Genomic DNA, 288,358 nt, shown 5'->3' with positions numbered 1-288,358 from the left:
AAAAAGAAATAATGCACAATTTGTAGAGTTGTTAGCAATCCTAACAAGCACATAATAACTTTCCAAACTGATGTCAGCAAAACCGGGGTAGTCAGTGTTTTGCTGTAGCCCAGTGCACCAATATTTTAAGCATCTTTCCTGACCGTTTGAACTACAATGGCTTATTATTCTGAGCTAAATTAAAAAACTGCTTGCAATGTGTAGACCAACACAAGAGGACAAACAGGAAACATTACAAACAGAACAACCAGCAAGCACAACATGGAAATTATCAAATAAGAAAAGGTGCTGTGATGGGAAAACCAGGTATTTTCAAGTTGAAAAATTCAGACAAGTTTTCTTTTCAGTTCGATTAATGCTTTCATAAATAAGGAGATTACACTACATTCCTTATTGTATTTTTTTGCTTTTTTTTTTTACACTCATTATTTATTTTTCAGTTCAGTTTTTCCTTTAATTATCTTTTTGCTTTACAGTTCATTTTAGTGTAGTGGCATGCTTGATTGGCCAACCTGGCAAGCATGTAACATTCCAGTGCTGCATTTAGGAAAGCAATGGATGAACTGGTTTCACTGTTCTTTTTTTTTTGTTTTTTTTTAATTTTATTGTTGAGGATACACTAAAAGACATAACCAGCTTTGGCTTTTTGATTTTTGTAAATTTGTCTTTTGTAAACTTTTTTGCCTTTTCTCATGCCTGATATTTTTGGTTTGATCTGTAGTCAACATCATGTTTTTTTGTAAGTCTGCAGTAAACATCACATGATTTTTCTTGGTTTTTGCTCAGATTTTGTTCTCTTCTTCATCCTGCATTTGAGTATCATCCTTGTACTTACAGGACTGACAGAAGTCTTGGACCTCAAGGGGCCCTGAACACATTGTCACTGCTTGAAAGATACACCATGACAAGTGCTTGGAAGATCTGATCCCTAGCATACATGTAGTGATTTCTGTACATAGGTAAGTCCTTGTTTTGCTTCTGATTACTGTACTCATTTTTCCTAAAATAGTTTTGAATCTCAGTTGATGTAACCTGCTTTCCACATCCATGACTGTCTTGTTTCCTCAATTATTGCCATTTTCTCCTTTTTTGAGGTCAGTTGCTCTTTCACTTTAGTGTGGGCACAGTAAGAGGTTTTGTGCTGACAATACTGATTAATCAGTATGGCTACACGTTGGGATATTTATAGAGGGAAAAAAAAAAAGTTGTGAAACCTTTTTTATGTGGAAAATGAGCAAATGAAAGAATTGCAAACAGAATTAATACTTAGGTAACCATTCTTTAAACCAAATAATTATCCACTGTAAAGAACAGATGAAATTAAAATAATCTTTAAATTTTCCTCAGTACTTACAAAACTCCTTCAGTTCTGACGGTTTTAAAATGGTTCTGGTAATGCAGACTGGAAAGTGAAGGAATGTATACAGACCATGTAATCCTCTGCGAAAAGAGACAACAATGAGGCTGATATTTCCATAGCCTGATTTCTTAAGAAAACTTGTTTAGAATAAATTGGAAATGAATTTTCAGGACTCAGCCAGTTTACAAATTACAAGCAAACACAACGAAGATTCCAGAATGCAAAACCTATTCAGGCACATAACATCCCTATGAATGCTAAACAGAAAGGCCAAGTGAGACTTAAAATTAAAATTACTTTTTAAATTAAAAATCTGAATTCTTCTGAACTGAGAGGTCTGATTACAGTCTGTAAAGTGACCACTAGCTAAAAGCATTAAATTTGCCGAGAAGCTTGGGTTTATGTAGCCCTGAAGGTCCCAGAACTTTAACAAAGTCGTCTAATGTGGGCAAGGGTGAGGGTGTACCAGCCAAAGCTTACGCTTTGCATTCCACCACCTGCATGTTTTCCAAATGTTCTGCTGGCGCCTGCCAACTGTCATCCCAGTCCTCCTCACCTGCTGGCCATTCACCACAGTGCTGTGCCGCTGGGCTGCTCTACCAGACCAGTGGTCCAAAGGTGGCCAAATGTTTTGGCGCGTGGGCTTCTGCCAGCCACTCCTCCCTACAGGGGAGCAGTGTTTCAGATTTGGCTATTGCTGGCAGGTGAATAAAACTGTGAATATCTTCTCTTTGCCTGTGCTCCTGGGACTTCTGGCACTGTTATGTTGGACTGCTACATCAAGAGAAATTGCTTTGGGGGCAGCCAGAGTATTACAGCTCCTCCAGGTAGACTTTGCAAAATAAGGGTGTATGGTCCTTTTCTTATAATACTTCTCACCTTGTTAACCAGAAATCCACAATTAGGGGTGGTGTTTCAGCATGAAATGCAGGATGTCTGGAGAACAGCAGCATCCTTTCAGTCTTGCACTCAACATCCAAGAAGAGATCTGAAGACTTCCAGCAGTGCAGGTGTGCTGGCATCCTTTCCCTACTTTTTCTATTTCATTGATCAAGACTCAAAGAAACCTCTTTCTCCTTACAATTAGGAAACTCACACAGATCCTAATAAAATAGGAAGTAAGGAAGCTTTTGTATGTGCATTTTTGAATCATTGCTTCACTAATCTGCAACCTTAGAGCTTTTCATAAACCCTTTTATCTGTACCACTGAAGTTTCATTGATCTCTACCACTGAAGCTAACAGAGTTTTGTCTGAATGACTCTCTTTCACAGTTCACATTGCTTCACAGATGTAGGGGTGGTGCTGACAGACTGATCAGCAGTAACTACTGGGACACTCTGAAAATGCCCAAGAGAGTGTTTTCCAACACATCCTGAAAGAACAGGTCTACCTACCTTAGAACAGACTATATAATCCTCTTGTAAACATGATGTTTATTTCCAATTCATTCAAGAAAGACTGCAATGGTGCAATGACCTGGCTACATGACCTGCTCAACTGAACTTAATATGCAAGAGTCACATGCAGAGCAAATGTTACCTCAAGCAACAAAATTTGCCTCTATTCAACAAAGCAAATGAGAGAAGAAGGATAGGAGACTGGGTCCTGGAAAAGCCCCAGGATGATCCTGGTATTTCCCAGTGGGATGAAGGAGGAACAATACTAAACTTTGGAAGGGTAAGCTTTAGAGTTATGGAAGAAATTGGGCTCATGCAGGCTGAGGGGAAATAAAAGCTTTCGCTGGCATTTTCAAAAGTTCCTCAGCCTTAGCAGCTTATGTTCCATTTTCAAGAGTACTTTTAGACTGGCTTTCTGAGGTTTTAAGATGCCTGTGAGTACAGAAAGACATTTCTTGAGAAAGTCAACAACAGTCTGTCACATTAAGCACATAAATTCCCCTGAACACAAAAGGCACAGGGTACCTAACCTTTTAAAATGCTGGTAGATAGCTTTTTGCATCTGAAAATCTGATCAATCTAAGTCTCACTGAAAGTCAGCAAGATTCCCAGATCTCTGATATGTTCAGTCAGCTAGATGCTTGACCCCAACTGATGTAGACATTGGCAGATTTACTTTTGTAAGTGGGACCTAATCCATTATGGAACATGTACAGCATGCTTCTCTAGGTGCTAGTGAGAGTATAAGGCCTAGGAGAAGTACAACTGAGTAGGGGAAAGCATGAACTAACCTGTACAAGAAAAAATGCTTCTGTCATGAAGGATCACAAACTTATTTTATAAAAATCTTCCTTAACATAGCACAAATCATACTGTAGAGTTGGAAATAAAGTGGAAATAAAAAGGGGGAAAACTAATAGGAAGAACAGATATCCAGAGATAATATGCCAAACTAAAAAATACACTGCATGAATTAGAAACAAGAAGGCTCTAGGTAACTGAGGAAGATGATTGTGTAAGAGCAATTTCCGGGAAGCAGAGGAGCAGCAAAGAACTTTAAACAGAGTTCTCTGCACATTTTTATCATTGAAAACAATTGCAAATTTCCTTTTATGGGAAACAAGTGTAAACATAAGAAATGTAATCTGCAAAATGAAAGTTTCAAAGCAATCTGAGAACCCCAAGTGACTTAAATCACTGTGAGATGATGGCTCTGTCAAAGGGTTTAGAAGGAAAGAAAATATAAAATCACACAGATATTGATAAGGATGTGGAGTTTATGCAGAAGTATAGCAACTGCTTCTGAAGACTAGAAAGCCTCTTGCTTGTTACCTTGTTCAGCTTTTGAAAGGGGCCAAGAAAGGGCTGGGCAATTGGAGATGACTGACCTACCTCTGTGCTAAAGAAAGACAGGCTTTCACCTAAGAGCAGATAGACTAGTCTGTATCACAATACATATGGAGCAGTCCTCCTTCATTTATTTTGCTTAGGGAAAATGAGTTCCAACAAGCAGGACATTTCTTTCGCGGCATTCCTCTGAGTTGAGAGCATATCTGCATGACCTTTTCACCACTCTGTTCTTTACTGCAGTGCTTCAGTGAAAACGATCCTTATGTATATCAGGATAAACCACAAATTTTTGCATCATGGATAAGAACAAACCAGAATTTGATTTTAACAACAAAAGTTTCTGCAAAAAAATTGGCTACTGGAAAGCACATCTTTACAATGTTGTAGGCATTCGAAACATAGGTTACAGAAGACAATTCCCAACTGTCTTTTCATCTATTTTTCTTCTTCATATAGAAGTTCAACAGATACTGATACTACCACCAAGCTAGCATTTTACCAGCCTGGCCAGCATTTTTCACAGGTTATGGTTTGCAGCAAGGTAACTTAGTTCACCAGGTCTGTTCCTAACTTCAGAGGACCACAGTGGTTGCACATCAGAAATGCAAAGTGCAGCAGATGTGGTGGATCCAAGACATTGCAGAACCACATCAAACAATTATGTTTAATTAATGACATTTAATCACACGACCTAAATTGTCTCTTCAGAGAGTGTTGTTGACACAATTACCAATGATCCATTGACCAGGTTGTTGTTGGTTTTAATTTCTTTTATTCCAAAGCTGACAGATTATCACAAAAGTATATAAAGGAAATAAATATGTACCACAGCCTTTTCAATGTTATACAATACATTCACTTGTTAATATCAAAGTACTGTAAAGCAAGTGTGGTGCATAATGGGTGTAATCCAGAGGGAAGAGGATGTCTGGGTACAGTGTGCAAGAATGCTGTTGCAGAAGGTGTTGCAAGTCAAAAATACAACCATCTTGCTGAAAAGCAAATTTACAAAAAAATGTTTTGGTAAAACTCACAGGATTTTACTTCACGCCTGTACAAATACACATGCTCATATCAAAACTTTTGTTTGTGAAGTTCTTGAGAATAACTACTGCTTTCTGTCATTGTCCTGTTCTTTTTACTCCATCATTTTTTTCAATCCTAGATCTCTTTTGGTTCCTAAACCTGAAGAAGCACAGACACTTCCCTGCAAGTCTTGTATTTCTCATACACACCCTTCAGCACACCTTTCTTCCCATTTGCACTGTGGCATGTGGTATCTGTAGGTAGAGAGGAGAAATATGGGGTATGGTTGTCTTCTCTTTCCAGTCACATACCAGTCAGCAGTTTGACATAGCTGCCTCATGCAGACCTTTGTCTTCTGAGCTCAAAGAAAGTGCCTGCAAGAGATGTTTCCTAGTCCTGGAGATAGGTGACTTGACAGTTTTTTCTGCTCTGTTGCATAGTGGAAGCACAGAAAAAGCCTTAGCCTCAAAATTTGTGATAACAGTAAGATGCTCAAGTGAAAAAAATGAAGAATTTCCACAAAATAGAGTGCAAGCGGTTTTATTCCAGCTCTGGGGGTATATCTGAACACCCTGCACAGTAGAGCTGACCTCTATTTTCTAGTGTCGGCACAGAGAAAAAAATGAATGAGAAAAAAAAAATGCACTCTTTAAAAAATCAACTCCTTTGCAACTTAATAGGACTCTGATCACCCATGTAAAATGAGTCGTGTTTTATTATACTCTTCTCTAACCCTGACCTCCTCCACTCAGACACACCTCATGGAAAGAGAGGTGGAAGCACAATTTCAAGGGCAAGAAGCAGGTAATAATATTAAATGGCCACGGTGGGACTGCAGCAATGGATTGAGCAGATTGGATTTGCCCGGTGCACCAAAATGCCCATTCAGCCCTTACCTCTTTACAGGCTGCCTTCCCGGTCCCTCTGTGCTATATTTCATGGTCAAATTCAGGTGATGACATGGACAATTTAGTGTCTGAGTTCTTTCTAACTCAGGACATGGTGTTGTAATTACACGCTCCAGTGCAGGCCTGCATTCCGAGATAACAAACAACCTTGTAAAAGAGGGGAAAAAAATCCTTTAATAGAGTGCAGTTCCCTTCTCCTTGGACTGAGAAAACTGAACTGCAAAGGAAATTTCACATCATCGCTGTATACCTGGAAGGGCAAATCAGAGTGAAGCCAAGTAACACCAGAAATTATTCTCCAAGAGCTAATGACCACTGATAGCATAGTTTCTTCCTTCGTCCGAAGTGTTTTGCTGTAGGCTTAACGCAAATTCAATTTTCATAAGCGTCTCTTTCCCAGATACATTACCTCTGACAATACTACTTCAGTCTCTGGTCTTACTCAAAACACTCCTCATTGAGCATCAGAGGCCCATTCCGTAAAGCAGGTTTCATGCAAGCAAATTATCTCCCAGCATGCACTCAATAAATCTGCACCGAAATAATCTGAATTTCCATGCTTTGGCCTCAAGACAAGTGTTAAATACTGCAGGTTAGAACTGCAAAGTATGGTGGGATGCAAGTCATAGGAAAAAAATACACAGGTATCAGAAGGCAGAATAAAGAGGAGAGTAGAAGATCGTACAAAGTTTCTCTTAAAGATGTAAGTAAGGGAGACATGGCAGGGACAAGATAGGGTTTGTAGGTAGCAACATCATGACACAAGTACTTGAAAAATATGCCAGTTTATTGCCAGGATCAGCTTTATCTTTCATTAGAAAGCTGAGAGTCATTGCCTAATCCATTCATTGAAAAACATACGGTTACCACCACTGCAGCCACAGGGTCAGCCTCTTTTTGGGTCCTTCAGCTCTCAGTCCTTTATCCACGTGTGAAATAACAAAATACTTCAATTTCTAGACTGACTACTCAAAGTTTATCGTTCTGTCACTGCTTTTTAACAGCATTTGAATATTTGTGTTCTTTAATTTGAGCCCCTTTCTGCTTGACTTTTTGTTGTTGGTTGTTTGGGTTTTGTTTGGTTGGTTTTTTGTTCCTACAGCCTGTTTAAACATATGTATGCATTCACAGCAATCATCTCAAAAATCAAGTCAAGAAACAGTATTCATGTATTATCATAGAGATGACCCTCGCTCTTCACTTACGTTTTTTAAGCTCTGTCATTAACAGACGTCATTTTATCTTCAGGCCAACTAGAACAAAAGCTCTAAGAGTTATGAATTGTACCATTCATCTCAGCATGGTTTTAGTTCAGGGTTGATCTATTCATAGGCTGGAACTAAAAAAAGACCAGAACTATAATTTATATCTACAGTTCAAGTGTGTACATGAATGTTTTGGAGGCTCATCCATGTACCGACCTGTTTTGGTTAAATCACTGCCAGAATGGGGGATAGACAAACCCCTATATTAGCTCCAGTGTCTTCTGTGCATATCTGGTGGAAATAGTCCCTGTGCTTAACAGGAAAAGGCCACACTGAATGTAAAAGCACAGTTTTGTCACACCAAGATTCACTGGTAAATTCAGATTCAAACCTGAGTTCCTATTTTGGTTTCAGTTTGGGTGCACATAAGCCCTCCAGTGCCTGGATGTAACAGCTTAAATGTCACTACAATTAACCTTTTTCATTCCTCATCACAGATCTCCATAACTTGTTTATGGTGTATCACTACATTGCACATATGGACAGACATAGGAGACATGATGCCTGATCTTCCTCCTTATGTTTCTCAGTAATGAACCAAATTTAACAAAGCCTTGGGCCCCTCCGGGATATATTAAATTCAATGGACCCAGGAAAGCCCAGAAACACTTTGCATCATATATGAACCTCTGCACAACAGGGAAGAAGCGGGGGGAAATAGTTTTCCAGACACTCTCCTTTCCTGCCTCCTCACCTTCATGTCTTTTCCATATGGTTTTGGCTCTGTTGCTACCCTGCAAAAGGATTCACAAATAATGAGGGCTGCCAAGGAGCAGTTTGAGTCTCTTGGTTTCAAGCAGAAGCACTTCAAATCTTTTTTCCCTTCTTGTCCCCTTAACAAGGTATCTGCATTTTGCCATGCGTTGAGGACACATCCAAGCTAGCTTCAGGCTGCTTAACACAGATAAAGTCAATCAAGCTGTGGCAACATATGCTTAATATCCGGTGCAAAATCCAGGATAGGGGTTTTACGGCTTACTCATTGCCTCTACAACTGCCTTGTCTAAAAGCAGACAAGCACATTAGCTGAAAGGTGGACAGTCTGGATATGCTGTGCTTAGACTAGTTACAAGAGAGTAGATCGATGGACCCAGAGATGAACAGCTCAGCTACTGTCTTATGCTGGAGGGGCTGCTCTGGTGCTCAAAAGGATGCACCTTCCTGGAGACACTTCTTCTCCCCAGAGAAGATGGACCAAGAACTTGGATGGCCCCATGCTCCCTCCATAAACCTCTCTCCCCTTCTCCTCTACAGCAGATTATGGAAGAGGAAAAATGCAACGCGTTCGTGCTACATGGAGGACTAAAGTAGTTGAGGGCAGAGGCTGGAGGATGGAAAGGAACAGACTGAATGTTCACTGCTGGACCTGAAACAAGCCAACAGAGCAGCTGGAGGCCAGGACAAAGAGGCAGAGACCAGGCAAGAAGGAAAGGATCACTAGGAGTTTGGGCATGCACAGCCCACAGGGAGGTGAGAAGACTAATGTGGAGAAGAAAAGATACTCAGTTTCTAGGTGCAGACCAGAGAGGGAATGAAGATGAAGCAGGGAAAGAATTAAACTGATGATGGCAAAATGCTGGCACCAGCAGAGACTTGTCCTCACACTAACGGTGATTAATTACAGTGGTGTTTTTTAATCACAGGCTTATTCCTTTTGTAAAACAACAATGCATAGTTTCATCATATGTAGGCTCTGAGAATAAATGTAAAAAATGCTCCTCATCCCCATTACTGCAATCATGGCCTTAGCACTCTATGTAACACCTACTCTGTTTTTTATGGAAGCTGAACCTCAAAAGCAGGCTCGATACATAGTGGGACATTATTTAAGGGCTGAGAGAGTAAAACTGCTAGTGATGTATACAAAAATGTTTACAATATTTATTATGTGCTCTAGCGTGTTGCAAAAACACACCCAAGCTCTGTGCATTAGCAATCACTGACATATTTACACTTGGGCTCTGGAGCTTAAGCACAAAAATGCATAACAAAGCAGTAGGCTGAGGCTTTCAGGCATGAGGGAACAATCAAGTATCATGTGATGAAACAAAATTGGAAGCCATTACATCTTCCAGATTCTGCAAGTAGACTTTTTAGAATATTTTACTGTTAAATGCTATTTTGAAAAGCATTGTAAGAACTTGCTTTCGAATGAAAGTGGGTAAAAAAAGGATCCTTCCCTTTTGAAATGACGAACATTCCTAGGTGCTGCACTTCACTACAGAAGTTTCCAGTGACAGCAAATAAGAGTGTATTGGCAAGCTCTCAAGTGGACAGCTGCATTGCACATCAAAAACTGCTATCTGATGGCGATTTCACGTGAGGAACAAGCAGCTCCTATGCCAAGCCATTATCTTAAGCCTACGATAACAAAACTGAAATGACTGAATATAAAATGCGTACTAACAGGGATAAAGTTAAAGAATTAAGTTGGATGATGAACTTACGATTCAACTAGCAGATGATTTAGATAAATGTGACTTTTTTCCATTCATTTAGATGAGCTCATTGATGTAAGGTCTGTAATATAGCTACACACATGCAAAGAGTAAAGGAGAGTACTATAGCTATATCTATATATCTACCAGATGCTGAAACAAAAAATACAGTGATGAAGTTGTCTAACTTCAAGGGCCAGCTGAAGGTTAAGATGTGTGTGCAGAGCAGGAGTGTAGTTAATATCTGAATTGATACTGATTTATCAAAAGTTTTAAGCATCACTACAGATGTTTATCAGATATGATTGCTGCAAAAGTCAAATCTGAAAAATCAGTTCAATACCAACTTGTGGAATCACGTTACCATGTATAAAGCAGCATTCTGAATGAAGAAGAATTGAAAAAAAAAAAAAGAAAAAATGAGACATGATTGTGAGAACTTCAGCAATGTTGAGTTGCTTAACATGGATTGTGTCCTCATCTAGCATGAATGGGATGGATAGCATCTTCACTTAGAAGCATCAAGGCAAAGATTCTCCCAGAAAAGGATAGCATGCAACAAGTAAGATCATTGAGTTGTAACAATAAGCAATGCTTTTGTTAAGTGTGGTGGAAATGAAACCATTTCTGATCTCCACAATTGTTCAGTGACCATTTTTTCACTGTAAGCAACAAAATGGCTGAGGAGGGAGATTAGGGATGCTATTCCAAGAAGGAGAAAAAACAAGCATCATCAAGCTCTGTCCTCGTATTTTTTTGTCCATAGCCTCTTTTTGCTTCTTCTCAGGCTTTCTGTCCTTTGCTAGTGCAGCTGTCTAAATAGTCTGGGGAAAGGAAAAAGTTCCTGTCATTCTTCTTTTTCTATACCACAAAACTATCTCATCTTGAATTGCAACCACAGCAGTCTTCTATTTTTTCTGACTTAGTCTCCCACAAACTTCTTCCTACTAAAAACAATGTCACTAAAGATAAGTTTCAGGTCCATGGTTTTGGCCCCTAACCAGTGACATGCTACCCAAGTTTTATGAAGAGGCCCTCCCACTCCTGACAAATGTTCTCCATTTCAGCCAGGGATACGTGACGTATCGTCTAATCCCAGATCATGAGCCTCACCCCACCAAGCAACTCATTTTTAGTCCCTCATGACTCTCACAAACACTGCAAATCTGCCATCCCCAGCATCTATTTCTCATCTGTAACAGAAGTCAGCACCAGCGCTCCTCTAACATGCCTGTACTGAGAAATTAATGTAGCCAGTGGAACTGCTAAGAGGTCTGTTTGCTCAATTTACAAAATAAAATACAAAAAACAAGCCAAAACCCCAAAAAACCCAAAACAAAGCAACCACCCCCCCAAAAAAAAAAAAAAAACAAAAAACAATCACACACAAAAGCAAACACCGCAAAACCCACAAACAAACAAACAAACACACACCTCAAATGCAAGAAGCCTGTTACAAGGAGTAACAGCCTCATTTTGCTATAAAGCTGTGGCCACCAGAGACAGGAGGTCCCACTCCTCTTCTTCTTCAGTAGGTTCTCACATTTCCCCAATGTCTTCTAGTCCCTAAAACACAAGATGTCTTCTTCAGTGCACTTAGACTTTCCTTCCCTGACTTTGTCATTTTTTCAGCTAATCTTAAAATAACTGGCCTTAGCATGTCTTCCTAGATTCATCAGAGTTTATTACCCCATAGGAAGGTCTGTCAGATCAAGGCTCAAAGAATTATAACCTGCCTTCTCCCCAGGGCAAAAGCTTTCCTTGAAACACAAAGCCAAAAAAATTCAGTGAAATTTACATCTCAAATAAACTTTCTTCAGCTGATGGCCTGTGGTCTCAGCAAGTAGGTAGAGAAAACCCAAGAGCAATATCAATAGGCCCTTCAGCAACTTTACAAGGACATCGTCTCAAACAGCGCGTCTCCATCCGCTGTAAACCTTTCCTTTCTCTCCCTTATCTTTTCCTGTATTCACTGTGTATTTACAAGAGAGGGGGCAAATCAGGGTCATGCAAAGTAGCAAGGTGGTCAGAAAACACTAAGAGTGGGACTGCCACACAAGGGAGGACAAGTGGGGAGCCAAAGGCGATCCCAGACCAGGTAAGGACCTGGAGAGGATCTGCAGAGGGAGGGAAGCACTGAGAGGCTGATAACCATTTCTGTTGACAGCCTCAACCAAGGCAAAGTGATGAATCATGTCCAGGGTCCATTTGGGGAACCCACTGGGGAACAGCTGGAGAGGGGGCCCGGAGACAGGACTGGATATGTGACTACAACATAGGTATGTAGGTTCCTGAGCTGAAGTAGAGCTGAGGCCCCATGGGCAGTGTGGGTGGGTGGAGTGACCTTGCTGTTCAGGGCCATTAAGGCCTGTTAGCACATTAATGGCCCATACAGATATATCTTGATAACTTAGGGTAAAGTGAATAACTTTTAAAATTAAGTCTCTGGAGGAACTCCCCAGTGGTGAGCTCTAGCCCACAGGTTACAGTTTTTGTACCTCCCACACAGAGCATCAATGAATTATTGGAGGCCCAGCACACCACCACAGTAATAATAATGATGATGATGTATAGTCTCTCGTGTGGTGGCCTGAAAGAGGCAGTCACAGCTTGGGACTCCTCAGCAGAGAGCGATGGAAACCAAGGATACTGCCAGTAGAGGAGAGTGATGATCATGTGCAATGCTGGAACACCACAAAGATGGACAAAGAAAACTTTTCAGTAGAATTTTTGTGGGTTTTTGTTGTTGTTGGTTTTTTGTATGGTTTTTGTTTGTTTGCTTTGTTTTCTTGGTTTTTAAGATTCTTACTGTGTCTCCAAGCTGAATTATTCCTTTCACTGCAAGCAGATCTGTCAATTTACTTCGGTTTTCTAAGGCTTTAATGCACCTGATGCTTTGCAGGTCTTCTGCATCTCAAGTTCAGTGTTCTACACAGCTCTAGCACAGCATCTTAACTTTGATATATAACCACTGTAAAACACATGGACTTCAAAGAACCAGCCCCTTCTCCCACCAAATAAGGAATTGTCTACATTAAGAGGAATGTTATTCCTTTCATTTTCTCTCTCACTGACTTCTCTAAGAAATTTCCCTGACCCTTTTACTGGCTTTCTTCTTCTCTGCAATGTTGAAAAGCAAGAGATTCTTATGCCCCTGCTCTTCTAACCCTGACTTAACCCCACTCCTGTCATGGATGAACCTTTCTGTGGACTCACACATCCCTTAGTCTGTATTACCAATCCTGTGGGAACCCTTTTCACCCATAGTCTGAAAGAAGACACAAGTCTTTCATCTGAACATCACATCAAAGAAGCTGCAGGTAAACCCCTGCCCCACACAGGGCAGGCAGGTAACACTGCATGTTTACATCACCTTTTTGAACAGAAATACTAAAAAACATTTATTTCCTTAGTATCTCTCCCTGTTTGTTTGCTCTGACACATACCTTTGGTATATCTTTTTTGTTTGTTTCATAAAGTCTTCATCAGTCCAACTTTTTCTCTTTTTAACACCTGATGAAATTTTCCCCAAGGAAGCCAGTGTTCTTAAGAGGCACTTCCTGTACATTTTATCCTCTCTTTAAGGAACTCATTGACATGGGTTGCATTTTTACCTTTTTTTTTTCTTTCTGTTTCTCTTTCTCGGTCTAAATGCAACTTGCATATTTGTCTTGTAACATTGCTTTGATTCTCCAAGGCTAAATCTATATTTTAACCTAAATTACTATTTCCCTTTCTTTAGTAGCCTTGATTATGGCACATGTGTTCCTCATGGAAAAACAAATTGTTGATGCTTTGTTAAAGTTGGTTCTGGTTGGTTCACGTTGGTCAGGAAGGGGAAAAATAAAGGCAAAGAACCAGATCTGTAGTGGAAGAAGAAATGATGTTTGGAGAAGCATTTCTCCCTGTCCTCACTGTTGAATACGCAACCACTTTCCTGTGACATCCTGCCAATACTCATCCTGTCCAAAGTTGTCACTTTGAAAATGTAGTAAGACTGACAGAGGAAGATAGAGAGTTGGAGGTGTTTTGGAGGGAGCCAGCCTCTTCCATCAGTTTCTGCCACCAGCCATGCAAGATAGAAGACCCTGTGGAGTAGGACATGGGGGGGGTGCATCTGCAGGAAATGAAATTTAAGCAGGGGAAGACGCTTTCAGAGGCAACAAGGTGCAGGCCTGCAAGCTGAAAACAGAAAAGGGGTGTCAGATTATTTTGATTCCTAAATGTCCTTCTCTCACCCATGTATTCTTCCCATCTGAACTCCACTCACATTAGGATGGGCCAGTGTAATCTGTCTTCCATATGTTGTAAAGGGAAACTGTCTCTTCAATGGCAAAACCATATCAATTGTTCCCTGCCAGACTCCTCCCCGTGGCTCGTGATGAATGGCCCCAGCATGCAGCCTGCTCCAGGAGATATGCACTTTGCTCACTGGAGATTGCAGCCTTTCTCCAAACCTTTCAGCAAGGTTTAACAAGTTCATATTTCTTAATCAGACACTGTTCACGGAACTCTGTCGGAAGAGGATAAATCAGACTGGAGAGTTACAAAGAGGCATTATCTTGTCACTTGGGCTAAGTTTCTGGGGAACCTGACTCTCACTCCCACTGCAATCAATAGCAGAGAGGTAGTAAGCTCTTTGGGTCTCTGGGCCTTAGTGGCCAAAGTAGATTTTTCTGCATATTAGAATTTTGCTGTTGAATTTTTATACTGTCTGTTATACTGCCTTAGGGTCAGCATACTATTTTTAATCACCAATATTTCTTGTGAAATCGCTACATGTCTTTATCACCATATTTTTGTTTGAGTACATTATTCAGTTTCCTGCTTTAAAATATAATTTTAAAGAGAAGTGATTTGAGTTACCACAGTTTGGCTCCTACAAAAAGTCTGACAAAATCTGAAATCCTATACTGAAATGTGAACTCTTGCAAAAAGAGATTTTTCATATGAAAATGCATATCTTTTTACTGTTGCCTTGTGGATCTGTAAGCACCAGTTACCACAATAGCAGAAAAACTGTAAGTATCTCAGTTCAAAGCTCCTGAGCAGCTGCAGCATCCTTGGCAGAGTGGAATCAGACTGCACCATGCTCATTGTCTAGGTGTCTATAGCACAATCTCACCCTAATCCACAGACAATGTTTGTGTGAGTAATAGTGAACACAAGGGGCACAGTATGGCATGGAGGGGGACTGAAGTGTCAAGTGCTCCTCTTCATAGGAACATCATTACCTTGCCTCTCATTTCTCACCATCCTTCCACTCCTCTCCCTGACTTACTTTCTCTTGTTTTTCCCCCTACCTCACCAAAACCTTTGTTTCTTTTATTAGTCCTTTTTTTTTTTTTTTTTAGCGCTCTGTCATACTCACTTACCACATCTGAAAGTTTTGCATTTTCTGCTGTCTGCTTGTGTCCTAAGAAAAGTGCTGCCCCCTCCCACCAGAGCCCTTCTGGGACCAGAACGTTCAATCAAACCAGGTGAAGCCGTTGCATCAGCAAGGACTCCCAGAAAATCATCATCCCTGGCTTCCTCCTCCCACAAAAGTACATTCAGTACAGCAGGTGCTAGTGCATCCCTCGCCAGCAGGTCTGAGCAGTAAACCCCTGTGTGTCACTCACAAAAGAACAGAAATAAGACAGGAACTGCAACCTGACAGCAACACAAGCAGGAACAGAAGCAAGGCTTGCTCACCTGTCTCAGGTTCTGTGGTTAATGGTGGTGGGAACAAGGATGTGCTACTGTCATCTGTGTGAGACTAACAGAAAGCAAAGGTTTATAGGATGTCTTCTCTTCTGACAGCTTCAAGCCACATGAGTAGCAGGGTCTGTCGGGTTGCAGTAGCTCTAGTACAAAGCCAACCTCCACCCCCTTTGAAACATATACAGTGTTGTTATAGTTATATATACAGCACAAGCTTTTTTGATCTATTGTTTGCTACCCCTGTGCCACACTACTTGTTAGGGTAGATATAAAGATTGATAGAGGAAATACTGCACTGGTGTGCATGGAGCATGAATGACAGTGTGCCTGTCATGGGTATCAAAAGACAGGGTAGATTAGGAGTGAAACACTGCTGATCATAGACTAAGTGAAGGGACTGGGATGCTCTGTGAGACCAAGAAAGACTACAGGTAACACAAAGGAGTGGAAGGCACTGGACAGAGAGCTGGCTGCATCAAGGCCATCACAGATGTAGAGCAACAGTGATGTGATACAGCTCTACCTTGCCCTGAGCCTTCTTTATCCACAGGAATACAACCCAAAATGGCAAAAATCTCTTAACGATGTTTGAATCTCTTTTTTTTTTTTTTTCTTCACTAAGTAAAATACAACAGATAAGACAATGTACCAGAGTGCAAGCTTGCAACATCCCCTAATTCATAGGGCCCTTCCAATGCTGGAATTACCAAACAGAAGCATTGAATTTGGTAATAAATCTAATGCGAAGCACTGAATAGTTAAGCCACTAGCTGCAAGCACATCAAGAAGCCATGATAATGGCTTAACAGTCCAATTACCTCCTTTCCCTCTTGAAGCAGGGTAGGCATAAAGCAGAAAAATCTGGGGGTGGATGGTGCTGTGTGCACAGATCCCATCACTGTGACACAAAGATGTAGCTGCCAGCAGGAGCATCTGAAGGTCTCTGTTCTCAGCATTTATGTGGCCAGATGAAAATTTTCTAAAGGAAGGCAACAGGGGGAAAAAGGATCAGGGCTGTTGTTGCTGCAGGCCATTAACACCTCCTGGATCTGTGCACATACCCCAGTTCTCATAACACTGCTTTGGCCAGTTCTCCCTCTCCTCCCAGCTCTGGTCTCTCCCATGGTCCATGCACATGGTATGTTATGTGTACAATAAATTTGACTCGCTCATCTACCCTCTCCTTAGGGAGCAAGGGGCACTAACCACACCCATAAGATTATTAGTTTAAAACTGAGTGAGTGGAGGGGGAAAGGTCAGGGTCAGTTGGTTTTCTTATTTTTAAGCATGAATGTTGAACTTGTGGGATCACTGTATGACTGAGGTCAACAGTTTGTTGCTGTTCAGAAAGGAATGAAGGATTTATATGGATAATGAGAGCGTATACGGTTTTATTAGACAGACACGGAAAAAATGTTTTGAGACAAGATCTAAGCCCTTCTCATGTTTCAGGGCATAAGCCAAACATTAAGTGACAGAGGCTGGAAAGAAAAATGCTGTATTCAGTAATCATCTACTTCATCATTCCTTTCTGCCTCCTCTGATAGAGCATGTGCCGAAAAGAGACGGTGGACTTCAGATTGCTGGTCCTTCCAAGGTCATGTCAGGGATGTTCCTAAAGCAGGACAAAAGCAAGGGACTAGTGCTTTCCAACACAGCAGTCCCTGTGCATCTACCCACCCAAACAGGGGCAAACAAGTATTCATCCCTACCCAGGCACAAACACAGGTCTCTTGAAAATAGGCACAGCATTTCCCCATTTTTTACAGCAGGAAGTTTTTCAGTTTGTGGCACGTTAATTACTATTTACGGGGTTGCTATAAAAATTAGTTACTTTTTTATAACAAAAGGCCCACAGCCAATATTTTATAGACAACACACAAAGAGGTTTGGAATTGATGATTTACAGATCAGGAAATAACACTTAATCAGTTTCCTTACCTTCCCAAGCAGGGCTGTGCAGTTTTACGCCACCTTGCCGTTTTCAACTCATTATTTATTGATGTTCATTGCTTGACATTTCACGACAGGATATGCTCATTCTGAGAGGTGTACTCTGGGATTTATCCCAATGTGGCAGAGAGGTGTGGATTATATTATTTTGCCCACAAGTCAGCTGTATCATATGTCCAAGCACATAGAGTGGTCTCCAGCGTTTATGTCACACAACATAAACCCTGCTTTCATGGAGGGCGACCGCTTTCTCTGCACCACACATGGAGGGAGCCCAAGAATGCGGAGCGAATACCTCATTTACACCATCCCCACGGCATGAAACACACATGGCCGTCCTGCCAAAACACCACTTGTGCTTACCACCACTTACTTCTGTAACATCTTTCATCAGACTATCTTAAAGCTCTTTACCTCTGTGAATCAATTAACTGCACACTGTCACCATGATGTGGAAAGACAGGGGATAGCTGTAAGTAATTTATAGATAAGTAAATGGAGGCGTTTCTTACTATCATATTCCATCTCAAATACTACAAATCACAGTCAGTTGATTAATGTCTGCAAATTGCTTGGAGTGGTTTGCACTTAGTGCATCACCGCTGAAACACTGCTCATGTGGTTTGGGCCATTATGGAGTAGAGAATAGTCTAATGTGCTGCCACCAGCAGCAAGAGCAGGTGAGGACCTGCTCAGCATCACACCCAGTGGCTCTGCAGAGCTGACAATAACGACATGCAGGAGCGCACACTGTTCCGCCCTAACTACTCCGCATCTATCCCTTGCTGAAAAGGTATGTAAGAAGAATTAAAAAACTACAGTCTCAAACCTTGCAGACTGCCATCTACACCAAGCAGAGTTACAGCATGACCAACCACACCTATTGCTCAGGACTCTCGACGCAGGCAGTTTTACTTTGGGAGCTTCCAAGCCACAGCTGTCAGCAACTTTTTGGAAATAATAATTATAAAAGGAAGTCTATAGCCAAAGTTAATCCAATATAAAAATTAAAAAAAAAAACTTCTACTAGTTCTACACTCTTATGCAGACTCATATTATGTTTTGCAGTCACATGCTGTCCTCTGAGAAGGGTGTGGTTATTCTTGAACTAGGCACGGCTTTACATTCATCTCTGTCATACATGCTGACAAACCAAAGTATGGGATAACTGCTCATTTCTTTACCTGGAATTAATTTTTAAACTAATGCTGCTTTATGGCCAGCCAAAAGATAAAGAGTTCAGGGATAGCTTATTGATGTATTTTATTAACTGTGTTTTTGAAGAGAGAGTTGTTTTTCAAATTTGACTTGAGTAGAATTTTCTTTTTACTGACTGGGTAAGACGATTATTTTGTATTTGTGCTTTTATTTCCATTTTTATTTAAAAGTATTTATAAAACTACTTCTTATTTGTCCACAAGTATTGTTCTAAGATAAATGAATCAAAGCACACTTTTATGAAACAATATGAAATACATTTCAGCAGTTTATATGTCACAGCTCTTTGAACTGGAAAAAAAGGATCTGCAAACATGCCAGCAAACCCCCCTCCTATGACCCAGTCCCATAGCCTGTCCAACATTTCTGGTCAGTTTCCAGCATCTAGTAGCAAGCCAGCTTTTCCTTTCTTTAAATGCTTAACCATCCAGATACTCAGGCATTTGTTAAAGCTTTTGTTTCAAAGCACTTAGCACCTATTTAAACTTCACATGCCTGCACAAATTACTTGCAGTTCATGCCATCATGAAAAGGAGACAATGCAGACATGGAAAATAAAATTTACAGTAATCTACTATTGGTGACTTTCTGGGAAAAATGTATCCATGAATGTGCCTGAGCATGAAACAGATAAGAGAAAACCTTTAGGAACTCTGTCATGACGAGAAAACTTATGACCCACTCAGTTCAGATTTTTGACAGCTTCACAGTGAAAGTCTGATTTTCAATAAATGTTATCTGTTTCATTAGGAAAGATTTTCAGTGACATGCAAGTGGGAGCACAAGTCCAAAAACCTGGTGAGCCTGCATAACTGGACAGAAAATGAAAGCTAATGAGCATGTTAAATCAGCAACTAATATATATACAGGAAGCATTTAGTGCACAAAAGGAGGTGGTCTGCAAGACTTTATGAAGAATGATAAATCATTGTGTTACACAGGGGACCATGCAGTTTCTGGTGCTTCCACTTCAAATGATTGCTGGAAAATCTAAAAGAATCTACATGGTGTCTGTACTAATATAACGAGTATGTCTGAACTCACTAATGTTACAAAACTTGAGAAAGGAATAGCAACAGAAATTCCCAGGTAAGATATTCCAATAACTCAGAATATGTCTATACCAATATGTTTTACTCTGAAAGCCATAACCAATGTGTTTTATCTAAAATAGAGTTAAGAGCTGACTTGATTCACCAGCTTGGAGAGCTAAGGAGTGTCTGAACATCTAATGGCACCTCGTGCTTATCACAAGACCTTGAAGTTCAATTCTGTGTGTTGCTCATTAATAGACATGTCTGAAAACAGGAAGACACAGACTCCCAACATTGTTCCTGGTAATTTGTAATTACTATCTTTACTATCATAGAATCATAGAATCGTTTGGGTTGGAAGGGACCTTCAAAGTTCATCTAGTCCAACTCCCTGCAATGAGCAGGGACATCTTCAACTAGATCAGGTTGCTCAGAGCCCTGTCCAGCCTGGCCTGGAATGTCTCCAGGGATGGGGTATCTACCACCTCTCTGGGTGAACTGTTCCCAGTGTTTCACCACCATTATCATAAAGATTTTCTTCCTTACATCTAATTTAAATCTCCCCTTTTTCAGTTCAAAAACATTCTCTCTTGTCCTGTTGCAACAGGCCCTACAAAACTGCCTGTCCTCATCTTTCTTGCAAGCCACTTTTAAGTATTAAAAAGTCACAATAAAGTATCCCTGGAGCCTTCTCACCTTCAGGCTGAACAACCCCAACTCTCTCAGCCTTTCTTGATGGGAGATGTGTTCCATCCTTCTGATTGGTTTTGTGGTTCTCCTCTAGACCATTTCTAACAGGTCCATGTCTTGTGCTGAAGACTTCAGAGCTGGACACAATACTCCAGGTGGTGTCATTCTAGAGTGGAGTAGAGGGGAAGAATCATGTCCTCTGACCTGCTGGCCAGGCTTCTTGTGATGTAACCTGGTATACAACTGGTCTTCTGGTCTGTGAGCACACATTGCTGGCTCACATCTAATCTTTCATCCACCAGTACACCCAAGTACTTCTCCTCAGGGCTGCTCTGAAATCCCTTCATCCTACAGCCTGCATCGATACCAGGGTTGCCCTGACCCAAGTGCAGGCATCTGGCTTTAGCTTACTGTCACTAGTACTAATTATACCTTCCTATGGTGAACCAAAACCCCTAGATTGTTTAGTATTTCTTTTCCATGGAACTATTTTCATAGTACAATACTCACCTCTGAATACTCTACTCAAGCCAAAAAAAGCATGCGAGTCCCAAAGTTTATCCACATTTTCTATAACTGAAATTTCTATAGCTCCCAAACAATTGCTATGGCTCTGCTCTCTTGCAAATTTTGAAAATATTTAAAAATAGAGGACCTGGAACTGAATTAATCATCCCCATCCTGTTTTCCCCAGTGCTCCATACAGAGGTCAAGTCTCCTCTCTTCCATGCACTTTCACACTTACCTAACGACTGCATTAGTTCTTTCTGCCATCTGCACTAGGTGCAGAAATGGAGAGATCATGTGGAGTGCTTGTTTGCTAAAACTTTTAAAGCTATTCAGTGTGCCAGGATACAATCCCACTTCCAAATGTATGGCTTGTTCTTCTACGTATGACACAGAATTTGGCTGTATGTTAATTTTAAAAGAAGGGTCCCGGTTTGCCATGTAACCTAGACTTCCCAGTGATTAATTTTTATTCTCATTGTTTCCAGTCCATACCATTTCTTTCATGATCACTAGTCCTCAGCAAACTTCTGTCACAGACCTAGAATAATTTCTATGTCTTGAACATGGAATTTCATACTTGAACTGTGTCTGGCTGGGATGGAGTTAACTTTCTTCATGGCAGCTTGTATGGTGCTTCATTTTGTATTGTGCCCAAAGTAGTGTTGATAAGACGTTAATATTGTGGCTGTTGCTGAGCAGTGACTGCACAGTCAAGGCTTTCTCTACATGTCACTCTGCAGACACACATACACACAGCTCCCAGCGAGTAGGCATGGGATGGGCAAGAAGTTGTGAGGGGACACAGACAGGACAGATGACCTGAGCAGAAGGGATACTCCGTATGCTTAGCAATAAAAACTGGAGTATTTGAAGAAATAGGGGCGTGGCTGTTGTCTTCTGAGGAGGATGTTGCTTGAAACCTGTCTGGGCATCGGTCCGCTTGTGGGGAGCAGTGAGTGACTGCCTGTGCTTCCCTTGGTTGGTTTTCTCTTTGTTTCTCCTATTAAACTGTTTTGCTGGAGAAGAAAATGAAGAAGAAAACTCATGAGAATACCTGTTTTGCTAGAGAAAAAAGAGAAAACTCATGAGTTCTCTCATTTTTGATCTTTCTGTTCCCACCTCCATCCCACTGGGGTGGAAGGAATCAACAAGAGGCTGTTGGGGTACTCATGTGGGGTCAATCCACAACAATATTAGAAGAAATACCTTTTGTGATAAAAAAAAATTACACATTTTTACTTGAATGCTATTGATACGCAACTGTTGTCTGTGTGAAACCATAAGCATATGTACCAAATCAAGGTCACTATAACGATGTACTTACAAATTCTTTCGTGCCACCCTTGTTAATTGACTTGACCATGTAAGAGTTTATTCTGTACACTTGAGAGCCCCCCTGCTAAACCCTACCCCTCTCCCTGACAGGGACAAATTAATCACTCAAGGCCTTCAAACAGTGTATATCTGGGAGAAGATTAATCCAGCAAAGGAAATGAAATCCAGTGATTGCAACTTGAATTTAAGCTGGGAGGAACATCCATTTTTTTTCTTGGTAGGGTGGAACCATGGCAGCTGACAAGAACAAGTGCCTCATGAAGGGTGGCAAGAAAGGTGCCAAGAAAAAAAAGCAGTTGATCTTTTCTCCAAAAAGGACAGGTATGATGTCAAAGCACCAGAAATGTTTAATATCTGAAACACTGGGAAGACGTGTCACCAGGAGTCAAAGAACTAAGGTTGCCTCTGATAGACTGAAGGGTTGTGTATTTGAAGGGAGTCTGACTGATCTTCAGAATGATGAATGAATTTAAACTGATAACTGAGGAAGTTCGGGGCAAATATTTTCTGACCAACTTCCATGGAATGCACCTCACCTGGGATAAAATGTGCTCCATGGTCAAAAAATGGCAGATAATGATCGAAGCCCATGTAGATGTTTAAACTACCAATGGTTACCTACTGCACCTCTTCTTCATGGGTTTTACGAAGAAGTGTAGTAACCAAATCCACAAGACCTCATGTTCCCAGCATCAGCAGGTTCTACAGATTCACAAGAGGATGATGGAAATCACGACCCAAGAGGTCTAAACTAGTGACCTGACGAAAGTTGTCAATAAGCTGATCTCAGACAGCATTGTTAAAGGCATAGAGAAGGCATCTCAGTCCATTTACCCTCTCTACAATGTTTATGTCCACAAGGTTAAGATGCTGAAGAAGCCTCAGTTTGAACTGCGCAATGTGATGGAACTCCATGGTGAAGGTTGTGGTGCTGGGAAACCTTCTGCAGATGAGGCAGGCATTAAAGTGGAGTGGGCTGATGGATATGAGCCATCAGATGAGCCAGCAGCGTGCCCAGGTGACCAAAAAGGCCAACAGCATCCTGGGTTGTATCAGAAATAGTGTGGTCAGCAGGACCAGGGAAGTGATCATCCCCCTGTATTCAGCGCTTGTGAGTCTGCACCTCTAATCCCATGTTTAGTTTCACTACAAGAAAGACATTGAGGTGCTGGAGAGAGTTCAGAGAAGAGCAACAAAGCTGGTGAAGGGTCTAGAGAACAAGTCCTTGAGGAGAAGCAGAGGGAACTGGGGCTGTTTAGCCTGGAGAAAAAGAGGCTGAGGGGAGACCCTATCGCTCTCTACAACTACCTGAAAGGAGGTTGTAGTATGGAGGGTATTGATCTCTTCTCCCAAGTAGGAAATGATAGCACAAGAGGAAATGGCCTCAAGTTGCACGAAGGGAAGTTTATATTGTATATTAGGAAAAATTTCTTCATGGAAAGGGTTGTCAGGTATTGGAACAGGCTGCCCAGGGGAGTGGTCGAGTCACCAACCCTGGAGGTGTTTAAAAGACATGTAGATGAGGTTCTTAGGGACGTGGTTTAGACATGGACTTGACAATGTTAACAGTTAGACTCAATGTTCTTCAAGATCTTTTCCAACCAAATGGTTCTATGGTTCTATGAAAGATGTTTTCCACCTTACCATGAAAGTGTGTCAGGAAGTGATCTGATCTTCTATGGGGAGAGTATGAACTCTACGCTGTGGGCTTGTTAACTGGCAAAAGACTGGAAACTACCTAAGAACCTGCCCCTCAGAGTGCTGCAATGAAGACTATTGCCCCATCCAAAGTCTTGCCTGCTTCTCATTAAGGATCTCAGAAGAAGCATGCCTCAGTTCCTCCCCACCACTTGCCATGGTGGCAGGAGAACTGCTTCTCTGAGAGCTAGGCCTATTTGCTCCCAGCCAGTGAGTGGGGTCCCTCTTCAGTCACCTTTGCACATGTGCACTTCATTGTACTAAAGCTATGTAACAGTGCTGGCTTGATTTATGAGGGCTGCATTTCTTCCAGAGATCCCTGCTGGTACAGGACTCACTACTTCCCTTTTATGTGTCTGTGTCAGAGGGCAACTGGCAACCAGCTGTTGGAAACTGATTTGAAAAAGAAAAAAAAAAAAAAAAGACTCACAACACACTGCAAAAACCTTTATTATTGTCATAATAACATCTCAAGTCCCAGTAACTGCCTATAGTCTCTGTAAGGAGGGCAATGGAGGCAGTGGCTGTAGGCTTTGTCACTGGTGTGAAGAAACTAAAATGAAATCATCAAATTTTCCACTTGGTCAAGGCACTGGAAGTAGTGAACCAAAACACATCCTCACCACAAAGCAACAGTAATTCAGACCGAGGATCTGTTTTTCCAATAGGGTTTATACTGAGGAATGATACAATATACATATTTCCCTCTCCTAGGTGGTTGTTAATAACAGGATATCAAAAACTCAAGACCAATAGTTACAGAAATAGCATCTTTTTGTTGAAAGCCAATCTCGCCTCGTACATCTGATCCAGTTGATCTGTTGTGCTGTTGTACATTGTGCAGATGCAGCAGTGGTGGAAAGAGGTGGGTGGTGCTTGGCGTCAGGGATGGCTCCAGAAACACTCTACCTTCTTCTCTTGCCAGGCAAGCTTGAGGCATTCGATACTCCTCAAGTGGATCTGTAACCTGTTCCATCTTTATGTGCAACCACCCTGGTGCCTCTCCAGGACTGTCACCTGGGGGTGGCTCCCCTGTTCAAAGTCTCAGTTTCCACCTGTGCCAGGATTACCAGGGTGGCTGGCAGCAGGACCTCAGGATGCACAGACAGTGACACCAGCTAATGGTGCATGCATTACAAAAATACATCATATAGAAGCACCTAAACCATCAGTCTGAATGTTCTGGCCTCATATGAACTTTGCAGAAACATGTATCTGAAAATCCACACATAGTGTTTAAGGAACACCTTTCAGTCAGTAGAGAAGGTAAAAAGGTTTTGTAATTGCAGTATTTGTCCTCTTGAGCGTGTTAGTCCCTTCCCAAGACCTGTTGAATTTACAGGACAACTGCAATCAAATTCGAGGGAAAGCTGAATGGCTTTGATATGTTTCAGTAATGGAAAGGCAAAAGAAGGAGATCGGGATATTAAGGTCAGATGGAGGGAACAGGGGAAGGTCTAGGAGAAGCCAGGCTCTTGCAACTGCCATTAGACCACAACCAAGGGAAATAATGCAGGAGCTGAACAAACTGCTCGTATCTTCCTTCCTCATCGAAGGAAGGCACCCAAAGCCAAACAGCAAATCCCGCTCCTCCATGCTGCCCAGTGCCTCGTGCCTCTCAAGCCATCCCAATCCCCTTCCTCATCTCCTTCTGTCTTCACTCATGCCAGGTGACAGCCTGTCTCAGGAAGGTATTTATTTTTGCATTATTCGTTAGCATTGTTTTACCTCCTAAGTAAACCTTCCAGTATTTATAGCATTGCCTCTGCACTTGTAGTATATATTAGCCTTTTATGCTTTCTTTGTCACCTGTTGAAATGAGAACTCAGGGTCTTCGGGCCTCTGTGGCCCTTCCCTTACATTAACTTAAATCACACCAGATGTGGGCCCTTACTGCAGAGGAAGACTAATTGATTTCGCCAGTCACAATATGCCTATTGTTTTTTAACACAAATAAACACTGTGGTGTGTGGCGTTTACATTTTTTTTTTTCGGTTTTGTCTTTTTTTGGGTGTTCTTTTTTTTTTTTTTTTTTTTTTTTTCCCTTTGCCCCAAAAGCCAAAGGTTATTCAATTAAAAGACTCCAGAAAGTGTGACTAATAATCCACGGGCAGGGTATTTCTACAGTAAAAAGGCACAGGGAGAAAAAAAAAAAAAGTTCTCCATGCTACCCTGAGAACACCGGCCTCACCGGGGCCAGCCATAACTGTGATGGATAGCTGGTGTGTGTAAGACGTTATTATTTGTTATGTGAGTGGGGGGAGATGGCAGGCGCATTGGGTAGTACACCTGCTGGGCTGCGAGAAGCAAGAACAGCTGTGTGCATTGATTTAGACGCTTGCTACTTGGGGCTCCAGGAACGAATCAAGCGACAGCTCATAAAAAAAGAGGGTTTTATGATTTTTTCCCCCTTCTTTCTGCAAACAAACGGCCACATCATATGTTTTCCTAACGCTACCATAACTCAAAATTAAATCCCAGCCCAAGGTGTCAGGCTGGTACCATGTCAGAATTGTAACGGCTTATTTTAAAGGTCGTTATGGATGTACCAGGGAAACACTGGGGGTTTCTGCACAAAGGTACCATTTCGTTTTGCTGGAGCTCAGGCACTTAAGGGCAATTAGCCCCACTGTTAAAAAATGAGCTGAGAGTGTTTTAACTGGTGATTTTATGCTAATAACAACTACTAATTCATATTGTTAAAAGAGAAAGTACAGGCTGCCAAAGCTTCTCCAAGCAGCATAATGTATGGTCCCAAAGCTTCCCCTTGTTTCTGGGTCTTTCACCCACCCAGAGGTGTGCTACATGCTCAGCCATGTGACACATGGTCTCCAAACCTCTTCCAGAGCGACAGAGACCAAAATCTGAGCACAAATGCTCAGGGACAACTTGGAATCCTTTCTCCATCCTGTATCCATGCACACCTCTGTGTTGACTCCAGGCATTTCAGTGCTGTGGATGCTGTGGGAGACCATGACTCAGGACCAGGGAAAAGCCACCATCCTTCCAGAGCACCGTGCAAGGCTGCACTCTAGGCTTTACTAGCCCATGCTCACCAGCTCTCATGCACCAGGGTGATTGGGAGACCACAGCAGTCACACTCCCAGGGACACACCTGCAGTCCCAGGAGCAGCTGGAGGTCAGATGAGGTGCCACCAACCAGGTCACTTGGCTGCTGCCTCTGGAGGAATCACCTCCAAATGGTGATCTTTTGGCTATGCTGGTGCTGCTTGGAAGGAAGGATAAAACTTAGCTGTAAATTTGGCATCTGTTCTGAGCAGGTATAGCTCTGGCATGCCAAGGAAAAAGATCTGCATGAGCTTTCTTTACATGGATGCTTGAGGACAAAAACTTGCTTTAAACAGCATCCTAACATCCTTTTCTCCAGGTGGGTGCAGAAGACTACATGAGAGAGGAGCAGGCCCTGTTCTTTGCTATTCTTTCCCTCCTTAACTCTCTTACTGATGCAAAAGATGACAGACGTAAAATAATAAACTTTACTGAGTACATTATGCTTGTGATGAAGATCTAGCATTTGGTCACTTGTGCAAAAGCCAGGAGTGCCTTACAGGAAGACTAAACCACATGGCTGGGTTATCCAAGAAAATGCAATTGGTTTTGCTTATCTTAAAGAGGGAAGGAGATAATCAGCTTTCAGAATTGAGAGAAAGTTGATATGTTCCCAGTAACTGCCAAACAATAAGGTGCAAAGCCATAAAAATTATAAAAATGAAATTAATCTGGAAATTGTAATATTATCCAGTCTGTTAGACTTTTGGCTTTGCCTTTCAATTATGAGAATGACAACAGTGAAAAAGAACAGATGTCTTCACAAACATAAAATTGCACCGTGTGGGCTATTTATGAAGTTCCTTCTCTGACCTGCCTCACAGCTTTGACATGGCAGTCAGCAAATAGACAATTTGAAACAAAATAGGAATAGAATAGAATAGAATAGAATAGAATAGAATAGAATAGAATAGAATAGAATAGAATAGAATAGAATAGAACAGAATAGAAAAGAAAATACTTTAACAAATAGAAAATTTTGTCACTTTCAAAATGAAACTCTGAAGACAAAACCAATAGCTCCCTCCCTTACATAGACACAGATGTGTATGCCAAAGCTGCCACAGAGAAGGAAAGGCCTCGGAGACCTTTGCAAGCAGCATGAGAGCCTTTGCTGCTCCTTCTTGGTCCAGCCTGACATATCCTTAGCTCCTTTGGCTGTACTGGCTGCACTACTTGGAGGTACACACACTCCACAGGCAGAAGGCAATGCTGTTTTATTATTACTACTATTATTACTATTAACAATAATAATATTATTATCTCTGAGCATCATAATCTCTGATGGTTTTGGTGTAATGCTCAGTACTCAGTGCCTGAGCTCTTTGTCACTTCTATGCCAGCTAGAAACATGCCAGCTATTCCCTGGACACAAATAGGCCGACTCATACACCTGAACCTGGGTCTGCAGAGGCTGTGGCTGGTTTCTGGTGCAACTGCGTCTCCTTGCTGCCAGAGGCCGCTCAGGTAACATCTGTGTTGGAGCAGGAATGGAAGATGCTCTCTGCTTTCTCTTTCTGCGCTCCTGTTCCTGAAGCCCAGTAGGGTTATACGAAGAACCAAAAGGGTTTCTTCACTCAAATGCTGAGTGGAAGAAAGTGTCTAGCTGTGATTTGGACAAAGACAGTGAACTGAAACGTACCCTGGCGCAATACATCATTTGTTCTGTTGTTAAATAATAAAAACTACTGTGGAGCAAAACCTCAACTGTTTTAAATTGGCATAACTTCACCGTGATAGTAAAATTACACTTTTCAGTACATTTTTGCTTTTGAAAAAAGATTAAAGATTTAAGGCACAAAGCCCACCAGAGATCTGTGAATCTCAGTGTTTTCTCACAGACTCAGGAGTTTTCTTTCTAACTTCCCTAAAAACAGGTACCAGAATGAAATGAGAACTTTACCTCAGCCTCTTCAACAGTAGACAGTTTCCTTCTTTTGTGTGTAGTTGTATAAAAAAATGCCAAGAAATCTATATTTTTCCTGAAAAGTTCCCCCAGATAGAGAGTATCTGTGAAGTGTGGTAAGCTGAAAATATCCTTATTTCTTCTGTTCTCATGCTTTTCCCATTTCCTACCCAACTTACCAACAGGTACATGTACCTCTCCCTAATTATTTTCTGTACTGTGCAGGACTGATGGAAGCCAAGAGCTGGGGTAAAAAGACAACGTCACACCTAGGGGCATTGTTGACATTATTTTTAAATTGTGCCAAGTGAATATCCTTATAGAGTTCTGGTAATCTGCTAGGACAGAATCCTACTTCTCAATATTAATACATTAAATCTGTGTATATGTATTGCAACTTAACCATCTCTTTGCTCTTTTAGATATCTCTCACTTTTCAGGTTATAATAGAGCCTGACAAGGGAAGGGAATTGCAGCAGCAATGGGAAACAATTGATGCAATTCGAGCAACTAAAAAATCTAAAAGTATGTTAAGCATTTTTTCCACTCTCAAGATGAAGTGAAGCACAAAAGGTAACAAATTGCTCTCTTGGAGAAACTGTCTCTAAGTCCTGAGCTTACCTGCTACAAAGCCAATGAAACTGTCATTTCCTATATGAATTTTGACCTGAGGTATGTTATTCCATATAATTTCCATTGGTAATTAGTATGTTTTTTATTCTATTGATTTTAGATTCCAAGAACCAACCCATGCAGCTAGATGCCTGACATCATCTTATTGTATGAATAGGAAAAAAGTCCCTTAATATTTTAAGTCATCGTAAAGTTGGTCCTACATTTATTTACAGAAGCTGAAAATGTTCCTCACAATGATTGCAATAAGGAAGAAACTGATCCCTAGTATACTGTCCATTTAGGTTCAGAAAAGTGTAGCAAGTACTTAATCTGCTAAGATCAACAACAACATGCCAAAGCATCTCGAAACTGTGAAACACATTTGTAAACACATTTGTAAACACATCAGTACTTTTCTAGAAAGCAATCCAATCCATTTTAATATTTGTTTATATTAAAATTGGTCAGTATTTTTTTGTCCAAACTACTCTGTCTTATTTTTTTCAGCAAAGACATTTTAGAAACATAAATAAAATATTAGCATTTAAAATCGCTAAAATATGATAACTTTCAAGCATCTGCAAAACAAACAACTTAAAGGAAAGCAGAATTACAGAAGATATGCACTATAATGCACATACAACAGCCAAAATCTAAATGTTATTCCATGCACAAATAAAATTGAAATATACATGGTAGACAAAACAGCTGCAACCTGCATCTTCTGAAGGACATACTTCGCTATGGTTACAGACTCTAGGAGGTATGTTATGAAACACCATACCCCTTTAACACAGTGTATGGCAGAGTGTGAAAAATATCCAGTCAAACTGGAGCAAAATTAAAAGATGAGATTATTTCAGAGGTAAAATTTTACTGAGAATGTGAGTTAATATTTTAATTTTAGAAAATAGCTCCGTAAAATCTTCAATGGTCCCACTTTTTTAGGACTAGATATTTCAAGTAATAGGAACAACATTTTTCATAATTTCTTGAATAATCTACTGTGAAAAAACTGACATTGTTCATTAATATTATTTGTCTGAAAGTAGAGAGAAGGCGTGGTTCAGATCTGAACTGAGAGAAGACGTCTCCAGCAACCCTATTGCATTGGTTCTTCACTTCAAGAGGAGCATGTTATCTTCTAAACTTCTAATATCTTCTTCTGACACTTTCGTCTGACACTCTCGTTCTAATATTTCAAGGTTTCTTGGAAGTTCCCTATCTATGCAGTGATCCTAGCCTGTATCTTTTCAGGATGCAAAATCTGATAGGATCATAGCATAGAGGAAAATTTTATTTGTTTGAAAATTAGGTACTTGTTATCTCCTTCCCCTTTCAGGGTTTTGCACAGGGGCAGGCTGCCAACGTTTGACATGTTCCAGATGAATATACAGAGTGGCAATGTGGGTCAGTGGTGCCTTGTTCTGTGGTTAGACCTCAACACAGGAGGATAGGAAACAATGGGGGAAAAGTAGAATATTTCAGATAAAGTGTCCTAGTTTCAGAAAGGGCCATGGGCTTTTTGTACATTTACAAGCACTTTCTCACATTACAAGCTGACGGGTTTCTACTGAAGCCCTTGTCAATCAACCTCTCTCTGTATTTCTCCCCGGTGTTCTCTTAAAGCCAAATAAAACCTATTTGCCTCTGTTTTTCTCCCCTTGATGACGTATGTAAAGTTATCAGCTTCTTGCAGGTGTCTGCTTCTTGCATTTGTAATGACAGCTTAACAAAAAAATCAACCAAACCTGAGGCCACAGAAAAGCTTTCACAAGAGGGGTCAAAAGGGTTTCCTCTTCTGCTAAAGGTCTGCAACATTATTAACAGTGCCGTGCTATGGATATTTACCTGTTCGTTGCTTTTCAATTGATTCAACATGTGGCTACAGGGAGGCTGAAGTCTTAAGATTAAACCCACTTCAAGTTAAAATATATGGATAATTCTTGGGGAAAAAAATGACTGCTAGTCCTGCTTTGGCTCCATCGTTCTTTTGCTCTCTGTTTTTAAGTTCAGCCTCAACTAAAAGAAAACAAGCAAACAAGAAATAGAGAAAAGCAATCCCAAACAATTAGGTTTTTGACGTTTAAGAAAGTCAATGTTGGATGAGGTAATCTCATCACAGCCCATAAAGCTATCTCTTCCTCCCTTTGTAATACACATGTTCTAGTCCAAGTTCCTCCTTAGTCTTTTTGTGGCTAAAGTGGACTAAACATCCCAGGCAAAATATGGGTCTGATTTATCAGTTGTCTGGGAGAATTAATGCTACAAAGGCAATAATATCTAATTCCAATTCAAAAGGAAAAACAACCCCCAAAAGCATAAATCTCCCTATGAAAGAATTAAGGACCTGATTCACAGTTTATAAAGCCAGAGGGAAGCAGCCTGCACACTGACGCTGACTTCCAGGATAGCACAGGACAGACCATTTCTTCCCTGAATTACTTCCTTTTGGAAGTAAGGCATGTCTTTAAGAGAAACAGTCAATCTTAATTTTCAAATTGCCAATGACAGAGAACCTTGCATAACCACCAGATCTGCTCTTTTGATGATTATCTGTCCTTCTCTGGTAAAAACATGTGTGCCTTATTTTTGGTCTGAAGTTACCATATTTTTATTTCTAGTCATTGGATCTATGATGGTATTCTTTACTAGATTAAAACCAAATCAAACCAAAACAAAACAAAAAACAAAACAAAACAAAAAAACCTACAAACAAAACCCAAACCAACCAACCAACCAACCAACCAAAACTTCAAAAATCCCACACCAAATCAAAACAGTGCAGGTCATCTTTATAACATCTTTAATACACTGAGTTTTTTTGGATTCTTTTACTCTAGTGCAAGTTTCCCCTTGTTTTTCCTATGAGACTTTTCCTGCTATTTACTATCCAGCTTGGATTGTGGACACCAGTGAATACAGATGTTATGGCCACATGGTCACCAAACACCATGTCTTTATTCATTTTCTCCTTTCTAATTCACCTCTGTAACACTTTCTGAAGGTCCTTGGGGAGCTTCTATGTGACTGCATGCTCACTGTGGTCCCCAGCACCCTCCAGAGTACATGTACAGTGTATTCTGTATGACCTGGTTTCTTTTTTCCAAACAAATCTCTCTACTTCCTAATGTGTTGCTTGCATCTGTTTCACCAGGCAATCTGGTCTACATCACTGTTTTATCTTCTTGCCTTTTTTTTTTTTCCACTCCACAGTCTTTATGTCACATCCAGTCTTTGTCAATGGTAAACACATAGTTTTCCTGGTCATTGGTGATAATACTAAATAGTTCAATTCTGAAATCTGACCCATGCAGGGATCCTCATAAAACACACCTATTTAACAAAGATTCCAGATTTATAGTATTGCTTTGCAATTTATCAATTAATTTTTAAGCATTTAACATATGCTGAATTCATTTTTATGATGCCAGTTTCTGAACTAAAAGACATAGTGTCACCAAATGAAATTCCATACTGAAGGCTGTTTTATTGGTATACTAATCTTTGTGCACTATATTTAGAACTTGATCTGCCCTGTATCTCAAGCTACTTGGACAAGACAGATTTTACATAAAGCCATGTTGAACATACTAATTTTTGACTACAAAGCTCTGTCTCCGCCTCCACTATTTTGCGTGCTAGCTTTAGACAGGCATCTGATTATTTCAATCATCCTGCTTTTCCTTTATAACCAGTGTTTTCAGAAAGCTTTTACACAGATCCATACATATTTTGCATTTTAAAGACTGTCAGAGTTTACAGGCCTCTTCTTGAAGTTCAAAGTTCTCCCATAAATCTCTAAGGCTCTTTCCTGTGGTCCTTAGGCCAAGGAGGGCTTTTTGCACAGTTTCCACCTTCCATGCAGAGCACAAAGCTTCAACAGTCTGGAACATCCATATTGGCATTTAAGTACCAGCATGTTCAGAGAGTACAGTGACCGGAGAGATATCCATTTCTGTTTGCATCTATAAAGTGTATTTCATGCACGTGAATGAATGGGGAGCTAAAATGTGGACCTGAAATATAAGTGAGTGAGTAGTAATATGGACATAGAGCAACATACTGAGTGTTCAACTGCATCTTTAGCCATCTTCTGTTTCTCAGATGTGCAAGGACAAGGTAGACTGTACTGACAGCTTCGTGAATGGAATGAAGGTCTCAGTTTTGATTAAAATGTGTGACATACAGGACATGTATGTATTTTATGTATGCTATATACAGGACAAACAGTCCTTGTTTGAGTGGCAGGCACTGCTTTTGTGCTGTGTCTCTCACTTCCAACATATGAGCTTTGCCCTTAAGATAGAGAAGAACAAACATTCATCGTGGCCAAGAGTTTTAAAAGAACAGGCTAAGGAGTTCTCTGAGCCACTGACACAGCTTTTAAATAAATCTTAAATTCTTGAGGATTTTCCACAGAAATGGAGAAAAAAAAAAGCCAGTCTCATGCCAGTAATCATAAATGATCAACAGGAAGATTTGGGGAACTATAATCCCCTAGAAACTTGGCTTAGCAGCCCAGCATCTGGGGCAGGTGGAGAGGAAAGTTTGGAAGAGATACTTGTAGAGAGAGATAAGATGTACATTTCCCAGTGGTACATCTAACATCTCCCTGTAGTATGTTCTCTTTTCATTGACTGAAAAGTGGGAAATATCCTTAGCTAATCATTTCTGGAAGAAATGGGAGACTCAGAGTTCAACATATGGAGAAACCCTTTGGTTTCAACAGTCTACTTTTCATGTGCATGTCTGAAGCTGCCAGACACATGCTTCCTTTACATCTAAAGTATCTCTTTTGACTGCTGGTCTTCCTTTTCTTTTTCTTCCCTTGAGACTGGGCTGTGGAGGGAATACTTTTTTACAGAGAGTGGATGTTTTGTTTGCCTCACACTTTTTATTTACTCAAATCTGTTGCCTATAATAAGGTCTCTTATTCCACTTGCCCTGGGGAGTATTTACCAGATATCGAATATCATAATTAATTTGATGTGGGACTTCAATCCTAAACCACCTGCTTTGAACCTGTTTTGCCTAAACTTGTAACAGGCATTAGTCTTGGTGCAGAAGAGGACATTTTTGGAAATCGCAACAAAAATGTCAGTTTTCAAGTTACACAATGTATGGCTTTTCTGAATTGTTTTTTTATGCACTTGTTCTAAAGTTGCAATTTTTGTGCTTTCATCGTGGATGAACATCTGAATTTCACCAGTTGAAACTTCCCAGATGTTTATTTCATGCTGCTCTCATGTTGCAAATAAACAAGTTAAAATAATGGAAGCACAATCCACTTAACACACTTCTGTGCACATTCATCTTCCAAAACATCTTTAATATGAAAAAAAAAGAGACTCTGGAGTCCTAGGGCTACTAAGCACCTCCATGTTATCAACGATAATTTATTCCAACATTCAGACCTTGTGTAGGGGGGAGGAAAATATGAGGAGAAATGTTACAAAATCAGCATAGTTCAGGAATTTTTAGCTGCCGCCATTTGGTTGAGGTGGGCCCCACTGCTGTTCTAAGCAGACTGTGACACTTCTTGGCATGGAGTTTCAGATTGGTGAGTAGAAAGCTGATAGGTAATAGGACTCATGGATTTAATCATGAATCATATGCTTGGTTTTGTTTAGTAATTTCTGTCTAGCATGACTGAATAGTGGGGAAATTTAAGCAGTAATAGTTGAAATTGAAAAGGATTTTGATTCCCATTGTGTTGCCATGACAGTTTTCAATAAGTATTTCAACTGTATCAGCACAAACAGTGCATTAAGCTTCACTGTGATGATCCATCTGTTTCCTCCTTCATCTGTGGCAGCAGTCAATATATAGGCTTGTTAAGCAAAACTTGCTAAATAGATAAGCAACAACACAAGGGAAATGTTTTCTTATCTTTTATTAGGAAATTAGCTTGCATTTTAAAACAGCAAAGCGCACACCCATTGTTAGTTTTGCTTTATTTTTGGCACATTGTTTTACCTATGTAGCCTGCCACCATGGTGTTACGCACAAAGCAATGCCCATGACAGAACCACCTTCACTGATACCCACATTTTTTGTTCTGTGGATAAAATGGATTTGCAGCTATAAGTATGTCAGACAATTTCTTTGGTTGTGCACAGCTTTCTTCCAGTCGTGAAAGCCTCTTATTCACTGAGAATTCAATGGTCATGGAAGTAAAGAGCATTTGACACCTGTTCTTCAGAAGCTTCATTTCCCAACTCTTTCTTAACAGAACTCCTGCTCAGCTCAGGGAAGACCTGGGTTTCCATCCAGGGTGTCCTTGAGGTGGTTGTTCCCCTGGGAGGAGCAACTGGATGTGTTGCAGCAGATGCATGGAAGCTTCCTAAGTGGTGGGAGGTGCATTTTAACATGATGCGCTAGGGAGGCTGAGGCTGCAGCTTCTGTCGGGGATGGACGTCACCCAAGGAAGGCTGGAAAAAGCACCCCTTCACAGGCAAAGTCTTTCATCCCAGCAGAAGCTGAAAGTGCTGAAAACCTGCCAGGAATTACCCATATGAAGATTATAAATAGTTAAAAAAAGAGATGTGGAAATGGCAGGAGTGTAAAAATCTGGCGTCTCCCTTCATGATTTGCAAAGCAACACCCGGAGTCCAGCTGATAACACAAAGAAGATCCTTAGCTTTGGTTTGCCAGAAACAGAGGCAGGAACAGCAACCTGAACTATGTGAAGTCCAGCAGGTGCTGGCACTGGTAAAAGAAGGGAAATTTCAAATAAATAAGGTGAAGTGGGCAGGCTTCCTTAGAGCACATGTACAAAATTTCATTATTGTTAAACGAGGGAGCCAAGCACAGCTTTTCATTTTCAGTTTCCTGCAAGATTGATTTGACCTGTATTTAGTGAGGGACTTCAGTCTTTTGTAGCCACCTGGAGCAGGGGACAGGCAAAGGCCAAGGTATTTCCCTGTCCAGGTGGCCCTCATAAATATCTCAGTGGAATTTATTTTCTTTCATTTACTTTGGCATTGCTTGGGCACTGCTTGATTAAGGGGTGGTGTGTAGGAACTGACATGCCCAAAGATAGACAGCCACATCTGCTAACCATTTGGATTAATTATTACACCTGTACCGTAAAACACATGTTAATAAAGGGCTGGTGAACAGGTTCAGGTTGCAGTTTTAAAAAGGCCCAAAGAAAGCAGAATTCTAGCCACCTACAAGAGTGAGCCAAACCTTATGCCGATAAGATGCTGCAGGTTCCAACTATATACAAGGAGGAGGTAATGTCAGATACACACAAAAAATAAATCATACACAGGAGGAAAGTGCGTATCCTGGCAAACTCTGCCTTTGTAGTCTATTGGCTAGAAGGTGAACGACAGTACACATTCTTTCTTTCCTTCTTTCTTTGCTGCTAGATGTAAAAGGAAAAAAATCATTAATCACTCTGCAGGATACAGCACTTAAATGGGTAAAGTTGCTGAAGGGGTCTGGTTAGCATCAGCCGATTTTTCATTTCCTTTCAGTGGGGACAGTGTGGTGCTTTGGAATCCCTGGAGTCCAGGAGCATGAATGCAGGTATTGAATTTTCAGGAGGAGACAATTAAGACCAAGCATGTAAGATACAATCATATTTAAATTAATTCAGGTACCTCAGCTAAAGACCTAAACCCTATGTGTTGCTCCTTCTTTAGGAGGTATATTTGAGAGGGCTTTACTGGACTGGCATTAATCATTAATCATACAAGGCTTGTGTCAGTTGTGATGGAACACAACGGAGCCCTGTATTTATCCACTGAAAAGGTTTACCATATTCTTTCTGCCCATGGAAAAAAAATTTTGCTGAACAAGCTCTTCAAACAGCCTTTGCCAGGTTTTCACAGCCCTGTATTGTGAAATTCCCTGTAGCTGAAATGAAGTGGCTATGGGTCCTGACCCTGATGCCAGTTCTTCATTACTTGTTAGGTATCTCCTGATCAAAACCAGCTGCAGATTTGCAGATGGGTCAAAAAGGAAAAGAGAGCACAGGACCATTGTGAGGACACCTGCAGTCATCCTCACTTTCAGCTGTATCTGCAATTGATGCTGATCTTTATCCATTATCTTTGGGGGTTCCTTTGGCATATTAATACTCATCACTGCAAATGTCACCAAGGAAGGGGCACATCATGCTGCTCTGATGTCCAGCAGCCCTGGGAAATAACACATGGTTAAAAAAATCTTTCCAAAAGGATGAAGTCAGAGCACGCACTTGTCCTTCAAACCTGCTCAAATAGTACTTCACCAACAAATCCAACAATCCTGACCTTTCCAACTGTTCTCAGAAATTATGCAATCCAGATGAAAGTTGAGGTCTGTGCTGTGCCACCAGACCCTGCAGAAGCCAGGGGATCAGCTAAAGAGCTACTGCATGCTTGGTGGATTGACCATGGGTTGTGAACGCTGCTGTCAGTTTTGAGGGTCTCCAGTCTGTTTCAAGCCCAGGTCTTCCCTGAGAGAACGGATTCACAAACAACGTCACTACTGAGTTACTTGTAATCCTTTGCTTTCAGACCTTGTTTTACCATGGAGATAGCAAAAGTGTTAGTGGCGAATGCTCCAGTCAAACCTTTCCAAAGCTGAGTTTGATACCAAGAGACTAGCAAAAAACTGGCAGGTCAGCCAGGCAGAAGAAATCTTCCACCAGAGAAATTCAGCTTCACAAGGAAGTTGGGCTTTTCACAACCGCGGTTCCAGGCTCTGCTAAAAATGCCTGTGGCCAGGAGTGATTTGTAAGTCTTAATAAGCCTGGCTATGGGATGGACCAACAAAGGCGATCTGGCCTGCTACAAAGTGAAGGATGACATTTCAAGGAGATTTTTCATTGGTCAGGACAAAAAGATGAAGTTAAATGTCTTCCTCACCTGTACAAATAAATATTTGAATGGAAATACGACAATTTGCAGGGGATGGGTATACAGAAGTATGGTATACACTGTGATATAATTTTAAGAGGTAGCCCATGAGTCTAATGAGGCTATTTGTCTTCATATATGTGTTTTATTGTCTGAAGGTTACTTTCCCCTGCAGCCTCAGTTTAAGACTTTGTGTTCTTCACCTGTATTTGTTGGTCAGTCTGTTCTGTTTGCAGTACAAAAATGCAAAGAATTCCCAGAAATGAGTAATATAATATATACTATAATCCTTTCACAGGATAACATAGGTTTTGCTATATTACCTTTTACCACTGCTATGGTCTTTTCCAACTGATATCAGTACATGCAGAGGTTTAGCACATGGAAAAAAATAATGTTTCAATATGTTTTTATGGTAGTCTAGAAAAAAAAAATGGTTTGTAGCAGAGTGACACTGACGTAAAGGTACCCATCTAACAGATGAAAAGCTTCTGGGTCTGATTTTGGTTACTTCAATTGCCAGTTTGTTTGCAGTTTTGTTTTGATGTTTGGTTCTTCTGGTGTTGTGTTTTGGGCTATTTTTGTTTGTTGGTTTGGATTTTTGTTTTTGTTTGTTTTATTTTGTTTTAATATCTCTTGCATATTTCTGAAGAAGACTTCAACTCATGGTAATATGCATATGCCAGATTAATTCTTTACAAACTCAAAGACATGCATATACCTAGATGCTTTGGAGGACTGCAGTTAAAATTAGTGTTTCAGTTTCCTTATTTTCAAACCATACTTTTGCAGTCTTCTTTGTATTACCACTATATTATTCAAGAACATTCTTGTGGCTACTCTGATCATTAGGGTTCTGACCAGGTAACAGATGCCAGCTTTTAGCAGTTGTAGTACCTGAATTGCAGGGCAGAGAAACTACTGGTACATCAACCACATACATTTTTCTGTATAGGAATAATCCTTGGAATGTATTAATTGCAAGCTATTGTTTAGATTTACTATCCAGCTCCACCTTCTGGTAAACTTGTATTAAATCTACCTTGTTACGTTTCTTTCTACTTGCAAACACTAAAAGCAAATTCTTTGTTTTGTAACTGTGCTACTGAACAGCATTTAAGGGTGGATTTACTGACCTATGTTGACTCTGCCAACCACTGAATTTGTACCCATCATCTGTTTCAGGAATACATGGAATAAAAACAACACTTTCGGAGTAAGCAATATGCGAGGTCACATGCTTTATCAAGTCAGAAATTTCTGATTCGTGACATCTTTTAATAAATAGCTCCAAAATTACAGAATCTCTTCCTCGTACCCATACTGCCACATTCCTTTTAAACATAGCTGCTATGAAAAAGAGTGCACAAATGTATCTAATGAGGTATCTATTCATTTTTGCATGGTTTCTCAAAAAAGATAAGCATTAATGCATTTATACTCAAAACTGAGCACAATGGTGTTTACTTAAAAATTGCTTGTTTATGTCTTTTCTGCTTATCTCCCTTTTAAAGCATTTAATGTAGCAGACTGTTAGCTGTCACATACAGGGAACATTCAATGCTACTGATTTACAAAACACCTAGGAGAGCTACATTCCTGTCTCGAACAAGGCACGGGGACGCTAAGAATTTCAAAATTAGTCATTTAATAATTCCATTTATCCAGACTCTTATCTATAGTTTTTTATGCACACTTCTTGGCTCTGCACTTGCAGTTTGCTTTTGTACCCTCACCTTTTATATTAATGGGGTTCTGACATATATGGTTATATCTCTACTAATAAACTAGAGTTGCAACACATGTTCAAGAACTAGTCAACAATAATTTGCAATGTTGACTTCAAGCACACTCCTTGACTCAGCTTTCCCAAGCCAAATGAACCTTCATGGACAAAGCCAAGGTACAAGTCTAAAGGATGGTGCAGAAAATGGTAGGTATGCCACTCTCCTTCATAGCTCATATAATTTTTCAGGATTGACATAGTCTATAGCTCCCATTTTCTATTCCTGTGAACACAGAAGAATGACAAACTGGTCCACCATGTGGCTGTGCAGGACATGCATCAGGACATGCAATCCTGGTGTACATCTTGTGCAAACGACTGAAAATTTGCAGTTTCTTTTCCACTCACTCCTCACAGCAGACCAACTTTGTGTCTGGCTGCTGCTTGCAATATGCTGAGAATAGGCTCTTTGCTATGCCAGTGTGCAGATAGCGCACTTTTCAATATGCAGAAGGCTGAGGACAGCATATATTTCAATTATTTTGTCTCAAACCAAATCCTTAGTTCCTTTTTATCTTTCCACTCAAGCAGCATTCAGCTGTACTATAGCTAACGGTAATTTGTGCAAGAACTTAGCATTTGTCTTCCTGCTGAAGGAGAACATCTTATTGTTTTTTTGCTTATGTTACTGTAGGACATAAAACACCTGTTTTTAAACCAAAGTCCCAAAGGTCTCAGGACAAAAGGAAAACATAGTTTCACCTCTCAAAGTGATCGTAAGACAAAAGACAGAAGAATGATCACACAGACACAGAGAGACAACACTGGTCAGTCCAGTGGGCTGTAACCTAACCATTGTCACTGTAGACATCACTGGAAGAAAAACAATCACATCTCAGCACTTGGTGACAGTCCGGCCAGAACAAAAACCAGAAAAGTTGCAACATTGAGTGAGAGGGGACATGGAGTCCCCTCCCCGGGGATGCTCTCCTGGCAGTCTGACCCCATGCAGGACTTGCACAATCATCCAGTTGCAGCCAGCTGGTGCATGCCAGCAACCATGGAAACACTTCTGTCACTATTTTTCCAGCCAGCCAAGCCTGAAAGAGGCTGGTCGAGCACCTTTTGTCTATGATTACAGAGAACTCCTCCAGGAATGAGGGGCAGAAAAGGAGAAAACATGGTCATTAGATCTGAAAATGTAAAATGCAGGCTATGGGATGGCACCATATGCTCGCCAAAGATCCAGCATCTTCCGAGGGAATGAGAGATGATAGGTAGTAAGAGATGTGACAGCTAAAAAGGAAAGACTAGCTCCTTGCATTTAATGCAGGAGGTGCAGAAGCAGCAGAGGAAGGTTGCAAATGAAAAGTGGCATGACCACAGTGTAAGGCTAGGAACAAAAAGTACAAGCTGACAGAACTTGGATGAGAACATAGCTGTGGACACAGAAGCTCACATCCCCATCACACTTTGCAAAATGTATATATGATCTGGATGGGATTCATGAGTCACAGGCTCCGTCCACACAGACTCTGAGTGACTAGCAGAATGGCGATGCTGTCCCCAAGAACTTAGAAAGTGAGCTTCAGACAACCTTAATTTAAACTGTTGAACAGTTGAACACAAAGAAACGCAGCTAACACAAGTGAGATATTAATTTGGAAAAGAAAGGGCTTCTTTTCTAGCAGTGACGTGAATTGTCTACATGGAGTGGTCTGAGTGGAGACAGTCAATGGATTTCTGCCTGTGCCTGACTAGAAATTCAAGGGATTTTACGTTGAAAGAGGTGTCAGAAAGGATCATGCTCATTAGGAAATTCGATTCTGACTTGGGTCTGGCCAGAGGAAAGAGAAGTTACTTCTGAATTCAGTTGTCTGCAGGATATCTTTGTCCTAGGGTGTTAAAAATAACACAGAAGAATGGTTGGCCACCACCACCAGAATAAATGACTAAAACACTTCCTCCTCTCTGAAAACTCCTCTTTCACTTGAGTGGAAGGAGACTCACTCAAAAATGTTCTGAAAGTTGTTGAAAAGGAAACTGCTTGGCTAAGGTTTCTCCTAAACATTTTCTGTTGTTCACAGTCTCTTCCTCTGAGTTATCTGTCCTCTTTTTTTAAATGTCAATCCTGAAAAGCAGTACTAAGAGGCTTCATACCCTAACCTAGACAGGCAGGGGTGCATCAGAGGTACAGGTCGGATCTGTGTCTCTTCTTGTTGCTTTCAGATATTTACTTGAGAAATCTAGGAGGCCATAGTTTTCTAAGTCCCTAATCCTTTTATTTTCTCACCAATCAAATCAGATGTCCTCTGCAAAGCTTTTCCCTATTGGTTTCATTTTAACCTACATGGCTTTGGAGGTCAGCAGAAAAGTTGTTTTGCTGATCCACAATTTCTTCACTTGTTTTTTGGCCTACAATGTCAATAGTTACCACTCTAAAAACTACTGCATCTTACTTTTTCTTGCCAGTTGAGTTCAAATGCCTTACATACCATGTGGAGGCCCATTATATTTAATCATTTTTAACTCTTTTCTTCAAGCTCAAATGGAAGTTTCCACACCTCTAATGAGTAATGGGATGCAAAAAATATAACTGTGATTAAAAAAACACAACTCATAGTCTGTCACAGTAATTTAAATATCTTTGTGTTTAGATACTCAGTTCAAAATTGTACATGCTAGACCTCTTAGTGGTTAGGGAAAACAGTAGGGAGTTACTAGTCTGGAGCCAGAGGGTGTCTGATTTTTGTTGGAAGTTGGAATATCCAAAGCAGGAGTTGGAGAAGCCAAAAGTCCTTCAGAATAATTTTTCTGTTTTGCAAAGTAAACAAAGGAGGATTCAAATGAAAGCAATGCTGGGACAGATTCCCATAGGAGCACACAGCATATTCTGGTGGAGTCCTGGGGCTGTTTTCTGCTTTAATTTATATCAGCAGCATAGACGCTCTTTATCATTTACCAGCTGCCAAGTACCATCTGAACCTGCAGGAATATGATTCAGTAATCTACAATACAGCTATTTCTTGGTTACTTGGTAGTTTCCCCATCTCTATGCTCTCATTTAACTGCCCCATGCATGTGATCTGGCTGACTTCTTCATCAGGAATAATAAGATCCAGTACAATGTCCTGTCTCCTTGCCATTCTTGTCTCCTTTAACAGATTTTAAAACAGCTATTTTATGGTCCCTGCAGAGCAGACAGTTACACCAATGCCTTATACCACTGATCATCTGTATGTGTTGTACAAGAATAAGCTGTACCAGTGTGACATAGTTGTTGGAATAGCTGTGTCCACAGTTGGGGAGAACTCTATCAACTCAACTCTGGTGAAATAATTAAATCAGTGCCAACTGTACATTCAAATGTGTTCTTAGAAATTGTAGCCATAAGCAGGGAGTTGCCAGCTTCAGAGGAAGGTCTCACCTCCAGTTCCACATCTACCTCGACATCCATCACAAAGGGCCAGCTTAGATCAGCAGGATAGCTAGTGGGAAATTTTTCTGGTTACACAATGGGCCTGGATCCCACTCCTGCTCCCCTGTTCCTACCTCCTTCAGCCCCTCCACCTGCATGCTATAACCATGGCAAGCAACTAGGAACTGAGGGCTGAACAAACTTTGTTCTTCTTGCATGACATCAAGACTGTTCTGCACTGAAGCCTCTGGGCAATCTCTTAACAGTAGGTAATTGTACTGTCTTTTCCACATATATAAATGCCTTGTGGCATACAAGGAAGGTACACTGTACAGTGCAACAATGTGTACCTCTGTGTGTGTCTTTTAAGGAAAAAATACATAAAGCAACATTTTTTTTTAAATGAGAAATCTTTTTTCCTCTTAAGTGTTACTTCAGCTACTTTTAATTTTTCAAGATTAGAATATACCATTCTTGGCTGTTTAAAGCAATACTTGAAGTAAGATATTTGTTTGAATTCTTTCTGCCAAATACATTAGGCTAAACAATGCACTAGCGTCAATAAGTCTCTTCCCACAAATGGAAACTATTTGCAAGGTCATAGGCATCAAATACTGTGATAGACTCAAGGTCTTGCATTCCCAGCTTTCCATTTTACCCCACACAACCAAAGAATTCCAGAAAGGATCCTGAAAAGGATGTCCAGCGACCGTTTTCTATATTCCTCTGCATCACAATGTAGCAACTCCACCTACGGCATCACCAGCAGACATTTTTCTATCTGCATAGACACAGCAGTGAAAGCGAATACCAGCTTCATTTTTTCTGAAGCCAAGAGAGTTGGAGAGGGGCAACACTCAGAGCTGTGGATATCAGTAAATGGAGAAAGTGCTTATTCAAAAGCAAGATTCCACATGCAAAACATAGGCGATCAGAGGTTTAGGTTATAAATTCATGTTTGGACAAGTTGATCTGCCCAACTGCTACTGAAAAGCGTTCATCTCTCAGGTCCCAGTTCCCTTTCCTGGCTGAGCCAGTCCCAAAACTTTGTCACCTGCTGCCATTCTTGTGCTTACTCGATCCCACTGATCCCACTGGATGCTGATTCACACAACTAGCACAGCAGTAAAGGCAGTATTATAGTGTTAAAACTCCCTATAACACTATAGGATTAGACTAGCAGCAGAGAGATGTAAAAGAAACAGTAGGAGCACAGAAGTGGGAAGATGTTTATGGTATGGAGAAGAAAGCAGGCCCCACAAACACCTTCCCCAACTGCTGTGTCTTAGACTTAGTTGCAACTTGGAACAGCACCATTAACCTGCTGATGATGCTTTAGATGGGCATAAGCTGCCACTGCTGCAAAAGCATCAACTTCATCGCCGGCTGCTAAACCCTTCCTCCATCCTGCACCCCTCCTCATGCTACCCTGTGTGCCTGTTCACCAATACGAGGAGCCAGGCAAAGAAACCAGAGCAAACATTTGTCTGGGTATGAGGAAAAGGACAAGCCAGGACCTGTGCTGCATGGATGAAGAGGGGCTGGCTCACTGCCTGCTTGTGAAGCAAGTGTGGAAACCGTGCCCCGAGCTGGGACATGGGCTCACTTGAAGGACATTTGCAGCAGAGCCGTATGCACCTGTCACATGTCCCAGGGCAACCACCATCCCTCATGGCCTCTCCCATAGTTAGATAGCTTCCTTTCCCACAAACAGTATTTCCCTCACCATTTGTATGCCTCTCTAAGTATCTTTAATACGAGATTTTGATGAGGAGCACCAGGGAAACATTTTGTCAGCCAGCACCAGGGAAAACATCCATTTTGTCTTCAGTATAGCACTGTCCACTCTCATGACCTGTGCCTGATGTTCTAGCTAAATCACCAAGGTGTGCTGGCTAAGCAGAACTTTGTGGTGTTTCGGGGTTTTCTGTTTTGTTTTTGTCATTGTTGTTTGTTTTTGTTTGTTTGTTAATGCATTTTAAATAAGGCAAAGAAGTGAAAGAAAAGAGTTAGAAGCTGATATGCTAGTCATCACTGCTTGCCATGCTTGGGGATTTCATGTAAGGGACTTCTGGAGGCAAACTGATAAGGAACCAGGAGCTCAGTGGTACTTTGTCTCTGCTCCTTCCATGTTACAGGCATGGCATTGGGAGGGCTGATGAGAAAAAATGCCAGCCCTCCATTTGCTCACCAGTCTCAGACATCTTTCACTGCAAAAATACTGGCTGTAGATTCACTATGTTTTCTTACCATGTAGCATTGCTTCTCCCTGCGATAAGGTACTATGGCATCCTACAGTCACAGTACAATAGCATTTGTCCAAAACATTACCTCTCACGACAGCGGTTGCTGTTGTTATTATCATCACAACCACCTCTGCAGACTAGTTTTGCAACACTGACAAGATCAGAGCTATTTCCCATGGCAGCTCCAACTCACTTTATCTGCTCTAGCACTAGCTTCTGTTTGTGCTCCAGGGAACTGCATCAACAGGGAAGTTTTTACAGCTTACACCTCTTTGGTAACATCTTGGTATGTGCAGTGGCTTTTCACCTATTTCCATATCATCTGTACTGCACAGAGCCCTAAAGGAACTTCAGGCAGTAAGATGAGGGGGAAGGCTGAGCAGCTGTAAACCTTTTACTGGTGGCAAAACGAACTACCCAGCCATTTCTGATCACAGCCTGAGATATGAAAGAGCTCAGTGCAAACAATGCTGTGCTCACAGAAAAACATGTTTTTCCCTGCCTCTGCAAAGGCGCCGTGGCTTGGAGGATGAAATGCTACGTCTGAGTGACGACCGCCTGTCTGAGCCACGGTCTGACCGAGCGCTCCACTTGAACTTGGATTTTCTTCGAACCACAACCCTGCATGAATCCCAAATTATCTGGAGAAAGAAAATTAGGTGTTTGTGGTGAGATAGTCTCCACTTAAATAAACCCAAAGCAATGAGTTTTCTGCGGGATGGGTGAACAGAAACCTTGTGGGGAGAGGATGGGGAGGTTGGGGTGAGCTGGGAGGCAGACTGTGCAGGATGCTTGGGGGAGCAGGAGGTACAGCAGAAAACAGCCAGAGCTGCTGGAAGTGTCTTGGAGATGGGGAGATGAGCCATGACTCAAAGCTGGAGCAGAGCTGGCTGTTACGCCTTCCGACCCCTGGTCAGAACTGAGGGAACACATCCTTGGTGCTACCACATGGGATAATTCAGCACCCCTCCCAGCTTGACCTGTAGGCAGGAGTTCTGCCAACTGAATGAAAACAAAACCTCTCCAGCTACGTACACAGAAACCGTACTCTCTGCTGGAAATGGCTTTCTGCAGTCTTGGGGCCTCTCTCAAAAGCCAAGTCAGCATTTTGCTCGGTCTGGGTACCAAAACTATGGTCAAATTGCACTGTTGCTGGTTGAAGGCATCTAACAGAACTGTTTGCCATTGGGGAATTAATTTAATTGAAGTAGAATTATTTCACAAGTCTACGACGATTTCACAGAGGTTTTTCTTCAGAGGTAAAGCTGGAGGAGGTAGTCTAACGCTATCGAAAGCCCAAGGTTTCTCTGAATGAGCCTTGGGCTGTGACCTTGAAATTACTTTCTAAAACATTTTTCTTTGTGGTGTATATTTTGACTTAATATTTTTAAAAGAAGGTGTCAAAAAGAACTGTTTCAATCTATTAGAAATTTAATTTTTTCAGAAAATTATTTCACAGGAGCATCTATATTTCAGAGGCAGAGGAGTGCATCCTCATTTATTAAATTCCCACAAAAAAAAAAACAACAACAACAAACTAAAACAGTTTTCTAAATCCCTCAAAGGTATTATCAGTTTGAACTAAAAATCTTTATGTTTTCATTCTTCTTCCTGAGGACAGCACTATGACAAAATGCAATCCTCCTAAGGAATTCACTTAGTGGAAGCAGTAATTCAGGTGTGCCACATCTTCCCAGGGAACATGTCTGAATCTCCCCAAATGTCTGACCTCCCTCTGATAGCCTGCACAAATGCTAATGACTCTAATGCCTCTCACACTCTGTGCCTAATGACAGCGACTTCTGTTGCCAATTAGATGAGATTAGGGGAGAGCTGTCTTGTGCATACTATACATGACAGCCTATTCCTAGAGCCGTATATTGCCTCTAAATTGCCTAATGCTGAATTCAGGATGGAAATGGAAAGCTATTTGTGGGAGGCTTGTCCTGAGTCCCCAGCAGGGTGTGAGAATTCATACTTAGTGCTGATGGTACAGTTATGCTTTATTGCTGATGGATGTGAAAGAGGGCTGCCAAGAAGAGACTCCAGAACCATTTCCTAAATATCAGTGATTAAAAAATACTGCTAGAGACCAAATCTGCACTGTTTTCCTGTATTCCAGGCAACTCTGAGCTGCCTAGGGAAGCAAGGACATAATTCACCCTCAGAGTATCATTATGTGAGTTTTTGTACACTAAGCTTTTTATACCCACCTCACAAGAAGGAAGACCAAAAGGGGAAACTTGGCAGTAGAGTGAGAAAGAAGAAAGTGGAGAGAGAAGAAAAACAGCTGAAGGGGCTCACCAGGACCAGAGACTGTGCAAAAGAACCGTCACATCAGACCACATCGTATTGCTGCGTGGTCAGAGGCGTCTTATGAGCCCATGAAAATGCCTGTACCAGAGTAATCAAACCAAATTTTCGGGCATTCCATTTGCTTTCCGGAGTCTAGGTGGGGACTGGTTTTAAAACACAGATTTTGAAATCAAATGCCCAGTTTTGATTTGTCTTAGCTATTTTAAATGTGACAGTAAATTCTTGGCAATCAAAAATTTCTTTTGGAAATTTGTATTACATAAAAATAACTCTTTCTTAGAAGCAGAATTTTATTTTAAAATGTGTAGAATTTTCTTTTAAAATGTAATTTAATTTTTTTTCTGCTCTCTGCCAATCAAAATGTTTCAAAGTCTTGCAGTGTGAATTACAAGAGACTTGATTATATTTAGAGTTTTGTTGACATTCACTTTGTTCAATTTTTAATTTTTCTTTATGTTTATTTTGTTCAATTTTTCAGTATTTGTTTATTTTCAAATTGCTCACAGCACTGGGAGAGTTACAGGAAAAAAACTACAACTCAGTTGCTCTTTTTCAAAGCTGATGTAGTTACGTGTTAGCAGTTTCAGTCTCAATTATTTTCCTTCTTAAACTAGTTTTTCTAAGTTGATATAGTTTTAAAAAAAAACATACAAAGTGAAATTAAAAACTAAAATGTGAAATAAAAACATTGATATTCTCAGTGGTATTTTCTTTCAGTGATCAAAAGAAAAAAAAAAAACAGTAAAAATAAAACTGTATTTGTGAAAAATAGAAAAAGGTTGGCAAACATCAAAAACTGAAAAATATTCTGCCTTTATTCACCTGAAGGAGAAACAGTTTTGTATTTGGGGCTTTTGTGTGAAATAGTTCTGATGTTTTTCTAACCGCTTTCTTCCACACGAATGTTTGTACAGCGAAAAAAAAAAGGGGGGGGGGGGTACATTCAAAGCTACTCTGTTTTTCTCCAGCACAAATGGAAATTGTCCTTCCTGACGCCTATAGCAGATACATTTTTTTATTGTGCAAACAGAAAACATATCTACCCCCCATGCACACACATGTACTTCTTAAAATAGGGAGGATTTTTAGAAAGAGAAACGTCTGCAATAAAGTTAGGAGTACATAAGAACTGATTCTCCTTCAGTTTTATTTTCACATATGCTGAGTGGCAAAGCAACACAACAGACAGGTCATACAAAAAAAGAAAGAATACATGTCTACTAGCACATTCTTATTTGTATTTTTCTATTTACAGTCTCTTACAGAGTTTTGTGTTCAGCAATCTGATCTAGTTTTAACTTTCACCCTCCAGAAACTGTATTTGTCTATATATTTGTCCCTCTTGTTAGTCACAAGGAAGAATTGCTTTTCAGGCAATTTTTAGATCACCTCTGTCCTCCTGTTGCAATTTAGTTATATCTTATCAGGAGGTTCTGACTGACAGCCCCAGGACTGGACTCCCCTACCGAGGAGAAATCTCAAGATGTGATATTACTTTCCCTTTATCTTCACCTACAGAAAAAATAAAATCATTTTTAAGACAGACTGCAAGACGTATTTGTCCCCTTTGACTTGTTAATTTTGCATTACTCCATCACATTAAGATCAATAATTCATTGACTCCAATCTCAAGACTATAAAGAGGCTGACAAAATAAATAATTTTCATCCCTTCATTTCTTACTTCTTTGCCACCTTTACTGCATTTCGTGTTTACCATTCTGCAACATGAAACCATTACTGAGAACTTGTTTCATTTTCCTTATGCTGTTTTCACTTTATCTACGTTCCACTCTTTTCCATCACCTCTTTCCTATTTTTCCTCTTTCCCATTTTTCCTCTTTCCCTCTGTTTGGCTGAAAGTGTTGTACAGGACCTTCACCTAGAGACAGGTTTTGTCATCTATATCCAGAGGTCTCTAGATGCTCCTCATTAGGTTTTATTGGTGGGCTTGTTGAAGGAATAATGTTAGCCAGCTGATCTTACTAGCTGTGTAGACTAGCAATTTATGTCATAACCACTGTTAAAATCTCCATCTTACTAATTAATTTAGTGAACTGTTTCTTTTTTGTCCTAGAAGCTCCCAGGAATATTTCTCGTAGTCTCTAATGTTCAGGTTTGTTTCCTGTGATATAATAAACCAGGTCTAAGGAATAATCATGACCTGCCATTGTAATATCTCTAGCTCATCTGCTGCATTGTAATTTACAGAGAATTGTGATACAGAGTTTGCAGAAATCAATATTTCTTTTGGAGAACTTTGACTCCCCACCCCATGGCTCTCGGATCCTCGGGAAAGTCACACAGCAGATCAGATGCTGGTTCATCTGCAGCCAGTAACAGAATATTTTGGGCAAGTGTATATCCCATCAGGTCAGCTGCTAATATTTCGATCTTGCTTTTCAGCGAGGCAGGCAGGCATGAGATACTCTGACTAAGACCCAACTTGCGCATTCCCACTAAAGCTTAATTTGGCTGCATTGCAACATCTGTGTTGTGGTGAGTCCAATATCTCTCTGCGCTTCCTGGGCCAGACTCATCTATCAACACAGGCAGCAGTTTGGAAGATGGCAACTGCTGCTGCTTCTGATCTCAACTCACAGACAAAAAGAAAAGAAAAAAAGGAACAATTTGAATTTTAAAAGGTGCCAAATAGCATCTCTAGGCAGAATCAGGCCAGAGTTACTCCCTGGACACTTCTCCCATACAAAAGGTGCATACCCTTAAAATTTAATAAAAAGAGCAAACAACACCCCATAATTCTAATCCCAAGCACTGACTGAAAGGTGACATTACACAATAAGAGTAAATCTCCTGCTCCGTTTATCCCAGCTGAGTACCCAGAGACATTTCTGTCATAACTCCCAAACCAAAATAGCAATTGGTGAAATACAACCTGCGTGCTGTTGTCAAAAACAAGTGCGAGTATTGTAGTTAATACTTGGCAGCCGGCCGGGGACCCAAAGTTCACCGGAGGGGCCCTGCTGGGGATTCCTGGAGGCACTGTATAAATCTCTGCTCCCCGCCACCGGCGGAGACTCAGGACACGTTGCACATGGAAGCACCCCAAGAGGTTTATCTGAGGCTGCTGGCAGCAAACACGTGTCACAGCCCAAAATAAATAATGTGAGGAGCGAGAGCAGTTTTTGCTTGATGCAAACAGATAATCAGTTCTTCATTTGATGCACACAGAAGATCTTGATCTGATAATTGCTAACCGATCGTTAAGCCTGTCATTTGTATGCCTCTTACTAGGATTTTACATATGATAATTGTGCCCTGATCCTTTCAGCTCTGGGCTATCACCTCCCATGAATCTTCCTCCAGTCATTTGGTTCCTGACTCAACAGCTCAAAGTCAATCCACTGCACATCTTTTAGGGAACCATCCAGACTTATTTTATAGGTTCAGTACCATGTAAGATTTATCTGTTGCTTCTCTGTCCCAAAGCTTAAATAACATCCACTATTAAAAAACTTTGCCTATGTTAGATTTGAATTGTTCAGCTGTCAGATCTTGTTACACCTTTGTCTACTAGACCAAAGACCCCTGTAACATCAGATATCTTCTCCTCACATAAGTAATTATAGAACATGATTGAATCATTTCTTAAGCTGTTTTACAAGTGAAACAAATAGATCCCTTCTAATCTCTCATAGTAAGCATGTTTTCCAGGCCACAAACCGTCCTGGCAGGAATCAACAGAGTCAACTGAAGTCTGTGGAGCCACACCAGTCCTTGTTTGCTTAGAATCTGATCCCCAAAATGTTAATATGCATATTTACAAACTATAAAGTGTCTAGCTATGTAACTAGACACATTCTAGTTCGGTGTCTTTTATTCAGTTCACATAAAGTATTCACTGTATTGACCACAAGTGCTCCCAATAAAAACAGCATATTCATATACCTGCTGAAATACTCAGACTACCTGTAAATGCAAAACTAAGCAAAATTCGGGATATTTATCCAATAGAAAACGTTGACTTTTCGTCTTCTTATGTTATCCCAAATCAATAGCTGAACTGTTAATATTTCTCAGAGAAAGAAAATCATATTTTTACAAAAAAATAGCAGAACATTGCATTTTCATATTCTTCAGTGCAGATATATCACATCAACACTCCCTAAATTAAAACACTTCCACGCAGATCAACGCTGTTGTGGATCAAATTTGCTTCATTGTGGTAAATTGTCTGGCAGGGAATGCAGGTTGGTACCCTAATGAATACCCTTGGCCCTCTGCATAGGGCTAAACTCCCTAATGAGACGACACTCCCTCTCCCCAGCCGGCTCTTGCCTCCAGGAGCCAGGCAGAAATGGGACAAGAAACTTGTCTGGCACTACGGGTAACAGGGACTTGCAGGTCATTTAGCTCTGTTGAAAGGTTAACAGGCTAAGTTGAAATAACATCATTTGGCCCAAGGCTGTATCGAGCTGCTCTGAAACATTTTAAGTAAGTGGAGCATAGCGGAATTGTCTGATCTGAGTGAAGTATGAAATATTTCATACTTACAGTTTGCTCTGCAAAAACTACTGCTGCCTGATTTTCATGCATATGTATGTACACAGACATCTCACAAGTGTCTGCCTGCATATTGCACATAAAAACAGAAATGCCATATGGACTCCCACATATATATCGATCACAAGCAAACACACATATCCTGAACGTACACAGTCAGCATACCTAAAAATTAGATAGCTAGTCTAAAAAGATGTCTTGTCCAAAGTTCCCCCACTATCAGAGGAGATGAATCTTAGGACAGGATGAGTTGCTTGCTTTGAAAGTTTCTCTCTACATACTACGAACTGTGTAAGTGGATGATTTAGACTAGAAGTTAAACTTTAATATGGCTAAAAGATACATTAGGCACACCAACATGTGGTTAAAGCACATGAACATTTAGTTATCCCACAGATGTATGAAAGGACAAAGCATGAGTATATAGTACTGCTAATACAAGCACATACCCAGATATCCACCCCACAAACAGAAACAGAAACCCTTTTTACCAGCTCCCAGAATTTAATGCAGGTCCTGCTGCTTTCTTCATGCCTTTTCTTAAACCTCAGCTCTTACAGCCGAATGGTCACTGCAGAATCAGAAAGCTGAAAATGTTGCTCTTCCATCATAAAAGCTGTAAAGATTAGACTGAGAACATGAATCTGACAAGCTAAGAAAGGAAAAAAAAAAAAAAAAAGGAGAAAGTGGACAAAAGAAAACAAAATCTGTCATTTTCCCTGATCATACGACTTACTCAGTCTTGCTCCGTTACTTTTAACACTGTTGGCAACACTGCAACAAGCCCATACACATTAAAAACACATTTGCAAGGAAAACCTAAAAACATAAATACATGTAGATACTACTGGCATGAACTCAAGTGTGCATATCTTACCACCACTGTGCAAATGTGGATGTACAAACTATACGAATGAGGGTACATTCTGCAAAACGTATATATGTGTAACACCTGCAAATACTCAGCACGCATCCTGCACAATACAGTCACGGCACCACAATTATGCACACACAAATATTGCAAACCCACATACCTGCAATTTTGGAAGCATGGAATAGTCTGACTTTCTGAGGAGAAGTAATGAAAATATTTTCATTCGTATTTGATACTTCGAAAGTAAATGAAAAATTTTGTTTTAGATCAAATTAAAATGTCAATTTTTGGTTAGAAAAATAATTGAAAAGCTTTTATGTCAAAATATCAATTTAAAATGACAGATCTCCTTCAGTTTCAATTCAAATTATTGTTTTGTTTTGAAAAAAAAAGAAAAAATACTTAAGACTGAAGAAAAACAGAAACGAGCATTGTGTCAACTCGAGACAAAAAATACAGGTTGGAGAAAATGAAAACCAACTAAAGAATTTTAATTTAAGATTTCTCTTGGGAACCTTTACTTTCTAGACAGTGGCAATGCACACACATAACTCCCTTCTTAGTCCATGTACATGTATGATCTATAAGAACATTTCGTAAGGGCACACTCCGAGCACTTCACACACACACACTCATGGGCATTTTGTGTTTGTGCTTTCAACATGTGTGCAAGCATCAAACACGCATTGGCCCACAGCAGACACACACATGTGGTCTCTGTTAAGAAACTCAAGAAATCAAGCCAATTTTAGATCAAGTGAGCTGTGGTCCCTTGGCTCAGGTTCTACTGCAGGTGATTCTATAAACAAAGTTTAGTGCCAATGTGAAAGAACAAATATGCTATAAATAGTTCATGACTTCCAAAACCCCTTGTCTCATTCCAGTCCTTGTTCTAAACCAAACCAGCAGATGGGCTGAGAGCACTTCAAACCCACTCCTTGAAATGAAATACTGGAAATAAAGGAGAACAGCATGAAGGCAGTAAAACAAAATAGGAAAAGGGGCGGGGGGGGTGAAGAGAGAAAGGCTTTAATTTATTGGGGAGAGCACTGGGAACGTAAAAAAAGCAGGAGTGGAAGGAAGAAAGGGGACATCACCCTGCTTGATTGCAATTGTCATTAACTTGCAGCAAGGGTATTAAATTGCAGCGTGGGTGCAAGTGCAGGCGGCCCACCTCCAAAACAAACCTCCTCGGTATCTGATTCTTCTCTGCACTGAGTGATTTAATGCCTTGGCCCATGCGGTTTATTTACTGCCTCTTGCTCCATTTAATGGAACCCAGGGGCCTTCACACCCGCACGGGTCAGTGAGGAAGCATTTGTTACCTGTGCCAGGCAGCACACCAGAGGCAGGGGAGGCGGGGAATCAGCCGTTCCAGCACAAAAAGCAACAGTTGGAGTATGTGCCGGGGGTGGGGGGATGCGGTTCACTGTGGATTCTGATTAGTTTTATGGAGCAGGAGGTTACTCTGACATCTGGAGGGAGTTTGCAAGGAACTGAGACAACACGAGGCTGATGCAGCAGACTGCGTGTAATGGGCATTTATGCACAGACAGAGGTGTTAGAAGAACTCGAGAAAATCCCCAAATTCTCTGGTGAAGATTAAGTGCCCCAAACACAGTTAAGGAGGCAATTGGTTTAACTGTAGCCTTTATAGCTGCTGAATGTCAACTGATGACAGTTACCATCCACTTAAGAGTAAGAAAATGAGAGTATTAAAGTATTTACCTACACAAGAAATCGGTGATTGCAGCAACTAAACAAAGTGAGACAACATTAATGTTAGGTCTTTAAAATTAAGATCTACTGAGATTAGATAAAACCAGAGTTGTATGTAGTTCAGTATTTCCATGTGCTGAACTATAATTCTGCTGGCTGAAAGATCAGTCTTCAGTGCTGCTGGAAAAGTCTTCACAGAAGTGAAGCAGAAATGGCAGAGTGATAGTGGATCTCAAGGAGAGGTCACTGTAATATGGCAACATATAAAAATTTAGGGTACACGCACAGCAGATGGGGTCATGGAGAGATAGCAAGGTGGGGCTCCAGAGATGGTCGTTCTGCATTAGTACAGTGCTCCACGTAGACCCATCCACTTTGCTGAGAAATGCGCTCTGTTACACCAGGGAAAACACAGGTCTGGGAGCACACAGCTCAGGAGTAGAGACAAAGACAACTACAGGCAGCAGAGACCCATTGAAGAGCTGCAAACAGTGTAAGAAAAGAGTTCAAACAGAAGAAAAAAAAAATGAAAAAAAAATTAAAAAAAAAAAAAGGAAACACATAGCATAGTCCTGAGCACTGCACTAAAGCAGAAATGGATTTTTTTTTTTTTTCAGAAATCCATACAAACTGCATTGCTACTGTTCTTCACTACATAGACTTCTAGCAACTAGATGGACTGCCAGACATTACAACAGCGACTATCACAGATTAAGCAAAGCAGCGTTTCAGCAGGCATGGCATATTCGAGAAACATAAGACTTTGGTTTCCTTTCAGAAAAGTTGTGGCAATTATCCATTAAAAGGAAGACCTCATCTCCATCACACAGCCAGTCAGAGGCACTGTTAAAATTGCTAGAATTCTTTCAAAGTTGTAGAAATTATTCACTACACTATTCCAGAACAGATAAATGCCCCAGAAAGGCACTAGTGAGAATTTTTGGTGCTTAGGGCAAAGCCAGGGACACTGAAAAGGGTAACAGGAAAAAAAAAAAAAGCAGAGAAAAGCAAAAATTGCTTGACTTGTGTCCCAGAGAAATCTCATCCTGGGGAAAAAAGTCTCAGGTGTCAAACAAAGAAAACTTTGTTCATAATTCTAGGAGTGGATGTTTGTTTTTTTTTTTTCCCCCTGGAAGCCCAGAGAAACCTGCCCACCTCAAACACACAATTAAGACATAAGAGTAGAAGAAAAAAGCCCGTTGCACTCATCAGCAAGAAGTGAGAGGAATTTAGCCTGGCAGGTTGGCTGGATGGAAACACGTTGTTCGAACACACACACCACGTCAACAACTGAGGGCAAGGTGGTGCCCTTCAGCTACAAGAAGGAATTACCTTTATACGTTTATCAAAGCACTCACAAACTATACACAAAATTCCACACATTTTAAAGGTGTGAAAAAACAACCCTTCTTAACCAAAAGAAAGCTTTTGCCTTTGCCCAGGCAATTTTACAAGGAACTGCCTTTAAAAAGCCCACATTATGCCATGTGTCGGCCAGTATAAGTTTTATGAGAATATTACACAATGTTAAATATGTAAATAGATTATCCTCCTTGATTTTTATTTTATTCTAAATCAATGTGCCAAAAAAAAAAAAAAGGGACGATAAATAATTCTGCAGTAGGATCTTTTATATAAGAATTTACACACTAATTTCAGATGAAAATACTGAACATTATGTGAGCATGCTGAATAAAACCTGAACATTGCAGTACCTTGCCACGATATCACTCAGAATCAAAACACATGCCAGAAGTGCAGGCAATGCCAGTCAAATGCATTGAGAAGACAAAAACTGACATTGGAGTTGCTGGATAAGGGCAGAAAACTAACACACTCATCTGCCACTGGTCTCAAGCTTGCCTGGGATGGTAAGGACTCCTGGTGCTTGTCAGGCATGCTCCAATGAGAAAATCAGTGTAATCTTTGCTATCAGGCTGGAAGCAAGACAAGAATGAAAACAGAAAATCCCTGAGCCATATCTCCTAAATTTTAAAGCTTTTAAACCAAATACATGTAGTGTAGTTTAATGGTTGTATTACCAAACATTTTGGAAATTTCAAAAGATATACAATCTGTAAAATAGAAAAGATACCTATGAAAAGCTGGCAGTTTACCATCACAAATTTCTTTATTTCATCAGGGTAAGTTCTCAGCTCAGTACAAAGGTGCCATATTTGAAGAAAGTGAACCAAAGGGAATAAAGATAGCTAGTAGGTAAGATATGCTCAGTGAGATTTTTAATAACCATTCTAAAAGCAGAGACAACCAGAATACCTTTCATCACCATAGGCAGGGTCAGAAGATTATGGGTTACATATACAATGCTATTTGGACATCTAACTGGCTTTAGAAATCTCATCCTGTGGTGCTCTGAAAAATAAAGAATGTAGTTATATACTGTCTTCCATCCAATACTTTTTCATTAAAGAAAACAAGTACACACTAACAACCACCACTGGCAAATAAAAAAAAAAAAAAAGAGTAAAATTGTCTAGCAAAAAAAGTTCTTGCAGAAGTGAGCAGAAGGCATTTAACAACGAGTGAGCTAGAGGGTTCATCTATATCACGTGCCTGATTAATAGGTTTGGGTGTTATTTGCAGGGTATCCAGCCGTAGCTGGTTTTACCAAGTGAAATGATTTCCGCTAAAGTGTCTTCTGAGCTTTATCAACGGGAAGAACAGCTAAGTATAAAACATCAGGCTTCAATTGTTTCAGAGACAAAATCTGAGAGGGGGATCAGTGATTAGAGAGAGTTGTCAGGAAATATCTGATAAGCAGCAGACCTAAGGAACTGTTACGTATCCATTTTCAAAATCCCTTTCTTTCCTGCTGTGCAAAAACAAGAGCGCTATTTGGCTATGTGTGAGCCACAGAATACGAAACATCTGGGGGGGTGGTTAGACAAAAGGAAGGACAAAGAAGGAAGCACTCATGTATTTCTGTTCCCTCACTGAAATATGTTTTTCTGCGATACGTGCTCCATAAGTGCTAGATGTGCTGCAGCATGGGGAAAGGGGCTTGATTTTGCCTAGTGTGTCTCTGTTGAGGACAGAGACAGCTTTCAGCAGAGCAACTGGCCTTGCAATCACTCTGCATTTATAGGAAGAAATGTATTTCTGGCAACATATGAAATAATTTGAGGATGTCATAGAGAAATCTGTCTCACTTGGATTCACAGATTTCCAGCAAAGACAACAGAGAGGAAAAAATGGGAGAAAGCAGGTGTCAGAGAATGCCTGTTAAAGCTGTTCTCACTTTGGTTGAAATGGGAAATGTCCATCCAGTGGGAGTCTATGCTCCAGATACCAGTCAGAGCCCCATTCAGCCTGTCCTGGAGCTGGTAGCCCCAGAGTGACAGTGTGCACTTACTCAGGCTTCTGTGGGATACATAAGGATTTTGAATGTGTGCACGCAGTAAGACAGAACAGGCAAGACTGTCATGATAGTATGAGGGAGCATCAGGTATATGATTTTTTAAGTGCCTTAGTGTCCTTTTTTTTCAGAACTTACCAGGCAGCTCACTGTTGTGGTAAAAATAGAGTTATTTGCTTCCCTCTCCTTCATCCCACTAAGCATCCTCCTGTGAGAAATTGAGACTTGCCAGCATCCTTTCCACCTTGTTGCATCCATTCATTGTTCCTGCTAATCAATGAGGTGGCAGCTCTGAGCAGCCAAGTGAGTACTGAGGAGCAGAGGAAAGGAAACAGAGTCTAAGTGGTGGGGTTTAGCCTTTGAGGACTCCTGCAGAGAAAGAACTCACAGGAGATACTCTCCTGTGGTAGCTCCTCTTGCATGACCTTTCCTGTGGCTCTGGTCCATCAGGACTCTTCATGTCACTGATTCTCTTCCAAGATAAGACCTGAAGAACAGCAAGAGCAATTGGGAGGTGGCAACCAGCACAGCAGGAGTAGCTGACAGATGGGTCAGCAGAGAGAGGTTGGAAGGGGAAAAATTTTGTGAGATCAATAGGGAAGGATGCTCACCTAGCTCTACTTCGAGAAAAGCATATAAGCCCTTCAAGAGAACATTCCCTTTTAAGGGAGGAACAAAGGATCAAGCCCAAACCAAATCATGTCCTGCAAACTCAGATTAAAAGCTATTAATAGGGTACAGACAACAGCTTTCATTCTTCACACACAAGGGGAAGGGCAAACACAGATTTGAAACTATTGCCTGCATACTTTGGGTGTAGTCATCTCTCCCATGGTGTATTTTCTCAGATTTGACAACTTGATATATCACAACATCCGCTTTTACTGACTGCTGTTGATTTAAATCCTGACTACACAGTATGGCTCATTAGTGACTGTCTGGACAGAACACTTTAGCTTCCATGTTTCTGGGTGTGGACTCAAGGTGGCGTTTCCTCACATGTCCTACAAACTGGACCACTAGCTCATGTTTGGCACTATATTCACTTGCCTTGAGTCTTTTTCTGATGACAACGTGACAGCAGGAGAACCAGGGAGAGAAATGATGCACTGGACACTAGGTTTGACTACTGCTTGCTGTACCTCAGCAGACATCTGTCCTGCTCCACTGTTGAGCTGGAGACCTGGGATAGATGTGTCACCAGCTGCTACTGCCAATTTATGTACCATGTCATGGAACCCTGCTTGGAACAGGTCTGATTGACATGCTGCTTAAAACAGTGATAACAGCAGATTCCTCCATTTACACAGGGCTTTAGGGGCAGCAGGAGTGCCAGTTCAACACAGGTGGCTTGTAACTCTCCTACCATCACAGCTTGGTGCTAGAATGAGGAGCTGCAAGCTATGATTCTGTGATTCTATGAATGAGTGGAAGAACCAAACTCTGAGTCCTGCCTTCTTGCTTCCCTCTGCCTTTCCCTATGCCATTAGCCGAGGGGATTCAGCAGGGAAGAAGCCTGTAGGATTAAGTGCTCATCAGTAAATATAGAAAACAATTTGCACTGGTTTTGGAGGGGTTTGGGAATTAAACATTGATGGGCCAAAGCCATATATATATATATATATATATCATGTGCCATCAGGATATGATGCACGGCAATTATGACAAATTTCTAGCAAATGTGCTTCCGTTGATCAGCCAAAATAGAATTTCACTGTAGCACTGAAAGCTACGTCAGTTATTTTCCTCACATGCTATCTAAGATCAAGTAAATACTAGGCTGTGATCAAAATTTGCAAGAAATTCTGAAAAATTGGATCCTTCTCTCTTTCCCGCTCCACAAAATGGAAGCTGCTTTCATCAAAAATCCATCCCATGCAAAAATGCAATTATTTGGCAAATTTAACTATGTATCTGTCACTTTGGTTCTTGTATAATTCATAGAGGTTAACATCAAGAGGACAGTTACTACTGAATCTCCAGTAATGCAAAACACATCTTTACTCAAAGATTTGTTTCCTTACTGATGTGATGTGCCCTACTGAAGTGAGTGATTTCATTTCCATGACATGGTGAAGGCCTTCATGAAAGAACTGCCCAGCAACCTGGGACTGGGCTGGACAGTAACTTTAAAATACATATATATTCTCAATTTGAGGTCTCCTGCCCATTACAAATTTAGCATTTCCTTTGATAAATTTTGTGGTGATTAATTTTACTTATGATTGAGAAGTTGTATGTTTTTTCAAATTTGCATTTTTCTAAACTCAGTTTCCAGATGTCACATCTAATTATATCCTCATCAGCTAGATTAAAGGGTCTCAGAATGACACACGTTATCTCCTTTTTGGAGACATCTACTGATCGTTATTAATTTACCCATTAATGTTCCTTTTCATGAGCTAAACAAAATAATTTTTGTCTCTCATTTTAAGGCACATTTTCCAGACTTCTTTCTTTCTGTTCTTCATACCTACTTCAATATTCCAACTTTGTTCCCTGAGTCAACACCAAAATCAAAAACAGCATTTAAGGAGTAACCTTTGCACTATGCTACGCAGAGGTTTTGTCACCTCCTTAGTATGAAATCATTTGAATGGCTTCTGTTTTTCTTCTGAGGCCCACAGGCTCCTGGTCTGCAGCCTTCTCAAATGATCTGTCTCTGTATTCGTTTTCAAACCCCAAACTTAGTCACTGAGAAGATTCAGGGTGTGATGGTTTTTAAAATGTTTTCAGCTTCTACAGTACAGGTAAACATCCTGATCTAAACTCGGTTTAACATTGTGTTGGTCTGTTATTTTACAAAAGAAAAATACAATGGCTGTTACAGTTAATCACTAAAGTGAACGGAACTAATAATAACATCAAGATGACACAAACATATTGAACACTTATATTCATACACTTCAGTTCACAGATTTTTGAACAAATGTTACCATTTTGTAATGATTGATTCTGCTGAAAAGATGTGTGGGAGTACAGCTTAGAATAAATGCAGGGGATTGTTTTGTCAAAAATGTGAATAACCCATTTGGGAAGTACAAAACATACACAGAGATGGTTGGATACAGTCACACATGTGCAATACAAATTCACAGAAACAGGCATACCCAAATGTGAGTTTTTATGTAATTACATGTTGCATAGTCTCCGCTACTGTCAAACAATATTTGCACTGACATAAAAAAACTCAAAAACATACAATGCTGTGAAACAAGTAACCTTTTCAGATTAAAGAGGGAATAATAAAACACTGAACAGGAAAAATCTTTTCACTTCAGAATGCCTCATCTCTTTTTGCCTTGGGAATAAAAAATCCCTCTACAGTGAGACTCACAGCAGCTCTCTCCAGACAGGCTACAGGGTGCTTATTTGTAACATTAATGTTTGTATAAGGCAGTCTGTTCAGTCAAAGATTTTTTTTTTTAAAAGGCAGCATATACAATCCTTTTTTGCACTCACTAAAGTCTGTAACTGTTCCCTAAAGTGATGTGTTTCTGTAATTAAGAAGTTTGAGACAAACCTTTACAGGCAAATCTGACTGATTTCTTTTTCATGAATTGGGCTAATCCAGGAAAGAAGTGTTTTCAGAGACATCCTGATCATTAAAGAACAATCATTTGAAAGCAATATAACCTGAAAGACCCTCTTTATTGACTTACGGTCTCATTTAGTTCAAAATGAACCACTAAGATCAGCCAGGAAAGTGCATGCACGCACACACGCAGAGCAGAATAATTCTGTATAAATGAATCATTTCTAGTAAACCTGGAGAATAAATGCAGATGTCACATCAGTCTGCAAATGAACTTTTGGTGAATCGTTAGATGGTACTAATTTGTTGAAGTCAGAAGTCAATGAAGAGAGTGAAGTCATGAGAGAATTGTGCTCCAATGATTAGGTCACTGATTATCTCATTTTAATGTCTGTGAACCAAAGCTATCAGGTTGTCCCAACACTCATGCAGGACTCTTTATGGAGCATTCAATAGTAAGTGTCAAGGATGCCACTGGCTTTGAGATCTGTTCTTTGCTTTTACCTGTCACTTGTAATCTCCTACATATTTTTTCGAAACAGTGATAGGAATATAAAGATGAGAGGAATTTAAATCCCCTGAAAGCAGGCTGTTGAACAAGCCAAGAAAAAAAAAAAAAGATTCAGCTTCTAATAGACAACAATTACCCTAGATATGCTTCCATCTCAAAATATCATGTATACAGAGAACAAACGTGCGGATGATGCGGTAAGCCATTTGGCCCAACAGAAGAAATTACATTCAAGTACGAAATATTGAGTCACTTGGATGTGGCTTTCATACTGAAAAAAACAATTTTTTTTTTTTTTTCTGCAATTGGCACTGAAGAAAACTGTTTAAAAAAGCCTGTCTTTGCCAGTTCTTGTAAACAGCCATAGCGGTTCACCCTCTGAAGGGGAGGAGGGCACTTTGGGATGGGAAGGAGAAGAAGGCATGCACCAGTACGGAGCTACCAATTGCAAGGATGGCCTTCATCCAACTCCATGATGTCAGCCCAGGAGTCCTGATGTTAAGGATTAGTTCTGCTTTGTATGATCTCCTGAGTTTCTAATATCACATCTGACAAAAATCACAAGATGTTACTAGGTTTCTGAACTCTGGTATTGATCTACACAAAAGTTTCTGGTACATGTCAGTTGAGACAGAGTCTTACGCAGAAACCAGTTGTGAACACGAGATATTACCACTTACAGTGAAATATCTACGCATTTCAGGAACTGTATGGGTCAGGATTTCCTACAGTTATTGGAAAACTGCTTACTACAGTGTATTTCAACCTGCAGTTATTCTAGAGGAAAAGGTATTATATGTCACAGTCTATGACAATAAGCTATCCATTGCAACACCTCTAAAGTAAGAGAGAATGCAGGGTTTTATTTCTTTTCAATGACCCCCTGTATTGCCTTTAGCAAGTTCACTTCTCTCTCTTGAAATGACATTCACAGATTTTGTACAAAGTATGCTATTTTATTATGGCAAAACATTCTTTCAAGCCTGTCAGGTTGTCATATGATAGCACAGCTGTCCCACCTGATCAACAGCTGTTACTTCATGCAAACCAACAGGACAGTGCTAAACCTCCTACAAACTTTCCTATAAGCGCATGCTACCTATATGTGAAAAAAATACCAAGGCTAGGAGGGGCTGATATGTTATTTGTTTGATTTATAGACTAAAGGAGGAATGTCCAGAATTGCATATTGACCACTGTTATGTTAATAAATATTTTTTCTGGGCCATTCTGAGCTAATCTTCTGTCATACTGCCAGGAAAACAACAGTGCTACACTGCTATACTGCTCGGGGTTAGGATAACTGATGACATCAGATGGATTTGTAGCAGACTTGAGTTTGAAACTTTGTGGTGCATTAGAGTGGTTCTTAAAGAAATTATCAGTCCTCTCAGATCAATGCAAAAGGCACAAACTAAAAAAACTCTTAGGTCATCTGATTTGCCAAGGTAACCTAAAAAATGGCAGGGCAGCTTGACAGGGTAAGAGGAGGATATCCTGTTGGCATCCAGTGCTTGCCATTCACATATTTGACTACAAAGTATTTCTTGTGTGGTGTATTCCAGTGGATGTGGTTATCTTCGCCACCACAGGTGAACAACATTATCAGCTGGCCAGTACCAAAGGCTGTGTGTGTCCATGAACTTCTGCTTTCCCAAAAAGCCACTTTTTCTGTGATTTGCTCAGAGAACCACCAGCAGTCAGTATTCTGCTCTGTCATGTAGCAAGTGTTGGCAGAGTGTGTTGCAATGAATTACAAACTTAAAATTGCACATGTTGTGAAACAGCTAATGACTTAAAATTGTAAGTGGTTGATCCGACACTGGGAGAATACTGGCTATTGATGGAAAAAAAATTCACTGCTGGTTATGCTACACAGAGTAAATAAGAGAGAAATTTCTACAAGCACAAGGGAGGAAGAAAAAAACACTTATCAGAAGTGTCAAAAGTTGTCAATCCTTGCCTAAAACTTGAGGCAAGCTCCTGGTTTTACTATTACAGTGCTTCATTGATCTTGTCTAACCACACCTGCTTTGTCCTTTTCAACAGTATTCAACTGCCTGACCTGGTAGACTATGAAATCTTTTGTCCATCTTTTACCACCTATAAGAAGTGAGGCTGAAATTGCATTGACAACATAACCTTGATCCAGTCCTTATGTACCCTTCATTCTGTGCACTGAACAGAGCAAGTCACCTGAAAAAAAATAAAAAAAAAAAAAAGTAGAATAACAATTAAGTTAACAAAACTAACATCACAATACACTTCCAAAAAAGGTTGAGTTAAGCCTTGGTGGGCAACCTGAATCCAAGGATCCAAGGATTTCTTAACTTTTGAATGTATAACTCCTTAGGCTTTTTATTCCTTCAATATTTTAATGCAATTGGGCATACAGAGGCATAACAAGTATGAACTTCTGTAAAAAAGGAAGCCATATGGCCACTTCTGCCAGCATTAACTAGCTGCAGAAGGGAAGACGTACTCCTTGCCTGCTGCTCCAACCATGGCCAGCATGCTCAGTTGGTAGCCCACTAGAGCAACACATCTACCGAACCTCTACCCTTCTCACCCCAGCCTGGACAGAGTCTGCACATAGCTATCTGTCTGAAAACCCACTTAGTCTCCCAGTAAGAAAACTCTGTCTACTGCATCTCTTGCATTCATTTGCAGGATTATTTTTCAGACAGCCCCATTCAAGTCTAAGTATTTCACTGTACTTGCAAGAGAGGCAAACATAGGCCAGCCTGCTCACCACACGTGTGTAAATTCCAGCTAGTGCTTGTACTCAGAGCACAAGGCTGCAGCCTGTAAGCATCCATCACATCCTGACTCACACCTGAGGCTATAAAATGCAACTTGAAAAAAACAGTAGTTCTGTGCTTTTTGAAGGATAGGCTTTAGTTTAGAGAGACAGACAGAACCCTAGGGGTGCATTCTGGGCATTTCCTGCTGGACTACACAGCTGTAAAGATCAGTCACATTATAAGCCTAACCAACTTGACAGAATCCCTTTAACTAAATCTGCAAATGAAGGCAACCCCTGACAGGAAGGAAGAAAGGGCCACTGTGGCTTAATTAACTGCTAATGAAGAGCCTGGGCTTTTCCAATACTAGTAGAGGACAACTTAAAGTAATACAGCCAGCTGGGGATCACTCTTGGAAAAACAGAAAACTTGCAGCACCCTTCACCTAAATGATACTTCTCTGCCTTTTAGTGTTTTTGTGGTGCCCAGCATGCCTCCAAAATATGAGATGTAAGGCACAATTTCAGCCAGCCATTGCCAATTACCTTATCATACCCTGCCTCTCACTGTCCCCGTATGAATGTAATAGCCATGCTTACAGAGTGTTCTGACCTATAAATTATAATCTCCTGTAAAACACATGGCTAAGTGCAGAAGTCACCTTCAGTCTATCCTCTGAATCTTTTTTAACATTGTCTTGAGTGATGGCCTCAATTAATTCAGTGAGATAATTCCTGGATACCAAGCAATGGTTAGATCATAGAATCATTTTGGTCGGAAGACACCCTCAGGATCATCGAGTCCAACCATAACCTAACTCTAGCACTAAACCACGTCCCTAAGAACCTTGTCTAAATGCCTTTTAAACACCTCCAGTGATGTTGATTCCACCACTTCCTTGGGCAGCCTGTTCCAATGCCTGACAAGCCCTTTTGTGAAGAGGTTTTTCCTAATATCCAACCTAAACCTCCCCTGGTGTAACTTGAAGCTGTTTCCTCCCACCCTATCACTTGCTACTCGGGAGAAGTAGACCAACACCCTCCATGCAAAAATCTCCTTTCAGGAAGCTGTAGAGAGCAATAACGTCTCCCCTCAGCCTCCTTCGCCCCAGGCTAAACAGCTCAGACTCCCTCAACCGTTCCTCATCAGACTTGTGCTCCAGGACACTCACCAGTTCCGTCGCACTCCTCTGCACTCTCTCCAGAACCTAAATGTCCTACTTATGATGAGGGGCTCAAAACTGAACACAGTATTCAAGGTGAGGCCTCACCAGTGCTGACTACAGTGGCACAATCATTTCTCTAGTCCTGCTGGCCACACTATTTCTGATATAAGCCAGGATGCTGTTGGCTTTTTTGGACACCCTGGGCACATTGCTGGCTCATATTCAGCTGGCTGTCAATCAACACCCCCAGATCCTTTTCCACCAAGCAGCTTTCCAGCCACTCTTCCCCAAGCCTGTCTGGGGTTGTTGTGACCCACGTGCAGGACCTGGCCCTTGGCCTTGTTAAACCTCATACAATTGGCCTCAGCCCAGTGATCCAGCCTGTCCAGCTCCCTCTGTATGGCCTTCCTACCCACCAGCAGATCAACACTCCCACCCAATTTGGTGTCATCTGCAAACTTACCAAGGGTGCACTCACTCACCTCATCCAGATCATTGATAGAGAAATTAAACAGAACTGGCCCCAATACTGAACTCTGGGGAACACCCCTCATGACCAGTTGCCAACTGGATTTGACTCCATTCACTACAACTCTTTGGCCCCAGCCATCAAGCCAATTCTTTACCCAGTGATGAGTACACCCGACCAGGTCATGAGCTGCCAACTTCTCCAGGAGAATGCTGTGGGATATGGTGTCAAAGGCATTACTGAAATGTAAACATACAACATCCACAGCCTTTCCCTCAACAACCAGGTAGGTCACCTTGTTGTAGAAGAAGATCAGGTCGGTCAAACAGGACTTGCCTTTCATAAACCCATGTTGACTGGGCCCGATCGCATGGTTTTCTTGTATGTGCCATCTGATGTTACTCAGGATGATCTGCTCCATGACCTTCCCCAGCACTGAGGAAATATTGTCAGGTCCTCAGTTGCAAAACTTCTATCTGACAATCTCAGGTACTGACCTGCTGAGAGATTGAAGGATCAGTTTTCTGTGTTTCCACAAAAGTCAAGTAATTTGTGGTCACCAGCATTCACTGATGTACTGTGGCAAATGAGAGGAGGAAGAAGGCAAAAAACTGAGGGGTGACATTAGCTTCCACGCTATTGGCAAAGGTTCATTACAGGGATCTGAAACATGGACATATCCATGGATATTCAGTCATCAGCAGTAATTTTCCCATGAACTAGTTCTTCGTTAATATCCTCCAAATCTTGCACTCCTGTCTTTCCAGCAAAATGCTTCCCCCCACAAATAAATAAATAAATAGATAGATAAATAAATAAATAAGAATTTCGAATTACCACTTTTTCTGTTCTTTGTGGTAATTTTCATCCAGAAGATCCAAATTGCCTGTGCTAAGGAAAACAATTACATGCAGATTTCATTTTCATGGAGAGTGGGAGATGTAATGGATGACTGCAGAATATGTGCACCAGTATGGAAAAGGAACAGAGGGTGGCTGTTTTGTCCAGAGCACTATTGTTATTGAGTGAACTTGTTATTATAGAAACATACATATACCTGTTTCGCACTAATGCCTACTCTGAGTAAATAGGATCTTGGCTTTTAAGGATTCCTCTTAAAAGACTTTTCACATACAGAACAGAAGGGAATTCATCCTAAGTACCTAAAAAATATTGACAATAATAATAATCTTTCACTGCAGTTCACACATCTGCCTTCATGGGCATACACTTCTGTACCAGCATAAACTGTTTTGGTTAGAGACTTGACTTTATTTTTAACTTTGAATTATTGCCTCAGCTGTGGATACAGCCACACTTTATGCTTATCCTGGTACAGATTATCTTCCTCTGGTAAAGACCTAAGCTACACCAGTAGAAATAGGTGAGGATTCACTTGCCACAGGTGACTGCGTTGTCCTTGGCAGCACCACGTGCAGTCTGCACTCTCCTGGATCACACTGTGCATTAATGCCCATGCAGCTGCACAGCTGCCATTGCCACCCACCCTGCCCAACTGTTAGCACCCTTTTGTGAGCCTAATAGCATCCACACAAGTGAGGGTCTTGATATAACTTTAACTAAATGAACAGAACAACTATGTCTAAGTAAGACGGTTGCATAATCAGACCATTGCTTATGAAGAGTATTTTGGATACGAGCAGAAATTGGGTTCCCCAGCACGAAACATTACAACGATTTCATACCATGATCACAGAATCATAGAATGTCCTGAGTTGGAAAGGACCCACAAGGATCATCGAGTCCAATTCCTGCCTCTGCATGGGACAACCCCAAAATTCTCACCATGTGTCTGAGGGCATCATCTGAGGGCTGTGACTACCTCCATTAGATTCCTTAGATAACCCCTAGCAAAACAATGTTCCCTTGCAGGCTTCTCTGCCCTACCGCTCTCTCTGCCCTTGCTCAGAGATTTTACAGGTTTCTTCCCCTGGCTTGTTCTCCTTGGCTTCACTATTCGTCTGGGGCTCCACACACAAATGCACCTGCCTTGTCATGGGCATTTGCCAGCACATTTTTAAAGTTTTGTTCAAATAGATTTGTACAGGCCTGGAAGAAACAATGCAACTTCCTATCACCTATGACAAAAATCCCGAAGAAATTCAGTTTCTGAAGCAGGAGGTGTTTTACGTCTGCCTTTGATAAATCAGATATGGGTTAATTATTCCCTATAATTTGGGTTCATGCATATAGGGCCCTCAGAACTTACAGACTTTAAGATCAAATTCCAAGCACTGTTCATTTTGGGAACTAGTCAAAGTGTAGAGATGGCTGGTAGCTCATTTCCTAGGCTGATTCAAACTCCATTCTAAGATGAAGTCATGGGAACATAAACATAAATTCACAGAACAGAGATCAGAAAGGAATTGCCATTTCGACTGATCTCCTACACAGAACTTTGGACAGTTTCACAGAATGATCTTGCTACTCTTCTGCAGGGGCTAGTGACTTTGCTTTAACTGAGTCGTATTAGCCAAGAAAAGGACTATTACAGAAGATTATTTATTTGGAAACAAAGGGACTGAAAGGTTTTCTGATGTCACAGTAGCATGACATTTGAGTAAAACTGAGATGAGACAATGAGCACAAACCTTTTCTCCATCTGTAACAGAGTAAGGGAGGGAAAATGCTCCAGGATTGGTCAACAAGACCATTTTCTGTAGTTCAGCATTTTTAACATCATGCAGCACCAGAAGCTGTGCACAGCTCACAACCAGCTACTGACTGCAACATCTACCATCTTTCTTGGACATGAGACAAAATCTGAATATGGAGCAGTCTCAGTCCTGCAGAGATAAGAAGTAGGGAGTTAGTACTCCTTGATGGCACATCTCAGATAACAGAAAAGAAATATCAAACCTACTAAAATCTCATCTGGTAGCTGGGTTGAATAAAACATAAAATCCAGATTCTTGGCCACAAGGTGATGTCTACTCCATGCTGTTTCAGGATTTCTGCAAGTCTTAAAGAGCTATTTAAGTCAAATAAAAATAACTTTTCATAAATAAATAGTTTACTGACCAAAATTGCCAAGGTTGCATCTCCCCAAACCTCAAGGGAAGAATTGGCTGTACTGAATCAGCTACACTGAGAAAGGTTCCTCTCTTCATGCCTTCAACACCTACAAATCTTCCAGGGCCTGCTGGGCTGCCCACAAACTGACAGCATTTCTGAAACTCAAATAAGTTGGCTGAGAGTCAATTTTACAAAAGGAAAGTGCAGGATTTCTTTCTGGCTTATAGGAGAGAAAGCTGGGGGAGGGGTTTGGGGAAAGAGGGGGTACAGGTACAAAATAGAAGCAGTGTAGCAGGGGAATGATACTTTGTAGTTGCAAAAAGGTGTCCTACCCTGCCCTCGAGGACTAGGGTTAGCTGAGCTTTGGCCGTGTGAGAAAAATACAAGTCTAACAAGAAAAAGATTTTTTTGGTCTTTTTTTTGGCGTTAAACACCTTGTTAATTTTTCAGCGATTAACAGCCGTTTAGCACATGGAGAGTGCGGTGGGCAACTTATGTAGACGAATAAATTAAGGGTAAGAATGCACGCTAAGGTGAAAATCAAAGCTGTCTGTTTTATTGGAAAGGCATCTGCAAATGAGAAGGGAGGAAATTGGTATCTCATTAAAAATGGGAAAGAGAGAAACAGCAAGAGAGAGAGAGGAAACTGAAATCTCATTAAAATAGCTGGAGAGTCTGTTCTAATTATACATTTCCAATTGCTAACAAGAGGCTATTTGTTAGAGGCTCACAGTGCTTTTCCTCCAACCAAAACAAACAATATTAATGGCATTATTCTGCCTCCTTGGTGCAGTAGCAGTGACACAATCTTTTTTCAAAATAAACACATCAGGGCTGGAGATCAGCAAAGTTAATGCAAGCAAAAAAAGGTCAATTGCTTTTTCTCTTAATGACTAGTTGGAGTATTGTGGCCTGACCTCTACCCCACTGCATGTAAAGTGGCAGGTGGGGCTTAAAAAGAGGCAGCTCAGCTTAGTAATGAACTAGACCGCAGGGTAGCAGAGGCACCCTTGCCCTGAACAACAAAGTTAACAGCTCCCTTCAGCCTCACCAGGTGCCTGTGCATTGCACTGCAAAAGAGGGAGACTCATTACTCACCTCTAAACTCAAAAATAAGGCATCATGTCTAGCAAACAAAATACCTTCCCCTATTATTTCAGGATCTCAATAGAAATGAGACAGAAATACAAGGTTGTACCACACTGCAGAAGGAAGCCTTAGAACCTTCTTTGGCTACTGAACAAGCTGCAATGTAGCTTGGCTACCGTGTTCCATAATTTGTCCCTCAAATAGCCACAGCCATGTTTGGAAAACCCATTGCAGTTCAGAAGAGGGCTCACAGCTGAAGGAGACTGACCCCATAGTCTTCAGCCTTATCCCTAGCTCCCACATGCCAGTGACGGTGTCACAAGCTCCAGCCACTAGTTGGACAACTTTAACTGAGACTCAGACTAGTCCCAACTAAATGCTTACTTAGTAAAAACAGCAGTCTGCTCCAAACAAATGTAAGAAACACATATTGTATATAGTCTGGAACGAGGAGGCTAAAACACACTAGAAATGGCGAGCTGGTTGTCATAACCTGCCTTTGTCCAGGACCCTTCTAACAGTACATGAAATCTAACCCAAACCATGAGTTCCCCTTCCTCCTTTGCAACCCAACATGTCATAATGGACATATTTTAGACAAAAGAATGGTAGAAGGTGCCACCTGAAATAGTGCAAGATTCTCAACCTAGGAGTTATTCACCTGGCAGTCTGTCATCTGCCTCCAGCTGAGGAACATTCAATGAACTCTCTGGTGTACTATCCTGTCCAAAACTCTTCTCCAGGCTACCCAACCTGGCTTGCCAAGCAGCATATCTAGACAAAGCGTCATCCTATAAAGATGCAAACTTTGGCAATAGGATGCAGGAGGATGCTGGTAGGCAGCAGCACAGTGTACTGGTCTCCAGACAGTATCTTTGACCGCACGTGTGAACCTAATGAAAGCTGGATACAGCTGCACTTTCATTGCCATTCCCTTTCTACACCCTACAAAAACACACTTAGATGTAGTAGATGATGAAGAGAGCTGCAGAGAAAGTCCACCTGTGAGAGTAATCCCAGGCAGAGGTAAAGGTGGAGGATACTAAGTGGACAGAAGAGAATGACTGCTGGGAGAAAACCATAAGGAATTCTCAGCAGGAGCAAGGGGATGTTCAGACCTCTGCTCAGTATTTGATATTCCTCTCCCAAAGAACTTGTGGTCCTTCACACAGAATAGACAAGCTGCTTGTGTCCCAGAGGTGTCTTCAGATCCTCCAGCCCAGCTATCCTGAAGGAGCTAAGAGCCAAACCTTCTAAGAGGGCAAGAGGTGGAATGGTTGTGAGCACTTCCAGGTGTTTTGATCTGAAAGAATCCAGGTGTCAGGTGTTGTGCTGTTTTGATTCCAACCTTGGTTTTCATGTGTACAGACAGCATCATCACAGCCTCACAATGTGTACTTATTCCCTGTCCCATAAGCCAACTGGTAGCAAGGCCAAGTTGTGAATAGATGGACCAGTGGCTCAGTCCTGATGTTCTCTGCCTGGAAGAAGTTGCCAGGCTTCTCATGCTGGCTGTGCCTGGTGCCGCAAACCGCCATGATCCTTGTGCTGATCCAGCTTGATCCAGCTTATTCTAGAGGGTACTGCAGCGTGTGTCTGCTCCCAAAAGTATACTCCACCTCTGCTCTGCAGGAGCTCAGGACCAAAGTACAAAGGGCATATGGCTCTGTGTGGTCAGCAGACAGCTGCAGGTCATAAGTAACATCCCTTAAATCATAGGCTGGTACTTTGAAGCAATGATGACTGACGTCTCCTTGGGACAACAGGGTTCTGGCCTGGCCATGTCTTTCCCAGGTTGCATAAGAATGGATATAATGAACTGAGCTATTGCAACTGGTGTCAGTGGCTATGGGTCTCCAAAATCATTCAAAATAAGTTATACACTTCTTATGACTAATATGATCATGAGAACTATACGGAAGCAGTGTGCAGGGGTGTGAATGTCGTCCACTACTCCTCCTACTGTGACGTTGTGAAATCTTTTTTGGGTAAACGGTCCCATTCAGCAGGTCCTGACCTGGAGCAGTATGGCTGAAGGTCAGCTTCCACCACTTGCCCAGAAGACATGGTTTGTTCTTTTGCACAGAGGAGAAAGAAAACCAAACCAAACCAAAACAACCCACACACCAGAAAACCTCAAAATAACAAAAAAAGGAAAACATGAATGTAGACAAAATCTATCAAGATAAGTCTAGGTGGCACATTGCATGAAACTCACAGGCATTAGAAACAGCAATAGGCAACGCTTCAGTGAAATCATTATTGTGCTGTAAAAAGCAGGAAATACTAGCTTGGTAGTATCGTGCCTGCTGACTTAGTTACACTGTCCTTCAAGATAGTTTTGAACATGGATTCTCATCTATCTCTTCCAGACTGTGCATTTCACCAGGTAAGCATATCTTTGGGTCCTCCTGTCTTGTCTCAAGGGAAAAAAAACTTATGTGGCAGACTGTGAGATATTCAGACATTATGAGTGGATGAACAGAACCAGGCTGAAGTGAACATCACTTTAAGCTAGCAATCATTTCTGACTTATAAGGAGCAAACTGAATGCAAATCTTGGCTATTTAGTTACTTGGTTTGATAATGTTACTAAAATTGATGTACAAAATAGACATGTCATATTTTACTAGGAGGAGCGAGCAGCAAGCCTAACTCAGTTTATGATCTCTTCATTATAAAACAAAATCCTCAAATACCTTCCTCACTACTTATTGTTTTTACAAACTACAGCCAAGCTGACGTTAAGCTGTATGTAAATCTAACAGGGAAGACTGGCTCTAATTTATGTCTCTATGAATCATCCAGTGGACTTCTGCTATTGTATAAATACTTACAATGATAAGGACAGAAAAGGCCTTAAGTCAATTCACTGTGTTCAGAGAAATTCTATACATCTGTTGTGGAAACCATGGGGAGGTGAAGGAATGCACTGGTCAAAGTGGATGAGACTGCCCATGCAAATGAAGTGTGGGCCTGAATCAGACAACCCTCTTTCCAGTTTCCTTTATTCCCTTCTCCAGTTTTTTTCACAGCCGATTTCTCTGATAATCCTGCATGTTGGTATTACCAGCAGCACACAAGTGTGTCTAAAACCTTGACGACAGTAATTAATGTATTCCATCAGCACCCATGTCTCACAGCCAGCTGTTTTGTTGTGAAATCTGCCAAGCCCTGGAGGTAGAAAACTGTGCCCCCTCCTTTCACTCCATACGATGTCTGGTGTAACTTTCACTTAATGATTAGTGGCTTTATTCAATCCATCAGCACAGGGCAGGGGTTACACTACTCTCAGGGGCATCCAGCAAAACCTGATCTGATAGAAAGCACCCTGCTAAAGGAGAAGTGCCTATCAGAAGAGTAGCTGCAGGTGGAGCAATGGGAGAGAAAAGACGGGAGGCCTTTTAGGGAGAGAAATACCAGTTCTGTTCTGCTTAGTTATCAGAGCACACAATAGGATGCCTAGGGAAGAAAGATCTTGGCTGTCAAAGCAGGCAGATAAGACAGGAGCTATGCTTGATTATTGCAGTGACCACCGGACTGTGCATCTGGGCATCTGTCTTATTCTGTTCCAAGCAGACTCAGAGAAACCCGTTTTGTACTGTCAAGACCCTGTTATAGGGTCTTTCCTTGTGTGGGAAGTTCCATTGTCAATAGCACTTCAAAGGGAAATGGAGCATTTTATATACTATACAGACTTTCCAACCTGCAAGTAGAAAAGGAACTTCTATAAAGAAAACCATTGTTTATCCAAGATTGAGAGGAGCTAGAAACTGAAAACCACTTTAAGAAATCCTCTTTAAAAATAACTTTTGCCCTGACTCATGAGTTTATGAGTCATTAAGGTTACTGTTGTCCTTCTCTGGTTCATAGCAAGAACGTCCATACAAATGAATTTTCCATTAATGTTGTCTCTGTAAGGCATAGAAAACTCAGACGAAGAGATGGGACTTGAACTTTGCCCTTGAAACAGGTAGGTTTATAACCTTTCTCAAATAAGTAGTATCAAGGCAGTAGTATCAAAGCATTCTCCCCCAGGAACATTAAATTTTAAATGTGGCAGATGTGAATGTTTCATAGGCTCCCTGTTTTCTCTGGACCCATTCCCCAGCCAAACTTACATGGAGGCTCTCAATCAGTCTTTGTTGACTGCCTTAGAAATCCTTCAAATGCACCAACTATTCCCTTTCCAAGCTGCACTGCAAGCAGTTGTCATTCCTGGTTCCTGAACTCCAGGTCCCTTATTTGCACTAGCCCTCTCTAGCTTAACTCAAATTTAACTTACATCTTTTGCCTTCTCTTAGCATGGCAAGTCTACGATGTGCTTTATTTAGACTTTCGTGTCTCTGCTCTTAATTCTCTCTCATCCATGAATCAGGAAGGCTTCTGTGTTACCAACACTGATTACTGGGTGGATGAAGGAGGTGTACATCCTTCCATCAGAGCTGCCTGTCGCTGCATATACACCTGCACCATCTGAAGCAGTTGTTGTTGCTCAGCCTCCCAACCCAGGCCAGCGCTACACTGGCAAATGCTGCTGACAGCAAGTGCTTTCTACCCTCATGAGACTAGGTATTTTCCTATGCTGTTGTCTTCTTCTCAGAAATATCTGGGACTGTTCACATGTAGGAGCTTTGTTACTTATATGTGAGGGTTTTGGTGGTTTTTTTTACTCTCAGGACTCCTCTCTTTTAACCAGACTTTGGGTCTTCTCATTCTCTATAACAATAGCCAAGTTTAATTACTTTCATAAAGCCATGGAGGAAAAAAAGGGAAAGCAATAACTCAATGATTTCTAGCAGAAAACTCAGCTTGACACTTCACTCTAAAAATCAAGGATGCTACTGTGTATGAATGTGTGGATGTGTAATTTTTCCATAGACTTTACAAAGTCTGGCAGACCTAAGTCCCAAGGCCTAGACCAAAGGCCTTTGACCAAAGAGTGTGCAACCCCACATGACCCACCACTCTTTTGCAGAAAAACCAGAAATCGGCCCTTACTGTTGGTGACAAATAACTTCGGTAAATAGGTGTAGTATTTAAATATAGGTAAAGACTCCCTCCTGTGGAGCTTGTGGACTCTGCAAAACCTTAACAGGTTTTAAAACTGCTCGGCAGGGGAAGTTGTTAGCACTAAACACTTAGAGTTTCTCAGGTATCACCGCATGTGTGCAGACCCTGCTCCAGCACAGCCAGCCCGGCTCAGTGCCCATCTCATACCAAAGCTTCCCTCAAGCTCCAGAAACCAGGCACTGCTCCACTGCCCTGGTGCTGGGGCTGACAGGTGTCGCCTCAGGTGGGGTCTGTTCCCACCCCATGGTAGGGGCCACCAAGAGGGGGCCAGTGGGCCTTGCCAGCATGTGGAAGTTACTATGGCTGCTCGCCCTCTGCTTCACCCCAGGCTGCAGAGAGTCCTGGGCCTGGGGAAGCTGTCACCACTGGACCATCCCCACCCAGGAAGCCTTGAAAGCCCGTGCAGTGGCCCCAAGCCTGGACTTTGCCTACTGGGGCTGCCACTGCTCCTCCTGCCTCAGCCACACTGCTCCCCCTGCCCTGCTGCCATGTTGCCCTGGCAGCCTGAGGGCTGGTGCAGGGCAAAAGGCCACTGTGGTGGCAGCTGGAGAAGAGGGGGACACCATCTTCTTGCTGCCCCTGCCTGGCTCTTTCCCTCCCCAGGGAAGTTTGCAGTCCCTGAAGCCTGAACAACCCTTCTAAGGCCACCTGGCTCACTGCCACCAACCCTCCTGCTGCCTCTGCAAAGGGACTGTTGCTGCCTCCATGGTGCAAAGCCCAGAGGAAGACCAGGCACAGGGCATCCTGGAGGGACCCTGGGTGAGTCTGCTCATGTTCCTCCAAGGCAATGGACAAGGCTGCCAGCAAGCAGAGGCCCAAACACATCACCCATCGCTGAGCAGATTTTGCCATCAGTTTCTCTCTCATCTCAGCCCTGATCAGTGTTTGAGAAGAAACATGGGATGACCACGAAGAGCTGAATGTTGGCTGAGGAAAGAAGTCCTTGTAGAAGCCACAGCTCAAAGCAAGGCAGAATGCGATGGTGGGAAGCCCCAAGTGGTGCTCTGTGCAGCAAGGGATGTGTTTTAGGGGAGTCCAAGACCAGTAGCAAGTGCATTTCAGCAACCCAAAGGAGACAGTCTCCTTAACTCCTTCCTGAGCCAAGGGTGGCTATTTAGGCTACCCAGAGGCAAAGAAGGCCTTTGTGCATTTTATTTCTCCCAGAAGATTTGCAGTCAGCTCTACCATACACCTGCCACCCTGCCAAAAATAATGTAAACAAGGTACTTCTGTTTAGTCTGCAGCCAAGAAAATCTCTGTATATTTTGAAAAATTCTGGCCCTGATGATCAGTGTTTTTTGAACACACCTTTTTTTTTTTTTTTCCCTTTGCTTGTGTTGCGTTTAATGACTTGTAGATGGTATGTTCTCCTGTATTTATGCACTTATACAGGTCCAGGGTCAAACTCCGAAGCATGGCTCGAAGAACTACAACACTAACTTTAGGGGCATCCAAGTTTGAAAGCAGAATGTGCTGGATGCACTAACAACCTTTCAGCAATGTTGGTGTCTCATGTAGAAGCTCTGTGTAGCTCTGGGAAAAGGGAAGGATGCTTTCACTGCTTCCTTCAGCCATTTTCTTTATATAGACAGTTACGTGCTGCTGGGGAAGTGCACTCAGTTGGTGGTGGTTTAAAACATGATAATTGCTTTTGCTGCAGATAATTATTTTAGTATTATTTAGGATTAATTTCACATTTCAAAATTCCTTTTTAAATTATTTCTTTTTAATATTCCTTGAGCAAAAAGTATCTAAACACATAATAAAATGGGAACTTCTTTCACTTGCATAACTAAGAAACATATGATGAGATTGTGGGCAAACTTTCTAAAAATTTTACCTCCAGAGCTGAGATGATGCACTGAAATCAGAGATTATAATAAAAGTCCAAACATAACCTTAATGGTAGGTTTTGCTGTTTTGAAAGCTATAATGTAGGGTAACTACTTGTACCAATCCAGCATAGGGGGGACTTCTTTTGTTTCTGACACTCACAAAAGCTTCCTTTGAGCTAGGAAAACATCTTTGGGTTCCTTAACTGAATCACCACAAGAAAAGAAAAAAAATGAAATAAAACTACAAGACAGAAAGACTTATCGATCCCATCTAGTTCAACAAGCTCCCAAAACGGCAAGAGAACTCTGCCAAACCTCTAATGCCACAAGGTTCACCCATTCCCTGACTTGATCTTGTGTTTTTCTTTCCACACTGGGATAGAAAATTTCACTTAGCCCCTTCTGAATCTGCACATCTTGTCATATGTCATCTGCTCTTTCTGTACTGGGAACACCTATGGTGATAGAATAACAAGAGCAATGAGGAAGATTCAAAGAAAGGGAAGAGAGAAAAGAATCACTTTGTGGAAAAGCCAGAAGATCGGAAAAGCTGAGGAGATACACAAACTGAGAAGAAAAATACAGGGAATGAAGAAGAGGGGAGGAAGGTGATGAGAGAAGTAGAGATGGCCCTCAGAAACAAAAGGAGATTATGGAGAGATATTTTAATTTCCATCCATTAGAAGCAGAGAAAATCATAGAATTGCACTCCTCATTTCATTGTGTACTCGGTGGAATTCTCCCATCTGGTTTGACATACCAGCTGAATCTACAATCCACTCTGTAGCCTCTACAAACATGTCAATCATAATGACCTGCTGTGAAAGCTGTGAGAAGGCACTCTTTTGTGCTATCCTCACATGCATGCTAGACTCATACACAATCCCTGCTGTATCTTATTTTCAATCAGGGGATGTTGGAAAGCTCCTGCAGATGTTATTTTTGCCATGCAAGTAAAGGAATATTGTGATGTGACTAAACCGTGAAAGATGAGGAAAAGCCATGAAATGGGGTCTGGTGTGTGAGCTAGCAGAAGGGGATCAGTCACACCTGTGAGGCTCTGACACAGGACAAGCTCAGCACTCTTTTACGTGACTCATTCTGGAACCACAGAGACAACCAGCTTTGCAAATATTGCTTGAGAGTTGATGATGAAATTGCTACAGTCAAGCCCTTCAAGAAACTCCTGAAGCATCAGTGATGGCCAAAGAAAACTTCCCCATTATACCACAAAGCAATTTAAACAGCTTTCACCATCCAGCTGCAGAAGCTTTCTCAGGGTTCTGGTCTTTCTTTCTTTTGTGAGTCTCGGATGTTCTTGGACCCACAAAATCAGTTTGGTGATTCAATAACAGGTCTAAATTCCTCACCTCTGAGCAGTAGCTTCATTTTATTGCAATATTTAGATTTAGCTAAATTCTGAGGAAGCTGCCAGGTAGATGCAGCCTGTTGGGTCTGCCATTGCCAAGCTGGGCTTTATCCAGATACTCACAGTTATATATGCCATCTCTAGAACTATCCCTAATTTTTGCAAGTAGTACTCACAATAAATAAATTATAATTGTTCTGGTTTGAGTATCACTATTCAAGTGACATATATCTGGACTCCCTGTTGGTACTGCAGATACCATGAAACTTTAAGCTATACAAGAGTAATGTGAAGCATTTGCCATGTAAAATGTCCTTTAAAAAAAAAAAAAAAAATTAAGCAAGTAACGCAATTAATTCTAACCCCATGCCATAAATTGACCTCAAGTGAGAAATTCTGATTCTGACATTTCTGTGAAGATGACTGAGTCAGTATTTTCAAACTTCTGGTACACAGTGGCACAAGTGAAATCAGAATTATTTTGTGCACATGCTGAGAGGAAGGATTGTAGTAGGCTATCCATCATCTTGTGGAGCAATGGTGATCCATAGACAGAGGGGCAGGGTGGAGACTTACAATTAAGTATATAACAAATGCATAACAAAGAGGCATTATTTGCCTGCAAAAGCGGACAAAGTCAGACAAAGCCAGAAGCTTCATTTTCTTGGAAGTCCTTCATGCTGACTCAGAAAAAGCCTAGGTACCCAGTAGCCTTACTCCCGCCTCCTAGTGCTGAACATCAAATGCTGATGCCTTTTCATTACTATCGTACTCCTGGTATGAGGTCTTCTGCAAAAACAAGGTGGTGTATAGTTCCATATAGGGCTCTTCTGTGAAGAAAGGCTCATTATTTCAGAATAACCAGAACCTTGCCACAAGATGCTTTAGGAAGCATTGCTACTATTTCCTTCTGACAGGTAGTCACAACTGAAATAAATGTGTCTGGGTGGAAAACTGATACAGCAGTGAACACTTGTGTATGATCCGTGATAGAGTCCTTGGATGCTTCACTGATTAATTCATTTCAGCTTTAACCAAGTTGCTTTACTGGCTCTGCTGAAGCTAGTTAAGTTTTCAATTGGCCTGCAATTGGATCTTAATCATCCACCTCAAAGGTATGGGGAGGTGATCTGAGCCAACCTGATGACTCACTGTCATGCTAAGCAGGTCACACTTGTCCAAAAGGGTTGCGTAAGGAGACGCGGAGGGTTCACCAAGATGAAGCTAAACTGATCTGTGCTGACCTCAGTCTAGCCTCTGTCCAGCAGTAAATCAGATCCTGTGAGACAAGTAATCCAAATAGAAATCTGATGTGCAAGTGCCTTTGTGAGCTCAAGACTGTTCCTTTCTTTAGACAGCAGACTGGTAAAATGATGCCTCACGTAAACTGAGGTGGAAACAGTTTTAGCAAGGCCTACTGTATCAAGCATATTTTCTGTTCATAGTGAGAACACTGAAAGTGCCACAGGAGTTGGGTTTGCTGTCACGTTTTGGTACAAGGAATGTCAGGTCTCTCACGCTTGTTCTGAGAAAAGCCAAAGCCTGTATTTTAAAAGAAATAAAGAAGAAATGAGGAAAGTTGATGGTGGGTTAGTTTGTGCTTTCTGTATTTACATTGGGTTCTTGAACATTGGGTAAACGGGTTTTCAAAATATGAATAAATAAGTAGTCTCTTGACCTCTCCTCCTAGGGGATGTTTCCTTACAGTACCTTCTCCAGGAGCCCTCCTTGCTACCCTGCTTCACAAAATTACACTCTCCACTCCCTATCAGATAACCAATGTGAAGTTTTAAATAGGGGAAGCGTGGGACCAGCTACATAGCCTCATATGGGAGAGCTGCTCTCCCTTTCCTCTTTTCCTGTCATACGATCAGATGCACAGCCACCACATACCAAAAATGCCAGCATCCCACACCATGTGTGTGGCGCACATGCGGTCGCATAATGGGCAATAACATTCAGCCGTGTGATCAGCTCACTCCTTGTCACTTGATGGAAGGAAGGGCTGTGAGGACTTCAGAAAAGGGGACAGCAAAGAAGAAAATAACAGAAATATTAATTCACCCTGGAACACACTCCCTCTCCAGCCACCTCCAGAAACACTTTCAAGTGACATTTCCTCTTACTGCAGGGCAGCTGGAAGTCTGTCCTAGCAGAGCATGCCTTGGTCATGTCTTTGTCATCACATGGCTGAACAATTGCAATGTCATAAACTTTAGGAAGAATCCTTTAGCTTGTAAGAAATCACAGCTACATTCAGAGGGAAACAGGCTGTGATTTCATCCATACAGATTTGTGAGACATGACATCCATTTCCCCTGTGCTCTGGGTATGCACTGTAAAGGTGTGCAAAATCAGAATCAGGATATAGGAAATTAGGATTGATATCGTCTTTACAATCTGCTTCTCCACATACCTGTCATGCTTTTTGATATAGTCCTCTCTAATATTATCACATAGCAGTATGCTCTTTTAACTTCTAAAAATAAACAAAATTGGCAATAAATGTGTTTCTCCCTGTGAAGCAACCTTTTCCCTTCCAGCAGCAGTGTCTTTCACTCCTGTCTCCACTCTTCTGGAATACTTCATTCACCGATGCATTCTCTGAGACATTTCTGGTACTGTCTGTGGCATGCCTCCTTGGATTCCCATGCCTTCTGTGCAAGAAAAGATGATTCTTCATCTACATTTTTTGAGGTAGTTACAAGTCCTGTGTGAGCAAGGTGCATGAGGCTGCATAAACAATAAAGTGGTATGGCAGATTATAATAATGCACGTTAGTAAATATCCACTCCTGAAATGCCTCATCCACCCTCAGATCATGTGATGGCCTCAAGATTAAAATAACTAGAGCACAGATGGGAAAGTTTATATATTTGACAATTCACTCAGAATGAATCTTACATAACAAGATATGAGGACCAAGAGAGAAGCCCAAGCACATACGACTTCCAGGTAACAAGTCTTTGTGTCAGATAAGACCCTTCCTCTCCCTCCAGCCTCTTGTCTCCACCATCATCTTATCTGGAAGAGGACTATTTTGTGTTCTTTTTAGGACATTTAGCACAGAGAGATTTTTGTCCCATCACAGAGACCTCTGAGGTAATAAATATAATGACGATAGTGACATATTCTGAATGAAATCTGTTGTGCCAATCCCATTGTTTTGCATGTCCCTGGACAAGCAATGGGAGAAGACACTGCTTTAGCAAATGGTGATGCAAGGACAATCATTCCTTTGGGGCCATGTTATCTATAACTATTGCCACCTCAGTTCAGTAAATTTTTGAATTGCCTTTCCCTATTAGACCATTACTTCTTTGATAAGTGTCTGCCCTGTCAATCAAGTTCCCTGTATTACCTTCTTCTTCATGTCATGTCATGCCATGTCCCTTCTGATCAAAAATTGATTGTCATGGGTTCAGTGGCTGGTTGGCCACTGCAATCCAGCCACTGGGCTGCACTCAGAGCTGTGATAGAGGGGCATCAGCCAAGCAACTCCTCAGATGGCATGATCTATAAAGGGGACAATTCAGTGTAACATGGTTTGATGTTTCACAGAATGAACCATATTAATTCAACAAACCAACCTCTTCAATGTGAGGGCGTGCATCAAGGTTTTTGCTTGGTAAAGACATCAAATAAATAAGTAAATATTCACCATTTCTGAATCACTTTTTGTGTGTGTGTGATAGGAGGAGTTTTGATGTTTACATTCTTGTGTTTTGATTTGGAAACAAAAACAAATGTTGAAATATTGGGAACTCTCAGAATGTCGTGCAATGTAGATCACTGGTGTCTCATACAGAGCCCAGTTACAGTTCCTTTTGATGAGAACTGGTGGCTCGTAACCAACTGATGATCTTTGCTGAATTTTTCTGAAATGAAAGAACAAGCATTATGCCTGTTCCTACTACCCATCACAATCTGGCTTTGAAGCTTTGGGGCTGAAAAAAACACTCCAAAACTGCAGCACCTGGGCATAGAGGTGCTTCTACTTCTGCTAAAAAAGGTGATGTCTCCAGAAGAAGACAGAGGCAGAAATGCCAGAGAAAAGCAGTGCCTTTAGCCATCTCAGCAGAGATCTGGTGTACTTCATCAAATGAATCCCTTGTGTTTGCTGTACTGTTGGACTTGTATTCCAGGAGAGACATCTGATCCCCTCAGGTGAAGTTTATTGCCAAGACATTTCTGTGGTTGGCCTTTCACTTTGCAACACAGATGCCTTAGCCCTCTACTCACCTGGTAGTGTGTGCCTTTTTGTTCCCTGACATCTGGCAGAACTCTGTGATATGACTTTGTGTAATACAAGTGTGATTGAACAATGAAAGAGGAATTTGGGTTTGTGTTTGTGTGGACATCCCAGTACTTAGCTTTTAATTTCTACACAAGTGTTCAGGCTCAACTGAGGTGCTTCCAATAGAAAAATAAAATATAACTCAAAAATTCTAATAAATTCACTGACAAGAATGGCCTCCTGATAATTATAAGCTATCCTGACTCAATGAAGTGTAACTGATAATGAAAATTATAATAATTATGTGCATATGAAATTAACTGAATGGAGTTTGTATCAGTGCTGAATCACTTTTCTGTGTGGCACCTTGTGAACCGTATTTCTTTTCCTTAGCTGATCATTCTTCTCAATAAGTTTTACTGTGATTTTTTACTAAGAAAGTGGAAAAATCTTGGTTTGAAGAATACTCACATCTCAGCTGATCAATCAGAACTACCAAAATCAAAAACGAGACTATATGTTCCAAGAAGTTGCATCATTTGATTCCATTACACTTTTAAATAATTATCTTTTTTAAAGTATTCATGAAAAATAAATTTTGGGGAGGAGAAAAAAAGAGAAAAAAAAACCTAAACTAAATTAAAATGGGCTACTTTAAACCCATAAGTCATTTACTATTAACATTTTCCAACTGGAGATCAGACTTATGAGAACTAATGTAGAATCTGTTGAGTTATCTTAAAGGACAGTAAACCAGACGAGTGAAATAAGAATTCTGTCCTACTGGGACACTTAACCACAAACTGATTGAGTCCAAAATGAGCTGATCTTAGAGCTGGGAATGAAACTTGAGGCTTCTGGCTTGAAATCTGCCATTTGAACACTATTAAATTAAGGAATACAAATAATGAAGCAATAAATAGCACTGTTCCTGTGCCAGGCATCCCCAGATGCTACTTGCACTTAGCAAAAAAAAAAGGAGACGTTTAATTATATGATGATTTTATGTATTAGAAATTTCAGCCCTAGATAGCATCAGTGTCTGAAGACAGCAGCTGTGCAAGCAGCAGAAAAATTCATTCTCTGCCTTGATGTCTGATCAGAGTGAATTCTTGAAACATTGTCTTTTGTGAACTGCATAAGAGGCTGAAAGTCCTGAAGAAACAATTATGTGTCCAGCACTTGACAGCCCATGTTCCAGAACATGCGTCCTGGGAACAAAGCAAAGTACATGCAGGTACTGAGATGCAGAGATCCCTGTTGTGGGTGCTTTCCACCAAGCTGGGATGGTAACCAGCATAGTCCAGGTGTCTCCATTTCACATGGACATGCCACCAGCACCTGAGCAAAGCAAGTGCCTGCAAAAAGGGTGTCAATACTCTGAAGAACCCCATGAATGAAAGAAGTCAGCACATGACTGTAGACCTTACTTAATAGCATGAGTATTTAAACCTCTGTTTTTTCTGCAATAAAGCTGTTATTATCTGAACTTTCCATCTTGGTTCCAAATATCTGGATTTTATCAAATTCACCTATTTTTAAGAAATTACAAAGTAACAAAATCCCTCTAGAAGGAGACAAGGAATAAAATCCTTCAGGAAAGTAACAGTTCCCTTTAAAAACCTGGAATGAGGCTCCGAGCTGCAGTGCCAGATTGCAACAATGGCAAAGGAAAAAGTCATCAAGGAAAATGCTGACTTCATATCACACCTGATGCTAACAAACCCAGCTGCAATTTTAAGCAGGGGAACAGTACTTCTCCCTCATCACTTTAAAGTCTGCTCTGTTAAAATTTCCTGCTAAATTTTACAGTTTAAAGGGGCGGTTAATGGAATTGATCCTTGTACCTCATGTTATGCTTTAGGTCTGGAAGGAAAATTTGCCAGTTTTGCTGAAGTCATGCCAGGAGTGTGGCAATGCGTGCTATGTGTGATCATCCATTTGGGACAGAAGCGAGATGGTCACTTGTGCAGACCTTTTATAGCCATCAGATGATCGAATGACCTGCTGTGGTTCTAATCAGGGCTCAGCCCTCTGGGAACTGCCAAAAGGAAAAGGCCAAAGGAGAGAGAGAATTCAAAGCTCACATCATAACTGCAATCAAGCGAGGCCATAGTTACGGGCAAACCACAGAAATGAGCAGGGTAAAAGAATTATCCAACTATCACAGGCACATTAACGCTGGTCACATTCCAAAACACTCATTACAGCACTCCAGTGTGGCTCTCTGTACAGCTGGTCAAATAATGCTCATCAAATAAACGATTTGACAAATTTCGCAGAGTTTCAAAAATAAATTATCCAAAAAAGTGTGCTTTCTTAATTATTCCCACAGCTGTAGTCCTGTGAGTCTAGAAATATGTTCAAACTTGCCTCTTTCCCTCAGCTTGCTCACTCTGTACATTTTCTTAATTCATGCTCCCCAGTTGCATTTTCTGAGCAACCCTGTTGAAATAAGTCTCTGGGTGCACATTGCAGCCTTCCTAAGCAACTCAAAATAGCAATGCAGCATACCTTGTCCAGTTCTCCTGTGTGCTCCATAAGTTTTAATAATAAATCAGTATATCAGAACACATGACAAAGCCCAGAACCATGAGGGTTTCTCCCAGACAAGTCAAGCATCCAGTTATACTTTATTGTTGCTCCACTGAAGTTAATGGCACTATGTTGATTTACACTGGGTAAGGATCGGCTCCATCATCACAGTGACTCAGCTCAATGTACATTTGAGAAATTAGTTGTCTGCTTAGTTGCCTGCCTGAGTTTGCTCCTCTGTTGTCTAGTACACTGGAGTTTGTAAACACATACAATTCTGCAAATTTAGAATTTACCCCAATGACTCTGTTCAAAAAAAAGAAAATCAATCACAGAGCATATATTTATTGAATTGAGTTCGTTTTTTCTGCCTTTTATTTGTGGAGCCACCAAAACAGCTGTTTGTACATATCAGTGTATATCAAGAGCTTCCCCCGAATAACTATAAAATAACAGGTCGGAAAACTTCTCCTAGTTATTCTGAGTAACTTTAAATGACAACCATGTTGTACAGTCAAGACTGTGCAGTCATACCTGAATACTAGGTCTGACTGATTCAGTTCTCCACAGTTCTTGCCTCAAGCCCCTTCAAATGAGAAATATGTTGGTCAGAGTAAGTAATTTTTTTCACAATGGTTAGGAAGAGCGATACAATGGAAGGAAGATGGTTTATTCCTTATAAACAAGCAGAATTTCATTTCCTAGCCCTGCTGGACCAAATCCTTCAATACCACTAAGAGTACATTTAATTAATAAAAAGAAGTCGATGTAGAAACAATTAAAAACTATGTAGAGACATTTATTAAATTGTTTTATTTTGATTGCAGATTCAAAGGCCTTTTGAAAGATGTCCCAGATAGCTGACAGATGAGATCCTGCTCTTGCTTCTAACCAAAGCTTCCTTCTCTTCAACAGTGAAATTGTCGGTCGATAGAGGGAGGCTTCTGACCGCAGGAAGCAGGACCCTGGTCAGGACTGGGGCCGGGCTGCTGAGTTTTGCTGTCTGGTGAAAAAAAGTGAATGTTCAGTCTTACCACTTTAAAAATTAAATGCAAAACCCACCTGTTTGGAAAGACTTGGATTGTTTTGTTGTTGTTGTTGTTTTGGTTTGGTTTTTTTAATAGTACTGTTTATGATGTATTCAACTAGAAAATCAAGGCAAACTTAGCATTTTGTCATCGCAAAGGAAGAGGATAAATGTTTTTTATAACTTATTCACTACAGTCATGATAACAAAGGATGTACAAGCATCAGGGTTATCAGCAAAGTTATACTGGAACATCGTATTTAGATTCAGAAGGAACTTACCACCCCACGGCTGTCCACTAAAAACGTATATTCTGCACATGCAAAACACACACAAATACAAGTCTCTCAACATGTCTCATCTCTTTTTGACTATTTTTTTTTCAAAATTGATGAACTGACTGTGGCTAGGAGAGGACAATGGAGAGATGTGCACTATTTCTTTAAATCCGGAGCAGGCGAAGGTCATTTGCAATAGTAAGCCTAGAGAGTAGCTTTGGAGATAGATCGATTTTCCTTAATCTAATAAAGTTGAGGGGCAGGAGGAGGGTGCCTGTACTGATCTGTATCATTCTGGTAGTTCAAGCCCCTCACAAATCCTCTATCAAAATGGGTGTTAAGCAATGTTTGAGTCTCAGTGGGAAATTAAGTTCTGGATTGTTCTTACGATTAGGACAGGAAGAGTGATGTGTGCTGATGGAGGCTGTGTTGGTGATTTTAGGCACATGGCCAGTATATATTTGTTAGGATCTGGACAAAGATGTGCCGTTTCACTCCATAAAAACTCCTGGCCAGTAGAAGCAGTTCAGTAAAGTCAGTGGAAAATTAAGCATAAGGAAAGAGGTGTTCAGAAACAGAAACTAGTCAAAATGAAAATGTGTATCTAAAATGGAATCACAATGTTAAAAGCAGAAGTTTAAAACAAAAAAAAATTAGCCTTTTGACCTGTCTGATTATGTATGCATTGCAAGAGTTCTTAAAACACAAAATCTTATGCATTTCACCTTTCTTTCGCTTTCCTCAGTTGTGTATTTGTTCACCTTTTAATTTCTTGTTACACGGAAGTGGATTCCAACAGCACTTTTATTAACCAAGGAGGAGCTTTCAATTCTAACAGAATATTCAGTCTTCAAAATATAGCAGAGGGAGGGTAAAGGAAAAGGATCTAGAGGTGAGAGATGCCAGTAGAGAGCAGATTTTTTTTTTCCAGATGCAGAACTACCATGTATTTTGACTTCTATAGGCCAGTCTTCAAACACAAAGGACATACTTGCATTAAACAAGATTGCAACTGGGACTGTTAGACTTGTAGATCCAAAGGCTGCCGCCCTTTTGGGGGCCTCTTGCATCTTGTTGTTCATGTACATGAATCAGTTGGATGTGAGGTCTTGGCTCAGGTGTAGCTGTCATGCAGTCTCAGGAGTCTTCCTAGAATCCAAGGGATGAGGAAGCTGGGCCTCATGTGGGGACTTGACGCAATGTGCAGCAGTGTTTCTGGGGCTTCCCAGCTAAGTGGTAAGGCACTGCAGGTACAACAGTGTCTGCCGTGGCTTTATGGGTGAGAAGGGTCGTGAAAAGCTTTCCTTCCCCGAGCCACCTACACAAGTCTTAAGGAAGGCTCAGAGAACAGCGTTGTAGAGACACTTATCTGGGGCAATGAAGGAGTCAACAGGAAAAGAAGGCAGGTAAAAAAACATGTCAAAAGTAAACAAGGTAGTAGGTATGAGCACAGATGCTAGAGAGACTGTTAGGGAAGAAGATCCCAATGAGATCCTAAAAGGGCTAAGAGACAACTGAGGAAGAAATGGAAACATATAGAAAGAAACCTAGAGAGAGAACTATAAGAAGGCAGTACTTCACAGAAAATGTGCTGTAAGAGCAGCTGAGTAGGTGAGTAAAGCAATTGGGCCAGCACTGAAAGGAATGAAAACAAAAAGAAATCTATACACAGAGAAACAAAACATCACTGACACCACCAGTTAAGTCATTCAACATAAGGACTGGGCACCATCAGGTGATGGAGAAAGAGGTGGACAGACATAAAAATCAGAGAAACTGGAAAAGGAGCAAGAAAGTAGTCCACCAGCAACAATCAGTTGGTATCTTCAGTGCAGTAGTTGAGTCAGTCTTGTCATCAAGAAAAGACTTGGTCTCAATGACACAGAGCAGGACCAAAGACAGATCACAAGGTCTGAATGAGAGTTTTAACTATCAAACAGGGATTGGAGAGAAAGCAAATGAAGGGAAGAGGTAAGAGGCATAAAGCTGGACAGACTATGTTGAGGAGAAGGAGACAGTGTAGGGAGAGCCTGGTATTTAGAACCTGCATATTTCTTCCTTGAAACAACGAGGCAATTTATTTTGGAGAGCTTTATATTTTGTGACTGTAGATGATCTGTCTTATGGAAGTTACATTTAAGCCATCGGCGTCAGGTGGCACAGGAAGGGTTAACTTTAAGTCCCACCAAGTGGCTGTACAGCTGGTGAAATGCATCTGTCAACAGAACTATTACTGTCATCCCCAGATCAGCACGATGTCCTTGACCCTGGAGGCCAACTGCAAAGCATTAGCTGTTACACAGACAGAGCTCTCAGGCTCCTGTGGGAACAGGAAAGTTACGAGACCAATTGGATCAGCCCAAGAAGTGAAACCGTCCCTCCTTATCCAGTAGCGGCTTAGAGGTGCAGGTGAAGTGTGGTGTGGTGAAGTTATTCCATCACCTTTTCATTTTGGAAATCTAGATTCAAACATTCCCAATGAAACAGGCAAGGAGAGCGACTTTGGTCCTCGTCCTTCATAGTCCCCATTCACGTGCATCACAAAAGTGTTCTGTAGTTTGCTGGGTGCAAAGCCTGCTGTAGACATGGAACGTCTCAAGGCTGGAAGGGGTGGGAAGTAGATTTGGAGAGGGGGACCCCAGGAGTGGCACAGTTGGAGGAAAATAAGCAGTGTGGGACAGAGGTTGTAGGACTGCAGCAGTGAAGAGCTGCAGGACTGCTTGTGCTTCTAACCATAAGAAGATGAACATAAGCATTAAAAAGTTCTCCTTTCTGAAGTAACTGGTGGCATTCCCACTGACTTCAGCAATTTTTTTTATTGTTTTGTTTGCAGTGCAGTCAAGGTAACAACTCTGTCATTACAGAGGTAGATGGCTGTAAATGTCACATTTCTCTGAAGGGATGTGAAGTCTTAAAGTTAAGATTTCATTAGTGAGCAATTTCATTAAACATCCTCTGATGATATATATAGACATATAATCCAGTGTTATTCAATTGCCAGGCCTGGCAATTGCATCCCAGCTGATCTGAGATATTATCTAAATTGCAGTTTTGAACAGGTGATTGACAGTAGAATGGCAGCATTTCCCTCAATACTAGAATATGGCAGCGTGAGAGGGAAATAAGAGAGGTATGGAGAGACAGAGGAAGCAGAAAAGGTGAAAGGAAAGGGAAAAATAATCAGGTTCTCCATTTTTTTTTTTTATAAACTGTGAACTGTTAATCTGGCAGCACATTGTTCAGCTGTGCCTCCCCTCTTGCTCCTCTAATTTTTTGCCCCCCCTCAAAGTATTTATTTTTTCCTTTTGAGGCAACCTGCATTAGCAAGACATTTTTGCATTGCTTAAATAGGAGACAACCTCCCACAGCGTGCCGCGCAGAGAGAGGGCTCTACCCTTATGTTTGTCTCCGGGTTCTGCAAATCCTGCAGCGTTCATGAAGTGAGCTCAGTACTCGCAGCAGGTGGAAGCTCCCAGCCCCACAGCAGCTGTGCACAGCCTTGATCTTCAGGTTTTCACACACAGTCCTCAAACTCCCCTGCCCGAGCCTGGCTTCCCTTTTTTTTTTCCTCCTTTTTTTTTTTTTTTTTTTTTTTTAATGTGGAAAGCAGTAACCCTCTGGCCCGGCTAGCCCCCAGCTATCAGATTCCACCAGAGGAATTCTGTGCATGAAACTTCACAGGGCAAACAGGTCTCCCGCCCTCTCTAAATGTCTCCCCCTTCCCCCCTCCCCTTCTGTAGCTGGGAATCCACCCTTATCCACTGCAGCGGGGATGATATTTTTGAATTGTGTTTATTTGTTGGCACCCTGGTGTGAAAGCGCTTCCCATCAACTGCATATTAATCTTGTCAGCAGTTTGTGAGCATTTTCCTCCCACTCTGACCTAACTAATTTATGACTTTTGGGTCTCTTGCTCCCTTCCATCCCCACCTCTCACTGTAATTAAAGAGAAATTAATCTTCCTGATTTTTGTTAAAGTGACTCCAACCATGTCAAAATGGCAAGAAAGAGACTACTTTAGCCCTAGGAAGAGTGAACTTAGGGAAGTTGTGAACTGCCTTTTAGAAAAACATAGGTGGTGATACAGGTATCTCGCTATTACATGTTCACAGGATCTTTGAAAGCCCTGGGTCATTTGTCGTTCTATTTTTTACATTGAGCCACAGCCACTGGTTGGAACCTCTGCTGGGTTTTCCTTACCTTGAAATTCACAGGTCACTGCAAGTACCCTAGACACTATTCTCCACTATCCTGAAATCTTTGAGGCCATTAGTTACATTAATTTATACAGCCTTTTATTCACCATATCCATCAATGCATTAATATTTCTTTTACTTGATTACTGAAAATGACTGGGCATTTTTTGTAATATGAGACTCATGGTCCCTATTTCTCGGGTACATAGCCCAGAGTTATTTTTATTTCAGGGTGCTTTGGGGAGCTGATTTGAATTTTGTTGCACTGAGCAGTCTTCTTCAGGAAAAGGCACTATTAAAAGCTCCCTGGCTGATGGGGTCAAGTGCAAATGGCGTGATGGTGTTAATGCATGGGGACACTGATTAGCTGGAATTATAGAGGAGGTAACTGAAAGTGCCCACCACACAGAGAGTGCACGACCCCACCACCACCTCCATCAGAGACGAAGGAGGTCCCACGACCCCCCTGGCAGGATGGAACTAGCAGAAACCCTGTTCCCTTCTATACTCATATGATGATTGCTTCTGATGAGCTGCTCCAGCCTTTCAGTTGCTTGGGCATGGTTTAACCCGAGCTAGCAATGTAATCACAATAGCCACAATTGCTCACTCCCCGCCCCCCACCCTCAAGTAGGGGAGAGAATCAGAAGTGAAGGGAGAAACTTGGATTGAGATAAACACAGTTTAGTAGAATAACAAAATACTAATACACTACTAGTAAATATATATTAAAAATAAAAACAGAGTATAAAAGAAAAGGTACTCAATGCAATTCCTCACAAATTCCATCCACACTGAGCAGCCAGGCCCAGGAAACAGCATCTGGTCCTGAACAGCCAATCCCAGAGAGAGGGAAAAAAAAAAAATAAAAAAGGCAGAAAGGCCCAGAGGTCTCTGCAAAATGGCAGGATGGCTAAAGGCCAAACTAAAGAAACTCCTGAACAGAACTGCCCTAAAGAGGTATCCATCCCAGCTCCAAAAAAATAGAAGAACTTAGCTGGAAGATCCCAACTCCTTAAATATGAAGCATGATTCTAATGGGATGGAATATTCTTATTGATCAGTATGGATGTTAGTCAAGGTCTACCCCATCTATGCCCCCCTTACTAGCCACCTCACACCTGTGGGCAGAGCTCAGAACATCCTTGGCTCTCAGACCAGAGCAATTAAAAACATTAACTCTGTCCCAGGGTGTTATCTTCTTGTTCTCAAACTAAGTCCAAACAATTATTGTGCCAGATACAAAAAATAAAGGTTTCTAACTGCATGAAGGAAAATTAACTAGTATTCAGTCACAAGCACAAAGCTGGTGAAGATTCACATGTCCACACCAGTGTGGACCCAGATAGGTCCTGGACCCACTACCAGAACACTCAGCTATATCTTGGGTGGATACTGTCAGCTTGAAAGAATCTCTACCTGGTTAAAAGTGGAGCTTCTTGCTTATATAGCACCTTAGGCTACATTTACCACTTTATTTTCCCAGGCACTTGTGTAAACAGCCCAACCAAAAGCAGAGCTTCAGGCAATACCTTCTAGTTCCTCTATGGTAAAAGCCCCAGTTATCTGGAAAACTCAGCACATGCAGTTTCAGTTTTCCAGTTCTACAAAACAGATGGACATAATTCACAGAAGTCTCTGAACTATGCCCATCTGTGAGCTAACTAAATGTCTTCTGTAGTTGTTTGGCACTCGCACAATGGTAGCAACTCTCAGCCTTTACCACCTACATCAGGGTGTGACTTTTGCAGGGGCCTATCCACTGTGCCACTACAATTCATATTTTCATTACTCCAGAAACAGATCACTGTGATGTGCAAGGGAGGGGACTACAACTGAAAAAAGATCTGCAGAGATGGGAGTGTGAAGTGAGGACTTGCCTTCTCAAGGAGCATCTTCCTATGACCATGTATCCCCAGGGCTCTGGGATTTGTACCACATGCCTATTAGACTTCACCTTTTTCCCTTTGACCCAAAACAGCCAGGACTAACCTCCATAAAGCATCCCCTCCTCCCTGAATCCTCTCCCCACTGAAGCTAGGGAAGATACTTTGACAAATCCAGACCCAGAATCACCAGATCTTATTTTATCTTTCCTTCATCACAGTGTCCAAAATTTCCTGGATCTGTTACCCTTTTTGGCACACCATATAAACTTTGTATGATTAGTGTTTCAGGGAAAGGGTCAGCTATAGGATAGAAGGGATAGAAGGATCTGTTATCTAGGTGAACAGAAGTGGACGGAGGTTCAGATATATAGTGTTGGGCTGTCTGACTAAGAACACTTTGTGATACTGGCTGACAGATGTTTTGTAAGAATTTTATATCGCTACGTACTTTATCACTGCTGTATTTGCATTTCTATTGTTTTTACCAAGTATTTCACAGTATGCTAACAGACATCATCCCAAACTGAGAGGCCAATGGCTTGGATGAAAAAATAGCAACTTACTTCTTGAAGACTGAAAGTAAACTCAGATTTTTGTGTTTGTAGGCCAGGTTTTTCTGCCACACAGTGGAGCTGTCTGCTTCGGGCAAACTCTGCCTTCCTTGGAGTATCAAGAGAAAGATAGTGTTAAGCACTGAAAAGTGCAGCAAGGTAAGTAATCTTCTACCAGTTGAAGACTAGAAAAGCAACAGGCAGAGGACACATGACCCTAGATGCTTCAAATTAAGCTAATTCCGTAACTCAGCCCCTTGCTACATAGATTTCATTTGCTTTCTGACTGAATACTCATCTCTTCTCTCTGCTAACAGAGCTACATCCTTCCCTTCTGAGCTCTGATAGTGTCCCTGCTACCAAATTTACACCAGTTGCAAGTACACAACTTTGTTATTTATGTCAGCATCATCCTGGCTGGTCTTTGTGTATTCGAGGGCTGCAGCTACTTCTCTTCCTTAGGTTAATGAATCCTGCATAAAAGATTTTGGCAAAGTCAAAAAAAGTGTAAAATTGATGACATAATCGTGGGAGAGTCGACAGGAATATTAAGGAGGATTATGACACTATCAACAGATCAGGTTTTAAGTATTGTTCCACTGGGCAAGGAATGTTTTCAATTAATTTGTAATTAAATAAGGGAAGCAATTTAGCAAACCATGAGAGATATTCCAGCAAATGGTTTATCTCATCAGTCTGAACCTCACATTCCTCCAGAACAGGATCATTGTTTAGATCTTGGGCATGTTATATGATCCGACCTATAGGAGTAATTTAATAAAACATCAATATTTTCCTTCTATTAACCCTCAGTGTCGGGCTGAACGGAGAGAGCTGCCTCTGCCTCCCTTCACAGCCCCCATTAGATCTGCACCCTCTCTCCCTGGTTGGACAGGTGTTATCACTAAGCAGCCTGGGGCTTTCAAACATAGACAAACCAGACACATTCTCCAGCAAATTCACAGGACAGCAGTTATATATGGAGGAATGGAGAGACATATAGGGAGAACAGAGAACAATAATGGGGAAATGCATTCTGCTTTCACAGTGAAAAACATAGTGTCAGTGTGTTTGATGACACAAAACTGGGAGGAGTAGCTGACATACCAGAAGGCTGTGCTGCCATCCAGTGAGACCTGGACAAGCTGGAGACTTGGGTGGGGAAAAATTCAATGAAATATAACAAGGGTAAGTGTAGAGTATTGCAGTTGGCTAGGAACAACCCCAGGTTCCAGTATAAGTTGGGAAATGACCTATTAGAGGGCAGTGTAAGGGAAAAGGACCTGGGGGTCCTGGAGGACAACAGAATGATCATGAGTCAGCACTGTGTCCTTGTGGCCAAGAAGGCCAATGGCATCCTGGGGTGTATTAGAAGGGGGGTTGTTGGTAGGCTGAAAGAGGTTCTCCTCCCCCTCTACTCTGCCCTGGTGAGACCACATCTGGAATACTGTGTCCAGTTCTGGGCCCCTCAGTTCAAGAAGGACAGAGAACTGCTGGGGAGAGTCCAGCACAGAGCAACAAAGATGATTAAGGGAGTGGAGCATCTCCCTTATGAGGAAAGGCTGAGGGAGCTGGGTCTCTTTAGCTTGGAGAAGAGGAGACTGAGGGGTGACCTCATTAATGTTTATAAATATGTAAAGGGTGAGTGTCATGAGGATGGAGCCAGGCTCTTCTTGGTGACAACCAATGGTAGGACAAGGGGCAATGGGTACAAACTGGAACACAGGAGGTTCAATTTAAATATGAGAAGAAAGTTCTTCATGGTGAGGGTGACAGAGCACTGGAACAGGCTGCCCAGGGAGGTTGTGGAGTCTCCTTCTCTGGAGACATTCAGAACCCACCTGGATGTGTAACATCATCTAGGTGTTTCTGCTCCAGCAGGTGGATTGGACTAGATGATCTTTTGAGGTCCCTTCCAATCCTGAACATTCTGTGGTTCTGTGATTCTGTGAATGGAAGAGATTTCCAACTAGGATGATGGGATTTGCTCATATTGTCTCAAAATATTATATATAAATCCCTTTCTTCAATCAGATCCAGAAGTATATGGTAGTTTAAGAGGATCTGAGAAGAGATGAGCAATTCCAGATGGGGTTCTATGCAAGAATATATTCAAGACAAGCAGAGCAGGGATTTTTTGATTGCATAAAGGGCTTAGTGCAACAGCTGGGCACATTTTGCATGTGTCCAAAAATAAGAATACAAATGAATGCTGATGCCCAGACATCTGGCCTTACAGCTATTGTTCTTGGCTTTTTAAATTTTTTTCACAGCCAGAGTTATTCCATGGAGCATATTGAGAGGAGAAGAGAATTATGACATGAGGGAAAAGGAGGTGCAAAGAGACTATAAGGAGATAGAGTAGGAGATGAAACAGGTACAGAACTGAAGAATAAAAATGTTGGGGACAAGGAATTAGAGAAGGGATTGAATGAAGTAGGAGGAGACAAGACAAGCAGAGTGGTGAAGAGAGTACCATAACAACCATATATTGTTAAAAACTTACTACAATCACTGACAAAGAAAGACATGGGCATCTTTGACACAGGTTTCTTCCTTTTCAAGTCTCCACTCACTTTGGCTTCTTCTCTTCCTCTCTGTTCCTAGCCTGCCCAGGTCATTGTCATATTCACGATAAGACACTTTTTTGGCAAAATCAACTTAAAGAAAAAGAAAAATAAGACTATGGACTTTTTTTTTTTTCTCGTATTGAACACGTTTGTTTATTTAAAAGCTGCAGTGGTACTAATGTTCAAAACAAATATGTGGTCCTGACAGAAGCAATGGCTTTTGAGTCAGGACTGTTCTTCTTTCTCTCCTTGTGAAAACTATCAAAGCTTGGCTAAGCTGGAAAGGCCTCATTTTGACATGCACAAGTCAGAGCTGTACAGTGAAGTCACCAAGGATTTTGTGCATGCTCTGCATGCATAAGAAGTCGTGTAATAGATGCTGCTCCTCGAGTAAATAGTGGTAGGACAGATCTCATTAGGATTGCAGTGATCTGCAGTTGGCACTCAGAAAACATGGTGGAGGGGACCCACCAAATGGAAGCAGATGTGCAGGGGAGAAGTAAGGATATGGAGCAGGAAATTGACTGGAGCATAGAAATTGCAAACAGGAGGGTTTGGGTTGATGTTCAGGGTGGGGATCTGAGGAAAAAGGAAGGCTACATTCAGAAGAAAAGAGGAGGAGGAATCTGAGGAAGAAAGATTCAGCATGGGGAGAAGGCTGGAGCCACAAGCTATATTGGAAACCTATCAAATGAAGAAGTGCAGCAGGAGAGATCAGTTCTGGTAGTTGTGTGCAGGTGAAGGAGTTTGTCTAGTTAAACACAGAGGCTGGAGAGGGAGTAGAGAGTGTGGAAGGCAGTAAAGAGTATGAACACAAAGAGTGAATGAAGATTCTGAGAAGCTGGAGTGGTACAGAGCAACAGAGACTGCAAGAAACGCAGGTAGTGAGAAATCAGTGTAAACTCAGAGCAGCAGAGAAACAGATTGATTGGGGAACTAGCCAATGCTGGTGACACAAATCAGAGATGGGAATAAGGGACAAGCTGGGCAAAGAAATTGGGGCAGGTATGCGGAGAAGGGACTGAACTACAATGTGTGTGTAATGATGGATGAAAGATAGAACTGCAACAAGGACCAGGGAACAGAGATGAGGCACAAAGATCACAGCTTGTTTGGAGCTGGCAGAGGGGATCCCCTTTGACCACAGTCCCCATCAGAACAGAGTCTACATCTCACCACTCCTATGGAGGCCCTTGAAAAGCCAATAGTATGTGGTAGTACAAATTGTATGACCTCATCTCTTTCTAATGCTCATTCACCTACCAAATAGCAAATCTCTGCTGTTACCAGTTATTCCAGTTAGCTCAAGTGACAGGGGCTGCTGAAAGTGATCTTACATTATCAGTTGTGGAGTTAAGGATGTCAGTGTGATCCTACATAAGTGTTTTATATTTCCTCAAGTTCACCTTTCCTCTTGGAGGCCTAGGAACATAAACTCAGAAGAATATTTTAAGAGAATACTATTAAACTGTTAAGGTCACAGACTTCTAAGTTGTTTAAAATAAGGTCAGCATTGTAAGGCATGCATCATGTCCAAAGTATGAGGTTATGCTACTGTAAGTATTTAACTCTGTTTTTCTTACTATTTCTCCTGTGATGTTGTATTAGTTTCTCGTTTTTATCTTAAAGTGAACTCAGTGTCCAGTTGGACTTTTAGTATCCTGAGACACAGTGTTCAGCACATCTGGAAATGGTTCCAATAATTGTCTGAGCCCTTCTCCAGCTACACGTCCTGCAGAGAAAATGCTTATGACCAGAAACATCTCAAACAGCTTTTGAGGGTTCTCTCTTTCTCTAGAAACTACTCCTTTCCCACTCCACAGCTGCAGTTCACCCTGTCCCTCTCAGTCTCCTAGAGGTAGGTTCCTTTAAGCGATATAGTGGCCAGAGGACTTTAAGGTTAAATACTGCTTGAAAAATTGGATCATATTTTCCAATTCCCACTTATTAAAGGCTCCTTATCTGAGTATGTCTCAAGCAAGCCCACCTTCTCTGCCTATACATGAAAAAAACACATGCTGTTACATTTAATTTGCTTCGGAAACACAGGAAGATATTGCCTTCCTTTTGGAGAGACCAGGCAGAACTGGATTACAGAGCACCATGAAACTTTGGCCACTTAAGAACTGCCTTGGTTGCAGTGCTGGTGTTTCGTATTTATAGGCTGCCCAGGCTCAGACACGGAAAGCAGCCACAGACTTGGCTTGTTTATCTTTGTTTTGGTTGCACCAAAACCTATACATGAAACAGAAACCCCAGAGAAGGCTTTCTGAGCTTAACCACTGATGAGCTTTTGCCCAGCTGTACAAACTCTGGTTTTCCCTCAGTTAATTATGGAAGGACCGGAGGTTTGATCCTCAGTCATATATGAATCTTCTACCCTGCAGAAGGGGAAAAAATAGTCCTTAAAAACAGCTAAACAGGACCAGAGGTTATGTTGTAGGAAACAACAATGCATGTAGCCCAAGTTGTGGATTAAGCAGGATCTGGCTGGCATGATTTGCTTCCATTACAGATTATAAAGCCCGAAGAAGCCATTGTGATCATCTGCTCCAGCTTCCTGCATAACACAAGGTATAGAACTTTCAAAATCAGCTTATATTTGAGCATCTCCTACAGGAGAAAAAAACATCCAATCTTTCCTGGAAGCTTTCCAGACAAGGGCGTTCATCACAACACTTGCTAAATGACCCAACCATTAGCTACATTCCATGCTAAACACACGGGGCCTGTTTCTTGTTTGAACCATCCTGTCTTCAGCTTCATGGACTGCATATCATCAGGCGTATGCTGCTCATATGTTGAACAGAAGAGGTCCGGTCCTCAGTTTGCCTCACCTGTTGTTCTTGAATGATAGGATGACTCCATTGAGTGGAGTCATCTCAGCAGTATAGCTCCATGAAAGACCATGAACTTGAATGCTAGTCATGAACAATGGCCTGTCTCCTTACCAAGGTTTGCGGAGGATAGCTGAGAGAGCCCATTTCATTTAAAGCCCACGGGGACTCCTAGTGGGAAAGACACAATGACTTCAAAACACTGAAAATTGTTTATAATCAAAGTCATAACTTATAAATAGTTCTTGCTTATTGTCATTCGGCCTGCTTAATTAAGTAGCACAGAGCGTGTGCGGTCACTCACCTCAGATAGAAAAATCTGTATTGGGCCTTCATCCTAATGCGAATTTCCTGAACTGACAGATGGGGATTGAGTGTCTGTTTATGCCAAGAGGAGTTTGCTAACATATTTCCTCTAATTACTAATTATACCAGTGAAAGGGGCTTTACGGATGGAGTCCTGGAAATGTGAAACTCGATCATCAGAGATTTGCAGGAAAGATGTAAGATTGATAGGTGACATCAAACAGCTGACAAGGAGGCCAGAGCAACCAGACGGACAGCAGCTGCTCCAAGGGGCTTCAGGGGCGAGGGGGGCAGCTGTTCAGGGGGAGGACAGGGGTCTGTGGGGGAGCAGCATGAAGGGGGTTGAGCCATTTTAACATTTCACGCCCCGCTTCAGTCATTTCAGATATGAATGGGCCTAATCTCCCCAGGCTCAAGGCTGCGTGCGAGGGGGCATCTACCAACAGGTGGTAAGGCAAAGCAGCAGGGATGAAGGCAGCTGCAGCCGCAGAGAGGGCTATGGCAGAGGGCTCCACAGGGTGCTGCAAACACCGGACTGAAGAAGAGGAACTGGAGGATGTACATCAGCTCCTTTGTGCCTCAGGTTTCTCAGATTCAAGCCTAAACATCAGTGTGTCCATTCCCTGAGGACCCAAGAAACCTCTCTTCCCATGCAGCTAGGAGTGAGGCCAAAAGTCACTGAGAAGAGATCCCTGCAAGGAAGGTTCCTTCTCTGAAGGAGGCAGGGGTTGCATATTTTTGTCAAGCTGCATCAGTTCCTGTTTAGAGGTCCAAAACCAAATCATCCTGGTGGTCTCTGAGTCAATGGTGGGATCAGCAGCTGCCTGTTTCTCCAGAAGATGTTTGTCCCAGGCTGGGCTGTGTTACCCCTTCTCTGTTAGTATCTGACGGGCTGGAGACTGGTGCTGCATTGCAGTGGGTGTACAGCCTCACTCTCCAGTGGTCGTGCCATGGTATACTTCACATGGCCTCCAAATCACTGGTTTCCTTGGCATTCCTAGGAACCACAGGGATCAGTTGTCAGAGCTTCCCCTGCACACTCCCGTTTACACTGCAGTTCTCCTCTCAATTACAAGCCGCTTCACCAAATGTGAATGTCCAGACAGAGACTCCCATGCTGACAGGAGACCTTCTTCTGCTAGAGGAGTTAAACCACCATCTTGAATGACATTCCCTGAGTGAACATAAGAACCCTGGTGCTGGCACAATTACTTTTGTTCCCAGCATTATTGTGTGCTGGCTGGTGCCACCCTGAAAAGAATTCATTATCATGCCATGAGCCCACATCACTATGCCAGCAAACCACAGCCCATATCCTGCCCAAACCCACTGTCGTAGAAAGTGAGCAGAGTGGCCACTGGAAATATGTACATTGGGAGTCTGCTGGGGAGGTGAAAGAAAACAGGGTTCCACTGTCCCAGAGCAATAGGTGTCTGCTTGATTTGTATAATGTTATTTAGACCTTTATTCTTGAAGAGGGCCAAGCAAATAGTGTTTGGTTTTGCATTCCACAAATGTGAAAGAAGCATGCAGATAAATAGTGAGACGTTCTTACGAAAATTGCTTTTTGCTGGGTGTAAGAGAGCACACAGTAGCTGTGGCATAGGGATGTGAAGATTTCTGATAACAGGAACTTTTTCACTGGTACAGTGAACTGAATTTCAAACTGGTATAGTAAATAGTGCACGTGTGTATTAATACATACATAACCTCTACTGCCACCTAGCCAATAACCAAGATAGATGCCAGAAGCTTCATCTCAGGTGACAAACCTGCCTTTCACAAGATTTGGCAGAATGTTGTAATAATTATGAATGTTCTCAGGCGCTCTAGGTTGTGAGTGTAAGTTTGAAAGAACCAAACGATCACATGGAAAATACTGAAGTTTCATGGTTCAGCATGTACGCTCTCATCCCACTGTTTGTGGTCCAGGTGGGTAGCCTTCATCTGAAATGCATTTGGAAGGATAGCAAAGAAGACAACTCTGCAACACATATATTCTCTTCCATGAAGGAGCCTTATTGTACCTGAGAAAGGCTGTGGTCTCCAACACTGATTTTTGCATTTCTACGCTTGTACTTTTGTTCTCGTAGATACAAAGTACTGAGCATTTATTAGCTTGGAGGAGAACAGTCTTGCTCTTTCACTGTGTGAAAAAAACTGCTATCAAGAATCTAGCCTGAGTTTCACAGCTCCAGCTTTAGAAATGGATACAGAACCACACTGAAAATATGGATATTTAATGTTACAACTATCTTTTTTCAAATTATGTTTTAAACATACTATGTTACAGAAGTATTCCATGTTCTTTGGAAAAAAAAAAAAAAGAAAGAAAAAAGGCATCACAGGATTTTTAAAGCACACATCATCAAATCCTTATAAATATATCATAAATCAGCTGAGAAAGACATCCCCAGCTTGATCTTTACCAGACTGATAAGCTGTTCTTTTAAAAAGTCTAATGCAAATGGTTTCCAAGGTTTCCCGTCTAGGTCAACAGCCTTTCAAAACTTGATTAAAACATTCTATTTCCCCACTGACTTGAGGAAAATAAATGGATGAAGGTCTGTTGTGTTTCCCCCTTTCAACAATACTTTAAATTCAAATATGTCAGTGGAGGTCTAGAACCCAGCATGAGAGGATGGGAAAACAAAGTGGTTAAGGTAGATCAAGGTATCTCAGCACACATAGCACAGTCCCTAATGGTAATATTACCATGCCTCACCAGTATCGTGCTCCACCAGCAGTGTATTTGCATGGAGAGAAATGGGCTTATTTTGTTCCAGCTTCAAACGCCTGCCTTTCAGTGCTTTCCCACACTTCCAGCTGCACAGACCACTTGTTTGTGTGTAGCAGCAGCCACGCAGTGTGCCTCAGGGTTGTCATTTTGAGCTTTGTCCTTCCCTTGTTCTCTCCATGCCTTCACATCCCCTCCATAGATAAAATCAGGAACAGGAATTCAGCCATTCTTTTGGAAAAACCACACTGTTCCTGTCTAGTTGATGGAATAATCGAAGATGGCATAAATGCAGCCTTGAGGAATGCCTCTCAAAGGCCAAGCTGCATCATCAAGAGTCCTTCCTCACGAACACTCAGGCGAAGAATTTGGTTTATGGCACTCTGAAGCTTTCCATCATTTTGCCATATTTCTGAAGAGCAAAAAGGACAGTGCTTTCTACAGGGAACTTCACTGTGCTGGACAGTAAAGGTCTCGGAGTTTCTGGTTTGAACAGCACCCTAGTATGTATAGTGGATCAATGGACTAATGTTTCCTTAAAATCTATAATATTAGAACCAATGGATGGGAAGTGCTGCCAAACTTATCTACTATGTGTTGCTAATCCACTCATTCTGGGCAGAAAAGAACTGTAAGCCAGCTCAGTCTGCCCTGTTTCACCCTGTTAGACAGCCCTCTAATTGGATGTGAGTATACCTCCAGTGATCCAGGATGTGTGGCCAAAGGTGTGTGAGCCAGACACATAAGCTCAGATCATTCAAGGTACCTGGGGAGCAAATTGTCTACAGGTCTGGGCCTCAGCCTGTTGTTCAAAGCATTTAGAATTACTCCAGCTCTGATGGCAAGGTCTGAATGAGGTAAGTGTTGAGCTTTAGTAGTCAATATTTTCCTTGCTTCAGAACTGAACAGCTTTTCCCACAGCTAACTTACTGCCGCTAAAGAACAGCGATATATTTGCACCAGCTTGGAATCCCAAGTACTAAGCTCTAAAAAGGAACTTAAGGTGCTGATGGAACCTTTTGTGCAAAAGCTAAGTTATGATTTCTGAAATAAAATTCCATCACCTCTGAAATGAAAACTACCCTAAGAGTGATTCGGTTTCAGAGCAGTCTTTTATTACACCCAAACTCTCACACTTCTTGGTGGCTTAGGTCTTTCTTTCTAGTGTTGTCTAAACATCATTAGATCAGAAGACGGCCTTTCCATTTCAGTTCATTAATTTTCTGTCCTGGAAAGCAATAGCTGATGTTGCAAAATCCATTTCCCCCCAAAAAAGAGCTCAAATAAATCTTGCAAATGTCATACTTCTGGATAAGAGGAAAACAGACACATTGCATTTCATTGATCCACACTGGTAGTAATGGTACTCAAGGTTTACTGACAGGAGTTTGCAGTAAAAATATCTAATTCATCAGTGCTTTCTTTAAATTGTTATTGCTTAGTCATCATAGGATTTTGGGGGATGATGAAAAAAGCTAAGATATTTCAAGGCAAATGGAATTTGTTCACCAAAAAAAGCTTTCTGTTGGTATTTAACATACACTTCAAAGAAAGCTAAGAAATTCTACTTTTCTTTCATACTTTGTCACACATGATGAGAGAAAGTCACAATGACTTCATGATATTTGTGTACTGAGAATTCATCCGCATATAAGAGAATCAGGGTTTAGACACCACAAACGGTATATTGGGCCTAACTGCTAAGTTCAGCTGCTTACGTCAAATCTCTCCACATCATTCTCAAGTGCTAACTAGTACCTCTCTTAAAAACCACTAGATACAAAATAAGCATTACAGATGGTATGATCTGAAAACATTGGCACAGGTAAATCAATATATTGGGAGCATGGCTAGATTTTAGCTAACGAGTGTACCTTTTCCATGGGTGGCCTGCTGCATCTTGCAGCCTTGCCACAGTAAGTGTTTTGCTTTGTCTGAAGTAATGACATGGAGATGGAAAAAGGCCCATTTTTTCATTCTGACTAATGTTAATGTGAAATAAGGAATGTGGCTGATGAGAATTAGTGCGAATACAGTTTGTTACCCAAGAAAAGTGCTATTTAGAAATCCTTTTCAAGTTGACCAGTGTAATGATATAACATAAAAGTTGCATTTTATTTGCTTAAAGCTTACTGAACCCATATGAATGGGTGGTCATAGCAGAACCATAGAATAGCTTAGGTTGGAAAAGATCTTTAAAATCATAGAGTCTAACCATTAACCCTAGCACTGCCAAGCCCATTTCTAAACCATGTCCATAAGAACCTCATCCATGCATCTTTTAAACACCTCCAGAGGTGGTGACTCAATCACTTCCCCAGAGCTGTATTGTATTGTTGATAAGGTGTTACCAATTGTACTTTGCAACTGTTATTGATTATACAACACCTGTCAGAACTGGAGCCTTTACATTACAGCAGATGTTAGCATCTGATACGGGTGAAATATTGTTTATCTTTCTAAAATTATGTTAATTGCTTTTTATAAATATAATTTGTTTTCTGATAATTTTAAATTAAATCTGCTTGCCTTCTAATGGCTAATTTAAGAAAGTCTGACAGCCTCATTTTTGCTGTCGTTAGTAGAAACAAAGACAGTACGAATTCTTTCAACTTTCCATATTGCTATGACTCACTAAAATCTCGCACAGAGGATACGTATGCAGACTTTAGGGGGCAGGAAACTGCCTTTTTTGTGGTTATTTTGCATAACTGTGCAGAGTCCATCCAAAGAAGTTGAAGAATAATTCTCTATTACAGATAATTCCACAAAGGTAAGCCACATTTCACAACAATTTCCATCTCTTGCTTATCTCAGTAGGAGGGTGCAAGATCCGGCCCTGGCAGGCAGAGACTGCTCCAAATCCACTCATCCCCATCACCTGGTTTTCGCTGTGCTTTTCCTCAGCACTTGCGGAGGCAATATATAAGGTCATGCCTAGATCCCACTGACAAATTATTATCGTCAAATTATTTGAGGTTCTATAGGATGACTGGTCAAATTACAGGTTGTGAACTCAACCCATCAACTACTGTAGTATCCAGCCTTCCCATATTCTTTTATTTTATATGTTATCTGGGAAATGGTTGTGTTGGGGTGCTCAATGAAGTGCGAGAAAGGAGGCACTCCAGCACAGCTGATGAGGGAGAGGACCACATCTGCATAAATACTTTCCTTGGAGCTCCATGCCAAGGGCTTGCTGGCTGCAGGGCTTGGCAGGTGGATCACAGATCACATGGACCAGCTGCATCTAGAAGCAACAACTGGCAGGAGAGAGCTGCTGGTCCTTCAAATGTGAGAGATCTGCTCCTGTCACTGCTGGGAGATGCTGGCTTTGGGGCTTTATGGTGCCACAGTCTGCTGGCACAGGCAGGGTTATGTGCTGGCCAGTGGGAAGTATTTCAGGAGATTGGGATCCAGCTTGAATTTTGGAGATGCAGAATGAGAAAAGTTTGTGAGGTAGGAATGGTGCAGGTGGGAAAGGAAGAATAGAAGATGATGTTCTGATCTGAGGTAACGAGACTACTAGTTAGACTTCAGACTTATGGAAGGATAAAGGATTTAGTGGATGATAAAGTAAGGCATAACAGTGTTTTGGGATACAATTCTACGACTGGGAAGTTTAATCGCCGCTGTTCTATAAAGCAGCTTTTAAGCACAAATATGATTGAGAGAAACAGGTGCCAAAACAAGGAAGGAAATAGCCATTACTCCATGTACTTCTTTCCAAAACCTACTAATTGAACTAGATCTACTGAGGAGTCTACATGTCCAGCAAAATAGATTGGAAAGAAAGGAGAGAGTATAATAGTTGAAGCAACAGTTTCAAAATAGCATATATTGTTGCAATTTAGTTATTCTTTGACTAGACACTACCTTCAGAAATTTCAGTTAAAAAACATCCAAGTATGAGTTCTCAGAATTAGGATACCAAGGCCAAAGAATCATGGTTCTAGCCATTTAATTATTCCAATTTCAGTTCAGATTGCATGTATTTTTATGAACAATCTCTTCTCCTTTAAATAATAAACAAACCCACCATGTCTTTCCACCACTTATTTTCAATGTTTTCAGTGCAAACTCCAGCATACATCTCAGATCCGTTTACCCTCCATGGTGTTAATGTTTGTTTTTTAATGGATGAGAAGTATTTTTATTTTTGCACCAGTAATGGTATAATGATTCAAATTCCACTTATTTAGACTTTGCTTTGTTTGGCTGTTGAGAAAGGTTAGCAGCTAGTGCTCAGCACTATTGTGTAAGACTCTCTTCCTTGATGGTGGTAGGAGTGAGAGGTGCTGCAGAAGCAGGTCTTCTTGCAGGACCCTCTAACCTTAGGGAAACTCTTTTGCCAGAAGAAAGCAGGCGATGATACAGGATTTGAAAATGCAGGAGAATAGGGTGGGTGTGGAGAGTATGGCTTTCTGCAAGGGCGGGAAAATGTTTTCTTTGGATTTATTCCTTTAGGGAGAATAAAACCTTGTGATCTGTTTTGGAAAGGGGCAGCCATAAAGCCCGAGATATCTGAAATTTGACTTTTTTCTGACTGGCAGCACTGAACTGCTTCCAAAATTCAGTTACTTAGAGAAAGTACAACTACAATACCAAATGCAGAGGGAGTCTTTCTTTAAAGAGACCGTTGCAGAGCATCCAGCTAGAATTTGGAAGTCATTTTACTGACAGATGATAATGGATTTCATTTTGAGCTGTGCCAGAAATCCTTATGCCATTGGCTATAGAGAGGAAAAAGCATTCTTCTTGCACATGTATGCACGTGGGAGAGAGCAGACTATGGAAGCACATTTTCTGAAATTAAATGTAGAGCCTTGTAAGTTTGTGAGGTTTCTTTGGTTGGTTGGTTTTGGTTTTGTTTGGTGGTGGTGTTGTTTTGTTTGTTTTTGATGTTTTGTTGTTGTTGTTATGTTTTGGTTTTTGGTATTTTTTCCCCCCAGTAAAACAAAGTTGGTGGAATTTCTAAAATGTAAACTTTTTTGGATGTATAAGGGAAGTTCGATTTGTTCTGAATACTATGCTTGTGACAAACAGTAGAGGCTACATACATTTGTAGCTCAGCTTGATGTGAAATATTAGAGAGAAGAAAAAACAATGACTGGCCAGGCCAACACTAAATGCTAGAGCCAGAGGGAGAAGGGAATATGTACAACTTATTTTGATTTAGGCCATTTTATTAGATGGACAGGCGTAAGTAGGTTAGGTCTATCGATTTGTGCATATAGGGGCCAAGCATCAGAGGGCAGACCTTGCCATGTGGTGGATGGACTTGACTGAATTATATTGTCTTCAAAATTTAGCCTTTCTCTCTAACCATCCCTGCATGTTTTCACAGTTCAGCAAGCACCTAGCAACCCTTACCTTATTAAGAAGATCTGTTACAATCTGAGGAGGAGAATTTATTTTATTTTGTTGTTTCATTATGATTAGAACTCACTCAAATTAAGAAATTATTGATCTTTAGCACTAGAAAAAGTATTAGCACACCATGCCACATTCAGAAGGGGTATGAGTTAATATATTTCCATTCAGCTTAATCTTTGTCCCTTTCAGGGCACATGTTCTTATAATTTATTGATGTAGAAACAAGCTTTCTAAATCCTAAAGCCAGGACAGATATTTGGTCTGCATCCACAAGGCCAATGCAGTCCATATGGGAGCTTTATGCAAATCATATAAACAAATTTAAAGACTGAGAAATGAATTATAAGGAATCATTTGGTGGCCAGAGCAGCAACTGTAGGGAAAGACCTCCTACATCCAGCTTGGTATGTGGAAGTTCAGAGAGGTTGTGGAAACAGAAGCCATAGCTGCCAAATCTGTGTAACTTGTGAGCCGGTTGTGTCCTGGGGGGTTGCAAACATCAAGAAAGAGCTGTTCCCAGCCCAGATGCTGCAGTGCTATGAAACTAAAAAAGAAAGCAAAGTGAGTTTTATATTCTTCCCCTTCTTCCTTTTTGAGGGAAGAAGGATTGAATGGTGCACTAATAATAATAATAATAAAAAAGGTTTGTGTTTTGTTCTGTTTTGTTTTTTCTTTTAGTACTTCTTCTTTTAGAATTATAAGGAATAGGAAAGACTGTTTTCCTTAGCAGTGTTGAAGGCCATGTTTGCTGTTCTAGACAACCTTCTGGAAGGTTTTCTAAAATGGAAACAGCTTTCTGAAGCCATAATTCAGGAAGCCTCCCCATTTAAGAAACATTTAAATCTTATGAAAGCAATATAAAGCAATTAAATGTGTTCTTAAGGACTCAAGCAAGGAGGACTCTTTGCTCATTTCTCAACTGAATGCAAGAAGTTGATGGTTCTTACTGAAAAGATGTTTTTTTCCAAATATTTGTCAAGCATTTAAAATAAGCACTTAAAAATAAAATAGCAAGCACGATTAAAATTAATTGCTCTTTTAGTCAACCAGGCTTTAATTATTCAAGATCCAAAACCTTTACTAGTTCTTTAGTCAACTGTAGTCTTTCAGGAAATATCAGTTAGAGAAGACATGACTTTTACAACTAGTAATGCCTTTCTACTCCCCACACTTTACTGGAGAACAAGAAAGCACAAATATTCTTCAAGTCACCCTAAAATAAAAGGCAAGCAAAGTTTCTTCTTCCTGAAGGAGGTAAAGAGTATACCTAATTTTTAAATATTCCTTTTATATTGTTATTCTAACTGTGTGCACAGGAACATGTTACTGTGTCTAGCTACTCTGCAGTGTTAAGCATGTATGCAAAGGCAAGCTACCTTCTATTGACAGTTTTATGCAGAATTGCAAGTGTATTGCAAATTCTCAGCTTTGGTTACTTCACTCTCATTTGCTCATTTATTCACGTTATATTTTCTAATAAGCCAGAAAATAAATGACTTTTAGGTGGCCATTCTCCCTGAAAAATCTCACCATAAACATTCTTGTCATGCACAAATTCTTCACAGATATTCCCACTAACTCTTGCACTAATAGTAGACCAAGTTTCACTACATGGAAATTTCAGGTTTACACCTGTGAATCCTTTTTTTTTTTTTTCTGTGCAGAGGGTAGCCAGACTGTGTATTGTCTCTCTGGGGCCCTAACTTGCCTATTTCTCTCATCTGGGGCTTATCAGTCCAGTTGAATCACACTCAGTTTTGCTAATACAAGTTTTAAAATTGCAGCAACTTCATCTTTTAGTTATCAGAAGGAAGCTGAAGCTTTTCAGATGGCTCAGAAACAACTGGGCATTTTGCAGCACAGATCATTTGGAGCAAACAAAGACAGTAGTTTCACAAAATTTTTGATTTGTCTTTTTTGTCTGTTGGAGAATTTAACCAAGAGGGTTTCAGTGATCTGGTTTACAGCTTCGTCTACAAGCATCTTTGGCAGCACAATCAAATGGACAGGGACAAGTAGCCAAACAGGAGACGTCTTTAATTGATTTCACTACTGGAGAACCTATTTTAGGAATATACACTAGGGTCTTTTGTAATACAGAATAAATATAATTACTTTCTCTCCTCTGCTCAGGAGTGTGGTGAAAGTAATTTTAAATTAGCTGGTATAAGCTCCAATGATCAGCTGTTCTATTTGGGCTTGACTCACTACTTGCTACAGCATCCAACAAGTTATCTAGATGCATTAATTAAGACAGAAAGTAGCAAAACATAACAATTTCCTTAAAATAATGCTTATGCATACACGCAACAGTTATCAACAGGCCAGTTCATGGTTCTTACAGCTATTGTTCATGTTTTCAGAGCTGTTTGTAGGCTGACATCGGTCTTGCTGGTTTTCAACCTTCCTCATGACCCTGAGCATACAGACCCAGGTGTGGGCATAACTAAACAGCCATCATCTCCCACAGACGTCATGGTAGTGCATATTTTCAGCCATACCATCAGAATCTGGGTACACAACCCTTTGCCATTGGTCCTCCTGAAGCTTACCTCCAACCCTGAAAACTGAGCTATGAAAAATCAGAAGGGTGGTTCACAGAAATGGATATCTGGTAACATCATCCGTGCATTTTGCTCCATACCTCTGTCCTGTTCTGCTGCATCAACTGGTGATCCTGCCCTGTTCCTCCTTCCCATACTCTCTCAGTGCTCCTCAGCAGGGACAGGCTTCATATCCAAGACTTTAATGAAGAACAAGGGTATGGTGGGAATGTCACACTGCCTGTTTCTGAGAACAATGGAAGTCTGATTTTTTTTTTTTTTTTTTTTTTTTCTGGACAACAAAAGAAAACCTCAAGAAGAGAAAAATGGACACCAGCCAAGAAACAGGGTGGGGGAAAATGTTTATGGATGTTGGCAAACCTACTGCGCAGCTTTCCCATGTTAAAAACTACATCACTGTCTGCAAAGCTGGGGAAGGTACACTTCTGCAAACTAAGATGATACTAGACTTGCTTGTTATGTCCCCTATGAACCTAAATTCCTATTTCTCCAACAAAAAACAGGTAATTAAAGGTGTTTTATTCAGCACAAACATTAGGTTACTATCATCCCAGAATGAAGTTCTGACTAAAGCAATAGTGCACTGCACAGCAGGGCTTTAAGGCTCCGACAAAATTGAAATAAAGGTTTGGAGACTCTGAGCAACCCTGGTCGGTATAAGGGGGTGGGGGAAGGGCAGCATGTGGTTTGGGATATTTTCACCAAATGTTAAATCACACAGAATATTTCACTCGTCTCCAGTGTGAGATCACTACATGACTCCTCTGTAATGAATTCTTTATCTTGGCAGCTCTCCTGCTTTCTCCCAACTGTGCCTCCCTCTCCTCTCCTCGTCCCAGCGCTGTAACATATGGTAGTATTTGGAGAGTGATGTCGGCCGGGGGGCCGGCCGGGCTGCCCGCACCTGTGCTCCCCCCCGCCTGGCTGCTCCGCAGGCGGCCGCGCTCCGGTCACGCTCCAGCCCCACGGCCTGAGCTCCCTCCTTGCCGGGCACGCCGAGCGCTGCCGGCGGGCTGGCTTCGGGCAGCCCTTGGGATGCGATGCTTCACTTAGTGGACCCTGGGGATGCGGGATTGAACTCGGGCGGCTATGTGACCGTGCACGGCCCGAACACTTCCCACGCAACTTAAAGGGCAGCGCGCTGGGTGGAGGCGGCCGCAGGTGGTGGCCCGCCCAGGTGGCAAAGCGACCGAAAGTTCCGGCCCACCCACCGGCTGCCCCGCTAGCGCCCTGCGGCGGCGGCTTGGAGAGAAAGCCTGAGGGGGTCACCCACAGACGGCCACACCGAGCACAAAGGCTCCCTCGGGCGGGCACACACCCCCGGGCGGAGAGACCCCCGCCCGCGGCACGTACCGCACGAACCGCCCGGCGGCTTGGCGCGGTGAGGGCGCGGCCGGAAGGCGTCGCTCCGCGGGAGCCGGTTGCCATGGCGACGCGTGGAGCCTGCCCGTCGCCCGCACCGCCATGGGCCCGAAGCGGCCCAAGACCGGCGGGGCTGCCGCCCCGGCGGGGAGCCTGGTCAGCAACTGGGAGCCCGCGCTGGTGTCCGCCCACCTCGAGGAGGTGAAGGCAGCCGAGGGACAGAACAGGGGGAGCAGCGGGGCGGGCGGACCTTGAGACTTACAGGTTGGGGGGACCAGGCCCGAGGCGGCCTTCGCGGCTCCTGTGGCCTGGCTATGGCAGTGTCGCTAACCCTAAGGTCACCCCGGGCGGGGGATGTTAATCGTCCCGACGCATGGCGGAGCTGGCCCCCGCCACTGAGCACCGACCCAGTGGGTTTCTTGCTTTTCCTCCTTGGTGCTTTTCTTTCTGGAGTTTTGGGTGCCAAGTTTTAGCTCGGGCTGAACTTTTTATAAACTGCTGAACCACGAGGTTTGATGGAGGTGCTGACACAGCATTAACTGTAGCGTTGAAAATGTGAGGCTGTAATTTTTCTGCTTGAGTGTGTGCAGCTAAAAAGCACATTTTTTTTTTTCTTTTACAGTGTGTGAGGATCTAAAGGCATATTTAGGTTTCCAGGTTCTGTGTAAGCAATGTAATTCTAATAAATCTTGACTTGCAAGAGAGAATTTCGTTTCAAAATAGGGCAGTAGTTTAGCAAACAATAATATTTACCTAGTATGTGTTTATCTAACACTGCTTCTGCAAGTGAGACAAATTACTTCCGTGGCTTCCTTGTTTGGTGGCTTCCTGTTGTGCCCTATTAAAAAACCGAGAGTGTTTGTTGCTGCTGTGATTTTGGTGGTTTTTTAACACGCCAGCAGTTCTAGTAAGTATGAGGACTTTTGAATTCAGGAGGAGACCTTTAAACTGGCTTATCAGTTTTCCAGAAAACGCCACACGTGTCCAAAAACTCGTAAATACTTATTTGCCTTTACTTTTATTTGGTGGGAACCATATAGTACAACTTCAGCCAAGTAAATTTGCTTTTTGAAGTAGGTTGCTCAGCTAAGGTGGCTGTTACCCATTTTTTCCCTGGAATGTAGATTTTCAGTAGTGTTCAAAGGCACTTCAGCCCATCTTTGCTTGTGAATCTCACCTCTACTTGAGGTGAACGTTTCTGAAGCACAAGAAGGGGGTGAAGGTTCAATCCCCATCACTTACTCAGTTCTTGATCTTTTTCCCATGCTTACTAGCAAGGTGCCAATTAGTGATTTATTTTCTTTTATGGTGGTGTTTATTGTGGTTGTGGATATTGTCCAGTGAATTCACTGAACAAAGCGCTTTGTTTACTCTGCTGCTTCTACATGTAATTTATTACATCTGTTAAATACAAACCATTACACTGATGTATTTTAAAAGGTAGGGAGTAAAATGCTAAAAATTTAGGAAATGCCAGAATTAGGATTATTCAGGACCACACATTGAGGCAGATGGAAAGAAATGTTGAATATGTTCACTAAATGGGTCAAGGATTCAGTAGGAAAAAATATGCAGTCATCTAATTAAAGATTAATGTAATGTATGTTCCCACAGGGCTAAATTGAGACACCTTGGTTCCTTAATTCTAGTGTTGTCCAAGCATTTTCAGTTTCAGTTAAGCTAATTCCACTTTCTCTGTCTTGCTGATAGCAGGCACAGCCTTGGGAACATGGGAAAAACTGTCTCCCTGCTGCAGTCAGCTTGAACTCAGGCTTCCGTGATGATGGGCAGCCACTGAAATTTCTTATTGCAGGAAAATTCTTATTCGGCTCTTATAGGCAGGAGCATACTCGGTGCAAAACTGTCAAATACCAGCAAATCTCTTCTGAGCATGTGTGAATCAAGATTTGTCAAGTATGGCCAAGTGTGGGTATACTTAATGTAAATAAACGTACTCTGTAAAAGCACGTCTTTGACACAAGTATGGCTGCGCTGCCAAATTTTAGTTCCTTCCTCTCGAACACAGAGGGGATTGCATATCTTAATTACTTAATCACATAGAGCTTTTGATTAACGGATAAAAATGATTTTTAAAAATCAAACCTCATTCTGCAAATAGTTTAACCACAACCTCTTTTTTTTCCCTCTCCGCTCCAGTAATCTTATACAGGATTTAAACTTGAATATATAAAGGTCAGGAACTGAAAGCAGCCTGTAAAAGGGAGTGTTGAGCAACTTTAAGTGTCAACAGACACACTGCACAAAATTATTTTTTACTCCTCAATATTGTATATGTTATACCATATAAATCTGAAATTATTTTTGAAATGACAGAAACTTCTATGAATGAAATAAATTTATCTCCTGGTAATTCATGCATAAAGACTTTTAAAATCTTTTACTTGTATCAATTTGGAGAATGTTCTTTTCCTTTATTGGAGCCAAAAGGAATTTACTAGAACTGGCTTTAAATTGTACCAGATAGGCTGAGCAATGAAATTTCACATTTTAATGTGTTTATGACTTAAAGTATTTTATTAGCCTGATCTGTAAAAAGGAGCCATTTTACCAGTGGTGTTAACATTTTATGGATGGGTATGCTAACTAAAATATGATTTAAATGGTATTTACTAACCAAATAATTGCTTTTACTAAATACACTGTGAAAACTGGCAAACAGACAGCTTAAAAACATGTACAGGGCAAATATGGATTTTACAGAGCTTCACATTATAGTTGATATACATCTTCTTTGTTTCTAATGTGCTATGCAGAAGAACATGAAGCTGCAAGTTGTTTTTGCCTTCAGAGGTTTATCAAGATATTTTGATTGGGTTCACTGCAGAATTAAATTACAAAATAAAAATTGAGGATCTGATGGTTTCTTTCATTTTTGTTGGCAGTTAAGGCCTGAACATTGAACTGAAATGAAACCCTGTAAAACCCTTAAAACTGTTCTGAATACGATGGCTCCACTTCTGCTTACTATTCATTCTGCTTTCCCTTCAGAGAGGAATTAGCATTTAATTGAGTTTTGATACTCTGTAACCTGCCCAGATTATACAGCAAAAGATCAGGCTCTTAAAACCGGAATCCATTTGTAATATGGGTGTGTGTCAATCAGCAGATAATGAAAGCGGACTTGGAGATTTCTGAACAGTGGTGCCCTGCACAGTCACTACATTAGGGCTACAAAATTGCTGATGAGCAACTTTTCCCAGGAATGGAAAACAAGCTCCCCCATTGTTGGAAGCAAAGAGTGCTAGAGGTAATATCGCTCTGCATGTTCATAAATCAGTGATAAATCTCATTATTTCTGAGGCATTACTTAAAAATCAGGTAATTAAAGAACCCTTGCTGTTTGATGCTCAAGTGTTTGGGGTTCAAGTTTTCGACTGTTTCTTTTCAGCCGCTACAGTTGAATTTGAAATTGTACTGTAATGAAATGAGCTGGTTATGGCCCGAAGATGAAATAAACACACACACACACACACCCCAACAAACAAAAATATCCACAAAACCAAATGAACAAACAAAAACACCCACACACTAAATACCACAAGAATAAGTGATGATGCAAAATGACAGACACTTAGATTGCCTGGAAAAGAGGGGAGGGGGGAAATGAAGATGGCTGCTTGATGTCTTTTCTGACCAAAGAGATCTAGAAACTGATACTGCACAAATAAAAAATGCACCTGATTTGTTAAAATGTCTTCTCGAGAACATCTGCCTTTTTGTGTCTAGGTAATGAAGCAGAAAAAACAAGATACATTTAAAAAGGAAAGAAAATTTTATTAGCTATATCTGCTTCTTTTCTTTTTCAATGTGAATTGAAGATAGAGATATTTCTAAATATACATATGCTATTCTAATACTACTGTGACAAATAAGATAAGTAGGCCATGTGTATTGGCTTTTAACAGTTGGGAAAAAAATCATATTTACAGGAGGACACAATGGAGGCTTCAGAACAAAATGAGGAAATTATGACACTCCTGTGTTTTGTGAAAAGGATTTAGGAAATCTGCTAGCTGCTTACATGGAGCTTTCAGAGTTCGGTGGATCTTGCTAGGACTTTTCACTTAAGGGATATACAAGCTTCCCACATAGAAGGTTATTTTTAACATTGAGAGAGACTTCGGTGCTTTTCAACTCTGGACATGGCCAAGAGTTCTAAAATGGGGTGGGGGGCGACAGTGTCATTTGTGACAATGATTATCACTGGATGTTTTCCTGTGAGAGTGGTCTGGCCGGCCCTTAGCTGAAGTTTGTTTCAGGTTGTTTAAGGGAGTATTCAGTTACCAATGCCACATATTCAGCTTCATTTTTTTTTCATTCATGTTTGAACCAGCATTGTTGATTCTGTGGGCTGTCTACTCCCTGCATGTTGGTCATCTTTGTTCACAGTATGTAGTGCTTGCACTATACTCTCAATGGCAGCCTTCCTTAGACTGTTTCCACACTTTCCCAGTAGTTATTTTTATAGTTTTCTCTACCCTGTTCTTTAAGCCGAGAACCTCATTTGAGGTAGCCTTAGGGTCACTAATCTATCCTCTTTCAGATCCCTTCTCAGGTCTCACATCTACAATAACATTTGAAAGAATTAAACTAAGTAGAGGAGCAGTTGTATATTGAGGGAGAAAATATTTTTAAAGTAATCGTATACATTTTACTACTTCTCATTTTTATGTTGTGATTTTAGGTGGTGAGCTGTAGAAGCAAGGTCTGTTTCTTCTCTATCCTTTCAGTGCCTGGAACATTAAGGATACCGTTACAGTATTGATAAATATAAGGGAAATCTTGCAAAAATAATATGTTTTTAAAGCCAGAAAATAACATTGTCATTTAAACACCTTGAACTATGTACTAATGCCTCACATTCACTGTCCTTAATGACTTCGGTTGCTGTTCTCAATGTTCAGCTTTTCTGAGAAATTATCTTTGAGGACTTCAAAATTGATCAGTTTAGAAACAAATTACATGCTATTAGTGACTCTGGGAATCCTGGATAATTATTGCCTGTTAAAGTTTGTGTAGCTATTTCTGGTATTTATCTATCTCCAATCCCTAGGCATTACACCTTTTTTACAAAAGGAATGATGTGTTTTCATTTTGCAGTTAGAGAGGTGTGGACTATCTCTAACACTGTTTAAACTTTTACACAAAAGACCTTGTATTGAGCTGCATATAACTTCTGTAGAAGTAAGTTAGGTGGGGTTACAATTTTCATTATCAGTTATGTTGTAGAAGCTTATTCCATGTATTTTATTTTTAATATATTAGCCGATGATGTGCCACACTGATATCAAGGGCATACCTTTTGCTGAGGGCGTACCTTTTTCTGAGAATGTTTATATCTGGATAAAACCTAAGGTTTTTTTTTTTAAATTCACTTTTCACAAGCAGGCCTTAACCTGATGTTTTGCTGTGGTGTTTTGTTAGAGGCTGCTATGAAGGTGGGCATCACAGTGGAAGTCAGAAAAATTTGTTCTCCATTGTTTATAGTGACTTTCCAAGGAATGCCTAAGTGTCACAAAGGAGAGTCTCATTGTTCAGACATAACTCTGAAAGTGCCTGGGAACTATTAGAGGGGCTAGAGAAGAAGGATTTGGAGAAAGCATCTGAGGATGGTGAAATCTGCAAGTGGGATCAGATAATGAAACTAGGGACTAGCTGGGTAAGGAGACTGAATATGAGAGCTAGGGGAGCCAGTAATGAATGCAAGAAGCATCAGGAGAACTGGTGGAACTCTGATGAGGAACAGAGAATGGAAATGGAAGGAGAAGTGAGCTAGGGACATTTGTGACCAAGGGGTGGAAGGATCGAGAAGAGACGGGACTATAAGGAAGATGGGTTTCACAGAACATGTTGTTGCAGGATGATGTTAATCAGTGCCAAGCAGGTGTGATTTGTGGGCGCCAAGATACCAGCATATTTTAAGGAGGAACTAAAAAAGGCATAAGGTGCAGTTTTGAGAACTCTCTGCTGAAGATTTCTTTGCATATCTGGAGAACTGCAGGAAGCACTGGAACAGGCTGCCCAGGGAAGTGGTGGAATCACTATTCCTGGAGGTGTTTAAAAGACACATAGATGAGGGTCTTAGGGACATGGTTTAGTACTACATTTCGGTTATGGTTGGGCTTGATGATCGGAACGGTCTCTTCCAACCAAAATGATTCTATGATTCTAAGTTGTGAGAGCAGGCTCTATACTGCTGCTGGACCATGCTTCCTCTAGCATCTAGAGTAGAACCTAACATTCTTGGATCTTGTTCTCTTGTGCTGTCAGCATCTGTGCGTGAGACTTACTGAGCCTTGCTCCCCTCTTTTGGTGTTCCTCACTGAAGAGGACAGCATAGTGATACCAATTGCTCCTTTAGCTCATGTTGCAGAATGGTCATTCTAAAGGCTCCAGCTCTCCTGATGAGCTCTGGAAACACGAGGATACTGCCACATGAGGGCATTTCATCGTCAGTTCCAAAAACCTGGAAAATTATGCATTTGCACACAAGTATGGACATTTAAGTGTTCTCTGTCTAAAGAATGGTAACATTTTTGTGTCCTACTGTTAGCAGCTATGAAATGGCTAGTTTAACTTGAACTCATATAATGTTGTAATAATTAGCTCTTTCACAGTGCTGTGTGCTGGTGGCTATCTTGGCACCTTTAAACAGGAAGAGGTTTCATCCTCCATCCTCCCTGGCAACTAGAAAGGGAAAAAGAAATTCAGTGTACTATTTTCTGTATTTGCAGTCCCCACACAGGCCATTGCTGCCACCTCTTTTCCACTGAGCAGTGCCTGCTGTCCGAGGCAAGCTGGACATTCTCCTCTCCTAAATTCCATGATGTCTGTGTGCTCTTAGACCATCAGTGATATTCTTGCACTCTCCTGCATTTTGTAATTTTAAAAACTTAAGGTTTATTTTGTGCTGCTATAAAACATCAAGGAAGTTTAGGATGTATGGAACTGTAGTGGCCCTTTTGGATTAGGTGTGACCCAGGTGATCTTTCCATCTTTTTTGTTTCTCTAAAGATTCCATGGTTAAAAAAAATGAGGCATGTATGTATAATCACATATTCATGTGGTGTTTCGCTTTGTTACCTTAAGACTGTGACAAACAATTTCCCTCCATGCAAGCATTTACTAGTTTGAAACTTATGTCAAGTGTTGCTTTCTCCCATCCTGAGTTATCAGTTGCTCAAATTACAAACATTTAGGGTAGGCTTTTTTTCATTCTAAGAGAAGCAACAAATGAAGCAAAACTGGAAAAATAATCTTCTCCTTTTACCATTTACATCTAACTGTTTTTTTGGAATGGTTCTTTTCCTCACTTTGCCATCAACTCAGGTTTTGTTCCTTTTTTCCGCAAGGACTTTGTACATAATATACATGTATGAAAACATTTCTGTCAAAATCATCAAGTTACCACCCTCTCTTAAATTTGTCTTTAAATTCTTTCCCTGGTATAATGCCCACTGGACTGGTATGTGACTGGTCAGCCTCGTCCTGATAAGCATGACAGTGCCTGGGGACTACCTTAATCTTACTGAAGCTCTTTCCATATTTACCTTTATGCAGCTTTATTGATATCCTTGTAGTTTACACATACAGATGTGCAACAAAAAAAAACCATTCAGTGATTCCTGAAGAGTGTATAGCACAACCATTTGAAGTGCTTACGGTTCAGGCACCACTGATGCCGATAAAGAATACTCTGGAGTGAGATGTTCTGGAAATAGCCACTCCATGAAAGGGATTCCAGTAGGTTAAAGCAGAAGAAAAGGAAGAGTAACCAGTAAAAATTGCTTAAATGAAGTAATTTTGAAGCTTTTGTGGGTGTATATCACTAAATAATGTGTTACAATCTTCTCTTTTTCTGTATTTCTATAATGGTGAAATCAGATTTTTTTTGTAAAAATGTGTATTTTATTGCAAATGTTTGAAAATTGCTAGTGTTTTTCTTTTGTCTGTATTGTAGTGAAATATAACTTGCCCTTGATAAATAATTTTTCTTGGTTCAGAATACTTAGTGAACAGTGTATACACAGAATCATGGTATACAAAAATATGCTCTCATAAAACATCATACGAAGAATTCTACAGTTTTCAGAAAATAGTATCTGGGTATTATGTAATTCCCGGGATGAGTGAGCTGAAATTTGTTTATTTTTTTCTACAGCAAATAACAACAATAATACATATATTAAATGACAGTAATACAGATATTCAAGATTCACTTATTGTTTGCTTACTGAGCTGTCAAATCTGCAAGTGACATTTAAAAGTTATTTTATTTTTTTGTGATGCTAGTGCAGCATTTTCCAGCGAGGCGGTTTATAGAGGTTGTTAGTAGGCATTTGTGTTTTCCATAGCATAATGCTGCCACCTGATGGCAGAAGGAATTGGCACAAAGTAGTATGTGCTTTTTTGAGTTGTATACAGTTTATTTCTGTGTGATTAACACAGTGATGTTGAATGTACCTTAAAGGGATTAACCATCTCTAGAGGTTTACTCCTTGAAACCACTGATGAGGGCTTTTGTTTGCTTGTGTTTTAATACCTTAAATATTTTATTTTGGAAAGTAGGATGACTGGAAGCCTAGCATCGCTTTTGTTGTTGGAACCAAAACTGAGGATGAAATCCACACCAAGGCCCTGTCCCTTGCTGTGCAGGTGCCACAGCGGAAACTCTTCAGCGTGATAACACGTGAAGACATTTTCAGACAGGTACTCCAAGAAAGGAACTTTTAATAACAAGCCAAACTGTAGATGTCACTTCTAGATACTAACTTAATTGGTCTGTGGTAACTATAAGTTTCATATTCAATTGAATTACTTTGTGGAAGTTTTAAAAGTTATACTGATTCATAGGAGTTAAAAATGGAAAAAGAAAAGCTTACTGTGTAAACTGTTCTGCTCCCTGTAAATAGTGAGATTTTGTTACCGACTGTTCTTCAAGTGCCTTCCTTAGGATACAGGGGTACCATAAGATGGTTCCTCACTGTTTTGGAATGTTTGCAAAAGGGAATAATGAGTAAAATAATTTGTGTAAACTTAAAATCTTCTCATGATAGAATGTATTGTTTCCTTGCAGATTAGAGAATCTGGGAATCAAAAAGGAAAAAAGGTTAAGGATACACCTATGTACTATGAGGTAGGTTAAAGGATGTATTGCACAGTCAGTGCTCTTTTACACTGAAGTAAATATAGCTGTGGAATTGTGTTATGGATATCTGAGTAAATGCAAATCTATTGAAGGTAGCTGATAAAAACACTCAACAATCTAGATACTTAAACTGCTTCTTTTTCCCCAATATAAACAGTGCTCTGTTGGACTGCTAAGTAAGTGAGGATCAAGATGTCTTTTTAGGGGTATGAGTTTATTATATTAAGAATGTGTTACGTGGTCATATTTTGATGGTGGTGTCAGAAATTACAGAAAAAAAAATAGACTCTGCTCTCATGGATGCTCCCAGTAATTTAAAGACTTACACTTTCATTTATGGGAATGCAGTTCTGTAAATGAAACACCATCTCTGTGTGCCAGTATCCATTATAACCTCAGTTTGATGTTAAATTCTAGCCTAGTTCCTTTAGTGGGGCATGTCGATGAGGTTAGGAATCATGCTTAGTACAAAGAGGACTTCCTTCTCCCTACCTTGTTAATGTTTTACTTACAGCCTGTGAGAGGTTATAAAATCCTGTGATTAATTAGAAGATTGTTTAAAATTTTCTCAGGTAGAGTTTTATGAGCCTACAGACCTGGAACACAAAGAATTTTGGATTCCTCTAAAAAGATCTTGTTTGCATTTTAGTTCCGTAATGACTAATAAACTTTTTATGTGTCTCAGGTTTTGGTGGGCTTTATAACAGGTCTTTTTAGTTGCGGTCTGTTTTTCAGTAATGCCAGACTACTATCTGAACAAGTCCCTTTGGAATTATTTACCACTGACATGACTGTGAATTTTATGCAATTAACCCTCTTTGTTTAGTCCTAGCCTCCCAGGCAAACTTGCCCTTGTATTACCTGGGATGTAAAACCCCTTCAGTCCTACTGACAGAGGATTTTGAAGTCTGGCTCTAAGCAGAAGCTTTGTATGATACCTGTATTTAATTACTACGAGCAATTTTCCTTGTGAAGTGGATACTTATTAAATTCCAGCTGTCAGTGCTGTGTCTCATTAGCTACTTACTTCACTCCTCAAAGACATTTTTTTCCTCCTCTCCTTTAACAGAGAATAGAAAATGCCTGTTCTGACCTTTTGGTTGGACTCGATTTCTGTTCTAGCTGTAGCAAATTAGAAGATTGATAATGTTGCCACAAGCATTAGGATCCTGCCTCTCTGGGCAGAATTTGCTCCCGAGCATTCCCTTCAAGTCCATGTGCATTTGTGGATTCAAAGCTTTCACTGCAGTGAGGATAAACAAGTACAAGGTTAGCACAGAACACAGGGTTGTGAAATGTCCTTCTGATGGGAGCATTTCTGTCTTACTCCATGCAGTTCTCTTCCCTGTGGTAGGATTCAATACACTGGCATTTCCACAAGCACATATTCATTCCAAAGGAGGCTGTAAATGAGATTCCTGAAGCTTAATGGCCTTTGAATATATGAAATGTACATGTGTGTTAATTTGGGGCTGATGACATGCATAGTAATGTGGTTATTAATGATGTTAATAGGAACATTATTACCCATGTCGTTGGTCTTGCACATTGAGTCTATTGAAATGCAGGTTTTTTAATACATTTCAGTGCAGCAGTCTACAGAGCCTGCTTTAAGTCAAGAGACTTTAACAAACTGATCTTGGTGTATTGAAAGCTAATTAGATATCATATTAAAATAATTAATTCCCTTCAGTGTTTCTATCATCTTACTGTGTTGTGTTTTCCATTACTCTTATTGTAAAAAGTGAAGCGGTCCAGGGCAGAGTTTATGAATATGTAAATAAAAGATTTCCAAATGTAGGAGAATTAGGTGTCTTAACATCTTCTCTGTTTCTTAAGTGACTTGATGGGAGTAGGAGTCCTGATGTGTAGTTTTGTGCTGATTTCAGTATTTAATTATACTAGGCTATCTCTCTTATAAAGAGAGATGGAAGTGAAAATGTTATGTTTCCTGTAAGATATCAACAGATTTCATAATGAATCAGATTAATTTATCATGTACAGTTTTTCCAACAGACAAGACCTAAAACTACAGTATGTTTGAATAAAATATATGCATTTCATAAGCAAGGTATCTGTCTTTTGTCGTTTATGTACCTATTTGTTTCATTAGCTTTCTATCACAGTCGGTAAGGTCATGTGTGATTAAGGTGCTTTACCACTACTAAATATGACAGTGTTTTAGTTTCCAAACTTTGAATTTTGAAAATCTATTCAAGCCTAAATTTTCCATACTAGATTTGTTCATGAAGCAGATTTTTTTTTTCCTTGAAAATTCTAGTGAGATTGAGTTCAGGGGCTCTGTGGATGTAAGTTTGCAGTAGTAGTAGTTTTAGTAGCAGTTTTACACTATTGTTGGACTCACTGGGACAGGGTCAGGAAAGTTGATGTTGTTACCTGGGAAATTTTGAGAAGAAATCTTGTCCCATGCTCATAAGGGAACAAGCTGGGGCTGGGGAGTAGTACCATGGTGAAAAAAGATTCTGAAAAGAAGATGAAGCCTTATGTGACCCCTTCATGTGAGACAAATGGAAGTAGATAGATGGTGTTGCTGAATATGGACAGTTGAATAAGGGATGTGGCCAGGAAAGAGAGAGAGAAATGGGAGAGAGATGTAGAACAATTTTGTGGTTCTCTCAGATAAGCTGAGATGTTTGGGATAAAGGGTTGTGCAAGGATGAAAAAGGCACAAGTGACAGAGTCAAGAGCAGTTTTGTTTGGATGTAGATCCTAGAATGCTGCCTTCAGAATGTGTTCTTGTGCTTGTGCCCACAAAACTCAAGTCTTGTAGCAGCAGCAGTATCCTTCCCCACACTGCTCTGGCTTGTTTCCACAACAAGCCATCCTGTGTAACCAAAAAGGCTTAATTGCAGTTTAAAATATTAATCTTTTTTCACTAGCTGTTAAGAATTAACATAGTAATTCTGGTTTCTCACAGCAAGGTACCTATTTACAGTTATTAAATTGAAAAATATTATCAGTTCAAGTGCCAAATCCAAATTGTGGTCCATTCTCATCCTGGAATTCTGTGAGACCGGAGCAGAATAAATCAGCTGTAAATAAGTATTTCCCAGCTGTTAATCATTGGGTAGATAACCACTAGTGCCTCCTGCATTTTGGGGATGAGATGCAGCATGAACAATGTGCACTGCCCTCCAGAAATACTTGCTAGACTTATGATTCCTAGAGGACACGTATAGGTCAAAACATATTAGAAAAGCTCCTAAAAATAAACAACCTAAGGAGCAAATTCATCTCCTGCTAGGCTCAGTATAGTACACTGTGGAAGAGTGGAAGCAAATATGCGAACAACCTAGGGGAAGAGGCCATTACACAAGTAGAGGGAAGTCCGTGATAGCAGCAAATCCCATCATTTACAGGGGGCTAGGGCAGGCATTGATATTGAAAAGGAAAAGGCAAAGGGACTGTCTGGGTTTTGGACCTCAAATGTAGTGGAATTGTTTGGCGTAGTTGAAAGGAAACTTCCCTGCAAGTGATTTTATTTTCTTTCAAATATGGAAAACTGATGCTACCTAGAAAGAATAAAATATTACCCAGAGTAAAGACATACCACCATGTCTTTGCATCAGCCTTTGCTATTGTCAGAGCATCCAAAGCCACTGCATGATCAATAGTAGCATGTGTAGTACTTCGACTTATCAGGTTATATGCCTTCCATTTGGGATGTATTTATTCCATGAGACTGAACTCTTGTTACCATGAACTAATCAGTCCTAGAAGTGGTAGTGGTTTGCAATCAATTTCTAAAGTCTCACTAGTTCAGCATTCCTTTCCAGTGACCCCTCTAAGGACAATATGTCAAGTTAAGAAGTACCAGGATTTCTAAACGCTGAAACTGGGGTGAAAAATTTTGAGCTACTGCAGAAAACAAGCTCTGTATTCTAATTTTCTGTTTCTTAAAAACTGAAAGGTCAGGTTTTACTATTAACAGGAGACAACTGAGCATGTTAATCTTTTCTTTCCATTTCAGAATAGTGAATTCTAGGATTCTAGAGGTAATGCTCTCTACATGTATTAATATTATTATTTTACCACTGTTAGTTGTAATTATTTGGCCTGAGGCCATTCATAAAACTAAAAATCATTGACAATGTATTTTCTAGGAAAGAAACTTGATACCTTTTGAAATTCGTCTATCTATTTATAAATTACATTAGAACACCGGTGTGACATTGGTATTGCTTTCTAGATTACAAGGTTTCCTGCATATATGCAGCTTGGTATAACATTTCCTCCTTTTTCCATACAGGTTTTGTTGAAATCTCTGTGTGACTAGAGCGAACAGCAATTATGTCTGTAACAATGTCATCCTTAAATTGGTAAAGGGACCCTCTGGAGTAGCCAGAGGAAATCCTGTTTTCTATTTTGTTGCCTTCAAAAATTTCACATAAGTGATTAATTAAGGACAATAGAGCAGGGGTATCAAACTCATTTTCACCAGGGCCACATCTACTTCACAGTTGCCTTCAATGGACTGTATAAATGTAGAAGAAGTTACATTAATACAGTCCTAAAAATACATTCGGCCCTTTGAAGGCAACTGCAAGGCTGATGTGGCCCCCAGTGAAAATTAATTTGATACCCCTGCAATAGAGTGTAAGAGTGTAAGACACAAGGCCATTAGGACTTCCTGACCCATAAGTTCTGAGGCTTCTTAGGAAGCTCTGGCAAGACGTAGCTAGATGCATTCTGCCAGCACAAGGGTTGATGAGACAACTTTGCTTCTTAAATCTTTTTGTTCCACCTCTGACTGGCTTCTCTTCCTAGCCAGATGCAACGTTAGAGAAGCATGACCATATACTTTAGATCTATAATGCTCATTGGGTGGATCCAGTTGGCTGGAATTACTGGAGAAAATTTACTTCTCAGAGCCATAAAATATTATACTATACAATGGAAAGAGTTGCTGTGCAGATTCATACCACTGTACTGCAAACATTTCAAGATTGAATCAGAGCAATATCTCTCTTCTTCCAAGCACAGAACACAGCAGACTGGCCTATCCTCTGTCCTAAAAAAGTCTGGGTTCTGTAGGAGTTCTTCAGAAATCACTTAAATGCTATTTCAACTATCTCGCCTGTAATCAGAGTGTTAAAAGCAAACAGGAATCTGAAAGGTCACATGAGAAAACTTTCTCTATGCATAAAACTCCTCCTTCCTGAAATAGCAATGCTAATATCTGTTCTTTGGCATCACTGCATATTTATATTGTATTTTGTCTTCCCTTAAAGCATCTTGTTCTGGTAGCAGTTAGGTGGTCAGGAAGCCACAGGAGGTACATGTCACAGATGGTGAGAGCTCTTGTATAAGCTCTGTAATAAAGACAAGGGGAAAGGTTACCCTAATTATTATGTAATGTATTTTCTTATCTTTACTTAAATTAGCTTGTTCACCTGTTTGTATTTCCCTTAAAACATTATTTAATTACTTGTAACATTAAGCCACGTACTCTGTACACGTCTTAGAAAGTTCTCATTCTGCATTGCTGAGATTAAACCAGCTGAGGTATGCCCTCAGGTTGCACATTTTCTGGAGAGAGGTTTAAAGAACAAGCCTTCTTACAACAGGTATTTCTAACTAGGCTTCTGCTAACCAGATCAAGCTGTGTTGTGATTTGGCAAAGACCAGACTCACTTCTATAAGTGACACCACATTTTTTTTTAGGGCACAAACAGCCATTACTGCTGCTTTGAGAAATGTTCTCACAATAGAAAGGCAGATATTTAGTAGAGGAACGGCACACATATTTGCTTAGTATTGCTCAATAGTGAAACTGCCCTATTCTTATTTTACTAGGTTTGCTTGAAAAGTACTCTGAGTGGCAGAAGGAATCATCAAATCTACTTTATTTTTTAAAATTCTCTGTGATGCATGTTGTTAGAGTCTTCATTGATTAACAAAGGTTATTTATTGGCTTAGCTTAAATTTAAGAGTCTGCCTTGTGGATACGTAAGCTCTATATGGAACTCTGTTCAAATATGCAATTGATTGACTGATTTTCATAAGTCCTTAAGCTCAGTTTGAATTGTGAGTCATTAATTCACCAATGAACAATAATGCTTAAGCAGTTGCTCTTTTGACATCATAGTTGGGAGGAGGTTCTGAGAGGAAAAATGAAATTAAGTGAATAGTCTGATAGTGGAGACTAAATTGCCTTTCAACACACTGCAGGTGTTATCTGAAAGAAGTTGTTTCAGTCAGCTCTGCTTTTCTGCTATTCTTTGAGAACAATCCATCATAGTATGTTATAGTCAATGAAATGACATCAGCAGATTCAGAAGTATTTAGTTGTATGTGTAAAGAAGTCTTCTTTGGACAAATAAATTTATCAGTATGACACGTGCAGCTTTCATTCCATTGTCTGTCTTGAAAGCTTCTAATGAGGGACTCATTATGCTGATGGCAGATTGTAATAAGTGAAGATCAATTTTTTTTCCACTGCTTTTATTAGCTTGCTTAGGAACATACATTTGAACAGTGAATAATAACACGGTTGGTATGTGTAGTTCATATAGCCTCTTGATTGATGTCTCTCCTGCCTAAAATTGGCTTGCACTGTGTCAGCTATTAAGGGATTTGAATTACTAAGAAGTTCTAGGAACCATTATGTTTCTTTTATGAAGTTCTGTATGAATCTGATGTATATGTGATGCATTTCTTACAGTTCCAAGAACAGGGGAGAAGACAGAGCTTTAGAAAGCTCATCCTGAATACGAGAGAAGTAACATAGGAAACAGGCTGACCACTGTTCATAGCAAGTGATGCTACTGCTTCCAAGTATCAATGAAGTTGTGGAAGTTGATAATGCAATTTATCACTTTGAAAGATGTTTTTATTATGATTAGCAGCAGCAGTGGTTCTGTATATTGAAAAGGAGTCATTTCAAAGAAAGATACCATAAAGACTATGGCTTTAAATGTTTCCCTAACTGTTAAGACCCACCTCCTACCTCAGTGACACTGGCATCTGCCAGTAGTATAGCATCACCTACAAGCGCTCATGCCATGTTTGAATGGCTTGAAATACATGCCCTTTGCACCAGGCAGTTAAATCTCTGCGTGGTTCATACTGCCACCATATGAGATCAAATACTGCATCACTGAGGCCTTTCTGCACTTCACAAATGTGACCCCTGCTGTGTGAGGAATGCTGTTTCCTCTTCCTTTAAAGGCAAAGAGGCCCTACCTAACTGAGTTTGTCCATCCAAGTTTCCACAGTTTCTCACATAAGAAAAAGGTCATCATTGGTGGGATGAAGTACAGCCAATCTGAAATGAATCCACCTCATAGTATCCCAAAAATTTTCTGTACTCCTACCAAGTCTTTGTCTTCAGCTTTTTCTTTTATTGAGACTCTGTGGATTCTTAAATGTTTATGCCAGGTGCCTGCATAATTTACAGGGCCACAAATGAAGTGCATATGCATATGTGTAATAAATTTAATTTCTTTTATCTATTGTGCATGGGTTGATCTATGTTATGTCTTTAAAGTAGCGGTGATGAAGGATTGTTTTTTATTTGCTTATGCATAAAGCAGATTTTACATTGCTGTAAGAAAAACTATTTGCTTTCTTTGTATTGTCAAATGTAGTGTGCTCATTTTATCTTTTTCTTACTTGTCTGACCTCTCTCCACAGTCATGGATTGTAGTCCTGTTAAATAGAGTTTGGTTTATACTTTGTTAACACCTCACATAAGAAAAGTTGTCCTTCCCACCCACTCAGAACTATCCAGCTCACTGTAGACCTTGGACAAGTCTCTTCATTTCTGCATTCTCAATCTACAAAATATTTATAAACATGATGCATTTCTTTTGACTGGTAAAATGCTTTGAACTTCTCAGGAAGAATGGGTTGTAAAAGAGTCTAAGTGTTCCATCCCTCTGCCATGAACAATAAATCAGCAGCTGCCATTGAACTGGGTTACTATATATACACTTTTCAAGAATCCTTCCAGAATTCCTGTTTCCCGTCTATTGTGCTTCAAGAAATGTGCAGCTCATCTAGATTAGGCAACTGGGAAGCATCCCTTTCCATAGGCTGTTAACACTGCTTCTGACATAAATAAATAAATCTATATGAGAATTTTTCCCTCTAAGGGAGATTACAAAGATATTTCTACCAGAGTCTCTTTCTTTCAGAGCACAGATTTTCTGCAGCTGGCTCTGGGTGACTCTTTTTTGTTGGAAAATCTAGTAGTTTCTAGTGTGCCTACAGTCCATGGGATTTTTTAAGTCTGTTCTTAACATATCCTTGATTTTCTGCCATGACTCTGAAGTCAATGGGAGTCTGTCTAGAAGCCTTCTATGGTTGACTTGTTGAGATAGTGACCACTAGGTAGTCTTACTCCCAATACGAAAGATGTAAAGCAGATCTGATCTTAACCATTATGTATTTTCATATGTGTATGTTAAGGTGATCATTAGGTTTATTATTGTTGGAGGGGCAGGATTGTTTAGGGAGGGTTTATAAATGCAAATATTTTGGTTGTTTTGTCTCCCTGTTATGCGATTCAGAAAAATCTGAATTTTAGGAGATATCTTTTTCTGTACTTTACTCTCATTTGTATGAAACAATAATTTGGCATATAATAGTCTGGATTTCATTTTGGTTTTGTTTTATTCAGAGAAACATTTTTAGTGGCTATGTTTGCTTACCTAGGTTTCACTTGAGAAGTAAAATTTTCTGAGCTGGGCAAGAAACTCTGAAAGCTCAGTGCTAATAGTGGTGTTTGCGTTAGACAAGACACAGTTCAGTGAGATGCAGTGTGCACCTTCATTGTCTGAATGTTAGCAAGCAAAATTGACACCATATGTGCCCAACTATAATTGCTCCGAGAGGGGAAAAGAGAAACATGTCAGAACATTTGAGTAACACCTAATTCAACCCATGGTTATAAATAAAGCTGATGGTTGCTTAAAAACAAAAGTAGGAAAATATTATGGTTATATTATTCCTCAGCAGTGCTTCCTACATAGGTGAACTTTATTACAGAGACAACACAAGTGAAAAGAAACATATAACAACTTTTTATGGTATTTTTATGTTATTTTATTTTTTTCGCAGTAAATAAAGTGGTTATGAGGCTCCAAGGAAAATGGCCCAGATGTTAGTAAGTTGTATGAAATTTAGTGGAAACAAGCTGTAAAAAACATAGTCATAAAACAGCCTGTCAATGCCACACATCTGGACAATGCAGCTGTATGTTCCCGCTGCTGTCATCACCCTAAGAAAACTCAATAGCCTTATTTCACCCCAATTAGGCTGCATACCAACAGAATCAGAATTACACAGGGAGGGGGTGTATTTTCACTAAGACAGACCCTGTCAAATTCCTTTCAAGAAGTTTTTATCTTTTGTTCAGGGCTAGTGCCTCAGACACTAGTCACTTTGTAGACAGTACTCCAAACTATTCCCCTTGATTTGCTATCTGTTAAATGGTTTTTTAACTTATTGCTGTATAAAAAGTAATTGCTTATTGTTGCTTCTTTGTTTAAAACCTAAAAAAATGACATTTTACTTTAAGAACTATGTGTCTGTTAACCCTTACATATATCATAGAAGTTTTCTCCATTCTGGTTTTATCTCATACTGTAGCAAATGTAACTTCATTTGAGGTCTTAGGAACCAAAGAATAGCTATGCATCTTACTGATATGTTGTTTTTCAGAAAGTGTGGCCATTTTGATCCTCACATTGTACAATGTGAGCTAGCACTTTGTCATTTCAGCATGCAAAATATGTGCCAAATGCAATATTTAAACTACACAAGTAACAGTTACTTTGGGTTTTTTTTTTCTCTGCAGGTGATAGAAGTAGCCAAAGCCATTCTGGATAGGGATGAAGAAATTCCTGTAACACTAACTGGAAAGCTGTTGAAATTTCAACTGCTTTGTCTCAAACAGAAGGACCTTCAGAGAAGAGAAGCTGAAAAGAAGGTACCTTAGTATGCCTCGTGGAGGATGCTTAATTAATTTCATGAAAGCACCTCCATTCTAGTGCTGTTTGCACTAGTGCTTTCTCATACTTAACTTCCTGGATCTGTAATTGGAGAGAAATGTGAATAGAAGTTTATCTTTTGAAGTTAATTAGATTTTGGAGAAGAAGCACCTACTCAGATGTAGGTGACACAGGGAAAAGAAAATAAAATAAAAAGGAACATGCAAGAAGTCTTTGCTAGATTAATAAGTAGTAGCGGTTTAGCTGAGTCTTATGACCAATCAAAAATAGAGCTAGAATCTGGCTTCAGCTGAATATATCTCTGCTGAAGTAAAAGCAGGAAAGGTTATTACTTGAAAGGTATCAAAGATGCAGAGCAGCACTATGAAGAAGTTATTATCATGAATCACCTCTCTGGAGGAAATTTGGAGAAGTTATCTGTTCCATCCTCCAGCCTTAGGGCAGGATAGAATACACAGAAACTATTCCTGGCAGATGTTTGTTGAACCAGTTCTTAAAACATTTTACTGCTGTGCTTTCACTTTTCTACAGCAATCAGTATTACTGCTCTACTATTTCTGCAATTTGGAAAATGTTTCTAACCTTATCAACTCTGTTTTTATTTAAACCCATTACTGCTTCACTTCTCACTGTGTATGGGCACAGTTCTTACCTTCCCTGTTACTCATTTAACTAAAAAAATCCAAATATATATCATGGCTACTAGGTTTTGATTGTCTTTTCCTCTCCGCTGAACTCTCTCCAAATAGTTCACATCCTCAAGTCTGCTTCTCAGAACTGCTTTCTAGCATCTGTAATTAAAACAAAATAAGTTGTCAGTGGTACATTTCAACAGCTTACTGAACAGTTGGTCTTTACTATAGTCCTTTACTAGCGATCATTCGTGCAGCTGAAGACCGCTATCAGAAGGTCGTATAATTGCAGCAATAATTTACCTTGTTAATTGATCAAAAACTATAATGCAAAATGTGATGACATGGAGAGCTAAGCAGTCTATGCATGTAAAAGATGCGAGAAGAAAATTATTTCATGGATTTTGTGTAGTTGAAAAGTCTGTAAATTTCCTTATCCATAATTCTATTTGTGGGAATAATTGGTGGATGAAGTATAGCGCACAAGTACAAGAACATTAAATGCTAGGTGATAAATTAAAGTTGTGTCTTGTTCCCAGAGAATTCAATTGCAAAACAGATTAGCAAATGATAATGTAAGCCACAGTAATATATGAAGAATCTGAGGAAAAAAAAAAAAAAGTGTTTTTAATCTCATGAGAAATTGAGAGTCTGAAGCTATAAAACATTTTTTTTAATACTGAAAGGAGAAAAAAATGGCTCTTCTATTAGGTATCAGTCAGTTTTGATGAATAAACTGTAAAAAAAAAAAGCTTATCGATTAGACACTTCAATATTAAAACGGAACCTTTAGCTTTGATTTAGCGAGATTCTTCTTGTAACTGTAATTTTATTTCCCTGGAGAATCTGATTATAGTCAATATTGAAGGCTGAAGAATCTCTGGAACTTAGAATTTCTTTTCTGTTTTAGCCAAGCAATCTGGACAAAGTTGTCACCTCCTCTCGATGATATCTATATCAAAGTATGACAGACATGAGAGCAGCAGTTGTAGGACAGAGTCAGGAATTGTGGAGCGCTCTTGGCTATGAGGATGCTCTGCAGTGCAGAAACTGGGTTTTAATTTAGAATTCTAACTCTAAGTTGTCTGCCATAAAGTTTTTAATCCTTTCTAACTAGCTTGTACAGTACAAGTTGCGTTGCCAACAACTCGGGCGTTGAAACCAGGATTTTACTAGCAGATTAGTTCTCAGAAAGCCAACATAACTGTCCGTTGTGGTTTAGTTTAGTTAATATGAAGGACTGGCAGGATAAAAGCATCAAGTGAATAAGCAAAAATAAACCATTATGAAATTTCTGTATTTCATCAGAAGCAGAAACTTGTAATAAGTTGACAGGTGTATACATTTAAATTAATATGCAGAAGAGAGTGTGTCTTAATTAGAAAACTGTTTCACGTTGTAAGGTTCTGTACTATGAAGTTTAAAATAACAAAATTGCAGAATGTAAAGCTAATGGAAGATTAGAAACTCCACAAAAAGCTGCACCTTGTAGGGAAGGAGAAATATGACGTTGAGAGAAAAAAGAGTCCTAGAAAGGAGAGACTTTTATTTCCTGAGCTATTAAGGTCATCTAGTGTTCTTTGTTGGAATCTTGGCAAGTTCTCAAATGTCTCTGCTTATTTGAGACTTAATTAAATAAAATGTTGCAGATGCAATAGATAAAGCTGATTTTGAACTTTGTAGCCTGATGATTGTATCATCTGTTTTGGTGTGTTCATCAGCTTAGAATTCAAAGTAGTAGTATCAAAATATTTGGTTTGAAATGTCTGAAGTGGCATAAACTTGAAAAAAAATAACAAAAGGATCCACATGTCGCATTTCACAGCACAGATAGGTTGAAGAATCTCTTGAAGGCATTTCTAAATTTTACAGAAGGCAAAAAGCAGGGAAAGATTTTCTGCTTTAGTTTGAACTTGAACTGTACACAGCTTCTGGAGCTGGACAGTCTGCTTTTCCAGTTGGATCTAGGAAAAGCAACTGTGTAGACTCAACTACCCTATCTCATTTGCATGGAGAGCTCTTCTCATTGCATTAGTAGCCTTCTAAGTGACACCAGCAGGATGGTAACAGTAAGTTAATAATGGTTTATTGTCTTTAATTTAACTTTACAATCCTTAAGTGTCATTCTTGTATAGTTAGTGCGTAGCACTGCTGCTGGATAGAAATAAGGTGAAGGCTTCCTTGCTTTTACAGCACCTCACTTTACCTTAATATCTTATGTATTATTTTAATTTTAGACTGGTGCTGAGCTTTCTGGATTTATAGTGTGAGGCTCTGGGATACTTACAAAATCTTTTTTCATTCTTTACTCTTAAATTACTGAGCAGAACTCAATGTAGGTGGTTTTGTTTGAAAATAAAAAGAATGACTGAGTAATATCCTGTGTGAAATGAGCACAGGACTCTTTGTTCTAGTTTAAACTAGACAGGTATTTACATCAAAGAAAAATGGTGCTGGTACCATTTTACACCATACTCAAGAGTGATAACAGAGATAATAAAGACTTCAGAAAAATTGAAGTTTTGTCTTATTTCTGCTCAGTCCAGGGAAGGTTTCTGGCTGATGCAAGTGCGGTAGTAGCATTAACTAAACCACAATGATTCTTTACTTGTCTTTCTACAAGTATGCATTTCATTAGTTTTGTAGGTAAAATGTCTGCTTACCTCTCCCGGTTCCTTTTCGATGTGAAGTCTTAACACTATGATTTAGCAAGAATATAATAAACTGAATGGTGTGTTTCAGAAGGATAAAGCAGAGTATTCAAGACAGCTTTACCACATCAACATTTTAGTGGCTGAGAGGGAAAAGTACTCACATAAAAAAATTGAACTACGAAAATTTTACAACAGTCTGCCCTTTGCTCTGTACAAAGGCTACAATGAGAACTTAGTTTATTCGTCTCGTCAGGCAGAAGAAGAGCGACAAAAGGGAAAAGATGGAGGAAAAGAGAAACTTGGCAGGAAGGGTTCTAGTGCCAAGACATCTGAGAAAGAAAAGAAAGGAAAAAAGACAGAAATGGGCTCTCTGGTGCCAGTCACTGATAAAAAGGACACCCAACTGAAGCGACGGGGAGAAGTGAAAGAGGAAGCCAAATATATTGGTATGTAAAAAATGCAGATATACTACTGAAACACTTGCTAGAAATCTTGCAACTTAGCTTCTGAGTACTTTGTTTTCTCTTATTTTGAAAAGTCAAGATCTATTTGGCAGTATTAAAGCCTTACCGCTTTGCATTTGAAGAGGGCACTGTGTTCTGCTTAGTATTAGGATAGATTGTGCAGCCCAAGAAATAAAATACAGATGAGGTATATGTAGCATGTTGACATCAAAATGTTTTAGCATGTGTGAGATTAAAAGGAAGTAGCTAAACAAATCCTACAGAAAACCTTTATTTCAGAAAAATTTTGGAATAACTAAGTGCATTTGTGTCAGAATCCAAAGGTGGCTTTCTCCTTGTATCATAAACTATAACAGACCTGTCTACCCTTGTCTGGGGATAAAGCCAGTTTCTGTACAAAGGGAATATGATTTCACTTGCTGTAAAAACATGTGGATAGAACTGAGACTTGAAGAAATCTACTCCAGAAACAAGCTATATGAGGTAAAGAATAATATGCTAACTAGTGCTGAGAAAATCTTTATTCTTACATTACAAAAAATATTGGAGAATATGTGTAGCTCTCTTCTTTAGATCACAGTTGTATTTAATTTGGACCATAATATATTTGAGCTACAACAGCATAAACAGGATCACTCCCACTGGAGAAGCACTTGCTGATTTTTTGGATGCATTATGTGTACCAGCTATTACCGAGTTGAACTGCTGCAGGCTTTCCTCGCTCTTTCATCAGACCTTCATCTGCATCTCTTCTGAGATCAATGGCACTATTCAAACATCTAAGAAGTGGTCCAGTGTTTAGAGCAAGTCTCAGTCTCTTGAGGCTGACAAAATTATGCAAGAATAGAACAGTAGCTATCTGCACATAGCTCCTCATGTTCGCAGATAAGGTTTGGCTGTAACATTCTTGTGATGATTTTAAGGTTTTTCAGGGCCTGAAGGCAGAAGTGTTTGAAGAAACATTCATGCCTTTAAGAATCCAACTTGAAGTGATGTAGAGAACTCATGTCATCTTACAAAAATTGGTACTGAATGTACAGTACAGAGAGGCTTTGGGTGGGTATTAATGTGCTTCCATTAGGCCACATAGAAACAATTTTACCAGCTCAAACATTTCTGCTCCCTTCTGCCTTGCGGTATGGGCAGAAAACATCATGTACCTGTGTAAGATATCCATACTTTGCTGCCTTGTTACTCACAGTTAATGATAAGACAAAATAAGGAAAATACAAATTGCCTCCAAAAACTAACAGCCATGAAAAGTATCTTTGTTTAGTATGCTTAGTGGCTTTATATTATGAACTAGTAGCACTGCTGTTAAACTATGATTTTGTTGACTGGGACTTGTCTCATTAGTCCCAAGGATATTTACAAAGTGATGATATTTGCAGATTACCTCACATGAGAAGTTGTTGAGGTATTTTGCACTTCGTCGCTCGTGTTGTGTTTAATTTGTACTGAGCTGAAGCCATTTTGAACAATTCACCACATTCATTGTGCATCCGCACAGGTGGGCTTAATAATAAACTAATTGATTCTGAATCATTAAAAAAAAAAATGTATTCATTGGATTGATTTCCATTCTGAAGACAGTAAGGAACTACTTAACAATGGAAAAGATAATTTTACCTTGCTGCTTCATGAATGATAGACTAATTTGGTTGGAAAAGATCATTAAGATCATCAAGTCCAACTGTTAACTTAGGACTGCCAAATGCACCTCTAAACCATGTCCTTGAGAAGCTCATTCTACCCATCTTTTAAACATCTCCAGAGATGGTGACTCAACCACTTCCCAAGGCATCCTGTTCTAGTGCCTGACAACCCTTTCCATGAAGAAATTTTTCCTAATATTCAATTTAAACCTCCCCTGGTGCAACTTGAGGCCATTTCCTCTCATGCTATCTCTTGCTACTTGGGAAAAGAGACTGACACCTACCTCACTACAACCTCCTTTCAGGTAATTGTGCAGTAAGGTCTCCCCTCACTCTCATTTTCTCCAGGCTGAACAGCCCCAGTTCCCTCAGCCACTCCTCATAAGACTTGTGCTCAGGCCCCTTCACCAGCTGCATTCTCCTGTTCTAAACTTGCTCCAGCACCTCAGTGTCTTTCTTGTATTGAGAGGAGGCCCAAAACTGAACACAGGTTTTAAGGTGTGACCCCTCCAGCGCCAAGTAGAGGGGGACGATCACTTCCCTAGTCCTGCTGGCCCCACTATTTCTGATACAAGCCAGGATGCTGTTGGCCTTCTTGACCGCCTGGGCACGCTACTGGCTCATGTTCAGCCACTGTTGATCAACAGCCCCAGGTCCTGGCAGAAGCCTGGCAGCTTTCCAGCCACTCTTCCCCAAACCGGTAACATTGCATGGGGTGTCATGACCCAAGTGCAGCACCTGGCACTTGGTCTTGTTGAACAAACCTCATACAGTTGCCCTCAGCCCATCAATCCAGCCTGAACTGGTATTACCGGGGTTAATTATGAGGGTTTTGACAAGGAGTCCATCTAGGAAACGTGAACCTGTTGAGCAGGGAACAGCCAGCAGTGAGTCAGCTCATACCTGCAGCTAATCCTTCAGAATTATTACAGCTAATGTAATCTCTTGTCTAAGACACAGTAATTTACTCTGTATGTGCTCCCTGGCCTGCTTTATGCAGGATGAAATAGGATAGGATAGCTCAAACTACCATTAAAGCATGTGAGTGTGTCCTGACATTACACTCCTCCTTGAAGAGAAGGAATTACAGAAACGCTGCTACAGTTAGCATTCTGCTTTTAATCAGCTTCTACAGTTTTTCTCCTGATGCTTCTCTGAACAATTATTACTTCTGACTTCTATTCTTCCTGATGAGTTCTAGGTGGTTTGCTACAGAAGACTTCAGTCTAGTGCACATAATATTTTTTAAACTTATGTCATTATCCCAGTGAGGCTATAAAAGAACTGTTTCTGTGACCTTAATTTGCAGTATCCCTATAGCGTCAAGAAAAAAATGAATTTTGTTTAGCTGTTGAATGTCTGTGCTCTAATCTGGTTTTGTTGTGTTTTGGACAGATGATGAACCAGAGGATGGTGCCCATCATTACTTTATAATTTTGGATTTCCACAACCCTCAGCTGTTGCTTGTGATGTTTGAGCTTGGGATTAACATTTCAAGCATAATTAGAATTTCCTCTGAGAATTATGAGCCCTTGCAGACATACTTGGAAGGAACAAAACTTGAAAAAGAATCTTTACTTTCACCTGAAGGTAATCTGGTCACATAAACAAAATCTGTGTAGAAAGGAGACTATTTTATATTCAAGCAAAGACTGTTCCTCCTGTGTTTTTCTCCTTCTCTGTGCCTTGTGTTTGCAAGTAGTACCTGTCAGCAACTGTGTTTGTCAGTGCAAAATTGGTATTGCCATTGGTTGGTCACCAAACCAAATGGTTTGCCAGTGCAAAAGCTTGCCTGATCTGGACAGTACAAAGGGGTTGACTACGCAGGCAGTGGTTGCTGCTACAGTTTTCTGCAGCAGCCACCAAAGAGCATTTTATCAAATGCATACTTCTATGAATCATTAGCCAGGAAGATGCGTTGCTAAGCAAACTTGTCTCATTTGGTAATTTCAAGGGAAGTGCACAGCTGACTACTTTGGGACTGTGGCCCCAGCCAGAGAAGAATATGCCACAGAATAACACTCTGCGATTGTACTCAGCTGTCCTCAGGCTGTAACACCTATATTGAACTGGCATCCCAGTGAACAGCAAACTAGATATGAGTATCAATGAAGGGTAACCATACTGAGCTGTAGTAACATAGCCAGTAGATCAAGGGAAGTGGTTGTTCCCTGTTACTTAGCTCTCATGAGAACAAGAGTTCTGGGCTCTACAGTACAAAAAAGATATTAATAAACCTGGTTGAGTCCAGCAGACACACACCCTATTAGGAGTGGCTGAAGGAGTGGCTTGCTTGATCTGGAGAAGAGAAGGCTTACAGGGCACCTAATAGTATCCTTCTAACACCTCTGAGAAGGTAACCAAGAACACAGACCAAGACTCTTCATTGAGGTACATGGAAGAAGAAAAGGCACTTGTGACCATGAATGGCCTTTGGAAATCCCAGGCCCCAGAAGACATGGGGAGAGGCTGGAGGATGGAAGACATATCCTTGGTGGAAGAGGATCAGGTCAGGGAATACAAGCAATCTTGACATATGTAAGTCCATGCAACCTGAAGGGATGCACTCATGGGAACTGGCTGTGATGTTGCTGCAAGGCCACTCAATAATTTTTGAACCATTGTGGCAATTGGTAAAGAGGATTGGAGTAAAGCAAGTGCCACTTCTATCTTCAGAAATGGTGGGAAGGAGGACCCAGGGAGCTCAGGGCTGCTCAGACTCACCTCGATCCCTGGGATGATGGAACAGCTAATTCTTGAAGCAGTTTCCAAGCACATGAGGAACAAGAAGTTGATCAGTCAGCATAGATTCACCAAGGGGAAGTCATTCTTAGCCAGCTTGATAACCCTCTGTGATAAAATTACTGTCTTGGTAGATGAGACAAGAGCAGTTAATATTGTCTGCCTTGACTTCAGTAAGACCTTTGGTACTGACTCCTCATAAAGAAGCTGTTGAAATATGGGCTGGATAAGTAAGCACTGAGATGGACTGAAAAATGGCTGGATGGCCTGGCCTAGAGGGTAGTGATCAGTGGTATGAGTCCTGCTCAACATCTTCATTAATGATCAGGATACTGGATCAGAGTATACCCTCAGCAAGTATTCTGATGATACAAAACCGGGAGGACTGGTTGAAACACCAGAGGGTCATGCTACTGTTCAGAGGGATCTCGACAGGCTGGAGAAATGGGCAGGCAGGAACCTCAGATAATTGCCACTTTGCAGAGGCAAAGTGGTGCACCTGCACAGAAATAAGCCCATGCATGCGTTCATGGTGGGGCTGACTGACTGGAAAGTAGCTTGGCAGAAAAAGACCTAGGCATGATGGGAGCATCAAGTTGAACATGAGCCAGCAATGTGCCTTTGTAGCAAACAAGGCTAATGGTATTCTGGGCTGTGTCAGGTCAAGGGAGTTGATCCTTCCTTTCTACTCAGTACTGGTGAGGCCACACCTGGAGTCCTGTGTCCAGTTCTGGGCTCCCCAGTACCGGAGAGATATGGAGCTACTGGAGAGAGTCGCATCATACAACGACAATGATTTTTAAGGAACTGGAGCGTCTCTTCTATGAAGAGAAGCTGAGACAGGTGGGAATGTTTACCCTGGAAAAGAAAAAGCCCAGAGGGGTCTTATAAATTGGTACAAATGCCTGAAGGTAGCATGCAAAGAAGAGGAAGCTGGGCTCTTTTCAGTGGTGTTCAGTGACAGGCCAAGAGGTGATGGTAGAAACTGAAACACAGGATTTTCTAAGTTGGTAGCTATAGTTGTTCCTATATGTGTTTTTTGACTAATAATTATGGTTCCAGTTACAAATATGCATATTGACTTCCTGCAATGTTCTCTGTGGTACTGGAAAATCCCTTGTGATAAATTCTGACACTGCTGAGATGGCACAAGCAACCCAGTAGATTGGAGGATTGATGTCCTGGGTGCATTCAGCAGGAGAGAGTTATGAGAGTCGGTTATGTTGGAGTGCTAAAGGACATGAGGTAGCGTGGTGTGACTCACTGCCATTCTGACCACTGATGAATATAAACTATTTACCTATGAGTGTTGTGAAGGATGAACTATCTTAGTGTGCTATTCCTTCCTTCCCATTTCTATTGACCAAATGAGATACTCATTTACAGGTTAGATTGCATGGGCACTAGGGAATCTGTCCCTAAAGATGCCAAGGTGACCAATATGAGTTATGTAGGTTTAGCTTTTAAGATGTAGGCAATCACAGCACCAACTGATGGACTCAAAGAAGTCATGTCATGTCCGAATTTGTTTGATGAGCAATCTTATATTTGGGAGAAGAATGAGAGGAAAACATATTTTCCATCTTTTTATAATTTTGCTAGAACTTGTAAAATTTAAAGGTAATGTCTTACTATAAAAATAGTTGAAAGTGCAGAAAGCATGGGTTTGTTTATTTTCATTTTATTTACACCACCAGCTCAGGGTATGGGGTCATCAGCAGGTTTCCCTGTATATTTCCAAACTTATAGTTAATTTTATTGTCTTTTCTTTGTCTTGTATGTATAATAACAAGAAGCTTTTAGTCAGCTTAGACAGTTAATAAGTAAAATTTGTAAGGAAACTTGTTAAAGGGGGAAAATATGAATATAGATGATAGTATATTGTGTAAGTAGTAGTGTAGGTAGTAATGCAAGGTTTCTTCATTACTAAGAATGGGTAGGTTGCATAGTAAAACAGCTTGGCTAAACCATGCATTCTCTGGGGGCCTTAGATATAAGGAAGCATTTAAGAATTAGAAATAGGTCAGGTCACTAGAAATGAGAATATGTGTTTATTATGAGCCTGTTGGCACAGGATCAGAAATGTCAAGATACAAAATGTGATGCAGGAGAACAACCAAGAAAGATGTTTGTCTGCTGCTCAGCACAGAGGGAGAACTGTCAGGAGGTGATCCTGAGAAGGTTGGCAGTGGTTAATGTTTGAAGGAGGCTTTTGGTACTTCTTGCTGGCATGTGTGTTATGAGGAGTTAATCTATTTTAATCACAAATACCATTGCAGACAGGTGATAGTTATAACTAACCACAATTAATGCTGGTAGCAGAAAGATTCAGCTTCAAGTTGTGGAGGAATAGATAAAATAGAGTGCTACTGAGCTAAGGTAGAGAACTTTTCTGATCAGCTAATTCAGATTAATTTAAACTGTGTTCTGTTTAAAGATCTGCCTGCCATTCTCATTTGTATTTGAGAATTCTTATAAAGTGAGACAGTGGAAAAAGAGCTATGAGGAAGAGGGAAAGGAACTCAAATAGCCATGGCACTGTAATCTGCTTAATTTCTGTTTCTGGAAAAATACTGGAACAAAAATGAGGGGATGAGTAACAGTTAGTGTATGCTGTTCAAGACTAATCATGTCAGACAAATTTAACTTCCTTACAAAATGAAGTACTGGCTTTCTGCACAGAGGAGTAGCCTGTGTTGTATATTTGGGTTTTAATAAGGCTATTTCATTTATATGAAAATAAATATATGGTAGGTGCAGTTCCATTCAAAAATCTTGGCCTCTGTAGAGTAAGTAGGTTTACCATCAAATAGAAGGATGCATGGAGTGGACTCAAGGGAATTTGTGCCGAGTCTGGTATTATTTGGTATTGTCATGGATATTGGAATAGAGGCTGTGATTCAAATGCAAAATATTTTTGACAGAATGGAGAATAATAATCTGGAAAAAAAAAAAAAAAGACTATAATAGTATGCTTATACAAGAAGAATTAAATGTACAAATAAAGGCTAGGAAACATGACTAGATGACAGGTTTGAAAGATAAGCTGTCCTCCTGACTTAACAAATGAGCATAAGTCAGCAATACCACTAAAAAACAAATACCATTTCCAGATTATAAATGAGAATACGTCTAAAAAACACCTGAAGTAATCTTATCATGCAAATTGACAGTGAGGTAAGACCTCGTAAGAAATGTGTGCCAATCAAAAAGATTCCAAATAATGGAAAAGCTCTCTTCCCACACACCTCAGGCTCTCTTCCCATGCTTCTCGAGTAGAAAATGAACTGCAAGACAGGGACTGGGGGAGCAAAGTCCCTCTGGCTGTGAGGATCTGATCTGTGACTACTTACGGAACCGGAACATATATAAGTCCATGGGACCTGATGAGATGGATCCCAGAGTCCTGAGGGAACTGGCTGATGTACTTGCCAAGCCACTCTCCACCTGACTGCCATGACTTCTCATATATCATGAAGTCCCTGGTGACTGGAAAAAGGGAAACATCGCACCCATTTTTAAAAAGAGTAGAAAGGAGGACGCTGGGAACTAACAACCTGTCAGCATCGCCTCTGTGCCCAGGTAGATCATGGAACAGATCCTCCTAAAGCTATGCTAAGGCACATGGAGGAGGTGAGGTGATTTGAGACAACCAGCATGGTTTCACCAAGGGCAAGTCCTGCCTGACCAACCTAGTGGCTTTCTATGGTGGAGTAACTACATCAGTGGACAAAGGAAAGGCTATGGATGTCATCTGTCTGGACTTCTGTAAAGCCTTTGACATGGTACCCCACAACATCCTTCTCTCTGAATTGAAGAGATATGGATTCCATGGGCAAACTGTTTGGTGGATGAGGAACTGGCTGGATGGTCACACCCAGAGAGTGGAGGTCAATGACACAATGTCTGGATGGACACCAGTGACAAGTGGTGTCCCTCAGGGGTCAGTACTGGGACTTAGTGCTGTTTAATATCTTCATCAATGACACAGACATTGGGATCGAGTGCACCTTCAGCAAGTTCACAGACGACACCAAGCCGAGTGGTGCAGTTGACACGCCTGAGGGACAGGGTGTCATCTAGAGGGACCTGGACAAGCTCAAGAAGTGGGCCCCATGAGGTTCAACAAGGCCAAGTGCAAGGTCCTGCACCTGGGTCATGGCAACCCTCAGTATCAATACAGGCTGGGGGATGAAGGGATTGAGAGCAGCCATGCAGAGAAGGAGTTGGGGGTACTGGTGGGTGAAAGACTGGGCATGAGCTGGCAGCTTGCAGCCCAGAAGGCAAATAATATTTTGGGCTGCATCAAAACGAGCATGGCCAACAGGTCAAGGGAGGGATTCTGCCCTTCTGCTCAACTCTAGTGAGACCCCACCTGGAGTCTTGCACCCAGCTCTGGAGCCGTCAGTACAGGAAAGACACGAACCTGTTGAAGAAGGTCCAGAGGGGGGCCACCAAGATGATCAGAGGGATGGAACACCTCTCCTGTGAGGACAGGCTGAGAGAGTTTGGGTTGTTTGGCCTGAAGAAGAGAGGGCTCCAGGGAGACCTTATTGCAGTCTTTTAACACTTAAAAGGAACCTATAAGAAGGATGGGAACATACTATTTAGAAGGGTGTGTTGTGAAAGGACAACAGGAGGGGAGGGGAGATTCAGGGTACACATGAGGAAGAAATGTTTTACAATGAGGGTGCTGAAACACTGGCACAGGTTGCCCAGAGAGATGGTAGATTCCCCATCCCTGGAGACATTCCAGGCCAGGCTGGATGGGGCTCTGAGCAACCTGATCTAGTTGAAGATGTCCCTGCTCATTGCAGGGGGTTGGACTAGATGACCTTTGATGGTCAGAGAGAACTTTTGTTTTCCTCTGTAGCTAGAGCACCTTTGAAAAATGATCGTTACTATGCAGTAAAAATGGAAACCATGTGACTTCTAGGCTTGCTGTTCGTAGTAATACTGTGCCTTAATCTCCTTTTACCCTAATTTCCACACCAATGCAATTGTGATAATAAGGCTTGATTACCCTATACCTTAAAGAACAGGTCCACCAAGGTGTGTGCTGGCAGCTTTGGAAAAGTGCAGCCTGGGTTTTTTACATTTCCTAGTTTTCAAATGTTCACTGCTGTTGTTTAGTTTGGTGGAGTGAGGTAAGGGTGTGGGATTGTGTGTATATATATATATATATATATATGTATTAATATATAAGTTGTTTTGTTTTTTGTTTTTTGTTTTTGTTTTTTTTTCTGGAAGAACTACCATGTTTTACTGAGGATTTATCTTCCTGGAGTCTGTTAATCCCAAAGCTGGGTGTCAGATTTTTGCTGAGATTCTGAGGATGGGAATATTTTAACAGTACTTACCCAAGACTAGTATATGATTTGTGCTTTGTGTAAAAGGGAGACATTGTCCCATGATTTATCTAATACTTACACATTTTAGATGGAGAAGCAGAGAAAAGAAAGGAAGATGAAGCCAACAAAGACCTGGAAACATTTTGGAAATATCTGGAGCCAGTTCTGAATAGTGGAAAGCATGGATCAAGACTCTTTGATGTTGCCAGACTTCATCACCTAGTTAAGGAGAGTGCCTTTCCCCCTGACTGGTCTGACAGTGAAATGCTGGTCAGTAGATCCTGCTTTCGCAATGCATGGCATGCTTTGGGGTTTGTAACATTTAAGACCAGTTTAGAAATGACAGGATTTGTAGCTTAGTCTTCTATGAAACAGAAGCAGAGTAGTTAGTAGATCTGTAAACCTGAGCAAAAAATTATTTCCTATGTATCCAAAAGTTTATTCAGCATGTATTCGCAAGGAGTCCTTTGAATAAAAGTACTCGACTTGGAGTTTCTTAATATTGTAGGCCACAGCAGCAGAGTTTTAAAACAGTTGGAAGTATTAAATTTATTCAACACCTTTAAATAGACCCAATTTGGATCTCATGAGAGAGTCAGATGTCTGTATGAAATGACACAAAAATTATATTTTTGTCCTCTTGACAGCAGGTCTACTTGTTGTGTCTCAGAACGGTTACATGAGAAAAAAATAAAATGAATGCAAGAATGCTTTTTGAAATAAGTTGTCATTTTAGCATACCCAGTACCACTTGTTTTTGTCCAACCCAAAACATGGCTCTGGCTTATTACTTATTATAGCTTGGTGAGTCAGGACTATTACCAGGCACTGGAAGAGAAAGTGAACCATTAGAATTTTTTTCCAAACTAGGTTCTCAAGTATAGTGAGGTAAAAGGGTCCAGTATTTTTCAATCCACAATGGCAGCAGTAAATATATAAACTGCTAAAGCAAAATAAAGCAACATGCCATAATTTAACCTACTGTATTTGTGGTCTATGTTATTAAGCTTAAAGGATAGACTGCATCCTCCTAACACTTATTTATAGTATGCTATATCCTGTAAATAACCATCAGGTCAGCAAGGAAGCACCCTTGTGTGCTAGTTTGACTGAAGATGAGTTAATTTTCTTCATGCAATTAGAAACCTTTTTTTGTCATAGCTAGCACACTCATTATTTGGACTTAGAGAACAAGAAGGTAATGCCCCGGGACAGAGTTAATGTTTTTCATTGCTCTGGTGTGAGAGCCAAGGACATTTTGTGAGCTCTGTCCACAGGTGTGAGACATCGAGGAAGAGGGTCAGAGACTGACTGACATCAAGACTGATCAATAAGAGTATTCCATCCCATTAACATCATGCTTCATATTTAAGGAGAGTCGGGATCTTCCAGGCTGTCACGCGTTCTCTTTTCTTCGTGGTTGGGGGTTTTTTTGTTTGTTTTCGGAGCTGGAGGAGTTCTGTTCAGGACTTTCATTAGTTCAGCCTTTTGCCATCCTGCCATTTTGTAGAGGCCTCGGGGCCTTTCTGCCTTTTTCCTCTCTCTGAGATCAGCTGTTGGGACGGGTGCTGTTTCCTGGGACTGGCTGCTCAGTGTGGATGGAGTTTGTGAGGAATTGCATTGAGTATCTTTTATTTTATATTCTATTTCTATTTCTATTACATATATATATATATTTACTAGTAGTGTATTAGTATTTTGTTATTTTATTAAACTGTGTTTATCTCAACCCAAGTTTGTTCTAGTGGACTTGCAGGAGAGTCTCCAAGACTTAGCTTGCTGCATTTCTGGAGTCTAAGATATACAGAAGGAAAACTCTTGTGACAAATTGTTAGGCATCAATATAAAAATGATAGAGTATTACATACAGCAAGTAGTCTCCACTTTCAGATTTCAGATCTTTAGAAAGGAAAATGCTTTCAAAAATATTTTACTTTTTTAAGAGTCACTAATGGTTAGACAAGCATCTGTCTTGTCCTGAGAAGAGGAGAGAGCAAGCAAACTGAATCACAAAATTGTAATTATAGTAGATTTTTCATGTGTCCCATTGCATACTGGCAGGTTTTGTTACTTCTAACTTTGTAAAAAAAAAATTTTTTAAATATTGCCTATTCAAAACACTCCAATATTTTAAGTAAAATTTTCATGAGCTCTAGTCATCTCTTTTAAGTAATGTATTAATGGAATGTTTGGGAAAACAAAGGTGCAAGACTATTAACTCTGAAAATTCTGTTTTCACAAATAGAAATTCTCTCCCAAATATCTCCTCTAGTCTTTAAATGTTATGAAACCTGCAACAAGTATTCCATAACTGATCAGTGGTTTGGAGTGCTTGTTTTGAAGTGCCATGAAGAGGGCCAGGGTTCAAGAAAGCAGATACTTAATACTTCTTAAGGGTCAGTTAATATTTAGTGCTTAATGAGAGTTGTGCTTTTTCACCATATTTTATTTTAGGAAACTTCAAACTGACACATCCAGTGTTGATAGCCACCTCTTAGAGGCAAACTTCTTAAAACAAGAGACTTCCCCTACTTTCACAAAAGTGAAAGAATCACTCATGAATGTGCCGTTGATAGAAATTGTCTAAAAATTACAATAATTTCATATTTTCCACAATGTCTAGACTGGGAAAGAATATGTCCATTAAAGCCACTGAAACTCGAATGTGGCATGGGGTCTCAGATAGGATTTTGGTATTGTACAAAAGCATTTCACATTTAAAATAGCAGTTGCTATTATTCTTTTTATTCCTTTCAAACTTCAGGGAAAACCACAGTACATCACCTCAAGAACCTTGACTCTCTCCTTGTCAGACTCATGCGGATAGAGCTCGCTCTCTTTGGACATTCGGGCAGTATGCTGGCATTTCTTTGCTTGCACAGCTATGGAATTCAGAGTTCTTCAGGCTTGCTTTGCTTTAAAAGGGCAACAGAAAGGAAGAAAATAATATGAGATGACATTGATTACTTGGTTGTTTTTTTATTTTTTATCCTTCCAGGGCAGGAGAATGGCTGACCTTACAAATATGTTGCAGGTTCATCACCAGTAGAAATATGCACATATTATATGAAACAATTATTTTAAGTTACCTTTCCTATTCCTTCCCATCAAAAAATATAACCTAAATTCCAGTTACAAGAGAGAAGACCTTGAACATTTACTGTTAAGACAAGTTAGACTTTCTAACACCTAAAGCAGTTAGGCAATACTTAGCCACACTCTGTGGCGTGGCAGATAAAAGGAGGCCTTGGTGTTCTTAGAATAGAGAACATTTTAAATTAGTGGAGAAAAAATTCCATTGAAGGTTTTTAACAGTTGTAGATCTGCTGGTTAGAGAGCTAGTGACTCATGTGGCTAAGTTACATGACACATCTGTATGCAAACTTCATCCTTTGTATCTGCTTTTCTGTCATAGCTTGCATTTGGCACCACGCTGTTTGAAAATGTTGCTTGTTTAATGTATGACTGTCTGGACTGGAGAAGACAGCATTGTAACTACTTGGAAAACACGAAGTTTATTAATGTGGCTGCATTATCAGAAAGCGAATCAACACAACTACCTGTAACTGAGGCAAGGCTCCTTTTCTTCTTATACAGATTAACTAGTTATAGCCTAGAATTGCCTGTCTTTAATTCTGCACTCAAAAATTCACCTTGGACTATCACTCCATCTGTAATCTTCTGTGAATAAAATGGGATTTTTGTCTTCAGTGTTTAAAAACTCAAAAATGGGAAAAATAGCTGAACATTGGGGAAAACAGTAAAAGGAAAATTTGAAGGATCATATAGGCATAAATTGCCACAGGTTTAAAAATTATTTAAATAGTTCCTGATTACACCTTTTTGTGTCTGAAATATCAACATGCCTGCACAGAGCTACAATGTCTTGTTGCAGATCTGTGAACTATCAAAAAAATATTATTAGTTCTGTGCAAGATCAGTTCCTTTATTTTGTTAATGGTAGACAAAAATTCAAGTGGGCAGAAGAAAGTGACTCATTAAGACGTACTAGTAGCAGGGAAAAAATGGCCTTACTCCATCTGTAGCAGTACTACTGAATGGTCATTTAAAGCATTCATAAAACTACATTCTTACTATCTTGTTTCATTCAAAGTTAGGTGGGATTTCCCTACCTTAATACCAGCCATTTAAAAGTTTAGCATCTAGTCTAGGTTAAGTAACCAAAGCTAAATTAAATTAATTTCTCCTACCTATTTGTGCAATCCTAATTTTTTCTCCTGTTTCTGAGTTTTTAGCTTTATTTTTGTTCTTTTAGGTACAATCAGCATCACAAATTACACTTCCAATGAAAAAAGGGCAAGCAGCTGATTTTCTGCCAACAGTAATTTTGTCACAGGGTATGTCAAAAGGATTAAAGCACTCATCTGTAGCTGTCCACTCTGTCGTACCATTCATTCACCTGACAACACAAATCCTTGAAATTATTTGCACAGTAAGCTGAAGATGCGATCTGGTGTTGTGAGAGTAGTTTCTTGGTGAATGCATTGTGAAAGTCTCTGGAAACTGTGATGGTGATGATTAAGTTCTTTAGAAAACCACTTTTTCTATCTGTTCCTAGTTACAGTCAGATTTAAGAGCTCTACAGTAGTGGGCTTTGTTAGTCTTTTTTAAGAAAAAATGTCTGAAGGTTGAACTGGTTGGTAATGTAAATTGGCATTTCTGAAGCAATTTATCTTAATGTTTTATCTCTTATTACAACAGATGAAGAAGCTTCATTTGTGGCTGCTTCCGTGGACATGAGGTATTACAATGACTTGCTGAGTCAGATTCCTGAGGAATACTTTTCTGTACCCTTAATGCTGAACTGCATGTTGGAGCAGGTGAGAATATTCTCTGTAAAATTCCTGTGTCTAATTCAGCTTAGAACTGATTTAATAATTGTATAGACCATGTTACTCCAAAATTATTTTTTCAAGACTATAGATCCGATATCATTAAATGAGGAAAAAGGTGTAATTTCTTAGCTAAGTCAATAACAACTTTTCATGTTCTGTAGCAATATACTGAACTTTTACTGTTGTACTCAGTACAAAGGTCTTCGGGCAAGCCTAACATAAAAGTGGTGCGCATCAATGCTAGTGCTAGATAGATCTGACTCTGTTGAGTTCAGGCACAAGCTATGAGTTAGCAGAGACGCACAGCATGATCTGGAAATCCTCCTTCTTTTAGAAATAAAATTTCAACACCATCTTTTTTTGGTGTTGTTTACTTTTTGTAATTTAGTCTGAAAATAGGCTAAGGCAAAAATACTGAAAATAAGGTCCAACAACTGATATACAGTTGGTTTTTAATTATCTGTTTTCATTAACAATTCTTAACATTTCAAGTTGGAAATATTTTTCTCATCCTTCCAAAAGAGAATAATGGGAGAAAACATTTAATTCTCTTTTCCATAGTCTTTGTTTTAGGTGAAAACTAACATGGAAAATAGCATTTTTGCTACCTGTAAAAAAAAAAAAAAAAAAAAAAAAAATTGGTTTTCGTTCCTGACAAAATTTGTGGAAGCTTATAGAAGGATCTTCGTGGTAGTTTTGATGAAGTTAAGCAGCAGTCATACTGTAATGAAAGATAACATATATCTTGTCTGACAGGTTATTGCAAGTGAAGAAGACCTTACACCACCTAGTCTGGTGGTACCAGAGGCCAGGGCAGATGGACTACATCATATCATTGCCGAACATATAGCTTCTCTCCTTCCTTCTCTTTCACTTCCTGAGAATGAAAAAAAGGTTTGTGTTGTCTTTTATTAATTTCCTAAAATGACAAATAAATCTGATTATTGGGGTTTAATACGTCTTTCTTTTTTAACAGAATCTGTATGACTACTTTTCTCATATATACAGTGAAAAAAAAGCTGTCACCCCCAAGTACCCTCTCTTATTTAACTACCATGATACCCTGGCTCAGCGGTTGCACCTGCTGCAGGTATAGTACTACCTATCATATATAAACAGTTCTAAAGCCCACAGGCAGTGAATACTCGATGCGCTAGACAGAATGGAGTGGTGTTTTTACAAAGCAGAATAGTACAGGCTAGATTTTTACTATTGAGATAGACACACTAAAATGCATTTAGTCTGCTTAACAAGTGATTAGTTGCTGCTATTGACAGAGGACACATCACAAACATGGAGCGTTATACTGATTTCAGTGATCTGTTTGCATTATTAATATGAATGTTTAGCTTTTGGCATAGATGCGAGATATTACAAAATTCTGATGATTTACTGTAGGCACTGATGGAACTGTGGAAAATGAATTACTAACTTGGTAACAGTGATTTAGCACGTAGGCTACATTAAGTACTGAGATGTAGAGAAGTATAAGAAAAGATACAGAGGTTGTTGGTGAACGCAGGAAGTGTATTCAGGTTGGCTAAATAGTTGGAGCATAGTGTATAAGCAAGACATTGCCGAATTCTAACAAAGACAGAAAGGTCCAGAGACTGCAAGGTTTGGGATTACTGCAAAGTAACAGTTCACAGACTTTATGAACCAAAAAACTACTGTGACTTTCTCCATTTTCTCCAAAGCCAGGGTGTAGTTTTACCATTAACCTTGGAAAATGCTCTGGTGGTAATTCAAGTGATAATACAATTCTGGATTTCACAGCTAAGGTGTATCTGCCTGGCTTCATGAATTCCAAATTGCCTGTGGAATACTTTGATAACCATTGATCGAAACAGTATTCAGAAACAGATTGAGCTTGACACATTGGAGGTATTCAAGCAGAAGGCATGACTGAGCAGTCATCGAGAGAGATGATTATAGCAGGCATGTGCTTGGTGTAGAAGATAGACTTGCTGAAGAGGAAATTCAGGATATGGCACAGTGTTTGAGGAGTGGATAGGGGAAAAATATTTGGAAGATACAGTCCAAGGCAAATGTACTGTTTGTGCGTAATACTGAAAAGAGCAAAGCTGAAAGACACCAGCAAATCTCAAAAGATAAATCCTTAAATATATAGAGATGCTGCTGTCACAGACGGATTGATGAGTATACAGACTTCATTACTATGAGGAATTGCACAAACCAGCTGAAAGGTACATGGAAGGTACCTGCTACCTGTCTGAATAGATCAGTACCTATTTCTGTGTTCCAGAATTTTTGAGTCTAGCTAGTACAGGCAAGTATTTTCTAACAAGTAGCTATTATTATGCCATCAGTTATTCTCTTATGTATCTCATTTTTTTCTGCCTAAAATGTCTGACACCATGATCCAAAAATACATTGTGAGCACATGCTCAAGGGTATGTCCAGCTGACTTAAGCACATGCTTATGTCTTTTGCTACAAAAAGTCTTCTTTATTCAAACATGATTTTTAGAAATCCACAGATGTGAAAGTTTACTTTAGCTCTGGTACTTCATTTTTATTTCCAGGTCCCAGAGAACTTAAATCCAGAAAAGATTGAACGTGAAATGATGGATAAACTGCCTCTTAAAGAACTTATCCATTTCACCCTTCCTTCAACTGAAAACAACACTAAACGCTTGGCCAGAGCTCACGAGCTCATGCATTATTGTACCAGTGGTAAAGTGATTTTCTTTTTCATTGATATAACTCCCATTGTTTAGTTTTAGTTGATGATCCTATTAAATAGCAGAGTCAGTGAGACAAGTTTTTCAGTTGCCCCTTTTCACATTCTTGCTTACATCTTAGCCTGCTATACAAGTTAGGGTTATCTTTAGACCTCAATTTCGTGGTTAATGAAAAAGACTATATAAATGTTAAATATTGCATGACTAAGATCTGAAATATGTTAGAACTCATTTATTTGTTTATTTTACAAATATGCGAACACATACTAAATCTGAGGGAAAAAAAATAGTTGTACAAATTGCTGTTTTGATCCTAGGACACAGAATGCATTTTGGAAGGCACTGATGCAACTGTATGTTTATTTACCAACACCCTTTTTGTGGAGGAGCTCTTGTATCTTAGGTAGAAGATTTCTAATGGACAATAAATGACTTTCAGAATGTATTCTGTGTAAGCTGTTGGTGTTAATAATGAAATAGCTTCTATAGTAGTCTCTTTATCAAACCAAGAATACATTCACTTCTTGGAGTGTGCATAACACCATGATGTACACTGTGAAACAATCCCAAAGATTACATAAATACCCTGAGGTAGTTTCAAAAGTTTACTCTAGACTACTAAGAAATTTAAACATCCAAATCCCTTTGGTTAGATCTGTACCATCATATAAAGCACAGGATTTGAAGGTACTTTCCCAGCTATTCAGTACTGACATCCCTGGTGTTGGATTAATTTACACTTTTTGCATTGCTCCTGGTTGTTGGTATATTCATTTTGGACACTAAGCTGCTAAGGTATTCTGTATTGCTGTAGCATTCCAGGTCATGGGTATCAAATTTCACGGTCTTCGCTAAACTATACTATACTGTCCAAATCTCCCAACTGTTGACTTAGCTATTGATGTCTTCACTTCTGTCAATAAGGTGATTGATTTGAACAAGAGATGAGATATCCAACATTTTCAAGATGTGTGACATGCTTGTCTGTTTAACTACCTTAAAGAGAAAGCATTTCAAACTGAACATACTCTTTATGTGATTTGTTCACTTAACTACCTGTCTTGAAATTCTGGCCTTCTCGTGGTTATCATTGTTATATGGACACCAATGCATACAACCATAAATAGGATTTAGTATTTGCACCTTGCCTACTTTTGTGTAAATCATTTGTTAAAATTTGTCTGAAGAGAAAAAAACATTTGATACTTGGTTTAAGAAGCTACAGATAATAACACTTATGATAACAGAAGCCTTTTCATGAACTGAAAATAAGTAGTTGTTAACTGGTTTCATAAAGTCTACTCAGTATTTTAAAATCAACATCATTTATAGAAAGTTAATGAACCAGGAGGTACGCAGATGTAGGAAGCACTTCATTTAAGATGAATGAATAGCTAGGCATATCATTTTGCAATTTGGAAGCATTCAACTTCAAATGCAATGTAAAATGTAGCTCACATAATTTGACCCAATACCATTAAGGAAATTGTTGTTGGCTTTTGCAGACTTCCCAAGAATAATAAATTTACATAGTCTTCTATTTATCTTCTGCTGAGTTGTAAGGACATTTTCAGTTAATTATTGTAATTCTTTTATAGAACTTCTGAGTTGGGCTGAAATAGAAAGAGCCTTCAGAGTGTTTACTTTTGAAAGCCTGAGGCTGACTGGGCTCAGTGACTCTGGTTTCCTGGAGAGCTCTGGAACAACGGTTGGAGGTGATTCTGAAGTGTCTTATATCCCTTGGCATGATCCAGGCAAGTTTGCAAGACAGCTGAGGCAACTCCTCCTTATGGAAAAGAAGCTTGGTGGGAGATCTCCAAGAGGCTCTGGTAAAAACCTTTCTGTTTACATTACTCCTGGAGAATTTGAATCCACTATTTATTTTACCGTATCATTTGCTGTTGCAGGGCTGTACTTTTTCTTCCTTTTACAAATCACCAAATTTTCAAGTATTCTATAGCTTGTACATTGAGTATCTGTGTAGGAACACAAGATAAAGACAAAAGCACTCTCTTTTGTGTGACGTTAACAGTTTATTTAACCAACTCTTTAAAATGATATCTGTACAAAAGTATGTACTAGAAAACTGGTTTATTGTCTATGACATCAAATATATTTTATAGACATAAAATACTGAAGACATGCTTAACTACTTTTCTGAATACAGGCTGTTGTGAGTTATGATGGCAACTGAGTCTTTAGAAAGTCAGTAGCAACCATAGAGTGAAGTCAAAAGTGGTACATGAGGTTAATTAAATTACTACTAGTGAATGAGTATTAGGAAATGCAAAGAATATGTAACTTACACATGAGGATTTTAGAAGGTGGTACAAAAAGTTGAAAATTAAAAAAAGGTGTGCTATACATTGTAATTTCACACGCATGCATTCATACCTTTTCCTTTCCTCTAGGCTTCCCTCTTCTTTCACATGCAGGTTAATCCAGTGTAGAGTTTTGATATTCAAAATTCTGGGCCAAGTTCAGAAGTAACAGGGAAAGAGGAACATATCTATTAGGTATTGAAGAAAGTGAGACCAGCAAAAACAAATCAGAATAAGGTTAACGTGGTAGAACTGGTGTCCTTAGATAAAAGTTTAAACACTCAGTTTTCATAGTCACATGAGACACCCTCTGTATTTGGCCAGAAATATGTGAAAACTCTGAAGTTAAAATAATAAAGAATATCTGAGCTATATTTCAATTCCATCAACTTCTCTTCATCTCCAGTCTGTGCAATTAGGATATCTGTGTGGCATTTGAGCCATTATAACTATCTTATTCATATTAGAATGGGAACATTTTAGAGAGCAGGAACAGAGATCACAGAATCACAGAATGTTCAGGATTGGAAGGGACCTCGAATCTCCCCACTGGAGCAGGAACACCTAGATGAGGTTACACAGGAATGTGTCCAGGTGGGTTTTGAATATCTCCTGGCTCCGTCATCATGACACTCACCCTTTACATATTTATAAACATTAATGAGGTCACCCCTCAGTCTCCTCGAAGCTAAAGAGACTCAGCTCCCTCAGCCTTTTCTCATAAGGGAGATGCTCCACTCCCTTCATCATCTTTGTGGCTCTGCACTGGACTCTCTCCAGCAGTTCCCTGTCCTTCTTGAACTGAGGGGCCCAGAACTGGACACAATATTCCAGATGTGGTCTCACCAGGGCAGAGTAGAGGGGGAGGAGAACCTCTCTTGACCTACTAACCACCCCACTTCTAATACAGCCCAGGATACCATTGGCCTTCTCATTCACAAGGGCACAGTGCTGGCTCATGGTCATCCTGCTGTCCACCAGGACCCCCCAGTCCTTTTCCCCTGCACTGCTCTCTAACAGATCATTCCCCAAATTATACTGGAACCTGGGGTTAATCCTGCCCAGATACAAGACTCTACACTTGCCCTTGTCATATTTCATTGAATTTTTCCCCGCCCAACTCTCCAGCCTGTCCAGGTCTCACTGGATGGCAGCACAGCCTTCTGGTATGTCAGCCACTCCTCCCAGTTTTGTGTCATCATCAAACTTGCTGACAGTGCTTGCTATTCCCTCATCCAAGTCGTTAATGAATATATAAAATGGTATTGGTCCCAGTACTGACCCTTGAGGCACTCCACTAGATACTGGCCTCCAACTAGACTCTACCCCATTGACCACAACTCTCTGGCTTCTTTCTTCAGCCAGTTCACAGTCCACCTCACTACCTGATTGTCCAGACCACACTTCCTCAGTTTAGCTGCGAGGATGCTGTGGGAGACAGTGTCAAATACTTTACTGAAATCAAGGTAGACGACATCCATTGCTTTTCCATCATCTGTCCACCTGGTTATGTCCTCATAAAAGGCTATGAGATCGGTTAAGCATGGCTTCCACTTGGTGAAGCCATGTTAACTGCCCCTAATGACCCTCTTATCCTTGATATGCCTTGAGATGGCACCAAGGATAAGTTGTTCCATCACCTTTCCAGGGATGGAGGTGAGGCTGACCAGTCTGTAGTTACCCAGGTCCTCCTTCTTGCCCTTTTTGAAGACTGGAGTGACATTTGCTTTCCTCCAGTCCTCAGGCACCTCTCCCATTTCCCATGAGTTAGCAAAGATGATGCACAGTGGCGTAGCAATGACTTCAGCCAGCTCCCTCAGCACCCGCGGGTGCATCCATTTGGACCCATGGATTTATGGATATCCAGATTGCTTAATTGTTCCCTAACCCAGTCCTCGTCAACCAAGGCAGACTCCTCCACTGTCCTGACTTCCTCTGGGGCCTCAGGACAGCCTCTGGCAGTGTAGTCAAAGAAGGCATTCAGTAACTCTGCCTTCTCTGTGTCTTCTGTCACCAGGGCACCCACCTCATTCATCAGTGGGCCTACATTGCCTCCAGTGTTAGTTTTATCTGCCCTGGATTTGAAGAAGCTCTTTCTTTTGTCCTTGACCCCTCTCGCCAGGTTTAATTCTAAGGAGGCCTTAGCTTTCTTAGTTGCCTCCCTACATCCTCTGACAACAGCCTTATATTCTTCCCAAGTGGCCAGCCCCTCCTTTCATGATCTGTAAACTCTCCTCTTCTGCTTGAGCATACCCAGCAATTCCCTGTTTAACCATGCAGGTCTCCTGGCTCCCTTCCTTGACTTCCTACGTGTCGGGATGCTCTATCTTGAGCTTGGAAGAAGCAGTCCCTGAATGCTAACCAACTGTATTGGGCGCCTTTACCTTCAAGTACCCTTGCCTGCAGGATTTCCCCTAGCAATTGCTTGAAAAGACCAAAGTTGGCCCTACTGAACTCCAAGGGTTGCGATTCTGCTTGCTATTCTGTTCCTGCCACATGAGATCCTGAACTCCACCATCTCATGGTCACTGCAGCCAAGGCAGCCCTCAACCTTTACTGCTTCAACCAGACCCTCCTTGTCAGTGAGGATGAGATTCAACAGCACTCCTCTTCTACTTGGCTCATCCACCATTTGCATCAGGAAGTTATCATCGATGCACTGGAGGAACCTCCTGCACTGTGGCTGGCTGGCTGGCTGAGTAGTCCTTCCAGCAAACATCAGGGTAGTTAAAATTCCCCACAAAAACCAGGACCTGTAATTGTGAGGCTGCTCTCAGCTGCCTGTAGAAGGCCTCATCATCTTCCTCATCTTGATCTGGTGGCCTGTAATAGACACAACAGTATAACCCGTGCCAGCCTACCCCTTAATTCTCACCCACAGACTCTCAACTCGCTCCTCATCCGAGGGAGAAGACCTCTTGCAGACAAAGCAGAGTGAATTTTCTAAAAGTTCTAAATTTTCTCCTGCAGATTCTAACATAATGAGAAGTGCTGGGCCTGATTAAAGGAGCAATATTGGCCAAGAAGCAACATTAAAAACAAGTCATTATTTTTCTAGGATGCAAGAAAAGTAGAAATTATGTCAGTTTAAGTGGCTATACCTTTAGGTACATGATGCTGCCCATACTTTCCTAATATAGATGTCTAGGCAACCAGCTTAGATGGGATCCTTTCCTTAGAAGGTTGGAGCAGACAAAAATGAATCCTGCTTATCAGCCTCTCTTCTGAATTTTGAGAAACTTTTTGGCTGTTACTTTATTTTACTTATATATACTTACAATACTAAATATTTCAGTTACAAATGCATCTGCCAACATTTCAACACTTCTACAGCACAAAAGCAAATACCAGGAAGAGGAAACATTTGCGTTTGGATTTCTTGAATCTTCTAAAGGCAGACAGTAAACATGTCTAATTTCCTAGAGAAGCAGAGCCTAAAGATATGTGTCTGGAAGCTGAGCTGGTTGTAAGCCACTAATGAACCAATACTTTCTGGTGTATTTTCTCCCAGGAAGAATATTTTTCTTATGTGTGTGAATTTTGATCATATATTAGTGATATCTGCCCTAACTTGAGGCATGAAGAATTTTATTAAAAGGAAATTATCTCAAAAAATTATGAGAATATAGAAGTCTCCATGTGATCCTGCTCATATCAGGTGCCTGTTGTAAGAATGGAATGACTGGTCAGATCCTCAGCAGAAGTAATATTCTGTCAGGAGCTTGTGGAACTCTATAAATCCAATGAATTTACAGATTAAAAATTGATTTTTTTCAAAAAGAAGTGCAAATATCAAAACAATTGATTTTGCCTTCTTTTTTATGTCATCTGTGCAAAGGAATGCTTGTTTTTGTTTCTCAGACAGTATGTAGGGAAGTGATTCTTTTTGTATGAATCTGGAGGACACTTCTTGAGAGTATTTTTAATGGTTTTGACCATGCAAGGCATAGGACAGATAAAGAGGATTATTTGAGTGTGTCTTAGGAAGTGTTCTTTTTTTTTTTTTTTTTTTTTTTATGTAATTGTCTGGCACTTGTTGTCCCTGGATTTTGAAGTGCTTTTTTAGGAAAGAAGTGTAGCAGAGCTGATCGTGTATTTCTAGGACCAGTGTCATAAAAGGAAACTTCAGCTTGATGCCAATCTCATCAGGGAGGCTAAGGAACTTGTATCACTCCAACCTTTAATGTTTAGGTCTGGAATTTCTGGAATACTTCTTAAAATTCTCTTTTTGATTTCCAGGACATATAGAAATGAGTGACAAAGGTGGAAGAGGTGGCCTGGATGATCCTATTTTGAATAAAGGATTGGATCTTCTTACTTCTGATATGGCAAGTGCAAGGAATGTAATAAACTGTGCTCTGTGGCCTGAGACAAGAAAAGATACTGTTCAGCACAAGGACGTGTTACTGGGGATTACTTTGCAATGCTGCATGCAGATGTTAATTTCGTGATGTTTGGCAAATAATGCCATAACTTTTAAGCACTACGAAATCACTTTATTTGAATTCTAAGGTGATGGGTCCTAGTGAAGCTACTAATGATAATTCTGTGCTGGTTTCACTGAATACCAGTGGTCAAATACTAGCAGGAGAGTTTGAAAGAGATTGCCAAACTGTCACACTAATAAACTGTGTAGTTTGGCATCTTCAGAAACACCTGCCTGCCATACACCCCTGGATAAATAGAGCAATTTTAAAATTACTTCACAGGACATATTTAAATATTCATAATTGCTTGCAGAACTCAAAACCACATAACCTAATAATAAAAATATTTAGATTGTCTTTGCCATAAAAAAGCCAGGACTAAAACCCTTTGGGAGTAATTTTGTTTTTTATTAAATAGTGCCATACGGGTCTACACATGTGCAGCATTAGGCAATCAACTGTGATGCAACATGGGATACTGTTTATTAAGTCAACAAGATTACAGTTAATGTAATACAATTGACAATGAAATGTTGATATTCATTATTTTGTTTTGGTGTATTTTGAGGTGAGTCTGGAAAATTATGGCCTAGGACCAAACTTAGAAGAAATAAAAAAGACACAAAGGCGTTGTTTGACAGACTGGAGTTTCACTGAGCATTTTCAACCCCATGTTCTTCTTCAGGTATCTGTGAAATGACAATCTTATACAGAATGCTGTACAAAGAATTAGAAGTGAAGTACAGGGTATTCCCTTGCTAGATGATTGATTGAGTTTTATCCCTTTTCCATTTTTACCAAAACCCATCGTTCTTTAGTTGCTTTTCAATTTCTTGTGTGAAATTTGGTTTGCAATTGTTTTTCATTTCCTGGTTTGGCCAAACTGCAGTTGTCCTTTTTGCCAGTGAGTCCTTTAGCTAAACATGTGATGGAGACAACATGATCTTACCCCTAGGAGTGATCCTCCCTGACAGTTATGGGACTTGTTAGTGGAGTGTGTGTGAAAGTACACTTTGCAAGTACCTATGCAGTGTATGTTTTATGGACAAACAGAATATTTTGTTGTAATGCATTTCACCCTTTCAGGGCTACAAGCTTCATTTACAGAAATCTTGCAAGCTAAGGACTAAAATTCATCTTTCAGAAAGACAGAACAACAAATGTGAAAGATAAATTCAAGTGTAGATGTCATAAGTTGGTAGGCATTCTCTTGAGAGGAGTGGAGCATTAGTTCCTGTGCTGCCTTGAGCTTCATGTGATGCAGTTCTCATTTGATCCTGACACATGCTATACATGGGTGAAGTAACGGCTGCTCAGACTTTTTCAGCACCACTTTAGCATCACAAATTTAAGGTCTAATCATACATTTTAGTACATGGGGAATTCCTTCTTATGCAACATAAATAGCTAATGCTAACTGAACTGTCAATAATTAGTGAATCTAGTCAAAAGATACTAATGGAAAATAACTGGAATAGAAAATATCATTTTATTGCAACAGAAAATAACATTTTGTAAGAATATTTCCTTATAGTATATGCCACATCAGAACGTAATTTTTACACCAGCTGGTTTTAATGTTTAAAGAGAATATTTGTTTGTATGGAATTATTTCAGTTTTATTTCAGTTGCATAGTTCTGTAAAAATAATAGTTTAAAAGGCTTTCTTCTAGCTGTAGCTATAAAATAAAAATCAGCCTGCAGACAATGTAAACGTTGGAAATGATGGGGCAGCACAGAACAGAGTGGAATAATTTAGAATACTGTATATTTCAGAGATGTGTAGGTCATATTTTAGCAAATTTAATACCAAGTAAACTTAACTGAGCTAAGAAAAAGTAGATGTGTTTTCTTTTTACCTGCTGTATGATAGTTCTGCTTTTATTATTTATTTCTTTAAATACTTTATTATTTAAATTTGTATAAGTATGTATTTAATATTTAGATTTATTTGTATATTATTTAGCCAAACTGCCTCTTCTCAAGATGAGTAGTGGTGGAGTTTCAATTTCCACCTACCTGGACACTTCAGACTGCTGGAATCCAAATATTTCGCATACATCTTGTAGGAGAGTGAAGATCTGAAGCACATTTTGCTAAAAGCTGTACTGTGAAGCATCTGTACATATGCTACTCTCTGCGAGAGGACATACCTTTATTTCTTTCCTTTTCAGGTTCTTCATACTGCATCCCAAGAATATAGATGTATTGATTCCTTTTATAATACCCAAGATAACTCTTTGCTAATTGTTTTTCACAATCCTATGAATCAGTATCGTTTGTGCCAAGAGACCTGGGATATTGCATTGCATTCTAATGTGGGATTCAGGTAATTGATTTCATCTTTCATGTCTCATTCACAGTTGGTTTTGATTAAAGCTTCCATGGCAATGCTTGGGGGAAAGCTTTGAAATTAAAAGATTCCATGATGTAACACATTTATGGGAAAACAAGTCACACACATTTAAAACGGTGCTGTATCAAGAGAATACTGTTGAGACAAAGCTTTTCCGAGTGAGGACCATGTAGTAACTGTGACTCTTTATCACTACTTATAAAAATATAGATAATGCACACATACGTACAAATTCATATTAGAGATATCCACATCAAGAAAATTGTGTTGAGGACACTTCAGATAAGGTTGAAAAGAAAATTCTGTCTAAGAATATAATTATCAGGTTTTTCAACTATGTATGCATAAATTGGGTGTGTCACTGATAAATTTTTTTGAGAAAATCTAGAAGCTCTTTAGAAATATTTGAATATTTTTTTCACAGAGTACCGTATTCTTCGTAATTCCTTGTCACTATCTGCTTACCAGTTAGAGGTATGCAACTGGTTGATGTGTCCACTATTAGAGGTTTTTTCAGTGGACCTGTTCTTTTTGGTATACATTTTTGCACTGAAACAGATACAAATGATGATGTGTATCCAACTGCTATTCCAAATAATTGACTGAAAATAGAATATGTGCCCGTGTACTGATATGTAAAGAAGCTACAATGCCATGGAGAAACAGCTGAGCTGTATTGTACCATGTCACTCTGGTGCTCTGTGGATTAATTAGATTTGATTTACCAAATAGAATTTCAAGCAAATTATCCAATGTACAGCCCACCCCCGATCCAATTTGTCTACGGGCATCCCTTTCTAAGTGCAGTGCCTCATTTAACAGAATATGGGACTCTTTTAATAGTAGCTTCTGTTGGTAACTATATATTTGAACAGGTTTGAATGCTGAATAGGCAAAGTGTGCCTTCCTGAAGACATACTTTGTATTGTATTTCATATCTTTGTCCTCAGTCAGGGAACTCTGTGTGAGTCCATCTCGGCTTTCCAGGTACTTGGACTTGAATTATTTGCCATGAAAAAAGGCTATTGTGGTTAGCAGTGACTGGGACCAGAGCCAGAATAGACCAGAAGGAAAACAAAGTTTCTAGGAGAAAATTCTGGCTGTTTTGTGGTTGTTGGACAAATCCACTGAATGTCTGGTCAGTCAGATTTTTTGCATGTATATAACAGCTGAAATCTTCCCCAAAAGACAGTAAAAGATGGTATGCTCAAGTAAACCTGGGTCTTGCATTCAGATAGACCAAGGCAGAGGGTCAGTGGTCTCAAAGTAAGTTACATGAAAGTTTATTGGAGCCCAGAGCTCTTTACTTTGCCAACTATTCTTGCTCTACTTTGGGGCACCGGATATTAAGGGCTTGATTGAAGTTGCTAAATGTAAACACCTGGTGCCAGTTTAGCTGCCTATTGAGACCCATAGGAGACCCATACTCTTTTGGACAGACGCTGGAGACCAGGTCAATACCCTAGTACATCTAACATGTCACTGGGTGTTTACATACACTGAGTAACACCTCATCTCAATGGCATATTGTGTTGTCTGTAGGAGCAGCTAGTGAGGAACCAGACCTCCTCAGAAAGCATTTCTCCTTGAAACAACAGCTCTTCATGTATGGGGTCCTAGAAAATTTGGCTGGTCACCTTGAAAGGGCATGGAAAGGGCAACAAAACAAATGTTGCTAATTTTTCATCCAAATAAAGAATGAAGCATATTCTCTGGTAGATGCATTATTATTCATTTGAGTATGGAATAGCTATATCCTTCCTCCCTTTAACTCTTCCACATACACTGAAAACAAGGCTTAGACATTAAAGGTAGCTTCTGCTTGGGACATGCCATCTTTGTTCAGGGCCACTTCACTGGATTCTGTTTCAAAGCAGCAAGGAGTTCCTAAAGAAACTGGCATGAAAGCTAACAAGAAGGTTTGGCTTTGCTCTTGTTTCACAGAAAGATGTCACTGCTGCATAAGCTACTTATATCTTTGAAGAGCTATGGGACTCTTATTGGTTTCTGTTGTATGGCGTCTATACCTGTCTTTTTTCTGTAAAATAATCAGCACCTTTTCTGACCCTGTTCAACCTTTTGGTTAAAGATAATTTTGATTTCCAGACAAACTATCATAAATATTTGCTAGTGTATGTTTCCAAGCAACATAACACTTCTGTGGAAGACAGTCTTTAAATACCTTGAGTGCTTGAAGCTGTTGCCTGCATTAGCTTTCAGATCTGGCTGAGTTGCCAGAAACAGGCACAAACCCTACTTATTAATTAAGCAGTAGTATTACTAGTTTTTACCTTTGTATGAAATAACTGGCTCCTGGTGAGTTTAGTAACAATTTATTGATCTTACCTTAATTAAAATTACTATCATTCTAATATTTTTTTTGTATTTAAGAGCCACACTTTAACCACAGGAGAGTTACAAATACACAACAGACACTGTGCTTGTCTGTCTCTCTGTTAGGAGTTCTCTACCTGTGTTTTACTGCTTCCTGCTTTATTGTAACATCTTATAGACCCCACTTTGTAGGGTTTTTCTATGTTGCTATCTGGAATATACTTCTGATACCTCTTTATCAGTTGGTTCCAGTGAGTTCTGTTACAGCAAATTCTTGTGCAAAGGGGAAATTAACTTTCTTACGTTGCAGCAGTTTTTAGTACTGGAAGTCCCAGTTACCCTTCCTTCTTCTCTATGGATATCAGGTCCCATAGTTCATGTAGAACATCAAAAAATTCAGGAACTGTGCTGTTCAAAGGGTAGCAGCAGGAAGCTGTGTGTGAAATCCAATGGATGCTACTGGCTAAGGGGATCCAAAGGCATGGGCACATGTGCCTGCAGTAATACATGTGTATAAAACATTTTAACTCTGGTTAGGGTAAGTGGCCATTGTGTCAGGAAGCTACGTGAATTCAGACATTATCAAAACTATTCTTTTACGCAAAGTTAATATTAATGACATTTGTTTACTGTTTCATAGTAAACACATTACACAAGTTACTGGAAAAGAATAATCCTTTCTGAGAAATGATTCTGAGTCAGACATTGGCAGTAGTGACATCAGAATGCATATTAATAGAAAGTGTATTTTTGACTTTGAATGACTGTTTCATTGCCCTAAAATATGTTCCACACAAATAATCTCTTTTTTATTTATAACATATATTCATCTTCAAGCTATTCCAGTACTGGCAAATCTAGGTTCCAACCAAGTTTTGCCTTTTGTTTTCAACACCTTTGTTTTTATAGCTTGTACACTTTTCTTCAGATACAAGCAGAGTCACCTTGTCCCTACTGAGTATATGATCAACAGGTTCTCCATGCAACTACCTATACTAGCTGCAAACTCCACATCAGTTTGTCATTTGGGGCTCACTTCAACTGTTAATTGTGAATATTCTTAATTTATACCAGGCTACAGTGCACTGATTCTCTAATCTGGATTTGGATGACAATTTCCAAGCATCTTTCTTGTCACACTGATAAAGAAGAGCTAGAAATAAAATAGAATTACACTTCCTCAGTTGCTGAACAAACAAATGAAGTGTATTCTAAAAGACAATATAAATCAAGAGCAACTAATAAAATAAGTTATCCTTGTGGTAAAAGGAGGACAATTAGTCTCAACCTTCTTAAACTGAATGTCTCTATGTTTTCTGACTTTCTGGATTTTCTTTGAGGGCAGGCATTCCTTGGAAGACAAGTTTCTAATATCTGTGCAGAAAGGAGGACTAAAATCCCAAGCATAAGATATCTTAAGCAAATACCAGCCAGGCAAAAGTACTAGCTCCTCTAAAAACTAAGCTAAACCCTGTCAAATGCAAACCTGCTCTCAAAGATTATAGAATAATATTTGTATAAGAAACTGAGAAGCCAAGTGATCTTGTTTGACCTGAAATTATATTAGTGAAAACTGTATTATGGTAAATAGAGGAATGTTATGCTTTTTAGGAACTATCTTGAGCTGGTCGCCAACTCAATTGAAGACTGGGTGAAAGAGGAAGAAGTCAAATACCAACAAGAGAAGATGGCTAAGGAAATAGAGTCTCTTAAACTGGAAAAGGCCATGGCAGAAGGACCTTCTGAATTGTCTGCATCAGCTGCCAAAAAAACTGGCTCCCCTAAGAAAGCCAGAAGTGTGTTACCTTTTTGTTTTAACCTTGAAAATTCGTTTTCCATGTTGAGTGCTGAGTCCCAAAGTTGTTCAGAGCAGAATTGCATGTATTTTTTTGTAGGATAACCTTGTCTTGTGATCTGTATAGACATAAAATTTATTAAATATACATACTTAAATATTCTGCATCATCCTCTGTTCTGAAAACTGAGACAATTTACATTTACAATAGCTGTGTTTATTTAATGGAATTACTTTGAGGATTACATACAAATATTAATCTCTTTTTAGATTATTACACATACAAAAACATGAGCAGTAGTTAAAGTTGGCAACACAATTCAAAGCAATTCCTTTTTAAATGGGAACGATAAAAGCTGGAAGTCAGAAGCTGTGGGCTAGAAGCTTAAGACTGGAAACTGGAGTTGACTAGACTGAGGAGCAAACTTTAATTACAAGCAACGTTTTGGATAATGAAAATTGTGGTTGAACAGCTCATGCAGTAGCTGTTAAGCAGGCAGCAAAATCTAAAAATCCCTTTTGACAAAAGAGAACTTTCATCCAAAATGTCTATTTGTGTATTTAAATGTTATGAACAGTGTTTTGTTGATATTTAGCCTTTGCTTTGTTCCCCTTCTTTGACAATGCACTTTGAAACCTTATAGTACTAGTAATTGGAATTCACAAAAATAGAAATGTTATTCCTCACTAAACCCAACTAACACATCTGATTATAGTATGGAAATGGAAATGATAGTTATGATTTATAAATCATAATTTTTAGGTTATTTCAATTTCACTGGCACTGCTGTAACCTATAGTGCAATTTTTACTTTTTAATACGAAGTAATTTAACTACAAGTTTCTGATAGTGTGCTTTAATATATCTTTTCTAGCAGGTAAATATCGGGTATCCAAGCATGATATAAAACCAAAGAGATACCCTTTTCATGAATCATAGATGCTATAAAGCCATAATAGTAAACAGGGGATATGGTGTTTCTTTAGAGAAGGTTTGAAGGTACAGACAGCATTTATTCACCTTTTGGACTTGAAAGGCTGTAATATCTGTGATTCTGGTATTTAGCTTGTTCTGGCATTTGTTGAGCTGCTTAAAGCACTGTATCTGAATTCAGCAACAGTGGTAGTAGCAAAAATAGTAAATACTGCTTATTGTTTGTTCAGCATTGCTCAGATGCATAAAAAACGAACAAACAAACCTGGTTCAGGAGAAAATCCTTCAATAGCAAGAAGCAGAGAGTCAGTCTTTCAATGTGTTGATATATTGTTTAGCATATTTGATCCCCAGTTATAACTATCAAGTAATAATATTTGTCAGATAAGTTTCTTCTAACCTGAACAGTCTTTGTGTTTTATCTCCAAAAATATTTATTTTCTTTATTCTACTTTTGTACTTTTACTATTTACAAATATATTTTTATTTACTTGCACTTATTTTATTTTTATTTTTTCCATTTTTGAGTATTATTCAATTTTCTTCTATTCATAAGTTCATTTATCCCCCTTTCATTTCTTAAAGGCAAGATGTCAGGACTTGAGAGTATAATAGAGAATATTCCAGAATCTCAGTCCACCAATGAAAGAAGTCCTTTTATCAGAGAAGATTCTCTAAAGGTGAGGCAAAACTATGTATGTTTCTGAAATGGACTAAATAACACTGCTTTACCAGGAAGGTAAGCCTCTATTCTTACACTGACTTGACTCAATTCTCTTGGTTTTTCTGCTCTTGGCTATTTTGTTGTATACTTTATTTCTTGTTTGATTTATTCCTTATTGAATCAGTTATGTTATTTTCTTAAGGAAAGACTGTTTAGAGTTAGACTAGACATTCGAAAAGCAGATCATAATTGGAGTACTAGAAAATGAGATTTATGGATAATATCCTAATTCTCATCGAAGTTTTCTGGTTATAAAGCTATGAAAACATAAGATCTAGATTCATGGTAGTAGTTGTGTACCCAGCTCTTACTTTCACTATCTACATCTCTTTGAAATTAAGGAATGTAAATATGGTAACTCAGAGTTCCCTTATGACAGAGAATCCTGTTCATAGAACTAGAGCATGGTCATGCACTACAGATGAATGGACTTGCCTAGGTTCATACAGTAAGTTTCTGGCTGAGGTAGGAGTTAAGCACACGTAAGACATAAGTCTTAGCATTGGCACTATCTGTTACATTGATACCTCATTTCTCGTTCTGTAAAAGAATAAAATCATTTTACCTCATGGTTGCATTTTTGGAATAAGCTAATACCGGTGATGCATTCTGATTTGGTGATAAACATTGTGGAAAAGTGCACAACAAAATATTTCTTTCATGACTAAATGCATAACATACAAATAATCATCTGATACATCTCCTGTGGTCAAGAATAATTGATCTTGTGGACTGAATAAGTCAGTAATTTTATGCAAAATATAGTGTGTAATATTGTAAAACTGTAGACATGTTTGAAAAACATGAGTAACTTAAAGTAACTTAGAACATTGGTTTCTTTGAGTTTGTTTACTTGTACTGTTTTCAGCATGCACATATGAAATATCTTGTAATACAAAGAGAACAACAGTCATTTGAATTCCTACATTTAATGCAGGCTTGGAAGGAGGAACAGGACCGATTACTAGAGAAAGAACAACTTGAGAGCAAAACAAAAGGCAAAAAAGAAAAATCAGGAGGTACAAAGAAAGGACAGGAAATAATACATGAAGAAAGTAAAGGTTCCAATGAGAAATCTCCCAAAGAGAAATTTAAAGATGAGCTAGAAAAAGCCCCTGGACTTAAGGAAGATCCCAGCATCCCAGAACCACATTCTGAGAAAGTTTATAAGGTAAGGAGTCATATTATTGCACCACTTTAGGAAAGTGCTAACTATCTATATATAGAGTCAGGATTACACCAAAGCTATTTTCTGTTGCGAAATTGTAGTTCGGAGCAAATTAAGCATAACTAGGTCTTGTTTACCTCCATCGTTTTAACAACAGATCCTCTCCTAAAAGTTTTGAGAAGCAGCTTCTGATGTTTAAGATCATCCTTCACAAGACTACTTAATCAACTTTGGTGGTTTTTAGTGTATATGACATGAACACAAAGATAAATTGATCATGGGTTTGTGCCCATGGAAAATATATTTATGGGATTAATTTTGTCTAAAAATGTGATTTTCATGGCAGAGAATAGAAAAGGGAGACATAAATTCCTGTATTTGGGGACTACTAGGCCTAGTTGAAGTTCTGGCTGTCCACATTGGAAATCAAGTAAAAGGAGTTCACTGTTTCTTCCATTTCCTGTTTCAAAATTGATGTTCTTGGAGTGCTCTAATACAAGGTATTCTGCCTGTTATACTAACAGAGGGATGTTTCTAACAGAGTGAACTCTTCACTAGTGTCTGAAGAGTTTTTAGGCAATTTGCACTGCTTTATATTTTCAGAGTCTAAGCCTTGCTTGCAAAAGTTGTGTAGGTCAATATATTTTAGTCTAAACTTGCAATAGTACAAACTTCAAACTCAAAGAAATATAACATTTCAGTCTGAACTTACTTGAGTACACTCACATAATTTTTGCCAGTTTCTGGCTCCTTGGGAGGCACAGCAGTCTGAGAATCAGATTTATGGTGTCTGAATTCCAAAATCTACAGGGTGGGAACGTGAATCTTCATCTGCCCTTTATCTGATTGCATTGCACTTTACTTTTTCTCTTTGTACTTGGCCAGTATTTTTATTTACACTCATGTGTAACAAGTTACTTCAGTTAGTAACTGAGAAAATATTTGGATAGGAGGATAATATTCCATGTGTTTGCTAAAGTTGTTATTACATTAGTTAAATATGTAAGCAGAAATGTTGACTAGAACAGTAGGATCCTGAGGATTTGTCCTTCAGTTGTCTCTTTTGTGGCTTCTGCCTTTCTGATTTATGCATTATCTAAAACTTGTTTTTCCAGTTTCTTGGCTACAATACAGGGGAGGATCTCATTCACATATCAGGAACCAATCAATACCTTTTTCCATCTGATGGAGGACAGATTCAAGTAGAGAAGATAGAGTTTGTGAAAGGTGATTCTTGAATTCTTTGTGCTTTTCTTTGACTCAGTTACTAACTGATGGCGTAGTTTCTTAATCCATAAATGTTTTTCTTGTCTCAGTAGTAGAAATTCAGTTAAAGACATTGTGAGCCTGCTGCTGCCGGAGGAGGGAGGCCAGAACTCTACTTGTGTGAGGTGTGAGCAGGTGCAAGATCTGCTCGACATGGTTGTGAAACTTAAGGAGGAGGTTGAGACGCTGAGGTCCATCAGGGAGTGCAAAAGGGAGATCGACTGGTGGAGTAACACCCTGACGTGTCAGTTGGAAAGGCCCCAGGGAGGTACCCCTGAAAACAAGATGGACCTCCTGCCCTCTCGAACAGAGGCGGAGGTCCTGAGACAGCCCCACCCTTGTTGCTGTCGGGCAGAGGTAGGGGACCTAAAAGAAGACAAGGGTTGAAAGCGTATTCCAGTTCAGCATCATGGGCAGCCCCCCTCCTTGCCTGCTTTCATTCCCCGGAGGCCCCTCCATAATAGGTTTGAGGCCCTGGAACTGGAGGAGGAGGTAGGTGAGGAGGTGGTGCCAAGCCTGCCTACAAGATCACATAGGAAGAGGCGGTTGACTACACAACTTAAGACTGCCTCTGATAAGAAAGAAAGAAGGGTGATTGTAATAGGAAATTCCCTTCTGAAAGGAACAGAGGGCCCAATATGCAGGGTTGACCCTCATCTTAGGGAAGTCTGTAGTCTACCTGGAGCCTGGATCAAGGATATTGCTAGAGAGCTCCCCAGACTGGTGCACCCGACAGACTACTACCCGCTGCTGGTCTTCCAGACAGATGGGGAGGAAGCTGCTTCCCGTAGTCTGAGGGGAATGAAGAATGATTTCAAGGTCTTGGGAAGGATGGTGAAAGACTCAGGGGCTCAAGTGATCTTCTCTTCGCTCCTTCCCTCTTGAAGTGACGATGTGGGGTGGAATGGGAAAATTCAATCTCTAAATGGTTGGCTCCAAGACGGGTGCTACAGGCAGGGCTTTGGTTTTTTTAATAATGGCTGGTTTTATAAGACTCCAGTCCGAACAGTGTTACGCGGGAAAGGCTTATCTCACAGGGGCAAAAGGATCCTGGGGCAGGAATTAGCTGGGCTCATTTGGAGAGCTTTAAACTAGGCTCGAAGGGGGATGGGGTTGTAGCTGGGCTTGTCCCAGTGGGGCAGCATTCTAAAACGGGTGAGGACTGGGTGGCCTCCTGTGCCCCTAGGGAGAAATTGGTGTGCTCTGCTCGCTCCCTGAAATGCCTGTACACCAATGCACGCAGCATGGGGAATAAGCAGGAGTTAGAATCCTATGCTCGGTCGGGAGATTATGATCTGGTGGCAATTACAGAAACATGGTGGGACAGTTCACATGACTGGAATGTGGTCATGGATGGCTACGTCCTTTTCAGGAAAGACAGGCCAGCCAGGCGTGGTGGTGGAGTTGCTCTCTATGTGAGAGAGCAACTACAATGTACTAAATTCTGCCCAGGAGCGGATGAGGAGCGAGTTCAGAGTGTATGGGTCAGGATCAAGGGACAGGCTGGCAGGGGTGATATGGTTGTAGGTGTCTATTATAGGCCACCAAATCAGGCTGAGGAAGTTGATGAGGCCTTCTATGGGCAGCTGAGAGTGGCCTTACAGTCACAGGCCCTGGTTGTTGTGAGTGATTTTAACTTCCCAGATATTTGCTGGAAGGACCATTCAGCCAGCCAGCCACAGTCCAGGAGGTTCCTCCAGTGCATTGATGATAACTTCCTCATGCAGATGGTGGAGGAGCCGACTAGGAGAGGTGCACTGCTGGATCTCATCCTCCCTAGCAAGGAGGGTCTGGTCGAAGCAGTAAAGGTTGAGGGCTGCATGGGTTGCAGTGACCACGAGATGGTGGAGTTCAGCATCTTGCGTGGCAGGAACAGAATAGCAAGTAGAATTGCGACCCTGGACTTTAGCAGGGCTAACTTCGGCCTTTTCAAGCAATTGCTGAGGGAAATCCCATGGGCAAGACTGCTTGAAGGAAAAGGGGCCCAAGAGAGCTGGATTGCATTCAGAGATTGCTTCTTCCACGCTCAGGATCAGAGCATCGCCGCACGTAGGAAGTCGAGGAAGGGAGCCAGGAGGCCTGCGTGGTTGAATAGGGATCTGTTGGGTATGCTCAAGCAGAAGAGGAGATTTTACAGGTCATGGAAGCAGGGGCTGGCCACTTGGGAGGAATATAAGGCTGCTGTTAGAGGATGTAGGAAGACAGCTAGGATAGCCAAGGCCTCCTTAGAATTACAGCTGGCGAGAGGGGTCAAGGACAGCAAAAAGAACTTTTTCAAATACATAGCAGACAAAACTAATACCAGAGGCAATGTAGGCCCACTGATGAATGAGGTGGGTGCCCTGGTGGCAGAAGACACAGAGAAGGCAGAATTACTGAATGCCTTCTTTGTCTCTCTCTGCTCTGCTGGAGGCTGTCCTGGGGAGCCCTGTACCCCTGAGACCCCGGATGAAGCCAGGTCAATGGAGGAGTTTGCTTTAGTCGATGAGGACGTGGTTAGGGAGCAATTAAATAGTCTGGACATCCATAAATCCATGGGTCCGGATGGGATGCATCCACGGGTGCTGAGGGAGCTGGCTGAAGTCATTGCTGGACCGCTTTCCATCATTTTTGCCAAGTCTTGGGAAATGGGAGAGGTGCCCAAGGATTGGAGGAAAGCAAATGTCACTCCAGTCTTCAAAAAGGGCAAGAAGGAGGACCCGGGTAGTTATAGACCAGTCAGCCTCACCTCTGTCCCTGGGAAAGTAATGGAACAGCTTATCCTTGGTGTCATCTCAAGGCATATCAAGGATAAGAGGGTCATTAGGGGCAGTCAGCACGGCTTTACCAAGGGTAAGTCATGCTTGACCAACCTCATAGCCTTTTATGAGAATGTAACAAGGTGGATGGATGATGGCAGAGCGGTGGATGTGGTCTACCTTGACTTCAGTAACGCCTTTGACACAGTCTCTCACAGCATCCTCGCAGCTAAACTGAAGAAGTGTGGTCTAGACAACAGAGTAGTGAGGTAGGTTGCAAACTGGTTTAAAGAGAGAAGCCAGAGAGTGGTGGTCAATGGTGTGGAGTCTAGTTGGAGGCCAGTATCTAGTGGAGTGCCTCAGGGGTCGGTACTGGGGCCAATATTATTCAATATATTCATTAACGATTTGGATGAGGGAATAGAGTGTACTATCAGCAAGTTTGCTGATGACACTAAGCTGGGAGGAGTGGCTGACATGCCAGAAGGCTGTGCTGCCATCCAGTGGGACCTGAACAAGCTGGAGAGTTGGGCGGGGAATAACCTGATGAAATTTAACAAGGGAAAGTGTAGAGTCCTGCATCTGGGCAGGAACAACCCCAGGTTCCAGTATAGGCTGGGAAATTACATATTAGAGAGCAGTGTAGGGGAAAGGGACCTGGGGTCCTGGTGGACAACAGGATGACCATGAGCCAGCACTGTGCCCTTGTGAATGAGAAGGCCAATGGCATTCTCGGGTGTATTAGAAGGGGGGTGGTCAGTAGATCGAGAGAGGTCCTCCTTCCCCTCTACTCCGCCCTGGTGAGACCCCATCTGGAATATTGTGTCCAGTTCTGGGCCCCTCAGTTCAAGAAGGACAGGGAACTGCTGGAGAGGGTCCAGCATAGAGCAACAAAGATGATTAAGGGATTGGAGCACCTCCCTTATGAAGAAAGGCTGAGGGAGCTGGGTCTCTTTAGTTTGGAGAAGAGGAGACTGAGGGGTGACCTTATTAATGTTTATAAATATATAAAGGGTGAGTGCCATGAGGATGGAGCCAGGCTCTTCTCAGTGGCAAACAATGATAGAACAAGGCGTAATGGTATCAAGCTGGAACACAAGAGGTTCCACTTAAATTTGAGAAAGAACTTCTTCTCAGTGAGGGTGACAGAGCACTGGAACAGGCTGCCCAGGGAGGTTGTGGAGTCTCCTTCCCTGGAGACATTCAAGGCCCGCCTGGACACCTTTCTGTGCGACCTCACCTAGGCATTCCTGCTCCAGTAGGGGGATTGGACTAGATGATCTTTCAAGGTCCCTTCCAATCCCAAACATACTGTGATACTGTGAGAGTAAACGTAGTGTGAGGGTATGTAATTCCATGTTAGCCTCTATCATTACTAATGTTTACACTTTCCCGTAGTGTGTTAACAATTGGTAGATAAATAAAGTGCCGGACAATTTAAAGTAGATTAAAATCAGTTCACATTTATCTGTTCAATGGCAACCAATGCATGATATTCCAAGAATGCATGTTCCAATGATTTGTCCAGTCAAATGCAATATATCTAAGCAACAGGTTATTCTGCAACCTCTCAGATCGATCTAATTGTCAGGAAGTTTTTGACTAACTAGTCTAAACTCAGCTAACCTTAATTTTGTCTTCTTGGTCTACTACTAAGCAATTCAGCCCATTTCTGAGCAATTTGCTTTTTTGCATGCTTTATAGTTGCAGATGCAGGGTTTCCTTGGGTGTGGGGCAGTTCTGAAGCCTGGTAGGAGCAATAATAGTATTCCATTGCTTTGCAGGTCCAACTTTTGTAAAGGTGAAAGTGATAAAAGACAACCACAATTTCTTCATTCATATCACAGACCCCAAGAAAAACTTAAAAGAAATCGAAGTCCAAGTAATTAATGAAGAACAGCAAATTAGATCAGGTTAGTGGATTGACATCACTGATGTAAACCATTAACAGTTTGACATATTTAGTAATGGAATGCAGAACTTATCAACTACCAGAAAATAAATCCCTACTAATGGCAGAGGGTAAATAAGATCAATTTTCTGTAAACAGAGTAAAAATCCAGCTGGTCAACTTAAGTACCATATAGAGAGATCTTACCAAGGTGTAGAAGCACAGTACAGGTCAACAGGTGCAAACCAGTCTCTTTTCCAAAGCAAGTAAATCAATGAAAATAATCCCCATTTGCTAAGAAAAGAATGTTCTTATTTAGTGGAGTACTCCATCAGATCTTAATGTGGCCTGGGAAAACCTAAGAAGGTACAAATTGGTCCATTGGGACCAGAATAAATGTCTGCCCTTGAAAGGGAAGATTTCCCCCTTCCAACTGGACCTCCTTTTGTGGATTAGATGACCATAGCATTAGTGCCTCCTCAGGACCTTTGCAGATTTTTACGCAGTTTAGCAACTTCTACTGCTGGCTGACATGTTGCTAACACTCAGAAAGTATTTCATCCAAATCTTTTCTGAACCCAGGTGAGAGTATTTCCAAGAAAAAAGCCAGTCTGTAACAATTTATGTATATGTTTGCCAAAAGCACTATATGTGCTTTTGGCACATATAGTTGGACACTATATTGTATATATGTTTGCCAAAACCTCTAACTGTGAAGAGTGTTGGAAAAATGTAACTTTGGTAGGTGTGTTAGCTCTATTAATCTTCATCAGTGTTAGAAAGAAAGCATCCTGCTCTTGGTCCTCTCCATGGCTTCAACTGCCATCAGTGATGTAATTGTAGGTTGTCTGAGTGGATAATTTCATCCCTGACACAGGTGAGTTGTTTCTTGTCTGCCCTTCTGAAAGCAGTCCTGTATCATTCTGGGGACTGCCAAATGGTAGTTTCAGTCACCAGTCTGGTAGGATCTGAGGCAGGCTGTATTCACTTGACACGAGTGAGAGGCTTTCCTCCTGTGTAAACAGGAATAGCTGCCTTTCTAGGCAGAAGAATCGATCCACATTGATACTTGGCAGTGGCTAGGTAGGTTTTTAATGCAGTCAAAATGGCAAAACAGCATCCTTTAGGCAGTAGTCACCAATGAACATTGCAATGACAGACAGTAAATGGGAGCAGACAAGGTCTCAAAATGTGTGCCTTGATGAAAGAACTGGGAGACAGCTAGGTGTTGGGTGTCTGCCTTAACCTTCTTTTGTAGTCTTCTCTGCTACTCTTCACAGTTTTAAAGAGCTGTTCTTCATATTGGAAACCCCAATAATTTCTTCTTACCAGCAGACCGTTTCTTTAAGGCAGTAGGAGTCAAACTAGAGGCAAAGTAGGATCCAGTGTCACTGTCTTCGGGCTGTTACCTTGCGTAGTTCATGTGGTTTTCAAGAATGACTTACTTATTACACAGCGTCTTGTCCTGCAGCTCTAAGTGAGCTTGTCTCCTGATCCACTTTCACAAATGCCAGACATATCTTTGGATCTAATTTCTCAACTTTTTCTCCTTTATTTTACTTTCTCTTCAAGGTACAGTCCCTGTGACAATACCTTGAGAGACAGTGACTTTTATTACTGCATAGGACACATGTGATACAAATGAGCAGTTTAGCATTCTTGTCAGCCAGGTAGGGAAAGAGAACTAGGTTCTTTTGCTGTTCAAATTCACAGACTTTTCACTGGTTGTTGCTATTATACCTATTTTTACACACCTAGGTAATAAGGATGCAATTTGTAGACGAAAAACCACAGCTGTATTACACAAAACTGACTGTTATTTTCAATACCCTAGGAGCAGAATAAAATTTTCCCCATCCTATATTAATCTATTTTACAGTTTGGGCATCAACATTGAGGTGCTGCTGTTCACACCAGTCATTGCTTTTCAGCTCAGGTGGTTCTGCATGTGTTGCTATCTTTAAAATTAATTCTAATCTTTTTTAAAGGAAAATTGAAAAATCAAAAGAAAGCTGTGGGCAAGTTTGGATCTTTTTCAGCCACCTTGGAAAATGGAATCCAGCTGTCCCTAAGCTATTATGGACCTACAGGGAAGACAGCAGGTAAAGTAAGCAAATAGAAGAGGATATTTGAGACCCATAGGGGGAATTATTTTCTTTTTCTTTTTCTTTTTTTTTTTTCTTTTTTTTATACACTCCCTAACACAATAATTTGTTGCATGCAATTCTCCCTTTCTCAGCAGCTGTTACTACATGTTGGGGAATTTTCAGCTAGGCTCGAGATGAAATTACATTGCCAAGGATATTCTATAATTCAAATTTCTAAATGGAGGGAGATCTCCATGCTTTTCTACTTACTGCGAAAACAGAGCAGTGCAGGGAGAAACTTGCAAGTAGTGTTATTAAGTATCCTGGCAAAATCAGCTGATTAATTTGAGCCAAAGAAAATGTGATTTGCTGAGGAGTCTTCTTGGTTTTCCAAGAAATAATATTTTTGTAAACTTATGTAGGTGATTATGGAACTTTCATTTTACGTTAGGAGTTGGACTTTAGGTTACAGTTGTGCAGACATAACGAGGGATTTCTCTCAGCCTTCCAATAAACACATTCACCAACTGGAAGCAATTGCTTTGCAAAACCACAGTGAAAATAGCATCTGCTTTTATGAAGAACTTTTTGTTTCCATTATGTTTGAAAGGTCATCAAAACCATCATACAGATAAAAGTGAAACCCTCCTCTGATCAGAAAATACTCCCAGCATTTTTCAGCTCTTAAAATATAGAAACATTTAATTGAATGCTTCTTTGTGTGGAGTGTGAGAAACCATTCAACCCTCTACTCAGTTTTAATTGTTCAAATATATTTTACAAATGAATTACTAAAACAATACCTTTAAAACTTGGGCCAAGAGACCATTCACAATGTAGTGGACTGTGGAAACTTTTATTTGGGTATAAAAGGGAGATATGTCAGCTGTGATGGTCAGGTTTTTTTACAGGTACCATAAGCATCCTATTCTACATTAGAATAATCCTTGCCATGTTGTGCTTTAGTGCAGCACTGTTGACTGGCATTCTTTGCAGTTTTTCTACAATCACTCGCTTATGGCTAATTCCCCTTGTGCGTGTTTATTCTGTCTTGGACTATTCTCATATTTTCTTAGACTATTCTCATATGCCATCCATCCCTTGTGTAGAATGGTATCACAGAATCACAGAATGTTAGGGATTGGAAGGCACCTCGAAAGATCATCTAGTCCAATTTCCCCACCAGAATAGGAACACCCAAATGAGGTTATGTCGTGTAATCCACAGTATCTCTCCACTAATTGGTTAAATTGGGTGCAAATAATTTATTTTCCCTGCATTGCTGAAATAATTTTCTGGAACTTCTCTGATTCTCTTTTTTTTCTTATTGTTTTTCTCATTTTATCTCTTCCCCCTTTCTTTTAGGGAAGCTAAGATGACTAAAGGCCTCAGGCTGTTGCCAGCTTTATGCATCTTTATTTCTTCATTCAATGTTAGTATGTGTTCAAGTTTTGAGTTATTTGTTTTCTCTAGCATGACCAAAATCTAATTTCAGACCACCTTATAACCAGACTTAGAAGTACACTTCTCATTGCTTTGTGAATCTGCAGGGCTTTTGCCTCTGGATGTTATAGAAGCTTTGCACTTGCTCTTTGTGCCTTGTTTAAATCATGAGAGTACAATTCCAAGTGCTAGAGATCTGTATGTGTGTGCAGGAGGAAAGAAACCTTCCTTAATCTGACAGTCCCCTGGAATTGCGCATCTCTCTCAGGATTTCTAAAGATTCTTTCCCTCAGTCTCAACAATCCACTCTTTTTTTGTTACCCTCAGACACTGTGTTTTCATTTTTCAGGGCAACCTGAAAAGCCATTGCAGGGGAGTTGGACTAGATGACCTTTGAAAGCTCCTTCCAACACAAACTATTCTATGATTCTAAAGAGGCAGGTGAAATTTGCTTAGGGGTCAAGAGCCTGTAACAGCATCTATTCCTAAATTCAGCATGCATGTAGTGTCATCTGAAACTGAGCATGCTCCACCTCACACAGTGGGTGGCTGGGAAGGATAGCTCCCCTCACTGTGTACAAAAACTTGCTTACACCCAGTTTGCGGTCTTCACATGGCTATTTATACTCATCTGACAAGATCGATTACATTCACTAATGATTTTATTGGACAGTTGCCTCAGACTCCTTCATTTTGGCTATCCTACTTGTTTGTGGAGCACTAGCTGTGTCAAAGTTTGTTAGTAAGCTGTTTCTTCCCACCTTCCACCTGGAGATGGGTACTACTACTTGTTTATTCCATGGTCGTGCTGTCTAATAAACGTGTATCAGAATGGACCCCATGGAGGATTTTAAGCTCTCCTATTTTGTATAATTAGGTGAGAATATCTCTAGCATATTACAAATAGAACAGATTTGTCTTTCCTCAGATTGCCAATAAGCTACAAAAGCCACACAGCATAAATTTTAGTACATAAAAGCAGAGTCACCTAGCAAAGCATCAGATTCTCATGCATCAGGCATGCATCAGCTAATGAAAATGGGGATTTCAAAAATCTTTGTGGAGATCTAAATTTTCCTTTCAGGCTAAAGGTCATAGACATATTCAGTCGCTTAAATTGTCTGGAGGGGAAACAAGGTGCTATTTCATGAGTTGTAGGTGTGGGACTTAGGCTGCCTTCAAGCAAGAAATTATTTTTAAAATCTTTCAAAAATGTGTGAACGTTGTAGCTGGCTGGGTTGTTCTGCTTAAAGAAAAGTTCATTGAAACAAAAATGTTTTCTAGAAAATCTTAGTTTGTATTAATTTGAGTTTCAAGAAATTGTTTTGGAAGGCAACATGACTCCTTCCTGTCAACATGCTTAGCAGGCTGCCCCTAATGCTTGGCCTTTCAGAATTGGGAGAGTCTGAGCAAGTCTAGATCATCAGAATCTTTTTGAATCATTACAGCAAAACGAGCTATGCAGTGCAAAACTGCTGGAGTCCCTCTGTGCTGGATCAGCCTATGATAAAGCATAACAATAGTGATCATTTCCTTGATACTAGGTTCAAAATGTCTGCACCTATCTAAGTATTCTGGAGGTGAAAGGTAATTTTTAAAAATGTATTTTCTATTTTTGAGAGGCAAGTGACAACCTATGGGAAACAATAGTTTCAAGATGCTTTTTAGGCTGATGAGTAGTCAGTCTATGGAAAGATTTTCTAAACAATATTCAGTCCTTCTATCCGAAGTAATAAACTCCCGCACTGAGGTTATTTCAAAGGTAAAATTTAGCGTACCAAATCTTGTTAAAAAATGAAATGTGGCCATCAACATTTATGAAACTTAATTGCATTAAAAATATTACTTTTGCCTTCCTTAGATGATGAAACAGATCCCATCTTAGCAAGAATCCTGGATGTCCCTTCTGTTCATGTTCCAACCGTAGTTTCTCCTGTTACATCAGCTTCAGGAAAAAAAGATAAGCCCGTCAAACAAAAATCAGGAAGAGCTCTGCCATCTGCAAAAGCAAGCCGTAGCAAAATAGGTCCTTCACCACCTGATGACCCAGTAAAGCAAGAAGAAAAGGTGAGAGAATAGACATTATCCAATGACATGAAAAAGAAACAAAGAATTCCTATACATCAACTCTTTGAGCTGTGCCTTAACAAATTCCTAACAATTTATGGTTGCCGAGGGTTAAGATTGCGGGGTGACAATCAAACCCTGGCAGATGTATTGTTAACCTCCTCTCCCCCCCACTTCCCCCTTTTGCCCCTCCCTCTCCCCCCTTCCCACTCAGGACAGGCGATCAGGAGGGAAAGAAGGACAGAGAGAAGAGAGTTGGAAAAGTTAAAGATGTTTTACTAATGCTACTAATAAGAATAGAGAAAATAATACAAAATATACAAAACCAATCTTGTAAGTCTCAGCAACTGCAGAGCCAGCACCCAAAGTCCTGGATTAGACTCTGTAGCCAACCGGAGCTGGATTCAGTCTGTCACTAGGCCTCAGTTCGCAGGGACAACCAGCAAGGTCCTCTCCTAATGTCAGCCATGAGGAAAAAAGGGAAAAAGGGGAAAAAGGCACGAGATCCTCGTGATCTCCCACTTTTATATGAAGTATTCACGTGAATGGAATGTCATACACAGTTGGTCAGTCTCTCGGTCATCAGTTTCTCGTTGCCCCTCTCGCGAGATGTCCATCCGTGCTTATCAATAAGTTTACATTCCATTGCTAGGTTTACCAAAACATGTGTTGGGTTCTCCAGGAAAATGCAGCTAACATGAAGGCTTTAGCTGACAGGCAAATTCACTAAAAGAGAAACTTGTTTTTAACAAAACCAGGACAATGGTGCTTCTAAGGATATGCTTTACTCTTACGGTTGTCCTCAGAAGTACATATTGGCAGGTGTTAATGAAGCTACTACACTTTGTGACTCCATGGTGTAGAGCAGCATGCCTTTCATGATCCGCATTTGTCAATTTTGGCTTTACGATTACATCTGTTACATTATTAATATCTCAGTGACTAGAACAGCTCTAGAAATTGATTTTTACTTTAAGCAAGTAGGAAAACTTCTCTGTGCTTTCCAAAACCTGCATTGGAAATTCTAACCAACCAATAAATTGGCGGAGACCATTTTGCAAGTGCTTGCTCTGCAGTTTGCATGTATTATACCAATGACACATTTCCACAAATGCATGCTGATGACCATGTGCATCAGAAATACACAGCATTTAATCTTGAATATCCTCCACAGAGCTCTATGAGAAGCCTTTTGACATTAAAACACATAAATGAGGGAGGCCATATCAGTTCAGAAATGGATCACAGTGCCCCTCTGCAAAATGACTAACCTAGATTATTTCAGGTCATAGCTAATTATTGGCAGAATATTTTAGGCAACAACAGGAGGTTGATTTGGTCCAGTGTTCTCACAGATCAGCCAGAGTATGAGTCACATGAAGAGTTCTCAAAGACATACTGAGATAGCTCTTTAATGATAGTTATGATATAAAGCTATCCATTTTAACTTGATCAAGTTATACAAAACAGTAGCATATCTAGATAATGTGCTTGTTAAATGTGGTTCTTAATATCTTTCCAGACTAACTGCAAAAATATTCAAAGCATATAGTAGTGTGTTTTAATTTCACCTCTACTTGGTTCCATCTTTAATCAAGTATGGCTGAAATAATACAGAAAGTACTTGCTAATAGGATGTCCCAGTTCTCACCCTGAGCCACATTTAAATCCAATCTACTGCATTTAATACTTTCCATGACTTTTCATGATCTTCCATTAACCAAGTCGTTCCTCCCTCTTATGTTCCGCTTATTCCGTAGGCTGATAGGTGCTATGTAAAGTACATGAGTGGTACCAGGTCTACTGTCTTTTCCTGCACTGTTTTTTCTTTTGCACTGCTCTTCAGAATTTCTTCATCGAAAATTAACACTAGTTCATCCAGCTATGGTGGCTTCCAACTCCAGAGTCATTTCATGAAACTCTACTTCAGTTCTTGTTACCATTTTCTAGGGTACTGCCCTGAAAAGGTTCATCACCTGCTGTTGTTTCTTTTTCAGAACTATGCCTTGGGAAACTGGTCCTTCGTTGGCTCTGGTTACTTTTGTCCACTTTTCTCAAAATCACTCTTGCTCTGCCCTTACCAGAGGAATATGGGTTATCTTCTCAGCTCCCTTGGCGAGGGAGGTTGAATGGACATTGTAATTCTGTTTGCTGAGCTGGCCTGAACTGTCAGAGGTAGAATGGACAATATGGAAATGAAGGGTTAAATGCAGTGCAGGTTAATCAGAAACTGGAGATAGTTTGCATTACAAAGCAAAAGAGAGGAGAGGGCAATACAAAAGACAAGAATGAACACATATTGAGGGCTGCACAAGTAGCCTTGGAAGACTCTCTAAACATGATGTACCTATGCTGCTTCTGTGGTACTAAGCAGATAAAGTAGTGCTGTGGGTCTTGTTTCAACATGGATTCTGTCCATATCCAGAAAAAGTCCTACTGACCTCATTTCAAGATGTTTAGCTGGGTATTTAAAGAGCATGGGAAACAGTGTAGGGAGTTGCCTAACAGCGTTCAGCATAACATACAGCAATTGTGTGGTACAAATTAACCCTATTCAAACAAATACCCCTAACATTAAAATTCTGTCAGGAGGACATCTAAGTTCCTCCTCTTCTTCCAAAAGGCTTTTTACTATTTGGTTTAGAATGTCTTTGAATAGAGAGTATCCATATTAGTGCATACAACATCCAGCTGTGTGAGTATGCCAGTATTCTGGAGAACAGGGTTGGAATACGAAGCAAACTTGACAAATTCACAGGATCGTCATCTGGAAAATAGGACACAACTCAGTAAGAATAAGTGGTAGGTTCTACAATTACATCTAAGTAATCAACATATACCTACAAGAATGGGTAACAGTTCTGTCAAAAACTGTTCTACAGAGGAAGGTCTGAGAGTTGCAGTGGATCACAAGAGATATATAAGTCAACAATGCCATCTTGCTGTGAGAAGGGCAAAGACCACATCGAGGTGAATAAACATGTATATAGCCTGCTAAATATGTGAAGTTATTTTCCATTCAGGGCTAGCAGAACCCAATTTGAAGTATTGTGTCCAGTTGCGGGTACTGCACTGCAAAAAGAGGGTTACGCTTTTTGACTTCCAGACATTCCTTCCTGTCCCCTTCTTAAATCAGTGCTGTATTTGCAGCAGACTGGAAGTACTGCTTTATTTATCTTTTGTGCTCTTTTATTTTAAAATAACTGATGTGCAACTTCAATAATTATTTCATGCTGTTCTGCCTCACATTATCCATTTAATGTCATCTCATCTTGACACTGTCCACAAGATAAAATAATGACTCAGCAAAATGAATGAAGTTAGGAAGGGTTGTTCTTCAAGGATTAATAAACAGCAATGAAAGAAGATAGCTCGATCAAAGAAAATAAGCCAACATTTCCACTTCAGAATCCATAAACTCTCAAAATGTTAAAAATGAGTGGTAGAAAGCACTTTTTTAAAAATGTTTAATTTACAACTGAAATTTGTGATCTAACTTTTTTCTTCATTCTTTTAAAATGTGGAATAAAACTAATTCCTGTTTCATTCTGTAGATGGAAACAGAAGAATCAGCTTCCCAAACACAAGTGATGTCAGATGCTCTTGCTTTCCCAAGTTTGAATGTCTCCTGTCCCAACGGACTGGCATTAACTTTCCTTGGTGCAAGTTTTGGAGGTTAGTTTCCTGAGGCACTGCATATTAAGGAATTTTAAAAGAAGCTAAAATTACAGAAGAAAACAATTTCTGCTTTGATGGGTTTAGATGTGACAATGTGAATTTTTTAATGTCTCAGATTGCTAAGTCTGCCATAATGTCTATTTAATACTATTTGCAACATAAATAATGTGTTTAAATTCAAATGTAAAATCCAGAACTGCAAGCTGTTGGACATAACACATTGGGGCAGGGAAGGAGCAACCCTAAAAAGCACTTGGGAGTCATGTTGGATAATCAGTTGAAGATGCGTGTATATTAGAATACTAAAGAAGAATGAGCAAATTCAGTTCATAAAAGCATATATTTCAGGGAATCTTGAATGATAACAGGAAGATGATTACATTACCTATATTTGCATCTCCTTTGGAATTGTATGTACTGTTCTTAAGTGTACAAGACACATTCATATTTTGAAAGATTCAGGGGAGAGTGACAAGAACAATTAAAGCATTGGAAGGTGTATCTTACAGTGAGCTTATGTCACCAGAGATTTAATAACCAAAGAAAAGGTCAAAGGAGTCACTGGTGCCAGTATGGGAGTACAAATGAAAGAGAATTTTGGTGAGAGCTTGTGAACACAGTATGCAAAGATATTACAAATTTCAGGGGCTTCAAACTGAAAAGTAGTGCTTTATATTAAATTTAAGCTATACTCATCTTTTAAGGGTAAGAACCATTAACAAAACTAACCCAGGTTGTAATGGACTCTTTGCTACTGGATATTTTACAGCCAGGTTTTGTTACCTTTCTAGAAGATACTGTCAGTTTCAAACAAGAATTTATTCACAGAAGTCCTTTGATTTATGCCATTTGGTACACACAGAGAAAATGGTCATAGTAAATCTTATTGTTGAGTTTTCTTTTGAACACCGATAGGGTATATAGATACTTGTATGTCTCTGTGCCTGACAATTATTCCATTTCCCACTGTTTTTGAAAACCAGCACAAAGTTCATCTTTATATACTCTAAACTGTAGTATATCTTGGGGTTTTGTAGTCATACCACTAGGTTTTGAACCAGACGAATGTGAATTTTGCTGTTGTCATCTGGTCAGTTTTAAAAACAGCCACTCACAGATGTCATTTAATGCCTATGTACAATACATCTGTCCAGCTCGGGAGCTATTGAGTATGTGAAAACAGATCAACACAATTGCAGAAGTGCTCATATCCAGGAATAAGCCACATTAATCAGACACAGAAAGTACGTGCTAGCAGTAATTCCAACACCTACTATGCCTGAGCTGTTGCATAAAAAACAGCAGAATCATTTGTCTTCCTGGCAACTGATGAAACAAATACCTCTTAGAAACCAGTGAAGTGGTAAGTCCAATGTATATGAATTAATAAAAGTTAAGAAATTTATATTAAATAGCATTAACAAATGTAGTATGGTAAACAAGGATCCAACACAAATTTATAATCGTGTGAGAGCTGAATGTATTGCTTTTTGGGGGGAAGAAACCACATCGATCTGAATTGATCTTTTTTCTTCTCAGACATCTCTTTCCTTTTCATATTAAAATCATAGGATCATTGAACAGCCTAGGTTGGAAGGGACCTCAGAAGATCATCTGCTCCAGCCTTTTGTGAAAAAGGGATTTTCTAGCAGTGTGTCCAATCACATATTGAAAACCTTCAGCAATGGTGTCTCTACCATGCCCTTGGAGAGATTGTTCCAGTGAATGATTGTTTTCACTGTAAAAAAATGTCTTTCTTATATCAAGATGAAACCTCTCCTGGTGCACCTTATACCCCTTGCCCTTTGTCTTCTCCATGTGGCTCCTTGTGAACACAGACCCTCTTTGTAAGTGCCCTTTAAGTACTGTAGTACTGTGATGAGGTCCCTCCTGAGCCTTTTGCAGGGAGAAAAGACCTAACTCCTACAGTCTTTCCTCATAGGACAGGTTCTCCAGCCCTTTGATCATCTCTGTGGCCCTCCTTTGGACGTTCTCCAATCTGTCTGCATCTTTATTGAACTGTGGGGACCAGAACTGGATACAGTAATCCAAACGCAGCCTGACAAGTGCTGGGTAGAGTGGCAAGATTACATCTCTGCTAGTGGTGCCCCTGTGGATGCAGCCAGTTTGGCAGATTTTGCCAGTTTAGGGTAAATATGCTCTGATTGATCTGATATGAAGTAAAGAAGATGCAGAGAGTTTTCAAACATAAATAGTTGGGCAAAGAGTGTAAGTTGAAAAGCTGAATAGTTGAAGTGAACAGAGCTATTACAAACACATATTCTTTTGACACAACTACCATAATTATTAGCTCACTGAACACACTGCTATAATTTAATCTAAATCCCTTATTTGTTTACATCAACAAAATATGTAACTTCAGTTTCTATACAAACTCAAACTTTGTGAAACTCAGTAGCTTTTTTCACCTTTATGGGCAGTTAGGAAATTCCTCTCACCTAATGCCAGTTTTTCAAAAGTTCAGAATCTGTAATAAATCAGTCTTCAATTTTTGTTATTTTCCTTTGGAAAGACAGACACCTCTGCAGAAGGATGCAGAGTTTCTGAGTAGATGTCTGCTCTGAAAAACAGTCTTGTCCCTTACTCTATGGATTACAGAGAAAGCCAAGTCTTACCTAAACTTTCACACCTTCTGTAGACACCAAGTTGCTGGATGTTTAGCACTGTTTGAATGTATACTACACAGTATTAAGTAATTCAGAATTTGTTTTCAGATTTGAAAGGTGAAGCCACTACAGCAGAAGCTGAGGAAGAGGTGGTAAAGAAAAATGAGGTCAAAGCAAGTGAAGCCAAAGAAGAAGAGATTGAGAATGGTGAGGCCAAAGCAAATGAAGCAAAGGAAGAAGACGTTATGGAAAATAGAGAGAGGGAACATGAGGTTACAGAAGGTGAAATAAAGCATGAAGACACTAAAAGAAAACAGACCAAGCAGCCTACTCTAGAAATTCTGGTTAGGCAAAGTTATCCTCAAAAGGTAAAGAACTCTCATCTATATTTACCTGTGGCAAGGCAAGCAGAACAAGAGGTGTCAAGAGTCATCACCAGTCAAGGAACTGTCATAAAGTACATGATGGATGGATCTACCCAGGTATGTTTAGTAAAATTCATTGAAAGAAATCTCTGTTCAAACCTTGAACTTGTGTTTGTCAACTGAGATAGAGAAGTGTCCAGTTCGTAGCTGAAGGAGTTAAGTAACCACTGAGTTATGCAGCCATGTCAAAACTAAAATGCTCTTGGCTTTGTTCAGAATTGGAACTAAAGGCTCATAGGGAGCTTTAATGATGAAAATTTTAGGTATGTGAAGATTTTAGGCAACTATGAGGTTAAGAAATAGCTGAATATGGTTTTAAGAACTACATTTTTAGACTTAAACATCTGAAGTTGATTAGTTGGGCTTTGAGTGTTTTTGACAACACAGAAGTATCAATATATTTTTTTCAGTCATCTGAACAATCATATAGGATCCAGAAAAGAGCTGAACTATTATTCTTCAGTCCTACACACACCTTTAGATATTCTAAATTTTCATCAAAAAGACTTTCTATTTCTAAGTACCTTGTTTACATGTATTTAGGTTGCCTGGAATTCTGGTACCTTTAAGGTGCCATAGGCTAGATACCATCTTTGCAGATATTGTAATCAATCTACAAGCAACTGTCTTTCTTATAGTCTAAGACTCTATGTGTAGTTAGCAAACAGAAGAAAAGATGAGTCATAGGTTTTTACTCAGAAACTGTCAACATTCCTTATTTCCTCAAATTTTTTTTTTCCTAAGTAGACCACAGCTCCTAGTACATGTTCTTTACATTCATGCATTACCTTAGATGTTAAACCATTTCACCACAATTTCTGAGAAACATATCCATTTCAGAAGTATGCAAAGAAGCTAGCTGCTATATGTCTATGTATTCTCAACATACTGTCTCCTGACAGAAGAGTGTAAGTCTTACGTGCCTAACATGATTGTACCATAGTCTTTGTGTAAGCAGATTATGAGTGCATCCTTCTTTACATTAACTTAATGTTTGTGATGCATCAAGAATGCACTGCATATAGATAAGCATTTGAAAAAGAAGGGTGAATTACCTTACAGTGTCTGTAGCTCTTGAGATGTTTCTGTGTATTGTCTATTTGTTTTCCACATTGTCTTCTCCCTAGAACATCTGTACTGTATTTGTAAATGAATTCAGGGACGGTTAGTCCCTGACACACAGGGAACATGCATATCAAGAGTTGAGTGTAATGGACAATAGATCTCAGAAACCAGCTATAATAAGATGAATAACCCTTACTTCTTTTTGTTAGTTGTCTTGATCGCTAAATAAAGTAGCAGCAGTCCTAGAATACAAATCAATACAGTGATGCAGATTTATTACCACTGCTACAAAAAATTAAGTCATCAGCCTTTGACCATTTAAATAGCCAAAGAATAATCTTGAATCTTTACTTTTATAATGCCTATTTGTTACTAATAGAGTTGCCATTAATTATATAGGTGAACTGCAGCAATCAGCAGCCCTTTCTTTTTGAGATAGCTTCTTTATTTCTCGTATTCATTCTGAGAGTTTGTACTTCTTCCCCCTCCATCACCCACAATATTCTAGTGACTTTTGCATTTGCAACATTCTTTTGAGACTTTCTATTGATGTTTCAAGTTATTTAACCTCTAGTATATGCCTGATTTCTGTAGATTCTGTTTGCTGATGGCACAATAAGTAGGAGTCCTGATTCTGGCCCTGTCCTACCACCACCTACTATTCCAGATAATGTACAACTACTACCAGAACCGGAGCCTTTACCTGAGACCAGCACTAAGAAAGGTAACATCTTCAGTGTTAATGGACAGATTTAAAATTAGCTGGGCTAATGGTACTTAATAAAGGGCATTGTTCTTTAGTCTGAAAATTCTACCAGTGTGAAAATGGAATTTTATCTGTATTCAGCTATTGCACACTGCTAAATTTCTCTCCTCCTCCAGCTTTCTTTTTCTTATACGTGCAAGGATTATAATAAGTAAAAGGATGTGTAAAAACTATAATACATCAGTAGCAGGGTGATTCAACACAGTTTTTTAAAAGAAATCCTTGTAACTACACTAGTGTCAAATGCTTACTTATGTGTTACAGGGTTTTTAGTCATGGTATTGAGAAATGCTTCTCTCAAAGAGGACTTACCATATTTTTCTTTCTTGTATGTATTCCAAGGCATCTACTATTGGTCATTATAATTTTTTTGTATGGGCTTGTGGTCCATGCCACTATAACCATTCTTACCTTATTTTGTTTGACTGAGAAAGAACCAAATAAAAGTTTACCTCTTAGCTCAGGGTGTAGTCCAAGATCGCTGTCAGTGCTACTTTGTGCAAAGAATAATTATCGCCTGTCATAATAGTAATTTATAATTTATTGGAAGTATGTGAATACAAATTGCTGCCAAAGAGAGAAGTTTATCAAAAAGAGACCTTCTGACTCATCGAGTCCAGTCCTTGTTCTTAGGGTATTCCTTAGAATAACTAGAAGGATGTTTGAGAACTTCTCTGACAAACTCTCTTCTTGTTTTCAGTCTCAGTACCTATCGCCTGTGTATATCCTTAATTCCTTGTCCTTTATTTGTGATCACTTTTTTCCCTTTTCTTCTCCACTGCTTAGTCTTGACAAACTTATAGTGAAGAGGTTTTTTTGGGGTTTTTTTTTTGGTTTGTTGTTTTTGTTTTTTTTTTTTTCCTCTCATGTGTATATGCTGTAGGCCTTTTGATTCCTCTCTGGACCATGCATACACTTAGTCTAAGTTCCTTTTTTTTGCATATGGGAAACCAGAGTTCTCTATCACATTCTTAAAAGATCTCTCCATTAACTTGCACAGTATAATCTCCATCCCTTTTCTTCTGATGCATCATAGGATTGCGTTTGCCTTTTTTGTCACCATATTTTCATGCTGATAACTTGTAGTCATTCTTTATGGATGATACCTCCAGGTCTTTCTTTTGTTCTATGGCTGAAGTACAAGTTATTTTTATTTCTTTTCACATTAAAATTCATTCCAATAGGCTGTATCAAATTCCTATTACTTTAATCTCCAAGCTCAGGGGACAGTTTTGGATGTTTTTTTCTTCTGTAATCCATTCAGATTTTCTTTTATATTGATGGTACCTTCCGAAGCCATGTTATAATCGGATATCATTAGCATGCTGTTTTTTTTTTTTTTTTTTTTTAATGAACACATTAAATAAGATTAGTTCAAGGGCACACCTTTGAGTAACAGCATTTGTAATTTCCCTCCAGCCTGATAAATCTTCTTTCAATTCTGTCAAAACCAATACTCACAGAAACTCCTCACTTTACTGATTTTGTCTTTTGCCTTAGAGAATACCAAGTCTGACAGAGAAATTTTTGTTTCTGTAGGAAAAGTCAGTAATAGAAACAGTATATCACACCAAAACAAGGACAAGTTATTAGAAAACACTGTTCAGGATCTGGATGGTTCTGAGCAACCTAAGGAGAACCAGGTGGGAACCTGGATAACAACAACTCCATCAGGCATTCGAGTGGGCACTGAGGGAGCAAAGCAAATGGATCTGGAGCCACTCTTAATCTATCATGCAACTGACCCAGCTGATGGAACGGTATTAATATTTTTGTGTTATTATAGCACTGTGTAATATGCTAAGAGAGAGGACTGCCATCATATAGGTTGTAGGATTTGTTCTTTCAACACATATCCTACAGGTTGTATTATTACACTTTTACTAATAAAAAAGCTTTAGAATTTGAAGAAAATGCAAGTCCTCAGTCTCTGAAGTAGATAAAGTTGCAGTAGTCTAGCTTCATTGGAGTTTTGGTATGTGATGCCTAGTTTTACTGCTGTTGCTCTTAAAAGCATCACAGAGCTAATATAAATGAGCATTCCTTCATTCTTTCAGGTTATGACTGTACGAGATGATGAAGTGATAATTGTTGAGAAGCTGGATGGCAGCAGAGTATGTGATCATGCTGATGGTACTAGGATCACGACTTTTTATCAAAACTGTGAAGAGCTTTTTATACAAGAAGATAGTGAAGAAACAGGTAAAATCAAAAGAGGAGCACTTATCCCTGGTGTGCCTTATGAAGCACATAATTGTCAAAATATACTAAAGATAGGTCATACCAATAGCCTAGATAACAAATCACCTAGAGCAGTATAGGCTTAGTTTGTCTGCTTTATCTTTCTTTCATCAGTATTGGGTGCAAAAATTGCACTGTAGCAAAGAAGCAAATTCCCTTCTTTCCGTGTATATACTTACATGACCCATCTTTACCATGAGACCACAGTGTCCAAGTTCTAGTATTCATTGCCTGCTCTCCACCTATCTTGGTAAAACAAGAAAGCTTGTTTGAGTCTTAACTGAACAGGTATATAAGGACCAGGGCATCCTCATATTCTCCAGAGAAGCCATGGACTCACCAGCCTTGTAGGTATTCAAAATTTGATTGAACATGGCTGTGGAAAGTGCCACACCTAGTAGAAGTAAAACTACATTCACCTGAAGCAAGTGGGGCTAATGGTCATCTATGTTTCCTCTGGCTGGTAGTATATTCTGTATACTTAGTTCAGTTGCTGAATAAGATCTGTAATTAACACAAAGTGTATATTTACTGTGTGAGTGTCAGAACTGTTGTGTTCAAACACAGTAGAAAGTTCTCGTTGTGGATGACCTCCCTGAGGAATTTTAAAAATCAAAACAACAGCCTTGAGCTGGGGTGTCTATTCCGTGAGAAGGCAATGGCCAGGTTAGCATACCAGTTTCATTTGTGTTCCCCAAATTCTGCTGCTGAAAAGGAATTTCTTCCCATCTTGGGGCTTGTATCATAGGTATCAAAAATTTCTGTGGTCCAGGTTGTATGTTACAAATATATAGATCATTACAGTTAGTACTGTACTTTATAAGTTAGAGAGTACTCTCCTGACCACACCAGCCACAGATGGTTATAGACATTTTTTGCTGTTGAATTTTCCTATATTCAGTGCACAGTCCAAAAATTTGAAGTTTGTATATTGTTTACCTAACAGAAAATTATGTGATAAAGGATGGTATAAAGCCTGAAGGTCTTTTACTGAGACGTCAAAGGTCCAGCCTTATGAGAGAAAAAGCAAATCCTAAGATTTTTCCATGGTTCATGTGCTCCTGTCTAGTTGTTCTGTATTAATTCTTAGATGAACCCTCAGAAGCCATCACAAGGAAGGTGAAATGTATTCGAGTAGAGAATCCAGAGTTTGCTACTGTTATAACAAACTGTGAGGACGGTACCTGTTGTACGATCTTTGGAGATGGGACATCTATTATAGCAAAGCCACAGGGAACATATCAGGTGGGAATTATTTTTTGTTTTGACAGTGAAAGGTATCTTTGTGTTCGGAGTTCCCTGCCATCAGTGTCTTCACCTTGACTATTTTAACTCTGTTCTCTATAGCCTTCACAAATCCTATGATTCCATCTCTTTTATACTCTGCCAATATTCAGATATTATTGGTCCCCGTCAACTGGAAGCTAACAAATGTCCCAGTTTGCAAGAATGGTAAGAAGGAAAACCCTGGTAATTATAGGACTGTCAGTCTCTCTTCAGTGCCTGGTAAAATTGTAGAGAAGATTATTCTAGGAGTTACTGAGAAGTACTTGAGAGATAATACAGTCATTGATCATCCCCAGTATAGGTTCATAAGGGGAAAGTCCTGCTTAACTAACTTAATTTCCTTTTATGACAATGTCACCCCTCTTAGTTGACCAAGGGAAGACAGTAGATGTTGAGATTTTTTTTCTTTTAGCAAAGCTTTTGAGACTGTCTCTCACAGTATTCTTCTGGATGTAATGCACACAGCTAGACAAGTCTGTAATACCTCGGAGGAGCAACTGCCTCACAGGTCAGGCTCAAAGAGTTACTATATGTGGGGTTACATTAGACTGGCAGCCAGTCACCAGTGGAGTTGTCCAGGGCTCAATTTTAGATCCAGTGCTCTTTAGTGATTTACACATTATCTGGACACGGGAATTTAATGTAGCTTATGTAAATTTGACAATGATACTAAAGTAGGAGGAGCTGTGGACTCCCTCAAGGGTAGAGAGGCTTTACGGAGAGGTCTGGGTAGACTAGAGAGCTGGGCAATCACCAACTGTCTGAAGTTTAACAAGAGCAAGTACCACATTCTCCAACTGAGGTGGGGTAATCCTGGTTATACATACAAATTGGGGGGATGAAAGGCTGGAGAACAGCCCTGCAGAAAGACATCTGGGAGGTTGGGTTAAGGGCAAGCTGAACATGAGCCAACAGTGTGCCCTGACAGCCAAGAGGGCCACCCATGTCCTGGGGTGCATCAAGCACAGCATTGCCAGCCAGACGAGGGAGGTGATGGTCCCACTCTGCTCTGCACTGGTGTGGCCTCACATGGAGCACTGTGTGCAGTTTTGGTCCCCTCAGTGTAAGAAGGACATGAAACTTTTAGAGTGTGTACAGAAGAATGTGACCAAGAGGATGAAAGTTAAGTAAAGTATTACAGAGACCAACATCAGCCTGACTCCTGGAACTCATCTTCCTTTTTACTCTCCCTCTAGTCCCTCAAAACTGGATGATTCAGTAGTCAAGGTCTGAGAGCTCTCCTCTTGATTTGCATCTGTTCTTCATTTTCATGCTACCTCTAAACTGAAGATTACACCTTTCAGATCTGAACCTCTTCCCTTCTCACTGTGATAGGTTTTACCCATGAAGACAGGCTCTCTTTTCATTGATGAAGATTGCTCAGTGGTTTATACCCATGAAGCTTATGCTTTCTTCAGCAAGAAAGAGGAGAAACAAGGAGGGAGATACGTTATGAAGCACACTTCCAGCACCATTTGTGAGATGATGGATCCTGAAGGAAATCTTTTCAAGGTAAAATACATGGAAGGAAACCAGTTTCTGCATTTTAAGTAATTTTATCTTAAAAACATCTCTCAAAAACAGCTTGCAGCCTTATAGTACTTACTCTTAAAGTAGCCTAGCTAGCCAGAAGAAACAACTCCTGAATCAGGTCTCTGCAATGTTCTTGATGATGTGATGGGTTTCCCTTTTTTGGTATTTCCCCCTTTTTAGAGAGATTGAAATAAAGCACATGGTCTACAATTTATCTAACCTGTAAAGTTACCTTAACTAGGGTGACTTGTCTTATAACAAAAAATCACCTCTGCAAATGAGGATTAAAAATGAGAGAGGATATTGGCTTTTCAGAAGGTCCATAAAAACACTCTAATCTACCTAGTAAGGCAAATATTGTTGTAAAAGGAATGATTCAGTCTTTAAAGTCATACTGATTGTGCTGTGATCCTTTCTCACCAAAGAGATATTTTTGAGCTAGTTTAGTACTTAGTTTTGAGTTATGGAAACATCATCTAAGTGTCTGTGACCTACATGCTGTTTTCTAATTAAAGGTTCTCATTAAAGATGCTAAATGTGACATCCTTCGAGTATCCTTTCTATTGTTGCAATTGTAGTCAGTACCATTTTTCTAGATTCCTGTGAAACAGCACTGAGGTTCCCCTGGACATGTGCATTATGATACAGTTTTGAACTTGGCTGAAGAAATAGTGCTTGTGCATGTCTATGCTGTCATTCTCTCCCTAACAAATTTTGAGCTAATCAACCTGAGGGACAGAAATTTCAAAGATATCAAATTTCTAAAAAATCAAGGCAATTCAATGCAGTACAGAAGTTGCTTGGCATTGGCATGAGCACATCCTGCTTTTTCTCAATTGATATTTGGAGAACAAAGGAAGGAGCTTGAGGCTGTGGGGCAGTGTTGTAGGAGCAGTGATCTCAGAGGATATGTATTGTAGTAAGGCAGTTGAGATTAATGGAGTATGAAAGGACACAGAACGAAGAGTTACTGTAGGGAAGACTTGTGTCATTGGTTTTACCATCAATGTCATATGCTTTATTTACAGCATCTCACACAATTTTACTCTCAGGACCCCATTTTCTTTGCATAAGTGCTTATGTGATGGAGCAGGTGTCCATGTGGATACAAGTACCAGCAACAACTCATGGATTTAAACTTCTTATTGTGAGGAATCCAGCTTTTAGGTCCTGTCCACTGTTACAATTCACTTTTGTCCAGTTCCTCAATTCCAGTTCTCACCTTCTGCATGGTTGATAGGGATGGCAGCCAGGTGCAGGTGTAATAGGATTGGTTTTTCCTCTGTCCTAATCACACCGGAGACTACATGGAAAAGGGCATGGACTGGGTGTGTCAGATTCAGTTCATGGACCATCCCTTGAGTCACTCTGGTTTAAACTGTATCTTCCAAAGGCAACTGACTGCACTAAGAATTACAGGCATTATTATTCCTTGTTAAGTTGTTATTCATTGTTAGTTATGTTGTGTGTATATGTTAATGGCATGTTAGTTAATAATCACATAGTATTTTCAAGAAGGAAAACACTGTAGGTATTTCCTCAGTATTATCATAAAATTATCTGAGATCATATTTTTAAAGGGAATTAATGCCTGAAAAGGGCCCCCTCTAGAAATATATACTTATATATAGCTATAGGCAGATAGATGTAAGTATATGATCTGCATCTATATCATCTATATCTCTTCATATATCAACATGTATATAGATGTGTGTATATATTTATTCACATTTATCTATAAATTTATATATATACACCTGTACATATGTATATACACACCTGTACATATGTATATGCACATTTCTATTTGTATATACACCTATATAGGAGCATACATGTATATACTCTGTAATTATTATCTAACATATTAGCATACAGACATATGTATATGTTTGTGTGTATCTATTTCTCTGTGTGTCAGTGTATATACTTAGATACATATATACCTCACAGAGGTACATCAATGGCTGTTTGCTTATACAGTTACCTGGCTTGAAGAGCAAGTGAGTATTTTTGTATGAAGTTGCCTGTTGATGCCTGCAGATACATATGTTGAAGGTGGAATGTAAGCATGGATGGCCCTGTTTGATAACTAACAGTCCTTGAGCTATTATTATATATCAGCATATGATATTAGTATTTATGATATGACATGTCTTCCTGTAAATGTTTGGTTTGCTTTTTTCACTGTCTTTTCAGTTTTCTTCTTAATTTCTTTTTCCTGTGAATTTCAGGTTGTTCAACATGAAATATGTTTTTTCTGTCCCTTTCACTGGGCTAAGTCATATTACCGTTCAGCCGCAAGTTACTGTTTTAAAAGCATAATGTAACTGAAGTAATTTTATATCATTTCTATTATAGGTCATGGCTGATGGCAGCACAAATGTGTGTGTTCCTGGCATTGACACTGATGACAAGGAGGACAGCAATTCAGCCTCAGTATTCCCAGAAATTAACAAACCTGTCACTTATGAAGAGCATGCGCCCAGGTAAACTGCACTGGGTTCATAGGTTTACACTTTCTTCACTACACTGTGTTTGTACAGAGTTTGTAGATTTGTCCTTCCTTCATTCAGTACTCCATCTTTGAACCTCAATGTCATCACGTTGGAGTTCCTTTTTCTTGATACAGTCCAATGTGTGTGCTGGCTGTGTAGGTTCTTCATCGCCTATGCAGATGGCTCTGGATCCGAGCTCCTGCGGAGCAGGGACATAGACAAGTATCTGGCTGAAGCCTGTAGTGATCCTGCTACTGCTGTCTTGCAGGATCCTGTACAAGAATGTCCAGGTAGGAAACTTTTCTCTTTGGACAAACAAATACTTGCAAAGGTGGAGTCAGTTTCAAAACTCTTACATGGACAGGAAATTTGAAAATGTTTTTTCCTATGTAGACAGGTGCCCACACTTCTGGCAGTGAAGCATGGGGAAGAAGGAGCTTGTGGAAGAACTCAGGGAAGCAGAGAATTAACTGAATGACACTCTGAAAGGATAAGCGAACAAACAACTTTATCCACTCTCAGACATACAAACGAGCAATTACGAAATGCATAGATTCTCTGTGTATTTACTATGAAAAAACATGGAATATATCACAGTCTTCATTAATCATATGGCAGTATTTATCAATGAAGAATGTTGACCCTTAGCCTGGCTGTTGGAAAGGATAAATATAATTTACAAGGAAGCTGGAAAAATATGACTAAAATAGGGGATGCCAATAGTACATGGCACCAAACACCTTCTAGTAGCAGTGCAAGAAGTCACATCTTGAAATGTTTGGTTATCATTCTGAAGTTAGCTGGACATACTATTTCTATAAAATACTCTGCATAACAGTTAAATACAAAGAAAATAAATATGTATTTTAAAAGATGGGATCATATGGTTCCCCTGGATATGAGGAGAAGATAAGGGTAGTTTGCTTTACACACCCAGTGAAAATCTCCATCAAGAAAACCTTCTCACAAGCAGTAGTGATTTGTAATAGCAGCACATCTGCTTTTCCAGACTTCATACTCCACCTTTCTCAAAACTAGCTCTGTTTGCCCTGACAAAAAAGGTTCACCATTTTGTATGATTGTGACAAAGTAGCTCAGTAGCAATATCAATTTTGAAAACCACCTATGTGGTAAATAGTAGTAGATTATATAGATTTGGGGTTGGGTTGGAAAAAAAATTTCAATAACATTAAAATTAATCAGAACAATTAAAATAGATAATGGATGGATTCCATTAGACATGATTTATTGATCAGATTGTGAAGTATAAAATAGAATAAAGAATTATGCTTGTTCTGAATATGATGTACCTCTTCTGAGATTAGCGTTCAGTAAAGATGGGTCAGTGGTCTGCTCTTCCTTATTTGGGAGACTCCAGACACTGTAAAACTGAGCTGTTACCCAAGACTCAAAACAAGTAGCATAGGCAGTCTGTTGTTAAACATGGTCTGAGTAATCAGAAGTTGTCCAACTATTCTATAGCCACCCCAGTGGTCCAATATTATCTGTAGCCACAAGTATAGCATTTTCACATGGAGTTTTACTACTTGATAATAAGGGATTTTTATTCCTAGGTAAGTATATTTTTCTGGAGGTTTGAGACACTTGTCCACTGTTTTTGGATTTGAACTGATTCTTAGCAAAATGTGTCTTTGAACCAGGTGTTTTAAGTATTACTATCCTCCGCCCTTTGGCTGAAACCTCCCCCTGGGTAATGAACAAAGAACCAGAGAGTATTGTTCCTCCGAATCTTCAATCAAGGACCCAGGACACATTTTCTTCTCTTGAGGTATAATTGTTTCAAAACTGTCTTTTGCTGCTTAAGCAATAGTTGTTTGTCACAGTGGGGAAATGGAGCTCTAAGCAATGTGACATTGTTAAGTCTGGTTTAATAAGCAGTCTAAGCCAGGAGCAGGCTGCATCAGGAGAATGTGGTCACCTTGGGCTGCTTCTATTCTCAGTAAGGTGATGCCAGATGAATTTTGGCAGATGAATTTTTAGAATGGATAAATTGTGCCCTAGGAACTACTGACTTTATTGTCTAGGTCTATGATGTTATAAGGCGCGCCTGTACTTTTCAGCTGATATACATGTTGCTGATATCTGCATTTAGTCAGCAATATGAGTAACCTCTTGCTCTTTTGCTTCTTCTTGTCTGTGTTCAGAGGATGATCACAGATCCCTCAATCAGAACATGTAGTTGGAGGGGTCTCTGCATTGGATCCAGTGAGCCGACAAACTTGCCAGTGCCTGTACGAAAATGTCCTAAGAAACTGCAAATACGTCAGTTATTCCAATACAAGGCACTCAGTGACGAACTAAGAGAAAAGCTGCAGCATTCCCTTAAGGTAGTACAATCACATTTATTCATTCTTCCAGTTAGCAACAGAGAACAGACAGATTAGGTGACATGAATCTGCGGGATATGGCTGAGACAAAAATTCTGCTACTTTTGAAAAACAATCAGTGTTTCATATGTAGACAGGTGCTCTAAGAATAGTGTATTTCTGAAGCAGCTCACCTGTTTCTTGTGGAACCTACTTTTCTGTGCAAATATGCGGGATCCAGTCCAGTACACATCACATATAGTACACTAACAGTTTTCCTTCTGTCAATATTGATATCTGTTACTTTGCTTTTACTTTGCTTAGGGTTTATTTTCCTTCACAAAGCCTTAAAAACTTAAATCTATGAAGTTGTACAAGAATTGCTAACCCACCGTAGCTCTACAGTTAACTTGGTCATCAGGTCACTGAGATTTACTCTAGTTTTGGTTTTGTATTTGTTTACATTAATCAGTACAGGACATTTTGAGGTTCAAGTCTGAGTTCTGTCACTCTATCCATGTCTAGCAAATACCTATGTAGCCTTCTGACAAAGTGTGTGTCTGTCCCTTCTGAGTGATTGGTTCATAACAATGTGCAAGCTCATACCTCATGTGCAGGTATTCTGAGATGGAATCTGAAAGTTCTGCAGTTGATTCTTGTCAGCAGCTTCATAGTTCTCAGTTTTGGTATAAAACATTGATTTATTTAATTCGCATTGTGAAGATGCTCTTGGAAGATATTTTAGAGTTAAAAATTCATAATTACTTGCCAGTTAGAGAATGCCCAAATACATGTGTTCTATAATTTATTCATTTAACATAATTCAATGATGGCATTGCAGACTGAATTTGAAAGCTAACAGCATGAGAAATTTGAGAAGGCAGTAGCATGTTGTAGCCACTTGGATTTTTTTTTTTCCTCACATTACATTTCAAAGAAGGCGTGCTAGTAATAGAAAAACATGGACAGCTGTTCAGCCCTGGCATGTTTGGGACATGCCAGTCTACCAGAATTAAATTTTACCCTTTTATAGTCTATGAATTTATAAAAATATTCTTTAATTTACATACTGAGCTTTCAAAGGCAATGCTATTAAAAAAAAAAAAAACACTTCCACACCAAAATCCCAAGGTAAGTCTTTCCATTGACCAAATTTGTTGTTGGCTTTTAGAGAAAGAAGAACACTGTTTGTTACATTGGGAAGGAAGAATTGCAATTATTGGCACTGGGAAAACATTTGGAACAATTGTGTTAATGTGCAATTGAAATATCCTCATTGCTCATATATAATATTTAATTAATGTTTTTTTCCAGAAAGAGATATCTTAAATCTTTAGCCAAATATTCACTTTGTCAGAACTGAATTAAAATCTAGAGAAAAAGGTATTCTTCCTTTCTCCATCTCCTTTATGATTTAAGAGGTATAAAGAAATGAAAAAGAGCTGAAACTGGACACAGATTGCTTCTGCAAACCTTGTCTATTCATAAAGCTCAATACTGCTTGTAGCTTTCTAGCACAGTGCTGTGTTAGCACAACATTCTGTAAGGACCCTTTTTTTCCATCCAACTGAACTTCTAAAGCATAAAGAAGTGTGGGAAAATAAAAGTGTTCTTTTCTGTAGCACTTAGTGGGATTCTGGCAAAGTAAACGTATTTCTAAAAACAGCTTCAGATTTTTTTCTGAACCTAATTTTTCCATTATGATGTTGTAAATTTCCCTTTCCCCGATAGGAGATCGAACAGGAGGGAGGTACAGATCACAAACAGTGTTTGTTAGAACAGCTTTTATTAGTTAAGCTGATCTTAATAATATAATTGATTATTATTACTGTCAGCTGTTTACTCAACACATTCCTTTATTCACCCACATTGCTTACTCAAACACTTGCACATTTGCTTGTTCTTGCCTGGCTGATGCAACAATTGTAGAGCAAACCTACCTGCCTGCTCAGAAGCAGGGGTTAACACAGATGCACCAGGGGCATCTAGGGAGCTGTTGGATGTGGTTCGAGTCACACAGCTCATTGTGGATGCTGATGTGTGCTCATGGCCCAGCAGAGATTCAGCAGACTCTTGATGTCCTTCATATATTAGTTCTTGCAGATTCAATTGGGCTGGGCTACATGATCTCCAGAGGTCCCTTCCATCCCTAACCATTCTATGATTCTGTGAATAGTCTTGCTGGTCTTCAGAGCTGGTTATTCCTTGGTGGGCTTTCACCTGCTGCCTTCTCAGCATGTACTCCTCTCTTTGACCTGTTGGGCTTTTTAAAAACTCTTTCTCCATGCAGACCTTTAGATATCTATATAACCCATTCATACAAATCCATAGAAGAGGCCTTTATGACACTGAGAAGCAGTGTATGTTCATTACTTCTACAAACTCTTTTCTCTATACGTGTGCCCCTTAAGTCTATGTCTGCAAAGAAAACACCTGCCTCTTTCTTGTTCTTTTTCATTGTTTCACCAGGAATATATAGACCACATTTTAAAACAGGAAAATGAACTGGAAGAGATAAATGTAAAAGAACCAAGAACAGAAGAAGAAAAGGAGAATGCTGCAAGTCTCCTTGAACTGGTTACAGTAAGAAAGATACAAATTTTAACTATTTTTTTGCAACAAAACCACCGTATTGCATTGGAAGTGTCAGCCTTAAAATACGTCATTATCTGTTAATAAAATAGCAAATGTTAGGACAGCACAGTGCCAGCTCTGCTGTAGTTTAATGGTAAAGCAGAACCACACTCCGCATTCATTTGGGCTGCTGAATGGCGCTATGGCCATTTTGGGGAAGCAATACTGAAAACAGATTCAGAGTTTGGCTCTTTGCAGTGATCCATTCCCAAACACACAGGCCAAAGTTACGGAAATGTGTATATCCCCCAACATTAGGATGAGAATGTTTCCAGTCTGTTGTCATTGCAGCTGGGAGAATTCAATTTCAACCACAGCCACCTCCATAATGAAAGTTTAAGCTCTGCTTTTGGGATAATCCAAAACCAGTCTGGAGGAATATTGTTATTACTGCTGAACAGCATTTATATTTTTGGAAAATGTGTTCTGCTGATTTACAGAGCTAAATAGAGCATGAAAATAAAGGAGAGGGGAATAAGGAAAGGGAAAGGTGGGAAAATAGGGACAGAGCAACTTAGGTTATCAGTCAGAAAACAGTGAGGTTAGGGAGAGATGAGTGGCAAAAAATCAGAGAAGTTCAAGCAGCAAAAGGGGGTGGGATGAATGAGAAAAACACTACTTGCATCTTGTATAAAAGGTGACTGATCAGTTTGCTCTATTTCAGGTATTCAAATAACTTGTTTCCTATGGCTTCCTTTAATTGGGTATCTTGCATGATGTGAATTCACACATTAGATTTTTTTCATACATACCCAGTTAAAAAATATGGTGTTTGAAAAATGAGATCTAGACATGTTAGTTTAAATATTCACTATCAGATGATCTATCCACCTTTTGAAAGTGAGTGTATTCTAGCAAACAAACATCATCTTAGCCTTAATGTCTACTTTTTAAACCTTTTCTCAACATGCAAAAATGTTAGGTGTGAGATCTTTACAGTTTTAAATACTGTTAATTTCCTTTTCCTAGTTTCCTGGATAGATCTATAACTTTACTATTTTTCTTTACAAGCTTAAAAAAAAACATGTGATGCTAGAATTTGTCTCTGAACTTTTTAGCCAAGGTAGTATTTTTATTTGCTGAAACAAAAGCCTTTTTCTATATTATAAGATTTTGTATATATTTTTGCTGAGTACCTTCAAGTGACATACAATTTTTAAAAAGGGTGGAGAAAAAAAAAATATTCAGAAAAACCCCCAAACAAATAAAAACAATAACCAAAAAACCACAAACCAACCAAACAAAAGCAATAAGGAATTCACAACCTTTCTGGAAAGAGGAACACAGAGAAGTGATCTGTCAGCACCTCCATCTGCCTGTATACGTTAGGTTCTTCACCCAGAGGGTGGTGGAGCACTGGAACAGGCTCCCCAGGGAGGTGTCACAGCCCCAAGCCGGACAGTGTTCAAGAAGAGACTGGACAATGTCCTCAGACACATGGTGTGAACTGTGGGGTTGTCCTGTGCGGGGACAGGAGCTGGACTCGATGGTCCTTGTGGGTCCCTTCCAACTCAGGACATTCTATGATTCTATGACATTTATTTGCTTTGATGAGATTGAGGTGCTGAATCTCAAATGCTGGTCAGTTCCAATGGACTTGGCTAGTGACTACTGTTAGTTTTCCCAGCTACCTTGAGCACATTTCCAGGTACAGATTTCACAATGGATGACTATTTTCTGAGTAGTAGAGTCTCACTCTGGAGCTGCTGTGACCCAGGAATGGGTGTCAAAAGTCTCCACTGTTCCCCAGCTCTGTTACAACTTAGGTTGCCTGGTCACAGGAACTCTGGTTTCCAGTTAACTGCTTCATGTTCAGCATTAGAATAAAAGAGACAGCTTAGTTTAGAATCTGTTACCCTTCCAACACTTTACTGTAAACCAGCCACAAGAGAGCTCCTCAGTAACGAAGTCTACAAAATCCTGAACACATTTCTGATTTGATTTCTTGTTGTGGCTGTGAGTTTAGATCTGGTACAAATCCTTTGTAGAAGGATTTGAGTTTGATTATGAGCTGGTTTAGTTGATTTAATAAACAGCAACCATATAACATACAAAGCCACCTGTGAAGCAGGTCATCAAGAAGAGAACAAATACTTGTTCAGACCAGAGAAATTGTACGGGGTGTTTCAAAAAGATGGACCCAATTTGAAATCACTATATCTCTGCAACCATGAACCGCCCATGAATGAAACTCTTACCACTGGTAATGGTGGTGCATAGAGTTCCAAGTGATTACCACTAGATAACTAGTTAAACAGTTTGTAAATTTTAGAATAATTGTAACATATTGCCATCATGAAATATACTGCTTTGAAACTGAGTCCATCTTGTTGTAACACCCGATGCTTCATTTCTTTTTCTCCTAGCTCATATTTTTAAACACATTGAAATACCTCCATTCTTGTAGTCATATTCCCAGATAACACTTGTTAAGGAAAAGCCTTTGATCAGGATGCTGATGTTGTAAGGTCTGTTTCTCATATGGTCACAGTTATTCCTTCTTCATTGCAGTCCATCCCTAACTGGGAGAAGTCATCTGAAGATCTCAGTGCTAGCGGTAACAAAAATTCAATATCTGTCTTTTAAAATTGTAAAATAACGCAGTGAATTATAAAGTACTGTAGTATTATTTTTGAAGAAGGAAAATAAAGGGGATTTCATCTATGTGCAATGTACATACTTTTGTCTCTTCTGAGTATGATTCTCACAGGTAATTAGAATGAGAGAGGCAATCGGTGGTTGACTCTTCAAAAACTACTGCCTGTGTTTAGGCATGTGTATTTGTCATTTTGACCCACATCTCCAAACATATGAAGTTTTTCCAGGTATAAGAACTATGATACTAGTTAGTCAGTTTTGGACAAGTATCAACATTTCAGCCGAGTTTTCAAAGACACTGGATAAGTCCTGGGTGTTTATTATATTTGAAAATCTGATCTCAAATGATAGTGTGTTCTGGTTCCATTGGTTCCATCAACCTTGCCTGAGGGAAAAGATGGAACAGTGTATTAGTTTTCCCTTGTGAATTTCCCCTGTGAATTCCCTAACCCTAACCCATAACTCTAATCCTTAACCCTAACCCATAACCCTAACCCTAACCCTAAACACTAACCCTAACCCTAAACCTAACCCTACCCCATAACCCTAACCCTAAAATATAACCCTAACCCTAAAATATAACCCTAACCCTTAACCCATAACCCTAACACTAACACCAACCCCTAACCCTAAACCCTACCCCTCACCCTAAACCCTAACACTAACCCTAACCCTAACCCCTAACCCGTAACCCTAACCCTAAACCCTGACACTAACCCATAGCCCTAAGCCTAACCCTAGCCCTAACCTAGAACCCTGAGCCTAACCCTAGCCGTAACCCATAACCCTAAGCCCAACACTAAACCCTAACTCTAAACCCTAAACTCTAACCCTAACCCATAAACCCAAACCCTAACCCTAACTTTAACCCTAACCCTAAACCCTAATCCCTAACCCTAAACCCTGACTCTAACCCTAACCCATAATCCTAACCCTAACCCTAATTGCCTCTCTACCCGTTAGTCAGTTTTGGACAAGTATCAACATTTCAGCCAAGTTTTCAAAGGCACTGGATAAGTCCTGGGTGTTTATTATATTTGAAAATCTGATCTCAAATGATCGTGTGTTCTGGTTCCATCAACCTTGCCTGAGGGAAAAGATGGAACAGTGTATTAGTTTTCCCTTGTGAATTTCCCCTGTGAATTCCCTAACCCTAACCCCAACCCTAACCCGTAACCCTAACCGCTAACCCTAACCCATAACCCTAACCCATAATCCTAACCCTAACCCCTAAACCCTGACCCTAACGCATAACCCTAACCCCTAACCCATAACCCTAACCCTAAACCCTGACTCTAACCCTAACCTATAACCCTAACCTTAACCCTAATTGCCTCTCTACCTGTTAGTCAGTTTTGGACAAGTATCAACATTTCAGCCGAGTTTTCAAAGACACTGGATAAGTCCTGGGTGTTTATTATATTTGAAAATCTGATCTCAGATGATCGTGTGCTTTGGTTCCATCACCTTGCCTGAGGGAAAAGATGGAACAGTGTATTAGTTTTCGCTTGTGAATTTCTGTTAAAGTTTTCATTAGATACTTGTTAACATTTATTAATATTTTCAATAGATAGAAATAAAATGAACATTTTTCTTTCTTTTAAAAATCCATCAGACTTTCCCACAGAAAAGTCCGCAGTATTCAGTCCCGTATTTTTCTGCCCTTCCCACTGTGTGAAGATTATTTCTGCTTGTTAAAAAAAAAAAAAAAGCACACTACCCAATGTACATTGAAACTGCTGTAACAAATGCTTGCTACACAGTTTCCTGATTTAAAAAAAAAAAAAAAAAAAGAAAAATGAAGGTGTACTTGTAAGATACCATTGCTAATTAAAAAGTGTGAAAGATAAGCTCTTTAAGAGAAGCAAAAAAAAAAAAGACAGAATGGGAAAATAGAAATATATTTTATGTTGAAAAAGCTGTCACAAAAATACCACTAGTTTTGAAGTTTGCAATACATAATTCTTGAAACACTGAAAGATGTCATAATCAAATAAGATCATATGTCAAACCTCTCTCCTGTCTCCCAAGTTTTGCAAGAGAATTTTTTTTTCAATCAAGAAAATTTCATTGTACTCACAGTTGAGGTCTGAGCCATGATGTAAGCAACACATTTTACAGAAGATGTCAGAGGACAGTGAAAGTCTAGTAAAGCCCCAAAACTGGTCACATATGGAAAGACTGGCTTTTCTCCATTATACATGTTAAACTAGTAGTTCCTTCCATGAGAATGTTGATTATGGCTTCTTCACAGCCATGATTAAGCACAACCTAAGTAAGCTAAAAGTATTATAATAAAGGTCCCTGAAAGCCCATATTATTTTGTACAGCTGGAGATAGAGACACAGAATGTTGTTCCCCAGTGAGAAAGTGGCTGAATACCAGAAACTTTTTCTATTCTTGGGAATTTGATTTGTGTCTTGAAATCACATAAAAATATTTCAGAAGACACAGGGCGGGGGTATAAATGTAATCTGCTTCTGGTTCTTTCTTACCTTGAATAGAATTAATTTCCTACCTGTTAGTGTTCTGAACTTGATTTTGGAATGAACTTCTCTCTTCCTCTTCCTTTACACTATTAAAGAATCCATAGGTATCATCAAGTGACAGAAAGATGCATTAAAAATATACCTTTGTTTATTATTCATTACACTTAGCAGAACATGCACATTTAATAATACTCCTTATCTTACAGCTCACATAACTGAGCTCTATGAACAAGCAGTGGTGTTTCCTCACCTGTATCACACAGAAAAGTCAATCATTAACCAAGGAGAGGACCAACAGCAGAGTTTCAGGTAGGATGGACCAATGAGAACTGATGCAGATGTAAATAACAGAAAGGATGCAGGCATGGAAACATACTTTACTGATTGTCATTAAGGACTGGGACCCAGATCTCTAGATCCATAGCACAATGTTTTACCAGCTTTTGCTATGATTATTTTGTCCCTCTGTACCTCTTTTTTCCCTAGCTCAAAGGTAGTTTAAAGTTATTTGAAAAGGATTTTTAATATTTCTTTGAATGAATTATATAAAAAAATGCAGATATGAGCAAGCAATTTTGTGCAAACCATACAAGTCCAAGTCAGGAGTCACCTGAAGTCATAAAAAGCGTTTTCTTTCCAGGGTTATCTTGTAAATATTTTTATGCTTAGAGACCATTATGCTATTTTTATCATTTTCACTATTTTTTTTTCTTTCCCAATTGTTCAGCCCAGAAGGAATAGCTCCAGCATCCAGGTGGCAGAACAGACAAAAAGAGCACAGGTAATAGTATTAGTAGGACAGAAAGTTATTTATTTTATGAGGCAATTGAAGCTGGCTTTTGGAAAGACTGTTACTGATTTCACCAAGTCTTGGGTAATGATTTCAATGGGGTGTTCTCTGCAACAGAAATGCTGGATGGATGGTTTGTGATTTTTTTCAAAATCTAGTAGTGTTGCTGTTAACTTCTGCTATTCAAAACAAGGCTGAAGTCAGAAGTGTTCTGTTTCCTGGTTCTGTCACTAGCACAGAAAATATTAATATTTTCAAATGCTGATGCTTTAGATTAAAATTCAGGTATTCCACAAATCCCAGGTAATTTTTCAAATAGAACCCCAGACCCATGTCTATCACATGGTGATGCTTCAAAGCTTCTCAAGGCAAAACAGTCCCACCTCCCTTAGCCTCTGCTTATATGAAAGATCCTCCAAGCCCTTAATCATCTTTGGGTCCCTTCTCTAGACTCACTTCTTTAAGTCTATGTCTTTCAATGTATCAGGGAACCCAGAACCTGACACAGTACTCCACATGTGGTGTCAGTAGTGCTGAGTGGAGGTGGTTCACCTCCCTGCCTCCTTGGGCCTGCTGACAACACTCCTCATGCAGCCCAGGATTCTGCTGGTCTTTGCCAGAAGGGTGCACTGTTGCTTCATGTTCAATTTGATGTCTACCAAGACTCCTAAATCCTTCTCTGTAGAGCTGCTTCCCAGCGATGGGCACCCATGAGGGGTGGATATCATGAATGTGAAGCTTCTTCCAGTTGTCTGAGGAAAGTCACCTCTACTTCTTCTTCCTGTCTATAGCAGACACCCACAACAATGTCATCCATGTTGGTGTGCCCACTAATGCTAACCTATAAGCTCTCAGGGGGCTCCATCACCCATCCCCAGGCAGAGCTTTGTGCTTTCCAGCCGTGTCTCTTACAAACAGGTCAACTTCCTCTCCTCACCTTCTTGGCCTGCCCTTCGTAAAGTGTTTGTATCCATTCACACAGCACTCCATTCGTGTGAGCTATCCTTCCACACTTTTCCTGTAAGTGCACATGGACTTCTAATTCCTCCAGTTTGTTACCTGTTCTGCCTGCAGTAGTGTACACACATTTCAGAGAAGCACCCAGCTGTGCCAATTGCCCATAAAGGGTCTGAAAGCTTTCCCCATAATGCCATCCTACAGGCATGTATTTATTTACATGCATGTGCTTGGTGTGACCCCACTTCAGCCCTATTTTGTTGATTGTGATGTCCCTTACGTTCACATCACCCCAGGCCATTTGTTTGCCTACCATGTCCACGCTCCCTCACTTGATTGTTGAGGCTTCTCTCCCTCCCCATTTCATTGTGGAGTGCTCTATAAAAGGCAAGATGGTTTACACCCTGGAAAGGCAGATGCATTTATGAGGACATTTTAGGAGCTAAAATATGTAGACAGTAAGTAAGCTCATTATCTTTAAGAAGACCATTAAGATTAGGGTCATCTTAAAAAATCAATGCCTTAATAAAGCACAGCCCATTTTGTCACATTTGAACATCCTACTTTGGGAATTACCCATATCTCAGTTTTCTGTTTGTAAAGTATTTCTCACTGGAGTTCTGAGGCAGGTACTATAATCTTCAGATTAGAATTGCTTTTACAGGAGGAAATGTGTGTTCATGTGTGTATGTGTATAAACATAAAAAAATCTTTAGAAGACTGAAAGTTGTATGAAGGCTGACCCTCAATTTTAATTCTAATCTCCCTTTATTTCACTTGCTTTCAAGTTTTAAAAAAATTTCCCTTTGTCTCCCACTGGTGAGTGGTGATGCTGTTTGATGAATTCAAGAAAAAAATCTATAGAGTTGCTTTGAAACAGCATATATTGCTAAAAATATACATTTCACAATGAGGTAGATGAAGTTTCAGGAGAATTTCTGCCCAGATGTAAATCAAAAGTCACTGGATTTCAATCTGTAGATATGGTAATTCACAAAAGCATTTTAAAAAATATGAGTAATCTCAAAGCCACTATTAATTGAGAGAAAAATATGGGTTTTAGAAAGTAAATTTACAGAATATTATTCTATAGTGATACATAATTGTATTGCTGCATTATATAATTCTCTAGTACCGCACAAAAACTTCTTATTAAAGCATTGTGCACTAAAACCATTATCATTTTCAGTTCTAGAAGAAAGGGCTTTAAGAATCTGAGTGAACGACAAATTCCTCAATGTAATTCAAGCATGACTGTTTAAATTTGAAGAATTAAAAATATGCATTTAATTTGTGTTGAAATAGAAAACTTGATATGTGAACTAGAATCAACATAGAGAAAGCTATCAGTTACATACATTCATTCACAACGAACTTAAAATAATTATATTGACAGCTCTTTAGGTCATTCACTATTTCTTAGACTAAACAGAGTAACTTGAAATGGTGATGAACTAATACTATGATCAGAAACTTGCTTTTTCTTTCTTTTTTTTTGTGAAAGGTTAAATAGCAAAGAAAACTAAGTTCTTTTCCATACTACTTCTTAATTACTTTCCAACTGACTTGCACGATAAAAACAACTTTCATAATTTCAGATTTATACAGCATTTTACACTAGTTTGCATACTATTTAAAGAATTTCTTTTTATATATATCTCTGAGTAGTCAGCACCCAAGAACATAATGTGCAATTCTAGCTTTAAAGCCAGTGTCAAAACTCTCAATATGATTAATACTGATAATTTCATAGATTATATTAGACCATGCAAGCCAGTGAAACTATAGTAGTATAAATCTGGGTTAATTCAAGCTGAAAAGATAACTGTTTTTTGCTCAGGTGAATCTTAACTTCTGAAATTTTAACAGCTTTTTCTGCATATCCACAAAGCCATCAAGGTTTTCTGTGATAAAAGAAGGAAATTAGATTAATTTTGTATTATGAATTTTAGCACTGCATCTGAAATACTTATTCTCACATTTAAATGATTGTTGGAAGGCTGGAAAGACATTATTGGCAGTCTTAGACATGTTCCACAAGATTAAGAGAACTAGACCATGATTTGAGGAGCTCTTCATAGCAGCCAACCCACTGCTCCTATGTCAGCCCCTCCATATATCATCATATCAATCATATCATATCATATCATATCATATCATATCATCATATCAATCATATCATATCAATCATATCATATCATAATCTATCATATCATATCCTCCATATTGGAGGAGGACATTGTCTGTGCATGCCAGACCAGCCTGTTCTTGATCTACCACTGAGAAAATCAGCCATGACAAGCCTTATCATTCAATGTGATTAACCAGAAAAAAAAGTGCCACTTGCCTTTATCACTTCCTCAATGTTTTAAACACAACACTGGAAAACAGGGTGAACTCAGTTATAATGCTCTTTTCTTTCTTTTCCTTACCAACAATGTTAAAACCTAGGAAAGAACTTGATGAAGGAAAGAAGTTCTTAATGGCAATAAGAAACAAGATCATTCCTCCGTATTTTGAATCAGAATTCAGCAGGGAGTGTTTTCCAGAAAAGGTAATGTAGCTGAAAACTGGACAAATTTCTGTTAGGCCATGTAGTTTCTGCCATACTCCCACAAAAACAGTTGCAGTTTTACATCTCAGCCTCGATTTATCTCAAGAAACCATTACAGAGGACAGTCATGGCAGGAATGATACTGGGAATTGTATGCCCTTGTCAAAGGTAACATATCTTGTAGAGGGTATATGTTTATTGAGCACAAACTCTGTAGATTCTTTACATAAACTCTGGAGAGAGCCTGATTCAGAGCAGATGCTGAACCTTGGATTTTTTTACTTACTCCTCAAAAACCTCTCTCTGCTAACTAAAGAGGGAATCGGTAAGACTAACCTTCCTGGGTTAAAGGTGACCTTAGGAAATTTTCCTGTTGTAATTTCACCTGATAAATGCTGTAAGTGCATAAAGCATACTCAAAAATGTACTTCAGAATCTGATGTATACTTTTTTTTTTTTTTTTTTGTAGTTAACACTTTGGTTCTGCTTCTTTGTTTCCTTTGCACCTCTTTTCTTTTTCCTTTTCTCTTCCCTTCCCTTTACCTTTTTGTCTTGGTAGAGGGGAGGGAGTGGTGTCTACTTTTTTTCCCCAAGTATTTAGCTGGGACACCCAAGCCCCCTTTTTTACTTTTCTCTAGTGTCCTGATGTGGAAGCACTGTCTATGAAACTTCCTCCAGTTCAAAAAAAAGAAGGTGGGAATTTCCCTCTAGAGATGGTACAAAAAAACAGTACAGGTAATTTGAGCTCTTCCATCTGGTAACATTTTAGTATCTTCTTCATTGTTTTATCCACTTGTCTCATTTCATATTGCAGTTAAATTTAAGACTGCATTATCTGACCCCATGTATTCCCAGTCATTTTGACTCCTCAGTGGCTATATCTATTCTGCTATATAGAACATGCCCAGCAGCGTTGGACATTGAGGCCCACCAACATGGAGTAGGCTGTGTAAATTCAGTTTCCCAAAACAAGATGGCCTTTTACCAGGCCAAAACTTGTGTACCTGAGAGTGGTTTTGGAGAGACTTCTAGGTGGCACAGTCAACATCATGCCAGTGTTCTAACAATTTAACATTGTAGATTATTGTGTTCCAGCATCTGGGAATGTTCCTGTTTAATCCACTAATATAAATGTGGTCTATGAAACTTCTATGCTTAGTGTGTTAAAGGAGCCTTTGCAGACATCACTGCATGTGGAAGCACCATAGGCTATGAATGAGGGGTGGCTGGACACAAAATGGTCAAGAAAAATTAAATAAACAGTAATTAGAGGTGGATGAGTAAGAACCAAGAAGGCCAAGTTTGGAAAAGGACTAGTATGACTGTAGGAGAAAAACTAGGAATTCTGAAACTCAATGGTAAGCAAGGCGGCTTGGGGACTGGGGCAAAAGCAATGTGGAACGGGAAACAAGCATGTTAAGGATAGTTTGGAGAATGCAGGAGGAAAGCAGCGAATAGATGATGGGAAGCAGTGAAAGTGAACCATCATCTTATTTTTGAGCTTTATAGCACTGAGAGGAATACTTCAGTTCTGCTTGAAAAGCAGCCCTGACAAGTTACTAAAATCACATAGCAAGATTAAGTCATGCACAGGAAAGAATCGTATCAGGAAAACAGTCCTCCATGGGGCTTTATCAGGCCCCCACTAATTCCCATATTTCCTCATCATATTGCAATCACCAAAAGACCTGTGTTGGATTGTCTATTAGCCCTTCATGGCTTGTTGCTCCCTTATCCAGAGAACAAGAAATGACTAGTCAAAAGGTGGGCATTTTTGATCCTTGTTGCCCAGCAGAGCAAAACGTCACATGCAGAATTAACCTAGCCTCTCATGGTTATGGAGACAGCTTTCAAAGGCTGTCTAAATTAAAGTGCCAAAGACTTTGTGATTTTTTTTTTTCATGTGTTTATTAAAATTATTATGGTCATGAAAAATACTTATCACAGTATTCCATTATTTTCCCTTCAGATGAATGTCTCAATACCATGGGTGATCCCCCACCTTCACCTGGCCTTCTGCTGCAGGCACATTCAAAACAAAATGAAGGTTCTAGCAGCACAACAGGTAAAGTTGCCTTCCAGGATGTAGTTTGGAGCAGGTTATTATCTATCTTGTTATAACTTTTGACAAAGTATTTACAACAGAAATTTAAGTCCATCCATCTCTGTTCAACATTTTGAATAAATCTGAATGCAAGGCTGGCAGAAAGGGAGAGAGGTATAAAACTAATGTCAGAGATTCCCTCCTTTGCCCTAGGAAGCTGCTGTAACAGCATTAGGATGATGGGGAAGGTAGAACTGCAGACTAAGCCAAGAAGTAATTCCTCTACTAAAAAAATTTGCACAAGAATTTTTCCTGTTCATTACGGCCTGTGACAGAAGACTCTAGAACGGAGTTTGCTGTGGTTAAACGTTCTTTGCCATTTAAACATGCGCGTTCAGTTTTGCTTTCCCTTGCTGTGTATACTGTTGTTCACTCTGTTCATGCATCTTCTTGTGGTGACAGCTTTGGGTAATCACCACTGGAGAGCCACCAGTCTGCTTTAAGTAGCCCCAACATTTGGCTCTCACATAATGCTGCACCAGCTGAGCTTTGGCAGTGCATGCTTGCAGAATCCATCCTTGCATTCCATAGAGCTTCCATTCTCCTTTCCTTTCCACACATACTGATACTGTTTCTTAGTAGCTGGGCTCTGCAAGAGCTGTTGCCTTCAAACTTGCTGAATTTCCTCTGTTATATGTGCATAATCCACAGACTTCAGGGCAGATGTACTAATCTGTACTTCCAGAGCCACACAGTAGGTGACGAAAGGAATGACAGCGTGGCAGGGGGAAGGGTGAGTGAAGCGATGCCAAAAGTACGCCAAAGCATTAATTTTGCTTACCTTTGGGCAAAACAAGAAACGCTACTGGTTCTTCCATAATGTGCATGCTTAGCTTTTTTTTCTTTTTAATAAGCTCTGGGCCATTCGCTGTGTAGGTGGGAAGCCCCTCTCTACCACCTGCATTTCTGTTGTCTAGAAACAAGAGGGGGAATCTAGAGGAGATGCTCTTCTCAAATAACATTTCTGCCTCCTCACAATGATTAACTGACCAGACTCAGTGTTCCAGCTGGACAGTGCCTGCAGTCCAAACTCAGAAAAAACTAATTCTCTTCAGTACAAAATATTGATCTAGATGTTGACCTCTAGTGAGAGGACAGCCACCACAATTGTCTTGCATTTTCCATTCAGAAGTTATCATCAGACTTTACAGTAAGCTAATGTGTCTTAGATCTAAATACAGCTTCTTTTGCTTGACAGGCTAAGTTGCTCTGGCCATCCCTATGTTCAGTCTATCTACATTATACAGTGGAGCACATTTGAAAGATGACAAGGTAGCTAAGCCCATCTTAAGCCCAAAATCAGCAGCATATAGGTCATCCATATGAATGAATTGTTGCATTCAAGAGAATAAATCCTGCTTAGAAACGGGTTCCCAGTCAGCTGTGCTGGCAGAGCAATACTGCTTTGGTGTCTGGACCAGAATTTGTTGTTAAATTAACATACAGATTTGACTTGACCAGCCTCGGTGTTTCTGCAGAACTGATCACTGTGCAGTGCAGGCATGCCTTTGCAATAGCAATGTCCTCAATTTTTATTTTAGTGTTTGGAGTTTTGTACCTCCTCTTCTGTTTTTAATCACTTTCACAGGTCTTTATCTCTTCATTGTGGGTTCCCACCAAGGTGCTTCCAACTAATTAGTTTTAATACTTATAGTACTGCTTTATTTACTAATTACAGTTTAATTACTCACTACTGTTAGGGGGTTTCTTAATGCCTTTCTTGACATCTTAAATAAAAATGATACCAATTCTTCTGTTCTGTGCTAATCAAATGCTTTCATGGAAAATAAAAGTCTTACCTGAACAAGAACTTCAGGATTAGGCTGAATATAATGCTTCATTTTTCATTATTTCAAAAAATCTTTCCTTCCCAGACCTAAACAGGGCTGCAAGATCGCAGGAAACGCCCTTAAAACGTAAAGTTCAGAGTCTGCTGGTGAATGCTGCAGGACAGCCAAGAAAAGAGAAAGTGAAATTACCATCATCCCTTCAGGGGAGAAGACCAAACTCCATACCAAGGGAAAAGGTAAAACAACATCTTTTTTGTTGATATTAGTATCCTCTCTTTTGTAGGAAATGTTCCTTCTAGAGCAATACCATAAGGTATTTTGGATCTGTTTACTGAAACAATAGCAGTTGCAATTTATGTGTAACTTTACTGGCAAGTCTACAAGTACCTTTCCTCTCAACTGCTAGGACAAACTCATCTGCCAAAAGCATAGTTCTGCACAAAGCACCCGCATGAAAGCTCTGATTTCCAGAAGAGCAGAACTTCCCGCACGGCCCCTGAGACATCTCGATGGCTTAACATGTCTGAAAACTCAAACCAGTATAAATAGTCAAAGTACTTCTTCAGTTTTTACTCAGATTAGGGTGCCTTTTTGTAGTTTTTCAGAATTAGTAGACAGAGGACAACTGTAGGTTAAGTAGCTCGGAACGTAACTCGATGGCCACCAACTCTCTCTGTTGTCTAATATTTTAATTCTGTTTGCAAAGACAGAGGATCCTGTGGCAGGAAAGGTCAACACATGTTCTCTTGCAACAACAAAACAGTGTCTTAGTGGCTTCCACCTCATTCCACTCAGAGTGGATTTTGGAGTACTAAAGGAAGGCTGCACCTATGCAGTGACTGTGATCCTGAAGAATGTTGGTGTGGACTTCTTAAGGTTAGTTTGAATTCTTAGTACCTTGGTTAACTGTCCAAATGAGCATTTCTTGTTAATTGTCAACCTGATCTGATTAATATAATGTAGCAAATAGTATTTTTATATTTGGAATCTTTTGATAATGACTGACTGGATATAGGAGAGAATATTAGAAATACTTTAGAATTACTTGCATATTAGTATTATTAGGAAGATAGAAAGCAGTAAAGAACAGCAGGTCCTGTATGCATAGTCCTGGCCAATCACAGATTATCTACTGCTTCCTACTGAACTTCTCAGGTTCAGGGACCAAGCTCTTTCATGGTAACCAGTATTACATTTGGCTTTGGAAATAGGCACAGCCGTATTCAGGCAGACACACGTCTTTAGCTGCACTGAAAAACAGCTTCAGTGATGACACGGGGAACAAGCAGAGGATGAGGATAAAATAAAGCATTTATTTATGCCCACGTTTCCCTTACCGAGTGTCACCCCTGTCAGCGTGTGGGACAGGATAGCACCACACTGTGTCCCAATGTGGTGAGCATAAGTAAGTCCATTTCAAGGGCTACAGTCCGGCAGATCAGCTCTTGCACTGCATAACAAATCATGAGAAATTATCAGATTCACCCAGCTGCAGTTTAGAGAATATACAAATACAAAAAGAAAATGCTTGTGACTGCTCTTCTGTGCTAGAATTCCCCTTTTGAGTCACATATGTTCACTCAGTCACTACTGCACCAGCACAGTTCCAGTGGTTTGACTTTAGCAGTATTCAGGCAGATGTGCTTATGACACCTGTCCTCCCAGATACCATACATGTGACAGAAAAAAAGGCAAAAGATATTCCTCCCACTCAGTTTGCTCAGCTGCATTTGCTGTGCTATATGTACCTTGCTTTTTACCTTAAAGAAGAATCTGCAATAACGGTCTCTTTGTCCTTACAGCTTCTGGGCTTACACCTAAGGTTTGACAGTTCAAAATAGCTTCATTTGAATGGTCATAACCTGCCAGATGGTTTCAAGAAGTGCAGTACTTGGTGGGAGGCTTTCATTTCAAATGGCTCAAAAGCCCCAAAGCCAAACCCAAGCTTTTCAAAACCCTGTGTTCTGAGACAGCTATTCCCACCAAAGTTTTCCATTGTCAGCTTCTCACTCCCCCCTATCCTCAATTAATACCTGCAGCTGGAGATGCTGAGTTTATTTAGCAGTTATATGAAAGTTGCTATTTAGGCCAATCTCATCCTTTTGTCAGTGCTGGAATGAAATAAACATTTATGTCTGACATTTGTTGTTGTTCCTCCTGGGGTAGCTAATTTTCATCAAAAAAGAAGCTCACAGGAGATTCAACTTGACTGGGATGATCATGATCTCTTGCGAGTACTCAGACAACTAGACACCTTAGAAATCTGTTCAAGACCAGCTGAGAGACTGCTGTATAGGTCCTTCCATCAGGGTGGATGGCAGAGATTATTTTTTTAATCAGCCTAGTTAGATATGGCCTCAAAGAGACTATTTTTTTCATTTAGTGCACATTTAAGGATCATGGTACATGCCGTGATAAATCAGCAGATCACATACCAACATCCTAGAGCTCCAGCTGTGCACATAACTTTTTTTTTTTTCCCCCCTCATGCCAGGGCACTGTATGTAAGGAAAATATCACCAGGATTCTGATAAATCCAGATTATCTTTTAAGCCCTTTACTGGATGCTTTGAGAGGAGACCTAAGCGATTAGCTGCTGAATGACAGGAGAACATGCTGAGGGCAGGTTTAGCACCAACAGTGGGCAATTCTGAGATGTGTCTGCTATGTGTCTTCCAAACTGTCCATACCATAGCCTGAACTTCTTGGGACGTCTTGACAAAGATTGAATCCAGTTTCTCATGACAGACAGTACTCCAGAGAAAGCAGAGTTTTCTGGCAGCCAGTTTGTAATTCTACCAGAGCTTTCTGTAAGATGGAGCTATATACCAGGAGTGTCTCTTCTACTGCTTGTATTTTAACAGCTTGTGGTGCAAATACCTGCTGGTAACTGTTCTTCAGGTAGAAAGGAAAATCACAGGATTAAGTCCAAAGCCATGCAAAAGTTGAAGTCAGAGCTGCTCTCGTGATCTTTAGAGATCTTAACAGTGTGCACAAAAGGACTGCACAGATGTGAAATAATCAGTGAGAAATGAAGTGGTGAAACTACTCTTAGTGGGTACTGTCAAATTAAAGATTATTTACTCAAAATTTATACCAGTATCATGCTTTCTGCAATAGAATAATATCAAAGGACATTAAATAAAAATTGTGAAGGACTTCTGGGTGTGCAACCCACAAGTGTTTGCCAAGAAGATGTAATTTGTACTTCAGTTCATTTTCTGTATGCAGGCTTAGAATGCTGATGTTTCACAGTCTGTTGTAAGGACCAGGCAGTGTAACAAGCTGTTTGGAGACTGACTTTTGTCTATTAATCTGCTCCTTTGGGCTTTTTTGCTAGAAACCGGAGCCTTGTCTAGAAGCCCAGGAATATCGCTGTAGCCCAGGTTGTACATTGTGACAGGAAGGATGAGCTACAAAATTCTGCTATTGTTTGTACAAGCAGAGGAAGAGCGGGGAGCCTGCTTCCCAGCAAGGCCTTCTGCCTGCCTGAAACAGTTTCTGCTAAACTGATTCTCTTCTCTTTCTGACAGGTTTCGGGTGAAGCAACCACCTCCGCACACAGGACTGAGAGTGACGTACACACCAGGACCTGTAGGTTACGCAGATGATCTTTTAGGGTTTTGTTGGGTTTTTTTTTGCTAGATGCAGCTGGCCCTCAGGCCATCTAGGGGTCCTTTCACACCAGCTGTCTGGGAATAGAGCTGGCAGGGTACATGATTTGTTTAAAATTATTTGAAGTGATACTGCCTTCTGCTCTCCCTCTGCTGCCTTCTGCCAAGCACCCCATGCACTCTGAGTCTCAGAGGGATAAATGTTCAGTGGAAAGCAGCAGGTCAAGCACTGAGGTTAAAGATAGCTTGTTTGAAGCAAACTCTGTTACTGAGTTTTCCCATTGTTTAGGATATTTGTTATATCTGCTCTGTCTTACACCTAGACTTTTTCTTCTGTCCTGACGCCTTCAAGAGTTGAAGCCTCAGCTATTTCTTCTCCTGCTTGCAATATTCTCCACCTTAAGTCTTTTATCTAGCAGAGTACCATAGCACGTGAAATTGTCCCATTAAGTAGGAAGCTTTCGTGTTTTCTGCTGTTGTTCAGTCTCTCTTCACCTGTGTGTACTATCTGAATAAATATTGTGCTGGCCAGTATCCCCACAGCATCCAAGCAATACCAGGCAATGTCCTTGCCAATGCTTTTACAGGCACAAAATCCAGAAGCAATAACTTGTGCAAGGAGGCAGTGCCAGGATGCAAGTTAAACATTCTAGTCCAGAGCCCCAGCCACAACTCAGTACTTATAACAGCTGGAATAATTTCCATTTTCTTTCCCTCTCCACACATCTGTGCCTTTTGTATCTCCCTTTTCTCCCTGCCTCTGTGTTCTTTTTAGAATAAGATAGAGTATTTCAGTTGGAAGGGACCTACAACAATCTAGTCAAATTGCTTGTCAACTTCAGGGTTGACCAAAAGTTAAAGCATGGTATTGAAGGCATTGTCCAAATGCCTCTTAAACACTGACACATGGAGCATTGTTTTTGTTTCTCTTCCAGCTGGCCAATTCCCCTTTCCCCTCTGGAACCTAAAGAGAAATTTAAGGGGCAAAAATGCAAACACCTGGCAGTTTTCTTTCAAACCACCACGTGAAGAGACTGTTTTGTACAGATCCCTCTAGTGAAACAGATACTGGGTAACTGGCAAGCACCATCATGCTTTTAATTTAATCAGACAATGCAGACCAAGAACCAGCTGCAAGCACTGCTAGAGGGAACTGTGTCTGAAACATGCACCTTACCTATGAGCAATACTGTCTCTCCTAGGTGGCAGCAGGCTTGCAGGTTGAACTGGAGATACAGATTTTTGCCATGGTAATTGAAAGGGAGGATACCGGTGGCCTTGAAGAAATTTCCCATGATATTGAAATATTAACAGAAACAGAGACTCTTCTCCTGCCTGTGAGAGCAAATATCCTTTGTTGTCTTATTTCCCACACACACCTTCTAGTATCAGCCCTGAGGACTGTCCACCAGTCAGGAGCCTTAAGCTTCATTTCCAGTGCAGGCTGCTGAGGTAGCAAGCTTTACTGTCCTTTTCAGAAACACACAAATGGTGTTTTCAAAAGCATGACAAATTTAGGATTCTGACCCCAAAAGCCATTTACATGAGAGTAACAAGGTTTTGAAAAGCGGGGAAAGGCAGAATGGTAATAGGCACTCTTTCCCAGCATTCCCAATGGAAATCCTTTATAATAGTTTTGAACCTATAGTAGCATTTGATGGTACAGCCTCATAGACAACAAAAGCATGTATCATCCTGGATAGTAAACAGACAAATGAGACAAACCCTGTGTCAGCAGAGACACGAGCACAAATGCTATCAGAAATCAGCCCACTGTGGGTTCAGTGGGCTTTTTGGTTGTTTAATTGAGGACAGAGGTAGAGTAAAAGAAAATGGCAAAGTCAAGAACTACTATTTTTATTTCCCTTGTGCTCCAGAAACCATAATTATTTTTTAGATAAAATTACAAGCTAATTTCTTAAGGGCGAGTTCACAAGAAAGGGTGAAGTTCTGTTTGACTTTTAATCAAATTTACACTTAAAAGTCTGGGAGGTCTTCTGGAAACCTATAAAAGAAATAGCAAGGCAAGATACATCCAAACGTGCCAGAAGCTCCACTCCTGGTAAGGGCCACCCTTACCAAATACAGGAGAACTTCAGGGTCCTCTGAGACTGACCAGAGAACTAGCTAATAGCAACTCCACCAAGGCTTTATATGCTCTGGAAGTGACATTGAAACTCCCCAAATTTATTTCATAGTGACCCAAAGAAGACTTTCATGCCTGTTATTGTGGAGCTGAGCTAGACAGGACTGGTGGCAGAGCAGCACAAACCAGCTCCTGCTCTGTTCCTACTCACCCAGTCCTCAGACACACACTTGCAGACCAGCCTCCAAAACATGTGCCCTTCCCCAATATTTTACCTGATCTTTGATCTTTGAGCTGAGGGCAGTAGTGCAGATTCAAGTTTGTTTCACAGCCTTATTTCCAGAATTCATTCCAGCCCCCACACATCTTTAGTTACATAAATGCACAGAAATGTTCAGATTCTTAACACAATATTCCACCTGTGTTAACCAATGACATTTATGAGTGCCGGCCACAAGGATACCCCCAGGGTGGGGTGGCAGCAACAGTCCGGGCAGTTCCTACAAGCACCAAGACACAGTTCCGGATTACACTACCCCGAAAGCTTTCTAGTTAACGTAAGTACCGAATGCAGTGATACCAGCTAAATTAAAGTACAGTTGTTTTACCTCCTCTTGGCTTCTTATCCACACCATCAAACCTCATGTAACTGACAGCAAAGCTGTCATGCACATGTCACCCAGACATGACAACCTGAGACAAGAAAAGGGAAGCACTGGATGACATTAACCACAGGACTCACTGCAAAAGATTTACAGATTACTACAACCACTCAACTCAGTGGAGGCACTCACAGCAGAGCTTTCCAGTCCTGTCCCAAATCCTTCACTTAACTGTCTCCACATTAAACAAGTCATTGAGCCTCCAGGCAGTAGGAGACTGGATTTATTGCGGTTAAGCCCTAATAAATCAGCCTCTCTTTAACACTCTTCACTTTCTAAAACCAAGTCTTACTGCTGACCCTTTGACACTGACAGTAAGTTTAATAAGGAACAGGAGTCTTACAGATAGAGCAACCATAACATGACAAGTTCAAGCACACACAACCCTGTGTATGCATTATTTCATGCAGCACATTTCTCTGCCCTTACAGAATCAGACTCTATATGGCAAGTGGATATGTGTTCCCTGCCAACAAAAAAGCCGTATTGGGAATTTCTCCTCAAACCACTAGCCAACATGTTTAACATATGGCTGCTGTTTCATCTCACCCACATCAACTCAGATGCTCTACAGTACAATCAATGGTGATAGTTCATAAACAGGAACCCTATGGATGTTTCTTCTCAGCTCAAGAGTCCCCATTTGCCTCATACGTGTAACACTGACATAATCTTTTTCTTCCAGCTTCAACATCTGTAAGTCTGTCATGTTATCTAACAAGTCAGTAAAGAAATCCCAGCTGTATCTCATTTCCTCTCCTGTGAAGAAAAAGTGACCACATCAGTCAGTTCTCAAAAGAAGCACAGCAGAGACATGTACCTCTGACTGCTGCATCTGCTCTAGGATTGTCCAGAGTACTTCAAACATAGCTGGTTTTCCTGTTTAAATATCTTCTTACCTTTTCCACTGTGGAATTTTACCCTCAGAGTAACAGACAATTATAGTCTAGAAGAACAGAGAATTTAATGCCCTCCAGCTTAGGGGCTTACAGCCTGGAGCTCATCAGTGAAGGCAAATTAGGCAAACTTCTCCCACCTTCTGTTGAGCTGAAAGAGAAGTACTCACACAGTTCACATTTCAGTGAGACACCACACTGCCCCAACTCAGTCCACTACAGCCCCTGAACTAAGATGCGGCTGTTGGATCATCTCTGTACACTGGGTATACACCAGTCTGGTGTTTTGTTGTTGTTTTTCCTGGCAAGTCTTAAGTTCTGGAAATTCTTATCAGTGACATCTCCTATTAAAAGCTCTGGGTGGAGAGACATTAACCACATGGCATTCTACTCCCAGGAGACTAATCCAGCTAATCATGGGCACTGCTTTCCTAGTTGCCATGGCCATAGTCACACCTCCCTTCTGTTCTGACAGTGTCTTTCTGTGAATTGATAATTGCTATCAAAGCTGGCTATAGCCACCCCAGGCTACTCAAGCAACTGTACCAAACGCTTCTTCAAACATTCCTCCCCACAAAATCTCCTGGACTCAAAACCATGTCCATCACAAATACATCAAAGAACTCTGGACTAGTTGGTCTAAAATCACTAAACATTAAACACTGACTCCTAAGTTAAATCCTCCACATGGTTAAATAGTCCTGTTCAGTCCATCCAAAATAGAAATAGTTAAGTCTTTGCAGAAGCATGGGACAACCTTCCTAGGTGATTATCACCAGAGCAAATATGATTCTCTGCAGCAAGACCTAGAAATGTCCCTGCAATATTAAATTCATCACAAATTTGCCACACCTTTCAGTAAAGACCAACAAGCAAAAATCACTGATGAAGCATCACCTGACCCCATTTAGTCATATCTCATTTACATTTTCTTAGTTATTTCTCATTTATATTTAAAACATTTCACAGATTCTCTTAATACTGTATAGAGAGCTGCCTTCAGTATTCCTAAATTGACCGCCCATCCTGAACTCATGGTCATTTTTATTCCACTCAATTTGCAAAATAAAAACAAACTCCTTTTCTAATTGAAGCCCCTGTGAGAACCTTTTCTCACATTGTTCCCTTCCAACAGCAAGAGTAGAGGCCAGTTCTACAGAAGCCAGTCTGTGGCAATCACAGTGCTCACACAACACTTGCAAAGAATCCAGACAGAATTACTGGGTTTGTTTCAACAACTGTACAAAGGTAGAGCTGGGGTTTGATTTTTTCCTTTGCTTTCATGTTAATTTTCTCTCTTGCACTACAGGTCAGAGCCCTAGAAGAATAAGATGAAGATCAGCAATCCTGAAATACCTGAATTTAAGTCCAATGTTATGGAAACATCCCAATGTAGACTTTTTCATTTATCTAATCAGATTAACACGAATAAATATTTTTTTCTGTCCCCTATTAATGGAAAGGGTGGTCCAAAAGTTGCCCAGCCTTTTGACATGGCTGTCTGAAATGCAAACAGTGGAAAGATTACTGTATTTCAACCCTGCTATCTGATACTCTGCACTTGAGGAGAGTGCTGAATGGTTCCCAAGAGATCTGTTCTGGTCTTTTAATTCCTACATTTGTGTTTACTTTCACAGTCATAGGCTTAACTTCCTGTGTGTTCATCTACCTATAAGTAGCTGTAGGCACCAGATGGGGATTATGAGTACACAAAGTGAGACTTGAAAGAGAGAGATTGACAGAGAGGGATTCCGCTTATATCCTCTTGCTCACTATTAGACATTATCATCTTCAAATGCTTATCTGCACATCTCTCTTCAAAGTGGAAGACTGAGCCACTCAGATAGGCTTTCTGCCCGCCTTTGTTCCTATTTACACAGTAGTGACTAAAAGAAATATCTCAGTTCCTCAGACACCATATTTGTCTATCCAAGTGCAGTTCTGCTTTCTTTCTATGAATTAATTTCCAATGATTTGCTTTCCTGTCCTTCCTCCTTTTTCCAGCATGTGACATCCTGAGAGATGGGAAATTTTCCTTGATACATGCAGATGATTCGTTCTCTCAACACTTTACAGTGACTAAGAATCCTATGATGTGGGGTTAAATAATAGTTTTCACCAGTGTGAAATATGAATGCCAGTTTTGGATTCTCCCATCCAGACTATTACGTGAGATGCATATTCTAATGATGCACAGTTTAAGTTGGCCTTGTATTTGCAGGTGCTTTCCTGCTCAGGTTTGTAAATCCAGGGAATTTCACCCAAGGGCAAGGTGACATACCTAAGCATATCAGAATTCTGGTATATCAGGGGACTGTTGGCAGAGGACAGACTTATTTAAAGAATATGCTGAGCTCCCTCAGTAGCCATCCAAGCACTGCAGTGGTGTTTTTGTCTGCCCCACCAGACACAAGTGTTTCTCCATCAGCTCTTTGAGTCCGATTTGACCTGTTAACCAAGGCTGAACAGCAGCTCAAGCATTGTTTAAGCCCTACACACAGATGAGAAAACACCACAAGCAGCAGTGCCAAACTTGATCCAGGATTTTCCAACACCAATGATTTTTCTACTGACTCTGCTAATTTCTGCCCTGACGCTTTTCAGTTTTCTGCAGACACAGTCAATGGTCCTACATCAGCTTCCTTGGTAGCACATTCTGAGCTCTAAGGCAAGCCATTGTTGCCAGTATAGACCAGTAACATGTGATATAATTCAGAGAACCAGAGGGAAAGTTCAATGGTGAAGCCTGTGTCAGGACCAAGGAGAGACAACAACCACTTTCCACCACCTCAAAGACCTTTTCGACCTTTTCTTCCAAGGATTCTTCCCAAATCCCAGTGACATCAGAGACAAAGGTGAATGAATTCCACCTCCTCCAACTTAGATCAAAGGAGGCACCTGCCATCATCATGAGATGTCTCTGCATCCCAATTTACTCTTCTATACCACCATCAGTCCCCAAGTTCATGCACACCTGTGGCCATGGTTTTTCTCCCAGGCCTCCCAGAGGATCATCAACCAGCAGTTCATTACGTAGGCTCCATAACATTTATCTCCACAGCATTAAGATAAACAGAGCACATCACACATAGAGGCATAGAGTCAGGCCTCTCCTTTTGGCACCTGGTTTTGGTATCTCCTCAGTCACCACTGCTGAAGGTGCACTGTGGTATCATGAGTCACCCCTCCATTTTTAACACTTTTCTTCCTTTGTTTTCCCAGTGGGTTAAGCCCATTTCAGCAGCAGCTGACACGGATACAAGACGACAACATAATCCATCATCCTGCAGTGACTCCTCTCCCTCCCACTGCAGTAATCCCTCTTGTGATGGTCTCCTTTGAGAGGAGTAAAGGAGTAGGATAGATTAAGATGGAATAGGATAGAGACGTGTTTGAGTGGAGCTGTTTGATCACAAGTTTCATTCACATCTGGACAAATATCAAATTATAGACGCACCCAGAAACAACTAGTAGAGCAGTATAAGGATTGCTATTTCCATAAAGAGTCTGAGACCCATGTCCTGGAATTGGAGCACGAAGTGCTGCTGTAAATTACCCTGATTCTAAAGAAATAAATGAACCATCAGCCCCCGACAACATTATTTTCTAACAGCAGTAGGAGATGTAGTTATTACACCTGAGGTGCTGCCAGAAGATTGATCAACTGAACTGTTTTCATTGCTGATAATAGAGAACCCAAGACAGTAGTCCATCACAGCTTAGATGCAATTAAAAGTCCATATGAAGCTCAAGTTAGAAATAAGTCTGGCTTTAAGTATCCAAGTCAGACCTGTAAGTCAAACTGTCAGCAAACTACCCAGAATCAGCCCCCACCATATACACCAAACCTGTGATTATTGCTAAAAAAAGAAAGCATATACTACAAACTAATAACTTGCCAACAGCAGCAGAGACTTGTTTGCTTTATCCTGCCCAGTTGCCCCCACTGTGAAAATAAATAATTTTGTCTGATACAGGACACGTACAACATTGCAACAATTCAGTGCAATTTCTAAAAACTGGAGCAAGTACATTTGAAACAACCCAGGCTTCTCATGCTCAGTCTGCCAACTCTATGGAATAGCACAATCCCAGACGCCAGCCCTTTAACTTGCTCCCGCAGGTTTTATTCTCTGGAAAAAAAAAATATATCCTTTGAGAACTGAGACACAGGGCAAGGCAGTTGAGACTTTACTAGAGAAACATGAGGACAAAACTCCATGAACAAAGTTGTCTTATAAAGCATATATAAATATGCCTTTAATAGACTGTAGCCATGTTTTTCCCCATCTCACTAAAAAGCAAGTGGCTGTAGACCAAGTTCTCATGCTTTGGCAGAAGTCACATAGCTTTGCCCAGAGGCTCTAAGCACAGCCACAAACCACCAGCAGGTATCAAAACAGCATAACATCTCACCAGCTGCCCTCCCTGGACAGGGCATGGTCCCATAGGCAGTCCATGTGCTGGATTCAGTCCATCCAGCTAAAACACTGCCAGAATGAGTCGACCTCTTCCGTAGGAGAAATCTATTTCGTTTCAAACAGGCATTCCACTGGATGAAGAGTATGGGCCTTTCACAGACAACTCAGAAACAGTTCAAATGCATACATGTGCAGCAGGCTGCAGAGTGTTCATCTCAGAGACAAGCATTCTGAGTCGGGGTTATATGCTGGGTTGTGCCACATGGGGAGGGTACAGACTTTGTCCCAGTCACCAAACATCATCACAGATGTTCAGCCACAAGAACACTCCCATGGCCAGCACTGAGGTTACATGACCCTATCCAGGAGCTCTGGGTCTTGGACAGTAAATGCTAGAGCACTGCAAGAATCATCTTCTCTTTCTTCTTCCTCTTCCTCTTCTTCTCCTCAAAACGGTCAGTAGCATCAGCAAAAAATGTCACCTCATCCTTGGCCTCAATCTCCCTCTTCAGGTACTGGAGCCCTGCCATGTTGAATCCCAGGACATCCTGTAGAGATAGACCAGCACCATACTGTTGGGCACATCTCAAGCCTGAGGGTCCTCTCAAGCAGAGGGTCCTGCACTGGCTGCTCTCTACTGACACATGATGAAAGCAAGACAATCCACAGATTTAAATAAAGCAGAATTATTTAAATGTCAGCTTCATCTGAGTAGGAGGACAATCAGTCCTGCACTATGTTCTCCACAGTTCTCTCTTCAGAGCAGCTATAATCCATTGTATTTTCTGAAAGGCAACTTGCTGGCAGACACCTGAAGTTGCCTCTGAGAAGATACCAGCATAGTCTGCATTATTTGAGGGAGTATTAGCCCACTGAAATGCCCAAGAAAACTAAAGAGTTTATTTACCCCCTACATATTCAGAAACTAGTAAGCCAAAGCCCAAAAACAGGGTGTTTCCAAAAGATGGACCCAATTTCAGGTCCTGTTCAGTTAAAATTTGGTCCATCTTTTTAAAACACTTTGTATATACATCAAAGAAAACCAAGAATAAATGAGGAAGCACAAGTGCAGGATCATCACTGGCTAATCTCACATCAGGAAGAACATAAGGAAAATGCAAAGCTATTTGCACAGGAGGAAGATGAAACAGGCTCAGACCCCTAACCAACTTTCCTACTGGACACCACAGACAACATGTGCTTTCAGATATTGGTCCATCCTGTTATTGCAGATTCTGGCAAAGGGGAGGCTGCAACACTCACCCGGGCCTCACTGACTCTGGAAATGGTGGTTTTCTTCAGATTTTCTATCACTGTCACCAGCATATGGTTGCTTGTGATCTGCCCAAAATGTATCCTGGGAAGAAAGCAGACAATGTATTGCAACATGATTCTTAGAAACATCAGACAGCCCTTCTCCTGAGCCTCTGTATATCCTAGACACAGGACTTTTTTTCAGTCAGGCCTCCCCAGACCAGACAGAAATAAGTAGATTTATCCAGAAAAGCTATTATCTGAAGTTTCTCTTTAACATACAGTGGTTCAAGGGGAAGGTCTATCTGAGGTACCCTCTGAGGGCACAGGCTTTATAATGACTGTGCCAGTGAATGGTGCCATTTCAGCCTTGATGCAGGATCTTTCATACCAATGAGACTTGGGGAACCAGGACCAGCAACTCCATCTGGTCACATCAGCACTCTGCACCTGATCAGTCCATTCCCACACACCATTTGCTGCATGCTGCAGTGACTCCGCATCTCCTGCAGAGACCACATCTTTATTCCCAGTGATGCTTCCCAAGAGCTTCAGACTCAGAGATGTATGAGGAAGTCCAAATTTTCCGCACACTCATATGCTACATGCGTTCACAGCAAACATCATCATCTTTGCAGCACAGCAAACAGGATTTTTCCCCAGCTCTATGCTGTCAAAAAGCACGGTCTCACAGCACAGGAGCAAGGAGCACCTCTCTGTTCACATTTACAGCACAAAGTGAGTCCACAACATGGACCAGCACAAGGGGTCCAGAGGAACCACCATGTCCACCACTGACCAGAGAGACCTGTCAGGGCTTCTTTGCATCCAGGTTCTGGACAGCAACAGCAAATGAACAAAGACTGGTAGATCAGTCTGGGCAGATGAAAGACTCACTTGAGCAGGAAAAGAAGAGCTCGGCACAGGAGTTCAATATCTGAACCCAGGTGAATATATTCATTGAAGAGTTCGAGCAGGTCAGGGACGTAGGAGAAGGGCAGCACCAGAAGAGACTCTTCCAGCTCACTAAGGAGAAAGCAAAGGGACAGAACCATTAGTCTCAGCCACTGCACTGCTATAGATGAGCAGGAAACACTTCCGTATAGGAAGGCCCTGGTACAAAAGCTGTGCTAAGTGTTCAGCACTGCTGGTCTGTAACTGCCCACAAAGAACAGTGCAGCTGCATGGACTAGAGCCCCTGCCAGCAGACATCTTCTGGCACAGGCAGCAGGCACACAGTCTTGCTTACTCAGCATCCCCAAGCTGCTCTTCACATAGATGTGCATCTCCAGGCAGCTAACTCATATACACAAGCCTCATCCAGCACTCCCCATGAAAGGAACAACTTCCATTCCCCAGCTCCATGCATGCTCTAAAAGGGGCTGCCAAGGACAGTAACCCCAGACTCTCAAGCTTTGCCCATTCCCAGCACAAAAGACCACCCAGGACCCCTGCCAGGCCTGGGCCAGAAATCCAGTATTTGGTCACAAACCTGTTCAGCAATAAGGCTCTTGGGACTCACCTCGACTTGACCTTCTTGAAAACTTCTAGCACATATGCAGAAGGCTGTAAGAGAGGAAAGACACCAGCTCTGCATATCAAAACACATTCCAAGATAAATATGTGCCTTAAGATCCACTTCACCCAGTTAAAAATACAACCTAATCTTCTGAGATGGAAGAGGAAACCCCTTCAGCTTCAATCAGCTGCCAGTCTGGGAAGTTCTCTCTTGACTAAACATAAACCCAGACTTCTCAGCATAATCTAAATTGGTGAAGAATATTTTGAAAAATCCAATTTATATTCAACTAGTTAAATGATCTCATATTCATTTCAATGAATCCTGTACAAACTGGATAAAAAGGGGAAACAGACAAATTATGGATATAAAACCTTACACAAACTCATTTCCCAAAGACTTAATTCCTGCCACTCCTGTTTGTCTGTTGAAAATGCTTGGTAGATGCAGATCAGAGCTAGGAATTGCCAAAGAAGTGTCTAACTACTAAGTCATAGGATTTCAGCCACTTCTGTTCAGTCCATCCAACTTATAATTCAATATACCTACAATGATGGAGGAAGGGACAGAAGGGCTCTTCTTGTACAGTGATTGCAGATGGTTAGAAGGCAAAGGGCTGTTTCATCTGGCACTGACATACTCCTCAGAAAAAAGGAGAATGAAAAAACAGGGGTAATTAAAAATGAAGTCTAGGAGTGTACATTGGAACAAACCAGGAAAACCAAAATTAATCTGCTCAGAGTTGTGGACTTTTATTTATTAATTAAATCCATGTATCCATATGTGCGTATTTTGTATAGTCAAAAATTCTCAAAGTTTAGTGAAAATTGTTGTGTACTAGCATGACATAAGCGGCTAAAGGCACCAGCTCTGGCTTGCAATACTTGGACATTTAGCTACCATACAGAACTTTCCCAATGTAAATTCTTTTTGAATAGAATCTGAATCAGTTAAGTGCTGTACCAATGCCATCGAAATAAACTCCAGTAGCTACAACACAGCCCTGCCTCACTCAGAGCTGCCCTGCTATGGTTACAGCTGCACAGGCAGAGATTTAGGGTGAGGAAACCTTCACGTGCTTCTAGGTCCTGCTTCTGGAGTCAAGACAACGCAGTAGGTACATTGGGACAAGGGTTCTACAAGCACAGCCAGCCCCTCCCAAGAAATAGGAGACTGTCAGTACATGAAGCATTTTTGTTCATGGTCTGACATACTGAATGGTCATCGTGGTCAGTTCACCACATAACAGGACCTGTCATAACTTGCAAATATGTTTTTACCCAGAGGCCTATCACTTGGACATTCTTCCAGGACTTTGGAAACAGGTTCAAATTCCCTTCTCCATACAGTGGGATTTAATCAAACATCACTCACCTCCAAATAAATTGCTAGCTACTGAGCCATAGGATTGTCATTTGCCCCTGTTCAGTTTATTTACTTGCAATTAAATATGCATGTATTCACAGAGGGAGAGAAGAGCTCTGTAAGCGCTTGCTAATGTCGCACGGTGGGAGGCACAGTGACATGGGTCCTTAATTACACACTCCAGTGGATGCTCAGATATTTTGTGTAAGATGGCACAGCTCCTCCGGAATATGCTATAGCCTGGCAACTGCACCCTCCTGGCAGCAGAAAGATGTGCCCTTAGGCACAGGAAAAGTTTGAACTAGCTTTCCCTTATCTCAGAAAATACTGTAAACTGTTGGCTCATGGTAAGGTACATGATAAGGTCATGGCTACCACCTGGGTTATGCTTAACCCTCATGGTGTTAAACTTTTGTAACACACATGCAAGACATTGAAAAATAAATACAAAAACCCCAAACTGTGTTCGCTCTGCACAAGCAGAAGTGCCAGGTTTTAATTTCAAGTTGAACCACATAGCTCTCCCTCCCCACAGCAACCCAGTGTTTTGGCTCAGCCAGCAAACCAAACAGCTCTGCTCCAGCTGAGAATGGCCCACAGCCTGTGGCCTGGGTATTCACTTACTGTAACGTTTCCATAGGCACGGAGGATGGGATTGACAGGATAGGGAACCTGAAGACACAGAATGGGTTAGAACAAGGCAGGAGTGTGTGTACAAATACATATTCCCCAAGAAAACTTTAACCCACAGCAGAAGAGAGCTTTTATCAAGCATCTTCCTGTAATTCCTTCACTTTCACCCTCCCCAGAACATCACTGAAGGCTTCATTTGCAGCCACCAGACAACCTCATTCTCAGACACATATGACTAATTCAGACATATATAAATTTTCTTCCACTTCTTGTCACTTTTCCCACTTATATCACAGCCCCTTTTTTAGCAAGGAGTGTTGAGCTGAAGGCAAAGAATAGGCTTTGGTATGAATTTGCAGCAGCATGCTCTCCCAGAGTCAAAGCTTACATCCTACTGTGACTTGAATCATAAAGAAAGAACATACCACTAACCATGCCCCAGGGCACAGTACAATCTTATTCTCCAAAAGATTTCATCAAATCTTTGCTATGTCCAGCTGCCCTGATTTTATCTGCATGCTGAGCCTTTCCACCCAGATGACAGAGCTAGAAGGACACACTCTCACACTTGGGACTAGTTAATTCCTCAGTCTTTTACCTCTTTTCCTGCAGCTTTGCATATGGCCTTGTGTTCCTTCAGTTTTGCCATCTCTTCTCTATACAGCTCGATAGCTTCCATGATCTGCTCAGCCTGTGCAGCATAGGAACAGCACATCAGTGACACCAGACAAGTTAAAGCAAAGCTCAAGTCCAGCAGGACAAATGGAGGGAGAAGCAGGTGGGCTGGCACACAGTATCACAGAACATCTCACTCATAAAGACCTCTACTCCAGACTGCACCACATCAATCATGTCCTGAAGATGTCACACACCACCCACATTCCCCACTGCCCCACGTGCCCTGTGCTGCAGCTTCAGTTGTTAAATTGACATTGAACTCCAATCCCAGAAAGCAGAACCCCTTTGAGACACAAGCCAGGGTCGGGCCATTCTGGCTATCCAGATGAAGGATTTACTCTGTATTTACAAGAGCACTGGACTGTTTAAATCTACAGTCATGACATTACCCACTCCCACACCTTCCTGCGAAATCTCCCGCCTTACAGGCGCTGCAATACATTTTTACCTTCCACAGATGTCAAGGCAACCCTTAGGGGAGAGGCCTGATGCCTAGAGAACATAACAGCTGCCTTGTGCTCCTTTGGGCTGCAAACCCAAAAGGGCAAGAGCAGCCCTGTCTGTCCCACACATGACAGCCAGAGCAAGCTACATACAGGAACCTCACACCTCATTCTCTGGAGAGATTTTGAGAGGAGATAATCGTTGGTGTGTGACTCTCCAGAGTCAGACCCCTCCCTGTTGGCCGTGGAGCAGGACAGACTGTCTTGCAGGCAGAGACAACCTGCCCTTATGTGACAGCACAGGTTACTCCATTTCAAACTGATGCTCCAACCCTGTGACCAGCCCCCCTCCTTCAGAGACTGACAAGGCACAAAACAATGCTGTCAGACCCACACAGTCTTACCGCTTTGATGGTTTCAATAGTCTTCTTTCCTGCCAGCCCTGTCTCTCCTTGCGTCTCTCCAGCCACCTACAAAATACAAAGTTTGCAGCTCCCTCCTTCTGCAGCTGGTACACAGGCACCCCCTGCACACTGCCACAGTCCATACTGAAAAAAAAAAGAACATCAGCTCTGTTCCCTATACTCATCATTTATGTGGGGAAATAGAGGATTTCCCAAGTGCACTGCTCTTCCTCAGGATCAGAGGCACCATGCTAACACTGAGCTCTGTGAGGCAGATGAACAGCTCTTCTTCTGCCCACAGAGGCCCAGTGATCCGACAAGCATCAAAACAATCAGCAACAGCCCAAGCATCTGAGCAAGGGAGATCAGGCTTCCCCACCTATCCTGCACTACATGGACGTGGAAGCAGCTGTCAGGAGGCAGCCCAGCCTTGGCACAGAGATGGTATGGACCTGAACTAGAGAAAGAGGAAGGGCAACAGCACAGCAAGGTTTCAGTGTCCACAGCTACTGTGTAAGCAGTCTGGCCAGCTCCACGCCATCTCCTGAAGTTGTCTGTAGGAAGTAGCAGAGTCAACTGCATCACAGAGGAACCACAGCTTCAGTGGCACCTTCCCCCATGGACCTCCTCAAAGTAGGAAAATTATCAGTCTTCTCTGACACCTCCTCTGTCTCTCTCAATAGTTATTCCAGACTTCGTATAGTCAGACCAACACACAGATGGTGCAACTCACCACAGGTTGCTCTTCCTTTGCCACGCTGTCTTCATATTCTGCTTCTCTTTGCTGCAGTGGATAGAAACGCAACATATTAGCACAAGCAAGCTGGTAGCAAGCAAGGGTACGAGTCCCTTCCAGACTGCTTGAGCAAGGGACCAGAAGCTCATGCAGCACATAACAGGATAAATCAGCAAAGATCAACAATGCCAGTGTAAACTGCACACTTGTCCCAACCCCACAGAGAACTCCAGAATCTCCCATACAGAAATCAAGGTATCTACTCTGTATGCAGGAACAGCCCTTAGCCCACAAAGCTGAGAGAGAGCTGCAAGTCAGCACCAGACCTTCCACCTGGTAGCACAGAAGAAACAAGACTAGAAAAATCCCAGGTTGGTCCTGGTCTGCAGGAGGAAAGAGCCTCCTGTCTAGTGTCTCTCACATGAATAGGGCCCCATCAGCGTGTAATTCACTACTGGTGCATTCTGCCCACCTTGTTACTCAAACTTGACCCACAACACACTTTTCTGGCATGTGGAAAAGGAGCTGTCTCTGTCCTTTTACCACCATCATTCATATCATCCCAACCACTGGGCATCAAGGTATTGGCTGTGGCTCACCCCAGCTCTCTGAAAACAGGCTGGGATGAAAAAAGACATTACTGCAGGTTTCTCAATCACTTATTCTTCTGCATGTTTCTATACCCTTCCCCCATCATGCTTTGAGAACTACTTTAAAAAAGGGAGACAGAGCTAGAGTCCTCTGAGGGACATGGTGGAAAAACAAGAGTTACAAATTGTTCCAATGGCATTTCCAATTGGATACATGAAACAAATGCTTCCCCCAACCCCAAGGGTGCTTCAAGCACTGGAACAGGTGCTCACACAGCCTGGAAAATCCCCCTCCTTGGTAATGTTAATGAATCAAAGCAACTCTCTGAGCAGTCTGATACAGCTTTAGGGTTATCCGACAGTGGGGAAGGGGTTGGACTAGATAACCCCAGAGTTTGTTTCCCATCCATGTTCTCCTGTGAGTCTATGATTCCTCACAATCTGTGCTCAAATGGAATAGATGGGACTTCTTCCAGGATCCCTGAGCTCTGGGGCCTGCTATCAAGACAGGATTGACCCCTCATGGTTAGAAATGAGGAAATCAAGACAAACTGTATTTAATAGGAGCAAAGCTCTCCATCACTCCACAACAGCCACCTGCTGAACTGGCTGCAAAGCATGTTTGAGTTGAAAAGAGCACAAAATCTTAAGAGAAGTTCAAAGGATGTAGCCAGCAGACCTATAGAAAAGCACAGCTATAGAGGAAAGCCTGGGAAGCAGAAGAGAAGCGAAGCAGAGTCAGACAGACATCTGCAATGCTGTACAGACAGAAGAGGACCAGCAACATCTGTGGTGCCGTCCCCAGGCAGCTTACAGCAACAGTCTCATCATGCAAAAGACGGTAGTCAACCCTGGGCACCTCAACACCAGCCTGTGGAGGTAGTAACAAGCAAGTCTACCAAGCATGGAGCCAGACTCCTCCGCAGTGAAAAATGAGAAATCTGCCTGCTAGAGAGAAAACAAGTCTGGAAGTTGTCTTTGGCATGAAGGATGCAACTCTCACCATCTCCCTCTCCTCTTCCAAAATAAGTGGCTCCCTTGTCCTTTCCCAGAGGCGCAGGGACTTGTCATGGGATGCTGACACTACGTAGTCTCCATTGGGACTCAGTGCCAAACACCACACCTCCTGGTGATGCCCCTGCATGGTGGACAGAAGTAAGACATGAACACCACCCAGCTCCCAGCTCCTGAGTAAAATACTGCTCACGCAGGCATAATGCTTCCTGTCAACACTCTCTAAAAATTCCTACCTCCAGTGTCTGGATGTGCTCAAATTTATCTGCATCCCACTGCTTAATCTTGCTGTCCTTCCCAGCTGTGAAGAACAGATGGGATTTCGCCACAAACTGCAGATACATCACACTGGAAGGCAAAAAGGCTCAATCAAATTCATCCACTTGGGAAACACTGCAGACTTCCCCCCATTGTATGCCAGACAAAATGGTCCTTGCTGGATCACAAAACCTTGGAGGTAAGATATCTCACAGCCCAGAGATGCTGTAGGATTTGACTGACCTGTCATCATGGGCAAAGAGAGACCGATGACAATCCCCAAAATCCAAGCCCCAAATCTTCACATTCCTGTCAGCAGAGCCAGTTGCAATTAGAGTCCCATCCTACAGAGCAACAAAGAGAGAGGAGGGAGTGGGTAGCTGCCTGGCAGCCCCATGAGGAATTACTATTGAACCAGTGCTAAAGTAGACATATGCCTGGCTCCTGAAACTTGCCTTCTTGATCCTTCCACCTCCTCTCACCAGTTGGCTCATGCTTGTGGTACTGACAGTACCCTTGGTCTTTTCTGAACCTCTGCAGGCATTTAAGACCTTAGGTATATCTTGACATTTTTGGCTTCCAATGAGCCTCATTCCAAGGACACCCGAGAGCAAGATGCAACTCAAGAATTAACAAGCACGAAGAGTCTGCTCCACTTCAACACCTGCTCTCTGCTCCCACTGACAGAGAGTTCCTCTCACACAGTTCAGAATTTCACAAGAGCAGGCTGTACATTTTAAGATAAGCTTATGGAACCCCCACAGCATTTTGATCTCCACTCACTCACAAAATACCCTGATCAGTTCTGTTTTGACTACTACTCCATGACCCCTCCCACTGAGCACAAGACCATGTGATAACAAGGGGCTTGCCATGTCCCATCAAGAAACAGCTATGTCAGGAGCAAGGAGGTGACAAGTAAGCATTATCCTAGAAGCCTTGCTGCCAGCAGAGGTTCTTAGAGTCATCCATATCGCCATAGTCCTGCCTAACATCAAGCCTCAAAGATACTTACATAGGAGATGTCCATACACAGCACTGGCAGCTTGTGTCCATACAGAGAGAGGAAAAACTGAAGTAGAAGCAAGGTGTCACAGTTAGACATGCTGGATAGAGGTGTGCAAAATTCTCAAGTTCCAAGCTACTTCTGTTCTACCTCAGAAGCTCTGTCTTTCTAGCACTGCCCCACTTTCATTCTTACCCCAACACAGCAGCAGGGCCATGATGGCAGAACCGAGATGAGGGTGGAAGTACTCTGGTGTTGATCACCACTGCCTGAGGCATTTATCTCTGTTTTTCTTTCTGTGTCTGTCAATGCTGCTCTATCCCTGTGTCATTCCCTAACATTTACATGCTAATACACAACTCAAAAAACCACCACATACTGCTCACAGGAAGATTCTCCTCCCTCAGGCTTTGACTCTGCTATGCCCTGTTTAACGACATGTGTGACACATCCATCCCCACCCTCACAGTGCCTCGCAGCTCTGAGTACCACCACGCCCATGGGATTTAGAGTGAACCTTGTCACCCAGTAGTTTCACAACACTTTCCAGATGAAAAATGGATCTCCTCCCCAGTGTGGGCCAGACGTGGTTCTGTCAGGTTTGTTAGTAAACAGGCACCTGACCTGGGATGCATGGTCTCTCTTTGATTCTCACTAACGTCCTACAATAAATATATAACATTTCCTGACAGGCTACAATTACATCATTCTTGCACAGCCTCATAACCCATTTGGTCATGTACCTTGAGTGTGTCAACATAGAAAATCTTCACAGTGCAATCCAGTAAGGAGACAGCCAGCAGTTTTTGGTTGGGGCTGTATCGCACACAGAGAACGTCTTCATCCAGCTGCAAAACACGCACATGTTTCATGGAAAGCCTGGCAACAAGAAGAGGAAAAAAACAATTGTTATCCCAAACAAACAAGTTGGGAAAAGGCATTAATAAAACTCCCACATTGCACACTGGAAAAGCAAGTTAGTTCTATCATAACATGCAGAATCACATTTCTCATTAGGACTTGAACACAGCACAGCATTGTAGGCTGATAAAATTCACCACTAAATTTACTGCTTAATGATCTGGATGCCCATCCTGTGATTAGAGGCTAAACTCACAAGTAAGGGACCAGAATGTGGCAAGTGCCCTGCCCCAGCTAAGCTCAGACCTTCACAAAACAACACTGAAGTCACACTCTTCTCCATGTGTTCCACGCACATGTCATGGGCACTTTTTACAGTGCACAGCAAAGGCCAAAGCATCCACCACTGACAATGGAAACTGCAGCTGAATGTAGTCTAGAAAGGTTTATTTTCTTACCTTTTCTGAATACTGCTCTCATCCTTCACAAGCTCAAACTCCCAGAACTTGACACATTTATCAGCACCTCCTGTCACAACGCCACGCTGCAGGGGAAAACAAAAATTTATCGTGAAACTGGTTTTGCTATAGCCCAAAGAAATTCTACAGCAAGGAACTGTCAACACACAAGGAGGTTCTTGAAATGTCCCACATTCTTACAGTATTAATCATTACATAGACACCACCAGGAGCACTTGCTCTGGCTGAAGCATGCATTAGCCATTGGCTGAGTAACAACCATTTCAAAAGCTCTTGCAAGGAGGTCTCAGACAAAGACTCCCAATGTAAATCAAGACATGGACTGAAACTGCGGGACTGAAAGCAGTCGTCTCAGCTCTAGGTAATGATGTGCTTGCATTTTGTGGGCAAGTTGACACTCTCACTGTTACTGGATCACACAACACCTTACCAACACCCCACAAGCACAGCCTTCTAAAGGAAGAACAGTTCAACATTATCCCTTTTACATTAAGAATACGGGTAAAATCTATCCCATATGTTTTAATCCATAGGGTGAATGAATCTGAGGCAGGTTATTACTTGCTATGGTTTTGATTCCACTAAAAACCACTCCAGTTTCTAGTGCAAGGTAACCATGTAAAAATAACAAAGGCATACAAAATAAACAGAAGAAAGTGGAAAGTGACAGAAACCAGTATATACCTGAACTGTGGTAATGGAGCAAAACTGATACAAACAAAAAGACACAAACAGATTACTACAGCCTGGGTGGTTAGGCCAAATAGTGTGTGTGCATGTAAAATGGGAACATTAAAAAAAAAAAAATCTTTTCAGTAGTTCTGACCCATTTCTAGAGGGAAGTATGAGACTACTAAATAGCAATGCTCAGTGAACATTCCTCATCTGTTGTGCCCAGGGAAAAGCCATGTACCATAATCACATGACAAGACAGTGATGAAAAACTGTTCCGAAAAACTGTTCCAAAAAACTCACAAGGCTGTCAAAAAGCAGCTACCTATGTCACGCATTTATAAATCAGTGGTTCAGAGCCCCCGAATCCAACAGCAGAGCAGAATGAGGTACTCTCTAAACTCTCAATGCCCATTCTCAGCAACTTTGAAAATACTAAGGGAGATCCAGGAAGAAACTAATGTAACACTGGAATTCAGAGTAAATGGGCAGGCCTGTAATAAGTAACAGGTAACTGGATATGGAGAAACAAACTCCCGGAAAATTAATTTGACTTGGTATTATCCTCTTCCTTAAGATTAAAGATGTAGTTGATAATAGTAACAACCGTTGCTCATGCAAGGCATGCCTCTTAGTCTTGTGTTACACTTTCATTACAAAACCAGGATAATATAGTTCAATAGGGCACACAGTCTATGGATTAAAGACTAGCCAAGAGGTTTCAAAGCTTAACTTTAAATGAGAGATACCTAATAACTTGACACTATGCTGCTTATAGATTTTACAGATTATCAGAAAAATAACCAATTAAAAGTATCTATATAATATCAGAGCTATTCAATCTATCTGAAAAAGACCAAAACATTAATTTATCCATTAGGAAGCAAAGATCTAAGCCCCACAGAGATGCCTTCTGCAAAGCAGTGCCCCAAAATGGGCTTTGAGGGACATAGCAGATTATTAACTGACTACATGTTCTCACTGCTGAGCTATCACCAAAAGAGTTAAGTCAGTCCTTGGATGGATTCAAAAGGCACTGGTATATTCCCTGTCACAGAGCATACCCAGATCCTGGGGTCACCAGCAAAAAAAACACTACAGTAACTTAAAAAGTACCATGAGAACAATTTAGAGTCTTGAAAACACATCCTCCACTGACAGAAGTTCAGCTTCATGATCATCAGATAGATGGGGAAGGTGATTTGGTCATTCCACAAGAGTGCAACACAAAGAAAAAACATCACTATGTTATGAGACCTTTAATCCAGCAGACAAAGGAGCAGAAAATTTAACAAGAAGGATAAACAGCCACTGCAGCAGGTTACAAGCACCTGAAGCTCTCCACAGTTGGAACACATCCACAAGGTATGTATTGCTGCAAACATGGACTCCACCAGGGAAGTCCAAGTGTTTGCAATCATGCAGAAGCCAGATGAGGTGATGAGGATCACCCCACCCAACCCAAAGACTCATTGCCATGTGCCACACAACTCGACAGATATTTCATCAAGCTGTGCATGTATCCACAGCTAAAGTCCTTAGATGGTATCAGCTGTATCCTCTGCATTCCCAGATGAGAGGTTCCCATGTTCCTGTAAGTACTGCAAACACGGCACTATAGGAAGGAGCTACATGAAAAGACGCACAACAGGTGATACTTAGAAAGGTGGCTGAGTTACCTGGTCTGGTGAAAGAGCAATGGACCACACCGCCCCATCGTGAGCATTAAGTGTCTCCATCAGACTCCCAGAAGCCAGGTCATACAGCTGCAGCTTTCCTGTCTGGGAAGAAAGACACACTAGAGGACAAATCAGCCCCTCTGCCTTCAAAACACACTTCAGGAACACCTTATGGAGTGTTAATCACATCTGCAAACAGACCTGAGCCTCAGGTGCTAGGAAGCTGTCCCAGGAATGGCAAAGAGAAAAACAGTTCAAAGCAGACAAGAAACAAAATGTCTGAGCTACCAGAGGTGAAATTCCAGCAGTGACCAGGCATTGCTGACAGGCAAGAAGAGCCCTTGCTCCATTTGTGGGCTCTGGGGTGGACACTCATTTCTAAAAAGCATCAGCTGAACCCTGCCAGGCCTTGACAGCTCTAAGCAGAAGAGCACTCCTGACACCCATCTACAAAACAGCCAGCTTCATTAGATGGCTGTTATACACAGATGCCAAAGTCGTGGTCTCCATCAGGGACTTCCCAAAGCTCTCCCCAGCTGTCCATGTAAAGCCACAGAAGCTACACACAGTTTGGGAACAGAGCAGAACCTCTCTCTGACAGAGATGTTTTTACACCTGAAACAGAATGATGCATTTTCTGTAAGGCCACCTTATCTGGAGTGCAGAAGGACACTATTTACCTTGGTGCCAATGATGACCTGCCGATCTCCTGGGACAAAGAGCGAGCAGAGTGCATACTCACAATCCATTGTCCGGATACACTGCAAAGTTGATCTGTGAACAAAGGCAGAGCCCAAAACCTCTTATCACACACAAAATCTGGCCCACCAAATGAGACATAGTCCAGAGTGGCCTCTGCCCACAGCTGTCTTTTCAGCTGGGGCCAGAAGATATACCGCCACTGTGCTATGACCCAAATGCTATCTAGCATTACTGCTAAGAACATTTTCCACAAAAAAATAGGTCATTACGTAGTCCACCATCCCAACTTATTGCTGTTATGAGCAAGGACATAGCTCCTGTTCTCCAACAGCAATTCCTGTCATTCAGAAGAGGAGGGAGAAGTATAAGACAGCACACTCAAAGGAAACAGAGCTTGAAATCAACAGGATGCAAGACACACCCTGGATCGAAACAGTAGCCTACTTAGTCTTACACTATATCCTTCAGATAAGACACCAAGAAGCCCACATGTTCCTTAAGGAACAGGCAGTAGCTAGTTTAAGGTAACAGCTAGTAGCTCTGTTAGCTGGAAAAAAAAAAAAAAAAAATACAGTCTATACTGGACTGCTTCATATGACCTTTACGTTAGAGATTTGTTTTTCCACACCTGCCACTAAATTTAGCCTCAGTGCTGCTTTACAGCATCAAACTCAAGGAGTTAATTATGCAGTTTTACCTCTACAGCTTCTCAGTTTGCCTAGTAAGAAGTGAAAGAGTCTTGTATTTACTTCCTTTACTTCATTCACTATTTTATATTTCCCCATTGGCCTTTCTTCCTTATCATGGCCTGTCTGAACACAGCATCCCTAAGTTCTGGGAAACTGACACACACAGGGTGAGGGGACTGACACAGCTGGACTCCGTACCTGTTCCAAATCTTTATGGACTCTGCAGCTGCTGAGAGAATGGCAATGTTGTCAGAGCTAAAAGCCAACGTCCTGACATCACTGCGGTGGCCTCCAATGGTTATCTTGGACGCACGGACAGCCTGTGGGACTTGTGCTGACAGGTTCAGGTGGTACGACTCAACGATGTTGTTCTGGAGGAGCAGTACAATCTTCAGCTCTCCTTTTGGAGAGAAAATCAAGTCAAATGACCTGTTTGATTAGACAAAATCAGAGCTGTACACAGGGGTAATAAGACAAAATGTAGGCATGATCAAATATCAAGAACAAGTGATAAGGAGGAACATAGACAGAGTGCAGGCCACAAATAAGTGCACAGTAAGCCACAGAAGTGTGCAAGAAATGAAGTACTTGTGGAAGATTAGTGAATGGACTAGAGATCATGGCAGGCCTCTCCCCAGCTCCAAGCTGAACAGGTGTCGAGGGGAAAACTTTTTCTACCTCTCCCTATACTGAGCTGTGCAGAGCTCTCCTCAAGTAGCTGCATAACCACAGCTCAGCCTCAACAACAGGCTTTCCACTCACTTGATTTTAGAAGAAGCTCTGATGTTAGTGACCCGCTGAATCTCCTCCTGCAGGCTCAGCTCCACAGTCCCTTCAGGTTCCTCTTCAGAGTTCTGTCTAGAAACATCAGATAATGAAGGAGAGTCAAATAACCCAGCACAGCCAACTCAAACTAACACAGAGATGGAGACTAACAAAAAAAAACACTTAGCCTGCTGAAAACAACTGCCTTTTTATCCTGTGGTGCTAACTACACTTAAGAACAGGGTGACACAGTGAAGTTCATGGTGGTATGCAGACTACTAAAGAGACAAACTGTCCTAAAAAGGGCAACCTTCTCTGGAGCCAAAGCACTTGAGAAAGGTATTTTAGAAAGATCAATACAAAACAGAAAGCTGTGTTTGAGAGGGAGATCAGCTTCTGCTCATCTCCTACCACTCACTCAAAGTCCTCAACCATTGTCAAAGTGGATCTCCAGATTTAGAGGCCCTATGCTTCAGTTTTCTACCCTGGAGCCAGACCTCTCCATAAGGGCTGTGTGAGTCATTTGTTAAATGTCAGGATACTGAGAGAGCCACTTAACAGGAAGTAAACATTAAGAAAGTTCTCACCTGTATCTCTACCTGCTGTAAAACAGGAGATGAGGTATCAGTTACTAACTTCTCAGACAAAACTCTCATTCCTGCATGTCCTGTCAAGGTCTTTATTTGATGTACAAAGCAGTGTAAATATGAATGTCAGGTATAACTGAGTATCTCTGAAAAACCCATTTTATATCCATTCTTTTGCACACACTAAAATTTTTTTTGTTTTTTTGCAGGGGGAAGACTCAGAAAGAAAGGTATTCAATTAGTCTCTGAGAGCAGTGTTGCTCAGACAAGCACCAAGGATGCACAGGAACAGTGACTCCAAAATACAACAGCTAACACAGTTCAACCACTATGCCATGCTGGTGAATGGCTTTTCTAACAGCTCTCTGGACACAGACAGCATCCAAATGAATGCTTACTTGGCTTTTTTCTTTGCTTTCTTCATTTTCTTTTCCAATTTCTTTCGGACTTCCTCTTCAGAAAGGACAGAGAACACTTCCAAAACAGCATCAGTTCCCTAGAGACAGAGCAAACAAAGTCAAAGGCACACAAAGCCCTGGCTGGCTCTCATAGAAACTATCAAAGGTCTCTGACAGCCTCCTCTACAGCTCAATAGCAGAGTCCCCCATTACTTACATGGCAGGCCAAAATCTTGCCCGTTCGGTCTGTGCCAAGAGTAACCACTCGGTCTCTCCCTTCCCGCATGATAGATCCAACTTTGCTGCACTTTATGAGGCGCTATAAGGAAAGAAGGAGCAGAACTTTGGTATGAAAGGTCAAGAGATCTTCTCGAGCAAACTCAGAAACCGACTGGCAAGGGAATTCAGGAGGAGAAGAGGGGGAAATGAGCCTACAGGGTCCTGATAGAACAGCTAGCAAGGATAATTTTGGGATGAAACAAGCATTTGTGTGAGCTACAGGCTCACCCCCCCCCAATATTTTGTTGCATTTTAGCTGAAAATAATCAACAGCCTCACTGGAAGAATAACTTTATTGGAAAACCATAGCCATTTATGAGACAGAGCTGAATTTTTATGCTACAAAAGCAGAGGAGCTCAGTTCCTCTGTCAGAAGAGGCAGAGAAGGTGAGAATGGAGACTCTTAAACAGGTGGCTGAAGGGAGAGACATCCTCTGGAGAGGAAGTTGGAAAAGTATTTAACAAGGTCAGGTATCTACCATAACTACAAGCAGTCTGAAATTTGAGCAGAACCCCAGAAAGTTCCACTGGAAAAGCAGATTCAGTAAAGTCTCCACCAGCAGCACAAGTGGGAATGTCTTTCCACAATCAAATCTCACACCGTATTTCATTGTGGTTACTCTGACCTCTCAGCTTGCGCTACTGACCTGCAAAGCTGAGCAACAGCACTGAACTCAGCCACTGCCAACCAGCTAGTAATTATTTTATTCCTTTGTTGTTCAATGAAAGAACTCTGGTAGCACTGCCCAACTTCAAACACTTGCTAGTCCCCCAAAACCGAAGGCAAAGAAAAAGCTTTCAGTGGGGAATTATGTATATGTGTCTTGGCACACATAGTTCTGTTGATGTTCTCCAGGTAGATGGGACAGCAAGACAAGAATTACCACATATTCCCTAACAGGCTAAATATGACACTCAGGGTATAAACGAAATACAGAGAAGCAATGTGTTGAGTGACTCAAACTCCTCCTGGCTCTGCAAGCAGCATCATGCAAATGGGGTTAGCTACACTGTCCCAAAGACAGTATGGAAAACTGAGCTTACTTCCTCAGGATGCTCATCCAGCTCTAGGGTCTCGTCCTCTTCAGTGTTTTCTTCTGCTCCAGGTGAAGACCCTTTGCTTTTCTTGGATTCTGGCTCATCAGGGTCTTTTACCTGCTCACAGATTAAAAACCCAGAGGGGTACCTTAAACCATTACAGTGTTCTGGTTTGTATCACACTTCATTTCCCTGGATGAACAAGTGGTTAGTGTACACAGCAACAACGGAGTGGTCTACAGCACACCTGCAGGCCCCAAACACTCCATGTCCGAACCCTGTTTACCATCCACCCACAAGCCTGTCTTCTCTAGCCATAAGCCAGAAGGTAGGAAGATCTGACACACTCTGGAAATCTTGTTCTGGGAACACTCGCAGCTTCACTTGAAAGCTCAAAACACAAAAACAGCAAAGTCTATCCCAAGAGCAGATTCTGGACCCCTCAGACAGGAAAGACACTGCTTTGGCTCTGTTTCCCAAAACATCAATCAGATTTATCATGTTCCAGTCCCATTTTAGTCCAAAGACAAGCAGCTGGGCAAGACTGTGAGGGGTTACAGAGGGAATATCTTACCTCCTGGATGTACGTGATATCCCATACTCTCAGCTCACTGTCAGCACTCCCGGTGATCAGACGCTTCTCTTCAGATATCAAAGCCATCCCCCAAACCTGTCCAGAGGCACAATGTGAGCAATTGGTTTATGGTTCCTTCTTTAATTTATTTATTTAAATGGCAATCAAGAAGGTATTTGATCTAGCCAGGACCTCCTCTGGGGACATCTGTATTGGAACTGTCACCCACTGCATGTTGATGACAACTCCTGGAAAGTTTGGAAGTTTCTCCTTTGCTCATCCCTAAAGCCTAATGACAAGCAAAACATATCGCAGTGACAGTTTACAACTCCTGAGAGCAGAGAAAGCACAAAGTGAGCCATGACATGTAATCCAAATCCCCTCCACTCCAACAGCTCCCCACACATCCTCTTTACCTCGGTACGGTGTCCAACCAGAGTCTTGAAGCAATGCTGAGTATCCAGATCCCACCATTTCACCAATGTGTCTTTGCCGCTGAAAAAGAAAAGCTCAAGGCATGAAGAAAGATTGCCAGAGCTCACATGCTTAGCAAAGTGGTAGAAATACAGAAAATCTAAAACATGCTACAACATCACAGAGCAGCTGCTTAGATACTGAATTTTGCAAGCTCTGCAAGGACAAAATATAGGAATACAAAGGTGCTGCAAAAAAGTATCTAGCAAGTTATTGAAAACTGCTTCCTCCCCTGGATTCAGCCGCAAACCTCAGCATCACACAGCCTCCTTTCTTGCCTATTTAGGATGAGAACAACACTCTTTACTTAGGAGGACAGCAATGAGTGCAAATTACCTATCAATCCTAAAGCTGTCCCCTCGAACTCCCCTCCACGCTCTCAACCTGTGCCATGCCCGAGCATGGACTAGGCTGCAAGAAAAGCAGGTGCCTTCACTTTGAGCAGTGATTTGGAGCTGCTTCTCCTAACAGAGAATTACAGCTGCTTCAGTCCTCCACAGCCCTCACAGGATTAGATCTCCCTGAAAACATAATTCTGGCTCTATTAGGCTACTCCAATACTACAAGAGCACCCAAGAAAAGTACTTCGAGCATTTATACAGATTCTTTCAGTACATCCTACAACAATTACTACTTTTTTTTTTTATTTTGGGGTAACTTTGTTGGAGACTATATTCCTCAATAAATTTCAATTAAATCAAAATATAAATCAAAACATAAAACTTGTTCCATTGCTAAGCTCCCTCAGGAGAGAAAAATTCTGCTTACAAGTGATATTTATTGTTAATCCATCTCTTTTGTTACATAGCATCCAAGGGTATTTGTAAACTGGACATAAGAAAATTTCACAAAAAAATCTGTACACATAGGACTGCCATTGACTGCTCGGGGAAAAAAAAATTTAAAAATCTAAAGGAAGCAAAACTTTGCATCTCCAAAAAACCAGGATAACATCTCTACCCTGTTTTTCTTAAAAAGAGACGAATTCTTTATCTCAATTTAACTACTGAGAGAATTAAAAATCATTTCTAAAGTTGACCTGCAAAGACCTGAAATTGCATTAAGAAACAGGCACCATCTAACAAAACACTACTTTTTCCGTTTGAAACAACAAAATACACAAGAAATTTTTTCAAATTTTACACTGAACTGATTGCATGCACTCTTCTATTACACTATTAGATGACACACAAATAAAAATTATTAACTGATATTTCAGCAATAGTATCTTCTGTTAACCCTTATTATTAAAGGGATACAGTCAACTAGCAGTTCACGTTGAATAACTAAAAACCAATTAAAAAATCTAGCATCTTTCAATAATTTACTATAACCACAGCTTACTAGGAAGCAAATTTTCTGTCACTTTGCTGTGTGAATTACACATACAGAATGCACATATCCTTAATTTCTCAAGATAAACAGCAAAAACAGCCACAACCATAATTAATATATTATCACTATTCCTTGTTACAAGAATTCTAAGTTGCTTTATTTACCAGTAAGCTAAACCCTTTTCCAAACACTGCTTTTCAGGATAATCATTTTGGTTTCACTTACCACATTTGGATCCACACACCAGACTTAAGTATGTGGATGTGACAAAATCATATTTGAAGATGCTGCTGATCGTGAGATATTCTGAGTTAAGAAGGAAAACACAAATGGCTGCAGCACCTGTCTAAAATGCAAGTAAAACCAAGGCTGCTTTCCTGATTGACCACTATACTTAATCTGGCTCACCTGGTGACCAACAGGTTCTTCTCCTTCAAGAAAAGGACTTGAGTAACAGCATCCTTGTGTCCTCTCAGCCGGTAGAGACCACTCTCATTGATGACATCCCACACGATGACATCTGTGTCCTGGAAAAGACACAGCAAATGCCAAGGGACTGGCATTTGTCTCTGCAGAACCTCTACCTCTGCTATGAGACTGAGAAGACTACCCCAGAGCACACTTTCTCACTCTGAATTTGAACGCCAGGGAAGATTAAGGCAAATTAGATTCCTTCCCCAAAGGTACACTCAGATGAACCAAAGCACCTCTGGCCTGGCTTGAGTCACTTTTGCTACTTCTGACCTCACAAGCTTTTTCACCTTTAACAGCTCTACTAACACCCTACTCCTGCCCTGCAGCCCCTGCTGCTCTCCCAGCCCTGGGCTCCCCAACTCCATTGCTGTCTTGCAGCCCTAACACTTCCCACTGTCATCCTCTGGCTACAGGCACTTAAAATACCAAACACTTCAGTGCACATCAGCCTTCTCATGCAACATCTCTAAGAAAGGGCTTGTCTGCCAGACCTACAACCTGTAACCTGTTGCAACAGGACAAGGGGTAATGGTTTTAAACTAAAGGAAGGGAGATTCAGGCTAGACATACGGAAGAAATTGTTTACAGTGAGGGTGATGAAACACTGGCACAGGTTGCCCAGAGAGGTGGTAGATGCCCAGCCCTGGAAACATTCAAGGCCAGGCTGGACGGGGCTCTGAACAACCTGATCTAGTTGAAGATGTCCCTGCTCATTGCAGGGGTTTGGACTACATGAGCTTTGAAGGTCCCTTCCAGCCCAAACTACTCTATGATTCTAACCCTCACCTTTGAGCCAGATACCAGTCGGCCACCCAGATGGTCATACTGCAGGGCTGTAACTGCAGCTTTGTGTCCATTGAAAGTGATATTTGCTTCTCCACTTAGGAGGCTGAAGACACGAATTGATCCATCTTCATACCCAACAGCCAAGTGCAACCCATCTGGAGAGGGGCAGAGGTAACTGACCTCCTGCTTGAGACCCTTAAGGATAAGAACCTGTATTTTTTAGGAGACAAAACACATATAAAGTTGATAAATGGCATGTCAGAACCACATACCTACAGAGCAGAAAGAATACACTCAGTTTTTCAACTGACTTCCAACTAAGCACTTCTGTCTCTTTAGAAGTTCATTTTTTCAGCTTTCTGTGCTGAATACACTGTCATTAGCCCCATTTTACAAAGCTGACAGCAGCTAGAATGTCTCATAAACAAACAGGAAACTGGTGCAGAACGAAGCTTAGAACTTAGAAGCACAAATTTCTGCCCCTGCATTTTAAGTGCCATAGAGCAAGGAACATTGTTTGAGAGTGAAGCATGAAAGTTTCTTCTTGACCCATCCTCTCTTGCTTTTTCAGGTACAGGGCACTGCTGCTTTTCCACTGACTGCATAAGAAGTTGAGAATGATAAAACACCTCCAAACAAGATGCCAGCAGTCACCATTGTAGGGGCTGTAAAGCAAATTCTGAATTCAGTGTGTGATGGACAGTACTACTTACAATGACTTCAGCATCTGACAGGGAGAAACATGCAACAAAGTAAGTCCTTAAGTTACAGCTCACAAATCTGCTATAGGATACAACTTCCACATTGGAAGCCCAGTTCCAGAGGCAAAATACAAACTCCGCGTGGCTGTTTCACCCTAGAACTCTCTCACAGAACTGCTGTGGTCGCCAGGTAAACAGTGAACAACTTTGCAGTCGCTGTGGCAGTAATTACTCCTCCCCAGCTACGGAACCAAAGGGGAACCTCACCGGATCGGCAGTAAGATTCAGCCAAAGGCGAACCTTACCGGATCGGCAGTGAGATTCAGCCAGGGCGCACCCAGAGCTGCAGACTCGCACCACAAGCAAGCCCCAGGCTGTGCCCAGACCACAGAAAAGGGGGAAGTTGCGAGGGCGACAAGTCCCTTAAAACGCGACCCACTACCACCGACAACTTTGCTCCAGGCGGTCCAAAATCGTTCACCACACACCCCCCACACCCCTCCACCTCGGCTCCTCATCAGCCCGCCCCGGCAGGGCCCCACTCTCACCTTCTCTCCTTTCCGCGTGTCCCAGACGAAGACGTGCTCGCAGGCGGGCACGGCCACGTAACGGCCCCGCTCGCCGCGTAGCGCCACGAAAACCGCATTGCCCCTGGCGCTAGCCACCAGCCCGAAGAGCGCAGCCGGCTCGTACCGCAGGTACTGCCGGGTGAGCCCCATGGCGACGTGGGGGGACCTGCTGAGAACAGCACCGTCCGCCGCACGTGCCAAACGCTCCCACCCTCCGCCGCGGCCGGAAGTGTGTCGGAGCGGGTGGGGAGAGCTTTTGCCGGAAGTGAGGTGCGAACCCGGCGCCTGGGAGGCCCGGGGCCGGGCAGTGAGAGGGAGGGATGGGGGCGGGGCTACTCCCGGAAACGGAAGTGCCCGGCGGCCGCTCTGCTTTTCTGGGTGATGTCGCCAAAGCGGCGCCGGCTGAGACCCTTGGGCCGGGCGGGGCTGGTGGCGGTGCGACCTGCCCGTGAGGCTTGCCCGTGAGTTGCTCCGGGTGGCGGCAGTTCCGCGCTGGGAGCTGCCTGGGGGGGGCAAGTCTGCGGCGGTGCGGGCTGCCGGCAGCACGAGTGCGGGTGGTGTGTTGTGAGAGGCGGAGACAGCGGCCTCCTTCTGGGCAGGGACAGGACACCTCCTCCGGGGAGGTCTGGGCGCCTGGAGTCCCGCTGACAGCGCTCTGTTCCGAGACCCGCATCCTCGAGGGGCCGCCGCTGCCGCAGGTCGGGCGGGGTGTCCAGAGGAGCTTGTGTGCACCCCTGTTCTCCTGCCACTTGATCTCCTGCTTGGATCCCTGTATTTGGCTGTTCACCCCAGGAAACACACCGCTGTAGATAAGGTTTTGGCTGATGCCGGTCTAACTGCTCTTACTTTGTCATTCATGGCCTTTCTTCCAGCCCTTCGTGGCAAAATTCTTATTTAGTTGCTCTTACGGCCATTTTTGACCTAGTGTTGGCCTTTATTACCCCTTAGTTCAAGTTTATTTGTTGATGGTGGGTTTTTTTTCTGGTAATTAATGAATATATTTTCTCATTCATGTTTCCAAATTATCACTTGCAGATATTATCTTTTCAAAACTTATAATTTATTAACCTGTGAGAAAAGCTAAATAGCAGACATGTATGTGACTAACTGAAGCTACCCATGTGAGTGCATTTATGCTGGCTTAATTCACTAGTGTGGTTTCGCAGTTAAAGTGAAAATGCAGTAGGCGAAGTGTTACCTGCTGGCAATTGAAACACACGTTTTTGGGGAGTTCGAGTCTAACAATCAATATTATCTCAGCCTCAAAAAAAAAAAGTCCAATGTCAGAGTTTAGTCTGCAAGTTCAATGGGCAGTGTTCAAATTTACATCTTTGATCTTTCTTGCAAAACCTTTTTGAATGAAGGAGTTTCGTGCCTGAGTGCACAGCTGTAAGAATTAAGCAATGTAAGTTGTATTTGCAGTGCTTCAAAATTTGCTGAACTGCAAGGGTTGTACAGTGTAGGGGGAGGGAGCATGTTTTCATTGGTTTGTTTGTAAGGGGTGTTCTTTTGTTTAGGGTTTTTGCTGTTGTGATTTGGAGGGGGGGGGTATTTTCTTCTTGTTGTTGTTTGGTTTGTTTTGTGGTTTTGTTTTCAAGTATGAGCCAGCACTGGACCGAAATCTCTGAAGGAATAAATTATACTTACCCAGCTACAAATTTGCTTTTTGTTTTGATAAATAGTTTCAAAACGACTGAACTCTTTTTTATACTTGGGAATTTGTGTTCAGCGTTTTCAAAATGCAAGATCACAAGCCAGCTGGACCAATTTAATAAAGAAGGTATTTTGGTCTTGCACTATTGGAAAAGGTTTGTCTTACTGCAAGTATTTACATTCCTTTTTTGTATACAGATAGCAAAACAGAGAGTGTTTGAGTTGTGAATTTATTTTTTCTGTTTTCTGCTTGCTGTAATTGCGTTGCAGCCTTGTGAAAGGTCTGGCTCTGTGGCAACTACTCTTAGTGAGCAGCTGGTGATTTGATTTGATTTTCTTCCTTTAAAGCACCTGGAAAACTCCAGTGAGAATTGGAGTGTGACAAATTAACAGAGGAGAGGAGTCATTGTTTCCATTCCATGGATCCCTTGGGTGCTCCTTCCCAGTTTGTGGATGTTGACAGTCTTCCAGGCTGGACTGATACCTATGAGGCTAAGCAGCTGGACTCTCGCCAAAATCCTGTTCAAAAAGCTCAAGTTGACATTAGATCACCTTTTCCATACAGGAAAGACATCAATGCGAAAATAATTTTATGGTAAGTTCCATATGACTCTGGTGTGTTTGTCATCACCTCTCCACTTACTGTGGGATCTGACTGCCTTCTGTGGTAATCACTGCTATAGAATAAACCTTTCAGACTTTCTTTTCTTGAATCAAATATACACATCTGGGAAGAAAATAATGTTTTGTTCATTGTAAATCTGCAGGTCTGAGATTTACTCCACTATGAGTTATAAATTGCATGCTTGTAGTCATTCCTCGATGCAGCAGACTGCTGCTGTACTTCCTACTGTCATGTATGCTTAAGATCAAAACCTAATCAGGTATTTTGATACAATTCTTTAATTTTTAAAAAAAATATACTTCCTGTCTACTAGCTTTTTTCTTTCTTTACTGGCTTTGTTCTGCTTTCACTTTTCTGTTTTAGATCAGTATTTTTCTTTCATGTGGTTCTTGTGGCTTGCTTTGGTCTATTTTTTTTCCTTTTTCTCCTTTCATTCTGTGTTCTATCTTGATGGTTTTCTACCAAAATCTATTGATAAAGTGCAATGTACTGTGAGGTGAACTTACTTAATCAGTTTTTCTCTCCTGTAAGTCAGACACTCAAACCTGCTCTCTAGGTAAGAAACTCTTTATTAATCAGTATGAAGAGAGAAAGTTTTCTCAGGAACACAGATTCAGGAATCAGCCTGAACCTCCTTTTGGTTCATACATGCAGGAAATGGGACTGTTAATGGATTTGCTGAACCTGATTAAGTAAAGAAAGAGAGAAGTAAAATGTTAAAAATCTCTTGTGACTTAAACTTAGGTGTAATAAATGGGTGCAATTTCAACTGTTATTTGGATCTCTCCTGGTATGTGGGAATCTTTATTTCCCTTCCTATGCTCTTGGATCCCAAAATCTCTAATGGCTGCTGCTGTGACAAAAAGCAGGTCAGAGTTCTGCTACTCCATTGTCTCTTGTGCATATCTGCTTTGTTTATCTTCTGCATGTCTGATCCTTGAACAGCAGAATGATTGTGGTCGAATTACTGGTTCACAATTTCAGAACAAAAGCAGTGAAAACTTGTCTAGCTGCAGAATCACTCTAGATCCTCAGTGGTCTGAGGAAGAGCAGCAGTAGCAGTAAGATGCCCTGGATAGTGTGTATGCAGACCAAAGGAAGTACATTGAAAAAATTGTCAGAGTTCTAAAAGTAAAATACCACAAGAACTGTCATCTTATCTCCAAAGGAGAATCAATTTTTTAAATACATTACACTCCATCAGTTAGGCGCATTGTGTCACATGTTCTGCTACTTAAACTGCTGTACATAAAACTACAACACTGTCTTTTCTGCATGCATTGCTAATTTACTGTTGAGGCTGGCAATTTTTAAGGAAATTATGTGGTGTTTGCCTCTAACTGAAAAGGACAGATTGCAAAGGATGATTCTGCATGGTGAGCATGTCAGGGTATGCTACACTATGTGAGCACTGGAGTACTATTAATGCTTTTCCTTTAACTTGGCATTTCTTTGCTTGTCAGCCCTTATTTGAGAATATCCTGCTTAATTTTACATTTAGCCTGCAATAAGCTGTTTCCGTGTTTCCTTAGGAAAGGAGATGTAGCATTATTGAACTGCACAGCCATAGTAAATACCAGTAATGAGTCTCTCACTGATAAGAATCCTGTGTCTGAAAGTATATTCATGCATGCTGGGCCTGACCTGAGGGATGAACTCCAGAAGCTCAAAGGTAAGTGACGGGGAAACATTTTTTATCTTGTTGAAAACTGCTGTCCTTATGTAGTACAAACCACCAGGATTTGGGCATAGGCTAAACTCAAGCTATAGCTTTTCCACTCCCCACTGCCCCCATCTGATATTAATGCAAAATAAATGAAGAAAATACTATTCGAGTTACATATAACTGAAAATCTGTGGCAGATATTCGAGTTGCTGAGCCCTTGTTTTGTGATATGATAATTCCTATTGTTATCTGAAGCCACATAGAGTAGGTAGCTTATCAGAGCTTTTACCTGAGGGACCAGTCTTGTACATCTTCAGAGTTTACTCGTATCCTGTTCAGTGTGTACATACTGTGGAAGAGGGGCACTGAAGTTCACCATTGCAGTAATTAAGTGGGTTCCAATATACACTTGGTGTATCCTCTTTCAGGCTATTAATATACATGGACAGTCTTTCAGGTAACTATGGCAGTGATAGATGGAGTGATAAAACGCTGTATGTCTCAAAGTCTTAGTGTCTTCTTCAGTTGTTTGGTTCATTTGCCACTTCTGTACACCACGTTGCATTATTAGAATGTTACAGGACCATCCCTAATGGAAGGCTAGTCTGGAAATGGATGAGGTTTCTTTTACCTTAGCAGAGTTTATGGCTGATAATGACATTTACACATGCTCAGCGTTGTTCCCATGCCTGTTGAATGCCCAGTGCCTATGAAAAGAAGAGTTTTCTCATTTTGTGTGTGAGGAACAAAGAATTTATAGTTATCAGACTTCTGCATGACCTTGGATATAATTTGCAGTTAAGAATTCACATTTCTAGTAACTATCATACTGAGCTGAATTTTGAGATGCAACTCATCCCTGAGTAGTACTGTTCCCTCTCTTGGGTAGCAGATCTATCTTATTATGTAGTAACAAACAGAAGCGCCGTAGTCTTTCTAATATAAACACTCAGTAGCTTTGATTACAATTGAATAGACATCTCCTGTTTTTACAAAATCATATTTTCCTGATTCAGCTTGCTTTCTGTGAGTAACTTCAAAGTAAAACAGGAGAAAGAGTAACTGTTTCATAGGAGAAGAAAAGTCAGTGAAAGCAACTGTTAAAATACAGCAGATGTTACAGAATAATGAGGACCCTGCTATGTATACCAGAAGTCTTCGAAAATAAACTTGGGTTTCTTGTGTACAATGCGAAGTGTGAAGAAAGGAATGACCTTTCAGGGAGTCCTTAAAATTTGAGAACTGTCAGTTCTGTATGGAGTTATTTGAAATCTGGGCTTAGCTTCATAAATTCCATTTTACCATGCTGAGTTTTACGTAGTTTTGCATCCTGTACCCTGTGATGATGCTGATGTCTTCTCTCAGTAATGCATTCTGCAGGCTCATGAGCACCATACATGACATTTTCCTTTTGATCTTGTGACAAGAGGTTTTCAGAAATCAGTTCTGTGATATTCTACTGGCATGTTGCATTGGCGAGGAAAGAGGCTGGGTTACAGCTTTGGGTTTTGTGCACCCTAAATGTGTTTGTCACAGTAGCAGAAATGAAAGGGAGCTTAGTTAAGAAACCAAGTTTATGATGCTGTTTTCACCTGCCTCCTTTTTGTGTTCTTTCCTGTCTAACCTTGAACTTTTTTGTAGGATAATGGTCTTGGGGGAAAAAGTGAAAAGGTACGGTCATTGCTCTAAAGCTGTAAAATGGGTGCAGTGGTGATTTTCAGTTAGTTCTCTCCTGTTTTAGTTCTACTGCTCGATATATTTTTACACTTCATAGATTCCAAGAAAAAAACATGATCTTAAAGCATGTGATGTGCTGACCTTTCAAAGGCTTGTACTTTCACTAAGGTTCAGTTAACTTGTGTGTTCCTGGGAACAGTGCGTAGTTTTGATTAACACAGAAATACTACAGCCCAGGGTCCAGGCTTCCAAATGAAGTGTCTTATCAACACATACTTGTTGCAGTCTAATAAAGACCTTCTGTAACAGCCACACATAGCAGTCTTAATCTCCAGTGAGAGTTTTTCTGTGCTGCACACAGTATATGGAGGATTCAGACTTTAAATTTTAAACCTGGAGGGAAGCTATTCTAATGTTTGATATCTCATCGGTTGAAAAATAAAAGATCTTGACTTTGTTCCCAGCTTTGCCACAGACCTTGATCTTCTGCATCTCACTCTGCTAGCTCACCTCACTCTATATCCTCAAGAAGAATAATACTTGCTGTTTGGTTTAGTTTTAGAAGTTTTGTAGAGATCTCCAGGCAGAAGGCATTGGGAAGTACTAAGTGTAGTTAGAGATTACTGACACCACATCTGGTTGTCTGAATTTATGAGTGTCCCCAATGAATTTACAGCTATACCTCAGTCAAACTTACTTCATACTTTTTCACAAAATAGTTTTCCTTACAAGCCTTTGCTTGTTCCTTTGAAGTTGTGTGACTTGGATGGACCATGGAGAAAGAATAGTAACTTGATATCTGATATATTAAGTGTTTCAGTTTTATCTTCTACTCTTTTGATATTGTGCTTAGTTAGTTACTATCTTGAGCTGAGGTGTCTTAGAGGGTGGTGTACAGTAATTCAGAAGAGTGTGCTTAGTTTTAGTATGCTGTTATATTCCTTCTGATTTACCCAGAAGAAACAAGGTGGAGGTCCATGGAAGCTAACAATGATTTATAGGATCAAAAAGTTTGTGAGATGTTGGCTTAAAGGGAACAGGTTGCTGCCATTAAAAAGATACTATTGAATTTTTGAGGAAGAATGATTCTCAATGTAGAATGTCTCTTGCCATAAAATATGCTTTCATGTGCACTGATAAAGAGTCTGCCTGAGCACCACAAGAACAGAGTGAAGTGGGAGAGGTGAATGCTTCTGTTCAGTGGGCAGCTTCCTGATTGACTTAAGCCAAGCTACTGCAGTGCTGCTGCCAGAACGGTGGTCACAGCCTCTTGTTCACGTCTCATTCCTTTTGGTAGGCACTAGCAACCCGTACAATCAGGTTGAAAGTTAATCCAGTGAAATTATTAGTTTTCAGACTGATCAGAAAGCCGAAGTTCAGGTGTACAAGCAGAAGAAAGAAGGTGGAAAATGTTTATCTTTGAGGGCGGTGAAAGCAAAAGATTAGAAGTGCTTCTTCAGCTGTCCAGAACTGGAGTGGACTAGATTTGGATGAAGAAGAGAAGAGTTAGCAGACTTTTCTTCCAGATGCCTTTCCAGATTCTGGAAAAAAAAAAAAAAAAGACTTCAAACACAGTAGCTGTTTCATTATCAGAAATATACTGACAAACTGAAGGGAATAGAGGAGTCTATGAATGTCATCAAGCCTTCTGACAGATTGATTTCCCTTGCAAAAAGTTAGAGAAATTAAGTATGATTAACTTGCAGGGGATAGCCAAAGAGTAGTCAAAACCAAAAAGAGGTAAAGAGATGTATGCTAGCATGCTGTAAATGATCCTGGAGTATATAACTGGAGAGTACTGTGAATGGAACAATTAAATGTGTTGTTTGAACTTCCTTGCCTTCAGACAAGGCACCTATTCTGTCAAGAAAGTATGATCTCCATGAGAATCATACTCTTGCCTCGTGGGCATGGGGAAACTTGCAAAACAGAGCAAGCTACCTTGTTCTGGGAGCAGAGATGGAACAAGTGCTTGACCTATTCATTTTTAACAGCTTTGCCAACAGCTGGTGGGTTTAATTAAGGAGACTTGTAGTCCTTTATCAAAAAAGCCATGTCCCCAAGGTAAGTTGTTAAATTCAGAAGGACTTTTTGTTGCTGGTTGTGTAGGAAATCTGTGCATCGGTTCTCTGCATGCTGTTAAATCATTTCTCCCTTTTGCTCTCTATGTAGCCTAGTAAGCATGACAATAAAGACAGCATTTCTAGCAACTTCTGGTTTGTCCTTGTATGTGTAGTTCTTAAATAGAGTGGAATGAGCACAGCTCTCACCTCCACAATCTGACTAGGTGATACTAAGCAGCTGTTATGACATAAAATATTAAGGATAGCATTCTGTGTCTAAACCACTGATTTCTATATATGAAGTGGAGTTGTCTGACTCTAGAGGAAGTCAAGGGATTGAACACTTTTAACTTACTTATCATGACATTGGCATTTATCCTTATGTTAATATTTTTCAGGGTGCAGGACAGGCGAGGCTAAACTCACCAAAGGATTTAATTTGGCTGCACGTTTCATCATTCACACAGTGGGACCCAAATACAAGAGCCGGTATCGCACAGCTGCAGAGAGTTCTCTATACAGCTGTTACCGCAATGTTCTGCAGCTTGCAAAGTAAGCACACAACAGCCTATGTGAGGGTTTGCCGTCCATGGCACCTCTGTTCTTAAACAATTGGTCTGCAGAGAGTTCAAATGACTGTGAATGTCTTCTCACATATACTGGATTTGGTTAAGTACAAGAACGTTAGTGGTTTCATGGTATACTTCTTACCTGTTGTTATCTGGGTTGTGGTGCAGGTAAATGTGCAGAGAGATCTGAGCTGGTTCAAGACCTGGAAAAGTGTAGCTAGAGCTGTGCTGCATTCAGTTACTCTGAGGAGAAACAGCATTGACAATTGAATTGGGCTCCGTGCTGTGAAATACTTCAAATGACGTTGCTCAAGCAGCAACTTTGTGCATCTGCAGCCACATGGACCACCCCGCAGGCAGATCTGGCTGCTCTGTTGCTTCATACATTTGGCTCCTCTGCTTTTGTACAACAGCTATCTAAAATTCTGAGTCAGGGTGGAAGGTTATTTCTCAATCCACAGTTGCTGCAGATGGGTTTGTACTTTTTCTTGTGACATCTGTGGTATTTTCTACTTCCCCTTAGCTAACAGGTTTTTTTATCTTTATGGTTTCTATTTTTCACTGTTCTTTCCTGTGTTCTGTTCTTCTCATGTGATGGCTATTGTAATGGTAGCAGTCACAAAAAATACCTGAACAAAAGCAATGTCAAAATATACTTAAAAATTCTTCCAAGTCTGGACTGTGCATTACAGTGCAATAGTGACCGTTTCATAATCAAGATTACAACAAAGGTTTCTAGTATGTGCCAGTTTTGTTCTGCCTTGGAAGTTAACAAGCAAAGTGAGATCTGGATTGAAACATTTGAAAAAAAATTTAAAAATTCTAATAATTCTGCTTACTGAATTTCAAGTGCCTTTCAGTCAGGCTGTTCTCTAGAGTAATTTTTGATGCTTGTCAAATTGTCTACCAATTGCTCACATCTGACGACTGTTGGCAACACTTTTGCTTTATTCTTCCAAAAATGTGGCGCTCTGCCTGAAGCATCTTACTGATCTTAAAGTATGTATCACTCTGTGCCAATGATTGTCTCATCATAGCTAGGACTGAGTAAGCCACCTTGGTCTGTGTCCAACCTCTAATAAGTGTCTAGCAGGTTGAGGGAGGTGATTCTGCCCCTCTGCTCTGGTGAGACCCCACCTGGAGTCCTGTGTCCAGCTCTGGGGTCTCCAACAGGAGGTGGATCTGTTGTAGCAGGTCCAGAGGAGGGCCAGGAAGATGATCAAAGAGCTGGAACATCTCTCTTATGAAAGCTGGCTGAGATAGTTGGGGCTGTTTAGGCTGGAGAAGAGAAGGCTTTGGGGAAATCTTATCATGGCCTTTCAGGGGGCATATACGAAAGATGGAGACCAAATTTTTAGCAGGGCCTGTAACAATAGGATGAGAGGTAATGGTTTTAAACTAAAAGAGGGAAGATTTAGGCTACATAGAAGGAAGACATTTTTGACAATGAGGGTGATAAAACACTGGCACAGGTTGCCCAGAGAGGTGGTAGATGCCCCATCCCTGGAGACATTCAAGGCCAGGCTGGATGGGGCTCTGAGCAATCTGATCTAGTTGAAGATGTCCCTGCTCATTGCAGGGGACTGGACTAGATGACCTTTTGAAGGTCCCTTCCAACCCAAACTATTCTACGATAAGTGATAGGTCAGGTGGAGGAACTGGAGAATGTTTGCAATAAAGAGCACCTTCTTTTCCCCTCCTTCTCCTCACTGACAGTCTTATACATGAAGGAAAGTATTTTGGAAAGGATTGCAGGGAACTTGAGGGAAGAACTTCATTCAGGATATGAGAAGTTGCAGGAACAATGTAGTTCAGGTAGAAGGAGAAATCTGAGAATAACCATGAGAGGAAATGGTATGGAATCATTCTTATTTGCTTAGTGGTGGTATGTATGCCTCTTGCCAGGAAAGAATCCTTCTGCAAAAACTCGGAAGAGGGTTGCTGCTGCATAGAGGCAGGAAAAAGAGAACTGGTGTTATCTACTGTACTGACAGACATTTCTTCTCATCTGACAGTCCATTTGTCTTTCTCTTTCTGGATTTCAGGGAACAAGCAATGTGCTCCATAGGATTTTGTGTCATTAACTCTCTGAAAAGATGCTACCCCTTGGAAGATGCAACTCACATAGCACTGCGTAAGTTTCTTGGAAAGTAATGTAAACTGGATAGCCGTATTCTGCCATATCCCTTACCTCTGACAGACTGCTGTTGATATGGGGAAACTTTTTTTTTTTAGGGGGCTATAGTTTATCAGAGACTGTAAAAAGGCAAGACCTTCCATGATTGATCAGGAAATGGAGGATAAAAACAAATGATGCTTTCTCTGTTGAAAGGTAATCAGTAAGATCCATGGGAAACTGTGCTGGAACTTGCAGTTTTCAATATGTTCACTAATAACCTGGAAAAGATGTTGCTGGTAGTAGAAAATTATTCAGACTAGCAAAGATGAGGCCTTGCTGTGAATAGATGTAAATGGACCTCAAACAACAGAGTGAATTTAATCTGCCATTTTAGTGTCATCAGCATATCAAAATATGAAGTGATATTCTTCCCTCACTGACCCACCCCTATGTGCTTCTGCCTTCACGTGCAAAATGATGGGCTAATCCTAGGGAGAAAAATCGTGATATTATATTACAGTTCCATGAAAACAGCTCACTGGAATTCAAAACAGCAAGCTAAGTAAGACACAACAAAATGAAGAATGCTATGCCTTGTCATCAACACCTTAAAGCTGTGCATTCTAAAAGAATATAATAATAGAATCACAGAATAGTTTGGGTTGGAAGGGGCCTTTAAAGGTCATCTAGTCCAACTTCCCTGCAAGCTGAGGAAGTCAACAAGAATAGGGAAAGACAAGAAATAGCTAAGTAAGCTAAAATATTCTTCAGACTGGAATACACTGAACTTGAAGGGAGTGTGATAAATGTCTGTAAACTCATGAGTGGCATGAAAATGGTGATTAGGAATCAGCTATTCACTGTCTTCCAAAGTAAGAACCTTCAAACAATGCTACTATGAACCAGCTTCAGAAGAAACAAGGGGAAATGGTTTCTATCCATACACAATTTGTTATCTGGAACTTCTTACCAAAAAGCATTGTAGATGCTAAAAGTTTGCAAACTCATTTGAGTTCAAGAGGAAACTATATTAAAGGAAAAGATTAAGGTTACTAAAAACAAATCAGAAAGAAAATACTTAAACAAGAGAGAAGTTCTCAGAGAATGTTCAATACCTGCCTGGTTCTTACTTTTCCCTTTTCTCTTTTGACTTTTTCACTTCTATTTGCTCTCTATTTGCTCCTGTCTGCTTTCCACCACCAGCACCCAGTCTCTGGATCTTCTTGCGTGGTACTCCTGCACAATAGGAAAGTTGTTGCAAGTGGAAAGAGTGGGTTTTCGTCTTGCTGTGCAAGCTGACTGGAGAAATCTTTCTTAACCTTAGCTTAGCAGAGGTGCTGGCAACAGACGAAGAGATTTTTGTGTTGTTTTCTCTGCTATCTGCCTGATCAATGAAACAACTGAAAATGTCTGCTTACGCAGGTTCAGGAAACTGCTGTGGAACTGCAAACCTGTATTTGTCCTGTAAAGCAGTGTTGCTGGTCAACCCAACTACACAAATTTCTGTACAGAAGTATTTGAAAATATTAATAGCTCTGGGGTTTTTTGTCCTCTGAACTGCTGTTTCTTGAAGAACTGACACTAATGTAGTCTTTGTAGAGTAGACTTCCTTCCTTTGTTATCTTTTCTTGTCTCTGTAGGTCTAGATGCCCCTTGATGAATACTGCTAGACCAATCTTTATTTGTTTGGACACTCTCTTTGCAGTCTGACAGGAAAGCACTTGAAAATCCTGACGTGTCATGATTATTGCAACTCAAGCACTAGGAAATCCTGCTGTGTCATGATTATTGTGTCTGTTCCAGGACATGTCTGACTGGAAGCTTGGTTGCAAAACATTTTTTCTTCTCAGCTGGGAACTTGTATGTGTTCCTGGATTATGCTGAAGCTTTGGGAGTGAAAAAAATGTAATAGAGAAATTATCTCATCATTTTCCAAATATCATTTTTATGTGCTTCTTTGGCATAGCTGACCCCTGAGGTTTTGTGCAGCTGACTCTGCCTTGTACCAGCCTCTGCTATGGCTTGCTTATCATCTTGCTTCCCTGATAACTGAGGGCACTGTGACTTGTTCTAGGAACATCTGGTTTCGGCAGTTGGCACAGAGCTGTGATAGAAGGATTTGGCTTGATTTTTGCAGGTCCTTAGGATCATATTCCACAAACTGGTATTAAGCTAAAATCACAGAGGCTTTTTTTCCCATTTTTTATGCATCTCTAGAGTAAGAAGCAGGAGAGAAGGGAGATGGAACTTCCAATATGTACAACCCATTTGGTGCATTAAACTACCACTTAATAACAGTTGTGTGCAACCTGCGGAGCAATTTTGAATGAGAGAGAGATTTCTCTTTCTGTTCTGTACTCCATTGATTTCCTCACTTGTAGTAATGTGTAAATTTCTCCTCCTGTTTTGCTAACTACATTTAATCTTCTTCCTTGCAGGTACGGTTAGAAGGTTCCTGGAGATTCATGGAGAGACTCTGGAGAAGGTGGTGTTTGCAGTCTCTGAGCTTGAAGAGGTATCTCCCTGATGTTCATTCCACCAAAATTCATGGACATGCATGGTCCTCTCTGGAGCAGTGTTAACTCCCACATTGTGGAATTGGATTTAGATTTCCCCTTCAGATCATCCTGGTTTGCACAGACTTTTTGTTCCACAGTGTCTGTCTCTGACCAGCATAGCATCTTTTCCAGAACTGTTTATGCTCTTAGCAGTCACTATGGGCATGTTCAGAATCTTTCCACTTCTGACTTCCATGTTCATGAGCCGCAAACAGGAGCTGATACAGACCTTGTAGCATGGAGTTCCTCATATGAGATTTCCTCCTTACACAGTGCTGCTTCCCTTGTTTTTTAAAAAGGCCAGGCTAGCATGCCCACAGGTCACCTGTGAACATCTTAAACATTGCTTGCTGGCTTGACATTTAATGATCTTTGTTCAGACAGATGGTAGCAGTTTGAACATTGACTTTGCTTGTGTATTGGACTTGCTAATGGCAGTTCCTGGGTGGAACACCCACACTGTGGTCAGGTTCTGTGGCATCCGGATAAGGAAAATAACAATCTGTTGACGGTTCTAAAATAGTTAATCAGTTGGAGAGAACACGTGTTCAGTAGAGATTTTTCGCTATTTTCCTCCAGGTGGGGAGGATTTCTCTTGGTTGTTGCTTTCTCTTTTTTCTGAGTCAGATCACTAAAGATGATCTGTGTAGTGGTGCATTTTAATATAAGCAGCCTTCACTGAACTCTGTCATCTATGTATATTTGTAACTTCATTACAAAGCTAAAGTATCTGCAACCTGCCTGAGCTCATGTAGGTTAAAGGAGGATCCTCTCAAGGTCATTTGCCAGTATGACAAAAAAAGTTAACCTTGGTCAAGGTTATCTGCCTTTGTTGCCAGGTAGCAGCCCAAAATAAGCTCTGAGAAGGTCCCTGCTATAAAGGCAGGTGTTACTTAACTGAAGAGTGAGGATGCGTGATAGATCTTCACGCATTTTTCTTATTTGTAGGCCACTTACCAGAAGTTGATGCCTCTGTATTTTCCGAGATCGTTGGAAGAAGAGATACAATCCTTGCCTTACCTCCCTGCAGATATTGGCAATGCGGAAGGGGAGCCTGTAGTACCAGAGCGGCAGATCAGGATTACTGAAAAGCCAGGTGTTCCAGATGGTGAGTTTTTTAACTGAACCTTGGAATAAATATCTGTCTGAAAGTCAACTGGAAAACAGAAAAGGCACATGAAAAGCAGAGATGTCTTCTCACCTTACCCAAGGCAGGCTCTGATGAAGAGAGCTATCAAGCTGCCTCATTAGCTTCATGTGTTCCACAGCAGTAACTTCTGCTTTCTGCCTTGTTGTGTGGAGTGGTGTGGTTAGAGGATGTGGTAGAGCTGTTATTCTGTCTCTTTCATTCTTTATGGGGAGAGGTGGGATAGTTCATACCCTTTGCAAAGTTTCTTCCAAGGTGGTTAGGAGCTTTGCAGGTTTTTTGCAGAATCTCGTGCAGCCCTGTAACTGAAAAATACCATCATTGTTAATGGTCCAGCTTACATATTAGCCAAATGTTCCTTATATATTAGTAAAGGTCTCCAATTATAAAATTCTGTTGATACAGCACGTGTGTTAAACTAGTAGATGCTCAATGAAAACTAGCAGAAACTCTTTAAAAGACAGAGGAACTAGATCAACACAGAGACCAGTGTTTGCAAAATGGCTGTTAATGCTCAGTGGAAGAAGTCTGTTTGTAAAGAGGTTGCATAGATATCAGGGTTGAGGAGGTGAGATACGTATTGCAAAACAATTTCCTATATAAATGGGCATAGCTGGCATGTTCTGCCATATTTTTTGAGCAGTGCTATGAAAGTTTTACACTTCTTCAGATGAAGCCTTAAACTATCAAAAGCAGATAATTTTGAATGGATTTCACAAGTGTTCTGCATTTACATGGCCAGTTGGGATAAGGCTACATATGCATAGAGGATACAGACAACTTAATTTTCCTGGTCAGTTTGATACCTAATGTACCTTAGCCTACTGATCCAATCTTTTCCGCGCAGCACCCCCCAGCGCCCGAATCCAAACTGCTGGTTAGAGTGGTATTTGCAGCTGTGGCCGGTTAGTGTGAATACGACAGAAATATCTAAACCCAGTTTACCGCCAGGTCTACAGCATCTGTTCAAGGAGCGCCAAGGATATAAAATGAAGTGAGCCTGTTCTACAGTACAGCTTCTAAACTGGGTAAAGCTGCAGCATCTGTACTTCTGCATACTTATTTCCTCCCCATGACAAGCAGGACAACTGTAAAGCCGAAGTCTCTTTCTCCAGACCTTATCCTCTGAGGGAGTGAACCACTATCCCTTTGTTACAAGCTGATGACTAGGACTTGCCCAGTTAGTTTCCAAGCAAACCAATATTTTAACGGAGTCCATAGTTATCAATCACATGCTATAATCTGTCAGTGCTACTGGTGAGATCTCAGAGCCACATCACGGTACATGGTGGTTTTTTGTGTTAGTTTGTAGTATGAAACTGGGTCAGCTTGCTGAGATATATAGCAGTTAATCATCAGCACTGCTGTCTTGTACACAGCTTGAACATTTTACACACCTTTGTTTCTATTGCAGATGCTTCAGATGAAGAGGGTCTGGAGGCAGATTTGTCTTTCATTGGTTCCCATGCTTTTGCCCGCATGGAGGGAGATGTTGACAAACAGAGACGCCTCATCCTTCAGGGACAGTTGTCAGAGGCAGCGCTGCAAAAACAGCATCAGAGGAAGTGAGAATTTCCTTGTCTGTGTGAATGTTTCGGGTTAGCTAGCTGTTTAGAGGACCGGCCCTGATGACGGTTTTGTTACCTGTAAAACCGAATATTCTGGCAAGGAAATACAGCTAAAAACTGATGTCACCATGGATGGCTGTGGTAGCCTCTTTGGCCTGAAGGGAGGGGGCAGTAGGAGAAAAAAGGGAAGCCAGTGATGGAACCCACTAGCATGCCCAGTGCATCCGACCAGCCGGCTTATTTCTTTGCCACAAGATGTCACTGTTCTGTCACCACTTTTTGTAGTGGGATTGTCTGCTTTCAAAACTGCTCACTTGCTCCTGAGGCTTTGGGCAGACAGCAAAACATTTTTCCTCCATCTTTCAAAACAGAACGATAAACAAATGAAAGCTGAGATGGTTTGGTTTTCTTTCCTTTCCCGCGCCCCCCTCTGTTAACCCTAATGTGCATGATCACTTTCTTAGAAGCCTGTTCCATGCTGGAGTCCTCTTGAAGCATGATGCTTGGTTTATTTTGTCAGATGAGCCACCGAGTTGTTCACCATTCACAGGAGAAATAATTTTAAAAAGCCATATGTGACACTGGTTGCTGCATAGTTGTGTTCGACTTCTAGACTTTGTGAAGGAGGTCTCTTTTTTCCAGATTTTTTTAAACATTGTCACTGAGATATTTATTATAAATGAGAAAAAAATCAGATGTTTTCAGCCCAGATGCAATACCACTATATTTACCAGTTGGTGTGTGTTCATTGTCCCAGTGAAAATCACTAGATATGTAACTAAGGCACTGAATCTCTTTTTTTGATTCACTTGATAGTTACTCCATAGGTCAGAAAACCATAACATTAGAGAGAGGGCTTAGTCAGGAAGAGCTTGTTTTGTCCTTCCCTTTCCATATACCTCTTTGGGCTTCTAATGCTAATCCAAAGGAAGAATCAGATCTGACCGGATGTTTTTAACTTTCTAGTTATAATCGCTGGTTGTGTCAGGCAAGAGCTGAAGACCTCTCTGATATTGCTTCTCTTAAAGCCTTGTACCAGACAGGTAAGTTCAGTATACTGATGACTGATGTGCATTGTCTTAAAGTAAAAATATAAAATAAAGTTCTAATATTTTCGTCAGACTTGACTATATAATACATCATGTTATTAAGCTAGAAGCCTGGCCAACAACTAGGCAGCACCTCTGCAGTAAAGCAGTAATTTTCTCTTGATTGGCTTGAAAGACCACATAGTAAATTCCAAAACTGCTCTGCTTTTAAAGTCTGAGGATACATGCATATCCTGAATTATCTGTAACTTTAGATGTAAATAAATAGTGTTAGATAAAGGTGCTCTGTATGAGATAGTTCTTCTTTTGGTCTGAATTATCTCCACCTTTTTGTTACAAAGAAATGAATGTTGCTTTCAGATGATCAGTGCTGAGAATAAGCAGTTACCAAAGCAACAGCTAATGCAGCTTTCCTGAACCAACTGACTTGCTTTGTTTCCCTCAGGTTAGGTACATGTTGCTCTTGTCTCTGACTCCTAGTGCTAATGGCCAAGTACCATGGGCAGCAGATCTTGCAGCCTTGAGTTCAGTAGGTGGGGAGATTAAGGACAGAACCAACAACCCAATGGAGACTTCTGTGGAAGATAATAGGTTCTTGCAGCCTGAGAAGTGGAGATGGGGAATCTGTCATCTTCAATTGACTTTTACTCTTTAGGTAGCATCATACTCATACATCAAAATTTGCCATAGTCCCAGTGGCTTATTGCTGCTTTGCACCATGGCAGGAAGAAATAGGCAAGTAGTCAGGCTCTCAGAAGCATCACTGTGTTTCTGCAGAGAATGTCTGTTCAGCACTTTGGTTGCTGTCTTTGACCACCTGAAAGTCCAGATACTTTCCTTGATCTGTGTGCAAATATCAAGGCTGTGTGATACCTTCTACTCAGTAGCTGCAACTTTAAATTCTTGTGTTTGCCTTAAACAAGGCTCCGTGGGCTGCACATCATCCATAAGGTGTGCTCCCGCCATCTGTGCATTAGATTTCAGAGCTAGATTTCTAGGAAGAAGTTTGCTTTGGTGGTAGAAGTGAAGCATTTTTTTTTTAAATAAAAAACATGTTATTGCTTGAGATTTAGGTAAATGTGAACTACATGGGAAATGTAAAAATGCTGCCCTTAAGACTTAAGTTTAGGATGTGATGCACCCTTCTCTTTTGGTTCAGAATAACTATTGGTATAGTGAGAGTAGTAACTCTAAGCATATTTCCTCTGTTATTAAGATGAGAACCACATGCATTGTAAAAATTCTGAGCTGTGGCTGGATCTACCTTGTTTGAAAGGGACCAACTCCAAAACCTGGCTTGACTGAGAGAAGTTTAGAGGCATGTTTTTCTTTCTTTTGTAGGTGTGGATAACTATGGCCGCACAGTGATGGTGGTGGTTGGAAGGAATATCCCTGTAACATTGATAGACATGGAAAAGGTAAGTCTTTGTAAAACTAGAGTTGTGTGGGTTGAATATGAATGTTTCAGGGTGTGATAGTCTGATTAGAAAGGGTAATTTAGTGTCAATACTAGAAACATTATCTCTGGAAGACTTAAACTGTTTTTGTAGGCAGATAAAAATGTACTCCCTTATAAAACTGTATGTGTGTTGGGGTGGCTTTTTTCAAGGAGGAATTGGACTTTTTGTAGAAAAATTGACCTAATGTGGACTTGTCTGTCTTCTCAAGAAGAAAGAGACTTGACTTGCGTCTATAGCTGCCAAGACATGGGTGAGATGTAACAAGTCAAATTAGTTTGTCATGGAAACAGCAAGAATTTTTCTCCACCTGTGACTTCAGCTAGACCAAAAAAACAACCAACCAACCAGAAAAAAGCAAAACCAAACCAAACCAAACAAACAAACAAAAAACACAAACCAAAAAAACCACACCTAAATTATTATAGTCAAGTTGAAGACTTGGAATGTTTTTTTTGCTCAAACATGCCACCCAGCCTCATGATTCCTGATTTGTGAATGAATTATGAATTAGAGGAAGCATATTAAGATGTAATGCTACTGTGAAAGAGTTATTTGCAAATATAAATCTAATTTCTTTCTGTCTCAGGCTCTTCTGTATTTTATCCATGTCATGGATCACATTGCAGTGAAGGAATACGTCCTCGTGTACTTTCATACACTCACAAATGATTACAATCAACTAGACTCTAATTTCTTGAAGAAACTCTATGATGTTGTTGATGTCAAGTGAGTGTCAATAGGAAAAGAACCCCTTCTGATCATACTCTGTGCTGTGCAAATGTTTGTCATTCCTTGTATCTGCTTTCCCATTTATTTGTGAGAGCTGGAACAAAGACCTAAATAAATAACAAAGGCAAGAGGAAGGAAGATATGTTTTATTTCCTTCTCAGAACCATCTATCAAACCTGGAAGTTTTGTCCTCTGCAGCCTCCTTTCTGGAGCTGTTAGAGGGACATGCTGTGTGTGTTGTTTGTATATATCTGGAAATGGAGTTTTTGGAGCCTGGCATTGTTGAAAGGATGTTGGTAGTTGTGAGGGAAGAGGTGTCGGTAGCATTGGCAGTCATAATTTGTCCGTAATTTTCACTGCCAACAGAAAAGACTGCAGGCTATTCTGTCTTTACCTGAAAAAATAATAATTCTGCTTTTTTTCCTTTACATTTACTTTTCTGATATCTGCCCTTGTATTAGATCCAACTTTGTAAAATTACATCACAGGCACTTAAGCAAAATGATCTATGTTTTGACAGCTGAACTGTGTAGGTCAGCTTAATTAGAAGTAACTTCTAAAGATTTTTTTCTTTTTCTAAACCAGGTACAAGAGGAACTTAAAGGCACTGTATTTTGTCCACCCAACATTTCGCTCAAAGGTGAGATAAATAGTATAAAAAAAAAGTATGTTTTGGGTGTTGGTGGAGTAGTATGTAAGACTGTAGTATGAAGAACATGGAGGTATACAAAAGACTTCCAAAATTAGGCAATATCTTCTGGATCCAGAATCAGAACTTGAAATTCCTTCCCATCTTTGATCTACCTGTAGTCTTCCAACCTCAGTGATAAGCTGAACCCCACTGCAGTGCAGTTGTCGATGTCTTGTTCTGTGTGTACTCTTAACAGAGAGAGGTGGAAGCTTTGTATCTTGTTTCTTTAAAAGAGAAGGGTTTTCTCCTTTTTCCTGCTGACTGGTTGGCAGGGTGACAAACCATGACCAAAATCTCCTGGAATTATTTTTTGTGAAGTTCATTTCCTGGATGTTTCACCTTTTTCCTCTCCCCACAAAAGGTATTGTGTGCGTGCTGCAGATCACATGAGAGCTGGTCCAGTAAGGGCAGAGGGCACCGTGTCGAGCAGCAATTAGGTTAATCAGTATTATAGAGTGTAGTAGCAAAGAAAGATGGGAAGAATGCCTTTGTGCCATGGTGTGCAGAAAAATCCTGTTAAGCTTTTAGGAGACGAAAAACTGAACTAATCAAGCAGTAAGATATTAACCTTGGGTACGATCCATGTGTGGCAACAGAAGATGGAGCTCGTTCCCTTCTGTACTTGGACGCTACTCATGCTGCAGCAGTACGAGTACTCCAGATGAACTAAGTGGCAGCAGCAGCCCTTCCTAAAATTTTTGTTTGTCCTATTGAAACAGAACTGTGATCCTCCACATTCACATCAGATTAACTTCTGTGTTTATTCTGCTTTTTGCTGACATTGATCAAATTTGAGAAAATTATATGCCTGGAAAAACATCTGTTTGCACACGTTCAGCAGGAATTTCTTTGCTAAATTTCCAAAGAGTCCTTTCTTTGCATGTGCACAGCTGGGACACCATGAGACTTAGAGCTTCCTTGTTTTTATGTAGATGAGGCTGAGGCTTCCCAACAGTGTACCTCCCAGTTTCTGCCTGGATATTAATTATTCCTTCAGGGTACAGATCTGAGATCTGAGTGCTAAAATTAGATCTTCCAGCTCTGATGTTCCTGAAAATGTGGGAGCTGATGTAGAACATGACTAAGGCCACTAAGCTGAGTGGAAAAGTTCAAGCTAGGAAGCACTAGTGCTTTAGGTTCACAGCAGCACTTTATTCCCCTCCTCTCTTCCCATGCATTTCAATTTGCTTGAGAAGTGGGGTGTTTTTTTGCAGTTGGAGGTTGGGAATTCATGTTCAGCTGTCCATTGCCATGTTCTCTGTCCCTTTGGGAACTGCAGTGGAACTTGACAGATCTATGGAGCAAGCAGATAGTTGAAAGGAAGCAGAGAGGGTGAGAGACATGGAGTCCTCTAACTGAGTGGAAATCAAATTGGTTTGTATCCTATTGTAGCCGCACAGCTGGAGGCAATATCTTTAAAAAACCCTTAGCACGTTAATCTTCCTACTTGGAGCACTGACTTTCTTCCATAGAAATAGTGGAAAATACCCCATGTCCCAAATGTGGAAGGAAGGCTTCTGCATTTATGTGGCTTCCCAAACCCATCACCCTTGTACATATATCCAATTCTTAAGTCTCTGTTATAAATGGTCCATTTTACCACAGTATTGAATCCTGGCACAGTGAACATTTGCCATGTAATAGTCATCTTGCTTATTTCTGGGCTAAAAGGGATCAAGAGGCTTTTTGGCGTGCCTTTTGGATACACGGTGCATCCCTAGAAAACAAGCATAGTTCTGAAGGTGCTTCATAGTGCCAATGATGGTTCTTTATTTGGTGTCTAGATGTGGAACTTTTAAATTATGTGTATTCTGAGGATAATTGCCTATCTACAACACTTTATTTTCAGAATGCAGGGAGGAGGGTTCAGCAGTTATCCTAGAACACAGAGTAACTGAAGCAGGGTGTGCCATTGCACAGTCTGTTTTTGTACGCTAACCCTGCTTTTATTCATGCTTCAGTATGAGCATTCTTGTTACCTGTGAAGAACTTGGTTCTCCTGTTATGCTGCTGAAATGTAGCTTATGAAATTGCATCATAGGCATATAGCAATTATTTAGGCTGGCAGCAACTCTTGCAGTGTGAACTCTTTGCCACCAGGACTTAGATTAAGATCCCCTTGAAGTGCTATCACAAATTCCTTTGTACATTTTCATGTAAGTGTATTTCTGCTGCTGGTATATAAATAAAGGGCTTTGGGGGAATTTTTGTGTATATCCTCTTTGCTTTCCTCTCCTGAGAGTTCTCCGAACAAAGCATCATAGAGCTTGGTGTGTTCTGAGTGAATTGTCAGTGGCTGGATCTGAAACAATGCACCCATAAAAATTGTGTTCTGATAAATTTAGTAACTTAGTTGTAAATCAAGAATGTTTCAAAACTGAAATATATCTGAATACTCAAATTAGATGTTCATAATCATCATAATCTTTATCACGAACAGTTTTTGTCTTGTTTTTCTGTAGCAGTCATAAAAGCGGTTTCTGAAAATCACATGCCAATATAAAGGTTTTTGCAGATCACTTACGGCTTTTTCTACACAATATCCTTCAAACTGTAATAAAATTTCCCAGATTTTAGTAAGTTTCTCTTTGGGGTATGACCCAATTAGAGATTGGTGACACTTTATCTGTGGTGTGCTGTTTTTTTGAGGGCAAGACATCTGAGACTTTAACCCTGTGGTTTTCTGACTTGGCAGCATGACTCCGATAGCCCTTTATTCAGATTCAGAACTGCAGGACAAGAAAAAAAATGAAGGAAAACTTCAACAGATGACTAGACTTTCAACCCTTTTTGGACTGCTGTGGCATAACTTAATCTGCTTTCAGTGCATTAACAGGGATTTGGTTTCGTTTAATGTTTTGGGTTCTCTTACTGATAAGGGAATGGGTACTCTTGTCTTGCTGTCTCTATAACCTGTGATTATTGAGAATGGAGATAATAGAAAAATTCTAGAAACGTTTCTGTCCCACTCCCTTTTTTTTTCTGCATTACTGGGTAAGATGTGACAAACTGCAATGGCTTGTACACTGAGAGGGGGCAGAAAAATTTAAAAAATCACTTTTCCCGATAGCAGTTTTCACGATGGCTGCAAAATATTCCTTATTAGGCTTATATACATTAAACATCATAGCAATTATGTTTAATGATTATAATTCATAATACACCTTGGAATGCATGCTACTTTGGTACAGGATTGAGAAGGTAATTTTCACTCGTTAAACTGTTGTCCAATGTCACTCATAAGAGGTCTTGTTAGAAAAATATAGTAAATAATGAATGCCAGTAATAGTCTCCCTGCTTTCTGCTAACATAAATCTCTAATTATGCCTTTAAACTAATAAGTCAATCTTAAATGTTCTGTCCTGTTCTTTATCTCCTTTGTCTTTTCCATTGTTCCCTTCTCATGGCATTGTGCTGTTTTGAGGAGACAGCATAGTTAATCCAGGACAGTTCTTAGGCATCTACTTTTTCTTTAAATGTTGAATCCAGGCAGATCGATTTTTTTATTGACCTAAAGTTTTAGTTTCTTTGAGAGTCCCACTTTCCTCAAGGCTTTTCTTCTGGTGTTTCTTCTTTTTTGTTAACTTACCGCAGTCAAAATGCAATTATCAAATAGAATCAAAGAATGGTCAAGGTTGGAAGGGATCTCTGAAGGTCATCTGGTCCAGCCCCTTTGCTCAAGCAGGGTCAGCAAGGGCTGGTTGCCCAGGACCATGTGAGTGGTCCCTAATATGAGCATTTGTTGACCTGTAGAACATTTTTTTTTTCTTTCCATTCAGTCTGCCAGGAAAAGGCTAGATAAGAAATAAACAAAAAGTAATATAATGCTTAATTTTGGACAAGGTGAGTTGAAAAGTAAAGGCTTGTGCAGTCAACCTAAACAGGAATATTGAATAAATTGTAGACATATGCATGGTGTCTTTCTGGCCTTTGCAAAACAAAAATTAATTGTCCTATTTACATCTAAAAGAGGCAGAAGTGTGAATACTTAAAGTAAAATCTTGTAGAATACATTGATAAGGCTTTGATAAGAAATGTGGCAAAACAGAAAGATACACTCAGCCAGCCCAAAGCAGAGAGGAGATTTCAATAGGACCTTTGAACAGCTGAAAGTCTTTCTCTCCCTTGAGTTGCCTTTTCTGTGAAAACTTGAAGGCAAAGGATTAAAAATGCTTCTGTCAGATACAGTCAAATAGGTCATACTCTGAGCTGGCTAAACAGGGAGTGAAAACATGCCACTATACTGATGGTTTTTGGAATACAAATAGCAGAGTAGCTGTCACTCTTGTACAGAAGAAAGGGAACTTAAACTGGAAGCTGGGGAGGATTGAGAATCGAGTCGGAAAACACGAGCTCAAAACCTCTCAAGACAGCGCCTGCCAGCAGTCAGTGGTGTGTTGTTCCTGACATTGTTGTATTATTGCCATGATATTAGTGTTTCAAGTTTAACTCAAACCTGTTTAATGATGGAGTATAACGTTGAACTTGAAGGTTTTGAAATGGCACCATCTTAATAGTTGGGGTTTATTTTCAGGTCTCAACATGGTTTTTCACAACCTTTACAGTCTCAGGGCTAAAGGACAAAATCCACTATGTGGAAAGCCTTCAGCAGTTGTTCACAGCCATACCCCCAGAACAGATTGATCTCCCCCCTTTCGTCCTTGAGTATGATGCCAGGGTAAGTGATTGAATGTGGCGTCAGTCTTTGCTCGTAGGTGTAGTTTTTGTGCTTCTCCCATTCTGCTCTATAAGAGCTTTAAAGGAACTGACTTCCACATCTTAAGAATGGGGAGAAGAAAGGGAGGGTTCCTCGAGAGTCTAGTTGTTCTTCTGTGAGTAACAATTGTCTTAAATATTTGCTTGGGTTTTTTTTTCTGCGTCAGTCGAAGTAGAGGGCTTGGCTAAGAAACATACTCCTTTCCCAATACAGCCTGTGCATGAAAGGCAGACTACACTTTTTCAGCCAGGAACTGTAACAAAACGCACTAAGAGCCCGTGGACAAGATAAAATTCCTGTTGTACACCTGCTATGTACCTTACACTGACTGCAAAAAGAAATTCCGTGTTTCATCTTCCCTGTCCCATGTATCAACAAACACACAGGAAGCGGGGGCAGGAGGTGGGGAGGGGGGTTGGCGAATAAAGAAAAGTAGTGGGGAAATAATGGAACTGTAGAAGGGCACCTTGCCTTTGTGTTGGTCCCTGTTCCTCTTCCCTTCTCCATCCCAGGTTGCTAACCAAATGGTGGATTGAGTATGCCTTGCTCTGGCCAAATCATTCCAATAGGACGTTCGATAACTATGAACTAATAGCCAGTGCTGTGTGTCTGCATAAGCAACTTTGTCTTGAGTGACTGGCTATGCTTGCATCACAGCTTTGGCTTAATGGCAAGACTTTAACCTGCACTTTTTGCTTAAAACGGAGGCAAAACAAGGCCTATTTTTTTTGCCTGATGACAAGCACAGTCCTCTCCTGGGTGAACTGTGGCAATCACTGTACTTGTGGAAGATGAAGCCAGGAGTACCTGTTAATTTCTGCCCCTGTGTCATCATCCATTGCACCCAGATGTATTGGAGAGCACTTTTGTTTAACTGCTGATTCTGTTCTCATTGCAGGAAAATGGGCCTTACTATTCTTCTTATCCTCCATCCCCTGACTTGTGATCTGCAGTCCTGCAATGCTGCTGGTTTCCCATGGATCCAATGACCTGACACCTGCCAAAACCTGTGCATTTGCCCATGTACAGAATTCAGAGAGAGGGTTTTCCTCCCCCAGCTCTGGTATTTTTTTACTGATGAGATATTTTCAAGCACTCAAGCAATCAGAGAACTTTGAGCCACTGTGAACTGTACAACTATTTCAAATATATTTATCCACTTGAAAAGTTGATTTAAAGATCACTAGGTGCATTTTATTTGGGGTGGTGTTGTTTTTTGGGTTGTGTTTTGGTTTTTTTTGAAGTTGTTACAGACTTTCTCTTTTCTGGGACATCCATCAAAAGCACTTGATCATGCTTTTAGCTATTACCATTTTCCAGCTCCATTTGTAATACCGATTTCTGACTGGTCTGCACATATATTGTGCAGTAGCAGCCTGACACATTGCTCATCATGTGCTCTCTGTGTTTCACATCTGATTACTTTCCTTTTCTGTTAGTGCTCATTGCTTTGGTCTTGACCCAGCAAAAATATCTGGAATTGGGAATGCCATGTCTGCAGGCTGGACAAAGCACTACAGCCAAACCAAGATTACTGCAAGACTTAGTACCATAAATGCTAGGTGAGCTAGGAGCCTTGATAAAGTCCCTGTCAGTTTTAATTGGATGATGTGACATGTCAGGATGCCACTACCCTTCCAGTAAGAATAAAATTGAAAAGCATTTGTGGTTTCTTTTCTCCAGCTATAGTTGTTTATGTTCTCCGTTGACATGGCCAGGTGTGTTTGTATGATAATGAATGCCATCTGCCTGAAGTATGTGTGAAGGAGAAGGGGAAATGGTGACTCCAACCTCAACCTCTGGTGGCAGAGATTGTTTCGTAGAGATATCAGTGTCCCTTTTATTTGCTGTTACACTGTCACTCACTGATTTTTGATAGACACACCACATGAGAGAGCTCAGCCACAGGGTACTTATGAAAATGGAGATGAAAAGTTTTTCAGCTTGCCAATGGAAAGCTAAAAGAGGAGGGAGAAGGCTCCCTTGTAAAACATAATCAGGGAAGGCAGTCCCAAATACAGAAGGATGGAATCCCTGGGAGGAAGAATGTTGCAACAGTACTGAATATGGAAATGATGATATGATTTTCATATTTTCATTCTAGCCGTTTTCTTGCCCTGAGTTGTGTCTGCAGCTCTCTCTTTACCAAACTTCAGTTTTCCTTGTTCTGCCATTTCTCCAATAACTACATTTTTTTAAGCATAAGCAAAAGTCATCATGAGATACCTTAGAAGGTGGTTATTCATGCCCATTGAGTTGATTTGAAATAGATATCTCTATCGTCTTTAAAGATCCTGTAAGGTGTTGGGATAAACAGGAAAAAAAATCCTCCCTTGGTCTTGGTTGTTTTAATTGCATGTCACAATTTGTGCTTGCAATCTGAGAGAATGGGCTTTTCTAAGTGCAGTGAAAGATGGGCCATACTGAGTTTCCTTTCCTGCCATGGCCAAGCCTGGCTTAATGTTGTGTTTATACTCCATGTATCTTCAGCATGTTGGTATGTCAGTTAGAGATTAAGATAATCACTTGGCTGGGATTTAATAGTCATACATGTACAACATCTAAAAAGCAAGTGGGTTTGCTTTTTAAGTGTCCCCCAGTGTCCTTATGTGATTCCATTATTTGATCCAAGGTGCTGCTAAAGCTGGAAACTGTAGCACAATGGAAAACTGCCACGGTCTTAATACTTGGAAGTGTTGTACCTTATAATCAGTTCACATGTGATTCTTTCAGCACTTCTCTGGTGGTTTTTAAGAAGGAAATAGCAGCAGTCCATACAGAGCAGCTACCACATGTCCCTACCTCCTCTTTTCACCTAGCTGTTTACAGCTGCCCTTGTCAAGTGACTTTTATAGCCAGCAATGAATTTTCCATGCTTCTCTAAAATTTGTATAGCTTTCCGCCCCCAGTAACCATCTGCTGTTTTTCGCACCCGTGGCATTTTCAGTGGGGCTGTTGTAGAATAGCCAGTGTCCACTAAATAGGCAGATTAAGGGTGATTCAGAGCATATTGTGAAAACTGAACTCTCAGCTTCACAGTTTTTAGCTGGTTTCTGTCTCTTTAGCTCACAGATGGCTCGGAGTCATAAAACCTAAACAATTCTTAGGACGCAGTCTGCACGTTTTTCAAAACCTGGTCCAGTCATTTTAAGAAATGACTTGGCTCAGTGAAGTGCGAATCTGCCTCCAGAGCATTTGCAAAGCAAGAAGATCTTGGCGTTGTGCATCTTATTGTGTATATTTTTCCCTTGAAAGACTGCTTAAAAAAGCTTTTTTACCCAAGTCTTGCAAATCTGAGCAGCAAGACAGACCTGCATTGTGCTGCAAAGATCCTGCATTTTCCCGTGAGTCTGGAGTTGGGACAACTTACCAATTTCATTTTAATGGAGACCTTTAAAAGTAATGTGCCAGTGGAAAAATAATCTAATCATTTAAGTGTTTGGGATATTCATTGCTATTAAAGGGTTAAAATGTTTAATTCTAATATGCAAATATGTGCATTAAACCAGCTGAACTGCATTTGGTTTAGGCTGAGATGAAACACTGGCATGCCCTAGTTAAGAGTGGATACAATGCTTTCCTCTTGAAGAGGCCAGCAAGGCAGTCTGTGTATATCCTAACTGTGTGCATTTTAATGCCTCTACCCACTGCAGTCACTTGCATAGTTAAAATCCCAGATGAAGGTTTTATTGCCACACTTAAGGCTATTTCACACTATCTGCAGGCTCAAAAGGGGAGTCTCCATAGGGAAGTGTGTTAGCGTAATTGTGAGTGTCATTATTACCCCTGTAACTCTCTGTGTGATGCTCACCGTAGAGTGACATTGTTGTCAGTACAACTCAGATGTGGTGCATGGGCACTCATTAGCCACACCTCTTCTGAAAGCATCCTGTATACCCTTGCTGGCACTGCCAATATATATCTTAAGAAGTGGAGTCTGTCAAGCTGATGTTTGTCCATGCTCAAAGTATCATGGATTACCATGTTGTCATTTGGCCAAGACAAAGTTTGAAGCAACTGCCAAGGCAATGAAAGGTAAATATCTGGTGGCTGCATCTCCCTTTGTGTTTTGTGCTTGTTTCTTAATTGGATACTGATGGGAGTAGGAAGTGGCAAAAAGTTGTGGGCGAAGTCAGACTGTCAGTTTTCTACAGGTCGTGGAGCCAGCGTGAACCTGCCACATACACTTGAAGCTGAGCTGCTCTTTTCCTGTGTTCTCCTGCTTACAAGATCCTAGAAAGAAAACAGAACTGCAGATTTTCTCTCTTATCTTCTCTTCCCCAGCAGTGGCCTAAAACCTTGTCATATGTGCCTCTGTTGCCTCAGCTTTGTGCTGAATTAGGCCTTCTCCCTGGTCTGTCCCTCAGTGCTTATGTGGTTGTAGTTCTGCAAAGGATTAGCATCCCACTGCTGAGCCCAGACACTCCATGTGAAATTAATTTAGATGGTTCTGCTATTCAACAAGCTGATATCAGCCTTTTTCCTTTGTCAAACTGAAAAACAAGAGCAAAAGGAATTATCCCCTTTCCTTGGCCTCTCTTGGTTGAATCTCCTGTTACATCTGTGACCAAGCAACCCAATGAATAGTCCCAATCTGAAACTTGTTTGCAACTCTAAGTGTATTACATAAATTCCTGAATATGTTGATTCTGGCTATATAGGAACTGATCCCAGTGACTTCTGTTAGCAAGTGCAGTTTTGAGAGAGAGTAAGGGAATGTTTCAGCTGCATTTGGGGAAGAAGGTAAAAAGAAGCCTACCTGGAACAATTCAATTTGTGGTCCTTCATTGCCAAGGAGGATGAACATGAGTACTTAGCCTGTACTCCTAAGGCAACTGGCCCACTGGATTTTCTTCAGTCTCCCTTGGGAAAGGACTTAGCCCCAAATTAAACGGATAAATGACTGCATAGACCAGCAACATTCAGTTTCTGCACTAGAATAAGATGAGGATGTGGGTGATCTAAAGCAGCCCTGAACTGCACTGGAGCAGTGAGAGGTGAGCAAAACTGCTGCTGCAAGGTGCTGTTTCCTTCCCAAGTTGAATGAAAGATGTTTTATGTTGGGATGCAGAGCCCTCTTAGCTCATATGCTTAGAAGTAAAGCAAAGCCTGTGGGGTGGTGGGGAGGGTGTCACTTCTCTGGTCCCAGAGTAGCTGGAGCTCTTTTCTCCAGGAGAAGGGAGGAAGGTGCCGTGTAAAGGTCAAGGACTGCAGAGATTAAAATGCTACAGCCCCAGGTCCTGTGCAGTATGGGCTCTGCCTCCTTTGAATACCAGGTGGATTTCTGATGGAACTCAACTACTTGACTCTACAATCCCTCTAAAATACTTTAAATGGCAAAATCATTCACAACATGTAGAACTGAAAAAATGCCAAGATTCCTAATGCAATTTAGACATAGCTATGGGGGAGGTGGCTTTGCTTGGAAGGACATTGTGTACAAAAATGAGGGGAAGGGGATTGTACCAGATGATCCACAGCAGCTTTGTCTGCCAGCACAGCATCTGTTTTTAATTGGTTAATCAGATCCTGTTTGAAGCCTTTCTCAGCTGTTCTTCCCTTGAAAACCAGATTCCTCATCCAGATGAGGCAGGGCTGTTTGCTATTACAGTGTGGTTAGCACAAAAGCAGCAAAACTCAATGTATTGCATGCTCAACACTTTCAGAAAAATGTTACAAGAAGAATCCCTTACTCCAGGAAAGGTGTGGGCAGCAGAGCCTCTTCTTCATTCCTTCCATCTACTGGAGGAGTTTATTCTCCCGTTTTTTGGAGGTAGGGAGGAAGGTTGTTAAATGTGGAAGGAGGACTGCTTGAGGCATCGAGCAACAGTTGAGTGTTCACCTCTAATATTGATGCTTCTGAGCAGAACTTGTTTTAGGCATGAGATCTGGCTTTGTAGCCAGGGAGCCAGTAATGGCAAAGCAGCCTGAGCCAGGTCCTGGAGAGATGGTCTGGCGAGACTGTACCTGGACTAGAGACCCAAGCCAGCATACACACCAAATCTGCATTGTGTCTGCATAAGTCAGTGTGGTCCTGACTCATCTCTGCCTGGTGCCTGTATTTGAATTGCTATCTGCATATGTGGTTTCCAGGACACCCATCAAGGAAGCTGTGAGAAAATGTGATGAGCTCTTAATCTCAGTCCTTTGAGAAGGTCCTGTAACTTAATGGGAACCAACATGAATAGCAAAAGCTCAGAAGAAAGGCTCAGCGTGATCCTTTTGCTGGGTTGTGGGTTATTTTTTGTTTTTCCAGAAAGGGAAAGCAAAATCAATTTTTAAGTAGTTGATAAGGAGAATGACTGATTGTTTCGACCTTTTAATGAAGCTCTGGAGTGATGCAATCAGAATCTCTGCTGGGCCCATCTGTGTGGTGTGCTACAGACCAGTGTATGTCCTCTGCTGGGCATCTTTTGCCATAAAAACCTGTGTGCCTGGTACACAGCAAAGGTGGTTCCCAGGCATGACTGGAGAACTATTTGAGTGGGAGGGTCTTTGTGGTTACAATAAAGCTGAGCTGCTGCCCAGCCTTCAGTTCTTACCTGACACAGGGATACACCATCTCTGGTGTAGTCTGTGCAGCTGGGCTGTAACCTGGGCTTCTGCTTTACAAAATGGGTGGAGGTGAAGTTTCAGATGTGTCTGTACTGCTAAGTGGAGCTACTTTGTCAATAGGATCATTCACAGTCACGTAATCAGCCAGATGTATCTTCACGCAAGTGTCCTATGCTGGGGTTAGGTGCGTGTCCCGCAGAACATACCCAGTGTTGTCCGTGCCGTTTACTGTGTTTATTTCCTAGAAAGAGCTGCTTGCTTCCTCGTTCTCACCAGAATGTTTGCACAATGAGGAGCTCCTAACTTGTGTGGTTTAAAAGCCTAATAACAGCAGCTGGCTGGTGTAACAACTTGGACACACTTAGGCATTGCTAATGGTTTGGCAGGAAAAGCCGTATTTACATCATTTGAACAGGTTTGCTTATGTGCAAGTAAGATGTTACCCTGTCTGTCCATAAAGGGCATTTTCATGTCAAAGACTAACACCACAGAACATCATCACAAGGACAGGGAAGGTGCAACATGGCCCCTTGCCTGAATTAGTAGTGAGAAAAGGAAAATCCTGGCTGGTCTTTGTTAGGTCTGCTGGCTCTCTGCCTCACTGATCCATCGGTGTCCTCATGGTGCATTGGGTTTCTACCGAAGCAGTGAGCTGCTCTGAGCAGTGGCCGTCGTGTACCTGCTGGATCAAATGTGAGGGAAATGGCAAAAGCACACAAGAGAAAGTGTGCAGTTTGGGGCAGGTGGTTCCACAGTAAAGGAACCTCGTCTTCTTAGTAGCAGCCAGGAGCAATAACAGGCTAAGTGTAACCAAACTCTGCCCCTGGAGTGGCATGCATCCCATGTGGATTCAGGAAATCATAAAAGTCTCTGGGCCACATCCTCAGTAACCTGCAAGGACCCAGAGATAGGCCAGCAACAGGAGATCCCAAAAGAGGGTCAGTGAACCAGCCTGGCAAGAGCTCACCTGAAGAGTGGAGAAAGAAACCTCAGACCTTGGGGTCACTTGAATCTGCCACCATCAATAAGTAAAGCCTAATCAGACCACCCCATCAAACACTTTGAGTCTGCAAGAAGAGGGGAAAACTGACAGAAAACTGCTGGGCACAGCTGAAACTCTCCTTGAAAGTGTTCCGCATTGCAGGCCAGGGACAATCCCCCTTTCCTGGTCCCAATGGACTTCAGAGATCTCTTCCAAGGGTGACTGGACAGTGCGACATTTCAGGAACATGAGTCTGATTTGTTACAAAAACGCATCCAGAAGCTCATATACAGTCAGTATGAAACATGAACTTGGTAAGATATTATGAAGCAGAGACCAGCTGATGGTCAACAGCATGGTCAGAACAATAACATTAAGCAAGAATTTCTTCAAGTCCAGAGCCAAAAGAGCTGCTCTATTATGAAAAATTCAAACCTATTTTATGGTAACTCTAGGATAGTTTCTTCTGGCAGATCCCAATTAAGTAGTTACATTAAAGGCAAATACTCCATGTCCTATTTCGGTAACTTTATTTGCTCTTGAGCATCTCTTTGAACTTAACTCTGTTACAGCCATATAACAAAGTATTTTTGAGACTCTGATTCAGGAACTTTTTTAAAAAATAATAAAATTTTAAACCCCAACAGCTGATGCCCCTAAAGCACAATACACAGACATGTTCTGCAGCCTGGCTGGTGCAGTAGAAGCCATCAGTGTTGCTGATGTGCTAGCTCAGGACAGCAGAGCCCAGGGACATGGGATGAGTACTCAGTACAGCAGAACATACTGAGACCCAAAGAAGATGGTGGAGTTTGTGCAGAGAAAGTGGCTGTGGGCAAGATGCCCTCTGAGACATTTTTGGAGGGATTGATGCAGTTAGGCAAATTCTCCTGTGCTGCATCACACTTAAATGTTTCACTCTATGTGCTGCAATCATCACTGTTATCGTTAGTGAGCAAAACTACTTAAATAGTCATTACAGGAGCAACAGTGCAGAAATTTTTCACAATTAGCAATAAGCCTTCAACGTGAGTCACTGAAAACAAACTTTGGGGCTTCCCCAGTGCGAAACCCATTGTTCCCTCCTGCCCCATCCTCCGTTGCCAATTTCCAAGAGACACAAAGTGCAACACCTTTCCAACACCTGGGCTGGAAAAACATCTCAGTGTTTGCTGTTGGATGCAGGTTATTTTATTGCTTCAGATGGGCAGCAAGCAGCAGAAATAGAAACAGTCTTTACACCTGTGAAAAATACATTGCAGAATCAGCAGCAAGGGTTTCTGATGCAGGACTCCTTCATTAGCATGGTCTTGCAGGCACCCCCTGCCTAGGGCAATGCTTGTCAGTTGGCCCAAGGAAATACACTGCAACCCTTGAGCAACCAGCAAGGATGACAGGGGCAGCAAGCACTTGCAGTGGCGCCCCAGCCCATAGCACGGCTTGGTGCATTTTTAAACTATCACCATTAAATTAAGTATGTTGACTCCAGACACTTCTTAAGGTTTTGGCTTGGGAGTTTTTGGGTGGGGAGAAACAAAGCTGTTTAGGAGCTCCCTAGACTCTTCAGTTGTTCTTTGATGCATCACAGGGTCCACGAATGGAGTGTGCGCCCACACCTGGGCACTGTGGGAGAGATGGGTGCTGTGCCCACAACAGCGCTGCAAAGCTGGAAGCTCACGCTGCTCCCAGCCCTCCACCTCCAGCTGCCAGCAGCCTGTGCAGGCTAACAGCAAGGGGTTTGCTGTGTCTGGCAAATCCCAGGAGAAGAGCAGCTGTCACAGCTCCAGGACAACACAGAGGGACATGCACACGAACCCAGAGAGAAATATTCTTTTCTCTTGGCACTATAGCAAACCCTAATGAGAAGCAGCCCATCCGAGCTTTTGAAGAATGAACTCACCAGGCGACTCTTCTGCTCTGATCAGTCTCCAACCCTCTCATCCGCTTAGGAGAAATAACAAACTGGGACACATGAGTTATTTTCATACGCACAGTTGAGTAACCTCACACAGGGAGGACAGGAGGATGGAGGTGATGTTGGGGCTGCTCCCCCCAGGACCAAGCAATGCAAGAGGGAGCCCACAGGGCCCACAAAAAGTCTCATGGTCCCTTTGGGAAAATGTGGGAGGGGGGCAGGAACATGGAGGTGGGGTGCTCTCTTTCCCAGGGTCCAAAAGGCTTTTTTTAACCTGGGCTCAGTCTTGGCTCAGCAGCAAGGGTTGCTGCTGTTGTGTTCTGACACGCCATTGTGTCCCATGACAGACAGCTGCCTGTCCCCAGGTGAGCTGGCACAGTGCAGGTGGTGCCACTACAGCCCCACCAGCCAGGGCCTGGGCAGCTTCTTGGGACTGCCCAGAAAACCAGCCAGAAAGCACAGGGTCTTCTTCAACTGAAGAATAAACTTTGAGAATGTTATCTGGTGGCCCAAACTGATGGGATTTTTTTTTTTCTTGAATTTTAACTATTTTACTTTTTTAAACCTTTCTTTTTTTCTTTAGCATTTGCTTTCCTGATTGCAGACACTGTTTTGAAAGGTCACATCCCCTCAACTTCATCCCCACCTATTCTTACCACTTTCAAAGCCAAGTAAGGCAGATTTGACTTTATATTCTTAAAAAAAAAAAAAAAAAGAAGAAGAAGAAGAAGTCACAAAGCCATTTGTTTACCCAAGGATACCAGTCACCAGGAACAACAGCACAGTGAATGAGGCACCATGGTCCTGAATTTGGTCCCTCAACCTGCCCTTGGCACTAAGATGGCTGAGCATGGGGTGCTGTGGTACCAGCTGAGGATGAGATTTGGTGGGGCTGGGCCCAGGGGCCATTGGGCCCAGGGGCCATCATCCCCAGGGCTGAGGCAGAGGGAAGACAAGCAGCTGCGGCCACAGGGCTGCTTGTGGGGGGCAGCGCTGATAGGGGTAACCCTGAACCCAGACGGGTCTGCTCACTGGGGCATCTCTATTTGCACCGCAGCGAGGGACCGAGCTGCGGGTGGTAGTGGGAATGGGCCCCATGGGCCACACAGCTGCCAGACACTTTGTAGATTTCTGCTCAAGCTGTTCAGTTCATGGCATGCAAATGCAACTACCTCTTTTTTTCCAAGACCATTTGAGCAGCAATACAGCTCTTTCCCCCCCTCACTGCCCCCAGGTTTTAGCAGCAAAAGCTCCATTAGCATTTTGCAAAAGGTCCCCAGTCAGGTAAAGCCAGCAGTCAAAGAGGCAGAAGGTTTTTTGAAGCAAGTTTCAATCTTTCCCAAGATACAAACCGTATCAGTTAAGCCAAAATGTCCTCCCTGGGCAGAAAAAGGTTTCATGCTGTGGAGCAAGTCAGCCCTAATCAAGTCACTGCCAGAGGCAAAGACACAGCGACAACAGTCACTTATGGTCTCCAAAAGGTCACAGGCAATTTGTGGCTCTGTGATAGTTTAATTTGTTGTAGGACCTTTGTTTTCTGGTCTATAAAAAACTCAAGGTAGTCAAGAAGGGGTTTGGGTTTTATTTGTTTTCAGACATTGCTACGTTTTTTAATCCTGAATTGGGTTGTCTTTGCATGACTTGCTTTTGCCTAGCATCTCCTGTGTCCTTCCTGGTTCCCCCAGGAAGGCGGTTAGATACAGATAATCAGACATGGAAACCTTCTCCATTGCTAGCTGAAGCAGTGACTGCTCTTGGAGTTTTCATACAAAACACTTCTGACCACTTGCCAGACATCTGGAGACAAATGGCTGCTAAAAGGAACCAGCATTAAACATGTATGTTGTTAATCGTTTGATTAGCTGAAGTATTTTTGCCTTGTGTTTGCTCTTGTTTTTCCCCCCCTTGCTTGGATTGTGTCAAATCCACCTTCTACACCACTGGTAATTGGCACCGGGCAAAGTCTTCCAAGACAAAGACAGAAATCAAGACCTAATTTCCTAAATTAAAAAAAAAAAAAAAAAGACACAAAGAGAAGAAACCCAAGTCTGCCAATATTGCAGATATTTGCATCTGCTTCTAAGGAAACAAAGAGCTAAAAACCATCCCCCAAACAAAAGGAACTGTCTTGCCTCCACCCCCTCACAAGACAGGCTAGAAAGCCAATTCTCCTTTCCGTTTTAATGCTGCTTTTCAATGAAAAACAAAGTTTTTCAAGTTGGAGACAGTATGAAATGGGCTAATTTATGCCAGCATTTTGCACTGATACTTCCAAAAAGCATTAGTCCACCATTTTAGAGAAGTGCAGACCGACAGGGCTTGTACCCCTACCTGGCAAATCACCAAAGGCCATAAATGAAGAAAAAGAAAAGACACATTTAGAAAAATTATAAACCCACAGACTGTAGCCAGGGGATGCCTGCTGCAAAGCAAATGTTATAATCTCATGAACTCAACAGGATATTCAACTGTGTGAGCCAAAAAGTGGCTAAAAGGGAATGAACTGAAATTTGTTTGGACTTTCAAAAATCTTTAATAATAATGCCTTTTCTAAATTAATCTGCAGGCACAGTATATGGATATAGGGTTGCAGGGTTTTGTTCCTTCTAGACATTCTGTCTCACGGTGTTTAAGTTAAAGGTTATTAAAATAGATATTAAAACCTTCCTTACTCATACAAGGACATACGGACTTTACCTGTTGGTTCCTGACTTGTATATTTAAGGAAAAGCAAAGCCTAGTGAGTCCTGCCTCCCATGCAACACGGAGAGGAACACTGCTGTGGCTCAACACCAGATTAAGGGGTAGAAACATGGGTAGGAATATTTGGTCAGGCTTCCAGGGCAGTGATTAAGATTAGCAAACCTAAAGAAGGAGTTAATTTGTGTTCAGTCGGGTAATGAACAGTCTCAAGCGTGACACTCACAGACCTGTCTTGGAGGCACCACATGCAGTTTCTCTTTGAGACCCAGCATCTCCCATGCTGCCACAATTGTACCAACCTCTTCCAGCCTGGGAGCAGCACACAGCAACTCAGTAGACCCCTTTTTAAAATTATATTTGGCCCACTTTAACTGGAGGTCCTGATTGCCCAGTCCAGCATCACCTACCCCAGCAAAACCCACCCGTCAGGCTCTGCCACAGTAGTAATGCCAGCAACATGTTTGATGTCCAGCAGCTGCCCAGCTTGTGACACAGCCCTTGCAGTGCTGGTACAGTCCAGGATGCCAGCACTCGGGAGTGGGTTTGATATGGTTGCTGCGTCCCCAGGGATGCAGGTTCTGCAGCATCCCAAAATGTGATGTGACTGGAGCTATGGCACAAGCTCAGGACTCATTTTACCTCCCTTTTCCAGGTCACACAAGCCTGGGAATGCACACCAGGGCAGTGAGTGTTGCCAGAGGCTGTGTGGACCCACGAAGGGTCTCTTCAAAAAGGCTGCAGCGGGGGGAGGGATCTCATCCTGGCACAGAGAGTCACCTCACTGCCTCCTCGAGGTCTTTTCAGGATCTTTTTCCTTCAGGACAAAACATCAACAACCTTGTGCACAGCTGATATTTATTCTGACCTCGCTGCTGTGCTTGCAGCCTGCTGCTGCATCACAGGGATCACTGGCTCCCAGGCATTTTGCACCACGGAGCTCGCAGGCGGTGACTGAGCTGTGAGGTTACAGAACCTTAGCACTAGTGCTGGCTCCCCTGCAAAGCTGAGGCAGCTCCCTGGGCTCCATATGCTGTGCAGGATGCAAACGCCAGAGGACTGGCACCTGATATGGAGCAGAGCAGGCAAAAGACTGAGCCAGCACTCTGAATGTTATCAGATGCACCACGACTGCCATCCACAGTTTCCAAACTCCCTGAAAAACTCTGACTTCTCCTCAAAGAGTCCCTTCCTGTTGCAAAACAGAGGGGTCAGCCAAGTGAGCATGGTACTTGTTCCATCTGCTGCACTGTACTGCTCAGACATGGGCACATAAACCCTCCAGGCATCACAGAGACCTTTAGGGAGGGCCACAAGCTGGGCTGTTCTGTATTCCCAAAGGAGCAAGTGCCTCCAGGGACCAGATGCATGGATATTTCACATCAGTTACTGGGGTGGACTATGAACAGCCCACAAACTTCCTGAGCTGGTAACTTGTCCACCCACACTCATACATCACTCCTCCAAGGTGGGTGGAGATATCCCCACCCAGCCACACCCCGGCCCCTGGGTGGGATGAGGATGAGCACCACCAAAGCAGGGTGTGGACAGCACTGGGTGCACAGAGGACAGGATTCAGGTTTGGGAAACAGCACAGCCAGGCCACTGAAGAGCTGTGCATGGAGCGGGTGCTGCATGAGACACAGGCCCCGTTGCAGGACACAGCTCTGGCAGTGGGCACCCAGCTGGGATGGTGGCTCAGTCCATCACCAGGCTGAACTGGGGATACAGCAGAACATGTGGGATTTTGCTGATGTGTGGCATTTCACCTGCCAGTCAACCACTGGAGAGCTGAAGGGTTTGAAGGCATTGTACCTCTTCTTAGAGACCCTCACCCAATTCAGCCAGCTGCCCAGGTGCAGGTCTCCACCTGCCTGCATCAAAGCCTGTGGCTTCAGGCAACCACACTGATGGTGACTGATGAAGACAGAGCAGAGCTCCACTGTGACTGGCTTTCTGCTGGCCATGGCCCACATCTACCCACAGGTGCTTAGGTCAGAGCACAAAACCAGGGTCAGGAGTCATTTTATGGGGTGCAGGAGCACAGGAAAGCAGTGGGACACATTCCTTATCTCAGGGACACAGAGGAGGCTCCACTCTCCATGCCATCTGAAGGCATGAGGGGCGAGGAGGAGGAAGATGGGGAGCAAAGCACCCTGCAGAAAGGTGGTAGCTGCAGGGACACCCTGCACTCTCGCACCCCAGGAAACACCTGGTTTGAGCTTCAGTCGGGAGCCTGAGACACTGTGAGTGTGCAGGAGGACATGGCTGGTTTCTCTCTCCTTTTCTCCCTCCTACGTTATCGACACCTGCGACACTACAAAGGCTTTCATGCAGGCGGCACCTGGACCTCCGTCTTCATCCCATTTTAGCTGCTGTGTCCTCTCACAGAACTGCTGTTCTGAGTCAGAAAACGGCACAGAGAGGGTGGCTGTTTCCAGCTGAAAGCCATGCTGTACCACTGCTTGGCCTCAAAAGCAAACAGCCCTTCTAAAGAGGAGGTCAGGCAGGGGGTATGCTTCACAGGACACTGACAGCCCCCAAGTGTCCCAGCTTCAGTGTAACCAGGAGGTCCCTGTTTCTGAAAGTTCTCCCTTTTGGCTCCAGCTCTCCAGGAAACCTGGCCTCTCCTCCAAGGCTACAGCACAGCCAAGATGGCCATGGTACGTGCCAGCCCGCACCACTGTAGCACTAATGGGAAAGCTAAGAATTGCAGCACCTCCAACAGAGACATTCTTCTTCTGAGGTTGCTGAGGTACTGTTGGTCCCTGCATGATCACAAGTCAGTTCTTGCCTAGATCCAGATGTAGGAGAACTCTAAGCCTGGCCCTAGGTTCAGAGGTTCCATTTTCTCAGGCCATGTCTGACACACAGCTACCTCATCCCAAGCTGTGCCCAAGCCTACAGAGAGCTACAGGTGGCTCTCCCCATGTAGACTTCCTGGTATGGCTGGGGAACACAAGCAGCTCCCTGCAGGCTCAAAGGGGCAGCATTTTACTGGGTGCAATGAAGAGCACAGCCCCTCTTAGCACTGGTGAGCACCCAGCAAGCCATGCCATGCCATGCCAGGGAGGGGATGCCGGGCAGCTGCAGCACCTCCCACCCCATGATGCCTTCCAGGGGCTGACAGAAAGACTGGAGCCACCTTGGCCAACAGCATGCTTCACCAAGCCAATCTTTCCACCATCTGAAAGCTGTAACCAGAACCATCAGAGAGGCCAAGCTGAGCTGAATCTGATCAACAGCTGTGTTGCAAGCAACATTACTGATCCACCTTGCTGAAGAAGCAGTGGGCTGGAAGAAACTCAAATGTCTGTATTATAAGACCTCCAGAT

At 40.9% G+C, this 288,358-nt stretch overlaps 3 protein-coding genes, 1 long non-coding RNA gene and 1 pseudogene across 6 annotated transcripts; 3 read left to right on the top strand and 2 right to left on the bottom strand.

Moving 5' to 3' along the window:
• Positions 1-22,419: 22,419 nt before the first annotated feature.
• On the top strand, positions 22,420-23,251 carry LOC136104311 (small ribosomal subunit protein eS1-like; annotated as a pseudogene).
• A 63,705-nt stretch (positions 23,252-86,956) lies between these two features.
• Positions 86,957-110,650, bottom strand: LOC139827033 (uncharacterized). The gene is made up of 3 exons (XR_011737213.1): positions 110,540-110,650; positions 94,082-94,178; positions 86,957-87,131 (listed from the first exon to the last, which is right to left on the bottom strand). It is a non-coding gene; the product is annotated as an uncharacterized lncRNA (long non-coding RNA).
• A 1,182-nt stretch (positions 110,651-111,832) lies between these two features.
• On the top strand, positions 111,833-222,658 carry SPAG17 (sperm associated antigen 17). The gene is made up of 48 exons (XM_065851568.2): positions 111,833-112,022; positions 120,411-120,551; positions 120,919-120,978; positions 130,814-130,945; positions 134,507-134,699; positions 137,768-137,962; positions 144,554-144,735; positions 147,881-148,036; positions 148,742-148,823; positions 149,188-149,306; positions 150,078-150,215; positions 150,298-150,411; positions 151,867-152,017; positions 153,624-153,854; positions 158,586-158,674; positions 159,342-159,458; positions 160,948-161,102; positions 165,075-165,259; positions 166,778-166,872; positions 167,854-168,087; positions 169,200-169,311; positions 173,873-174,001; positions 175,968-176,081; positions 179,371-179,576; positions 183,131-183,251; positions 185,990-186,363; positions 187,966-188,095; positions 189,677-189,897; positions 190,195-190,339; positions 191,469-191,623; positions 193,001-193,177; positions 195,560-195,687; positions 195,856-195,986; positions 197,358-197,485; positions 197,862-198,044; positions 200,493-200,606; positions 203,169-203,214; positions 205,951-206,053; positions 206,472-206,525; positions 209,943-210,045; positions 210,684-210,780; positions 212,015-212,110; positions 214,024-214,175; positions 214,646-214,815; positions 217,473-217,533; positions 218,756-218,900; positions 220,059-220,196; positions 222,507-222,658. The coding sequence occupies exons 1-47, from the start codon at positions 111,924-111,926 to the stop codon at positions 220,193-220,195; spliced, it is 6,600 nt and encodes a 2,199-aa protein (XP_065707640.2). The 5' UTR covers positions 111,833-111,923; the 3' UTR covers position 220,196; positions 222,507-222,658.
• A 2,644-nt stretch (positions 222,659-225,302) lies between these two features.
• On the bottom strand, positions 225,303-248,835 carry WDR3 (WD repeat domain 3). The gene is made up of 26 exons (XM_065851556.2): positions 248,560-248,835; positions 247,311-247,520; positions 246,459-246,577; positions 244,658-244,736; positions 244,242-244,337; positions 243,674-243,784; positions 242,568-242,669; positions 242,351-242,448; positions 241,363-241,458; positions 240,799-241,029; positions 239,890-239,983; positions 239,210-239,311; positions 236,838-236,923; positions 236,262-236,397; positions 235,528-235,584; positions 234,756-234,856; positions 234,491-234,602; positions 234,244-234,378; positions 232,648-232,698; positions 231,915-231,980; positions 230,988-231,080; positions 230,381-230,428; positions 228,395-228,438; positions 227,770-227,898; positions 226,882-226,975; positions 225,303-226,166 (listed from the first exon to the last, which is right to left on the bottom strand). Exons 1-26 carry the CDS (start codon positions 248,728-248,730, stop codon positions 226,011-226,013), a joined length of 2,817 nt encoding a protein of 938 aa, XP_065707628.2. The 5' UTR covers positions 248,731-248,835; the 3' UTR covers positions 225,303-226,010.
• Positions 248,836-248,914: 79 nt separating this feature from the next.
• GDAP2 (ganglioside induced differentiation associated protein 2) lies at positions 248,915-274,533 on the top strand. 3 transcript variants are annotated; one of them, XM_071814298.1, is made up of 14 exons: positions 248,915-249,028; positions 250,582-250,828; positions 252,391-252,530; positions 256,663-256,816; positions 258,879-258,967; positions 261,391-261,467; positions 262,459-262,618; positions 264,072-264,222; positions 265,192-265,268; positions 266,616-266,692; positions 267,321-267,460; positions 268,049-268,103; positions 272,689-272,832; positions 273,770-274,533. In XM_071814298.1, the coding sequence occupies exons 2-14, from the start codon at positions 250,653-250,655 to the stop codon at positions 273,815-273,817; spliced, it is 1,488 nt and encodes a 495-aa protein (XP_071670399.1). In that variant the 5' UTR covers positions 248,915-249,028; positions 250,582-250,652; the 3' UTR covers positions 273,818-274,533. The 3 variants fall into 3 exon arrangements, with proteins under 3 accessions (XP_071670399.1, XP_065718263.1, XP_065718271.1); XM_065862191.2 differs by having other exon boundaries at positions 248,915-249,041; XM_065862199.2 differs by lacking the exon at positions 248,915-249,028 and adding an exon at positions 249,089-249,394.
• The last annotated feature ends 13,825 nt before the right edge of the window (positions 274,534-288,358 follow it).

Source organism: Patagioenas fasciata, chromosome 1, assembly GCF_037038585.1.
Source record: "Patagioenas fasciata isolate bPatFas1 chromosome 1, bPatFas1.hap1, whole genome shotgun sequence".
NCBI lineage: Eukaryota > Metazoa > Chordata > Aves > Columbiformes > Columbidae > Patagioenas > Patagioenas fasciata.
Note: the sequence above shows the minus strand (reverse complement) of the source record. Positions and strands in the feature narration are given on the sequence as shown.

What these genes read in the sequence shown, in the direction of transcription:
- SPAG17 (XM_065851568.2), top strand. Translation starts at nt 111,924, where the DNA reads ATGGGCCCGAAGCGGCCCAAGACCGGCGGGGCTGCCGCCCCGGCGGGG. An exon ending in ATCTTCTTACTTCTGATATG is followed by an intron (nt 158,675 to 159,341) that starts GCAAGTGCAAGG and finishes GTGTATTTTGAG; the next exon opens with GTGAGTCTGGAAAATTATGG. An exon ending in ACCTACAGGGAAGACAGCAG is followed by an intron (nt 176,082 to 179,370) that starts GTAAAGTAAGCA and finishes TGCCTTCCTTAG; the next exon opens with ATGATGAAACAGATCCCATC.
- WDR3 (XM_065851556.2), bottom strand. Translation starts at nt 248,730, where the DNA reads ATGGGGCTCACCCGGCAGTACCTGCGGTACGAGCCGGCTGCGCTCTTC. An exon ending in CTCTTTGCCCATGATGACAG is followed by an intron (nt 234,603 to 234,755) that starts GTCAGTCAAATC and finishes TTTGCCTTCCAG; the next exon opens with TGTGATGTATCTGCAGTTTG. An exon ending in TGGAAGAGGAGAGGGAGATG is followed by an intron (nt 232,699 to 234,243) that starts GTGAGAGTTGCA and finishes TATCCACTGCAG; the next exon opens with CAAAGAGAAGCAGAATATGA.
- GDAP2 (XM_071814298.1), top strand. Translation starts at nt 250,653, where the DNA reads ATGGATCCCTTGGGTGCTCCTTCCCAGTTTGTGGATGTTGACAGTCTT. An exon ending in AAAGCCAGGTGTTCCAGATG is followed by an intron (nt 262,619 to 264,071) that starts GTGAGTTTTTTA and finishes TTTCTATTGCAG; the next exon opens with ATGCTTCAGATGAAGAGGGT. An exon ending in TAAAGCCTTGTACCAGACAG is followed by an intron (nt 265,269 to 266,615) that starts GTAAGTTCAGTA and finishes TTTCTTTTGTAG; the next exon opens with GTGTGGATAACTATGGCCGC.